The sequence below is a fragment of the Abramis brama genome (genome assembly GCF_963993115.1).
Source record: "Abramis brama genome assembly, chromosome: 6".
Taxonomy (NCBI): Eukaryota; Metazoa; Chordata; class Actinopteri; order Cypriniformes; family Leuciscidae; genus Abramis; species Abramis brama.
The window spans coordinates 44,213,251-44,452,542 of record NC_139968.1 but is presented as its reverse complement, the minus strand read 5'-3'; the positions used below and the strand labels follow the sequence as shown (position 1 = coordinate 44,452,542).

At 37.6% G+C, this 239,292-nt stretch overlaps 12 protein-coding genes and 3 long non-coding RNA genes across 28 annotated transcripts; 9 read left to right on the top strand and 6 right to left on the bottom strand.

Annotated features, from left to right (window-relative positions):
- The first annotated feature begins 18,372 nt into the window (after window positions 1-18,372).
- On the top strand, window positions 18,373-22,677 carry LOC311085305. The gene is made up of 3 exons (XR_014606782.1): window positions 18,373-18,420; window positions 19,246-19,431; window positions 22,530-22,677. It is a non-coding gene; the product is annotated as an uncharacterized lncRNA (long non-coding RNA).
- Window positions 22,678-25,691: 3,014 nt separating this feature from the next.
- On the top strand, window positions 25,692-29,738 carry LOC311085303 (uncharacterized protein). The gene is made up of 2 exons (XM_084117771.1): window positions 25,692-25,736; window positions 26,534-29,738. The coding sequence occupies exon 2, from the start codon at window positions 26,539-26,541 to the stop codon at window positions 27,481-27,483; it is 945 nt and encodes a 314-aa protein (XP_083973897.1). The 5' UTR covers window positions 25,692-25,736; window positions 26,534-26,538; the 3' UTR covers window positions 27,484-29,738.
- An 11,151-nt stretch (window positions 29,739-40,889) lies between these two features.
- On the bottom strand, window positions 40,890-42,431 carry LOC311085950 (SCAN domain-containing protein 3-like; the record flags this gene model as incomplete). Its single annotated transcript, XM_084118569.1, has 1 exon — window positions 40,890-42,431. The coding sequence occupies one exon, from the start codon at window positions 42,429-42,431 to the stop codon at window positions 40,890-40,892; it is 1,542 nt and encodes a 513-aa protein (XP_083974695.1).
- An 8,388-nt stretch (window positions 42,432-50,819) lies between these two features.
- LOC311085304 (uncharacterized protein) lies at window positions 50,820-59,753 on the top strand. 5 transcript variants are annotated; one of them, XM_084117774.1, is made up of 6 exons: window positions 50,820-51,360; window positions 51,771-51,818; window positions 53,045-53,248; window positions 53,984-54,100; window positions 57,900-58,589; window positions 58,721-59,753. In XM_084117774.1, the coding sequence occupies exons 5-6, from the start codon at window positions 57,905-57,907 to the stop codon at window positions 58,762-58,764; spliced, it is 729 nt and encodes a 242-aa protein (XP_083973900.1). In that variant the 5' UTR covers window positions 50,820-51,360; window positions 51,771-51,818; window positions 53,045-53,248; window positions 53,984-54,100; window positions 57,900-57,904; the 3' UTR covers window positions 58,765-59,753. The 5 variants fall into 5 exon arrangements, with proteins under 5 accessions (XP_083973900.1, XP_083973901.1, XP_083973899.1 ...); XM_084117775.1 differs by lacking the exon at window positions 51,771-51,818 and having other exon boundaries at window positions 53,068-53,248; XM_084117773.1 differs by lacking the exon at window positions 51,771-51,818.
- A 4,917-nt stretch (window positions 59,754-64,670) lies between these two features.
- LOC311084630 (uncharacterized protein) lies at window positions 64,671-75,607 on the top strand. Of its 3 annotated transcripts, XM_084116810.1 has the most exons (4): window positions 64,671-64,822; window positions 74,239-74,565; window positions 74,764-75,051; window positions 75,251-75,607. In XM_084116810.1, the coding sequence occupies exons 1-4, from the start codon at window positions 64,765-64,767 to the stop codon at window positions 75,265-75,267; spliced, it is 690 nt and encodes a 229-aa protein (XP_083972936.1). In that variant the 5' UTR covers window positions 64,671-64,764; the 3' UTR covers window positions 75,268-75,607. The 3 variants fall into 3 exon arrangements, with proteins under 3 accessions (XP_083972936.1, XP_083972934.1, XP_083972935.1); XM_084116808.1 differs by lacking the exons at window positions 74,239-74,565; window positions 74,764-75,051; window positions 75,251-75,607 and adding an exon at window positions 65,449-70,518 and having other exon boundaries at window positions 64,683-64,822; XM_084116809.1 differs by lacking the exons at window positions 74,239-74,565; window positions 74,764-75,051; window positions 75,251-75,607 and adding an exon at window positions 65,156-70,518 and having other exon boundaries at window positions 64,683-64,822.
- Window positions 75,608-83,556: 7,949 nt separating this feature from the next.
- Window positions 83,557-90,239, top strand: LOC311085426 (T-lymphocyte surface antigen Ly-9-like). The gene is made up of 6 exons (XM_084117928.1): window positions 83,557-83,656; window positions 87,943-88,266; window positions 88,474-88,773; window positions 88,913-89,218; window positions 89,477-89,932; window positions 90,025-90,239. The coding sequence occupies exons 1-6, from the start codon at window positions 83,608-83,610 to the stop codon at window positions 90,033-90,035; spliced, it is 1,446 nt and encodes a 481-aa protein (XP_083974054.1). The 5' UTR covers window positions 83,557-83,607; the 3' UTR covers window positions 90,036-90,239.
- A 12,239-nt stretch (window positions 90,240-102,478) lies between these two features.
- LOC311085491 (uncharacterized protein) lies at window positions 102,479-113,139 on the top strand. Its single transcript, XM_084118000.1, has 5 exons — window positions 102,479-102,761; window positions 107,938-107,985; window positions 108,389-108,629; window positions 109,998-110,639; window positions 111,835-113,139. The coding sequence occupies exons 3-5, from the start codon at window positions 108,581-108,583 to the stop codon at window positions 112,395-112,397; spliced, it is 1,254 nt and encodes a 417-aa protein (XP_083974126.1). The 5' UTR covers window positions 102,479-102,761; window positions 107,938-107,985; window positions 108,389-108,580; the 3' UTR covers window positions 112,398-113,139.
- A 5,500-nt stretch (window positions 113,140-118,639) lies between these two features.
- LOC311085492 lies at window positions 118,640-125,795 on the top strand. 2 transcript variants are annotated; one of them, XR_014606837.1, is made up of 4 exons: window positions 118,640-118,790; window positions 119,115-119,154; window positions 121,054-121,254; window positions 123,798-125,795. It is a non-coding gene; the product is annotated as an uncharacterized lncRNA (long non-coding RNA). The 2 variants fall into 2 exon arrangements; XR_014606838.1 differs by having other exon boundaries at window positions 118,646-118,790; window positions 121,034-121,254; window positions 123,798-125,467.
- Window positions 125,796-134,234: 8,439 nt separating this feature from the next.
- Window positions 134,235-137,245, bottom strand: aqp12 (aquaporin 12). Its single transcript, XM_084117362.1, has 3 exons — window positions 136,510-137,245; window positions 134,931-135,047; window positions 134,235-134,815 (listed from the first exon to the last, which is right to left on the bottom strand). The coding sequence occupies exons 1-3, from the start codon at window positions 137,105-137,107 to the stop codon at window positions 134,697-134,699; spliced, it is 834 nt and encodes a 277-aa protein (XP_083973488.1). The 5' UTR covers window positions 137,108-137,245; the 3' UTR covers window positions 134,235-134,696.
- Window positions 137,246-137,434: 189 nt separating this feature from the next.
- On the bottom strand, window positions 137,435-141,869 carry LOC311085255. The gene is made up of 3 exons (XR_014606763.1): window positions 141,770-141,869; window positions 140,013-140,101; window positions 137,435-137,653 (listed from the first exon to the last, which is right to left on the bottom strand). It is a non-coding gene; the product is annotated as an uncharacterized lncRNA (long non-coding RNA).
- A 987-nt stretch (window positions 141,870-142,856) lies between these two features.
- On the bottom strand, window positions 142,857-160,120 carry pak2b (p21 protein (Cdc42/Rac)-activated kinase 2b). 2 transcript variants are annotated; one of them, XM_084117908.1, is made up of 15 exons: window positions 159,898-160,120; window positions 158,034-158,310; window positions 156,754-156,860; window positions 153,787-153,934; window positions 153,665-153,696; window positions 151,996-152,118; window positions 151,035-151,173; window positions 150,885-150,948; window positions 150,765-150,813; window positions 150,569-150,681; window positions 149,226-149,343; window positions 148,996-149,095; window positions 145,800-145,996; window positions 144,632-144,769; window positions 142,857-143,821 (listed from the first exon to the last, which is right to left on the bottom strand). In XM_084117908.1, exons 2-15 carry the CDS (start codon window positions 158,218-158,220, stop codon window positions 143,735-143,737), a joined length of 1,602 nt encoding a protein of 533 aa, XP_083974034.1. In that variant the 5' UTR covers window positions 158,221-158,310; window positions 159,898-160,120; the 3' UTR covers window positions 142,857-143,734. The 2 variants fall into 2 exon arrangements, with proteins under 2 accessions (XP_083974034.1, XP_083974035.1); XM_084117909.1 differs by having other exon boundaries at window positions 158,034-158,196.
- Window positions 160,121-160,773: 653 nt separating this feature from the next.
- On the bottom strand, window positions 160,774-164,719 carry pigx (phosphatidylinositol glycan anchor biosynthesis, class X). 2 transcript variants are annotated; one of them, XM_084117479.1, is made up of 6 exons: window positions 164,578-164,719; window positions 164,402-164,477; window positions 164,184-164,316; window positions 163,557-163,752; window positions 163,395-163,483; window positions 160,774-161,084 (listed from the first exon to the last, which is right to left on the bottom strand). In XM_084117479.1, the coding sequence occupies exons 1-6, from the start codon at window positions 164,639-164,641 to the stop codon at window positions 160,947-160,949; spliced, it is 696 nt and encodes a 231-aa protein (XP_083973605.1). In that variant the 5' UTR covers window positions 164,642-164,719; the 3' UTR covers window positions 160,774-160,946. The 2 variants fall into 2 exon arrangements, with proteins under 2 accessions (XP_083973605.1, XP_083973606.1); XM_084117480.1 differs by having other exon boundaries at window positions 164,402-164,474; window positions 164,578-164,703.
- Window positions 164,720-164,737: 18 nt separating this feature from the next.
- Window positions 164,738-171,906, top strand: cep19 (centrosomal protein 19). Its single transcript, XM_084117478.1, has 3 exons — window positions 164,738-164,821; window positions 165,278-165,431; window positions 171,326-171,906. The coding sequence occupies exons 2-3, from the start codon at window positions 165,302-165,304 to the stop codon at window positions 171,682-171,684; spliced, it is 489 nt and encodes a 162-aa protein (XP_083973604.1). The 5' UTR covers window positions 164,738-164,821; window positions 165,278-165,301; the 3' UTR covers window positions 171,685-171,906.
- Window positions 171,907-173,645: 1,739 nt separating this feature from the next.
- Window positions 173,646-178,661, bottom strand: ing5a (inhibitor of growth family, member 5a). The gene is made up of 8 exons (XM_084116773.1): window positions 178,511-178,661; window positions 177,983-178,054; window positions 177,662-177,828; window positions 176,368-176,479; window positions 176,177-176,279; window positions 175,594-175,729; window positions 175,432-175,493; window positions 173,646-175,339 (listed from the first exon to the last, which is right to left on the bottom strand). The coding sequence occupies exons 1-8, from the start codon at window positions 178,545-178,547 to the stop codon at window positions 175,300-175,302; spliced, it is 729 nt and encodes a 242-aa protein (XP_083972899.1). The 5' UTR covers window positions 178,548-178,661; the 3' UTR covers window positions 173,646-175,299.
- A 1,037-nt stretch (window positions 178,662-179,698) lies between these two features.
- Window positions 179,699-232,613, top strand: impact (impact RWD domain protein). 5 transcript variants are annotated; one of them, XM_084116772.1, is made up of 12 exons: window positions 179,699-179,769; window positions 179,954-180,014; window positions 180,081-180,209; window positions 180,577-180,629; window positions 180,710-180,766; window positions 180,850-180,929; window positions 200,177-200,308; window positions 202,352-202,446; window positions 217,928-218,001; window positions 221,098-221,188; window positions 223,921-224,055; window positions 232,343-232,613. In XM_084116772.1, the coding sequence occupies exons 2-12, from the start codon at window positions 179,970-179,972 to the stop codon at window positions 232,400-232,402; spliced, it is 951 nt and encodes a 316-aa protein (XP_083972898.1). In that variant the 5' UTR covers window positions 179,699-179,769; window positions 179,954-179,969; the 3' UTR covers window positions 232,403-232,613. The 5 variants fall into 5 exon arrangements, with proteins under 5 accessions (XP_083972898.1, XP_083972895.1, XP_083972897.1 ...); XM_084116769.1 differs by having other exon boundaries at window positions 180,710-180,772; XM_084116771.1 differs by having other exon boundaries at window positions 179,716-179,822.
- The last annotated feature ends 6,679 nt before the right edge of the window (window positions 232,614-239,292 follow it).

The following is a 239,292-nucleotide window of genomic DNA, read 5'->3' as shown; positions in this document are numbered from 1 at the left end:
ATTATCTTATTTATTAAATCCAGGCAATTGGTTGATGAAACATTGATTAAAATTAAAATACAATTAATATAAAACGAAATTCACTTTAAAGAAAGGCTTTGTGCTTTCTTAGAGCGGTCATGTCCGTAACGGAGAACCAGTGTTAATTTCGTTGACGAAGACTATGACGAAAAATATTCGTCAACTAACCTTTTTCACGGACGAAAACTAAATAAAAAGTCAGATATGATGACGAAGAATGTGACGAAATATAACTGACACTTTAGTCAACGAATAAAAATGAGACGAAAATATATGGGAGGGACGAATGGAGAAGAGACCCAATCATTACTACTCTTTTTGTGGGACATGTTGGGAAGAAATCCAATCAGAGCGAATCTTTGAGGGTAGGTTGATCTATGCAGAAGCAGCAGAGCCATTTTAAAAACCCGTGGCAAATGCAAGCGCAACAGCTAAACAAACGCAGTAGCAGTTACACAGAAAAGAGAACAAAGATGAGTTTGCAGAAATTTGCACAGTTTCGAGGACGTTTTCACAACAGTTAAGTTGTTTACATTATATTTAGTTGTGGTTGCACAGTTTTAGTTACACAGCTTTGGGTGATTTCGGTTGACTTTGTTCGTTAGCAACACGCTAACATTAACGTTTTGCCGTGCACCTGGTCCGAGGGCAATGACAGAACAGAAATGTCAGAGCTAACGTTAGGTCTAGGACGAAAACGAAGAATTGACATTGGTCACATTTCACATATGACAACAAGGACAACAAGACCGCCTGTAAACCGTGTGGAGCAAAAATCGCTGGGAAAAACACCACCAACTTGAAGCGACATTTACAGACGACTCATCCAGAAATACATGCTAAGGTAAGCATACACGCTAAGGTTATTTTATCAGATAAACCACCGTGTTTCCGCTAGCTGCTAAACTTGGAATAAAATAGAAGCTAAAGAAAACCACTCCTGAACTGTATTGATTAGACGATTGTCTCACTGAATTAATATGAGTATAATATTCAATGTCCTCAAATTGATTCAAATGTGTACTAGTATAACGTTAGTAGATGTTGTGGTGTTGTATATGACTGGACTGTGTGTGTGTGTGTGTGCGAGAGAGACAGAGAGAGAGATCTGATGAGATCAGGGCAAGAAAGAAAATAAATCACAACTTGATTCCCCCTTTATTCACCCTCACAGATACAGAAGACGTATGATGACAAAGATGACCATGGGCCAAGTGGAAATAAAGCTAGTGCTGCTAGTGCAACCCAGCAGCAGGCCATCTCTACAGCTTTCCTATGTTCTTCAAAGTACAAAATTGAATCGAAGGAACAACAGACCAAGGAGCAGGCCATAGCTAGATCGATTGGACGCACAGGTTTACCACTCACAACAATTGAAGATGAGGACTTTGTGCTAATGATGGAGATAGTGGATAGGAGACTAACAGTTCCAAAGAAAACTAAAATGAGCAATTTGATTGAAGCACAGTATGAACATGAAAGACTAAAATTCAAAGAGAGACTGCATAATGCATTTAATTATATACTACTATTTTTCACAGTCATCTTTTTACTTTTAGAAGACCGGGGTAAAGCAACTACAATTTTCTTTCAACAAGGCGACATTATTAACAACACTCGTCTCATTCGTTTAAATGTAAATGCAAAAGAAAAGGCATGAGAGTCGGCTGTTTTTGTCAATTTACAGTTAAATATTTGACCACTTGCTTGAGCAATTTAATATAAGTAATGCATGGAATAATAGCCCTACGTTGTTTAAATTGTGTTTAAACGTGCATGCGTCCATTAATTAAAGAGTGTATATGTGTACAAAGAGAATCGCAATGCTGACAACTTTTTTTTAAATAAAAGTTGCAGCATAACTTCTGGATTTTAAATAAAAATAGTAAGTAACGTTAAGTGTTTGTGGTACAGCCGTGAATCAGTTATTCACTGCAAACGCATCATATGTGAAGCACTATAGCGCGTGCTGCTCCTGCACCGCACACACACTGCACACGGAGTATGTGTGAAACGGCCGTTATATCCACCTACAATTCTTAGAAACTTAGATGTGTCACGCACATTATAACTCTTTGTTTCGTACAACAGCAGCACTCATCTTGTTTGTTTGTAAGCGGATGCCGATGAAGACAGTCGTAAACCGGAAACTGATATGCCGACTTCTGACAATAGCGGAAGTTCGTCACGACGCTTGTGCACGTAGCCTATTCACTTGTCTTGAGTTGAGCTCATTGATATTAGCTCATTGATACTTCTTTTAATTAAAGAGAATTAACAGAAGAATATTTTGTGCAATGACATTACAACCAATGCATATTTTCTTTTACATACATTTTGTTTTTCTTTTCAAATCTCTTTGATTTTGCACACAATGCACAGAGTAATAGATGATGAAGAAGATGCTTGAATGATGATGCTTACAGAGTTGTGTGCTTTTTAGTTTAATTTGATATTTACCTGTATTTTCAATGCTGAGAGAGCAGGGTTTTTTTAATTTACCTGAACATTAAGGAGTGTTTCTTTGGTAGTGTGTGTAATGGCATTACAGCCAATACATCTTTTATTCTACATTTGAGAATTGCACTAATCTGTTCTGTTCAAATCTTGTTGATTTTGCACAGAGTAGCAAGGCATTCTAAAGCATTGTAGCCTAGCAGTTATTTAACTTCTCTTGAGGTATGTGAACAGTAACAGTAGTGAATTTTCTGATACCTTGTGCAATGGCATTACTTTTTATTATTTTTGAGAATTGCACTTTAATTTTCTTAATGTTTTTGCACAGACAGTAGAAGATAGTAAGTTCAGAGTTAGGTGGTTGTCTATTTCAATAATACTGTACTTCATCTTGAAAGAATGTCATATGCATTGCATATCATTCAGAGAGAATGCATATCTTTTTCAGGGAGCATGTATATTTTTCATGGAGAGCAGGCCTTATGTTTATTTTATGTGAGATTATCTTTTGTGAAGAAGTTATGGTCAGTGTTTTTGACATTAAGAATAAAATAAAATACATGTTTTGTATTACAGCCATTAAATCTGTGTATGTATTGCATATTCAAACCTTAATACCATTCCATAACAGACTGATGGAAACATTTAGTCAAGTCAACTAAGTCGACTGTAGATTTAGTCGACTAAAATCTGCTAATATTTGTTCTACTAAAAAAAAACTAGACTAAGACTAAAAGACTTAAGACTAGACTAAGACTAAAACTCTTATGATATTTAGTCGACTAAAACTAGACTTAGACTAAAAGATTTCAGATGACTAAAATGTGACTAAAACTAAATGGTGTGTTATTCAAAAGACTAAGACTAAGACTAAATCAGAATTTGCTGTCAAAATTAACACTGCGGAGAACTGACGTCCGTAACATTGTTTTTTCCTCATAAATGCGAACACGAAAAATAAAATAAAAAGAAGATTTTATGTTCTGTGGAGGCCGATCCTTCTTCATCCGGTGGGTATATTACTTTTGGTTTGCGCAGTGTAATTCATAGAATTACTAAAAAATATTTTGCCACCTAAAAGTTAAAGATTTTTTGTGTCACGTCATGTGTATTTCCCTCATTTTAAATATAAAGCGACTGTAGACTGATATTTTTCAAATGTCTGGACTCCTTTATTAAGGGAGTAGGCCTATGGATATATAAACAGACGTTTCAATATATTGGTATTAAATGCATTTTCTGATCATTTATATTTAAATTTTTGACTGCAAATGTCACGTCCATAACGCTGGAACTGCCCAATTTTAAGGAATTTATCCTAAACTATTTTTTTGGTGTAGGTCGTCTACGTATTTTATGTTAACTTCAAATAATACTAATAGTAGGCTACTGTAATTTAAAGATGTGGTAGCCCTACATCTTACACATCACACTTCACTGTTATTGTGGCAATTTCAGTAGATTTATTCACTTACATTGTTGTGGAAACACAATAAGAATGGAAAGTAAAATATGGTAGTATCGTGCTACAGCGCACATTCTATCAGCTGCAGTATCAGCTCAGTCCCAATACTGTAAAACTCGACGTACATTCACATCACATATTAATGCAGCGGAAGAGTTACACTCACAGGACACTGCACTTATTCGCAATCACAAAAGATCATTATTTGCTCGTGCTTTAAAGTCCGCGTGAACTGGAAGTTGCAAACGACTTTTCTCCAGTGTTGTGACGTATTTCCCAGTGAAACGGAATATTGAACAGAGGGCAGGGTTTTACTCTAGCGCTCCTCCTCTCCATCTCTGCTCATAGCAGACTAACGGTTTGAGGGGAGTGGTTAAGCGTTTCCCAACCTAAGCCGTCAAACCTACATCATCAGAGAAGGAACGCCATTCCAGACCGGAAGTAACTTTTCAGAATTTGATTAAAGATTACGACGGCAAACAATTTTTTTCTGTGTATTAACTTGCACGGATTAAATGTTCACCACTAGACTAGTAATATGGGCTAACAAAGTAAATAGGATCAATTTTGATTTCAGTTGGGCTTTAAAGCTTTGCCAGGTAAACATTTAATTGGCGTTCTGTTCTGACATTATGCACTTTTTCTGAGCACGTACTAAAGTGCGCGCGCATTGTCAAAACTGGATTTTTGTTGGGTCAGACCCATCTGATGGTGATGGGGGCCAAAACCGCAAGAGCTACATGGAAAAAATATGCACCAAACAAGCCACTTTGAAATGTAGCTGTTTTCATGTATACAACAGTTAGGTGACCCTCTCCCTAGATTAAAAAAGTTGGATGACCCTCCCCTCAACAAAGAATAAAAAGACATGACCCTCCCCTATTTTCCTCCGGTGGTTCATTCCATAAATACCGAACGATCCCTAAATTAATAGAAACCTTCATCTGACTGTGTTTAATAATGACAGAGTTGACAAAAACAGATGGAGTTGACAACGGTCCAACTGAAGATTACAATAACTGATTGACAAAATGTCTTGGTTACTAATGTAACCTCGGTTCCCTGAGAAGAGGGAATGACTATTATGTAGCTTACGTTATGGGAAAACTCCTTTTCTCTAGAATATGAAGCCAAATTTTTCAAAACGCAGTGTAGCTGCACAGCATACACAGATTGAGCGGCTAGCGAGGTCAGTAGAAGCCTCAAATTTAGTGATCTTAAAGAGCGCGATGGATTGTAGGGCGATTGAAGATCCGTTAAATACCCAGGAGCTAAAGCATTTAGGGCTTTATAGGTCAGTAGCAATACTTTGTAATTGATACGGAACTTAATAGGTAGCCAGTGTAGAGATGATAGAATTGGTGTTATATGATCATATTTCCTAGACCTAGTAAGAACTCTAGCAGCTGCATTTTGGACTAACTGTAGCTTGTTTATTAAGGATGCAGGACAACCAGCTAATAAAGCATTACAGTAATCTAGTCTCGAGGTCATGAATGCCTGAACTAACTTTTCTGCATCAGAAACAGATAGCATGTTACGTAGATTAGCAGTGTTTCTAAGGTGGAAAAAGGCTGTTCTTGTAACATGAAATATGATTTTCGAAAGACAAGTTGCGGTCTAGTATAACACCCAGGTCTTTTACCGTAGTGGATAAAGTAACAGGACATCCTTCTAAATTAAAGTTGTATTGTAAGAGGTTTTGTGGGCAGTTTTTTGGGCCAATAAGTAATACCTCCGTTTTATTTGAATTTAATAGCAGAAAATTACACGTCATCCAGTATTTTATATCTTTAACACACAATTTAGTGTTTTCATCTGGTCATGATGAAATATATAATTGAGTGTCATCAGCATAACAGTGGAAATTAATTCCATGTTTTCTTATAATATTACCAAGTGGCAGCATATATATTGAGAATAACAGAGGGCCTAACACAGATCCTTGCGGCACTCCAAAGTTTACTGACGTTATCTTCCCCATTTAAACAGACAAAATGGTAGCGGTCTGATAAGTATGATCTAAACCAGCTTAATGCCTGTCCATGAACACCAGTGTAGTTTTGTAGTCGATCTAGGAGTATTTTGTGATCTGTAGTGTCGAACGCAGCGCTAAGATCGAGTAAAACTAGTATTGAGATACAGTCTTGGTCAGAAGCTAGAAGTAAATTTTAATTTTAACGAGCGCAGTTTCTGTGCTATGATGCGGCCTGAATCCTGACTGAAATTTTTAATAGATATAATTTTCTTGCAAGAAAGAGCACAATTGAGCGGACACAACTTTTTCTAGTATTTTAGACATAAATGGAAGATTTGAAATGGGTCTGTAATTTGCTAGATTATTATGATCTAATTGTGGTTTCTTAATGAGAGGTTTTATAACTGCCAACTTGAATATTCTTGGAACATGACCTAAAGATAAAGACGAGTTAATAATATGGAGAAGAGGCTCTTCCACTACAGGTAACACTTCTTTCAGTAGTTTAGTGGGTATTGGATCTAATAAACATGTTGTTGGTTTAGATGCAATGATAAGTTTATTTAGCTCTTCCTGTCCTATAGTTGTAAAGCGGGGTAGTTGTTCCTGAGGGGCGATAATTGAGGCTGAATCATAAGACACCATTAAAGATTGTACATTTACAATTGTGGTTCTGATGTTTTCTATTTTCTCAGTGAAGAAATTCATAAAATGCTCAGCCCTGGCTGCTTTTAGGGCCTTTTTATAACGTGACATACTGCCTTTCCACGCGATTCTAAAGACCTCTAAATTAGTTTGTTTCCATTTACGCTCTAAATTACGAGTTTCTCTCTTGATAACATGCGTAGCACTGTTGTACCATGGTGCTTTAGTTTTCTCTCTAACCTTTTTTAATCTAATTGGTGCAACAATGTCTAATGTATTAGAGAAAATGGTGCTCATAGTGCTAGTCATTTCCTCTAGTTCATCTGTTTGTTTGGGTTCACTGAGCAGCTGAGATAGATCAGGTAAGCAATTTGAGAATCTATCTATAGTGGTTGGAAGGATTGTTCTGCCTGGTCGATAGCGTGGCGCAACATGACAAATTTCAGCAGTCCGTAGTATGCAAGTTACCATGTAATGATCAATGACATCATCACTTTGTGGTATAATATCTATATCGGTTGGATTGGTTCCATGTGATATAATTAAATCTAGTGTATGATTAAGACGATAAATAGTCGAAAGACTATTTCTTGGTATTTGCTTATCGAAATTGCTAGCCAATTTTCATAATACATTTCACACAATTCTACATTTATATCTTTATTATATTATTACTTATTATGTTTTTATATTATTATTAGTAATAATTATTAAAATCATTTAAAAAAATATTATTATTAGTAGTATTATTATTATACTTTATTATATTATTATTTATACCTTTATTATATTATTACATTTATACAATTATACCTAACTCTGCTGGCCATTGAGAGGACACTGGTCAAGTCACTGGAAAAGATGCCTAGTTGGTACGACAGGGTCACAGAGCATTTTCTTAAAAAGGAATGTAGGGCAGAATCTACGTATAAATAAATGGACAATTTTTATGATGTAGGTCGAAAATGAGTTTCCCCTCTTTGAAAGACCAGCAGCCGTCACTGATGCATGTAAGTATGTATTTGTTATATATGCGTCACATGACTAAAGTATTCTCTGTAGGATCACAGCCTTATAAGGCACAAGCTGATATGTAATTTTTTAATATACAAATAAATGTGAGAACTGTGCATTTGTACTAGAAGGCACTAATTTTGCGATCAATTGTAAAGTACAAACAAAAATGGATCATATTTGATCGCATAAAACGACTAATTTTACATTCTGGCATTAATGAGACACTTGTTGCACAGTGCTATAAGCTAGATCGATATTAGAGTATCATATTAATAAAAGCTGGATGACTTGTGTTGCTAAATGTCACAATACGTCCTCTTTTTGGAGCTTAGAAAATGCTTCCGGCCGGGATTTCTAGATCGCCCAAAATGTCCGGGATTCGGCTTTTGCTCTCTACAGTCGCCATCTTTGCATTGCTCTAGGTCCCGCCTTCTCGCACGCCATCATTGGTCATGTGATTAACGCAAACATTGGTCAAACTGCATCTCAATCTTTCCCCTCAGCACCACGAGAGCACCAGAGACAGAGCGGTGCTTGCTTGTCAACAGTGGCACATGGCACATGAAAAGCGTAAAAAAAAGCCCAAATGTAAATTCACAGATGATTTACAGTGAAAATTCCTGTTTTCGTCTCGGTCGGGATCCGTGTAAAGCAGAATGCATGACCTGAAAAGCTGTGGCATTTATGTGTCAGTGTCAAATAAAGGTGTAGCGATCTAGGAGACCACATAAGGAAAGTACACAGGAGAACATCAGGAGGACTGAAATTATTTTTTACTGAAATAGTTTTTTTTTAATGGCAACTGATTTTTATTTTAACCTGTGGCCATGAAAGAAACAGTATCATGTAAAAGGTGTTAAAAGCTAAAAAAAATTTTTATTTGGTTGTTGTTATTTTATTGTTGTGGGCCAAAAGTTGAATGGAAAGGATGTATTACTTTATGTATTAAAGTTCAATAACATAGTGGGGCTGCAGTGGTGAACAGTAACGAAGTAAATGTAATTCGTTACTGTACTTAAGTAGCTTTTTTGCGTATCTGTACTTTACTGAAGTATTTAAATTTGGGAAGACTTTTACTTTAACTCCACTACATTTCAAAGTCAAATATCTTACTTTTTACTCTACTACATTTTCAAAATCAGTCGTTCCTTTTTATTTATGAGTGGATAAAAACTTAACTGGTCAAATGAGCCACCAATCACAGTAGCCTACAACATGCGCGCTTTGTTTTGAACTTGCCTTGGTGGTGTCTACTAAGCGCGAACCAGAGCCGTTAAATATGAGAGTTGCGACCATAGACAGTATATAAGAGGTTGCGACACACACGGCTTGTTCGACTTGAACCGGCGCTGCACAGACCGATCAGTTTATGACATCAAAGTATAGAGCGAAATCACGAGAGCGATTGAAAAGCATACAGAGCCGTCTACTCTCTAATCGCTCTTTTAATTTAATGTCATTCACCGATTGGTCTGTGCAGTGTGCCGTTTCAAGTCGAACAAGCCTACTGTGATCTCGCCGCCGCGCGGTCACGTGATTCGTGTAGCTCTCAATAGTTCCAAACAATTTGTGTTGCCAATAATTTTAAGCGGGGCAGAGAGCAGCAGCTATTATTGCAGCAATTATCGGTAAATACTGACGCATAATGAACATTGCTTATTACGTTGACACTAAAATTACTTGCATATAATAGCATATAATTTTTTCTGAGTAGCAGAAACACTGCATTAATACGTTTTGGTGTTTAATTTTGTAGGGAAATTGGCTGCTCCCATAATGTAGTGTGTATATATATATTCAATGGCATTGTGCAGGTTTATGTGAATGTATCATAACATTAGGATGTTTATAATTATGACCATAGACGATCGTGAAAAATATGTACAGTAAATACTGTAAATGTATTATACCTTATGGGATCAGTCCCCTTATGTCATTTTATTAATAGATTGATGTGCCAAGAGTGACATTAGAGTCTTCATGTAGACTGAGTTAAGCAAGAGTCTTGTGACAAAAATTATAATAAGACATTATAGCCATAAAAAAATCATAGTACTTGGATACTTAAGTACATTTGAAGGCAAATACTTTTGTACTTTTACTCAAGTGAATGTTTAAAGGCAGCACTTCTACTTTTACTTGAGTAATATTTTACCTTGAGTATCTTTACTTTAACTCAAGTACATGGTACGTGTACTTCGTCCACCACTGTGGGGCTGTGAATGCATTTGTTAAGTATTGTCCCCTGTCCCATTTATGGATAATGTTAATTAAAGTCAACAAAATATAAAACACTGTTTTGGTGGTTTTTGGATATTTTAAACAAAAAATCTTACATATTGCGCCTTTAATGAGGCTGAAGAACATTAAAGTTATAAAGCAGTTCATCAGATTTATGGAAACAGAAAAGAAACAGCTTAATCGATAAATAATATTGCGGACGCTCTCTATGTGCAGGGTACAAATTAGGGCCTGAAATTCAAATGTCTTTGATTTTCTTGTTTTGATCAAATGGTCAGTGAAACAAGATTTGATAAACATTCATATTAATTGTCAACATCAGGAGAACAAACTGAATATGATCTTAAGGTCTTATATTTTACATATTTATTTTTCATCTATCTATTTATTATTTTAGCAATACACTTTAAAAACACAAAATTAAACAATATTGAGAATGGCAGATTTTTAGCATAAATCAATCAAAATCTCATTTATAGTTTCTGATAAACTTTTTTATTATTATTTTTCTTTTAACTTTAGTAATTGGGTTAATGTAATGCAGTCAACATTACACTGGATTGAGATTATTTTCATGTAGCCATTGTCTACATTGCACATTTTAAGGATTTATTAAAATGTAACTTTCTTACTTTAATTTCAGACGTGATGCTGGAGAATGAGGAGAGTGAAGAGGAGGAGAATCATCATCATGTCAAAACTGGAGCTAAAACTCGCTCACAGACTGAAAGTATTTCTTTACTGAAAAGAAGAGACAAGAAATGTTTCACTTGCCGTCAGTGCGGAAAGAGTTTCTCACACACACACACACACACACACACACACACACACACACACACACACACACAGAGTCTCAAGGTTCACATGATAATCCACACTAGAGAGAAACTGCACGAATGTGATCAATGTGGTAAAACATTTTTGAGGGCTTCAAACCTGAAGATCCACCTGACAGTTCATTCACAGGAGAAACCACATTCATGCTCTTTGTGTGGAAAGAGTTTTTCACGTCTGCAGAGTTTAAAAGGTTTAAAAAAAAAAAAAAAAAAAGGTTAGGTTTTTTTCTCTTGTTTTATTACAGTTATTATATTGAGCGCCTCCTGGAGGAATACAGACTTCATTAATAGTTTAATCAATTACTAAAACATTTTTTTTTTAATCATTTGTAAATGTTTACATTATAATTAAGCTCATTATTTTTATACTACAAAAATAATATTTGTAATTTCATAATGACTCTTAATTTTACAATGCATATAGCTCCAAAAGTTGGACACTCAGAAATGTTTTATTGTCTGATTCTACTTGTGTTAAGAAATTATCAATTCATAATTTTGTGTTACTCTGAAAGCCATTAACTATTATGATTGCTATTGGTCTTTCCATGTTTTAAATGTAATGATAAATAAAACCTTTAAATAAATCCTTGAACTGTCTAATAAATTATTTTTCAACCTACACGTGACTGAGATTGAATTATTGTTTACATGAACTGTAAGCGTTATTTTAGTGTATGTTATTTTGTATAAATAGTTGTTAGCAATATTTGGCGCGTTTATTTGGCATCACCGCGCTGACGTCATCACTAGTTTCCTTCCACGTTCGGCGCGTTTGTTGTGTCTTCTGAGGTGAGTTCTGCAGGTCAGATATTTCGCGTATTTACACACCCATAAAATGCACTTTACACAGTTTGTTTCAGCAACATTTACAGGGTTATTTCTGAACTGTTTTCATCGGATAAAGCGCTAAATGTGCGTCTTTTCTGGCGTCTGTAGACTGATTTAGTTCAGCACGAAACGAACATCTGAGGAAAATGTTGAAATCTTTCAAACATGAACGACGATCTTGTCATATGTCCAGGGTTCTCAAGTCTCACGCATTGGCCGTGAGACACACGCAATTCAACCAGTTCACACGCTCACACGCCACACCATGTATTTCTCACGCTGAAAAGGCCATGCCAACCAAGTTGTCCTGCAAGCTTTATATATAACGTTGTGTACGAGGCGCACGCACACAAAGTGTGCACGCACACGCACCATACGTTCGTTACTAGGTAACCAACAACATCGCGCGAACGCGCTGGGTTTGTGCTGGTGTAATGCATTGGTCAAAAAAAGTCAGCGTTAGTTTTTTTTTTTTCTGACAGACCAGCCCATGAAACACGTAGATCAGCGGCCCATTGGTTCTTTTCTTGATTGACACTGGGCTGGCCCAATCACAACTTTAAACGAGTGAGCGAGCGTGCAGCAGTGTCAGTGTGTATCTGTCAAAATAGTCAGCGAGATGGAGAAGAAACACAAGGAATGTGCAGAGAAATAGCGTGAAAAAATAGAAACAGGCCCTTAAAGCAGACGCTTTATGTGTCAAAATATATGTTTTCTGCCCTTCATCAGCTCCTGTGATGATGATGATAGTGAGGAGGATCAGGAGAGAGATGAGTGAGTGTAGAGTCCGCGGTAAGCAGAACTACTTTCAAAACACTTAGGCTATGTCATGAGTGTAGGAACCCATAACCCAGTTACAGATTATTTCCACATCTGCATAGTTGACGATTACCGCAATTCACTAGAAATCTAATGAGACGCGTTTGTAAACCATGTTTTCCGCCAAAATAAAAGCTTGATGCAGTTTGCGTCAAAATAAAAGATCATGTGCTTATCTCTTTCAAGTGTTGAAATAGGTACAAATCTAATTATGAAAGTTTCCTTTATTTTTTAGTGCATTTGTTTTTACAAAATATGGCTATTACTGTCATTGGATTAATATTATAACATTATTATGTAGTGTAATGTAAATAGACACTGTAACTAAAAGAGGCTTACATTTTTCTTTGTTTAATTGGCACACTGAATATGGTTTGGAGCTTTTAATTTTGAACTCTCAAAGTGCACCAGATTGATGAATTTAACATTAAAATGCACAAAATTTTCTTACTGCCCCCAACCCCCCCTAGAAGGACCAAGGTCCACCCACCGCAATTTTACCAAAAATCCTGTAAGAAACACGGGTATTGCTATGCCAATGCAGCTTATAGCTTGTTTTAGGATTCATCACTGGAGTATAGTTCAACTGTATTAATAAATGTCAAATTTTTACTTATTTTATCTGTTAACTCTCACTCGTTCCTATACTCACTCATTACATGGCATTAGTGGTTTTAAGGAATAGGAGATGGTATGCATATATTTAAGGGCGTGCAAAGATGGGTGGTGTTTATGATCATATAGTGGGCCAGTCTGGGCAAAAATGCCAGGGCTGATTTTTTTTGTCCCAGTCCAGCCCTGCTCTTGTGTACACACACACACACACACACACACACACACAAACACACACCTTAATACTCTAATATGTCATTTGTTCACAATGTCCCACCACACAATAAATCATTATACCATTTCGACTAGACACATTCAAAATGCAAAAAGATTTGTTTTTCCAGTTACTGTTTGGAGCAATTTGTTATATTTTTGTATATTTGTAATTTGAAATATAACATTAAATAGTATATTTGATGTGATGAATTGCTCTGTCATTTATCAGATTTACCAATTGTTATAATTTCAATTTGTGCTGGTTAATTATGAACAATGGGTAAAATGGGGGGGCGGGGGCGGGGACAGGCGGGGGCGGGGCTTCATTAGGGCTCCTCTATGTGAGGAAATTTCATGGGGATAGAAACATTTATTGCTATCTTGGTCTTTAAAGGTCCCGTATTATGCCCCTTTTCACAAGATGTAAAATAAGTCTCTGATGTCCCCAGAGTGTGTATGTGAAGTTTTAGCTCAAAATACCCAACAGATCATTTTTTTACAGCATGTTTAAATTGTCATTTTTTGGGGCACAGAAAAACGTGCTGTTTTAGTGTGTGCCCTTTAAATGCAAATAAGCTGCTGCTGGACGACCCAGGGGGCGGAGCTTCATGAGCTCGCGCTCAGCCTCTCAGGACAATTTCATCTCACGGAATGATGATAATATCAGAAACTCTCAGTAATGGTGTTCATTTCGAGTCGGACAATAATGCCTACAGAGTCAGAGTGCTGTATAGAGATGAAACAGGTATAGTTTAGTAGTTTAATTATGGTTATTATAACGTATTTGTCATCTGCTTGTATGTATCCATTATTTATTAATAGCCTACAAGTCTGCTGTTTCGGACCAGGTCCGAATGATGATCAAACACATACTGATGAGTTTAATAAAGTTTATTGTACATCACACAAAAGATGAAGCGTCAGTTTTACTTCAGAAAATCACCATAAGAGCTGAGTAAACAGTAAGTTATAAGAAGTGCACAAGTACATAAACGAATTTCGGTAGAGTTGAGGGAGCATTCCTGTGGGCGGAGGTTAGTCAAAAAACGGTTCTAGTGACGTCATTAAAGAAGGAAGTAGAGGGATGTAGTCCAAACGGGCCGTTCGATGTAGGCGACTTCTGTTAAATAAAATATCTCGCTTGGCATTGAACTTTGAGCTTTATAATTTTACAGATATTATTTATGCTCTAACAGCAACATTACACACTAACTAAAGTTTGAAACATGGGATCACGAAGAACGGGACCTTTAATGTGGCAATAAATTAATGAATGATATAATTAGTTATGTAATGACTGTCAATGACAGGAATCAGAAAAAACAAACTCTAAAAATGGGTGTTAAAATGTTGTAGTTTGTATGTTTGTGTCAGATGTGAAAAGTAATACTACAGTCTAAGGGTATATATCTGAACTACTGGCTACCACAGAGACCCAAAATTACCACAGAATAACTATAATTCCCAAAGTTTATAGTGCAAATACAAACAATAATGTCTGTCAACATATGAATGAGACGTGCTGCCACTTCCCATGTTTTTTAATGGAATTATTATTTTCCTAATGCTCACATCAGTTCACAAATAAATGATAGAATATTCCCATAAGCCTTCAATATACTTCATTTATGGTGTCAATTAATAAAAATGCATTAAAATTATGAATTTATTTTCATTTCAGGCCTGATGGAGGAAAATGAGGAGATTGGAGAGGAGAAACATCATGTCAAAACTGAAGAAGAAACTCCCTCACAGACTGAAAGTATTTCTTTGAAAATAAGAGACAAGAAATATTTCATCTGCCATCAGTGTCTGAGTAGTTTCACACGACAAGAAGCCCTTCAGGAACACATGATCATCCACACTGGTGAGAAACTGCACGAATGTGATCAATGTGGCAAAACATTTTTGTGTGCTTCATCCCTAAAGAGCCACCTGAGAGTTCATTCACATGAGAAACCACATTTATGTTCTGTGTGTGGAAAGAGTTTTAAATACAAACTAAGTCTTGAGATTCACACAAGGGTCCACACTGGAGAGAAACCGTTCATATGTGATCAGTGTGGGAAGGGTTTTAGACGATCATCAAACCTTCAGGAACACATGAACATCCACACTGGAGAGAAACCGTACGAATGTGATCAATGTGGCAGAAGATTTTCGAGGGCTACAGGCCTGAATACCCACATGTTCGTTCATTCACAGGAGAGACCACATTCCTGTTCTTTGTGTGGAAAAAGATTTTCACGTCTGCATGATTTAAAACTTCATCAGAAAATACACACTGGTGAAAAAGCTCATAAGTGCTTTGAGTGTGGGAAGAGTTTTATTAGAGCTGAAGATTTAAAACTGCACTGGAGGACTCACACTGGAGAGAAACCTTACAAGTGTTCACACTGCGACAAGAGATTCCGTCGGTCAGAACATGTGAAAACACACGAGAGGATCCACACTGGAGAGAAACCGTATCACTGCACTGCATGTGGGAAGAGCTTCACTCAGATATCTTCTCTACTCAGCCACAATAAATACAATCACAGAAAGTAGATCATCTTCAGATCCAGCACTTTCAGGTCTAATGCCGCATCCTCACCGAACGTGACACAATAATACCATCGAGCAATAACATCTCTTCAAAATCTGTCCTAACCAGCCACAACGAGCAACAGGACAAAAACATCATCTAAATTTGTCACAGTGAATAAAGTTAATCTTCAAGACCAGCAGTTTCTACTGTGAGATTCAGATCAAAGAACATCATCTAGACGTTTCATTCTTGTATATAATTTTGCTTCATGGTATAAATAAATATCATTATACTTTATTATGAGTTAAATGTCATGTCAATTTTTTATGATGCATTTTTATCGTAGTTTGTTTATACTTTTATAAAGGAAAATATACAGATTTTTTTACAGTTTCAAACTGTTCTTGTTATTTTTCTTTTTTTTTTTGTAGAGAGATCTGTCACATTTGTTTACACTTTGTATTTTACAAGCTAACTTTCATTGTTCATTTTCTGTCGACTTATTCTTCTTGCATCAATAATAAATAATTTCATAATTTTAGTTACATTTAAGCCATTAAAATATCGTGATTGCTTTGGGCTTTAAATTTCTCGATAAATCTTTTAAATGTCTAATATATTTCATGCCTGAGATTGAACGGACTGCTGTCTGTCTACGTCTGTAACCGTTTTTTATTTTTGTTTGATATGTTTTATTGATCTCTTGCTGTTTTACACAGTATTTGGCGAGTTTTTGATAATCTAACGTTGATTTCGACTCGCGGTGATGACGACCACCAGCGCGCGCTCCTTCAGTCAGTCAGTGGTGTCGAGTCTTCTGAGGTGAACAGTTTGCGCGCTTTCGCAGTTTAAAGGGGAACTAAACCCCTGGTCAGAGCCTGACTCCACCCACTGTCAATATTTGAAAAATGCTAGAAAAGTGGGCAGACCCCAGCGGAGATAGAGGGGACGAACCGTGAGCGGGGGGGCGTGCACCTGAGACCTGCTGTCAGACTCTCTAAAATGGAGAGTGACTCACAGGGTCGCAAGACGACGAAAAGTACATGCATCTGATGAGTTTTATCAGAGCCCGTCATTCTCTGGTTTTATCGAGTTGATGTCAATAGCGCGCGCTCTCTGTAGGCATATTCATATTTTGCCGCTATGTGAAAAAAATCCAGCAAAATGCGCAGACGCGTTTGTCGACCCCAGAGGATTAACTTTAGCCTAACCATAAATTGTGATTAAAATATATATGATCACTCACATCGTCAAGACGCCGCTGCGGTGGTGGAGTCCATGCAGGAGCAGTGTTTGGCACTGCGTCGCTTTTCAGCGCGAACTGTGTGGAGAAGCCCATGTCCACCTCTATTGCGTTGGAGAAGCAATCCCGCGTAAAATGCAGGTTTCACACTCACGGTCTTCCAGGCCAAGTGCATGCAAACACTGGCGCCTAATTTCCAAGTCTGCTGGAAAGCTATGCAGTCCAGCAGTGTTGTTGCAACCAGCAACACTACACCTACGTACCTTCCAGACCACTGTACAATACAGATAAATCTACGCTAGCTCATACCAAGGGTGTGGTGAGCTCGTACCAGGGGCGTGGTGAGCTGGAACCTGCTTACATCACCTGCCACCGCTTACGTCACTTGCCACCGCAACATCCAATAGGAAAATTCAACTGCAGTAGCCACCGTTCAACCTTAAGAGGGCAGCACTCAGACGTTTTTACACCATATATTGTAAAATTAAAACACTTTATACCCAAATGTCAAAAAAGTTACTTGAATCAATGAACAGCACTAATAAAGCCTCATTCTTACAGATCATTAACTAAAAAAAGTTGGTTTAGGGTTTAGTTACACTTTAAAGAATTACGCGGTCATTTCTGAACGGTTTCCATCGTGTTCGGCGCTATTCGTGTACACCAAAGAAAGAAGAAATCAGTTTCACATACAAAACGGTAAGATGTTAGCGAACTGCCTTGTTGCCATGAACGGGGTTATTAGGAAATATAACTAAATGTTTGATAAAGATGGGTGTCATTAGTGTATGACTTTATATAACTGCTTTTTTTCTGTATCATTTGAGAAATAATAGTATGGGAGAGCCGGGACATTTGAAACACTTTTCAGATAAATTAAAACAGGCAGCCAAAAACAATACTAGCGGGTACAAACTACAACGTTTTTTTTTTTTTTTTTTACGTGAATTTTCTGTGAAAATCATTCCAAAAACAATCGCAATTTCTTCCTGCATATCATCCGCCATGCTTATTCTGAAGTCACGTGCTTATTCTTCTGAACATCATTTGTAAATGTTTACATTATAATTAAGCTCATTATTTTTATACTACAAAAATAATATTTGTAATTTCATGACTCTTAATTTTACAATGCGTATAGCTCCAAAAGTTGGACACTCAGAAATGTTTTATTGTCTGTTGATTCTACTTGTGTTAAGAAATGATCAATTCATAATTTTAGGTAACTCTGAAGCCATTGACTATTATGATTGCTATTGGTCTTTCCATGTTTTAAATGTAATAAATAAAACCTTTAAATAAATCCTTGAACTGTCTAATAAATTATTTTCCAACCTACACATGACTGAGAATGAATTATTGTTTACATGAACTTTAAGCGTTATTTTAGTGCATGTTATACATGTTATTTTGTAAATAGTTTACAATATTTGGCGCGTTTATTTGGCATCGCCGCGCTGACGTCATCAGTAGTGTCCTTCCTCGTTCGGCGCGTTTGTTGTGTCTTCTGAGGTGAGTTCTGCAGTTCAGATATTTCGCGTATTTACACACCCATAAAATACACTTTACACAGTTTGTTTCAGCAACATTTACAGGGTTATTTCTGAACTGTTTCTGAAGCGGATAAAGCGCTAAATGTGCGTCTTTTCTGGCGTCTGTAGACTGATTTAGTTCAGCACGAAACGAACATCTGAGGAAAATGTTGAAATCATTCAAACATGAACGACGATCTTGTCATATGTTTCATTTTGAGAGTGATAGTGTAGTGTTATGGAACGTATAATCTCAAAGTTTTCATCTGTGAGGAAATTTCATGGGGATAGAAACATTTATTGCTATCTTGGTCTTTAATGTGGCAATAAATTAATGAATGACATAATTAGCTAATGACTGTTAATGACAGGAATCAGAAAAAACAAACTCTAAAAATGGGTGTTAAATTGTTGTAGTTTGTATGTTTGTGTCAGATGTGAAAAGTAATACTACAATCTTTTAAATAGAGATGATTTATAATATTTAAGGGTATATTCTGGCTATCTGTACTCAAACGTTTTCTTTTTACCACAGAGACCCAAAATTACCACAGAATAACTATAATTCCCAAAGTTTACAGTGCAAATACAAACAATAATGTCAACATATGAATGAAACACGCTGCCGCTTCCCATGTTTTTTAATGGAATTATTTTTATTTTTTATTTTTTTTATTATTATTCCTAATTCTCACATCAGTTCACAAATAAATGATAGAATATTCCCATAAGCCTTCAATATACCTCATTTATGGTATCAATTAATAAAAATGCATTAAAATTATGATTTTTATTTTCATTTTAGGCCTGATGGAGGAAAATGAGGAGATTGGAGAGGAGAAACAACATGTCAAAACTGAAGAAGAAACTCCCTCAAAGACTGAAAGTTTTTCTTTGAAAAGAAGAGCCAAGAAATATTTCATCTGCCATCAGTGTCTGAGTAGTTTCACACGACAAGAAGCCCTTCAGGAACACATGATCATCCACACTGGTGAGAAACTGCACGAATGTGATCAATGTGGCAAAACATTTTTGTGTGCTTCAGCCCTAAAGAGCCACCTGAGAGTTCATTCACATGAGAAACCACATTTATGTTCTGTGTGTGGAAAGAGTTTTAAAGACAAACTAAGTCTTGAGATTCACACAAGGGTCCACACTGGAGAGAAACCGTTCATATGTGATCAGTGTGGGAAGAGTTTTAGACGGTTATCAAACCTTCAGGAACACATGAACATCCACACTGGAGAGAAACCGTACGAATGTGATCAATGTGGCAGAAGATTTTCGAGGGCTTCAAACCTGAATACCCACATGTTCGTTCATTCACAGGAGAGACCACATTCCTGTTCTTTGTGTGGAAAAAGATTTTCACATCTGCACAGTTTAAGAGTTCATCAGAAAATACACACTGGTGAAAAAGCTCATAAGTGCTTTGAGTGTGGGAAGAGTTTTATTAGACCTGAAGATTTGAAACTGCACTGGAGGACTCACACTGGAGAGAAACCTTACAAGTGTTCACACTGCGACAAGAGATTCCGTCGGTCAGATCATGTGAAAACGCACGAGAGGATCCACACTGGAGAGAAACCGTATCACTGCACTGCATGTGGGAAGAGCTTCACTCAGATATCTAATCTACTCAGCCACAATAAATACAATCACAGAAAGTAGATCATCTTCAGATCCAGCACTTTAAGGTCTAATGCCGCATCCTCACCGAACGTGACACAATAATACCATCAAGCAATAACATCTCTTCAAAATCTGTCCTAACCAGCCACAACGAGCAACAGGATGAAAACATCATCTAAATTTGTCACAGTGAATAAAGTTAAAGGAGAACTCTGGTCAATTTTAACATTGAGCTAATTTTTTTGTAAATTTGGAGTGCTGTCAATACAGAGAACAATGACAAAAATTGGTGTTGCCTACACCGTGTTATCCTCTTTTTAAAATTTGCACTCTGTTGACTTCAATGGGGCAAGTTTTAAACCTGCTTTTAGCCTCTTAAAACAGGTAAGACACATAAAATTATCCTAACTGTCCTATCCTATCCTAAATTATCAAACTGTTGGTCAGGCGAAGGTGACTGGTTTTATTCAAAAGAAATTATTTTAGGAAAAATATTATTCTAATTATTGCACTTAAGACTGATAGCACATGCAGCTCAAATAACAAAAAAAAGTGTAATATACACTGGGAGAAACAAACAAGTGACGATCAAGTGCACCTAAGCGAGTAACGTCATTCCTTATGGTACGCAGCATGTATCCATGGCAACGCTCAGCTGTAGTGACAGTTATAACGGTCCTCCTCAGACGCAGCCTTGTGTTTTCTCTTTCGTCTGTCTAAAAGGTATTTTTAATTTTTAAATTAGTATACATTAGTTACCGTAACCACTGTCCATCTTTAAATTATATGAAAATGTTACCTTTTAAAACGTTTGCTTAAGTTGTCTGCCGTGTACCGCTGCTAACCGTTAACGTATGCTAACACTACGAAGCTAACGTTATATGATGAGATGACGACGTTATATTTCACATATATGGATATATTATATAGACTTATACTACAGGGCCGTTGAATGCTTGAATCTGATTGGTTGACAAACGTTCTAAGGTGTGCATTATTTTCAGGGAAACGCACGGCTAAAGTAGTTCCAGGCAGGTCTTGACCGCATTACAGTTCCATATCACTTCGCGTAGTCAACTGTAATAACGGAAAATAGGATACAATTCATAACAAGACAAAACATTTAGCCCCATGCGCCTGATCTGCAATTTTCAATGTCTAGCTTCACAATCAATGGAAACATGCAGTTAAATTTTAATAGATAAAGTATATAGTCCTATATAATCAATAGAAAATTAAACTGAATATAGGCTAAATAAATGGATAGTCCTGCAGCACGGATTATTATTGCAGATAATTTAACAAATAAATAATTTTTGATAGGCCTACTTGTTAAAAGGGCTTGGTGTTTCATTTATTTGGCTAGTCTACTGTCATCTGTCAATAATAGAAAAAAAATGAACGAATTAAAACGAATTGAATTAATAAAAAATAATAATGACGCACATGCTTTTCTGTCTCATTATTGCATCATCTCTCTCTAATAACTGCATTAATATCTGCATTAAGCTGGGGACACACTTTAAAGGTGAACTAAGTAACTTTTTTACCTTAACTGAACAGCTTCGGAGTCATTGGAATGGTTATATTACTTATTTCGGGTTGAATGGTGGTCGTTTCGCACCCCCCTGGTGCCCGTGAGCGGAAAATCCGCACTTGTAAGTTTGAGCCGGCGGGCCGCCGGCCGCCGCGTCAGGAAGTATCGCGTGATATCAGGTCTCGCGATGTAAACAATTGCCTTACGACCAAAAGAAATCTGCTAAAATGCTGTCATTATTGCGCTCCCTCACGCTGTTCGAACCCGAATGAAGAAGACGTTTTAAAGAATGTCCCATCTGCTTTGATGTCGTTGATCTACTAGCCTCTGGTGTCTGAGAATCGCCAACGAGTTTTTACAACAGTGTTGTCAAATATCTATTCCGAAGCTGTGGGGGGAGCTCTAGAGAGAAACCTGCGAGAATACAGCGAAGAAATCCCGAAACTACTGAGCCCTGCTTTAAGGCCGGTTATGAATGTAATTTGATACTTATGACTGATCATGCCCAAACGCGTGTGCAGCGCGTTCAGTCTGTGTCAGAGTCGGTGTTTAAAATCTGCTGCAGTCGATGAAAACAGTCAGAGAATGTGTCAGCTAGTCGTGTGTCCCCAGCATTAGTCTGCTATCAGTGGCTCAAACCTCTTTAATGACAAAAACTTTACAAACGTCTTGAAATACATAATCTGAACAATGTTTCGAGGTGTGGTAACTGTAGTATAAGCGGAATAATTGACTTCAGGCCGTTGAATTATTAGAAAAAGAATGCACACCCGAGGTATAACGGCCACTCCGCTTCGCGTCGTGACCGCATTACCACCTCGGGTGTGCATTATTTTTCTAATAATTCAACGGCCTGTCGTCAATTATTCCTTACATATACAATCATAATACTACTGAATGTGTTCATTTTGTTGTTTTAGGTAGATGCCAAGGGGAAGAATTGCTGGACTAACCCCACAGCTGACGGACAAACACACACACAGCTGCCAGCGCGTTTGAAGACACACACACACTGAAAGAGCACAACACCTTTGTTCAAATAAAATACATTTACTTTGTTCCTTACAACGTGTGTGTTTTCTTTGGTTAGCCAGAAGTAAAATAAAATATAATGATATTCAGGGGACTAAACGCGAAAGTCCCCTAAACGTTCCGAATGGCCGCTGGTGGTCCTGTGAATGTCCTCTTGAACGTACGGAGGACATCTTCGCAAACGTCCGCGGGACATCAAGCGGACTCCACATGGGGACGTTCGGCGGGACGTTCGCACAGGCCATTTAGGGGACGTTCTGGGGACCTTTTTTTGTTAGCTGGGTAGACTGATTTAGTTGAGCACGAAACGAACATCTAAGGAAAATGTTGAAATCATTCAAACATGAACGACGATCTTGTCATATGTTTCATTTTGAGAGTGATAATGTAGCGTTATTGAACGTATAATCACAAACTTTTGATCATCTGTGAGGAAATTTCATGGGGATAGAAACATGTATTGCTATCTTGGTCTTTAATGTGGCAATAAATTAATGAATGATATAATTAGTTATGTAATGACTGTTAATGACAGGAATCAGAAAAAACTAACTCTAAAAATGTGTGTTAAAATGTTGTAGTTTGTATGTTTGTGTCAGATGTGAAAAGTAATAGTCTAAGGGTATATAACAATAATGTCTGTCAACATATGAATGAAACGTGCTGCCGCTCTCCATGTTTTTTAAATGGAATTATTATTTTCCTAATGCTCACATCAGTTCACAAATAAATGATAGAATATTCCCATAAGCCTTCAATATACCTCGTTTTGTGGTATCAATTAATAAAAATGCATTAAAATTAAGATTTTTATTTTCATTTTAGGCCTGATGGAGGAAAATGAGGAGATTGGAGAGGAGAAACATCATGTCAAAACTGAAGAAGAAACTCCCTCACAGACTGAAAGTTTTTCTTTGAAAATAAGAGACAAGAAATATTTCATCTGCCATCAGTGTCTGAGTAGTTTCACACGACAAGAAGCCCTTCAGGAACACATGATCATCCACACTGGTGAGAAACTGCACGAATGTGATCAATGTGGCAAAACATTTTTGTGTGCTTCATCCCTAAAGAGCCACCTGAGAGTTCATTCACATGAGAAACCACATTTATGTTCTGTGTGTGGAAAGAGTTTTAAAGACAAACTAAGTCTTGAGATTCACACAAGGATCCACACTGGAGAGAAACCGTTCACATGTGATCAGTGTGGGAAGAGTTTTAATCAATCATCAAACCTTCAGGAACACATGAACATCCACACTGGAGAGAAATCGTTCATATGTGATCAATGTGGCAGAAGATTTTCGAGGGCTTCAAACCTGAATACCCACATGTTAGTTCATTCACAGGAGAGACCACATTCCTGTTCTTTGTGTGGAAAGAGTTTTTCACATCTGCACAATTTAAGACTTCATCAGAAAACACACACTGGTATAAAAGCTCATGAGTGCTTTGAGTGTGGGAAGAGTTTTATTACAACTGAACGTTTGAAACTGCACTGGAGGACTCACACTGGAGAGAAACCTTGTTCATACTGCGACAAGAGATTCCGTCGGTCAGATCATGTGAAAACACACGAGAGGATCCACACTGGAGAGAAACCGTATCACTGCACTGCATGTGGGAAGAGCTTCACTCAGATATCTTCTCTACTCAGCCACAATAAATACAATCACAGAAAGTAGATCATCTTCAGATCCAGCACTTTCAGGTCTAATGCCGCATCCTCACCGAACATGACACAATAATACCGTCAAGCAATAACATCTCTTCAAAATCTGTCCTAACCAGCCACAACGAGCGACAGGACAAAAACATTCTAAATTTGTCACAGTGAATAAAGTTCATTTTCAAGACCAGCAGTTTCTACTATGAGATTCAGATTTAAAAAAAACATCATCTAGACCAGTGGTTCCCAAACCTGTCCTGAAGGACCCCCAACACTGCACGTTTTCTTTGTCTCCCTAATCAAACACACCTGATTCAACTCATCAGCTCATTATCACATGGGTTAATGAGCTGATGAGTTGAATCAGGTGTGTTTGATTAGGGAGACAAAGAAAACGTGCAGTGTTGGGGGTCCTTCAGGACAGGTTTGGGAACCACTGATCTAGACGTTTCATTCTTGAATATAATTTTGCTTCATGATATATAGTTCGGTGAACAGTTCGCACGCTTTCGCAGTTTAAAGAATTACGCGGTCATTTCTGAACGGTTTCCATCATGTTCGGCGCTATTCGTGTACACCAAAGAAAGAAGAAATCAGTTTCACATACAAAACGGTAAGATGTTAGCGAACTGCCTTGTTGCCATGAATGGGGTTATTAGGAAATATAACTAAATGTTTGATGAAGATGGGTGTCATTAGTGTATGACTTTATATAACTGCTTTTTTTCTGTATCATTTGAGAAATAATAGTATGGGAGAGCCAGGACATTTGAAACACTTTTCAGATAAATTAAAACAGGCAGCCAAAAACAACACTAGCGGGTACAAACTACAACGTTTTTTTTTTTCATGCGAATTTTCTGTGAAAATCATTCCAAAAACAATCACAATTTCTTCCTGCATATCATCTGCAATGCTTTTTCTGAAGTCTCGTGCTTATTCTTCTGAACATCATTTGTAAATGTTTAGATTATAATTAAGCTCATTATTTTTTATACTACAAAAATATTATTTGTAATTTCATAATGACTTTCAATTTTACAATGCGTATAGCTCCAAAAGTTGGACACTCAGAAATGTTTTATTGTCTGTTGATTCTACGTGTTAAGAAATTATCAATTCATAATTTTGGGTAACTCTGAAAGCCATTAACTATTATGATTGCTATTGGTCTTTCCATGTTTTAAATGTAATGATAAATAAAACCTTTAAATAAATCCTTGAACTGTCTAATAAATTATTTTTCAACCTACACATGACTGAGATTGAATTATTGTTTACATGAACTTTAAGCGTTATTTTAGTGCATGTTATACATGTTATTTTGTAAATAGTTTACAATATTTGGCGCGTTTATTTGGCATCGCCGCGCTGACGTCATCACTAGTGTCCTTCCTCGTTCGGCGCGTTTGTTGTGTCTTCTGAGGTGAGTTCTGCAGTTCAGATATTTCGCGTATTTACACACCCATAAAATACACTTTACACAGTTTGTTTCAGCAACATTTACAGGGTTATTTCTGAACTGTTTTCATCGGATAAAGCGCTAAATGTGCGTCTTTTCTGGCGTCTGTAGACTGATTTAGTTCAGCACGAAACGAACATCTGAGGAAAATGTTGAAATCATTCAAACATGAACGACGATCTTGTCATATGTTTCATTTGCAGAATGATAATGTAGCGTTATTGAACGTATAATCTCAAACTTTTGATCAAAACAGAGTTTTGATCTGTGAGGAAATTTCATGGGGATAGAAACATTTATTGCTATCTTGGTCTTTAATGTGGCAATAAATTAATGAATGACATAATTAGTTATGTAATGACTGTTAATGACAGGAATCAGAAAAAACAAACTCTAAAAATCGGTGTTAAAATGTTGTAGTTTGTATGTTTGTGTCAGATGTGAAAAGTAACACTAATCTAAGGGTATATTTTGGCTATCTGAACTAAAACGTTTTCTTTTTACCACAGAGACCCAAAATTACAACAGAATAACTATAATTCCCAAAGTTTACAGTGCAAATACAAACAATAATGTCTGTCAACATATGAATGAAACGCACTGCCGCTTCCCATGTTTTTTAATGGAATTATTATTTTCCTAATGCTCACATCAGTTCACAAATAAATTATAGAATATTCCCATAAGCCTTCAATATACCTCATTTTGTGGTATCAATTAATAAAAATGCATTAAAATTATGATTTTTATTTTCATTTTAGGCCTGATGGAGGAAAATGAGGAGATTGGAGAGGAGAAACATCATGTCAAAACTGAAGAAGAAACTCCCTCACAGACTGAAAGTTTTTCTTTAAAAATAAGAGACAAGAAATATTTCATCTGCCATCAGTGTCTGAGTAGTTTCACACGACAAGAAGCCCTTCAGGAACACATGATCATCCACACTGGTGAGAAACTGTACGAATGTGATCAGTGTGGCAAAACATTTTTGTGTGCTTCATCCCTAAAGAGCCACCTGAGAGTTCATTCACATGAGAAACCACATTCATGTTCTGTGTGTGGAAAGAGTTTTAAAGACAAACTAAGTCTTGAGATTCACACAAGGGTCCACACTGGAGAGAAACCGTTCATATGTGATCAGTGTGGGAAGAGTTTTAATCAATCATCAAACCTTCAGGAACACATGAACATCCACACTGGAGAGAAACCGTTCATATGTGATCAGTGTGGGAAGAGTTTTAGACGATCATCAAACCTTCAGGAACACATGAACATCCACACTGGAGAGAAACCGTACAAATGTGATCAATGTGGCAGAAGATTTTCCAGGGCTTCAGGCCTGAATACCCACATGTTAGTTCATTCACAGGAGAGACCACATCCCTGTTCTTTGTGTGGAAAAAGATTTTCACGTCTGCAGGATTTAAAACTTCATCAGAAAATACACACTGGTGAAAAAGCTCATAAGTGCTTTGAGTGTGGGAAGAGTTTTATTAGAGCTGAAGATTTGAAACTGCACTGGAGGACTCACACTGGAGAGAAACCTTACAAGTGTTCACACTGCGACAAGAGATTCCGTCGGTCAGATCATGTGAAAACACACGAGAGGATCCACACTGGAGAGAAACCGTATCACTGCACTGCATGTGGGAAGAGCTTCACTCAGATATCTTCTCTACTCAGTCACAATAAATACAATCACAGCAAGTAGATCATCTTCAGATCCAGCACTTTCAGGTCTAATGCCGCATCCTCACCGAACGTGACACAATAATACCGTCAAGCAATAACATCTCTTCTAGGCCTGTCGCGATAATTAAATAACCGTCTGATCGCGATTATTTGATCTAACCGCGATTGTTTCAGACAACCGCGATTATTGCGCTCTTTTATAGGCCTACGGCACAAGGGGGAGTCATGGACCAAAATAAATAGACAAGCACTAATTATGTTTTCCAGCAATATATTCAAAGTCATCTGAAGCCATTCCATAGCTTAATGTGAGGGACAGATGATCAATGAACTGTTCAGGGCTCTAGAGTGCGACCAATTTTTGTAAGGGTGCGACTAAAATTTTTCCTAGGTCGCACCGGTGCATCTAACGTCCGGTTAGACAGACCGAGACAAGCAAATTATACTTTCGGTTTCATGTGCGCGTCTAAAAAAGTGTGTCAAAATTACCGGCTTGGAGATTAACTAAAAACAGTTTATGTCTTAAATGGACGTAGTTATGGAAATAGTTGGGAGAATATGGTGCATCAGTCGCCTATTAGATCTGCACTCGGTCTTAAAGGGGCCGCAGTCTAATACAATAATAAACATGCGGACGATTGCGCCATTACTGCCAATCAAACAACAAGAGAAAAATCACTCACAGCTCTTGAAAGAATAACTTCAGCTTTAATAAGCATTAATAGCCTATATTTATGATAAGTTGTACAGTGTTATTTTACATTTTATTACTTTATTAGATGCCTGAACGGTAATGTTAGTAGGCCTTCCTGAAATTAAAGCACTGTGTAGGCCTATATAATGTGTATCTTTGTTTAATGGTTTATCTTTTGTTTATCTATTGTTTATCTTTGTTTATTATATATATAAAACAAAAAGTACCATAAGAATACAGTTAAAGTACCGGATCGATAAGCAGTATTGGTAGGAATAGGAATACCGTTAATAATTATGCTTCAAATAAAAATAAAAAAAGTATTTACCTACACCTTCTTGTTTAAAATCATTTACATAATATATATGAATATGTATAGAGCGTGATAAAAAAGTGACCTTGAAATTGTGGCGTTAAAGGTGATGCGAGCCGAGGAAAAATTTGGGTGCACCCAAATTTTGTGCTGGTGCACCTAAATAAAAAAGTTAGGCACACCAGTGCAACCAAGGCAAAAAGTTAGTATGGAGCCCTGCTGTTGGACTGATATACACTAGGATTTGTGCCCTCGACATTTCTTCGCTTTGTGCCGTGAACTTTTAAATGCGCAATTGTGCAGCGCTGCGCACTGTGACTCCGTGTTGCATTAAGCACATCATTCTGCACCCGCGATGCGCATACGCGCTTTGTTCCGCTGTTTTGAAGCGTATCATATTATCATGGTTTGTGCACATTTGTTTTTATTAACATGTTTAGATTTTATTAAATTACTGTGCAGATGTTTTCAAAAATTACTTTTTGCTGCTGATTTATACACTCACTAAGTTTAATAAACAAATTGTCATAGCTATTGAATATATTTATTTAATATTTAAAGGTGTTAACTGTAATCTTACACTGCAAAATGATAACTTACAAAGGATTTAATTCATCACAATTATTTAATGAATGAAGCACAAAGCCCTAAAACAGACAATTAATCGGCATAATCGCCAAAGCCCTAACACAGACAATTAATCGTCAAAGCCCTAAAACTGACAATTAATCGGCATAACCGCAATTATTTTTTAGACAATTAATCGTCAGCCAAATTTCATAATCGTGACAGGCCTAATCTCTTCAAAATCTGTCCTAACCAGCCACAACGAGTAGTTTCTACTGTGAGATTCAGATCAAAGAACATCTAGACGTTTCATTCTTGAATATAATTTTGCTTCATGATATAAATAAATATAATTATACTTTATTATGAGTATGATGCATTTTTATCGTAGTTTGTTTATACTTTTATAAAGGAAAATCTACAGATTTTTTTACAGTTTCAAACTGTTCTTGTTATTTGTCTTTCTTTTTTTTGTAGAGAGATCTGTCACATTTGTTTACACTTTGTATTTTACAAGCTAACTTTCATTGTTCATTTTTGTCTACTTGTTCTTCTTGCATCAAGAATAAATCATTTCATAATTTTAGTTACATTTAAAGGGATACTCCACCGTTTTTTTCATATTAAACTATGTTATTCCCTTAACTAAGACGAGTTGATACATACCTCTCTCGTCTCAGTGCGTGCACTAAATCGCTTTGTCTTGCGGCGAAACTTTGTTAGCCCAGTTCATTCAATATGTGCCAAGCAGAGAAGCTAGCAAACACCTCCACGTTTTCCCTAATTAAATACAGTTACTCGCGTAGTGTAACTCGACCTAGGACGGTGACACAAAACAAAACATTGCGCTTTTCTAAGCGTGTAAAATGGATAACTATATTGTATGGCGGAATACCATAGCAAGTGCTTGGAAGCACTTCGACTTCGGCGCAGTAATATCTTCACTCGTGAAAAATCCTTTCACCGGCCCCCGCTCCCTCTAGTGAAGATATTACTCCGCCAAGTCGAAGTGCTCATAAGCACTTGCTATGGTATTCCGCCATACAATATAGTTATCCATTTTACACGCTTAGAAAAGCGCAATGTTTTGTTTTGTGTCACCGTCCTAGGTCGAGTTACACTACGCGAGTAACTGTATTTAATTAGGGAAAACGTGGAGGTGTTTGGTAGCTTCTCTGCTTGGCACATATTGAATGAACTGGGCTAACAAAGTTTCGCCGCAAGACAGAGCGATTTAGTGCACGCACTGAGACGAGAGAGGTATGTATCAACTCGTCTTAGTTAAGGGAATAACATAGTTTAATATGAAAAAACGGTGGAGTATCCCTTTAAGCCATTAAAATATTGTGATTGCTTTGGGCTTTAAATTTCTCGATAAAGCTTTTAAATGTCTGATATTTCATGACTGAGATTGAACGGACTGCTGTCTGTCTACGTCTGTAACCGTTTTTTATTTTTGTTAATATGTTTTATTGATGTCTTGCTGTTTTATACAGTATTTGGCGCGTTTTTGATAATCTAACGTTGATTTCGACTCGCGGTGATGACGACATCACCAGCGCGCGCTCCTTCAGTCAGTCAGTGGTGTCGAGTCTTCTGAGGGGAACAGTTCGCGCGCTTTCGCAGACAGTTTAAATAATTACGCGGTCATTTCTGAACGGTTTCCATCGTGTTCGGCGCTATTCGTGTACACTAAAGAAAGAAATCAGTTTCACATACAAAACGGTAAGATGTTAGCGAACTGCCTTGTTGCCATGAATGGGGTTATTAGGAAATATAACTAAATGTTTGATAAAGATGGGTGTCATTAGTGTATGACTTTATATAACTGCTTTTTTTCTGTATCATTTGAGAAATAATAGTATTGGAGAGCCGGGACATTTGAAACACTTTTCAGATAAATTAAAACAGGCAGCCAAAAACAACACTAGCGGGTACAAACTACAACGTTTTTTTTTTTCATGTGAATTTTCTGTGAAAATCATTCCAAAAACAATCGCAATTTCTTCCTGCATATCATAAGCCATGCTTATTCTGAAGTCTCGTGCTTATTCTTCTGAACATCATTTGTAAATGTTTACATTATAATTAAGCTCATTTTTTTTTATACTACAAAAATAATATTTGTAATTTCATAATGACTCTTAATTTGACAATGCGTATAGCTCCAAAAGTTGGACACTCAGAAATGTTTATTGTCTGTTGATTCTACTTGTGTTAAGAAATGATCAATTCATAATTTTGGGTAACTCTGAAAGCCATTAACTATTATGATTGCTATTGGTCTTTCCATGTTTTAAATGTAATGATAAATAAAACCTTTAAATAAATCCTTGAACTGTCTAATAAATTATTTTTCAACCTACACATGACTCAGATTGAATTATTGTTTACATGAACTTTAAGCGTTATTTTAGTGCATGTTATATATGTTATTTTGTAAATAGTTTACAATATTTGGCGCGTTTATTTGTCATCACCGCGCTGACGTCATCACTAGTGTCCTTCCACGTTCGGCGCGTTTGTTGTGTCTTCTGAGGTGAGTTCTGCAGTTCAGATAATTCGCGTATTTACACACCCATAAAATACATTTTACACAGTTTGTTTAAGCAACATTTACAGGGTTATTTCTGAACTGTTTTCATCGGATAAAGCGCTAAATGTGCGTCTTTTCTGGCGTCTGTAGACTGATTTAGTTCAGCACGAAACGAACATCTGAGGAAAATGTTGAAATCTTTCAAACATGAACGACGATCTTGTCATATGTTTCATTTGCAGAGTGATAATGTAGCGTTATTGAACGTATAATCTCAAACTTTTGATCAAAATAAATGTATGATCTATGAGGAAAGTTCATGGGGATAGAAACATTTATTGCTATCTTGGTCTTTATTGTGGCAATAAATTAATGAATGACATAATTAGCTAATGACTGTTAATGACAGGAATCAGAAAAAACAAACTCTAAAAATGGGTGTTAAATTGTTGTAGTTTGTATGTTTGTGTCAGATGTGAAAAGTAACACAATCTTTTAAATAGAGATGATTTATAATATTTAAGGGTATATTCTGGCTGTCTGAACTCAAAACATTTTCTTTTTACCACAGAGACCCAAAATTACCACAGAATAACTATAATTCCCCAAGTTTACAGTGCAAATACAAACAATAATGTCAACATATGAATGAAACGCGCTGCCGCTGCATGTTTTTTAATGGGATTTTTTTATTTTTTTTATTCCTAATTCTCACATCAGTTCACAAATAAATGATAGAATATTCCCATAAGCCTTCAATATACCTCATTTATGGTATCAATTAAAAAAATGCATTAAAATTATGATTTTTATTTTCATTTTAGGCCTGATGGAGGAAAATGAGGAGATTGGAGAGGAGAAACATCATGTCAAAACTGAAGAAGAAACTCCCTCACAGACTGAAAGTATTTCTTTGAAAATAAGAGACAAGAAATATTTCATCTGCCATCAGTGTCTGAGTAGTTTCACACGACAAGAAGCCCTTCAGGAACACATGATCATCCACACTGTTGAGAAACTGCACGAATGTGATCAATGTGGCAAAACATTTTTGTGTGCTTCATCCCTGAAGAGCCACCTGAGAGTTCATTCACATGAGAGACCACATTTATGTTCTTTGTGTGGAAAGAGTTTTAAATACAAACTAAGTCTTGAGATTCACACAAGGGTCCACACTGGAGAGAAACCGTTCACATGTGATCAGTGTGGGAAGAGTTTTAGACAATCATCAAACCTTCAGGAACACATGAACATCCACACTGGAGAGAAACCGTACGAATGTGATCAATGTGGGAGAAGATTTTCGAGGTCTACAGGCCTGAAGAGCCACATGTTAGTTCATTCACAGGAGAGACCACATCCCTGTTCTTTGTGTGGAAAAAGATTTTCGCGTCTGCCGGATTTAAGACTTCATCAGAAAATACACACTGGTGAAAAAGCTCATAAGTGCTTTGAGTGTGGGAAGAGTTTTATTACCGCTATACGTTTGAAACAACACTGGAGGACTCACACTGGAGAGAAACCTTACAAGTGTTCACACTGCGACAAGAGATTCCGTCGGTCAGAACATGTGAAAACACACGAGAGGATCCACACTGGAGAGAAACCGTATCACTGCACTGCATGTGGGAAGAGCTTCACTCAGATATCTTCTCTACTCAGCCACAATAAATACAATCACAGAAAGTAGATCATCTTCAAGACCAGGGGCCTGTACCATGAAGCCGGATTAGGTGGCTAGCCAGCTATGTTTCAGCTTAGTTTCCGCCAACCCTGGGTTTTAGGTACTATGAAAGTAGCTCGGCTTTAATCGGTGTTCGTTGCCATGGAATCTTACGCTGCACGGCTAACCTGCTCCGGGGCAGGTTATGTTCTGGATTCAAGATCTCAGACTGAAGTTTGACCAATCAGCTGAGAGCAAAGAAACATATAGGTGACGTAACTTATTCCAAGTGTCTGTTACAATGACTTCACCTTTTCTTCGAAATCCGGTGGACATCTCAGCACAAATTGTTTGACGAGCACTTCGTAGAGAAAGAGTTTTTAGCCAGACAAAATCCCCTTGCCTTTCCTGATAGTTACTTGTATGAAAGATACAGATTTTCCGCGGAAGGAATTTCTTATCTTTGCGAACTTCTTGAGCCGCACATAAAGAATTTAACACGTCGAATTCATGCACTTACTGTACCGCAAATATTGCGTTGCATTTTTTGTTGTTGTTTTTTTTGCAAGTGGTACATTCTTGCACGGTGGGTGACGCACAGAAGCTAGGGGAAAACATATGTTTGTCGAACCATTCGCAAGATGGTCCTCGCTCTGCAGGAGTACATGAAAAGTTTAACTAATAATGTTCCCTGGACATTTATCGACCATGTCCATAAAAGAGGGCTTTTATAAAATTGCCGGTAAGATATATTGATAGGGTGACATCACATGAACACTTTTTTTTTTTCTCAAAAAGCAAATTTCACAAATGTACTATACAATATAATACATGTTAAGAATTATTTTGAATCTTTTTTATTATTCTTCTGATAATCTTATGATATGATTCCCAAGTCATTGCAACATGTATGCAGTCTATTGCTCCAATCTCCACTGCTCTAGGGGAACATGAGGCAGATTATGTTAATAGGAAGTCCTATCACAGCCTTAATGTTCAGGTAGAGATGATGTGAATATGTGAGATGATTATTTTCTGTGAGATGAAGCTTTAAATTAATAGTAACTTTAACAGATATAACAATGATCTACTAAACATTTCATCTGCAGATGACTTGTGGTCATGAACATATGATCAAGTTTGGATGCCAAATGGCCTGGCTCCAGTGCTTGTCTTACAAATTTTCCATGAGTCTGTGTTGTGTCAGCGCTTTGAGGAAAGCAAGTTAAATTTGGTACAGTACAAAACACTGTTCATTTGAACTGAGATAGAAAAACCTACACAATAACCCCCTATCATGACCCTCAGATAGGGCCACAGCACCGCTTCAATGTGGCCCTCAGTAAAACCAGAGTGAAGATAGAGATGACCTCTGGCATCCTAAAGGCACATTTCAACTGTGTTCGGCGCTTCAGAGTCACCAGAGCGGGCATCACAGATAGTGGCTGTATGTGCCATTCTGCACAATATAGCCACCAGTAGAAAGGAGCGAGAAACACAAAACCAGCTTCTCCCCGATGAAACTGACCCGATCACACTTGACCACCCAGCTGGTGCAGAGATGCAATCACCATACAATATTACACTTAATAAAAGCACATTGAAACTGCAGATAGGTCTCAAACTGTTTTATTGGTTTTGTGGGATGGGAGGGAGAAAGAGAGCAAGAGAAAGTTGCATTAATAAATATTCATACTAAAGTGTTACTTGGTTAAATAAGTTATACTAATATATATATATATACACTATATAACTATATACATACTGAGATCAGTTTTATCCAGCTGTTTGATTTTGTTTGGAGCCTCCTCAGCTCACAGTCAGCTCCTTTAGTGTGCAGTCTAGTTCAAGTCTCCTTTAGTGTGCATTCTAGTTCAAGACTCCTTTAGTGTGCATTCTAGTTCAAGACTCCTTTAGTGTGCATTCTAGTTCAAGACTCCTTTAGTGTGCATTCTAGTTCAAGACTCCTTTAGTGTGCATTCTAGTTCAAGACTCCTTTAGTGTGCATTCTAGTTCAAGACTCATTTTGTACAGGGCCCTGACTGAGTCTGTTTCCACCTGAAACATAATTCCACCACAAACATGATCATTACAAGTTTTCTGGAGGCTCATCAAATCACAAAAAGTTCCTTGACTTCCTACAAACACAGGACTGACTGTAGTTTATGTCAAGGGTTTTAAATCCTTACACATTTCTTCTGAAGCCCATTGAGGTAGAGGCCTCAGTTTCTGGTCAGGTTGTGAAAAATCCTACAAAAGAGATGTGTAAGGGCCAGTCCCTTTTTTATGCCACACATTCAAATATTTGCCATAATAAAAAGCCCAGTGCATTCACATCAGCAACTGTCTGAGAACACACAGACAGAGTGTCTTCATCATTTGCTTCACCCTAATAGTGTGTGTGTGTGTGTGTGTGTGTGTGTGAATGTGTGCTAGCTTCAACAGGGACACTGTATTTCCCTGCAGAACATACTGTCAGCCATATTTAAAACTTAAAAAAAAAGTAGTAATGTATTGCACACGTACCCAGTGTTACTTGCTTAGAGGAGCCAGCACCAGGGTCAGATTGTACAGCACCTGTACTCACATCCATAATCGGCCGTCCCTTATTGCCTACTCAGAGCCAACTCCTCTGCCACAGTGTATTCTGGTTTTCTGAATTTAACTATTTATTTCTGTTTGCTGCAAACAAGTGTGATAAAATGTTCACAAAAGTAATAAAAGGTTGTGGTAAATACTCTTTGATTTAACTCCTTGAAATAACCTTTGAATTATATTTTTATATTTTGTCTTTATCTGCTGCCAAGAACATTTGGAGTTGGGGTTGCATCTAAAAATCTAAAAATCAATGAATATTAATCTTTCTTAGTACATACATGCACATTTTTTATATATTATAAAAATAAGCTATAGGCTATAGTACACATATAGGCATACATATATACATACATAATTTTACATAAATATAGAACGTATTTGTTTAACTTACACATTAACAATCAGCAATCTTTCTCCAACAGTCTTCTCTTGCTTTGGCAGCAGAGAACGTATTGTTTCGAGCTTGAAATACATATTTAAATTCATCGTAATTATGAATGATTATCTCTTGCTCCTCCGCAGAAAAATATATCGCTCTCGCTCTACCCGCGATTGGTTGTTCAGTGTCGACGTCACTCTTTTATGTGCACGCGCGCGTGGAGTAATCATAGCTTGAGGATCAAAGCCTGAGTTGACAAAGAAAGTTGATGAGCTGCATCATGGTACCAATAAAGCCTGATTGCATCGGTTTGGTTTTGTCAACTCAAAACTAATCCTGTAACCCCGAGTTTGTTCAGCTACCTTCATGGTACAGGCCCCAGGGGCCTGTTTCAATAAGGAAGTTCAACCAACTCTGAGTTAAAACTTGAACTCTGAGTTGACTTACCCTGAGATGGGAAACTCTGAGTTTTTGGTTTCAGAACAGCTGAAATGAGTTAGTTCAATCAACTCTGAGTTAAGCGCGTGCACCACAACTAGAAATAGCCATTATCAATGGAGCGCCGATATTATGAGTCACCAATCACCATGGCAACAGCGCCAGACAAAAAGAGGTCTGCATATTTCTTCACATTTTAATTACTGTTATACAGTGATGGGTGTAATTAATTACCAAGTAATCTAAATACTGTAATTTAATGAAAGGGATTACTCGTAATTCTTCTGTAATTTAAAGTTAAATCTGATGTAATTGTATTAGACTATAGAACAATTCTGTATAGGCTATTTAACATACATTTTTAAAAGTTATATTTTTAATGTAACCTTCTCCCTCTACACACTTTGGTCAATTCAAGAATAATTCATGCAATTGTATATTGTTTATTTGAAAGCATTAAAAGTGCTGTTTCTTGTCTCTCCTTGTATTGTTCAAGTGTTGACATGGGATTTAGTAATAAGTAGACCAATAATTTCTAAAGACAGTCATTATTACATTAATCTAATTACACTGTTGAAGATGTCAATTGTAGTTAGTAATACAAGTAACTTGCCCAACTGTTATAATATCAGAGGTGAAACTGGAAGAACAGTATGTTATTCAACCTAATGTTAATTTTCATGTAGGTGCAATCCTGCATGCATTAAAAGAACATGGCAGCAGCTGAAATTTAAATATAAACACATAATTCAGTCAAGTAAGGCTTGAGCATAGTATGGGTGTAGGCTACCTGACTTTACAAACGTGACATATTAAATAACTAAAGCATCCAGTGTCTAGCAGTGCAGCAGCGTTTTTGGCTGAGGGAATTCCTGGACGGACTTCAGAGTCACTCCCAAAGATCCAAGGGTCTTCATAAAATGTAAGAGGTTTACATATGTGTTATTTTTTATATAGGCTATTTTTGATATTTCCATTTATTTTACTTTGGGTTAGGATTTTTGTTGGTCCCAATAGATTCTGATGGTAATATCTGTCTTTTGGAGCCTCCTGTCCCAACAGAACCCCAGGCAGTTGTAAGTCGCCTACTTAAGTTACCTCTCTTTCTGAAACAGGCTTGACTTACTCTGCTTTCTCAGGTTTAACATACCTCCCATTCTGAAACAGAAAACTCAGAGTTTCCCCTCATTTCAGGGTTAACATACTCAGAGTTTTCACTTAACCTCCTTTCTGATACAGGCCCCAGCAGTTTCTACTGAGATTCAGATCAAAGAACATCATCTAGACGTTTTATTCTTGTATAAAATTTTGCTTCATGGTATAAATAAATATCATTATACTTTATTATGAGTTTGTCCATTTTTTATGATGCATTTTTATCGTAGTTTGTTTATACTTTTATAAAAGAAAATATACAGTTTTTTTACAGTTTCAAACTGTTCTTGTTATTTTTCTTTTCTTTTTTTTTTTTGTAGAGAGATCTGTCACACACGCTTTCGCAGTTTAAATAATTACGCGGTAATTTCTGAACGGTTTCCATCATGTTCGGCGCTATTCGTGTACACCAAAGAAAGAAGAAATCAGTTTCACATACAAAACGGTAAGATGTTAGCGAACTGCCTTGTTGCCATGAATGGGGTTATTAGGAAATATAACTAAATGTTTGATAAAGATGGGTGTCATTAGTGTATGACTTTATATAACTGCTTTTTTTCTGTATCATTTGAGAAATAATAGTATTGGAGAGCCGGGACATTTGAAACACTTTTCAGATAAATTAAAACAGGCAGCCAAAAACAACACTAGCGGGTACAAACTACAACGTTTTTTTTTTTTTCACGTGAATTTTCTGTGAAAATCATTCCAAAAACAATCGCAATTTCTTCCTGCATATCATCCGCCATGCTTATTCTGAAGTCTCGCGAGATTTCTTGTGCTTACAGTTGAGACACTGGTTGAAAATCTGTTAGTGTGTGGTGTGCTGTCTTTGTCACATCATGGCACACCACACACTATAAGAGCAAAACGCTTATATCTAGGATTTTTTGTCCTCATCTTTGTGGTCTATCACATTTTTAAAATCTCATGTAAAGATGTAAAAAATCTTTTGGTGTGTACCCAGCATAATGCTAGCCTGGGAAAACCCAGACAACTTACGGCAAATTTAGATTTGCTCTGCAAGTAAGTCTGGCAAAGAGCTCATTCAAGGCCATTTCCCCATGCCGAGAAATCGCGGCACCAATCAGAAACGTTGAGGCGGGCTTTACACATGACGATCGCTCTGATTGGTTTTAGGTCTAGCCCATAGACTGTAAAAAATATGGACAAAGCGTCTGTGACGTCACCCATAGACTTTCTGAAGAACGGGTTTGAAGCCGTTTATGGGGGGTATGGGCGGCGCCATCTTGGAAAATCTTGGGAAATCCTAACCCCGCCCACCTTCTGACGCAGCGCGCGTCACTCAGCTCGCTCTGCTACTCCGGTTATCTCTGTGTATATTTTAGGCAACGAAATATGTTATAAAACACCATACTAACTCTTTTCGTTTTCATTTAAAGAAATCTTAAACATTATAGCCACACAAATGTGGTTCAGGCAACGCGTATTGATTATATTCACTGCACATAACGTTTGCCTATTTATAAAAAAAACAAAATATAAAACACAAACCTGCCTCTTTTCGTTTTAAATATAATATAAAAATATTAAACATTTTAATATGGTCCAGGCAATATGTGCATTTGTACAGATGTTGCAGTAAACAACATTACAGATCATATTCGTTGTATTAAAATTTAAAATGACAAAACTCAACCCAGTCTCTTTTTGTTAAATTTCACTTTTATCAATATTAGCCATTATAAAAGTAAAAGGTAAAGTTACAAGAAGCTATACAAATAAAGCAAACAATTCAGTCAAACATACAAAGTCAGCGCTCTAGTCTAACCATACAAAGGTAAACTTAAATAGCTTATAAAGTTATGAAACTTCCCCTCAGCCAAAACGATTGGCCAGGGAACAAAATATAGATTCACGAAACCAAAAATCGCCCATTAGATATACACAAGACGAATTATATCTCATGTTTAACCACTACAGAGACGCCAGAGTCCGCGGCAAACGCCAGAACGGCTAGCCGAGGAAAGGCTGCTCCAGGCGGGGTACATGAACGCCGAGCGCCCGGTCATCGCTGGATCTCACATCTGGATACAATTTTCATAAATCTTTATAAATAAACCACAGATTTGAGCTTTACACAACTACATTCTCGCCTGAAAAACTCTTAAAACTACATTTCATGATACAGAAACAGTAGTATTATATGTCAACTGTATTAAAAAATGGCGCTTCTTATGTTGTCATTCTCCGTGGCGCTGCCTTGTCAGCTGTCAATCAAAGTTAACCACGCCCTTATTGTCATACATTTTATATCCAAATACGATCTAAACTAACGAGTTAGAAAAAAATTCACAGCCCTCATGGTTGTCAGGCACTCGGAACATATCGAAAAATACAATAAAAGTCCATGGGACCAACCTGTAAAAACATGAATTTATGCTGTGAAAACGGACATTTTAACATGGGGGCTATGGACATTTGCTCCCTTTTGGGACCTTCCTCTAGCGGATTTTCGATGTATTGCAGTTTTTCGCACTTCCGGGTAGGCTTCATTTTTCAGATCAGAATGTTGCCGCTTGGTCTAGCCCAGTGATCATCAACTGGCGGCCCGCGGGCCGAATCTGGCCCGCCGAACCGTTCAATCCGGCCCGCGACTGGATTCGAAAATTGTGAGGAGAAAAAAAAAAGAGGAGAATATATCATGTGGTCCACACTATTAAAGCAACTGAGACTCTTAACTATCAGTAATCCCCACCAATTATGACTCTATTTAGGCTTTATTCCGAAATGAGGACAAACTCGCTCCACTTTTTTTTTTTTTTTACATTTATTGTTTCACACAGTTCTTGTTATTTTCCACACATAACTTTTCCTTATGCCCCCTACTTAACGTTTGGTTTTTATTTCAAAGTCTCAACAAACTTCAAACCAGACTTCTCCGTACAAAAAAAGGAGAGAAAACCAACTGGCTGGCATAACTTAAAATAGCATGGTAAATAAATACTAACCTGGTATCCGAACAAAAACAGGATACAAATAATGTTTGCACATCAAATAAAACGTTAAGTGGGCTATAGCGATTTCAAATCACAAGGCTGAAATAGGTTACTCACACTGCTCAATGGCTAAAATTACATTTCCCCTCTGACACCAACTTTTTTACATCAGGCTTGGCCGCTGTCAGACTTATGCGCAAAGAGTCATCCAAGGACTGGTGTGACAGCCGGTTCCTCTCATGTGTTTTTATGTTGTTCATTTTGGAGAACGCAGCCTCACAGGTGTACGTCGAACCGAACATGGTGAGCACATACATAGCCAGCGTCTTCAATGTACCATACTCCTCGGGACAGGACAACCAAAATGCGCCCAGGTTTTCAGCACCACGGAGAGCAGCCTTCAGGTCCCCTGCGGCCTGGATTTCAGCCAGCTCGCTCTGAATGGCCGCTTCGTCCAAAGACATCATTTTCACTGCGTTTGTGGAGAATTCTCCACTTGGGTTGATGCTGAAAGGATCACGCACAAATCCAATGACATCCCTGGGAATTAAAAAGTCATCGAACCTGGAGGAGAAGTTGTCTTTTAATTGTGTGATGAATTTCTTCATCCTGTCTGTTACGTGGCTTTGTCCCACCTTCTTCAGTGTGCTGAAATGCAACAGCCTCCCCGACAACAAATCTGCGTTAAAAAGGTCAAGTTTGTTCCCAAACGCATCGAGTTTTTCCACCAGATCCACCACTGATTTCTCTTTTCCTTGCAGCTGGAGATTAAGTGCATTCAAATGCGAGAAAATGTCTGTCAAAAATGCAACGTTGGACATATATTCGCTGTCCTGCATGGTGCGGAGATGGTCAGCTCCCGCTTTTGCTTTGCTTTGTTTCAAAAACTCCACTACCTGGGCACTGAGTTCAACGAAGCGCTCCAGTGCTTTGCCCTTACTGAGCCAGCGCACGTCATTGTGGAGTAACAGGTCATCATGAGAAGCCTCGGATTCGAGCACAAATTTGCGGAACAGGCGATGCTGTGTGCTTGAGGTTCCTCTGATGTGGTTGATAATTTTCATTGTTTTCTCCATCACCTCTTTGAGCTCCCCACTTAGCTTTGCGCACAGCACACTTTGATGGATAATGCAGTGAAGCGCGTTAGTTTTAGGAGCGACAGTCTTTATTCTGCTCACCAGACCCTTGTTTTTGCCAATCATAGCAGGTGCTCCATCTGTCACTATCAGGTTGATTTTATCAAAGGACAATCCATGACTTTTAAAAAAATCCTCCAGTTTTCCGAAGATGATGTCAGCAGTGGTGTTGTCCTCCAGCGGAAGCAATGCCAGCAGCTCCTCTCGGAAATCTTTGCCATCAAAGAATCTGACAAAAACGCACAACTGTGAGATATCCGTATTGTCCGTGGACTTATCAATGGCCAACGAAATGTATTTGGCTTCCTTGATCCCTTCAATGACAACTTGCTGGACATGCTCTGCCAAGACGTGTACACGACGCGCGGCAGTTGAAGCAGAGAGAGGTATTTGTTTGACAGCTGCAATAATTCTGTCCATGGATTTGTCGGGGGCAAGTTCCTCCAGAACTGTGACCATGCACTCCTTGAAAACCTCACTTTCTGTGAAAGGTCGATTATGTTTGCAAAGCACCCAGGCAGCCTGCATTGATGCACACGTTGCTCTCTCTTGATCAGTTAAAGCTCGAGTAATAATGCCACTTGCACGGGAGTACGCAGATTTCAATGTGGCAATTTTTCTCTTTCGGGCCTCTGACTGCTCAGGATATGAATCCTTGAAATTTGTGTGTTTAGTGTTGTGGTGACGGCGCAGATTATATTCTTTTGCAACAGCAACAGTTTCGTTTCAAATGAGGCACACAGGTAACGCATTTCTGAAGGTTGGCATGATAAATGCGTACTTTTCAGTCCATTCGTCATTAAAGGATCTGTTTTCCGCGTCAACTTTTCGTTTCATGGCCTTTGAGAGTGCCATTTTAGCCTACCTGTGTTAAGAGGCCTTTTCCTTCCACTAACTGAAACTGTATTAGCGCTGAAGCCAGGGACGACAGCCCTATATCGATACTTTGTTTCATCTGTTTGTTTTTCAAGTGCTCTATAAATAAAGTTTACTTGAATTGAGACAAAGTATCTCTATCACTCCTGGTGGTTGACTGTGGTACAAGTGATAGGAGCCTGACTCATAAAGGCTAAAAATGCCTTCAGTTTTGTAATGAAATGAAAAAATATAAACAAATAAAAAACATTAAGTGATAATTTTATGCCAAAATTATATTTTTATTTCAATTTTTTGGGGGTCCGGCCCCCAAGGTGAGTGTCCAGTAAAATTCTGGCCCTCCGACAAATGTAGTTGGTGACCCCTGCAATAGGCGATAAGCCTATGCACGTTTTGTAATCTTTCTAACAGGCTATTTTGACGAAGACAGACAAATCCGTTTACAAGACTTGTGTTTCTTTTAATGCAAAAATCTTCAATCTTCAATAAATTTCATTTATCGTCTTCTGGTTGACCTTGTTTTCTTTATAATAACAGATTATGACCAGATTTAACTAGCAGGACAGCGCCTCCTGTCATTTAAACCACATTTGCCCTTAAATTAAAAAACTCTGATAATGCATACTTAAGGGTGTGTTGCAGTACTAATACACCTGCTGTATTATCATTACAATAGCACATGAAACAATAAATACAACTTGTCAGTCAAAAAAAGTACTGCCCAAAAGAATTCACTTACCGCACTCAAAAACAGCTTTGCGGCTTTAACTCCAAAACGGCATAACGTAAAGAAGAAATGTTTTCGTGGGTATGGTAGGCATTGCGTGCTGTACGTGCTAATGAAATTTGATGTACATGACGTGAGTGGTTTTCAAGGAAATCTCAGTGTTTCATCCGTCCCGTGTTTCAATCGACCCGTACCCTAATCACTGTTTCTTGAGGTAAGGGACAAAACATATTTTAGAAGTTTTTAATATTTAATATATTAATTATAAACTGATATATTTGTAGACAATGGTCTCAGCTAATGAGCCATGTAAGGGAACATTTTTCTGAAAATATATATATTTTTTCTTTCTAAAAATTTACATTTATTCACTTTTTAACTTAATCTGTGTCAACTCCGTCAGATAAAAAGCATGATATTTTAATTTGATCCATCCAACAACAGTATACAGTCTTCAATTATGTAATACTGGTGTTCAGTAAAGGAGTTGAGTAAAAAAATACTATAAATATTTGTTTTCCCTGTGTTAGGGTTATTAAGAACAATCCAGTTCCTAAATTTCTTAAATCTCTTCCCTCTGTTTTATTATTAAACAAATATAATGTTCTTAGGCAAATCAGACATAATTACAGTTCAGTTGATGTTTTAATATTCAAACACATTAAGTGAAAAAAAATGAATACAATATCTATTTCTAAATGAATAGAAACCTTCATCTGACTGTGTTTAATAATGACAGAGTTGACAGAAACAGATGGAGTTGTAAGGCCTGCTATATTGGTCCAATCTGCCGGTTCGCCAATACACGGGGAAGGTATCACGTGTTCTGTCCTCACTCATGCAAAGTATTGGTTGGTTAAATTTGTAATACATTGATCATACTGTATGTATTTACTCGTTAATTCATCTGACTCCATAAATGAAAGGTTTTAATAATATCTGTGCCTCACTAAAAGTGAGCGAATGTTTGACTATTCCTTTTAACCATTAAAAGAACAATGTCAAGATCAGTTAGAATAATCACATGTAACAATTTAATATTTCAGATATCAGAGATCAATTCCACAATCAATTCAAACATCTAGAACATGATTATACATTGGTTACACCAAAGAATCTTACCCAGCTTGTACCTGAGATAGAGAGAGAGAAGGGGAAAGAAAGAGAAAGAGAGAGAGAGAGAGAGAGAGAGAGAGACCCTATTCCATTCGTGTCCAGCAAAGAAGAGGCCCAGAGAGAGGGAGCACACCTTCCTTTATCCTCCTGACCAGGTGACATGGGGGATGCGGGAGACCACCCTCAAATGGCTTAACCAGTTTTCTCTAAACTTCTCTAAACCTTATTACCTTTTATTTTATCTATCTGGATATGAGATATCTGTACCACTCACTTTTGGCGCTTTTCCACTACACAGTACCAGCTCGGCTCGACTCGACTCGGCTCTGTTTGGTTTTCCACTGTGTAAAAGTTGTACCTGTACCTGCCTCCAGCGAGGTTCTAAGCGAGCTGAGGCAATACTAAAATGTGACGTGAAAACACGGCAGACTGCTGATTGGTCAGAGAGAATCGTCACTATTCACTGCGTCATCATTGCACGCGCCAGATGGAGTATCGTGAATAAAAAACAGCAAAAAAAACAGCATACACTCGATTTCCTCCATTGTTGTGTGGGTAGCGGGTGTGTCTCGCGCGTCTCGCGTAAAAGATTAAGTCACGGCAGTTTCCTGCGGCGTCGCTATGACGACCAGGTACTATTGTGGAGGTACTATCTGCAATGGAAAACGGAGCGAAAAGCGAGCCGAGCCGAGTCGAGTCGAATCGAGCTAAGTTGAGCTGGTACTGGTAATGGAAAAGCGCCATTTGAGACATTTCAAATGACACCAAAAAACATAACAGTCAGTGGTAAACATTCACATTAAACCATGTTCTTGTGTGAGTTCTTTTTTGTTTTCTGAGAGGAAGGGAGGTTGTATGGGGTAGGTCCATAGACCAGGCCTCAAACAGTATTTTCAGTCTTACAGCCAAGAGTCTCATTCTATGGGCTCAGCACAACCTGCGCTCGCTGAGGCCAGCGCACGTGCCAGGCATTCTGAACCAGGGTGCGGATATGTTATCCAGAGACAATGTTCCCCTAGGGGAATGGTCTCTCCACCCTCTCCACCGGTTCAACTAATATGGAGCATCTTCGGCGAGGCAGCGGTCGACCTCTTCACCTCCGAAGACAGCGCTCATTGCCGATTATTTTTCTCAAAGAACACGGACTCACTCGCCCACGAATGGCCGAATCGTCCACTGTATGCTTTTCCCCCGGTCGTGATGCTACCTCAGGTCATCAAACGGATCAGGGAAAGCAAATGTGCAGTGCTTCTTATAGCCCCTCTCTGGAAGACCCAGCTCTGGTTCTCCGAGTTGACACAACTGACACAAGAGATCTCCTCAGGCAGGCGAATGGGAAGATCTGGCATCCCCGTCCCGACTTATGGGCCCTTCACATGCTGAAATCCATCACTGACACGAGCGCCTTCAACCAGGCGCCTCTACGCTCAGAAATGGAGGGTGTTCTCTGTCTGGTGCGCTGATAGGAGCCTGAACCCCCACTCTTGCGAGATACCGAGTGTACTCGCCTTTTTACAAGAGCTTTTGGAAGCGGGTCGCACCCCCTCCACGCTCAAAGTATATGTGGCGGCCATAACAGCATCTCACGCTCCTGTGGCCGGACAATCACTAGGAAGAAACAACCTCATTGTCCGCTTCCTTAAAGGGGCAAGGAGGCTAAACCCTCCGCGACCTCCCTCTGTGCCTATCTGGGATCTCTCCACGGTCTTGGAAGCACTAAAGGGAGCCCCGTTTGAGCCACTTCAGTCTGCCGACCTGAAGCACCTCTCTCTCAAAACCACTCTTTTACTGGCGCTCGCCTCCATTAAAAGAGTGGGCGATTTACATGCACTGTCTTCGAGCGCGTCCTGTCTTGAGTTTGGACCTAACGACTGCAGAGCCGTCCTTAAGCCAAGGCATGGTTATATTCCTAAGGTGCTCTCCACGTCTTCAGAGCACAGGTTATTTCCCTAGCAGCTCTTTCCTCACCAGAGGACGAAAGAGGACGCAAATGTACTCTGTTCCGTCAGGGCTCTCAGAGTTTATCTAGAGCGTTCTGCCTCGTTCAGTCAGAACAGCTTTTTGTGTGCTTTGGCGGCTGCACCAAAGGTCTCGCCGTCTCAAAGCAGAGATTATTGAGCTGGATAGTTGACTCTATAGCGCTAGCCCCTTAGGCATCAGAGCTCATTCCACAAGAGGCATGGCCGCGTCTTGGGCCTGGTCAAGTGGAATACCCATCGAGGATATCTGTGCGGCGGCCGGCTGGACCTCGCCGTCCACATTTATCAGGTTTTATAACCTACAAGTCCCTGCTCTGCATTCTAGGGTACTTTCAGTATGAAATGTGTAAGCACAAACCCCCCATAAAACGTGGGCCCGATATTATCCGGTCCTGTTTATATATTATACATTTTATTTCATTTATTAAGGTTTGGCCCTCATTAGGCCCACTCCTCCTTTTTCCCTTTTGAAGCCCATCACTGACCGGCTTATTGGGTTCATACTTTATTCTTAAGGCTTCAGGTATCTTGCCTCAGGCTAATATTAGAGCGAAGTTAAGCACACACAGCGTTTTGAAGGGAGTTCCCATAGCGTAAGCTACTTACGCAATAGGAGAGACCTCTCGAAAGGGAACGTCTCGGTTACTAAAGTAACCTCGGTTCCCTGAGATGAGGGAACGAGTATTGTGTAACTTGCCGTGCTTGTGCTTTGGTCAGGGAATGGCTTCAATCAATTTAACCAAAGACTGACAGACGATGGGCTCAATTTATAGCCTCTGGCCACGCCCATCCTGGCGGGCTCTGACGTGTCAGGGCCCTGTCATAGGTTTATGCAGTTGCCGCAGCACAGCTGCACTGCGTTTTACAAAAATGCTTCAGTATTCTCGAGAAAAGGAGTTTTCCCATAGCGTAAGCTACTTTAGCAATACTCGTTCCCTCATCTCAGGGAACCGAGGTTACGTTAGTAACCAAGACGTTTTACGCCCGCGGATACGGTTCTGTGCACTCGTATTACATACACGCACCTGATTTGTATGTGCGCTATTATGTTACTTACAAATAATCTCATGCTGTGTGTTTTGTGTAAATACTTGCCTCCACACATTAAAGTCTGCGTGAACCGGAAGTTGCAAACGGCTTTTCTCCAGTGTTGTGACGTATTTCCCAGTGAAAAGGAATATTGAACAGAGGGCAGGGTTTTACTCTAGCGCTCCTCCTCTCCATCTCTCGCTCATTACAGACTAACGGTTTGAGGGGAGTGGTTAAGCGTTTCTCAAACCAAGCCGTCAAACCTACATCATCAGAGAAGTAACGCCATTCCAGACCGGAAGTAACTTTTCAGACTTTGATTAAAGATTATGACGGCAAACAATTTTTTTCTGTGTATTAATTGCACGGATTAATTGTTCACCACAAGACTAGTAATATGCGCTAACAAAGTAAATAGGGTCAATTTTGATTTCAGTTGGGCTTTAAAATGGCCCCCATATTTTATATGTTTTATGTGTTATTATATTTTCTATTTATTCTTTGTGCAGCACTTTGGTAATCTTGTTTTTTAAAATGTGCTATATATATATATATAAAGTTGATTGGATTGGATTTTTTGCTGCTGTATCCTTCTCACCTTTTTTACCCCTGACCAGCAGTTGTCATGCCTGATAATTAAGCTCATTATTTTTATACTACAAAAATAATATTTGTATTTTCATAATGACTCTTAATTTTACAATGCGTATAGCTCCAAAAGTTGGACACTCAGAAATGTTTTATTGTCTGTTGATTCTACTTGTGTTAAGAAATGATCAATTCATAATTTTGGGTAACTCTGAAAGCCATTAACTATTATGATTGCTATTGGTCTTTCCATGTTTTAAATGTAATGATAAATAAAACCTTTAAATAAATCTTTGCACTGTCTAATAATTTATTTTTAACCTACACGTGACTGAGATTGAATTATTGTTTACATGAACTGTAAGCGTTATTTTAGTGTATGTTATTTTGTATAAATAGTTGTTAGCAATATTTGGCGCGTTTATTTGGCATCACCGCGCTGACGTCATCAGTAGTGTCCTTCCTCGTTCGGCGCGTTTGTTGTGTCTTCTGAGGTGAGTTCTGCAGGTCAGATATTTCGCGTATTTACACACCCATAAAATACACTTTACACAGTTTGTTTCAGCAACATTTACAGGGTTATTTCTGAACTGTTTTTATCGGATAAAGCGCTAAATGTGCGTCTTTTCTGGCGTCTGTAGACTGATTTAGTTCAGCACGAAACGAAGATCTGAGGAAAATGTTGAAATCATTCAAACATGAACGATTTTGTCATATGTTTCATTTTGAGAGTGATATTGTAGTGTTATTGAATGTATAATCTCAAACTTTTGTAAGTTTTGATCTGTGAGGGAATTTCATGGGGATAGAAACATTAATTGCTATCTTGGTATAATTTAATAAATTAATGAATAGCATAATTAGTTATGTAATGTTAATGACAGGAATCTGAAAAAAAACTCTAAAATGGGTGTTATATTGTTGTAGTTTGTATGTTTGTGTCAGATGTGAAAAGTAATACTATAATCTTTTAAATATAGATGATTTATATTATTTAAGGGTATATTCTGACTCCATCTGAGTGGTCTTTTTACCACAGATCCCAAAATTACTACAGAATGAGTATAATGCTCACATCAGTTCACAATTAAATGCTGGAATATTCCCATAAGCATACAATATACCTCATTTGTATCAATTATTTTATAAAAATGCATTAAAATTAGGATTTCTATTTTCATTTCAGGCCCGATGGAGGAAAATGAGGAGAGTGAAGAGGAGAAACAACATCATGTCAAAACTGAAGAAGAAACTCCCTCACAGACTGAAAGTATTTCTTCACTGAAAAGAAGAGACAAGAAATATTTCATCTGCCATCAGTGTGGGAAGAGTTTCACACAACAAGGAAGCCTTAAGAATCACATGAACATCCACACTGGTGAGAAACTGCACGAATGTGATCAATGTGGCAAAACATTTTTGTGGGCTTCAGCCCTAAAGAGCCACCTGAGAGTTCATTCACAGGAGAAACCACATTCATGTTCTTTGTGTGGAAAGAGTTTAAAATACAAACAGAGTCTCGAGCTTCACATGAGGATTCACACTGGAGAGAAACCGTTCACATGTGATCAGTGTGGGAAGAGTTTTAGACAGTCATCAAACCTTCAGGAACACATGAACATCCACACTGGAGAAAAGCTGCATGAATGTGATCAATGTGGCAGAATATTTTCCAGGGCTTCAGGCCTGAAGAGCCACATGTTAGTTCATTCACAGGAGAGACCACATTCCTGTTCTTTGTGTGGAAAGAGTTTTTCACATCTGCACAATTTAAGACTTCATCAGAAAACACACACTGGTGAAAAAGCTCATGAGTGCTTTGAGTGTGGGAAGAGTTTTATTACAACTGAACGTTTGAAACTGCACTGGAGGACTCACACTGGAGAGAAACCTTACAAGTGTTCACACTGCGACAAGAGATTCCGTCGGTCAGGACATCTGAAAACACACGAGAGGATCCACACTGGAGAGAAACCGTATCACTGCACTGCATGTGGGAAGAGCTTCACTCAGTTATCTTCTCTACGCAGTCACAATAAATACAATCACAGAAAGTAGATCATCTTCAGATCCAGCACTTTCAGGTCTAATGCCGCATCCTCACCAAACGTGACACAATAACACCGTCAAGCAATAACATCTCTTCAAATCTGTCCGAACCAGCCACAACGAGCGACAGGACAAAGATACATCTAAATTTGTCAGTGAATAAAGTTCATTTTCAAGACCAGTGATTTTAACTGAGATTCAGATCAACTCAAAGGTGGAGTTCCTCCCCAAAGAACATCTAGACTTTTTATTCTTGAATATCATTTTGCTTCGTGGTATAAATAAATATCATTATACTTTATTATAAGATAAATATTATGTTACATTTTTTTTTTTGATGTTTATGTATCACTTGTAGTTTTTCGTACTTTTATGAAGGAAAAAAAAAAAAAAAATATATATATATATATATATATATATATATATATATATATATATATATATATATATATATATATATATATATATATATAATTTTTTTTTTTTTTTTTTTTTTTTTTTTGCAGGTCCAAACTGTTTTATTAAACTGTTTGTGTTTTTTTTTTTTTTTTGTATATCCATCTAATTTAATTACATTTTGTATTTGCTCCACCAGTTAACTTTTATTATCCATTTATCTATTGTGTACTTATTCTTGCATCAAGAATAGATAATTTAATCATTTTAGCTACATTTAAAAGTCATTAAAACATATTGTGATTGCGGCTTTATATTTATCGATAAAGCTTTTAAATGCCTATAACATCTTTCACCCCACATATGACTGAGATTGGATGAGATGGTTGTCTGTCTACATCAGTAACTGGTTTATCCTTGTTTTTGTTTAGATTTTTTATACATATATATTTTATAGTTTTTGGTTTGTGCCGTTGATCTCGTCTCGCGGCGATGACGTCATCATTCGCGCGCTCCCTGCACTCGAGTCTTCTGAGGTAAACAGTTCACGCTATCAAGTAATTGTTAAATACTCTTTACACAGTTTAAATAACATTTTACACGGTCATTTCTGAACGGCTTCTATCATGTTCATCGCTCTTCGTGTGTCTGCTAACTAAAACACTTGAAGATATGTGTGTTTCTCACATACAAAACGGTAAGATGCTAGCGAACGGTTTAGTTATGAATGTAGTTATTAGGAAATCGAACTATATTTAGATTCATATCGGCGAATTACAATGTTTGATAAAGATGGGTGTCAGTGGTGTCTTTATATTCCTGCAATTTTACGGTATCATTTGAGAAATAAGTTTAATATTAGAGCGCTTTTAGCAGATATTCTGACTCAATCTGTTTCTAGCAGCAAATACTTAATAAAGTGAGATGATCTGCTGATCCTGAATGGCTTGTTGAATGAGTATTGATAGTCTATGGCTCATCACTATTATCAGAGCAGCTGAAAAGCCTCTTTATTTCATGTCAATAGATCCTGTTTTCTCCTCATTCATTATGCTGATGTCTTCAGATCTGTAAATTCACACATTAAGCTCATTTTATTGTCAACAGATTTGAGCAAACGACACGATCAGATATGGTAACATCTACAATATATAGGTAAATTTAATTTATTAATCTGTGATTAACCATGTTCCATATAAAAACATGTTAAGTCAGACTCGGTGGGTTTGTTTCTTTCACATTTGTACATTTGTTTTTCTACGTTTTTTTCTTATTTATATTTGGTATCTGTATTCTGTTTGTTGTTGTACTTATTTTTTTCTATAATACTTTAACAATATGTTAATGAGAGGTAACATCCTAGGAATAAAGGATGAAATTCTTAAAAACAAAAAGGTAAACACTTTGCCCTGGTTTGCCTAGTCCAAGACTAAAATACATTTTTGAGCTGTTTTAACTGAAAGCAACTTGAACTGACATCTTAAAATATGTCAGTGCCATTGTTTTGTCTCAAGATGCACATCAGTAATGTTTTTTTTTTTTTTTTTTTTTTTATTTATTATGTTTTTAAAGGGCCTTTACAAAAACACACACTTGCAGTCTTTGCACTTGACCACTTGTCTACTTGCACAATGTAGGTATTTCCTCTATTTGGCCCAAGTGTTCAAGTAGGCGTGAAGACTGTGTGTAGCCTAGAACTTTTGATTACCCGATGGGACACACTTATAGTGATACAAAAATGCAAGTGTTTACAGATTTTCAATTCTTTGCATTTTAAAATAAACAAATGTCTGGTTAGTAGTCCCTATGTAACAGAAGACACATGTATATGTATAATAATGTATAATAATGCAATGGGGGAATATTTTTCAGTCCTGATAATGCCATATGTCCTGTTACCAATAAAATTGCAAGCATATTCATCTACAACGATTCTGTATTTTCAGAATCATGAATATTTTTTTTATTCTGGTGTCTCTATTGTCCTGTGCTTTAGGTTTGCAGCACCAAGTCCAAACCTTTTCATTTCCACTGCCAATGTAATACCAGATTTAGCATTTTCACACTCAGCAGTCATTTTTTTTTTTGCTAACCTTTTACCATGTGTCTTGGAGTATCGCAATAATATCATATCGTGAGTTCAGTATCGTGATATATCGAATCGTTACACCCCTAGCCCAAAAGCTTCTTAAATGCCCTAATTGAACAAAGGCCTATTCTTGTATTAATCTAAGCCCTGTCTGTGATACCGGACCTTTGAGATTAATTTACTTAAAAGTTACTTTACTAGATGGATAGGTGAACATAAAATTTTTAAATCTGTGAATTAGTATGAAAACAAACTCAGTAAGTGATTTATTGTTCTGCTCCTCTTCCTTCAGTAAAGCTCCTCCTCCTCCTTCAGTAAAGCTCCTCCCACTGCAATTCACCAGTAAATGCTGGAATATTCCCATCAGCTACAAGTGAAGACGAGCATCAAACCATCAGGAAGAGCTGAAATCTGCAAAGACAGAGTTTATTGAAAGACAGTGAGAACATGAGAGATCCAGAACACTGCAGAATGAAACACACTGAAGAACAAAGAGGTTGGTGTTTAGTCCTGATTCTTCATTAAAGGCACAGTATGTCAGTTTCGCCACTAGAAGTCGCTTATTCAAAACAAAGGCTTAGCTTGATGATGCCGTGAATGAGCGTGGAATCATTGGAGGTGTCGTCTTAACTTCCACAGCCGATGTAAAACAATCCGACGGGACTCAGGCAGAAATCATGTTAATGAGCTAATGTATTATAGTTTTATTAACATTACGGACCGAGAGCCGAGAGACACCTGCGCGACACACTGGGCCCTGCGTTCCATTTACAACAGCGGAGCTTTTATTATTAGATTAATTGTTCCTTTCGTTCATGCATGTGTTGGGTAACAGCGCTGTTTTACATGGTTAAAACAATCATATTAAACACATTTGAGTATGTTGAAACTTATGTAATGTCGTTAGTCTGTGCGTTCGCTCGGTAGCTGCTATGAGACATTTTCTTTTAAAGAAACTGCTTTTCAAGGACTACAACAAACGGCTGATAGGGACTACACGACATTCCTCCCTAAAATTTACATAAACTCCGCCCCCGGAACACGAATTATAGATTATCAAGACTAATATGCTAATCACTGACTAGAAGATAACTACACATAAGCTACATAAACTTACCTAACTAACCATTCAGAAATTTTGTCTACATGTTGTTACTTATTGAGTCTCTCCATCTTTGTCTGAATCTTCTTGGTTTGAACATAAAAGACTAAAAGTTTTTGAAATTTTCAGTGCGTGTCTGTGTGAGTGCAAGCTGTTGAAGCTCCACCCTCTGTGCCGGGAGCAGCAGCTCATTTGCATTTAAAGGGACAGACACAAAAACGGTGTGTTTTTGCTCACCCTCAAAAAGTAAGTTAAAACTTTAACATGCTATATAAAAATATCTGTGGGGTATTTTGAGCTAAAACTTCACACACACACTCTGGGGACATCAGAGACTTATTTTACATTTTGTGAAAAGGGCATTAGACCACCCCTTTAAAACATATTGTTTGAACAGCGCTATAGGAACTATAAGTGAGGTTAGTGTTCACTGATTGGCCAAACGCACGCGAAACACCAGCACCCGCCATTTAAAAAAAGGCTGTGTAAACACACAGATTATAGCCTTTATATTTACTCCAGAAACTAACTCTATGAACATGTAACACTGATTCTTGAGAGTCGGGACAAAACACGTTTTAAAAAAATACACACTATATCAATTAGAGTTATATGTTTCTGCAGAGAAAGGTCTTAGCTATTTAACCATGTAAAGGAACAGGTTCTAAATAAAAACACATTTTTAAAAAATAAACATGTTTCCCTTCAGAACTGGATTTGTGTCAACTCCGTCAGACACACTAAAAAGTATACAATTTTAATTCTTCAAATCCAACAAGAATCTAAAGTTCTGAAGTATATTGTAATAGTGTTTAGCTACTCTGATATGTAAAAAAATTACAATATATAAACTTAAGTTGTGATGTCACAGTCACACTATTCTGAAAACTCAGATTTCTAAATATTTGCATTTTCAAACTTTGATTTTAATTTCAATATTGTAAAAACAAATTCCTTAAATAAATAAAACATAAGAGGATGTAGATCAGATGGTCCTTTATTACAAAAACATAAACTGAAGGAAGAATTTTTTTTTTCCCAAAAAAATAACAAAAACATTCATACATCCAACGTTGTTGACGAAGATCTGACGGTGTTGACGAAAAACTGACGGTGTTGACGGAAAAACTGACGGTGATGACGGAAAAACTGACGGTGTTGACAAAAAATGTTTTAATGTTTTACCTAAGCGTAAGTGTTCACCTGTTTGTCATGATATGTTCTGACAATAAAGAGTAGTTTAAAACCACAATTAACGCTCTGTTTTCTACAACTTTCACTTAGGAGAAAAAATCTGCCTTTACTCTTGAAAGAAATAAAGATTTGACATTTATTGTGATATCGATAATTATCGATATCGACGGATATAAAAAATTTTTTACCGTGATAATTTTTTTTGCCCATATCGCCCAGCACTACACTGGCTTCTCATTTCTCTATCTCTGTCTCTACATATAAATATATATATTAAAGTGCTGGCAAAGTTACACGTTACACAATAATAAGCAGACCACTGCCTGCCCATTCTCTACAAGTCAGATGTATGGTTAAATAATGTAATGCATGCTATGTATGTGCATTTATGTGTAAATAAAACCCTGAAATAACAGTTTAACCCTTCACTATATTCACAAATAATATTATATTCGCACATTAAGAGGTTATTGGTGGATTTGTCAACTCCGTCAGCTTACAGGTCAACTCCATCAGACATAGAACCTGACGGAGTTGACGTCTGACGGAGTTGATGTAAGGGCATGTATTTTCCCGCCAAAACATGTATTGTAAACTGCAGCTAGGTAGTTTTTCCTCAGTTGCTAGCTGTCCCAATAACCCCACTAAAATGCTTAAATTCAATCCACTATGGTTTAAAAAAAAGTATCTTAACAGAAAGATGGTATTGACATGGTGCAGCTGTGACCATAGGAATATTGACATTGTTTGTCTAAAATATAAAAAAATGTAAAATGCACCAGAGCATGTGTGGTAGTGCTGCATTCACCACAGGCAGGGAGATGAAAAGGGGTCCTCAGGGATATAGCTGACCATGCTATTTCCTGATTTAAAGAGCTTTATGAAAAAATCTGACGGAGTTGACAGAAACTGAGGACACAACGTTAATAGGCAGATTTTTATGGAAAATATTGTTTGATGTTCACTTCATGCATTGTTTTTTATATTTATACCCCTTATTTTTTATTTGATATATATGTTTTCACAATTGTAGAGCTTTTTTAAAGTTTTTTGGGATGGTTAATATTGTGACCTCTTGCTGAGGACAAGTGCAATAACATGGACCTTCTAACCACAGACCATACATTTAAACAAATTTTCCCCAAAAAGATAAAAAGGTTTATTCTAAAAAATCAGATAGGTATATACAATTCCTTTAGATTTAACTATGTAAGTATGCCAATCATGATGAATTTCTTAATTTTTGCTATAAATTAGACTTTACTATGTGGGACATGTTTTGTCCCGACTCTCAAGATTCAGTGGTAAAACAGTGATAGATGAAGCTCTTAATCTTTACGCTGAGGAGAAAATCCAACGCAACTTTGAGGAGACCAAGAGAAACATGATTATGTATTTCTGCTCAGCAACACTGGACATCAAACACATGCCATACGCTAATAACTTTTCATTACGGTCTACTTTCTATGTATAACAGTTCTATCTAATGACGTATTAGACAGGACTGTTAGACTAATCGTAAACTAATGAACACGGAGAATCCGAGCACTGTGGCTATGGCATTCTCAGCGCCGTCAAAATAAAAGTCACAACAAGCGCGGCTTACGTCACTTCAGAGTTCCTACTGGCGCTGTGAATGCAGGAAAATGTCCCTAGGACAGCCATTAGTTCTCGGGGAAACCATCCTGGTGGCTAGTCCCGAGAACTACCCCGGTGCAAAGTTTCCTATTGGTGTTGTCTCTAAGGCATTGTACTCGCTGTAATTCAAGAAAACAAGGGATTCAAACAATAAGACTAACCGTTTTGAGCTATTTTTATTTATTTATTTAATTGGGGAACAGTACACATTAATAGTACATAATGATATGTAAAATGCGCCAGATTTACCAGTGAACCAGATTTACCAGAAAACCAGTGTTTCCATGGTTTTTGTGAAATCGAGGGTAATGTGGATATGACATGCGACGAAATGAGACGGGCCGTTACACGAGTTAAAATTGCTGATTTTTTCTGGATTTAAACGTTGTTGGAAACATTTGGGATTATGTAAGTACACAAGTCAACAAATAACACTGTTTTAGTGTTTTTGGGATAATTTAATTTAAAAATCATACATATTGTGCCTTTAATGAGGCTGAACAACATTATAGTTATAACGCAGTTCATGAGATTTTGTATTTGTAGTAGGAAATAAAAAAACTTAAGAAACAGTTTAATCGATAAACATTATTGGGGAATAAATATCATGTTTACATTTTACTTGTTTTTTTTACTCAAACTTTAAACACACCAACATTAAACAATATTGAGAATAGTTTCTGATAAACTTCCGATAAAGTTATCTCTCTTATAACTTTGGTAACGGGGTTGATGAATGCACTCAACATTACAATGGATTGAGATTATTTTGCCATCATACTCTAGAAAGAGATCAAATGATGTCACTTCCTGGGTGTCGCAATTTTAAGAAATGCTTTGTTTTAAAAAAAGGAAGGGAACTGTGTTGTAACGGTGTTGAGTGAAAAATGTTGGGTAGCTAATTAATTGTTCATTCAACATTGGCTCATAATTAGAACATTTGCATTAAAATAAATAAAGAGACAGTCAGAACTGTAGCACTATTATATTTGTTTTTTAATGTTAATAATTGTGGAGTTGATGAAATATTTAATTGATCTCACTACAGAAACATGGGGTTTGTGCCTATTAAGTTTTAAAAGTAATAACTGGAAGATGAATGCATGGAAAGAGATTTATTAAAATGCATCAATTATCATGATTTAATGTAGATATTGTCTACTTTCACCTTTTAAGGATTTATTAAAATGTAACTTTCTTCCTTTAATCTCAGACGTGATGCTGGAGAATGAGGAGAGTGAAGAGGAGGAGAAACATCAAGTCAAAACTAACAATAACATTCACTCGCAGAATGAAAGTATTTCTTTACAAAGAGACAAGAAATGTTACACGTGCCGTCAGTGTGGCAAGAGTTTCACATGGAAACCGAGTCTCGAGATTCACATGAGGATCCACACTGGAGAGAAACCGTTCACATGTGATCAGTGCGGAATGAGTTTTACACAACAAGGGACACTTAAGGAACACATGAGGATCCACACTGGAGAGAAACCGCATCAATGTGATCAGTGTGGCAAAACATTTTTGAGGGCTTCAGGCCTGAAGATCCACCTGACAGTTCATTCACAGGAGAAACCACATTCATGTTCTTTGTGTGGAAAGAGTTTTTCACTTCTGCACTGTTTAAAACTACATCAGAAAACACATACTGGTGAAAAAACATATGTGTGCTTTGAGTGTGGGAAGAGTTTTGTTAGAGCTGGACATTTGAAACTGCACCAGAGGATCCACACTGGAGAGAAACCTTACAAGTGTTCACACTGCGACAAGCGATTCAATCAGTCAGGAACCTTGAAATCACACGAGAGGATCCACACTGGAGAGAAACCGTATCGCTGCACTGCATGTGGGAAGAGTTTCAGCCAATCATCTGCTCTACACAGTCACACAAAAAACAATCACAGTAAGTAGATCATCTTCACCAAACGTGACACAGTAACACCTCTGAGCAAAAAGATCTCTTCAGAATCAGGGTGTTTACACAACTACAATGTACTAAAACTGAAACATTTTTCTGTGTTTTTGCACATACAGACAAAAATGTTGTCAAAATGATTTACGCGGATCCTCGGAAATGACTTAAACGCTGTATTCTGCTGCCAGGCCAGTAGTTTGCGATGTCACTTTGTAAAGAAACACTACGTATCTATAGACTGAACATGTAATGCGCATGACGCTACAGATTGTTTTTCACAGATTCATGGTTTTATAGTTTACATGGCGGTGATGATGATTTTAAAAACTTGCACTTAAAAAAAAAAAAAGTTTGTTTCATGCCCCCAAAACATTGTTATCATGTAAATGAACGGCTAAAACGCATTAAGTGTTTAGTTGAAATGGTGTAGACGGGTAAATGACCCCTTAATCTGCCCTAACCAGCCACAATGATCGACAGGTGAATAAAATTCATCTTCAAGACCAGCAGTCTCAAGACCAACTGTGAGATTCAGATCAACTCAAAGATTTATTTTTGTGTATTATTCTTTGTTTACACTTTTATGAATCTCTTCCGTTACCTCATAGGAAAATGAATGAATCCCTCCATTGTCTGGCTTATGCTACTCAAAGCAATGTCTGAAACTTTGTATTTTGAACACTTTAGTTGTTTGCCTTTTCATGATGACTCTATTCCTCATTTGTAAGTCGATTTAGATAAAGGCGTCTACTAAATGTAAATGAAAGTAGAAGGTTTTTACAGGTTCAAACTGTTCTTGCTCAAGAAGCTGAAGAAGAGGCTGATTTATTTTAACTTGTTGTTCATCGTTTGTAAACCAACTAGTTATTCTTCCTGTTAGTGTATTTAGAAAACACAGATGTAAGAAATACTGTCATGTTGGTTTGAAACTGGCCTTCTTCACCTTTATTCTCTTGAGATGCTATGCTATAGTGTTAGTCAATAGATATGTGTTGTTTGTATCCACTTTTACATTTGCTTCACCAAGTATTAAACTTTTGTTGTCAATTTACATCAATCTAAATCTAAAATCCATGTATTATCATTTATTTTGGGGCTTTTTTTAAATTTCTCTATGAAGCTTTTAAATGCCTAATAAAATATTTCACCCCACACATGACTGAGATCGCTGTCTGTCTACATCAGCAACTGTTTTACCCTTACCCTTATTAAACAGCGTTTATTTAATTCATCTGTGATAAACCATGTTCCATATAAAAACAAGTAGTTAAGTCAAACTCAATTGGTGGGTTATTTGTTTCTAGCAAATTTGTACATTTTTGCAAGAAACCAAAAAAAACCCAAATAGTTTGTTTTTTGATATGGTAGATGCAAGATGGCCGCCTCTGTGTGGCGCTCTCCAGTTATTGTGTTGTTATTGTTTATTTGTTCTGCGTTTAGTCATTCTTTTTTAATCAGTTTCACCAAAGACAAACTACTGGACATTAGGAAACACATACCAGACAACTTTTTACAGTTTTTAATTATTCAGACGTTTTGCTGGACATTCTTGTCGGAGGGGCAGCGGTGTTGTTCAAACGCGGGATCAGACGCAAGCGAGGCGGCTCGCTGGTTAAACCCTGCGAGCGCGGCCTCTGCACTGCACTCCCCAGTGTTCACCTTGCGAATCTCTGATCCCTTCCTAACAAAACAGACGAACTTCTTCTCCTCACCCGCACTAACGAGGATTTTTTAAACTCTGCTTCTCAGTGCTTCACTGAAACCTGGCTGAGTGAAGCCATACCGGACAACGCACTACATCTGCCAGCTTCTAGCTGTTCCTAGCGGATCGCATCGCAGAGCTAATGGGGAAAACGAGAGGTGGTGGATTGTTTCTACGTTAACAGAAGTTGGTGTTCAGATGTAACAACGCTAAAGGTGTGCTCTCCTGAATTAGAGGCCCATTTCATAAACTAAACCTTTCTACTCGCCACAGTAGTTTTCCTCTTTCATCCTCGTGAATGTGTACATCCCTCCAGACGCGTGTGTGAGCACGGCGCTACAACAGCTGGCTGAACAAATAGCTGAAACGGAACAAAGGTACCCACTTTCTTTTAATTATTCTTGGGGATTTTAACAAAGCAAATCTCTCCCGTGAACTGCCAAAATACAGACAGCGCGTTACATGTCCCACCAGAGACAGTAATATACTGGACCACTGTTACATTAATTCGTTTGTAAAGAAAGCATCCACGAGCCTTCTTCAGCATCTCCCTAAATACTCAGACCAAGGCAGAAACCTCTTTTCAAATGTAAACATGAGTTCACAGTGGGACCTTTGTACCAGTCGCACTGAGACATTTCAAATGATACCAAAAAATGTAAAATACTGTATAATAATTGTTCAGATTAAAGCATATAGATTTTTGGGTGAATTCATGTAGGGATGGGTCAAGGGAATGACGTGTAAATTGGGAGGTGATCGTGTCTCGAATGGGGATGGTAATATAGCAAGAGAGTTCAAATGTTAATGTCCTTTGTTTTCTCAGAGAGTAGCCCTCTCTTCCAGTTCTTCCAGTTTCTCAGTCTTACAGTCCCATGGCCCGAAATCACCACAGACCATGAGTGTTCACTCATGGTTTTTAACAAACAACGGTCTCGAAATTGCTGCCAATAAGCTGAATTGATCACCATTATTTACCTCACATGTATCTTATGTATCATGTATGCTTTATATAACCTGTGGAGTTCTTTCTGTGTTTAACATTTAACATTTATAAACAATCTTGATATAAAGTAGATTTGTGTAGGATGCACCTTATTTAAACTACGGAAGTTGGTTTCTTAAAGCGTTTAACTAAACTCTTAGAAGTTTGGACTCACGCGATCATGTGGACATTATGCTAATTACATGCAAGAACAGGAGAACAGGGCGTAGGACCAAGACAATATCTGATTAGCTGACACCCTCGGAAGGATGGGTCTGATGGATGCGCTTATAACCCAATGACAAGCAGTTTTGCTTTGCTTTTTGCCTTGCTTTTGCAGTGACTTTTGCTTTTGCTTTGATTTGTGCTGACTTTTCCATCGTCCAGCTTGCACGTTAAACTTCACCGAAGAAAACCCTCTCAGAGTCACTAGGACTATTTTAACGATGCTTTTACTAACTTTTCTGGGCCGGCAAGTTTTGATCCCATAGAAGCCTATGAAGGAGTGATTCAGCTCTCAGATTTCATCAAAAATATCTTAATTTGTGTTCCGAAGATGAACGAAAGCCTTACGGGGTTGGAACAACATGAGGGTGATTAGTGATTACTGACAGAATTTTCATTTTTATTTTTAACCTTTAATAATACCAGCTGATAGGGCTCTCTGTATATTTACAGCATTATGTAAGATGTATTTTTTCTTCAGAAAAACTAGCATGTAGGCTATCTACTGTAGCCTACCTAATATTTATCCAAATGAGTCAATATTGAATCAAGATTGAAATCAAATCTCAAGAATTGAATTGAAATCGTGAAAATTGTTAAGCAATAATACAAACAGTAGCCTACCAGTCATTGTACCATGTAAACATTGTAACATGTTGTGTAACTAAACTTAATACAATTCTGTTTAGTTACCAAATGTTTTGACTATCATAATTACACCTATTGTGATGCAAGTTGTTTTTATTTACACCCCCCCCCCCCAATCCAGCCATTTCTCTTGTGCAATTAAAATATCGTGATAATACCGTATACCGCGATAAAAGCTCAATCAATTAATCGCAGCATGAAATTTTGATACCAGCACATGCATAATCACTACAGTATAAATACATTGTTGATTTCTAAATTCAATAATTGGCTTTTATATGGCCACTGTACTGAAGCCAGAGCAAATTTAATAAAGTATTATCTGAAAATATATTTGCTTTCCATTAAGTTACTTTTATTTTTGCCTCTTACAACCTGTTTGCTGATCGCCTGAACTTTGCCTGTTCCTGGTTTTGAGTTTGAAAACATAAGAACAGCAAAAGCTTGTTGATTTTCATGATGTAAAAGAGGAGTTTAAACTGTGATAGAGGTCAGGGGGAGGATTCACACACAACCAGGTAAATATCACAGTTCAGTCGTCTTTCAGATCAATCTGAGTGTGCATCTATCAAATCTATCGTGGGCTTTTCAGTGAACTAATGAAGAAAATGTTTCTCAAAACACAGAAAACACAGATGTAAGAAATACTGTCATGTCGATTTGAAACTGGCCTTCTTCACCTTTATTCTCTTGAGATGCTATGCTATCATGTTAGAGGCCCATTTCATAAACTGTAAACCTTTCTACTCGCCACAGTAGTTTTCCTCTTTTATCCTCGTGAATGTGTACATCCCTCCAGACGCGTGTGTGAGCGCGGCGCTACAACAGCTGGCTGAACAAATAGCTGAAACGGAACAAAGGTACCCAGACTCTCTTTTAATTATTCTTGGGGATTTTAACAAAGCAAATCTCTCCAGTGAACTGCCACAATACAGACAGCACGTTACATGTCCCACCAGAGACAGTAATATACTGGACCACTGTTACATCACAATAAAGAAAGCATCCACGAGCCTTCTTCAGCATCTCCCTAAATACTCAGACCAAGGCAGGAACCTCTTTTCAAATGTAAACATGAGTTCACAGTGGGACCTTTGTACCAGTCGCACTGAGACATTTCAAATGATACCAAAAATGTAAAATACTGTATGATAATTGTTCAGATTAAAGCATATAGTTTTTGGGTGAATTCATGTAGGGATGGGTCAAGGGAATGATGTGTAAATTGGGAGGTGATCAACTCAAGTGTGATCGTTTCTCGAATGGGGATGGTAATATAGCAAGAGAGTTCAAATGTTAATGTCCTTTGTTTTCTCAGAGAGTAGCCCTCTCTTCTAGTTCTTCCAGTTTCTCAGTCTTACAGTCCCATGGCCCGAAATCACCATGTGTTCCCATGTGTTCACTCATGGTTTTTAACAAACAACGGTCTCAAAATTGCTGCCAATAAGCTGAATTGATCACCATTATTGACCTCACATGTATTTTATGTATCATGTATGCTTTATATAACCTGTGGAGTTCTTTCTGTGTGTTTAACATTTATTACAGCTAAATCCCTATTACCTCAACTATGGGAAATATGTTATTTGGTACCTACTTGATGGGTAAATGATTTCTAGAATCTTGATACAAAGTAGATTTGTGTAGGATGCGCCATATTTAAACTACGAAAGTTGGTTTCTTAAAGCGTTTAACTAAACTCTTAGAAGTTTGGGCTCACGCAATCATGTGGACATTATGCTAATTGCATGCAAGAAAAGGAGAACAGGGCGTAGGACCAAGACAATATCTGATTAGCTGACACCCTCGGTAGGACGGGTCCGATGGATGCGCTATAAACCCAATGACAAGCAGTTTTGCTTTGCTTTTTGCCTTGCTTTTGCAGTGACTTTTGCTTTTGCTTTGATTTGTGCTGAGTTTTCCATCGTCCAGCTTGCATGTTAAACTTCCCCGAAGAAAACCCTCTCAGAGTCGCTCCAGCAGCTCATCCAGACTCAGAGGAAACTCACAGTGCGTCCCAATTTGCATACTATCCGTCCTAAATAGTATTCGAAAATAGAACTAGTACGTCCCAAATCGTAGTATGTTGAAATGAGTATTCCGAAGCTACCCGGATGGTCTACTTTTTCCGGTTAGAATCTGAGGTGCAGATCCGTGAACACTCTAATGGATAATATTGTTTACAACCCATTGCGCGTTGAACAAGGATTCGATTAGAACTACAAACACAAGTAAAAAGTGTTGAAAAACTACAGACATGGAGGAGTCCGGCGGTTATGTAGAGAGGTTCAGATAAAGGGGTTTGAGTGATTAATTATCAGAGGTAATGAAAATATATTTGCTTTCCATTAAGTTACTTTTATTTTTGCCTCTTACAACCTGTTTGCTGATCGCCTGAACTTTGCCTGTTCCTGGTTTTGAGTTTGAAAACATAAGAACAGCAAAAGCTTGTTGATTTTCATGATGTAAAAGAGGAGTTTAAACTGTGATAGAGGTCAGGGGGAGGATTCACACACAACCAGATAAATATCACAGTTCAGTCATCTTTCAGATCAATCTGAGTGTGCATCTATCAAATCTATCGTGGGCTTTTCAGTGAACTAATGAAGAAAATGTTTCTCAGATTAGTTTTGCTCTGTTTCTGTTTTTGGCATCTGGATGGTGAGTTTTAAATGTGCTTTTATAGCTTCAGTTGTTTCTGTTCTGGTTACATTAGTCAGAGAGGATTACCATTCACTGTTATTCTCATATAGGAATAATTGAACTGTGATTTTACTGTGAGATCAAGTTTAAATTCAGGTGTTGTGCTGAATTCTGTGACGCAACGAATTATGTGACCATAGAAGATGCTGTATCTAGCTAATCCTAACCCTACCCTCAATACATTATGTGTATAGTCACGTAATTCGGTGGGTCACAGAATTCGGCACAACACCTGTCTAAACTCCTATGTGAGTAAAAGTCTCTCATTTCTTCTTTCCTTTTTTTATTTAGGTATTGGTCCATATAAAACTGTGTTTGTAGTGCTGCAGAATATTATTCACTTCACATTTAAATAATTGAAAGTGTTTTAGTGAAGCTTCATCAAACAAACATCAAGTGATTTTAAAAGCTTTAATCTGTGAAAAACTCTATTCTTCAAGAGTGTTTGGTCTTGAAGTGAAGAAAGGGAAAGAAGGAAACTCAGTCACACTAAACTCTGATCTTACTGAAATGAAGGATGATGATCTGATTCAGTGGATGTTTGGATCCACTGTAATAGCTGAAATCAATAAATTGTTCGACAGAATCACTGTATATGATGATGCTCTTGATGGGAGATTCAGAGACAGACTGAAGCTGGACATTCAAACTGGATCTCTGACCATCACAAACATCAGACCTGAAGATGATGGATTTTACGAAGTAAAGATCAACGGACACAGTAAAACTAGGGAACTCGCACTGCGTCGTTGAAAACGACACTTTGGGGACGCTCCCTTAGCGTGCGCCTCTGAAGTATGAATGAAACGAATCCAATCCTGATTGGTGTTGCGTCATGACGTAACATGTGACGGCATAACCGGATGCATAAAAGTGACGCTGGCACACACACACATTAGCTTTTGCTCTTCAGCAAGCGTTCTCTGTGAAACTGTCTGTCTTATTTGGTGTTGTTTGTCTGTTGAAATCCACTATATTATGCGAGTGGAAGATACACTAAGTGTGTGCACCCCTGCCCTATATTTCTCACGGGTGGGGACACGCATCAGTTGTGTGTACACTGTTTAGGAGCGTTTGGCTATTTTTTCTGATAAAGGCCAGGCTCGCGATCCCCGCGGTTCGGGTCCCGCGTCCGTTGAGGCGGCGCGGCGGCTTAGATCGTGGGGATCGCAGAAGGATCTCGCGGATGAGAACGAGACTGCCGAGGCACTTTCTCGTTCATCATCCGCAGATTCTATAACGCTCACTCACGACGCAGAAGCCCGCGATGTGGTTTCTTCTGCCCGTGACGAGTGCCCGATGCTCGAGCTATCTGCTTCTGAGGAAGTGGATGTGCTCAGCATCGGGATCGAGGAACATGAGTCACACTCGCCTGTGTTGTTTGTAACCCAAAAATAAGAATTGTCCCACTGCATTGCAATACAGAATCTATAGTAGATAATAACAATAAGATTTTGTGTGGGTGCGAGGCAGGGTGCTGGCTGCGTGTTCATTGAGAAATATCTTGACGCACACAGCCGTGCGTTTCGGGTGTTTCAGCCTCGCGCCCGTTGACTTTCTTCTCGAGAGATGAAAGCCAAATATATTGTGAACGACTCGAATCTCGCGTTTGCCGAGGCAGTTCGTAGATTGCGAGTCTGCAATAAAAGGGACACACGCGATCTGTGAAATAATACTGTTTGGGTGCGAGGCATTCACAATCAGCTCCTGAGGGTGCTGGCAGTGTTCATTGAGAAATATCTCGGGTGCGCGTGCTAAATTCCGTGCGCTGTTGGATGTTTCAACCTCGCACCTGATGACTTTCTTCCCGAGGGATGAAAGCCAAATATTATAACGGCTCGAATCTCGCGTTTGCCGAGGCAGCGTGTAGATTACGAGACCGTATAAATAAATATTAAAACAGTATTGTCTGGTGATTATGGCTGCATTTAATTCTATGAATTAAAATGATGGAATTGAAATGATGGAATATATTATCTGACTTTAAGAAGTTAGATATTTTAATTCAGCCTACCATCTAGACCGTGTTTCACTTATCCAGTGTTTTTGGCTGCATTTAATTCTGAGGAATTAAAATGATGAGCAGCGAACGTCGAAAATCATTTTAGATTTTTTCCCTGCCGGTCCTCCGCATCAGGGTATCGAAAACGAGACGAAGATGGCTGTCCCCCCCTAGGAGGGACGAGCGAGAATCGCTCCTCTGTGGAGCCCTCAAGAAATCGATGTTTGTATCCAGCGTCAACTGCGCTTCGGGACGCATCGGTTTTCAGCGAATGCACGCTGTAGTGCCCGCCCAAAAAGGCTTGCGGCCAGGCAGTGTTCCTGTCCGCATATCGGAAACTGTTTTCGATTATTCCCTGCCGGTCCTCTGCTTCAGGGTGTCGAGAACGAAACCGAAAGAGCAGGAAATCGATGTCTGTATCCTGCCGTAAAGTGCGCTTCAGGCCACATCGCTTTCCAGCGAACACACACCGTGGCGTTCGCCCCAAAAGCTTGCAACAGGGCACCGACTATGGTCACAAATCTTTCTCAACTTTTTCCTGTCGGTCTTCCGCTTCAGGAGGTCGAGAATAGTGCTTGAAAATCACCCGAGGTCAGTCTCGAGGGGCTGGTTCCCTTAGTAGATTTTGTAGAAGAATGGCAACGCCTTCCGAATATATCTATATGGGTCCTGAATATTATAAAATATGGTTACAGACTGCAGTGGTTCCAGAACAGGCTCGGGTTATATGGAACAAGAGGTACAAACCCTACTGGTCAAAGGGGCCATAGAAATTGTTCCCCTACCAGACAGGGAGTCCGGGTTTTTACAGCCGGTACTTTATAGTTCCAAAGAAGGATGGCGAGCTGAGGCCGATTTTAGATTTGAGGCAGTTGAATCGTTCTCTGAGGAGATTCAGGTTCAAGATGCTCACTATTCCCATCATCGTGAATCAAATCAGATCTGAGGATTGGTTTGTCACGATAGATCTAAAAGACGCCTATTTTCATGTCTCCATCCTTCCATGTCACAGGAGGTTCCTGAGGTTCGCTTTCGGGGGTGAAGCGTACCAATATCGGGTTCTTCCGTTCGGCCTAGCATTCTCTCCCCGCACGTTCACTAAGTGTATGGATGCAACTCTGGCTCCACTGAGGCTTCAGGGCATCCGTATTCTGAATTATATCGATGACTGGCTCATATTGGCCCAGTCTCGAGAAATGGCAGTTCGGCATCGAGATGTCGTCTGAGACTCAACACTAAGAAAAGTGTGTTAGAACCAGCTCAGAAAACTACTTTTCTGGACGTGGTATGGAATTCGGTTACGATGCAGGCACGTATGTCTCCCGCACGTATCGAATCCATCCTGACCATGGTGTCAGGGATAAAGCTAGGCCAGGCCATCACTGTAAAGCAATTTCAAAGACTGCTGGGCCTCATGGCAGTGGCATCCAACATAATTCCTTTGGGCCTTCTTCACATGAAGCCCCTTCAGTGGTGGCTCAAAGCCAAGGGGTTTTTCCCCCAAGGGGAATCCATTCCGTATAATAAAGGTTACGCGCAGATGCCTTCGTTCCCTATTAATATGGAAGAATCCTTGGTTCTTGTCCCAAGGGCCAGTATTAGGGGCGTCATGTCGCCGGAAAACCGTTTCGACAGACGCTTCCATCACTGGCTGGGGCGCGGTTATCGCCCGCTTTGCCAGGGGTCTGTGGCAGGACCATCATCATTCTTGGCATATAAATTGCCTAGAAATGTTGGCTGTGTTCAGGGCTCTGAGGAGCTTCCTCCCAGACATCAAAGGTTACCACGTCTTGATACGTTCGGACAATACATCAGTGGTAGCGTATCTGAACTGACAAGGGGGACTCAGATCGCGCCCTCTATCCAGATTGGCGCATCAAATTATTTTATGGTCCCAAGGGAAAATATTATCTATAAGAGCAATACATGTCCCGGGGGTTCAGAATCAGGGAGCAGACATCCTGTCGAGGCAGGGGCTGAGGCCCGGGGAATGGAGACTCCATCCAGAGGTGGTGAAGCTGATATGGCAGAGGTTTGGACCATTGGAAGTGGAGCTGTTTGCGTCTCGAGGGACGTCCCACTGTCCACTTTGGTTCTCCCTCACTCATCCAGCCCCACAGGGGTTGGATGCCATGGTACAGGCCTGGCCGAGGCTTCGCCTGTACGCTTTCCCCCGATCGCTCTGCTCCCGGGAGTCCTGGAGAGGGTCCGTCAGGAGGGCATCAGTCTTCTTCTGGTAGCCCCGTTTTGGCCGGCCCGAGTATGGTTTTCGGACTTAATTTCACTCCTGATAGCTCCGCCATGGCAGATTCCTCTGAGGAGGGATCTGTTGTCTCAGGCGGAGGGCAGTATATTCCATCCTCGCCCAGAGCTGTGGAAATTATGGGTCTGGCCTCTGAGGGGGCTCAGTACCTAGATGCTGTTCTATCATTTGGGGTGCACGGAACCATACTTATCTCTAGGGTTCCGTCTACTAGGAGATTATATGGCCTTAAGTGGAATGTTTTTCCACTTGGTATAGAGAACATGAGTTAGGCCCAGTTAACTGCCCAGTGGCTTCAGTTCTGGAGTTTCTTCAAGATCGTTCTCTGCGAATCTCTCCCCGTCCACATGTATGGTGCACATGGATGCCATTGCGGCGTTCCATGCACCACTGAATATTGGGCCTTTTGGGGAGGCACCAACTGGTCATACTATTTCTCCTTGGTACATAGAAGATGAGACTGACAGTCAGGTCCAGGGTTCCTTCCTGGTATCTGGCGGTGGTTCTCGAAGGCCTATCCCTGGCTCCCTTCGAATCCCTTCAGTCGGCTTTGCCTAGGACCTCACGTTCAAGATAGCCTTTCTCTTAGCTACTTCTTATAAGGAGACTGGGAGATCTCCAAGCCCTGGCATTAGTACCAGCTTGCTTGGGGTTTGCCCCCGGCGGAGTTAAGGCCATCTTGCATCCGAGACCCAGCTATGTGCCTTAAGTGCAATCTAACATGGCTAGGTCCATGGTCCTGCAAGCATTTCATCCTCCACCACATGTGTCGGCAGAAGAGAAGAGGTTCCTTGCTCTGCCAGTCAGAGTTCCAAGTATTACCTTGAGAGGTCCTCTTCTTGGAGGAGGTCGGACTTACTGCAGTGTGTTTTGGATCACCTAATAGGGGCTCCCGGCTAAACAAACCATAAGTAGGCCTACAAGGTGCGCAATTTGCCTTCACCTTTGGCCGTAAGGGCTCATTCTACTAGAGGCATGGTGTCCTCTAGAGCCCTCCTCTCGGGAGTGCCCCTCCAGGAGATCTGTGAGGCAGCCGGTTGGGCTACCCCGCACATTTTATCAGGTTTTATAGTCTGCACCTCCCTAGTACGCCTGGTGCACGTATGCTCTAGTCCTAGCTGAGTGTCTGAGATCAGTTTCACTCTAGGGCAGGCCTTTTTCGGTGTGTGGCCTAGTGGGCATTCGTTCCCCAAAGTGTCGTTTTCAACGACGCAGTGCGAGTTCCCTAACGAAAGGGAACGTCTCGGGTTACGACTGTAACCCTTGTTCCCTGAGGAGGGAACGAGACACTGCGTCGTCTTGCCACGCCCCTCGATGCCTAGGAGCGGCTTGCTTCATCGCGAGGCTAATGTGTGTGTGTGCCAGCGTCACTTTTATGCATCCGGTTATGCCGTCACATGTTATGTCATGACGCAACACCAATCAGGATTGGATTAGTTTCATTCATACTTCAGAAGCGCACGCTAAGGGAGCGTCCCCAAAGTGTCGTTTTCAACGACGCAGTGTCTCGTTCCCTCCTCAGGGAACAAGGGTTACAGTCGCAACCCGAGATGTTTCTGTCTCTCTGTCTTACGTGAGTTAAATATTTGTTTTACCCATTTTATTTTTTAATCACCAGATACAATATTTATTTACCCACACACCATTTTGCTCCTTTTGTGTCTGCTCTGTTGTTTTATATTATTCATTTCTATTTTACGATCTCTGACCATCACAAACATCACAATGCAACATGCTGGACGTTATAAACTACAGAAATCTATGTTATCATCCAAATTAATTAGAGTTGATGTCTATGGTGAGTAGAGATCATTTGTCCTGTTCTTCAAATATTCTTTTTTTCTTTTTCCTCAAGTTTTTATTTATTTTTATTAACAGAATAAGAAAAAAACCCATAATATATGAAAAAAACAACCCCAACCCCATGTAACAGACCATTAACCAAAAAAAAACATTAGTAATATTATATTTGCGTGTACATTCAGAACAATTCTTAAGCAGTAGTGTTCTCCACAAAGTTTAGAAAAGGTTGCCAAGTGGTATTGAATCTCGTATTTGAGCATCTGCGCTTTTCCAATTGTATGTTATACATTACATCTTTAATCCAGTGTCCATATGTTGGAGATGAAGAGTCTTTCCATTTGTACAAAATTAGCCTCCTGGCAAGAAGTGAACAGAAAGCAATAACATCAGACTGGGATCTGCTTAGATTATAATCTTGACTAACTGCTCCAAATATTGCTGTAAACTTGGCTAGAGCAATGAATTTACCAAACATTTTAGAAAAGGTCAAAAAATTTAACCCCAGAATTCTAGCAATTTCAGACATGACCAAAACATATGATTTAAAGTGGCAGGGCTTGTTTACATCGGTCACATGCAGGGTCTGCATCACTTTTAATCTTACTCTTAATCTGTCTTTAGACCAATGAAGATGATGTACAATTTTATACTGAACAATCGTGTGTCTGAGACTAATAGAAGACGAATGTATTCTCCGGGTTGCTTCCTGCCATACATCATCTGAAATTTGATCCCCCATTTCTTTTTCCCATTTTCATTTTAAAGATTCGAAGGCAGTCAGATTGTGTAGCTTGAGTCGTCCATAGACTTTGCTTTTGGTCTGCTTTGCTTATTACTCCACACCTGTGCTCAAGAATAGAATCAATGAGAGATCGAGGGGGACAACAGGAAACGGTTTGAATTCGATGACACAAAGCCTCTAAGCTGTAGATACCTATAAAAGTGTGTGTTATGAATAGCAAATTTCTGGACTAACTGTTCAGAGGTGGCAAATGTGTCATCCAAATCCAGATCATGCAATGACCTAATGCCATATATCAAATGCTGCATCTGTCATAGAGTAAATATGTGGTTCTGTACTACAGGTGAGGCAAGCGGAAGATTGTTAAGTGCAAAATTACGTCTGAACTGGTACCAAATTTTGATAGAATGTAGCACAACTGGGGAGAGTGCAAAGTTAGATAAAGCTTAGAACATAATACAGACAGAGGGTTATATTGAATAGATCTCTATCTCTGTCCAGTTGGCTTTCTCATCTTCCCCCAACAAGTATAGAATTGCCCTGATAGCAGGGCCTTTGTTATATTTTATCCATAACCCTAGGACGTTTTTTTATTCCAAATGAAACTTAGAATTTGAGTATTTGAAATTACAAAAAAAAAAAAAAAGATTTTGTGAGAAAATGGGCAAACATTGGAAAATATTTAAAAACTTGGGTAAAACAGTCATCTTCATGATGTTAATCCTTCCACCTAGGGAAAGATACAAGGAGTCCCATCTTTCAAAATCAAAAGAGCTTGTCTTAAAAGTTCTTTTAAAAGTTGATAAACTTCCAAATGGATTTATATTGAAAAATGTCTGCATCTTCGGTTACATTCCGGTTTCGTCCCCAACGACGATTTACTTCTTAATGTGCGCCATGGCTTTATCCGGGTCCAGGAATTCTCTTTCCGCGCCATAGTGAGTGATCCGTAATCGGAAACAGTAAGCCATATCTAACACCTCTTTGCTCTCGTAAAAGTTTCCTGATGTCCGTGAATGCGGCCTGTGCTTTAGCAACACTGGCAGTATAATCCGGGAATATTGCGATGGAACCGCCATTAAACTGCATGACTGCGTGCTTGACGCAGGATGTTGACACAATCCTGATAGTAGTGTAGCTTTTCTACAATCACCCATGGCTTTCCTCCTGGGGTCAGTGGTCTTAGACTGCGATGCGAACGGTCTACCAGAACTTCTTTATCCAGTTTCAGCACCTCGGATAGTAATTTAGAGACTGACTCAGTGGAAGCTGATCCCTGTCCCTCCGCGACATCCATGATTCGGATATGGCACCTCCGCATCCTCCCCCCTCCATGTCCTCGGATTTGTCTCGTAGGTCTTTCAGTTCGGTCTTTAAAGTACTCACCACGGCTTGTAGTTCGTTCACTTCATCCGTCCACGTTGCCATACTGCCTTCCATATCTTTAACGGTAGCCTTCATTTGTTCAATGTCAGTCCACATTAGCGTCGCATTGTTGGCTATTTCCGTTCTGACAGCTTGTCGAGAGAGTTCTTAAGTTCAGTCCTTCTTGGGGCTTCTTTGACCGATACAACCCTCTAATGTCAGAATGTTTATTTTTAAACCACAACCTTCTAAAATGATATATTTAACGATATCTTTAGCATTTCTCATCCAAACAACGTCAAACTTGGCACTGCACTTACTCATGCCCGTAGCAAGACACCTGTCGAGTTTGAAATCCATCGGACTAACGGTTTGAGAGATATGCGGTTAACAGACATACACACACACACACACACACACAGACAGACAGACAGACACACAGACAGACATCCATTCATAAAAAAACGGCCTCTGCTCTCCTTTCCACAGTCGCAGCGTTAGCATTAGCCGTTACGCATTTTGGCTAAAGATTTCATGCTTGCCTTCTAGTGGCTTTTCCTGCATCTGCCATGTTAAACAAGTACTGAATGAATGACAGACAGGGTCCCTGCTGTTGCGCAAGGCAAATAAGAGATAAATAATAATGACATCTAGTGGAAAAGATTAACTTCAATCAGATAATGTTCAGTGTTTGCGAAAATAAATACGGAAAAAAGATTGTTTCGTGGATTTTGAGAATCGATACTGAATTGACCACATTTTAAAAAACGATTAATCGAAAAATATTTATTTTGCCCAGCCCTAGTATTTATCAATGCAACATGGCGCTAAAACTTATAACTACTTTCCTCAAGCTCCATTTCCAAGATTGGCATGCCAAGTTGGTCTCTTCTCTCTTGCCATGACCGTGTCCATATTCTCCTCTTTCGCTTCACATAAAAACCACAATTGCCAAAGTGTGATTCATCTTGCTCGATTGTTTTACCATTAGCGCATGTTGATGATGTTTTATTATTCTATATTAACTTGCATCGTAGCCTACAAATCAATAGGTGGTCATCATCATACAGTCTACATTCATGTCGTACCCAAGTTTAGTAGATTTATGTCGTACAGCGTGATTTGTAATGATCTTATAGTATTGCCGAAATCGCAGTCTGTAGCAGGCATTAATCTTTGACAAACTCTGTGTTCTTCAGGTGTGAAGGAAGAAGATGAAAAAGACGAGCAAGTAACTGTGAAGGAGGGAGATTCCATCACTCTAAACTCTGGTCTTACTGAAATGACAAAAGATGATGTCCTTGAGTGGAAGTTTTATTCTGAAGAAATATATTCAATAGCTAAAATCAATAATTTGGCTGGCAGCATCACTGTATATGATGGTCCTGATGAGAGATTCAGAGGCAGACTGAATGTGGACAATCAAACTGGATCTCTGACCATCACAAACGTCAGAAATGAACACACTGGATATTATAAACTACAGACCAAAAGTGTGAGCAAGAGATTCATTCTCATTGTCCATGGTGAGTTAAATGTCAGTTTCACCTGTTTTATATTTGATATTTATTTCAGCACAGAGATACAATTATTAATCCAAACACGATTTTGCTTTTTTGTGTGTGTCCATTCTCATATATTAATTCAAATTCAAATTATGAACGCTCAAACTATCGTTTTCTGTTTTAAACGTTTCTGTTTGTTCTGTGTGTTTGGTGATACAGATGACATATCAGTGAAGGAGGGAGATTCAGCCACTCTAAACTCTGGTTATACTGAATTGGAGAGTGATGAATTGATTCTGTGGAGTTTTTATTTTGAAGATAGAATGGTAGGAGTGGCTCATTCCACCATTATATATAAAAGAGCTGCTGGTGGAAGATTTAGAGACAGAGCAAAGGTGGACGAAAAAACTGGATCTCTGACCATCACAAACACCACAACTGAACATGCTGGAAATTACTTACTACAGACCAGTCATGGGTTCAGGAGTTTCAATCTTACTGTCTACGGTGAGTTAAATATCAGTTTCACCTATTTTATTTATTGCAGCTTTAAAGTAGATCTAAAGAAGTATCTTATTTAGATGTCGTTTTATCCTTAAAATTATTACTGGTAAAGCCAGATTTATTTTTAACTCTCTATCTATCAGTTAATGAAGACAGTACGTTTATTTATTGAGCTCTTCTGTTTGATGTTTTTATTCCTCAGACTCTGTGAAGCTGTAATCCGATTGGTCCTCTCTGCTCTGGTGGGCGTGGCTACTGTCATTGCTCTGGTTTGTGAGATCAGATCCAGAAGAGCTGAACGAAATCAAGCACGTTAACCTCATAACTATTTCAATCTTTTATTAATCAGCTTTATTTTGTGGTGTTGGTTTATCACACTCAAACTTGATTCATAGGTTTTCATAATGAAAAATTCATAATGATTCACTTTGATTTCTAATGAAATTGTAATAAATAAAGTGTTGTAATGTGTTGTAAAGTAGTAAATAATGTGTTGTAAATTAGTAAATAATGTGTTGTATTAAATAATGTGTAGTAATTAAATAATAATTAAACTGCATTTTGTTTTGTTTTTGTTCATTGTCTTGCAAGAAAAATAAACTACTTAGGATTGTTCATTGCACCAAAAGTAAAGTACAATTTGAGAGGAACTTTAAATATATGTACAGTTCAAGTCACATAGACCACAAGACATAATAATAACTGAATTTACACAAAAGATCCAGTTCAAAAGTTTACATATGTAGTTGTATACTTTATTGTTCTCGAAAGGAAATTTGTTGTGGACTACATGTTGTTGCATAGACTTATAATAGTCCGATAAACAAATAGACAAATACTAATAACAATAATGATAACTTAAAAAAAGTATAAAAAGAGTAAACACTTACTCAGCATTCGCACAGATACAGGTACAAAGGAATTATTGTATTGGTTTAATTTGCACATTGGGACTCTTGAAGGTTAAGATGTTCTACTTGCTCAACAATTTTCAATGCTGTCACCACCAGGTGCACCAATTTACTGTACAGTTATGTTCCCAAACCATACTGTAATACCATACCTAACAATACTTTCTAAAACAGCTTTGTAAAAAAGATTTAGCGTAAAGTTCTGCCAGGAAGATTCAATGTTATGTCACTCATTACTTCTGGTCTATCAAATCACTATCTAATACAGGGTTCACCAATCTCGGTCCTGGAGGGCCGCTGTCCTGCAGAGTTTAGCTCCAACCAGCTCCAACACACCTGTTTGAAAGTTTCTAGTATGCCTAGTGAGACCTTGATTAGCTGGTTCAGGTGTGTTTAATTGGGGTTGGAGCTAAATTCTGCAGGACAGCGGCCCTCCAGGACCGAGATTGGTGAACCCTGATCTAATACCTAGAGCAGGGGTTCTCAATCCTAGTCCTCGAGGGCCACTTTCCTGCAGAGTTTAGCTCCAACCTTGATCAAACTCACCTGCCTGTAGCTCTCTCGTAATCCTGAAGAGCTTAATTAGCTGGTTCAGGTGTGTTTGATTAGGGTTGGAGCTAAACTCTGCAGGAAAGTGGCCCTCGAGGACTAGGATTGAGAACCCCTGACCTAGAGTATAAAAGATTGTTACTTACACATGTTTGAGTTCGCAGTTGATGATGCAAACATTCAGTTTGCAGAAACCGGTGTTCACTCGCCGGCGTCTCGATTGCAACCATAACAACACAAAATCATATTGTTGATTTTGATCTCACCAACTCTGGCGCACAGATTGGCCAGCGATCTCATGAGAGACGATCTCCTCATACTGGTTTTCAAGTACAAGTTCCAAGACTTTCAAGTTGGTTTTCAAGTTTTCGGTAGGCGGTTAGTTCCACCAGCCACTGTTAACATGTCTTCCTCTACTATGATCATACTTCATTCAAGGTAAGGATATTAACTTGGTTACTCCGCTGCTACATTCACCAGCGGCAGAGCAACAAATTGGAGACTGCGGTGACGTGGCAGTTTCCTTAAAGGGGTGGTTTACTGCTTTTTTTCTTTGCATGGTTGTGTTTATGGGGTGCAATATAACATGTCTTCGGGGTTTTTTTTTTTTGTTTAAGTCTTATTTTTCATAAATTTCACCTTTATTGTAAGCCGCTTTCTCCTCTGTCATTTGAACGACCGGTTGACTTCCTGATTCTATGAAAACACTCCCTCGGAAACAGGCAATGGGCTCAGATTGGTTAGTTGGGCCGATGTGTTGTAATTGGCTAAACTGCGTAGTGCATGTTGTCCGGAAACTTCACGCCCATTACCTTTACAGGCGAAAGTTGCATGTGCTCCGGTCAAATGTAAATATCAGACCCAGGAAGCAGCAATGAAGAGAGTCAAGCAACCTCCGCAAACACGGCTCTTACAAAACGTTTCTGAATGGTACATTTTTTATTATTATTATTCTATTCTAATCTACTATTATTATATATGTATTTCGATATGCTGTTACTTGAAAATGCTACTGCTGCTTGTTAGCTTTTGAGATACGGTTTTCTCCTGATTAAACATTTAATATAACTGAATAAATGACTGAGTAATACCGTTTTTTAAAGTTATTGTTTTAACTTCAGCAGCTGAAGTTTGCTGTTGCGATTAGGCTACATATATTTTTTTTTAACTTTATACACGTTTGTCTTATACACACATAGCATCGAACTAACTGGCTATAAACAAACAGCGTTGGCATTGGTTTACGTTCTTGATCAAATCGATCGTCATAAAATATACATGGAAAATACATTTACAAAATTAGTGCATAATTACAAATTCAGGTTCAAAATGTTTGTACGCGTTTGTACGTGTAAGTGGCTACTAGCCAGCGCTGGCATTTGTTTACGTCCTTGATAAAACTAAAACATTACGTCTGAAATTATACATGCAAATACATTTCAAATTATTAAGTCTTACTTACAGGTTGTGGCCCAACTGCTGTCTCTGGTTGTAAAGTTGGAACTGCTTCATGTTTTAGTAACAGTTTCTTGTTGAATCCGGCATTGAATTCGTGGAGATTCTGGAAGCTGTCTTCCGTAAAATGCGCAGCACAGAGAGCTATTACGATTGAAGTTTTCAGGAACATAATCAAACATAAATTTCAGCCATTGTTGACGAGCTACAGCGTCCGTATGAAGCCCGAACACAGAAGACCTGGCAGCTGGGTGAAAATAACACACTTTCGACAGCATGGCTACAGCTCTCCACTATAACTCCTCCTCTTCGACAAAGCCACAGAAATATGGCCATGCCCCCTTTTTTGCATGGGTTAGCTACGTATAAAACCCGGGAAGTACCTCGTTGTAGTCCCATTCGAGTCGTTTTTGTAGGCATTAAACTTCCTGATTTTTAAAAGTCGATATCTCTGCTTACGTTGAACTTTCAGCGCAGCAACTTTGCAGATAATGTTCATGCACCAACAGCAACATTACACACTATTTAAAATGAAAAAAGTGAAATCACAATCAACCACCCCTTTAAAAACTGCTGATCCCAGACTGAAACGCTTGAAAGAGAAGGGCCGGATAGCTTGCCTGAATGGTTGTAGCAAAGTGTAAGCAAAGATTCACGTAACTGATATTCCACAGTGGTAATTTATTATCAGCGTCGTCAATCCCACGCACACATGGGCAGTTTGCAAAATACTTCACTAACAACTGCGTTACTGAATAGAAATAAAACAGCATAAGAGCAACAGAAATATTAAACAGGCTTTACACATATACATGCGATATTCACAGCTCGCGCTCCTCATACCGACTGCCCAGTCACCAGTGTGTAAGAGTGTGTGTACCACCTTAAAGGAGCAGTACCTAATTCTACTTGTTACATGCCCTTCTTTTCCCGATCGCTGGGAAGATCTCGATTCATGTACCTAGCGGTGATTGCAGACTTTAACCAAAAACATGGGGGCACATTATTTTATGAATATCACAGATTGTTCTCTGCAAATCTGATATGACAAAAAAAAGATAGAAAATTCACAAAAATTGTTGAGCAGTGTTCTTCCAAGGGCAATGGTTCGCCAAAAAATGGGCAAGTTAATTTCCCAAGCCTGCCTCGGGCTTCCTTTCGTCCATGCGCCACGATTTTTATCCTCTAGCGGTAACTAGTTTCCTTTGGGGTTCGTGGTGGCAGGGGAAACGTATTATATTGTTTTGTGATAACGAAGCACGGTTGCCATTATTAACAAGGCAGATCTTCTTGCCAGATGATCATGCCATTCTTGAGATGTTTTGGCCGAGAGCAGCCAAGAAATTATTACATGAGTGGTGAAAACTGCACATTGAGAATGGCTTGCTGTATCGCAACAACTGGTCTTACCTGCTGAACTTAAAGTCAACCTGTAGTCAATCATTTTATCCCTTAAATCTCTTCTTAAAACCAAAATGACACATTTAAACGTTCTTTCCTATTCTTCATGTCTTAAAATAGCATGAATGTAACTCGACACCCTTGCCTCATTTAGTATGTGTGGTTCTATAAATATGCAAATGAGCCCCGCCTCCACTCACTCACTGCAGCTCAAAGATCCACTCGTTGACGATCACACGTTGACCTGATTTGACCTTGCACTTTTTCAACTGAAGCATTGCACTGGAATATTAATTGTGAAAGCCGCTGTAAAATGATTTTGAATTAGTTTGTTTGTGGCATCTGATTGGTGAGTTATGAATGTGTTTTTATGACTTCAGTATTTTCTGCATCAGATTCACTGTTTGTTTTTCTAAATGTTGGTTCTATGCTCAAACAGCAGCAGCATTATTTTCAGTTATGATTGTCAACTGAAGTAAAAGTGTTTTCTGTGTTTGATGTTTTGTGGAGCTCAAATTAACTTCAGTTCCTGCGGCAGGAAATCAGAGTTATATTCAAAATCAGCACAAAGATGCAATTATTAATCGGTTTTGTGGTTTATTAATTGATTTCAAATGTGAATTTCGAACTGTTTACATTAGTAATCCATCATACAGTTATTTAAGTCTATTATTTAATCTTGTTCTGTTTGTTCTTTGTGTGTTTGATTATTCGGATGCAGTGAATCATCAACGGGTCGACAGCATAACTATATTTCTGTCAGGACCACTATCGTCAAATACGATTGACAATTAGCATACAGTTTGGATGGCATGGATAAGTTAGCATGGATAAGAGCAGAGAGAGCAGCAATAACCCTGCTTAGGGTAAACCGAACAGAACCAACATGAATGTATGCAAATATATTTAATTCAAGATTTTAAAGTACAATATAATTCGAGAATTTATTCTGATTCAAGGGGAATCAGAATCCCAAATCCTGACTGGGCGAGAGGTGGAGCTGGGGAGGGAGGAGAGTAATTAGCTGCTGAGAAACACAATAGCTGCTGATAATACTGAAGCTTATATATGTATACGGTGATAGGCGTCGTATTCCTATAGGTAGATGTGGATCAGCTGAGAGTCAGCTGATGCGAGCTTGACTAACGTGACCTGCCAGAACTGACGCTATGCTTGATATGATGATGTTCTTGATGGGAGATTCAGAGACAGACTGAAGCTGGACAATCAAACTGGATCTCTGACCATCACAAACGCCAGAAATGAATATGCTGGAGATTATGAACTTCTGATGGTTTCAGCAGGATTCTCATCAAAAGAATTCAGAGTTTCTGTCTATGGTGAGTAAAGATCATTTGTATTGTCCTTCAAATATACTTATTTTATTTTCTATTTACATATTGAATTGATAAATCATTTTATAGTTTGACATGACAGACTGTATAAAAACTCAAATATAAGATAATAATAAATCAGTGTATTGTCCATCTGATCTCAGCATCAGTCTCTCTCTACCTCTGGAGGTGGAATATCAGGATAAAAACACCTACAGCTGTGTGCTGAACAATCCCATCAGCCACCAGACCACACATCTGGACATCAACACACTCTCTCACACATGTTCAGGTACGCCAGTGCTGATATTAGTTGATGTCTTCATGTTTTGTTTGTTGTGCTCTGTGTAGCATGCGGTTCATGTTTACATCGGCCGCGTGCTTTCATGTCATGTTTTGTCTTGTGCTGTGTAGCACGTAGCTTGTGTTTTACCCTGGCTGTGTGCTTTCATGTTGTCATTTCTGTGGGAACACGCGGCTTATCAGTTCACATGAGCTGTGTGTTCATGTCTCGGTTTGTGTGAGCACATGGCTTGTGATTTGTTTTACTGGCCATGTGCTTGTGTTTTTGTCATGTTTGGTGTGAGCACATGGCTCGTCATGTATGTTTCCTTGTGCCCTCCTGTTGATTGTCTAGCCCTGCCTATCTTGTTACCTGATTATTAGTTAATTTGCTCCACCTGCCTTCCCTCGTTACCCTCTTATGCTTGCTACCCTATTTATTCTCCTTTGGTGTGTCCCAATTTGCATACTATCCATCTTAAATAGTATTCAAAAACAGGATTAGTACATCCCAAATTGTAGTGTTGAAATGAGTGTTCCAAAGATACCCGGATGGTCTACTTTTTCCGGTCAGAATCTGAAGTGGAGATTGATGCGCACTATAATGGCTAATATTGCCCACAGCCCATCACGCGATGGACGAGGATTCGGTTAGAACTACAAACACGAGTGAAAAGTGTTAAACTACAGACATGGAGGACGCATGAGTCCGGCGGTTATGTAGAGAGGTTTAGATAAAGGGGTCTGAGTGATTAATTATCAGTATCTAACCTGACTAAAATGTATTTATTCAATGTTGTCCACATTATATTGCATCTGCAGCAGCATTGTGAGCTTTGGTAAAGATACGTTTAGCCATTAACTTTTAAATGCATCATTATATTCAAATTGCAAACACATGAGGAGACTCTCCGCATGAAAGACCCATGACTGGCAGATGAACGTGCAACTACATTACTCTCTGAAACGGTAAGAAATTAAATTAGATTGAATGGAGGTTTTTAACTGTGACAAGATGATTGACAGGGCACTTTACGGTGACAGGATGCACACGACAGATCTGTCTGTTAAGATGAGTAGTATGTCCCAAAGCTTGCCTACTCTTTTGCTACACACTCAAAAGTATGTACTTTTCAGTCACAAAAAGAGTACATACATTTAGGGCGTAGTATAAGTAGGTGAATTGGGACGCAGCACTTGTGTTTGCAGTCCTGTGCCCCTGAAAAAGGGGGTCTCAAATTTTGTCCAAAAAATAAGATAAAATATTTTATTGTCACCAGTGTTAATTCCGTTAATGAAAAAATGTACGTTGATGACCTTTTTCCCCCTGACCAAGACAAGGCGATGAGAGACGACACCCACGACATTAAACGATAACTGTGACTATATCAACACATGCAATATCGTTGACAAAAAAAGACGAGACTGAAATGTGTTTAAAAAAATAAAAACTTGACCAAAACCACTTATTTTTGTTGAATAAATGAGAAGACAACACATTACATACTGTTTTTACAAGCGTTCATGCTTACGGTTGCCAGATATCAATAATTTAAACCCCAGTCAGAGCTTTTCTGTTAAAAGGGCACGTTTTCTACCCGGTCTTTTCAATAGTATCTGGCAACCACACGCACGCGTGCTAAATGATCTGGATGAAGCGCGGATGATCTGAAAACACAGACAAGTAAGCTGGAGTTCCGCGATCTTCATTTGAGATTTTCATTGAAACGATTTTCTCACGATTAGGGTTTTGGTATCCAACCCTACATTTGAGTCCTCGCTACTTTCATCAACCCAAACCCTGACAGATATACATTGAAGCAACAGCTGATTCCAGAATCCACTCCCTTCACCAAAGTCTGCATTCAAAAGAAAAGCATCTGATTATGAACTCATTTCTCATCAAATTCTGCCAAGACCAAAACTGTCTGGTAACCAAATGTTATTTCTCTAAATGAACGATTACATTTACAGATTACTGTATATTTGCATTAATATTCACTCATGAATTTTGTTGTAACAACACAGGCAAACATTATACATGTGATTTACTGGCTTTTGAGTCATATGAACCATGTGATGTTTTTCTCTTTTAATTTATCTGTTCCCTCATCTGTGTTTCTGCTTTGATCTGTCGGTGGATAAACAGCTTCTGCTGGATGTTTGTCGTCTCTGTGTGTGTCAGTAGTTTGTGGCTGAAGCGTTTCTTCATTTCCTCTCCTGCTAATAAGAAGCTCACAATTTTCCTTTGCACACAAAACATCTTTACACTGAAATAAAGTGAATCCATCAACAGTCAAATAAGAGTCACAGGTCAGAGGTCAAATATGATTGACAGCTCACAGCACTAAATAACACACCAGTAGATACAGATATCTAATCCAATATTTCACTCTTCTGCTATTAGTTTTCATTCAGGGCCAGAATTCATTTGAAAATGTAAGATCAGCAAAAGCTTGTTGATTTTCGTGATGTTAAAGGAGACGGATGTGTGAGCGGAAACTAACTGAGGATGGGGGAGGATTTACACACTAACAGATAAATATCACAGTTCTGTCATGTTTCAAGTCAATCGGAGGGTTTTCAGACATTTTAAGAGTCACTATCGTGGACCTTTCAGTGAACCGATGAAAATGATTCTCAAATTATTTTTGCTCTGTTTGTGGCGTCTGGTTGGTGAGTTTTAAATGTGTTGTTATGGCTTCAGTTGTTTCTGTTCTGGTACCATGTGATATATTACTGATTAAATTAGAGAAGATTAACATTCACTGTTAGTGTCAGCAACGGTGGCTGTAGTGAAGCGCAAGACTCAGGAAATAACTCAAAGAACAGTTTTTAATCTAATAATACACAGGAGAATCATGAGGAAACATTGAGTTGTTTCCACGTTGAGGAAATAACTCAATGAACAGTCTTAAATCTAACATTAATCTAAAACTGCTAGAAATTGTAATTGCTTGCTTTAATAAAAATTCACTATGTGACAATAGATCGCTTATTAGATCAAATAAGTAGCAAAAGGCCAAATTTATTTTGCCATTCACATAAAAGAAACCCATTCTGCTCGAGCCTCTCTCGCCGTTCTGATTCTGCGCGCGGCTACGGATGAGAAACAACGGACCAGGAGGTTGTCGCTTTAATGAACGTTGGCTTGAAAACAATACATACAAATTAAGGTTGAAACGAGGACCGAATCTTCGAGTAGCCTCCTGCAAAGTCTACAAAAAGGACAATAAACTTTTCACCATGGGGGAGTCAGCGCTTTCGAGCCACGTAAAAGGTAAGCCTTGGGGAATTTTCATTACACTTTGAGTTTTAAGCTAGCTTGCAAATAATAGTACATTCTTGGGAGGGATGTAAAATGTATTTATTTTGCCAGTCAATGAAGAGAGTAAATGTCATTGAGTGTTGATAAACTGAACCTGGTGTCAAAAGAGAAAAAGAAGTTATTCAGTCGCTCATTAACAGATATAACTCCATGCATGAACACTAGGAAACACACATGAAGTTTGCAGTTGTTGTTCTGTCTTTGTGAGTTCCACCGTACAGGATAGCTTTCATGGTTAATATGTTCTGCGCTCGTACACAGAGAGTTTGTGCCTGTTTCTTCCTGCCGCTGTCTGTTACTGTAGTCCATGATTTGTTCCTTTCCAAATTAAAATCTAAACCTTTAACTCTTATAGATATTAGTAATAGATGTAAAAACCTAAGCGCAGTGAAGTATGATTTGATAATGACATTAAGTAAGTAGTAAGTAAGACTCGTGAAGGACACCTGCTGGACAGCCGCAGAATTACACCTAAACTTTACAGATAGGATGCTTGATGCAGCTCGGCTGTTATGAAAGAATATTTTATATTCTAATAAATTACGTTTAATATATTATTTAATAGAATATAACATAAAAAAAAAAAAAATATATATATATATATATATATATATATATATATATATATATATATATGAAGTCATATTAAATAAATAAAACTTCTCATATGTGGTTGGTACAGGCAAGGGTTAAAAAAGAAAGAGAATCCAGAGGCAACATTGTCCTGTTCAAAAACCTCCTATTCATCAGTTTCAACAGTCTGAACCCCAGATGCTGTTCTTTATCTTATTGACTGCATTGCATTTTTTAAGGACTACACAATAACACATATAGTGACCAGCTGATTGACAAATATCATTTTAGCATTTTACTGATAATTGGTAATCAAATTGATTTTTTTTTTTTTTTTTAAATAACACTTTCCTCCTTTTTTTGGTGTTATTATACAGGGAAGAAGCATCGAGATCTGATGAGAAGACTTGTTAATTCAGGTCCTGCATTTGGGGATTTTTTCAGCAGACAAGCAATGCATCAAGCAGCGACAGAAACTGCTCCTCTACCATCCCCAGGTTTATCTAATCCACACCAGTCAACCAGCAACTCCATAGCAGTCAGAGGAACAGAAACAGGTCTGAATTAATTAACTAATGATAGACAGGGTTCATACAGTGCTGGAAATTCGAGATGGTCCTCACTGCAGAACACGAAATCCAGGGGGAGGAGTTGGATCCAGATCCAACTCCTCCCACCTTACGTATACCTAAACCTACCCATCTCCACCCCTAAAACTACCAATCTCCACCCCTTAGATGTGGATCCAATCCCGCCCCCGGATCTTGTGGACTGCATTGAGGTGCCACTGGGAAATTCTTTAAAATTCTTGATTTTTAATGGGTTTTTTTTCAAGGTTTGAAAAGTGCTTGTGAATCACACCCTCTAATTAACCAATCACTGCAGCTGTGTGCTAATTGGTCTTGATTTATAAATGTCTGCATTGTTGCACAATAGACTGAGACTTTGGAGCTGCCTGATGCTTGTAACGTGTGTGTTCATGAGACATGTAAGTTTATTTTCCTTAATTGTTTGTGTTGTGTTTTCTTTTTCCTGTGTACTTTGAATAAGATTTATCTTTATTGAAGTGTTTATCATAGACTATGTAAAGTAGTGATGGTGAGATGAAGCCTCATGAAGGCTTTTCAGTCAAGTGGTTCATTTCTCGAGGCTTCGTTTGCTCACAATACCGCCTGGTGGTCAAAGAGTGTAAAGCTAGCATATACATTACAGATGACCTGATGTGATCTGGGATACACTGTATTCTGCGCCAGTAAAGGCTTAGAAATAACGGTGAAGAAAAAAAATCAATTTCCACATAGACAAATCTATTTATATGAATATAATGTGTATTTTCTGGTGGTATATAATGGTTGTATAACATAACTGTGTAATAAACGTATTTGACATAAAATGAATGGGGCATCAAATGTGTGTAAATCAATTGTCATAATAGGCAGGAGGGGCAATATTATTATTTAAAACTGAAAAGTGTCTGGGTTTAAACCATGGGTTTATATATCTGTCAAAATGTTGCAGTAAGATTCGAACCGCTTCCTGAACCAGTCAGGTCGAAGCAAGGCTTCGGACGTCATCAATAACGTCATTGGTCTAAAGTGATACAAGCCTCGATACGCGCTTCACTGAAAGCTCATGGGATTTCTCGACACACGATCAGGAGCTTCGGCACAGAACATAACATCAATAATGTAAAGAATACATAATGTTCTAATAGACACCCCTGCTAGGATCAAGCCAGATACTCTTCCTTAAATCCTATTCCTCCCTTATTCCTATAGCTCCTCCCTAATCCAAGACTTAAAGCAGAAATATGCTGGGCAACAAAAGTTGTGACCAGCCACTATTCCTACAAATCATGTGAGAATGCAGGAGACATTTTCCAAACCATGTTTCCTGACAGTAACATATCACAACAATTTACTCATCGGCAGAAATATTCATATCGGCCGATGCTGATGATGGTCATTTAAAGCTTTTATCGGCCGATACCGATATTGTGCCGATATCATCGTGCATCCCTACAATAAACAGTTCCCCATAGTTTCACAAAATCTTGTGGAAAAAAAGTGCAATAAAACATTTTTATTTATTTATTTTAATTTGAAATAAAATGTTGAAATTATATTTTTAAGTTATTATCAGTGTTCTCCTTTTAGAAATTTCAGAGTCCAATGGTTCTTGAGGTCAGAAAAGTAATAAAAATGTTAGATTCTCCCTGAAAAACTACATACAAATTTTGAGAAAAGCCGCCGCAAAATCAGTCATTTTAAACGTACAGTATGGCATTTTTCGCCACTAGGGGTCGCTAACCTATCTACAATAACAAAGGCGTAGATTGATGACGCAACATTTGCTAAGAATTATGGATCTTGTCGTCAACGTCAAGCCGACCGAACTAATAATGTTTATGGACATGTGCTTATATCCCGTGGATATAAAAGGAATGCTAGATCAACATTAGAATAACATACAGATCATATCCAGGGACAGCAACCAGGGACAACGCGGATATGACAGCATTGGCGGCGACAAAGCGGAAATAAAGAAACGGGACGTTTCTCGAATTAAATTACAAATTTCTCCTGGTTTGAAAGTTGTTGGAGACAGTCGGGATAATGTAAGAACACAACTAAAAAAAATATATAACATAGATATAGTGATTTTTGCTATTTTTAAAGCAAAAAAGTTACGTATTGTGCCTTTAAGCTGCAAAAATCAGAAAAAAATTCTGCGAAATCCTGGAGGGACTGATTAATATTTTTTTTTAGCATATTTTGGAGCCTTTGTGTGCCAACTTTTTTCTGTTTAAAAAAATAAAATAGTATAAATCTGAAGCTCAGATACTCAACAGCTTTAGTTTTAGTGTGAACTAGTTTTAGTAGTTTCTTTTTTTGTTATTGTTCCATATATAAATCTATTTCTCTTTTCATTCATCTTTTTTCTTTATTGATGCAAAATATTATTAACTTCACATTTAAATGAATAAATATTTAGTGAAGATTCATCAAACTAACATCAAGTGATTTTAAAGCTTTAATCTGTGAAAAACTCTGTTCTTCAGGAGTGTTTGGTGACAATAAAGTGGTGAGGATGTTAGTGTGGGAGGGAGATTCAGTCACTCTAAACTCTCGTCTAACTAAAATGAAGGATGATGACGTGATTCAGTGGAGGTTTCTGGCTAAAAACATTGTAATAGCTGAAATCAATGTAAAGGCCGACAGCATCACTGTATATGATGATGTTCTTGATGGGAGATTCAGAGACAGACTGAAGCTGGACAAACAAACTGGATCTCTGACCATCACAAACACCACAATTAAACATGCTGGAGTTTATGATCTACAGATCAACAGTGTGAGAAAGAGATTCAGTCTCAATGTCTACGGTGAGTTTAGTTTCAGTTTCACCTGTTTTATATTTTAATCAGCGCAAATATTCAATTATTAACTCAAAGTCAATTTTGCTTCTGTTGTTTGATGATAATATTAATTTCAAATTTAAATATCAAACCATTTACTTTTGTAAATTATTGTCTTAATCTGTGTTGAACCCCAATTATGTTTGTTCTTTACGTGTGTGTTTGATGATACAGCTGAAATATCAGTGACGGAGGGAGATTCAGTCTCTCTAAACCCTGATCTTACTGAAATGAAGGATGATGATGTGATTCAGTGGAAGTTTAGAAATAAAAACACTTTAATAGCTGAAATCAATGTAACGGCCGACAGCATTGCTGTATATGATGATGTTCTTGATGGGAGATTCAGAGACAGACTGAAGCTGGACAAACAAACTGGATCTCTGACCATCACAAACACCAGAGCTGAACATGCTGGATGTTATGAACTACAGACTCAATATATTATGGTTTATTTCTCTCTCACTGTCATTGGTGAGTTCAAAAACACTTACACCTGTTTTTTTATGTCCAAATTGAAATGAATTCATACACCATTTTGTTTCTTTTTGCTGTTTTATGATATTGTTATTATAATCTGTTTATCAGTTGTTCTGTGTGTTTGATGATTCAGTGTCAGTGACAGAGGGAGATTCAGTCACTCTAAACTCTGAAATGAAGGATAAGGATCTGATTCAGTGGAAGTTTGAAAACACTGTAATAGCTGTAATCAATAAACGGGCCGACAGATTCACTGTATATGATGATGTTCTGGACGGGAGATTCAGAGACAGACTGAAGCTGGACAAACAAACTGGATCTCTGACCATCACAAACACCAGAGCTGAGCATGCTGGACGTTATGAACTAGTGATCGACAGAGTTCCTGCCTTTAGTGACAAGAGGCCATCTTTTTATTATTTTGGTCTCACTGTCTATGGTGAGTTAAGTTTTAGTTTCACATGTTTTATTTTTTTACAGCTAGATCTAAAGAAGTATCTTATCGTGACTTAATTAGACTAATTCCTTTACTCTTCTTTTTTTTTTTTTTTACATTAATGGCAGGTTTATATTTAACTTTCTATTCAATTGTTTTAAATGCTCTACTTTTGATCATCTCAGTTCCTCTCGATGTTTCTTCCTCTGCTTGAATATCTTGATTCATCCTCATTTATTTTTATTCTCTCATGTTTTCCAGCTCGTCTGCCTGTTCCTGTCATCAGCAGTAACTCTTCAAACTGTTCTTCATCATCATGTTCATTGGTGTGTTCATCAGTGGTGAATGTGAGTCATGTGACTCTCTCCTGGTACAGAGGAATCAGTGTATTGTCCAGCATCAGTGCGTCTGATCTCAGCATCAGTCTCTCTCTACCTCTGGAGGTGGAATATCAGGATAAAAACACCTACAGCTGTGTGCTGAACAATCCCATCAGCAACCAGACCACACATCTGGACATCACTCAACTCTGTCACACATGTGCAGGTACGCCAGAGCTGATATTAGTTAGCAACTCTGTCCACTGTTGTGGTCCTACTGAAGCTGTGATCCGATTGGTCCTCTCTGCTCTGGTGGGCGTGGCTACTGTCATTCTTGTGGTTTATGAGATCAGATCCAGAAGAGCTGAACGAGATCAAGCACATATTCACACATCAGGTACATGATGTCATTTCTCACAAACAGATTTTTCGTGAATTAATATTTGTGAGATTTATTAATTTATCCCTTTATATGTTCATCTTTTTCAGGAAGTGCTTAAATCTAAAGCAGAATGCTGAACTTTAATGGTGCTTCAAGTGTTTTTGTCATAACAAATACTGATTATTTGCTTGCTCTTTCTCCTTCAGTATCAGAATTCTAGAAATTTAATTTAAAAGGCTTTATTGTTTATACTTTATTACTACAGCCATATATTTGTCATATGTATTTGCTTGCCTTTATCAATAAAGTTTTCTCACTCTGAGGTTCAAAGAGTCTCTCATGTTTTATTATATTTATTATGTTGAGAGACTCCTGGAGGAATAATAACTTTATGTATATTGAAACAATTTCAAATGGCAGTAATTTAAACAAATGGCAGTGTGCCACATTATAAAAACGTTAAAGTAACTTTGCTTTACTTTTTGCACACTTGTTTAGTCTATTAAAAATAGTCTCTAATGAGCTCCAATGTAGATATATTCTTTTAGTTAAAGTTCTTGTAGTTGAGTCAGTGATTCGCAATCTTTATGACTCCAAAGCCAAAATTAGGCTTCCCCATATTTCCAAGTTTTTCTAGAAATAATATAAAAATATCTTGATTTTTAAACTCAGCAGCCACAATGATTCAAATCTACAAACTGATTCTGATGCAAAGGATTAGCTTTTTACACATTGGAACTCTAACGTCTCTCTGGTGATAAAAACTGATACTAATGAATACTTATACATGTGGTTTGAAGTATACAGATAAACAAAAGTTACACACTAACTAGTAGTTACTAAGGCCCAAGTGTGACTTTATGTCCTAGTTTAACTGTGTGCTACTGCTGTTCACACTAACCCAGAACCAAGAAAGTATGTAGTAATAATAATAATAATGCCAAATCACTGATCTTATGATCTGCAGGCTCAATTAGAAACCTCCTGGTGTCGGTGCGTTCCTGTCTTATTTAACTCCTTCAGATCTGATGTCATAAACCACTGCAGTGACAGTAGCCACACCCATCAGAGCAGAGACGACCAATCGGATCACAGCATCAGTAGAACCAAGTATGTAGTAATAAGAATAATTGTACAACCGCATTGCCAGCATTTTAACATGTACGTTTATATTCAGTCAAAGTAATACCACAGAAAACTGTTGTTATGTGTCTTTATTTACAACCCTACTTTAACTATCAATTTATACTGGCATAATTTAGAATAAATAAATACATTACATTAAAGGTGCAGTTAGCGATTTCTGAGAAACGCTGTTGATATTTTAAATCATCAAACAAACACGCCCCTACCCAAAAGGATCACACCCCTTTCTTGATAGCTCCGCCCCCAATTTCACAAACATGCTATGCGACACAGGCACCTCCCCCCTTATGAGTGGACACGCCCCTTACAGCTGATTGGCTACGAGTGTGTTTTGGTGCTCGGCCCGATCCACTTTCAATAGCGACCAGACCTGCCAACCTTGAAATTATTTTTTGAGTAGCATCAGTGGGATGGGGGATAAATGTATATTATTACCATGCATTATCAACAGTTCATGTTAGTATTGTGTATTTACCATAGCAACTGTAGTTTCCAGAAATACCCATTTATTTTTTCTCTTTCTATATTTTAATGACTGTGGTGGCTCATACAAAATTATTAACTTTTAACAAAAACTAGTTTGGGACTGCCTTTACTGTTCCTCATACTTATTCATCAGTGTAAGTGATATTTTTTAGTGATATGGGGATACGCCCCCTGGATCTTGTGGACTGCATTGAGGTGCTACTGGGAAATTCTTGAAAATATTTGATTTTTAATGTGTTTTTTTTAAGGTTTAAAAAAATGCTTGTGAATCACGCCCTCTAATTAACCAATCACTGCAGCTGTGTGCTAATTGGTCTTGATTTATAAATGTCTGCATTGTTGCACAATACACTGAGACTTTGGAGCTGCCTGATGCTTGTAACTTGTGTTCATGAGAAATGTAAGTTTATTTTCCTTTGTTTGTGTTGTGTTTTCTTTTTCTTGTGTACTTTGAATAAGATTTATCTTTATTGAAGTGTTTATCATAGACTATGTAAAGTAGTGATGGTGAGATGAAGCCACGAGAAGGCTTTTCAGTCAAGTGGTTCATTTCTTGAGGCTTCATTTGCTCACAATACCACCAAAGAGTGTAAAGCTAGCATATACATTACAGATGACCTGATGTGATCTGTAAAACACTGTATTCTGCACCAGTAAAGGCTTAGAAATAACGGTGAAGAAAAAAAATCAATTTCCACAAATCTATTTATATGAATATAATGAGTATTTTCTGGTGGTATATAATGGTTGTATAACATAACTGTGTAATAAACGTATTTGACATAAAATGAATGGGGCATCAAATTTGTTTAAATCAATTCTTTGGTCATAATAGGCAGGAGGGGCAATATTATTATTTAAAACTGAAAAGTGTCTGGGTTTAAACCATGGGTTTATATATCTGTCAAAATGTTGCAGTAAGATTCGAACCGCTTCCTGAACCAGTCAGGTCGAAGCAAGGCTTCGGACGTCATCAATAACGTCATTGGTCAAAAGCGATACAAGCCTCGATACGCGCTTCACTGAAAGCTCATGGGATTTCTCGACACACGATCAGAAGCCTCGGCACAGAACATAACATCAATAATGTAAAGAATATATAATGTTCTAATAGACACCCCTGCTAGGATCAAGCCTGATACTCTTCCTTAAATCCTATTCCTCCCTTATTCCTATAGCTCCTCCCTAATCCAAGATTTAAAGCAGAAATATGCTGGGCAACAAGATTTGTGACCAGCCACTATTCCTACAAATCATGTGAGAATGCAGGAGACATTTTCAAAACCATGAAAGTAACATAGCACAACAATTTACTTGTGAGGAATAAAGTGGCATACCTCAGAAACAGAAACCTCTACTAAGTCTTTCAAGACTGCTCAGATGATTGTTCAAGATGACTTCTTCCCAGCAAAGCTGAACTTCTTCCTAATGGTGGCTTGAGAAATCACACCATTTTAAAAATTAAACCACACCGACAATCCCATAATGCCGTTTATGAGTGGGGATCTCACCAATTTGCTGAGGAGTCTAATAGAGATGTTTATCCCAGTGTCATGAAGAATGAAACTACCACTGTAAAGCTCCTGCAAGTTGAGTGTGCTGACCCAGTCAGCCACATGGATGTTCCCAAACTGAGAGTGGGATTTGTCACCGAGAGTCCATTGAGGAGCACATGAAGAAGAACTCGGATGCTGAGAGGATGAGGCTGGAGGTCAGGCAGAACTACAAGCTGTTCAAATATGTTCTTGTGAGAAGCTTGCCTGTTCTGGATCCAAGGGTGTCCCGCAAGAGCAAAGAGGTAAACACCCGAAAACTCTGCAGTTCCTTGTGGAAACATTGAAGAGAAATGCTGAGATGTGATTCTGAGGGAGTTTGATCACTTCTATGAGCTCAACCTGATGTCAGCGTCAGTCAACTTCAACCCAGAAAGTGGACTTTTAGATGAATTCTACCATGAAAGTTTTTCCAACAAAGCAGTGTGTCGCCATCTATGGGAGGCAGTAAAACTCGTCCTGATCCTTTCACATGGTCTAGCCGCTGTTGAGAGAGGGTTTTCTATCAACCGGTAGGATGATGGAGAACCTCAAAGAGCATTGATTGATTGACCAGCGGGTTATTCATGACCATGTGTTGGAGGGCAGAAAGTATCACCTGCATCTTGATGACCAAAGACGCCTAAAGCAAGATGAGCAGAAGGCACAGAAGAGGAAATGACTAATGGTGGAGATAACAGAGATAAAAGCCAAAAAGAAGAGAATGAAGGATGATGTGAGAGTCTTCAGTCTGCTGATCACAATGCAGAAAAAGCTGAGTCACAAGGAAAACTGACCTTCATTTAAAAGCCCAATTGCCTTCGAAGAGCTGCAAAATAAAAGGAAAAAAGTCTGGAGGCTTTGGAGAAACAGCTAACTGATAAATTGTAGTGCTGCCACTAATGACAAATTTTCTAACGACTAATCTTTCAAATAATTTTTCGATTAATCAACTAATCTAAACGTGTGTCCATTTTATTTTAAACTCAGCTGAAGGGCCAAAACATAATGTTTTTTTCTTCTTTTTTCTTCTTCAAATACATTATTAATTTCGTTTACATAACTTTTGGTTCATCTTTGTTTTTGGACATTTGTTTTCTATTTAAATTGCTGAAGGTCATTTGAAAATTGAAAATACGCGCTGCTAATGCGTGCAGTGTGAAACCGGCGTAATAATGAATCGCACTGAAGGCAGGCAGGCACGCAGCTATGCTGCTCGTGTTTACACTTGCGTGCATGGCGGGGTTTAACCCTTTAGGGTCAGCAAACGCGCCGGCGCGTTTTGCTGGATTTTCTTCACGTAGTAGCACAATAAACTTAAATTATGGGGTTTAAAACATAAACATTACTGCCAAAGTCTAAGAGTTCTCTTCATATATTGAAGAGAAGTCTAAGAGTTCTCTTCATATATTAAAGAGAAGTCTAAGAGTTCTCTTCATATAAAGAAGCAAACTCACTGCACTTGTTGTCTGAGAGCATTTCACTGGGAATCTGGCTTGGGGGGTTTGTCAGTCTCTCTACAGTAGCAAAAAGAGTGTGTGTGTTGTTTAAATTGCTGTTTATAATATTTGAGAAGAAAGTCTGTCTATCTTTGCCTAGTTCCATATTGAAAGCATGAAGGCTGTCTTTGTAGATGTTATAATGGACTACAAGTTTTGTCTTCCGCCACATGCGCTCTGCTTTTTTGCATTGTCTTTTCATATTTTGCACTGCTGTTGAGTTTCTCCAAGGTGCTTTTTGTCTGCCACTCTTCTTCCTGACTTTAACAGGAGCAATATCATCAATTGCACTTTTAACTTTTGAGTTAAAGGGGGGGTGAAACACTCAGTTTCAGTTAATCTTGAGTACCTATAGAGTAGTATTGCATCCTTCAAATCTCCAAAAAGTCTTTAGTTTTATTATATTTATAAAAGAAAGATAGGCTGTACCGAGTCTTTCCGGAAAAAAAGGCTGGAGGCGTGCCGTGTGGGCGAAGCTAAAGCTGTGCTGACGCGCCGATTGCTAACAACACTCAGACATTTGAAGCAGACAAGCAGTTTTACTCACCGCCTGCGGTTCCAACGCACGACCGACCGTGAACCTTTATCGTTGCGACTGCTCCATCCTTAAGCATTAGACGATCTGCAAATCCGGCATCGAACTGGGCTTTGTTTATAAAAAAATCATCGTCGAAATGCAGGGAACAAACAGAGTCAGCAGATTTGCTTGGTGTTAAGGATATAGCCTTCATAAATAGTACACTAGTGTTCTCATTTAAGCATCTCTTCATGACAGACACAGATCTAGCTTCAGTGGCAGGAGAGATCAATATATCAAAGAAAATACAGAAATGATCAGACAGTGCTACATCCTTAATAACAATCAGTGAAATGTTTAGATCCTTACTGATAAGTAAATCTAGAGTGTGCCCATAATTGTGTGTGGGTCCATGTACATGCTGAGTCAGATCAAAAGTTTTTAAAACAGTTTTGATTTCTTTTGCCATATTGTTTTCTGCACTATCTATGTGGATGTTAAAATCTCCAGCAATGGCAAAACAGTCGAACTCTGAGGTAATTGTTGATAACAGTTCTGTAAAGTCCTCAGCAAAGGCTGGAGAGTATTTTGGAGGCCTGTAAATAATGATAAGTAAAATGCGTGGAGCACCTTTTAACACAATACCCAGATATTCGAAAGAAGGGTAATTCCCAAATGATATTTGCTTACATTTATAGATATCTTTAAAAAGAGCAGCTAGACCCCCACCTCTCTTAACAGCTCTGCAGACACTCATAAAAGTAAAGTTAGGGGGGGCTGCTTCATTGAGGATTGTTGCACTGCAGCTGTCTTCTAGCCAGGTTTCCTTTAGAAGCATAAAATCCATGTTGTTTGTGGTTATTAAGTCGTTGACTAGAAGTGATTTATTTTTAAGTGAGCGGATGTTTAAAACTTAGTCTTACTTTTTGTCCCCACATCAATCTTAGTTTGACGTGTAATAGGCACCAGATTAGTTGGGTTTGCTGTACGGCTATTGAAGGCCTTAGACTTTCTATCTTGTAATAGAACAGCAATAGAGAAAGATACAGGCACACTGGGTTCCCGCTTGTTATGTAAACATTTGATAAAGTTACTGTTATCATAGCGGGGACCCAACACATATCACTGAGAGCTGGTATCAGTTGTTTTTGGTTCACCTCGAGCAGATGGAGGAGGGTGTGGGCCCTGGCGTTGTGGCAGAGGCCGAAGAGCTCTCACAGGAGGGGGAGGGCGAGCTGGGTCCGCAGGCTTTGGTGGTAGCGGTGCCTGTCGTTTTTTGGTTGGTATCTGGGGGCTTGCAGCAAAAGAGTGGGATAGTTTGGTTCCAGCATACACCAGTTCTTCCATTTTCTGTGAGAAGCACAGAAGTGGCGATGCTGGAGAGAGGGAAAAAGTGTCTGGTGAGAGGAGCTGTTGCTCTGGTGTTATTGGAGGCTGTGATATGCTGTCCTGGCTTCCCTGGCTGAAAGTCGTCCTTGGGTGCTGAATCTTCGAGCAGTTCTGATATGTCTGTCTGTGGTGAGCTCTGTGGGCAGGGTTTAGCTGAGATTGAGTCCGTAAGCAGAGGTTGTTGTGGCGGAGTGGTGTTATCATTGTCCTTGTGTGATATGATAACCGCATGTCCATTTTGCTGCTGAAGTGAAGTCCCGTGGTCATTCATACTGTGTCCAGGTGTGTGTGTGCCATTCAGATTGAGTGGATTGGCACACACTGCAGAAGGATAATTGAGGGAGAAGTAGATATTGTCCTTTAACACTCTTGAACCAAGTTGTTTGGGTGATGGCCATCCCGATGAAAAAGTTGTCTCTGACTCCAGAAAAGATTTAAATTGTCAATGAAGTTTACTCCTTTTATATTGCAAGTTTTTTGCAGCCATGTATTTAGCCCAAGCAACCGTGAAAACCTGTTTGTTCCTCTTGCTGGGAGTGGTCCACTGATGAATGTTTGAACTTTCAGTCTTTTAAGTGTTTCAAAAAGTTCATTGAAATCCTTCTTAAGGAGTTCTGACTGCTCTTTATGAATATCATTCTTCCCCACATGAATGATGAGTCGATTTGCAGTCTTATGTTTCATCAGAATGTTCTGAAGTTCCCTGTTTATATCAGAAGTTGTTTCTTGTGGAGGGCAGCACGTAGTTGTATCCCTGCTGCTAATGTTTCTGATAATGGAGTCCCCCACTATCAGAGTCCTGGGCTCGGCTGTGCTCTGAGCTGAGTGCCGCTGTCTGCTCGACCTTGAGCGCCAGTTAGCATCATTGTTAGCTACTGGCCCATTCAGTCTGTTTTCGATCACATTCATCACGTTTGGGGATTCCTCATTTACATTTATTAGTACTTCAAATCTGTTCTCAAGATGTATAGGTGGTGGTAGGAGACCAGTGTTTGCAATCCTTGTCAGAGCTGTATCTGGGGTAGAGGATGCTACTGCGGCAATATGTGATGCTCGTGACAATCTGATGTCTCGAGTGCCTTTGGGTCTCGCTCCCTGTTTGTGCCATTGATTAGTAAGTCGATCGGCTTGTTTCTCTACCTGTCGAGGAGCACTAGTTTCATGGGACTCACCGGTATGCTGAGGGTGTCCATGATGAAGCTCTGTTGTGTGCTCCGTCTGGTTTGGTGGTCCCATTAGTAACTTTGTTTCAAGAACTGCAATCCTTTGTAAAAGTCTGTGGCAGTTAGTGCAGCAAGTAGATTATTGAACCAGAAGAGGCATTTTCTCTTATCCTTGTAGGCAGTTGTGTTTTCCTTTCCCGGAATGTAAGCTGGTTGGGTAAAAGAATTCTGCGTTTTTGTAGTAATCCAAACTTTGTCATATGAGCACTGTGCTGATTTGCTGAAGTCAAAATGAGGTGATAAAAGGAAATAAAATATAAAAATATAGGAGATAATATGTAAAAGCGATAGAGCAAAGCGCGGAGCAGTAAGCAAGAGCGTCCGAACAGTAGCTGAGCAGGAAGTAAGACACCCCCCGCGGTAATTAAGGAAAAAAAATCTCTGAATGCTCCACGTGAAACTTCATTCTTTCGACCTTTTACTATCATGTCAATTGATTTTGATTAATATGCACGAGGGAGAGGGAGAAAGACAGCGCTCGTGTTGTTTGAAGATGGTGAGTGCGTGCGCGGCCAGTCTTAGAGCCCGAAACAGGAAAAGTGTAACATCTTAAATCAAAATTTTATTACCTATTTGGTCAGAAACTTCATCCAACGCCATTCATTTGATGAATGCTCAAGTCCGATTTTATATATCCTCGAATCCAAGCACGAGTCATCAGTCCGTGAGTCCAAGTCAAGTCATGAGTCCAGAGAATAGAGTCTCGAGTCGAACTGGAGTCCGAGTCCAGGTCTCGAGTACTCCATCACTGCCAGTTATTGTGTTATTTTTTGTTTGTTCTGCGTTTAGCCATTCTTTTCTTATCAGTTTCACCAAAGACAAACTACTGGACATTAGGAAACACATACCAGACAAGTTTTTTACAGTTTTTGATTATTCAGACATTTTGCTGGACATTCTCGTCGGAGGGGCAGCGGTGTTGTTCAAACGCGCGGTCAGACACAAGCGAGGCTGCTCGCTGGTTAGACTCTGCGAGCGCGGCCTCCGCACTGCACCCCCCAGTGTTCACCTTGCGAATCTCTGATCCCTTCCTAACGACGAACTTCTTCTCCTCACCCGCACTAACAAGGATTTTTTAAACTCTGCTTCTCTGTGCTTCACTGAAACCTGGCTGAGTGAAGCCATACCGGATAACGCACTACATCTGCCAGCTTCTAGCTGTTCCTAGCGGATCGCATCGCAGAGCTAACAGGGAAAACGAGAGGTGGTGGATTGTTTCTACGTTAACAGAAGTTGGTGTTCAGATGTAACAACGCTAAAGATGTGCTCTCTTAACTTAGAGGCCCATTTCATAAACTGTAAACCTTTCTACTCGCCGCGGTAGTTTTCCTCTTTCATCCTCATGAATGTGTACATCCCTCCAGACGCGTGTGTGAGCACGGCGCTACAACAGCTGGCTGAACAAATAGCTGAAACGGAACAAAGGTACCCAGACTCTCTTTTAATTATTCTTGGGGATTTTAACAAAGCAAATCTCTCCTGTGAACTGCCACAATACAGACAGCACGTTACATGTCCCACCAGAGACAGTATTATACTGGACCACTGTTACATCACAATAAAGAAAGCATCCACGAGCCTTCTTCAGCATCTCCCTAAATACTCAGACCAAGGCAGGAACCTCTTTTCAAATGTAAACATGAGTTCACAGTGGGACCTTTGTACCAGTTGCACTGAGACATTTCAAATGATACCAAAAATGTAAAATACTGTATAATAATTGTTCAGGTTAAAGCATATAGATTTTTGGGTGAATTCATGTAGGGATTGGTCAAGGGAATGATGTGTAAATTGGGAGGTGATCAACTCAAGTGTGATCGTGTCTCGAATGGGGATGGTAATATAGCAAGAGAGTTCAAATGTTAATGTCCTTTGTTTTCTCAGAGAGTAGCCCTCTCTTCCAGTTCTTCCAGTTTCTCAGTCTTACAGTCCCATGGCCCGAAATCACCACAGACCATGAGTGTTCACTCATGGTTTTTAACAAACAACGGTCTCGAAATTGCTGCCAATAAGCTGAATTGATCACCATTATTTACCTCACATGTATCTTATGTATGCTTTATATAACCTGTGGAGTTCTTTCTGTGTGTTTAACATTTAACATTTATAGAATCTTGATATAAAGTAGATTTGTGTAGGATGCACTTTATTTAAACTATGGAAGTTGGTTTCTTAAAGCGTTTAACTAAACTCTTAGAAGTTTGGACTCACGAGATCATGTGGACATTATGCTAATTACATGCAAGAACAGGAGAACAGGGCGTAGGACCAAGACAATATCTGATTAGCTGACACCCTCGGAAGGATGGGTCCGATGGATGCGCTTAAAACCCAATGACAAGCAGTTTTGCCTTGCTTTTGCAGTGACTTTTGCTTTGATTTGTGCTGACTTTTCCATCGTCCAGCTTGCATGTTAAACTTCCCCGAAGAAAACCCTCTCAGAGTCACTAGGACTATTTTAACGATGCTTTTACTAACTTTTCTGGGCCGGCAAGTTTTGATCCCATAGAAGCCTATGAAGGAGTGATCCAGCTCTCAGATTTAATCAAAAATATCTTAATTTGTGTTCCGAAGATGAACGAAAGCCTTACGGGGTTGGAACAACATGAGAGTGATTAGTGATTACTGACAGAAGTTTCATTTTTATTTTTAACCTTTAATAATACCAGCTGATAGGGCTCTCTGTATATTTACAGCATTATGTAAGATGTATTTTTTCTTCAGAAAAACTAGCATGTAGGCTATCTACTGTAGCCTACCTAATATTTATCCAAATGAGTCAATATTGAATCAAGATTGAAATCAAATCCCAAGAATTGAATTGAAATCGTGAAAATTGTGTTAAGCAATAATACAAACAGTAGCCTACCAGTCATTGTACCATGTAAACATTGTAACATGTTGTGTAACTAAACTTAATACAATTCTGTTTAGTTACCAAATGTTTTGACTATCACAATTACACCTATTGTGATGCAAGTTTTCTTTTACACCCCCCCCCCCCATCCATCCATTTCTCTTGTTCAATTAAAATATCGTGATAATACCGTATACCGCGATAAAAGCTCAATCAATTAATCGCAGCATGAAATTTTGATACCACATGCATAATCACTACAGTATAAATACATTGTTGATTTCTAAATTAAATAATTGGCTTTTATATGGCCACTGTACTGAAGCCAAAGCAAATTTAATAAAATATTATCTGAAAATATATTTGCTTTCCATTAAGTTACTTTTATTTTTGCCTCTTACAACCTGTTTGCTGATCGCCTGAACTTTGCCTGTTCCTGGTTTTGAGTTTGAAAATGTAAGATCAGCAAAAGCTTGTTGATTTTCATGATGTAAAAGAGGAGTTTAAACTGTGATAGAGGTCAGGGGGAGGATTCACACACAACCAGATAAATATCACAGTTCAGTCATCTTTCAGATCAATCTGAGTGTGCATCTATCAAATCTATCGTGGGCTTTTCAGTGAACTAATGAAGAAAATGTTTCTCAAATTAGTTTTGCTCTGTTTCTGTTCTTGGCATCTGGTTGGTGAGTTTTAAATGTGCTTTTATAGCTTCAGTTGTTTCTGTTCTGGTTACATTAGTCAGAGAGGATTACCATTCACTGTTATTCTCATATAGGAATAATTGAACTGTGATTTTACTGTGAGATCAAGTTTAAATTCAGGTGTTGTGCTGAATTCTGTGACGCAACGAATTATGTGACCATAGAAGATGCTGTATCTAGCTAATCCTAACCCCACCCTCAATACATTATGTGTATAGTCATGTAATTCGGTGGGTCACAGAATTCGGCACAACACCTGTCTAAACCCCTATGTGAGTAAAAGTCTCTCATTTCTTCTTTCCTTTTTTTATTTAGGTATTGGTCCATATAAAACTCAGTGTTTGTAGTGCTGCAGAATATTATTCACTTCACATTTAAATAATTGAAAGTGTTTTAGTGAAGCTTCATCAAACAATTCGGAAGTCGAATTGTCATCAAACAATTCAGACGGAAGACATTCCGTCCTTCGGATGAGACGTTAAACCGAGGTCCTGACTCTTTGTGGTCATTAAAAATCCCAGGATGTCCTTTGAAAAAGAGTAGGGGTGTAACCCCGGCATCCTGGCCAAATTTGCCCCTTGGCCTCTGTCCATCATGGCCTCCTAATCATCCTCATATACTGATTGGCTTCATCACTGACTCCTCTCCACCAGTAAGCTGGTGTGTGGTGGGCGTTCTGGCGCAATATGGCTGCCGTCGCATCATCCAAGTGGATGCTGCACATTGGTGGTGGTTGAGGAGACTCCCCCTTCTATGTAAAGTGCTTTGAGGTCTCAGAAAAAGCGCTATATAAATGTAACAAATTATTATTATTATTATTAAACAAACATCAAGTGATTTTAAAGCTTTAATCTGTGAAAAACTCTATTCTTCAGGTTCCTTTTCTTCTGAACTGAAGAGAGGGAAAGAAGGAAACTCAGTCACACTAAACTCTGGTCTTACTGAAATGGAGGATGATGATTCGATTCGGTGGATTTTTGGAATCACTGTAATAGCTGAAATCAATAAATTGTTCGACAGAATCACTGTATATGACAGTGGTTCTCAACCTCTCCTGCAGGGACCCCCTGACAGGCCATGTTTCTGTTTTAACCCTGAAATGGCACACCTGATTCAATTAATTAAAGGCTTAATGAGTAGTTGACTAATTGATTAATTGACGAATTCCTACTCTTCCTGCTCTAATAACTTCTCATTAATTGAATCAGGTGTGCCATTTCAGGGTTAAAACAGAAACATGGCCTGTCAGGGGTCCCTGCAGGAGAGGTTGAGAACCACTGGTATATGATGATGTTCTTGATGGGAGATTCAGAGGCAGACTGAAGCTGGACAAACAAACTGGATCTCTGACCATCACAAACATCAGACCTGAAGATGATGGAACAGAGAGTTCGCTCAGAGTTGGAGTAAATCACTCCGCAGAAGTAGCGGTGCTTCGCCTTCTGAGAATATACGGACACAGTAAAACTACTTTCCATCTCTCTGTCTTACGTGAGTTAAATATTTGTTTTACCCATTTCATTTTTTAATCACCAGATACAATATTTACCCACACACCATTTTGCTATATATATATATATATATATATACACTCACCTAAAGGATTATTAGGAACACCTGTTCAATTTCTCATTCATGCAATTATCTAATCAAGCAATCACATGGCAGTTGCTTCAATGCATTTAGGGGTGTGGTCCTGGTCAAGACAATCTCCTGAACTCCAAACTGAATGTCAGAATGGGAAAGAAAGGTGATTTAAGCAATTTTGAGCGTGGCATGGTTGTTGGTGCCAGACGGGCCGGTCTAAGTATTTCACAATCTGCTCAGTTACTGGGATTTTCACGCACAACCATTTCTAGGGTTTACAAAGAATGGTGTGAAAAGGGAAAAACATCCAGTATGCGGCAGTCCTGTGGGCGAAAATGCCTTGTTGATGCTAGAGGTCAGAGGAGAATGGGCCGACTGATTCAAGCTGATAGAAGAGCAACTTTGACTGAAATAACCACTCGTTACAACCGAGGTATGCAGCAAAGCTTTTGTGAAGCCACAACATGCACAACCTTGAGGCGGATGGGCTACAACAGCAGAAGACCCCACCGGGTACCACTCAACTCCACTACAAATAGGAAAAAGAGGCTACAATTTGCACAAGCTCACCAAAATTGGACAGTTGAAGACTGGAAAAATGTTGCCTGGTCTGATGAGTCTCGATTTCTGTTGAGACATTCAGATGGTAGAGTCAGAATTTGGCGTAAACAGAATGAGAACATGGATCCATCATGCCTTGTTACCACTGTGCAGGCTGGTGGTGGTGGTGTAATGGTGTGGGTGATGTTTTCTTGGCACACTTTAGGCCCCTTAGTGCCAATTGGGCATCGTTTAAATGCCACGGCCTACCTGAGCATTGTTTCTGACCATGTCCATCCCTTTATGACCACCATGTACCCATCCTCTGATGGCTACTTCCAGCAGGATAATGCACCATGTCACAAAGCTCGAATCATTTCAAATTGGTTTCTTGAACATGACAATGAGTTCACTCTACTAAAATGGCCCCCACAGTCACCAGATCTCAACCCAATAGAGCATCTTTGGGATGTGGTGGAACGGGAGCTTCGTGCCCTGGATGTGCATCCCACAAATCTCCATCAACTGCAAGATGCTATCCTATCAATATGGGCCAACATTTCTAAAGAATGCTTTCAGCACCTTGTTGAATCAATGCCACGTAGAATTAAGGCAGTTCTGAAGTGAAAGGGGGTCAAACACAGTATTAGTATGGTGTTCCTAATAATCCTTTAGGTGAGTGTATATGTTTAAAGTCCCTGTAAAGGCAATTCTAAAAAAAAATTCTAAACACATTATAAATGTTAGAAATGTATTGCTAAATCATATTACAAAGACTGTGAACTGTGAAGTACTGAATTGTGGAGTTAGACCGTTAAACAGTTTTTCACCATTGCTGTGTTCCGGATTTTTTGGGCGGGGCTAAAACGGGGGCTCGATGACGCACTGAAGCCCCTGAGCTCCTGGACACGCCCCTACTTGATGACGCACTGGAGCCCCTGATGCTGGCCCCTCCCCTAACAATATAGCACATTCACATCAGTTTGCCGATCGCGAGTTACTGTCAGTACTATTAGTTACTACATCCTACAGTTTGCTAGCTAGCTATGCCTTCGTCACGGAAATGCGTATTACCTGGATGCGATCACGTACAAAACAAATCGGTGTCCTTATTTAAATTTCCGAAAAACTATCATATCAACAAGAGGTGGATTAATTTTGTGAAGAGCCACCTTGATGGAGAGTCGAGGATCACCGCCAAAACCCGCCTCTGTAGTGATCATTTTACACGGGATAGTTTTATAAACTTTCGTCGGAGACAACTGGGATTCACTGATAATCCGCTGTTACTGGTGAATGGGGCCGAACTGACTATCTCCCGCCTCGGCGATCATCCTCCCGTCGCGCCGACAACTGGTGCCATCGTCGGCAGTGCGTGCCCACCAATGAGTGTAAGTTGCCTTGTGTGCTTATGTTATAATTATAGTAGGTAGTCCAGGCTCGAACATGTATGGCTTTGTAAAACAAATTAAGCTGCTAGGAGCATCCATTCCGGCTGTAGCGGTGACAGACAGTTGAGTGTGGCGACGGTAGCTTTCCCGCGAGTGGGCGTGGTTTCAGCGCAGCCAGCGGACACGCCCCCAGCGTTTGAGAGCAGAGACTACTGCTCATTTTTTCAAGATTTTGATAGCTTATTTTATGTACTTGCCGGCTTTTTTTATCATTCAAATTTGGCTGGGTAGCTAATAACACATTTTTCTGTGGTGTGACAAACTCAGAACACATACTTAATTTTGACTTTACAGGGACTTTAAAAGTACAAGTGTTTTTTTTGTTTGTTTGTTTTTTTTACATTTTTTACTAACTGTTCTTGCTCAGGAAGCTGAAGAAGAGGCTGATTGAGATGCTTTGCTATCTTGTTAGTCAAAAAAGAGTGAGATCTTTCTTATTTGTTTCCAGTTGTTTTTATATTTGCTGCACCAAATATTAAACTTTTATTGTCTGCTCCTTCTTGCATCAAGAATAAATAATTTGATAATTTTATTTTAGTTACATCTAAAAGTCATGCTGAGTAGAAATACATAATTATGTTTCTCTTGGTCCCTTCAAAGTTGCATTGGATTTTCTCCTCAGCGTAAAGGTTAAGAGACCCATCTATCACTGTTTTCCATGTTTGTAAAGTTAGTTTCTAGAGTAAATATATAGACTTTAATCTGTGTTTTTACACAGCCATTTTTTTTTCTAAATGGCGGGTGCTGCTGGTGTTTCGTGTGTGTTTGGCCAATCAGCCGAAAATAAGTAAAAAAGTAAATTAGTTCCTCCAAGAGGAGTTCCTAGAGCGAAAATCATTCATAGTTTCCGGGTGTGAACACGCCAAAATCGGGGTATTTCCACCAATAGTTCTATGAACTATGAAAAGGTTCCTTCGGTGCGAAAGCCTCTAATGTCACACCTAAAGTACGATGTGGGAAGCTGTAATCTGCTGATTGGTCAGTTTAAATGTCTCACATTTGGTTTCAGTCACATGGTCAAGGAAGGGATGAAATAAGATTGTAAAGCTTTGTTTACAACTGGTGTTAAGAAGCATTTTGGTCAATTGGATCACAAGTATACCAATGGCCCATTCACGTTTACTCCCGGTGTTTTAATCTGTCTCTTTTGTCTACTTTCAACCACTTCTGTCCAGATTTCTTCGAGGTAGGGTCTGTGGGCCAGTTAATATATGGGATTTCTCAGTTCTTTTATCTATTGGATGAAATAAGCTCACACAATTTGTATGTGAACACAACTGGAGAAAAACATACAGATCTGCTCTTAAAGCTGCAAGTCCACGTCAAACACAGAGTTCCCTTTCGTTCAGTCACAGTGAGTTACGTCAGTGAATGATGTGATGGGGGTATTACTTAGAAGCCTATCACCTTCGAGTTCTAGAAAAACGAGCAACTGGCAAGGGAAATGCCATGGGTCTGCGAAATTTGCGTAGCGCAACTCTGCCACTACGAGCCAGTCGGCTCTCCAGTGTGTTGGTTCAACGACATGTTCCAGTAAGATCACATTGCCTGCTGCTGATCTGTGCAGTGATCTGCCAACAGTGTGTGTTCTTCTCCTTGGGCGCTTCATTACTCTGCTGAGCTTTTTCCTCTCTCACAAAAGATCTTGCGCATGGCACGTTTTTTTAAAGATGTCTCGCCCATGCACTTCTGGGTGCGGTCGGTTCGTTTTGCCATCTGATGGGCACAATCGCTGCCTAGCGTGTTTGGGTTTAGATCACACTCAGGCAGCGTTTGTGGACTAGTCATGTTCTCATTGCGTGAACATGACCATTGCGGTGCTGCGGTCAAGACTCAATGACCTCCATAGAGGTAGAGTCCCCTCTATCAAACCCTAACCTATCGCCTCCATGAGAGTTTGACGTCAGAGTCAGACGATTCTTCCTCGGGCCACACCCCCCTCTTGTGCACCACAACCCGCGAGTGTTTAAGCAGAGATCACGGGATAATCTGACTCTCCCTGTGTCTCGTTTGGCACTCCAGATGATGAGATGATTTCCATCGCCACATCAAAAGGTTGGCTGGAGTCTTCCGGAGATGAAGACTCTGCTGTGCTGCCTCCTTCAGGTGCGCTAGCATTGCCCGAGTCTCATCCGGAATTGTCAGCCATGCTCATACCTTTCATTTCCAAGGTGTTTGATTTTCACTTTACCATGTTCATGTACAGAGACTCATGTGAATGTTGAAGTCCTCAGTGGCATCTGGGCCCTGAAAAAAAAAGTGAACATACTGATATCAAGAGAAAGGCCTGCACGATTTTGGAAATAAATGGTTAAATAAATCTATTTAATAAAAAGAATAAATTTTCTGGTTAAAATTGCTTTTTAAAATTCACAGAATACACACACACACACACAAATGTTTCCTACAATATATAATATAATGAACACCAGGTTTGTTGTGCCTTGTAGGCATAAGCTATGCGCAGTGCTGGATAAAATAATAATAACAATAACCTATAGCAGTATAAATCTTCCAAAAGATTTCAGTAACAACTAAGCTAGAGAAAAATATTTCATGTTACTTCAAATGTTTCCATTCGTTATGATGATATGAAATGAGATAATAGTAACAACATGAAGCCGTTTGGTGCGTTCTGCTTTTCAAACGCGATCGCGATCCAAAATATGATACATTCAAACGCGATCGCGCTCAAATATAAAACATTATGGTTACCATATACATATCTACGTTTGAGCAGATATCCACAAACACAGTAACAGTAAACATGGGTCTAAATATTATAATATTATAATACAATATCCTCTTTTTAGTCAAATTTAGCATGGGTGTCTAAACTTATGCATAGCACTGTATTCTGACTCAAACAATCTGTTTCTAGCTGCAAATACTTATAATAAAGTGAGATGATCTGCTGATCCTGAATGGCTTGATGAATGAGTATTGATAGTCTATGGCTCATCACTATTATCAGAGCAGCTGAAAAGCCTCTTTATTTCATGTCAATAGATCCTGTTTTCTCCTCATTCATTATGCTGATGTCTTCAGATCTGTAAATTGACACATTAAGCTCATTTTATTGTCAACAGATTTGAGCAAACGACACGATCAGCTATTGTGACATCTGCAAGATAAAGGTAAGTTTTGGCATAATGGCTTTTATTTCAATAATCTGGATTTAAACAAGTTTTATATAAAACATGATAAACAAAAACAAAATAAGTGAAACTCAATTGTAGCTTTATTTGTTTCTTGCAAATCTGTAAATGTATTTTTCTAAGTTTTATTCTTTCATCTTTATTCTTTGATATATTTAGTGTCTGTTAATTGTTGTACTCCTTAATATCTTATAAAATTCTTGGCCAATATGTTAATGAGAGGTAAGATAAATGAATAAAGTATGTGGTTGAAACTTTTCCATTAATTTACTTAAAAGTTACTTCTCTAGATAGACAGATAGATATGTGACCATAAATAAGTAAAATGTGTAAATTAGAATAAAAACAAACTCAGTAAGTGATTTCTTCTTGATTTTGTCAGATCTGCTCCTCCTCCTTCAGTGAAGCTCCTCCTCCTTCAATAAAGCTCCTCCTCCTTCAGTGAAGCTCCTCCCACTGCAATTCACCAATAAATGCTGGAATATTCCCATCAGCTACAAGTGAAGACGAGCATCAAACCATCAGGAAGAGCTGAAATCTGCAAAGACAGAGTTTATTGAAGGACAGTGAGAACATGAGAGATCCAGAACACTGCAGAATGAAACACACTGAAGAACAAAGAGGTTGGTGTTTATTCCTGATTCTTCATTAGTGAGGCTGAAGAACATTAAGGTTATAAAGTAGTTCATCAGATTTAGCTCTGTTATAGTAGGAAAAATCTAGTTGTGACTTAATAATAACCGGGTGCAAATTTTTTTTTTTTTATCTGAGCATTTTTTTCTGTTTATTTTACATCTGGTTCACAATTAGTACAACCAACCAAAATTATGGATATGTCTTAATACAGTTTTTGCGAATTCCAAAATATTGTTATTATCTTGCTAAAACACCAACATTTAAAAACAATTATTAAATAAATAGCCTTTGCCACACGTGGTGTAGTTTGTGTAAAAACAGGGAATGTTAAAATTATAGCATTATTGCGTATTTTTTTTATGTTAATATTTTCGGTAGTTGCATACTTTATCAAATATTTAATAGTTCTCAATACAAAAATGTGATTTACTCAGAGCCCCTAAAGGGACATGGTGATGGAAAAACTATATTTCATTGTTTTTGCGTTCTTTAGGGTTGCAAATGAACAAAGACGTTTGCTTTCCTGCTCCAACCCCCTCTTTCTTACCACAAGGGCCATTAGTGATCCGTAAAGAAGTGCTGATAGTGATAAAGGTCTGTCGGCCAAGATGTGTGTGTACATCTGAGGTTTGCTAAATGTCACACCTTCAGTACGATGTGGGAAAGCTGTAATCTGCTGATTGGTCAGTTTAAATGTCTCACATTTGGTTTCAATCACATGTTCAAAAGGATTAAAGAAGATTGTGAGGCTTTGTCTACAGCTGGTGTTAAGATGCGTTTTGGTCAGTTGATCACAAGTATACAAGGGACCAATCCCGTTTACACCTGGTGCTTCAAATCCATCTCTTTTATCCACTTTCGACCACTTTTGTTCTGCTTCTTTGAGGGGACGGTCTATGGGCAGGTAAATGTACGGGCTTTCAATATAAGGGGTGAAGTAAGCTCATGCAATTTGCATGTGAGCATAACCAGAGACGGACAGAAAAATATACGAAGAGTTTTGTTTCTGCTCTTAAAGCTGCAAGTCCACATCAAACACAGAGTTTTCCTTCTTCAAACCAAACTTGGGTCTTCAGCCAACAAAGTTTAAATGCCGTCTGGCTACAGCGCTTCCCATAATGTTTACGCATTTGTGTCTGTTTGAACACACTCGACCACATGAGCGTCTACACTACCAAAGCAATCCGGTTGAATGTGTTTTCGACTACCTCTGGAAGTGGTCAAAAGTGGACAAGCTCAAACTGTTTTAGATCCTGTTTACACCAGTGTTTAGCACGTCCACTTGTGATCGTTTTTTTCACTACATAATTTTTCTTTTATTGATTTACTGAGCACTTTTTTAACTTTAATTTCAGGCCCGATGGATGAGAATGAAGAAGTGAATGAAGTAGAGAAACATCAAAGAAGATCTCAGAAATCTTTCACTTGCACTCAGTGTGGAAAGAGTTTCACACGCAAACAGAGTCTCGATGTTCACATGAGGATCCACACTGGAGAGAAACCATTCACATGTGATCAGTGTGGGAAGAGTTTTACACAACATGGAACCCTTCAGAAACACATGATCATCCACACTGGAGAGAAACTGCACGAATGTGATCAATGTGCCAAAACATTTTTGTTTGCTTCAGCCCTGAAGAGTCACATGACAGTTCATTCACAGGAGAAACCACATTCATGTTCTTTGTGTGGAAAGAGTTTTTCACGTCTGCAGAATTTAAAAGTTCATCAGAAAATACACACTGGTGTAAGAAATCATATGTGCTTTGAGTGTGGGAAGACTTTTATTAGAGATGAAGCTTTGAAACAGCACCAGAAAATTCACACTGGAGAGAAACCTTACAAGTGTTCACACTGCGACAAGAGATTCAGTCAGTCGGGACATCTGAAACAACACGAGAGGATCCACACTGGAGAGAAACCGTATCACTGCACTGCATGTGGGAAGAGCTTCACTCATTCATTTTCTCTACACAGTCACACAAAATACAATCACAGTAAGTAGATCATCTTCAGTTCTGATGCCGCATCTCTTCCCTATTAGTCGGTCGTAACCAGCCACGAGTAACAGGACAAAGAAACACCATCTAAATTTGTCACATTGAATAAAGTTAATCTTTAAGACCAGCAGTTTCAACTCTGATTCCTAAAGAACAATATCCCTTATATATAAGTTTGCTATATAATATAATCTATATCAATTTGCTTTATTATGAGTTTAATTTTATGTTAATTTTTGTGTTGTTTTTTACACTTTAATGAAGGAAAGTACAAGTTTTCTACAGTTTTTTACAAACTGAAGCTGAAGAAGAGGCTGAATTATTTTTAACTTGTTCTTCGTTGTTGTTTTCAAATTAAATAGTTATTCTTCCACTTGCAGTGTATTTCAAAAAACGCAGATGCGAGATATACTGTCATCTAGCTTTGCAACTGGCCTTCACTTTTATTCTCTTGAGATGCTTTGATATCTTGTTAGACAATAAAGAGGGAGATCTGTCTCATTAGTTTTTTTACTTTTACATACTTTGTGTATTTGCTGCAGCAAGTATTAATTTTATTGTACATTTTATTGTCTGCTCCTTCCATCAAGAATAAAACATTTCATAATTTTAGTTACATCTAAAAGTCAAAATATTATGATTGCTTTCAGGGCATGTTTTAAATTTCTCACTAAAGCTTTTAAATGCGTATTATATTTTGAATATGGATGAGCCGGATGTCTGTCTACATCAGTAGCTGTTTTACCCTTGTTTTTGATTGGTGTGCTGTTTTATAGATATTTTGCTATGTAATACAGTAGCTGCATCCTCTGAAGGCTGATTGCTCCACTGCGGCGCGACAAAGGCTGTCCCAATTGACCCTTCGCAGCGAGTTTGACTGACAAGCGATCTGAACTATCATAATCAGCCGAATCTGCCATTTTTGACAAAAAATATTTTTTCCTCCCATCATAATGTCCCATTGTTATGGGCTCTATAGATTTGTGACTCTAATGACTAAAAACATAAATAATGTCTATTACATAAATGTACCCCTTTCATGGAAAATTATGACATAATGGATCAAAATCATCATAAGCTTGTATAACAGTTGTTTGAACACAACTTAATACATTCTTCTATTACATATTTTTTTTCACAACATAATTTTTATTTTATTGATGTACTGAGCACTTTTTAACTTTAATTTCAGGCCCAATGGATGAGAATAAAGAAGTGAATGAAGTGGAGAAACATCAAAGAAGATCTCAGAAATCTTTCACTTGCACTCAGTGTGGAAAGAGTTTCACATACAAACGGAGTCTTGAGATGCACATGAGGATCCACACTGGAGAGAAACCGTTCACATGTGATCAATGTGGCAAAACATTTTTGAGGGCTTCAGGCCTGAAGAGCCACATGACAGTTCATTCACAGGAGAAACCACATTCATGTTCTGTGTGTGGAAAGAGTTTTTCACGTCCGCAAGATTTAAGACTTCATCAGAAAATACACACTGGTGTAAGAAATCATATGTGCTTTGAGTGTGAGAAGACTTTTATCACAGCTGGAGATTTGAAAAAGCACCAGAGAATTCACACTGGAGAGAAACCTTACAAGTGTTCACACTGCGACAAGAGATTCAATCATTCAGGACATCTGAAAACACACGAGAGGATCCACACTGGAGAGAAACCGTATCACTGCTTTGCATGTGGGAAGAGCTTCACTCATTCATCTAATCTACACAGACATACAAAAACTCACATTAATTAGCTTATCTTCAGTTCCAGCACTTTCAAGTGCGATGCCACCTCTCTTTCCTTTTAGTTTGTCTAAACCAGCCTCAACCACGGCTGTAGCCAGTTATGAAGTCACCGAGGTCCAGACTTCAGTATTTCCGAGGTGTATATAATAAAGGTTGTGAAATAATTCCCTAATGTAGTATTAACTCTACTTTAGTGCTGCAAGGATATTGCACAGCTCCAAGATCTTCTCGTCTGAACTCTGCGGTCTGTCGCCGCTCATCAACATCAGAATATTGAGATGACCAATCAAATTAAAGTAGACAGGCTTTATGTTCACAGAAGCTGCTGAGCGCATATTCTAGCGCTTCAGTTAACGGTCATGAAGTGTGAGATCAAATATAGCTAAACTAAACATTTCATATTTGACAGCTATTTTAGGATAGAAATGTTAAACATCAGACAAAAATAATCAGGAAAACTGATGTATATAAATATGAGTTGAGCCTATGTTTACTTTCTTCACTGACAAAAGAATACTACTTTACTTTATTCTATTCTATGTTTATGACCCCGAACACCTCATATCTGGGACACCTGCGATTCTAGAACTCTACAGCCCTGGCCACAACCATCGACAAGTATAAAAGAAACATTGTCAAAATTTGTCACATTAAATACTCCAGTTGTTACTCCTAACCAGCAGAGATACTGAGATTGGGGATATTTTGGGGATATTTAATTTTATTCTATCAATCAATAAATTCCACTAGAAACAAACTTTGTTGTATTATTTTATTTTAATACTGTGAAGCTGCTTTGATACAATCTGTATTGTGAAAAGCGCTATACAAATATACTTGAGATTAGCTGCAGCACTTTTATTTCTACTATTACTGAGATAAGAGCAGCTTTCACAAGAAAGGTGAAATGTAAACATGGACAAAAGACCACCTTACCATGGCTAAATGACACTCTCTGGCAACAAATGAAAGAAAGAGACTTTGCTTTAAAGAGGGCTCTAAAATCAGGGCATAGTAGCGACCGGCTCACCTTTACAACTCTCCGAAATAAGGTTTTAAGGAATTTAAGAAAGTCTAAGACAGAGTTTTTTATTAGAATTATTAATGAAGCTCAAGGAAATGGGAAACTTATTTGGAGAAATCTTAATAAATCTTCTTCGAGTCCGTTGCAATTTCAGATGTCGTTCTGCCAATATCTGGCGCAGGTCACAGCTGATGGGGTCGGTTCAGCCAGGTCCTGGGGGCTGCACTGGGGGGCGTTTTCACACTCCAGTAGATGAGACATTGTCTGAACTGCTCCACAGCTACATGTGTCATCTGTCTGGTGGTTCCATGTTTTCATAAGTGCTTTGCACCTCCCCTGTTCCACTCGTAGTCTGTTGAGGGTCTTCCAGGTTAGCCATGGGAGGTCGTGCCCGCTGGCAAGACATTCAGTCGGGGTGATTCCTCTCTCCATCCAATCCTGGGCTCGTGTAGTTAGCTGGTTCCAGTCATCTTTCCAAATGTTGGTCCTCGCTATTTTTTTGGTTGTCTGGAGAAGTGGGACTGTCAGCAGGAAACTGGCTCTCGATTTCAAACGGGGTGGGGGTGCAATGTGTCCGTGCAGGGGGTGCCTGGTGTCAAACTCCTGTGTTCTCCGCTCGTCTTGGGCAATGATGGATCGTCTGATGTAAGGGGGGGCAATGCCAGCTAGAGCATAGAGGCACGGGACTGGCGTTGTCTTTATACATCCCGTGATAATGCGGCAGGTGTCGTTGAGGGCTATGTCAATCAGTTTGGTATGGTGGGAGCGGCTCCAGCTTGAGCACGCGTATTCGGCTGTGGAGAAGCACAGGGCTAGGGCAGTTGCACGGATGGTTGATGGATCGGCACCCCATTTTGAGTTTACCAGTTTGCGCAGAATGTTGTTGCGAGTGTTGATCTTGGCTTTGGTATTCTGGAGGTGAGTTTTGAAAGAGAGTGTCCTGTCGAGTGTGACTCCCAGGTACACAGGGTGAGGGTGGTTGGAGAGTTTGTGGCCATCCCATGGGATGCTCAGTTCTTTTTTCGCATCTCGATTTTTGAGATGGAAGCTGCATAGTTGAGTTTTTGATGGGTTCGGTTTCAGGTGGTTGTTTTTGTAGTAGGTTGACATCTCTTGAAGGGCATTTTCCAGGACTGCCTCAATCTTCTGGAAGTTCTCCTGTTGGGTGGTGATGCAGAGATCATCCGCATAAATAAAGCGGCGGCATTGTGAGTGAAGTGGTTGGTCATTAGTGTAGATGTTGAAGAGGAGTGGGGCCAGTACACTGCCTTGTGGTAGGCCGTTCTTTTGGGCTTTCCATTTGCTCTTCTTGTCATTTAATTGGACAAAGAAGCGCCTGTTGTTGAGGAGGCTTTTGATGATTTGGCACAGGTCGAGGTCACCAGTCATGTCAAAAAGTTTCCTAATCATGGTGCGGTGCTGGACTGTATCGTAGGCAGCAGTAAGATCTATGAAAGCTGCTCCAGTGATGAGTTTACACTCAAAACCATCCTCAATATGTTGGGTGAGGTTCAATAGCTGCCCAGCACAGGAGCGACCAGGACGGAAACCAGCTTGATCTTTAGTAAGCTTGGAGTCTATAACTGGCATAAGGCGTTGGAGTAATAGCCTCTCATAGAGCTTGTAGGTGATGCAGAGGAGTGAAATTGGTCTGTAGCTCTTTGGGGATGATGGGTCCTTTCCAGGTTTGACAATTGCGACTATCTTGGCCTTTCTCCATGCCGGAGGGATTATTTTCTCTGCCATGCATGAGTTCAACATTTCTAGGAGCCAGGTCTTTGCTTTAGGTCCCAGGTGCTGTATCATTTCCGTCAGTACGTCGTCGGTTCCTGCTGCTTTCCCAGGTTTCAGCATGTTCATTGCAGCTTCCAGTTCTTGTGGATCGAATGGCTTGGTAAGTGCTCTGGCTGGTTGTGGGTGGTCCGGTACCGCTGTCCGGCGGTATTCTCCTGTGGGTCTGCGCCGGTTTTGGCTGCGACCGTTTGCCACCAGCTGTGCTGCAACTGCGTTTGCTGTGACTGTTGAGAGCGTGGGTGGTGTGGTATGGTCTTCGCCGAGGCGGCGGATTGTGGCCCATGCCTTCCTGCTGTTGTTGGTCATGTTGGTATTTTCTAACAGCTCCTTCCAGGCTAGCCTTCGATCTTCCCCAACTTTGTTTAGCAGGGTCTCTCCGAGTTCTGTGACGGTGGGGGAGAAGGGGTCCTCATGATATGCCTCGTGGTAGGCTTTCAATAGCTCATTAGATGTTTCTGACAGTCCGGAGATGTACTCGGTCTGGCATCCTCTTGGTATATGTCGCCTGGCTGACCTTTTCAACAAGTCTATGAACATGTTGTAGTTGTTGGGGTGTGATGGAATGCTGGAGATGGAGTTTTCAATCTCCTGTTGGAACGGCAGCCAGTCTGCCCTCCGCAGATTAAACCTTCTGCGGAAGGGGACGGTAGTTGCTTGGAGGACAGATTTGATGGTTATGGTGATTGGCCGGTGTTGCGTGTGGGGGATAGGATCCAAGACAGCTTTCACAACTCTCGATGTTAGTTCACTGCTCACGCAAACAAGATCTGGGTTATATCCTCGTTTCCATCTGGCGCTGTGGAAAGATTTTGACAGTTTAGCGTCATGGATCAGGGTCAGGTGTTTCGACTCAAGCCAGGTTTCGACTTCATCTCCATCTTGATTGTTCACTTCATAACCCCACAGTGTGCTATGAGCATTGAAGTCCCCAATGTTAATGTGGTATTTCCTTTTGCATCTATCTGGCAGTTCAGGGTGGAGGAACGGGCTATGGGGGGGTTTATACACTGATGTGACAGAGACATTCGGGAGGGCAACTGTGATGGTTTCCATTTGCCCTTTGGTGATGTGGGTGCAGACCTCTTCGATCGCAAGGTTTGGTCTGCTGAATACAGCTGACCCATACTGTCTGTGTCGGATCTCAGCCACCAGCTTCATTCCAGGGATGGCTGGTCGGTGTTGTGCAGGGCCGATATGGGTTTCCTGCATGCACACTATGTCGAAGCATCTGACCGTTGTTGCTAGTATGTCTGCCTTGCGTCTGGAGAAACCTTCAATATTAATTGAGGCGATTGACAGTGCAGGCCCCGAGGGGGGCGAGTATCTGTTGCGCTTCGGCATCGTTCATCTGTTAGATTGCTCGGGTTGGTATACAGATATTGGCCTACTGGCAGTAGTAATATCGGATAGAAACTATCAGATTGTACCAGTCAGCGTTTCCCAGGCTGCACCACGGGGAGGTTTCTGTATTAGCAGCCTTAATACTTAATCTTAATAAATTAACTGGTCGGAATAAAGAACAAAGGATAACTTTACCTGAACTCAAAGTGAATGGAATCCTGACCCAAGATAATGATATGATAGCAAGTACATTTAATGATTTCTTTATAAATTCAGTCAGGGAGCTGGCTCAAGGTATCCCAACTGAAACTATACCATCTATTCATATTGATAAAGCTAAACCTATTTTTAAAATAAAGGAAATATCTGAATCAGAGGTTATAAAAATTAAAAAGGCTTTTGACACTGTGAATCACCGGACACTATTATCAAAATTATCTTTTTTTAATTTCTCAGATGAGGCCATGAAATGGATGGAGTCATATTTAACTAACAGGAAACAGAGTGTACTGTACATATTGGTAATTCTTACTCTTCATATCTTGATTGTAATATTGGTGTACCCCAGGGGTCAGTATTGGGCCCTATCTTGTTTAGCCTGTACATTAATGACTTGCCTTCAGTCTGTCAATCTGTTAATGTACAAATGTATGCAGATGATACAGATCTTTATTTGCATACCAAGAACAGACAACAGGCTGCAACTAAATTAACCGAAGCACTGGTGCATGTTTCCGAATGGCTAAAAATGTCAGATCTGCATCTTAACATTAACAAAACAGTTCTTTTTATGTTCTTTTCTAAGAGGTCCACAAGTGCACAGCAGGCTGATGTTTTTATTGAAGGAGAAAAACTCATGGTTGTGTCTGAGTTTAAATACCTTGGTATTATTTTAGATTCTAATTTAACTTTTAAAAAGCATGTTAAAAAGGTGGCTAATACCATTAGATATAATCTGGCTAACTTCAGACACACAAGGCCTTATTTAACAACAGAGGCAGCCAAACTTTTTACGTATGCCATGATTTTTTCTCACATATCATATTGTTTTACAAGCTGGTCCCAAGCAAATGTGACAACTCTTAAACCAATAGAAACCCTTTATAAGCAAACCTTAAAAATATTAGATAAAAAAAACTATCAGCTATCACCACTGCAATATTACTAAATATAATTTATTCAATTTTGACAGTTTTTTACATTATCTAGATGCCTGCCTCATTTTTAAAATTTTACATGGGCTTGCACCTCCACCACTGGGTGAATTTATACAACAGAAGAACAGCAGTGGCAGGGCAACTAGGGCAGTTACCAGGGGAGACTGTGTTGTACCGTATAGACGTAGTAAGTTTGGCCAAACAGTCTTCTCAGTACGGGCCTCAAATTATTGGAACTGCCTCCCTACGTCTTCAAGCTCAGTTTGAGTCTGCGCAGTACGCTCGACCATCAGGAAGAAGTGCTTCTAATTGACTTCACTTTTCTCCATTGAATCCAATGGGGTCGCTGTGTCCATTTCTTTTACTTTCTATGACTGCAACACACACCGCATACGCACTGCACACGGAGTATGTGTGAAACGGGCGTTAGAATGATTTCTGAAGGATCATGTGACACTGAAGGCTGGAGAAATGATGCTAAAATTCAGCCTTGGTCACAGGAACAAATTATACTTTACTATATATTCACATAGATTTTAAAATAAAAAAAAAAATTGAATAACATTTCACAATTGTACTGTTTTTTTAATGCAGCCATTGTGAGCAGAAGAGTCTTTTAAAAAACATGCCTGATAAAAGCTGAATAAGGTCACTGGGAATGGCATCAAATACTACATCAAACTCTTTAGTAGTTACAGGGATCTTATAATGATTAAGGAATTCACAGTAAAGAGATGTTCATTATTCTTAAATAACTGTCTGACTAAAATTATACTGTTATTTTACCAGTTTCTGTAAAATAAAGATTTATTTTTAAACGATATATATTTTTTGTTCCAAATCACAGAGTTGTGTGGAGAAAAGTTATGTTTAAAAATTTGTTTTTGAAAATCTATCATTTATTTCGTCTCGCGGTGATGACGTCACCACTCTCACCGTCGCGCGTCTCCTGAGTCTTTTGAGGTAAACAGTTCACACGTTAAATCACGTAACTACTATACAGTTTACACGGTTTACTCAACATATTATGGGGTCCATTCAGAAAGGCTTTAATCATGTGTCTGTTTCGTTTCCCATACAAAACGGTAAGATGTTAGCGAACTACTTTGTTGTTATTAAGTTATTAGGGAATCGGATTTATGTGGACAAATTACAAGGGTTGATAATGTCATCAGCGGCTGTCTTTATATTTACATTTATATTACTGTTGTTATATTTTACTGTATCATTATTGTACTCTATATTCTTGTTGTTGAATGAGTATTGATAGTCTATGGCTCATCACTATTATCAGAGCAGCTGAAAAGCCTCTTTATTTCATGTCAATAGATCCTGTTTTCTCCTCATTCATTATGCTGATGTCTTCAGATCTGTAAATTCACACATTAAGCTCATTTTATTGTCAACAGATTTGAGCAAACGACACGATCAGATATCTGCAATATATAGGTAAGTTTCATAACAGCATTTATTAGAGGTCGACCTATAGTGGAGTTTTAAATAGTTTCCAAAATGGATACTGAATGAAAACAAACATGACACATAAAATAGTGCTAAACTTTATTACAAAAATTGTCAAACAGAAACAGTATATTACTGAACCATGAAAATGTACTGTACTTTTTACATACTAAAATATAAATATATTAATTATACCTTGATCCTTCATGTTACATAGTCCATTCATCAATGTTAATTGATAAATGTTTAAAATGTAATGTAGTAGTAAATGTTGACATTAACAAATGATTAAATCCAAACAGTCATGTTTACAGATTGCCATCTTTATATGTCTACCAAAGGCCTTAGCAATATGTATACTCCCACACTTTATTTGTTTCTATTTTCGAACACTTGATGATAGGACAATAATACACTACACTGGTACAGAACTCACAATACTTATTTTAAGCCAAAATAAAGAGTTTTTTAAATCACTCTTTATTAAAATATTATTGTTATTTTATATTATTATCAGGATACACACATATTCCCCCATTGCATTATTATACATTATATTCAACATTATACAAGTTTTAGAGGAATGGACTTTAAATGGATGGACAGAAATCCTTAAGGTTTCATAAATTTTTTTAAATTTTACTTTTGGAAGTTGAAATGACATGAGGGGGAGTACATGACAGGATTTACATTTTTAGTATAGAAATATACCTTATACAGTAAGCCTTGAATAAATCTAATTCTTATACGAATCATCTCGTTTACATCAACGCTACATAATGTCACATTTTTATATTGTGATATCTCAATATAATGATAATCCCCCTACTTGATGATTATCTAATCAATATTAACAATCATAACAAACACTGCTGTTCTCCACTTATAGAGCGTAAATCTGATTTACCGGTACATTTTGGTGGGTTTGTGGCTGGTTATTGTATGATGATTGAAATTGCGAAATGAACTTAAAGAGGTGGTTGATTATGATTTGACTTTTCTAACTTTAGTTAGTGTGTAATGTTGCTGTTTGAGCATAAACAACATCTGTAAAGTTACAACGCTCAAAGTTCAAAGCAAAGGGAGATATTTTCTTTTAAAGAAATCGCTTTTTAAGGACTACAACAAAGGGCTGGTAGAGACTACAATGAGCTACGTCACGGGTTAGTGACATCACCAACCCTAAAATTTGCATAAGTAGGGTCTCTGAAGTGACGTAAGCCGCGCTTGTTGTTGTGACTTTTATTTTGACGGCGTTGAGAACGACTGAACTCACAGCGCTCACATTCTTAGACCTGTCGTAGACTAATGAAGTCGCACTTTCCTGTCTAATACGTCATTAGATAGAACTGTTATACAAAGAAAGTGAATCGTATATGAAAAAGTATTAGCATGTGTTTGATGTCCAGTGTTGCTCAGCAGAAATACATTATGTTTCTCTTGGTCCCCTTAGAGTCGCATTGGATTTTCTCCTCAGCGTAAAGATTAAGAGCTTCATCTATCACTGTTTTACATGTTCATAGAGTTAGTTTCTAGAGTAAATATATAGGCTATAATCTGTTTTAAAATGGCGGATGCTGTTGTTTCGCGTGCATTCGGCCAATCAGCGAGCATTAACGTCACTGATAGTGCCTATAGCGCTGGTTTAGACCGACTCTGAAGTAGGAGTAAATTAGTTCCTCCAAAAGGAGTTCCTAGAGCTAAAATCGTTCCTAGTTCCTGCGGTGCGAACACACCAAAGTCTGGGAACTTCCGCAAAATGTTTTAGGAACTATGAAAAGATTCCTCTGGTGCATAAGCCCCTAATCTTGCCTTTTTTTGCAGACGAACATAAACTCAGTAATAGTCTTCTTATTGATTTTGTCAGATCTGCTCCTCCTCCTACAGTGAAGCTCCTCCTCCTTCAGTGAAGCTCCTCCCACTGCAATTCACCAATAAATGCTGGAATATTCCCATCAGCTACAAGTGAAGGCAAGCATCAAACCATCAGGAAGAGCTGAAATCTGCAAAGACAGAGTTTATTGAAGGACAGTGAGAACATGAGAGATCCAGAACACTGCAGAATGAAACACACTGAAGAACAAAGAGGTTGGTGTTTATTCCTGATTCTTCATTAGTGAGGCTGAAGAACATTAAAGGACAAATCCAGTGAAAAATGAACCTAGGGGTAATTAACACATGGTTACCGAGTCGATCGTTCCCTGCGATGCGTTTTCATGAAAATCGAATGTATAGAGTTTTATCTTTAAAAACAGATTAGCTCATAACACTAGTATATGGGGCACAGAGTAAGTAAAAGTAAATCGCTAGTTAATACCACTAACAAGGCTCAAAATAGCCTCACACTAACACGGTAGCATAATGAGGGTCCTTACATGCCAACCGAAGCATTGAGAACTTTGTAAGTGTACAGACAGTTTAATAAGAAGATACTTTATAAAGACAGTACATTACGCGTTTACAGACAGGCGTCATCTTGGAAAACAGTCTCGACTAGTCGAGTCACGAACGCCGAATTTTTGTTGTAATTGTATAACCTTTAAAAAAATAAATAAATAAATATATATATATACATACATACAATATATACAATACAAGGATAGATGTAAACAAAATCTTAAAAGGTCAATATAAGCCTTCTCTTTAAATAATTTTATTATGCTTTATTAGTGACACATTTGGGTAGAGAATATATTCCAAATCTGAAAAATACAGCATGAGAACAATTAACTGCACAATTACTAGAAATGTTTACCTTGGATATTATACAATTTGCAAGCACAATTTGTGGAAAAAACAACAACAACTGTGAACCAATTATATATATATTAGGGCTGTCAATCGATTAAAAATTTTAGTCGCGATTAATCGCATGATTGCATGAGTTAACTCGCGATTAATCGCATTTAATCACACTTTTTTTATTTGTTCTAAATGTACCTTAAATTAATACTTTTCAAGTTTGTAATACTCTAATCAACGTGGGCATGGATAAATATAGATGCTTTATGCAAATGTATGTTTATTATTGAAACCATAGTCAACATAGAGCATGAAGACGAGACATGTTTCAAAGGTCATAGATGTTTTTCAAAGAACTTGTTCATGTCTATTAGACGCATGTAGAAAGAACAAAGAAATACCAGGTTCCCATTACTTCTCTTTCTTTGCACTGAGCGATTTACTAACACAAACATGCTTAGATTTTTGCATGACAGGGCAGCTCTTCTGAAAATGCTAAATGTACATTTATTATTTATTATTACATTATAGTTTGTCTCTCTCTGCGCCCATTTTGATGAAGCTAAATTCTTAATAAAACTGTTTTCATTGGTATATTTTATGGTTTCTGTTGTCAAACAACGGAATGAATATGAAATGGTGACTGAAACGCGACCCATTAAGACATAACCAGCTCTCCCTTCCAAGATGTTAATCTGCACAAAAATCCTGATAATCGAGCCGTTGTCTGATGAAATCAAATACACATAATTTCGGCTATACTTGCATGTAAAATTAGAGAAGCAACATAATATCTGTGTTTAACTGAATTAAAACGCTGCTACTCCGTTCGAGACGCAGAGAGAGAGAGAGGTGCGCGCGCGCTGGGAGAGCAGTACCGGCGGTGCGGGTAGATTCTCAGAAACTAAATAAGGTTTGGGCGCTTTTTTGAAGGTACAAAAATCGCTAAAGGGGTCTGCAATGTCGCTAAGTTGGCAACACTGTGCATCTCCATTTCTCCAACTAGGGGTTGGGCCACGGGTCAAACAGAAAATATGCGCTGCGTTAATCGCTCGTTAAAAAAATTAGTGCCATTAATATGATTTTGCGTTAACGCGTTATTAACGCGCTAACTTTGACAGCCCTAATATTTATATATATATATATTGTCCTTGCATTCTTTCTTGTGGCTCAGTCACACACCTGAATGAAAGGCTCATTACGTATGCAGCCTCATTATGCGGGGGCCCATTGTCTCCTCAGGTGTGAATCACTAAATATGCATGATGGTGTTGGATCGTTGACGCCCCTTGCGCATACTGCCTTTCCAAGCAAAAAGTGTCTTAAAAAATTTAAATCAATATATTGTTTTATGTGAATGATTAGGAAGGATGATTTTCACATCATTTTGAAGCAAAAACTCTAGGCGACTCTAGTTTTGTGGCCTTATTTCAGACATTTTCATTTTTAGTTTTTTCAATAACCATGCATAAACATTATTTATATGTTTATAAGCAACTGAAAAAAGCACAAATGTAAGAGCATGTCAGAACATCTCAGGGACCCCAAAAACACCTCAGACCCCAGAGGGTTAAAGCTGCAAGTCCACGTCAAACACTTCTTCAAACCAAACTTGGGTCTTCAGCCAACAAAGTTTAAATGCCGTCTGGCTACAGCGCTTCCCATAATGTTTACGCATTTGTGTCTGTTTGAACACACTCGACCACATGAGCGTCTACACTACCAAAGCAATCCGGTTGAATGTGTTTTCGACTACCTCTGGAAGTGGTCAAAAGTGGACAAGCTCAAACTGTTTTAGACCCTGTTCACACCAGTGTTTAGCACGTCCACTTTTGATCTAGTTTTTTCTTTTATTGATTTACTGAGCACTTACTTAACTTTAATTTCAGGCCCGATGGATGAGAATGAAGAAGTGAATGAAGTGGAGAAACATCAAAGAAGATCTCAGAAATCTTTCACTTGCACTCAGTGTGGAAAGAGTTTCACATGCAAACAAAATCTCAATGTTCACATGAGGATCCACACTGGAGAGAAACCGTTCACATGTGATCAGTGTGGGAAGAGTTTTATACATAAAGGAAACTTTCAGCAACACATGAACATCCACACTGGAGAGAAACTGCATGAATGTGATCAATGTGGTAAAACATTTTTGAGGGCTTCAAACCTGAAGATCCACATGACAGTTCATTCACAGGAGAAACCACATTCATGTTCTTTGTGTGGAAAGAGTTTTTCACTTCTGCAGTATTTAAAAGAACATCAGAAAATACACACTGGTGTAAGAAATCTGGTGTGCTTTGAGTGTGGGAAGACTTTTATCACAGCTGTAGTTTTAAAACAGCACCAGAGGATCCACACTGGAGAGAAACCTTACAAGTGTTCACACTGCGACAAGAGATTCAGTCAGTTAGGATCCCTGAAAACACACGAGAGGATCCACACTGGAGAGAAACCTTACAAGTGTTCACACTGCGACAAAAGATTCAGTGACTCAGGAACCCTGAAAACACACAAGAGGATCCACACTGGAGAGAAACCGTATCACTGCACTGCATGTGGGAAGAGCTTCAGTCATTCATCTACTCTACACAGACATACAAAAACTCACATTAAGTAGCTTATCTTCAGTTCCAGCACTTTCAAGTTTTTCAAGTTAGTTTGTCTTAACCAGCCTCAACCACGGCTGTAGCCAGTTATGAAGTCACCGAGGTCCAGACTTCAGTATATTTCCAAGGTGTATATAACAAAGGTTGTGAAATAATTGACCCCGAACCCCCTGAACTACCTCATATCTGGGACACCGGCGATTCTAGAACTCTACAGCCCTGGCCACAGCCATCGACAGTATAAAAGAAACATTGTCAACATTTGTCACATTAAATAGTTTATATTTAACTGTGAGATTCACATCAACTCAAAGATAAAGTTCCTTCCCAAAGAGCAATATCGCATATATCATTTTGCTTAATATAATCTATATGTTTAAAAGTACAAGTGTTTTTTTTTAAACTTTTTTTTACTGACTGTTCTTGCTCAGGAAGCTGAAGAGGCTGATTGAGATGCTTTATTATCTTGTTAGTCAATAAAGAGAGAGATCTGTCTTATTTGTTTCCAGTTTTACTTTCTTTCTTTTTGTATTTGCTGTACCAAGTATTACACTTTTATTGTCCATTTTTATTGTCTGCTCCTCCTTCTTGCATCAAGAAAAAATAATTAGTTAATTCTAATGTTTTCCTGTTATTAGTTTGATTGCTTCTATTGCTCTCCTCATTTGTAAGTCGTTTTAGATAAAAGTGTCTGCTATATGATCAGATGTAAATGTATTGTATTTAACAGATTTTATAAGGAAGCAGATTGATGGAGGTAAAATGTGTGCAATGGTACTTTTGGATCTCCAAAAAGCTTTCGACAGTGAATCATTCAGTACTGTAAGATAAATTAAGTGTCATGTGTTTTTCAAGTATGCTGATAGCCTGGTTGAACTTTTATTAAACTGGGAGAATTCAAAGTGTAGAAATTGATGGGTTTCTCTCTGAATAAACAATTATTAATAATGGAGTTCCCCAGGGAAGTGTCTTAGGCCCCCTTTTATTCCTCCTATACATAAATATGCAAGCAGTTTGTGACTGTAATTTGTTCTCTGCTTTACTGGTTTCAGACAAGGATGTCAGTAAAATACAAGTGATTCCTTTATACAAGGAGTTTTATAAAGTAAGAGACTGTCTCTCTTAAAATAAACTCTTATTGCATTTAGGTAAAAAACGGAATCCATGTTATGTGAGTCTAAAAGTACCTATACGTACTTATACGTAACTGTAGCTATTACAGATTATTGGGTAAGATCCCAGTAATTCCATGGAAATAAAAAGGCTTCCTTTTATAGTACAGTTGCACTTTACTTACTGAGAATGTTCAACGTGATCTCATGAGAATACGTGTGTATTTTTATGTAAAGTGTAATTCTACCATACGTACATTTACTTACGTTTTATACACACAGAAACGTATAATACTGACGTATTTACAGCACTAAAATGTAAAATGTTTATGTATTACGATTAGCCTACATGCAGTTAAACAAGAATACACTTTAAAACCTTAAAAATACCTTATTTAATCGTTTAACCATTTTAATATTTAGTTTATTTACAGTGAGACACAAAATGCGTTTTCTCCAATAGAACAATAATACACCAAAACCCAACATAAATTCATAAAAGACATCAATTTTATTATACTTGATATAATCCAAATCTTTAGAATCCATACGTTTGCAAGAAAGAGATCCAAATTCAGCCCTTTATCCAGTGAGTGATCTTCATCTCCATTTCACAGGCTATCACAGCAGCGCAGTCCGTAACTGTCAAATCCCGCGCTCGTGATGAATTCAAATTCAAAAATTGCACCCTCAAGAAGCATTACGACCATAGACTGTAAAAAATATGGACAAAGCGTCTGTGACGTCACCCATAGACTTTCTGAAGAACGGTTTTGAAGCCGTTTATGGGGGGTATGGGCAGCGCCATCTTGGGAAATCCTAACCCCGCCCACCTTCTGACGCAGCGCGCGTCACTCAGCTCGCTCTGCTACTCCGGTTATCTCTGTGTATATTTTAGGCAACGAAATATGTTATAAAACACCATACTAACTCTTTTCGTTTTCATTTAAAGAAATCTTAAACATTATAGCCACACAAATGTGGTTCAGGCAACGCGTATTGATTATATTCACTGCACATAACGTTTGCCTATTTATAAAAAAACAAAATATAAAACACAAACCTGCCTCTTTTCGTTTTAAATATAATATAAAAATATTAAACATTTTAATATGGTCCAGGCAATATGTGCGTTTGTACTAAATAACAGATGTTGCAGTAAACAACATTACAGATCATATTCGTTGTATTAAAATTTAAAATGACAAAACTCAACCCAGTCTCTTTTTGTTAAATTTCCCTTTTATCAATATTAGCCATTATAAAAGTATAAGTAAAAGGTACAAGAAGCTATACAAATAAAGCAAACAATTCAGTCAAACATACAAAGTCAGCGCTCTAGTCTAACCATACAACGGTAAACTTAAATAGCTTATAAAGTTATGAAACTTACCCTCAGCCAAAACGATTGCCCAGGGAACAAATTATAGATTCACGAGACCAAAAATCGCCCATTAGATATAGACAAGACGAATTATATCTCATGTTTAACCACTACAGAGACGCCAGAGTCAGCGGCAAACGTCAGAACGTCTAGCCGAGGAAAGGCTGTTCCAGGCGGGGTACATGAACGCCGAGCGCCCGGTCATCGCTGGATCTCACAACTGGATAAAATTTTCATAAATCTTTAAATAAACCACAGATTTGAGCTTTAAACAACTACATTCTCGCCTGAAAAACTCTTAAAACTACATTTCATGATACAAAAACAGTAGTATTATATTTCAACTGTGTTAAAAAATGGCGCTTCTTATGCTGCGTTCACACCAAACGCGAATATGCGTCTGGCGCGAGTGATTTCAATGTTAAGTCAATGGTAACTTGCGGCGCGAATGAGGCGTTTAGCGCGGCGCGGTAGACGTGACGCGCGAATGACGCGAATTGAGCGTCTGGTGCGTTACGTGCGTTAAGCGCGAATTGTGCTTTTTGTGCATCACGCGTTTGACGCGAATTCGCGTCTGCCGCCCGAGTTGAAATATCTGAACTTCTGCATCAATTCGCACCGCGTTAACCAATCAGGAGCCTGCTTGCTGCTGTCACGTGGTGAACTGACAGTTTATAATGTTATTTTATGTTTGGCCTCAATAAATTATTTTGTAATATGACTAAAATGCACAACAAAGCAAATCTTTCACATAAAAACTCGATTTCAATATATGAGAGATACTCATTTTGTATTGAATGCTATTTATTCCATATTCTAGATTATATGAAACTTTATTAATCTAATGTAAAGACAACACAATTTAGTGTATAAAAACTTTTTTTTTAAATCACAGGACAGGTTTCACTTTTGGAGGCTGGCTCCATTTATTATCAAAACAAAAATAAATGACAGATTAGGTGCGGGCGAGGGTGAACCTTGCGCCGGGCTGTACAGCGCGGGCTCGTCATGCAGCGACCACTCGAGGCCGAGGCCTATACGGCCTACGCTGTCCTCGTCCTCGGATTAACATTACCGAGTAAATTGTCATGTTTTCCTTGGTAACGTTGCAGGACATACGCGGTAAAAAATTGTGACTATATGGAAAAGGGAATGATCAGGTTAAATGGTACAATTCCGGTAATACCATGGAAATAAACAAGGCTTCCTTTTACAGTACAGTTGCACTTTACTTACTGAGTAAATTGTAAAAACATCTGCAAGAACATACCCAGTATTTAAGATGTGCCATGACATTAGGGAAAACTGTTCCTGCGGGGTAGTTACCAGGTAAGTGTAAGGTAAATTATTTGATAAGCCCTCTATAAATGGGTGTAGCAATGAACAACAACTATGTAAGACAAGGTAATTTATTGGAAACTACCGTCTTAATTTCAAGATAGTAATAAATAAACATGGACTGTTACCAACATAACCCTAGGATAACTACAAACCTAACTTGAATTGATGGGTAATACTGGAGGTGTTTCTAAAAATTGGCTGCTTACATTCTGAGAAAGTATACAATTAAATCTGAGTTATTACCAACCTAAACAGGTAACAAGTACACAGTACTTTGTTGAGTTGATATTTAACAGTGTTGTTTTTTTTTCCCTGGTAGTTTCTCTGTAATTGCAAACTAATCACCTTAAGTAATTACACACTAAAATACTATAATTTACCATATGCTTACCAGGTTAATACTTAGTAATTAGTTTGTAGTTTCTCTGCATTTACATTCTTGTTACCTGTGGTAATTACCAATAACCAACTATAACTTACCATATATTTACCAGGTAAATACCTAGTAATTAGGGGACTGTAAAAGGAAGGGTTACCGAAACCTCCTGGTGTCGGTGTGTTCCTGTCTTATTTAACTCCTTCAGATCTGATGTCATAAACCACTGCAGTGACAGTAGCCACACCCACCAGAGCAGAGACGACCAATCGGATCACAGCATCAGTAGAACCAAGTATGTAGCAATAATAATAATTGTAGAACCGCATTGTCATCATTTTAACATGTACGTTTATATTCAGTCAAAGTAATACCACAGAAAACTGTTGTTATGTGTCTTTATTTACAACCCTACTTTAACTACCAATTTTTACTGGCATAATTTAGAATAAATAAATACGGTAACACTTTACAATAAGGTTCCTTTATTAAACATTAGTTAATGTATTAACTAACATGAACTAACAGTGAGCAATACATTTATTACTGTTTTTGTTAATCTTTGTTAATGTTAGTTAATACAAATAAAGCTGTTCATTGTTTGTTCATGTTAGTTCACAGTGCATTAACTAATGTTAACAAAATTTTAATGAAGTATTAGTAAATGTTGAAATTAACATTAACAAAGTTGAACAAATGCTGTATAAGTGCAGTTCATTATTAGTTAATGTTAACTAATGTAGTTAACTAATGAACCTTATTGTAAAGTGTTACCATAAATACATTACATTAAAGGTGCAGTTAGCGATTTCTGAGAAACGCTGTTGATATTTTAAATCATCAAACAAACACGCCCCTACCCAAAAGGATCACACCCCTTTCTTGATAGCTCCACCCCCAATTTCACAAACATGCTATGCGACACAGGCACCTCCCCCCTCATGAGTGGACACGCCCCTTACAGCTGATTGGCTACGAGTGTGTTTTGGTGCTCGGCCCGATCCACTTTCAATAGTGACCAGACCTGCCAACCTTGAAATTATTTTTTGAGTAGCATCAGTGGGATGGGGGATAAATGTATATTATTACCATGTATTATCAACAGTTCATGTTAGTATTGTGTATTTACCATAGTAACTGTAGTTTCCAAAAATACCCATTTATTTTTTCTCTTTCTATGTTTTAATGACTGTGGTGGCTCATACAAAATGATTAACTTTTAACAAAAACTAGTTTGGGACTGCCTTTACTGTTCCTCATACTTATTCACCAGTGTAAGTGATATTTTTTAGTGATATGGGGAGTACATGCATTATATTGCATTGCATATAATGTGTGCTGGTCAACTAGTCTAAAATTAAGAAATTACTAGAAAACAGTAAAAACAACAACATGCGTGTACATTTAAGATTACTTACTACTTAATTTATTATTTCAATATCCAAATATGATACTAAAACCCACAGAAAAACGGTTGACGATGAATAATGATGAGAATCCAATAATAGCAAAACGAATCACTTATTCTAAAAATAATATAAAGCGTAAGTTAGACGAATCCGACATATAATGAGGGCTGTGTTAATAGTAAAACGTCCGTCATTTAATGAATTTTAAAAACCCGGATGGATAATACAAAATGCTTTCTGACATTTTGACAGAAAAATAACACAAGCAAGAACAAAATTTAAACATAGCCCATCAATTTTCATTTTACAATTATCTTCTCTCTCTGTGTGCGCGCGTCCGTGTTTGTGAGAAAACTCGCGATGCACTGATACAGCGGTACTTTTTAATCCATAAGTAACTAACGCTTAGTCTTCATACAAAAAATATGTAACATAATTAGGTACTTTAGTTATTATTAACACAATAACGTAACACATGCAGGCTACGTTTCTCAACACTGATAATGAATGAATAAACGCCTTTTTCTCCAGACTCGCGTTTATCAGTTGCCTGTCGCGATAGTCAATAAATCAATTAATCGCACGATAAAAAAAAAAGAGCTCGATAATTTTTCCGGCCGCGATAATACCATTTGCATGCTTGTTTGTTTTCCTCGTCTCTCTCTCTCTCTCTACCAAATAGACTGGATGACCACTCTCGGTTCCTTAGCGTATAGGAGTGAACCCTCTTGTCAGTTGCATGGTCTTTGTGTGGGGAGGCGGCGCCGCGGCGCTTGTCAGTCACATGGTCTTTGTATGGGAAAGCGCCGGCGGGACTGCTTGCGGCGACTGCCGGGAGAGAGAAAAGACGTTAGTTGTGAGTTGGAGGAAAAAAAAAGAAAAAGATGGAATTGGTTTCAAAGTCAAACGCGACAGCGAGCCCGATCTCATGAAAATGCGTATCTATACCACGAATGTTATTTCTCGTGCCATTTATACACCAAAAATAGTTTTTGCGTGCATGATACACACTTTATGGCGTGTAATACACACTCACTCCTCACCCCTAATCCTAACCAAGTATTTTCAGTGAGTAGGCTCGCATATACACGCAATAAAGCGCGTCTCCGTCTTCCCGACAGTAAATTACACAATCACTCGAGCGTTTGTTTAGTTGACAAAGTAACAGGAGGACAGTGCAAAATGCTGTGGTATCCTGTTGAGGCTTTTTTTTTAATTTGTTTACCGGCAGTTTTGCCTGTTATGGAATGTATCACTATTTATGTATGAGCCTAATGTTTAATATTTTTTGAAGTGCAATTTTGTTTACATCCATTTTATTTATTGTTTTTGGTATTTATTCAAGTGAATTTTTTTGTTAACAGACACTGAGAGTCCATTGCTTTTATTGTTTTTGGTTGTTTTGTTCATTTTTTGTGGATATTTAAAATGTTTTTCCGTTTTCAATGTTTAATATTCTTAAGAAATAAAAGTTTATAGATCTTTGAAAAGGTGTACCTGCATTATTATGCCATTATCATTATATTAGAAGAAAATGGTCTCGAACGACAATATTATCGTTTATCGCAATAATTTCTTGGACAATTTATCGTCCAGCAAAATTTGTTATCGTGACAGGCCTAATCAGTAATCCACAAATCACAGCACTTTCATAATCACTAAGCCATAGCGATTTCAAATTTATTTAGATTTATTGTTCAGCATTATTTGAGCATTTTATAATTTGCATGGCTGAATGATGCCTTCCATGGTCGAGCGCACATCTTTTCAAAGTATATTCCATTTGATAGCGTTTGTCCTTAGCGTACGCATAAAAAACAAAGTATACTTTGGGCTTTAAGATAAAACTACCAATAGATAATTCATTCACAAGCATAACTTAAGAAAAAAAAATATATATATATAATGTTTAGTTCAAAATTACTTGAGTTAGACAATAATCTGTAAAACTGTACAAAAACTTTTTTTTTTGCAATTATTTTAGGAATCTAAACTATATAAATCGAGTTTGCAAAACAGTGGTAAAGGCTACTGCAGGCATGAAAACAGGTCAGGGGTAAAAAAGGTGAGAAGGATGCGGCATATATATAACCCCCCCCCCCCCCCCCCCCCCCCCCCAAAAAAAATAAAATAAATAAATAAATAAATAAACAAATAAATAAATGTAATGAGTGAGTAGGAACGCGTGAGAGTTAACACGCACAGCTGAAATAAGTACAAAATTCTCATTTATGGACCTCTGCCACTGTAGGGGGGTTCGGGGGCATGCTCCCCCGTACGAAAATTTGGTGCTTTTTAATGTTAAATTCATCAATCTGGTGCAAATTAAACAAAGAAAAATTCAAAACTCTTTTAGTTACAGTGTCTGTCTACATTCCTACTACAATAATAGTTATAATATTAATCCCATGATAGTAATAGCCATATATTGTAAAACAAATGCACTGAAAAATAAAGGAAACTTTCATAATTAGTTTTGTACTAATTTCTATACTTGAAAGAGTATATTTCTATACTTCACATTAAAGATTTGATTGGGCTAGCCCAGTGTCAATCAAGAAAAGAACAAATGGGCCGCTGATCTACGTGTTTCATCGGGTGTCAGAGAAAAAAAACAATTTACTACTACTATTTATCACGCATTAAAAATGCCCCAATCCAGTCGTCTGTATGATAATCTGAAACAAGGACTGGTGGGCCGTTGTCCTGCTTCACTTCACAGATGCTGAGTGAAAGGAGAATTATAGAATGAAAGGATACTCATTTATATGACACTTTATTCATCAGGAGAACAGCTCGTTCAGCGCGTCATACGTCGTCCTTTCAGTTTCGGTTTTCAATCGATCGAGTTTTTTCACGTTTTCTCGATAAACCACCCCTTTCAATCCGATCGAAATTATTTGTAATAGAGCTGACACTTTGAGTTTTTAACGGATTATGTTAAAGCCCTACTTGTTATTAATGTTTTTATGAAATATCTCTAGTGAATGCATCATATCACCGTATTATTTATCGCCATGCGAGCCACAAATTAAAGCTTGGCGAGCCACATGAGGCTCGCGAGCCGCGCAATGAATAACACTGCACTGTTCCTGCTTGCTCAGCGCTCACGGCGCCCGCTCGCGATATTATCTCGCCCACTTCTATGTCAAAATAATGACATTGGCAACATCGCTGTCTGTATCTGACAGGACAGTTAACATTGTAAGCTAACTTACCACAGGCTTTCTTTCCGACGTGCGGTACTTTGTTCGGCAGTGTGTCCAGTTGTCAGACTCGCGGTGTAAAAGACTTTGAAAACATTTCTGCCCTAACGTTACTCTGACTCGTATTGGCTGTCATGTTTCGGTATTAGGAATGATGATTGTTTTTTAAAGCTGCGAAGTTTATGGTAACTTTATAGGGGATAAATGCTGGCCTCGACCTCGACACCCCCCCCTCCCATCCATAAATATTTTCTCATTGGATCTGCACAAATCGCGTAGGTGACCCTTTTAGGTTTTAAAACGGCGAATTTCGCGAAAGGTGAGGAGTTTTCATGCCTGGGCTACTGTTGTTTGAAGTGTAGACAGGCTTTTTTCGGCAAATGTCATGTTAAAATGTTATATATTGTTTATTTATCAGCACTTAATTGTGTTTTGCAAATGCATTTTCAAATTGATGAGATTTCTATATTCTCTAAACAGGCCGGAATGAATAAGATCAGCAGTTTTGGAAGACTAAATTTTTTTTATTTTTTTTTAGCTATTATTACAATGTGGCATAGTTGCAGTGTTTTGTGAAAGTGCCATTTATACACAACCTTGTACTTTTATTTGCAATTATCTTTTTCCCTTAGTCTTTACCTTAGTCTCCCTCTCTTTTTCATTAGCAAACAGGTCCTAAAGTATAGTGCCACCTAGGGAAAAAATCATAATCACGATAATTTTGTCAGAATTGAAATCACGATTATGTAACACGATTATTTCACGTTTTTGGGAACATGTTGCATTTATTAAAAAGACACCTTTCAACAATGCTAAAAAAAAAAAAAAAATCTAAATTTTAACATATATTGCACTTTTTGAACTATTAAAATAAATAATATGACAGATAATACTTCAATAAGTATTTTAATAATTCCCGCAGGTCTACCACTTACAATGCAAACATTGATTCACTTTTGCAAGTAGATTGTATGAGTAGTAGTTTTTATTCGATTGTACTATTTTGGTGATTGTTAGGAGCCAAATTCATTGTTGTTGCGAAATTCAATTAATTGCACAGCCCTAGTGCCACCTGCTCATTAAATATGTTTGCTATCTATTAAATAATATATAACTTAAGCAGGCTTGACTGTTCTTTGGCTCATAAGTGTTAGAAGAAAATTCACATCCGACAACAGTAGAACAAACTCAACATTTTTACTCAGTGTAACAGGATAAATTACAGTAGATTCTGATGTGATGAACAGTGGTTTTTCTAACTTTAGGGGTTTGTTGCAACCAGATTTATATGTTTTGTGACGGTAAAGTATGGTTTACAAAGAGTCCATATCAGTGCTGTTTTTTATGTCTGTCAGTCTTCAGAAGTTTTTCCTTTGGGCACCCGGAAACGTGCCTTCTTGGAGTAAAGTAGATTCCTGCTGAACAGAAGTGGGATGTTTCCCAAATACAGGAAGAGTGCAAGACTCATGCCTGGAAAATACATGGTGTAAGTATTTAAACAGTAAAATTCATCACATTGACTAAGAAGTTTAAATGCGTTATTTGAATACTTGGTATTTTATGAATATTTCTGAAATTTACTTACCAATAAGAGGCCCGAGCCAGTAAACGACAGAATACGCTAAGAAAGAGTGTCCAGGACAGGTGAATGTTAGCGCATAAGCGAGGGACGGATTCACATATCCAGACGTGTAGTTGTTTCCTAGTGTGAGAGAGAAGTTTGTGAGGATGAAGCCATTAAAAATAACAAGAACACCAAATCATTGCCGTTGTACCTCGAGATGTTCTCCAGAGTAACACAAAACTATTTTAAAATATGCAATTTATTTTGTGCTAGCCTCCCCCTAAATAAATGCATTTGAAATCTACAATCCTTATTAAATATCTTCATACTTTTGTAAACTATGCAGTTAAATTGAAGTTACTATTTTATATATGCACTCTAAATCTGTATTTAATATATGCATTTGAAAGCTACAATCCTTATTTAATATTTGCATTTTAATTGCTGTCATTATTTGATTTATGCATTTGAAATCTACAATTTTTAATGTAATATATGCATTTGTAATCTTCAATATTTAAATTTAAAATGCAATCCTTATTTGCATATGCATTTAAAATCTAAATTTATATATTTTAATATATGCATTTAAAATCAAATTTTTTTATTTAATATAATCTTTTGAAATCTACAATCCTTATTCAATATATTCATTTTAAATACAAAATCCTTATTTAAGAAATGTATTTTAAGTTTACAATGTATTTAAATCTACAATATTTAAGTAACATATGCATTTTAAATACATAATCCTTATTTAATATATTTTAAATCTACAATCTTTATTTAATATGTGCATTTGAAATCTCAATTTTTAGAAATCTACAAAAAAAATTTTTTTACATCTACAATCCTTATTCAATATGTATTTTAAATGTACAATCCTTGTGTAAAATATGCATTTTAATTGCACAGTCATTATTTTATATATGCATTTTAAATCCACAATTTTTAAATTAATGTGCATTCAAAAATTCTACAATCTTTAATATATGCATTTTAAATCTACAAATATGTGACCCTGGACCACAAAATCAGTCATGTGTCGCACGGGTATATCTGTGGCAATAGCCAACACTACATTGTTATGGGTCAAAATTATCGATTTTTCTTTTATGCCAAAAATAATTAGGATATTAAGTAAATATCAAGTTCCATGAAGATATTTTGTAAATTTTCTACCTTAAATATATATAAAAAATATTTTTGTGAGTGAATGCAGCACAGTCGCCAACAGAAATGCACAACTTTAAAGGAGATTTTCTCAATATTTAGATTTTTTCGCACCCTCAGATTGCAGACTTTCAAATAGTTGTATCTCGGCAAACCACACATCAATGGAAAGCTTATTTATTCAGCTTTTAGATGATGTATAAATCTCAATAAATAAAAAAAACCCCATATGACTGGTTTTCTGGTCCAGGGTCACATATGCATTTGTATTTAAAAGACAATTTGTATTCAAATTACAAAATAATTTTTTATATATGCATTTTAAATCGACATTTTCTATTTAATACACGCATTTCAATGTACAATATTTGATATATGCATTTTAAATGTAATCATTCAGACCACAGCTGTCCGACAGCAAACCCACCTGCGTATGCGATGAACGTCAGCAGCAGAGCGAATATGGGAATCCCCAGCAGCTGCGAGCGGCTCTTCAGGACGAGGTAAACCAGGTGAAATGTCACGGCGCCGAGGGCTTCGGCTAGCGCTCCCTGTAGCGCCGAGACCCGCAGCGACGTACTGCACTCGGACATCATCAGATTCTTGATCATGTGCATGTCAGTCAGCTCCATTTCCCAGTACTTTCCGGCGACTACGAGTGCGAAGTGCGCGCCGAGTAACTGCGCCGCGACGCTGAGGACGCCTGCCACTGCGCCGATGTCTTTCTGGAGGATTCCCATTAACGTCACCGATGGATTTCCGCTTACGCCTTGCATGATGATGCCGTGGATAGTGATGGATAGGAAAAGCATAGTGATGGCCACGTCAGGCCCAAGCGCCCCGGCCCACTGACCGACCTCCGCAATGGTGTCCACTTCAAGTCGACATGCGGCGAGCGCGAATGCGGCGATAAACTCGGTCAGGAAAGTCCATCGCAGCCTCGATCGTGCAAGCATCACCCTTCCCACCGCACTCACACCTACTATAGTTAAGAAGTAGCCCAGCGAGGCATTAAGCCCTGACATGATGTTTCAAACGGTGTAGTGCACAGCTAGCTGTGCTGAACAGAGAGAAAGACACGAGCTCACTAACGCTGTATTTGCTCACAGCATGTGATAACGTGGCACACGGAGATGCCGTGTTCTTATCAAAAGGGGTTTTTTGACACAAACCTTAGGTTGGAAAAACACACTGACCTGTTCAAGGCCACCTCTGAAAAGTCGGCGTTCGCTTTGGCTCCCTCTAGTGGAAGAGCGTGGATCTCATTGTTTAAATTGATTCTCAAATATTTTTGCACAAACTAGCTTTTGGGACTGTAGTAGATGTGCACATATATCTATGAAGTATAACTGTAGCTGAAATGAAAACTCAGCCTTACCTGATTTAGTTGGAAAATCAGCAGCTCGTGTAACATGAGGAGACACTGCTTACTTGGACTTCAGGCCTCGTTGGCGCAGTAGGCAGCGCGTCAGTCTCATAATCTGAAGGTCGTGAGTTCGAGCCTCACACGGGGCAAGATTTTTTGCTTTGCAGAATCCATGAGATTCGCTTATGTTGTTTGATGTTCCAGTCTGTGGAAAATTACCAGAGCAAAATTCTGACATTTCTACTTAAGCATTTGGCATTGTTTTATGGTTTACTGATAAACACTGCCACCTAGTGGCTCTCTTAACTAAAACCATTAAAAAAAACACATTTCTGTTACTTGAAATAAAAATAAAATGGTAACACTTTACAATAAGGTTCATTAGTTTACATATATTAACTAACATTAATTAACAATGAGCAATACATTTGTTACAGTATTTATTAATATTTATTAATAAAAATACAGCTGTTCATAGTTTGTTTCATGTTAGTTCACAGTGCATTAACTACTGTTAACAAATACAACCTTTGATTTTAATAATGCATTAGTTAATGTTGAAATTAATATTAACTAAGATTAATAAATGCCGTAGAAGTATTGTTTATTCTTAGTTCATGTAAACTAAAGTAGTTAACTAATGTTTTCTAATGAACCTTATAAAATTATAATATAAAACTTATTTTATTTCAGCTAACTGCCAAGACAACATATCTCAAAAATACAAATTATTTCTCGAAAATAAAGAAACGTGAAATTAATTAAAACTCATTTCAATTCAAAATATTAATTAAAACTAAAGTATATTTATAGTATTTGATAATACTAAAATAGCTCAAATTGAACTAAAAAAAAAGAAGCTATACAGACATATCGAAAAACTAAAATGACAAAAACACAACAAAATTACCTAACTCAAAATAAATTAAAACGAAAACAGAAAGCAGAAAATATTAAAATAAAACAAGATTAATAAATGATGTAAAAAATATTTCTCATTATTAGTTTACTGCATTAACTAATGTTAACAAATAAAACCTTGTAAAGCGTTACTGAGTTTTCATCTTTAGCCAGTAAAATCACACATGACCTGTTCAATTCTACCTCATATTATTGTAAATGAGAATTTCAAAGCTAAAATATCAACGAAACAGTCGCAGAGACAAAAACACTGGCCAGTACGGGGATCGAACCCGCGACCTTGGCGTTATTAGCACCACGCTCTAACCAACTGAGCTAACCGGCCTGGGAGAACAAACACAAAAATCAGTGCTCAAAAATAACACAGTAGTGTTGTTTTAAACTACTGATGTCCAAGTAGGAGTGGGCGATCTGACGATTTTATATGGTGATCGATCTTGAAAGACGCCAACGATCTACTTTTCAAGCGAATCGTAGAGATCACGATCTGATATGTCATCATAATAGCAGGACTTTTATTTTGACGGCGCGTCTGACTTTTATTTTGACGTTGCTGAGCACACAGCGCTCCTATTCTCCGTCTTCATTAGTTTATGGTCTCTGTTTAACAGTTTTGTCTAATACATTACTGGATAGAACTGTTAAACAAAGAAAGTAAACTATACGAAAAAAGTATTTCTTTTATATTATTAGTAACAGAAAGGCAAACGCTATAATACTTTCTAATTTACCGTTCAATGCATATTTTATTAAGATTTTTTTCAAACAATTTCTTTATTTGTGAAATATACTATAATACAATTACAGAATCAAAAAGTTACAATCTAAAATCAATAACTTCTAAAAAAAAAGTCATAGTTTAAAGATTTATTTAGTTTGTTTTCAGATTTTTTAAATTTTAATTAATATATATAAAACTATATATATAAAAGTGCAATATAAGTCCATTCGTGAAATTTCCACACTACTAAATATTGTTAGTGGTATTATAACAAAGTGAAAGCAATTGGGAACAACAGCATCTCAGCCACAAAATGGTAGCAGAAGTGCCAGATTTGCATAATTGGGAAGAACGCGTTTCAGATCGTAGATCGTGATTGTTTCTTATAAGATTGTGATATGAAATTATGGGAAGATCGCCCACCCCTATGTCCAAGTACTTTTTTTTGTCTCCCAAGTACTTTTAAAGTTACTTCTTTAAAGTCAGTGGGGAAAATTGCTAGAAAAACAAGTCAAGTAAAACAGTAGCAAGTATCTTTTTCTTTTCTTAAGTAAAATTATCTTACTAGTGAGATTTTATCTTTAATTTAAAAATGAAAAAATTTGTTATTTTTCAGTGATCGTAGGTTTATATACAAAGAGGAGTCTAAAAACGAGAGTTCTCCTGTGAATACACATGGAGAAAAAGTGTAATCTCCCCGTCGGGGAATCGAACCCCGGTCTCCCGCGTGACAGGCGGGGATACTTACCACTATACTAACGAGGAGTGATGTTACTGAGCTCACAGAGCCCATTTGTTTCAACACTAGGGTTACTGTCTTCAATGTCTGATTTTGACTTGTTTTGATTTTGTTGTGATACAAAAAAATAGGCAGAGCAAGTTTTGCAGTGTTGTAGTGACACTGTTTTAACTCAAATCTTACCCCTCAAGGTTGTATTACGGCACTTCTCATGTTGGGGGCTCCTGATCTGAATCTCTTACATTGAAGCACTCGTTATTTCTAAGCAGGGTCTGAAATAGAAATTAGCACAATATCGAACTAAATAGGCAATTTGATCAAATTTTTGTTGTTAGAACAGTAAATGTAATGGGATCTCAATAGAAAGTCTCATACAGTGACGTGATTTATGGTCAGAACATTGACCACTGTTTATAAGTCTCAACACCACACACTTGAACACAAATAAAAAAAAAACACATTTGTTTTTAAGTGTGTAAAAGATCTTCAAAAAGATTTACTGCATTGGCCGGGAATCGAACCCGGGCCTCCCGCGTGGCAGGCGAGAATTCTACCACTGAACCACCAATGCTCGCATGATGGTCTCTTTTGCTCCGGACATTTTGTGTTGTAACAGTATCAGTACTGCATTACTGAAAACATGTTCACTGTATATCCATTTATCCATTACTATAAATCTCAGTAGTCCACGGTTACGCAAGAGGACTAACCCAAAAAATACTCAACTCCAATAGATACCTCAATGTCATGAATACTCAACTACATGAATGCAACTTATAAAGAACAGCATAATGTCCCTGAACTTAAACACTGGAGTCCCAGACCTAACGTTATAGACTTGTTAAAAACTGTAAAGAACAAGTCACGCTATCTTTACAGAGAAACGTTTTTGGACTGAGTTTGGTATTAAACAACCACTAGGTGGCGCAACAACCTAAAGATTAAATAGCCTATGTCAGGGATGGGCAACTTCGGTCCTGGAGGGCCACTGTCCTACAGAGTTTAGCTTCAACCCTGATCAAACACACCTGAACAAGCTAATCAAGGTCCTCAGGATTACTAGAAAATTACAGGCAGGTGATTTTTTTCAGGGTTGGAGCTAAACTCTGGCCCTCCAGGACCGAAGTTGCCCATCCCTGGCCTATGTTATACTTTTAATGCTTATTGCACCAATAATTCTATTGGATTAAGGTAATTTTTTACTTTGATTTTGCAACACTGATTAATTTTTCACTCAATATTAATGGTTTTCACAAACTGACCAAGGTTTTGAGTTCTTAACTGAGATCAAAGGTTGCAATTTGATCTATTGAGCAAAATAAGCTTTACTTAAACATGTATCAATGCTAATATCCAAGAAAGCCTGCTGTAATAACAATATATATAGTAAAAGAAAACACGTAATTTACGTTAAATTAAGGTTGAACGATGTTTGTGTGCTGGAAACTGCACTTCGGCTGATCTGACAGGATAATACTGACATCCAAGTTAAAACTCATCAATTTACAAAAAAAAAAAAAAAAAAAAATAGGTTTGTTATTTCACTAGTTGTGGGACTTGGGATAACTTGAGATTGAGCTAGCTATTATTCGACATCTTGATCAAGAACAAGTAACATAGTCGATGCAATCCGATCTATCGAGCACGAGCAGTCAAGAAACTTATCTTAATAAAATAAAGAACGTTTACATTAAGAGTTACTAAAGATAACTAACTTAAATCGTTAAAACTCAACCTTAAAAAAAGGTCACGACAAATAGGCCTAAGCCTTTTTGCGTAAGTTAGCCTACCCATCACAGCTTGAGCCTAAATTGAATTTCGTTTTTATGAAATGAAGATGAAAATCTTACGGATGAAAGCCTTTGTATAACAGAAAACCCTTTAACTAATAAAACGTTGCCACTTAGTCTTCGAACAAATGTAAAAATGTACGTACTCACCAACAAGAAGCGCCCGTAATATTCATGTAGTTCATTTCCACCCAAAAGCTGTTTTTAACGCCAAATTACTTAAATAACTTTAATGTTTCCTTCAGGAGTGAATTCCAGATAAGAATGGACAACTTTAAACAGAATTAATCGATGACTTCGATCTTCGCTGGTCTTGATGATGCTCGTGCATGACTGCTTGCGCGACCGTTGAGGTTTGTATTTTTGCGGCGGGAAAGAAAATAGTGCCCCCAAAATACTGTACACAATTGTGCAGATTTGCTTATAATACTGCTTGTCTGTGTGTGTTTTATATATATATATATATATATATATATATATATATATATATATATATATATAATATATATAGTGTAAAACTTAATAAAGGAACTGAATATTAACATTTAAATTGGCTAATTTCAACTATGTAGTAGCCTACCTTTTCATGATCCTATCATGTTTTAATAAATTGGGGTAAAAATAGATTTAAATATGTATAAACTTGGAAATCATTTTACTTTTCTTTAATTAATCAAACACACAAGTGAATTTAAAATAATTTTGCTTTGGTTTGAGCAGATGTGTTTAACTAACATAGGTCCTTAATGATATCAACCTCCAGAAATTCGAATCATTTTTGATGGAAAAACCAAGTACTTATTTGATGAATTTCCTTTTGATTTGTGATAGTTTTTGTCCCACTCTTAAACAGTCCACACCCTGTTAGATGAAATTACATATGTCAAGATATTAAATTCAAATAAAAGTTAAAAGGGTAAAAGACAAATAATAAAAATATTAAAAGTTAAAAATAGCTTCAAGTTGACATTCAATTTAACTCTGAAAATCACTCACTAAGCAAATTATTGTGTAAATATGATCAAGCTTAAGCACTTAAACTTAATTATAGCTTGATTAACATATCTGAAAGGCTACTAAACCCTTTTAAAGAAAAAAAACCTTACATTTCAACACATGCAACATATTCATTTAGTTGTACAAGTCAAAGAGCTCAAATGTTGCTGTATGACCCCATTAACTCATGAGAAGGTTTATACAGACTACAAAAGAGCCCTAGAGAGAGTTTATTCTAATCTCAAGTTTCAAGTCCTCTTTTAATGAAGAACAAGAGATCAAGTACACAATGTTGCAATGACTGTATTGTTCACAGAATTTGCAGGAATCCGGCTTTTACTTGCAAAACAAGTGACTGAAAAGCATAAAAATAGTTATCAATTCTTACATCATGACTTATCGACAACTGCATTTACTTCATAATAAACTGTTAGTTACTAAAACAAACAAGAAAGTGTTCATGTACACAAACATACACATCTAATCTACGTGTCCTGCTTTCGGCTAACTACATCAACTGAAATGCTACGCTTCTTCGAAGTACGTCATATACACATTTCATCACATGAAAGTTTCGTCTCAGGTTAGAGGAAGTTCAATGGCAAAAATCTGCCTCTTTAGACAAAGTATAAAGGTGTTTGCTGGAAAAACAACAAAGGCACAAGTGACTACAAAAATCATTCACTGCTCGCAGTTGGTGTGTATTAGTAAGGTGCTCTTCCCTTCGGGTCAAGAACAGGAGTAGGCTTACACAGTTTTCAGTCATGATTCTGGCTACAGAAAGACTAACAAAAGGTCTCCAGCTGGATCAGAAATCACCATAATTGATTTATGTCATCAATTATGGAGCATATGAGGTCTACAGAAGCCAAAGATTGGAAGAGTTCACACATAAAACAGATAAAGTCCAACAAGAATCTAATGAGAGCAGGAGGACATCTAATACCCCCCAATATCACAGCGGTTTAAAAACAGGCAAAGACCCAAATGAAATGCTTGGAGTTTTGTTTTGGCAACATGGATATGTTGTTGAGACACTGGTAAAAACACCTGGCACAGATTTCGAGAGTGTTCAGCAGTTCGCGGTGCTTTCGGGCACAGCTCGTTCGTAGCGGGAGGCTAGCGGTTGTTCTTCATGGCGTCCTTGGCAGCCAAAATGAGAGGAGTGAGACTCGAGAGAGGTTTGGCCAACTTCAGGAAGGGATGCTGAGGAGACAGAAGGTTAGATCAATTAACAAGTTTACACAAGTCATGCTATTCCTTAATCGCTAGTAGGGTTGGGTATCATTTGAATTGGGTAACAATTCTGATTCTGCTTATCAGTTTCGATTCCAATAAGGTAAAAACAAAAAAACAACAACTTAGATATTCACATTGCAAAACATTTAATTGTAGCTGACAAAAATCAACAGGCTAAAGAACACTTACACAAGGAATTTTGCCTATGGTTTAAAAATACAATAGAAAAACAACTAGCCGAACTAATATAAATTTCCAGCATTAAATTCAAGTAAACACTCAGTAATTAAAAAACAACAAGTAAAAAAAAAAGAGCAATCGCAAAAAAAAAAAAGTTACAACTGCACTTTATAAGTAAAATATACATTACAAATATATAGTTACAGAAGTTATTCAGTCAAACACGAGTGAATTTTCTCTCTGTCTTTTGCTGTTTGACTGGTTATTATAGAGACGGCAGCAGGAATATTAGGCTGCTGCCACTTTAAGAGTTGCCCATGGTTACACACGCCTGCAGAACTGAAAACAACACCCGAATCGTCTCGCGCTTGAATGGTTTAAAATCACATTTTCTGTGAGCACGCTTTGGACGTGTGTGAACACAGAAAACGTCTCGCCCTTGAATTGTTTAAAGTGCTTTTGAAATGCTCACAAAGGAATCGATAAGAGGAATAGAAATTTAAATTTTATAACAAGTATCCGATTCCTGACCTCAATTCTGGAATCGATTTTGGATTCCCAAACCTAATCGCTAGTACTAGTTGCTGGCTGGTTTACCTGCAAAAGCTCTTTGCTTCCACCCCTCTTCTCCACGTCCATTTCCAGACAGCGACTTAGGAAGTCTCTGAAGATGGGCGATAACTTTTCAGGACTCTGCAACTCTGGAGTCCCATTGGTGGCAATCAGATAGAGCGCCTGAGGAAGAAAGAGTTTGAGACTTTAGTAGGGCTGCCCCCTAATAGTCGACTAACCGTTAGTCGTTAAGTCGCAGAAAACAAACTGAAAAAGTGTCAAAATCACGCAGGCTGTAACGGACAGATCGTTAACGGTAGGAAATCCAAAAATTCATTTATCGAACTCAAATACGGCTTATCACTTGAAATATGCAAGTAGCAGCAACTTTACAAGTCCGCTCGCTCAAATGTTAATCTAGATAAATGTGCGCTATTATTAGGTGCATATCTAAGTATTTGTGTGGAGAGTGCGTTTACTGCATGACACACAGGCGCCGGCGCCATCACTTGAGTTTAACTTAAATACTCAATTTTTGGTCATACAGATAAGAGTAATGCAAAGTGTGAAGGGTTTACTTTTATTTTTGTAAACTCACAAAACGTTGTTTTTGTAAAATAATGGTGCTTTGTCGATTCGGTCTTGAACTTGAGCACATCACATAAATGAACTGAAACTCAGCGTATACTTAACTCACAGGCATGAGAAATAAATCTATAGAAAGCTTGAAATTTTTGCATTTGAATAAACATAAATATTCTACGCTTATGTAATCCGTATGAAACGTGCATCTAGGCGCGTCCACCACTGTGGAGATGACGAGGCAGGATCGTCGACTTAAATCTCTGCAGCCGAAAACATTACTAATAAATTATTAAAATGTTTAGACAGAATGAGACTGTTTTTTTCACAACTCATTCATAATCATTAAATTTGCCGGTGTGCTGTGGCAAGCTTTATGTTTGAATTTGTGCGCTGATTAGGCTATACATATTTTATATAGGCAACACAAGGTGCATTATTTTGAATTATGGCTTATTAATATGAATGAGCGATTAGTCGACTAGTGGCTTAAATGAACGACTAATAGTCGACAAGAAAGATCTTTGGTCGATGGCAGGCCTAGATTCTAGTTGCATTGTCAATGGACTCAAATCGGCAATTCAAATCGAACCTCAAACAAGTTGTTGGGGAATCAGTGACGCCAACATACCCTCAGTGGGTTCTCGTTGAGGTACGGCGGTTCTCCCTCCACCATCTCGATGGCCATGATGCCCAGGGACCAGATGTCGACTTTGGGTCCGTAGGCTTTGCGCGTCACGACCTCCGGTGCCATCCAATATGGCGTGCCTACCATAGTGCTCCTCTTACTCTGTTCAGGAGTGATCTGGGCACAAAACCCAAAGTCCGCTGCGAAGGAGACAACAGAAAGTTTAGAGACATTTCTAGACCTGGTTTGGGTAATTTCATTGTCTTGAGGATTTCAATTTCATGAGCAAAATCCATTAATTCCTATAGGAACCCTTGCAATCGGGAGTGTCATGTGAGGGCGAAAAAATTCCCCACACGGATTTTGTTCATGTTCAAGTTGGATCGCTAATCAACAGAAAGCTGCTTGGTTTTAAAGTGACTTTGCTTAATACATCCCTTCGCTTTTGACAATGGACCTTTTTTGCATGCTAAATGTCACTAATGCTAAATGTCACTAGAAAACAAATTTACTGATAATCAAATAAAGAGATATTTTCCAAAACACTTTTTTTTTTTTTTTTACTTTAGAAATGACTTATGTTGGGCAGCTTTACCTGTGTGCAAAATATGTCACAGATAGGACACACATGCATTATATTGCATTGCATTGCATATAATGTGTGCTGGTCAACTTGTCTAAAATTAAGAAACCCCTAGAAAACAGTAAAAAACAAAACAAAAAACAGGAACATTGTGTACAATTAAGATAGGCTACTTAATTTATTATTCCAATATCCAAATATGATACAGGGAAAAGGGCTTCTATTTGTGACGTGCTGTCTTTGCGTTTGAACATTGCACATTTTAAACAGGACACGCATTAACTGCATAAATGTTAGCCAATACAAACATATTTATAGAAAACAGTTGACAATGAATAGACAGGAGTCCAATAATAGCATAACGAATCACTTATTCTAAAAATAATATCAAGTATAAGTTAGACGAATCCGACATATAACGAGGGCTGTGTTGTAAAACGTCCGTCATTTAACGAATTTTAAAAACACGGATGAATAATACAAAATGCTTTCTGACATTTTGACAGAAAAAAAACAAAACAAGCAAGAACAAAATTTAAACTATAGCCCGTCAATTTTCATTTTACAATTATCTTCTCTCTCTGTGTGCGCGCGTCCGTGTGTGTGTGTGTGTGTGTGTGTGTGTGTGTGTGTGAGAGAGAGCTCGTGCAGCACTGATACAATGGTAGCCTACGTTTTAATCTAAGTAACGGTCGCGGGGCTGAAGCCAACTTGATGTGTTGAATGCTCAGAGCACGTTATAAAACGTATTCTTAAAATACACATTTCTGTTTTAATAAATGCTCATAGTAAATCATAGCATATTGCCTAAAACATAGGTATAAAAATAATCAGTGATACATTTGCGACCCCATTAAAAATTAGGGTCGCAATGGCATTTCAAAAGGTCGCATATGCTATCATTTTGGTCGCAGTGTAGTTCCCTGCAGTAGATGCCATATTTGATGCCAATGACAACAAGGATGGGATGGACTGAAGAACAGCTAGTTTAGTAGGTCATACGGTTGCATACTTTGGTGTCGTTGATCAAGATGGTGCAACACCAAAAATACATAATTCCAAAACAATTCCAATGGACTTTGGGGGGGATAAAACGTTATGGAAACTAGATGCGACCGAAAAACTTAAAGGATTAGTTCACTTCAGAATTAAAATTTCCTGTCTTTCTTTCTTCAGTCGAAAAGAAATGAAGGTTTTTGAGGAAAACATTTTTCTCCATATTGTGACTTCAATGGGGTCCAACGGGTTGAAGGTCCGAATTGAAGTTTCAGTGCAGCTTCGAAGTCTCGACACGATCCCAGCAGAGTCTTATCTATCGAAACAATCACTCATTTTCTAAAAAAACAAACATTTATATACTTTTTAACCACAAATGCTTGTCTTGCATTTGCTCTGTGATGCACCACACATTACGTAATCACGTTGAAAGGTCACGCGTGACATAGGAGGAAGAACCGACCTAGTGTTTACAAAGCGAACGTGCAAAGACTAAGTCAAACGTTATTTACAAAAAATAAATAAAAGGTATAGCAACGATTTCGGACAATTTTAAAGTTGGAGGAGAAAATGAGATGGAGATTTTCGCCCTACATTTATGAACCGGAACACACGTGAACTTTCAACGTGATTACGTAATGCGTGTCACATCACAGCCAGTGCAAGACGAGCATTTTTGGTTTAAAAGTATATAAATGTTTATTTTTACATAAAAATATAAAAAAATAAAAAAATTGGTGGTTTGTCTAGATAAGACTCTTATTCCTCGGCTGGATCGTGTCGAGACTTTGAAGCTGCACTGAAACTCACATTTGGACCTTCAACCCGTTGGACCCCATTGAAGACAATATATGGAGAAAAATCCTGGAACGTTTTCCTCAAAAACCTTCATTTCTTTTCCACTGAAGAAAGAAAGACATGAACATCTTGGATGACGTGGGGGAGAGTAAATTATCAGGAAATTTTAATCCTGAAGTGAACTAATCCTTTAAGAAATAGTTATCGGCCCCATTTATGAAACATGAGCAAATTGCTCGTAAAACCTGAATTACGTCAATTAAATGGAACAATTGACAAAAATGTTGTTTCATAACCAACTTAGACAGAAGTTTGTTTTGCTTGTTTCATGATTGAGGCCCATTCACAGCCTTGTTTTCATTTGCATCGAATTAAATGCCATCTATCATCAAGCCAATTACAGGTTTGATTAGTTTAGGGGCTAGTTTGATTCACACTGCATGTCTTGGGTGAAAATGCTGAGACGATGAACATGACGCTAAACATTATCAGCGTGCATCAAAATACTAACATCTCTTCAAATGCATTTTAGGTGCTGTTGGGTACTTTTTTCACTTGAATATCTGTCATTAATCTGTTTGTACATCTATAGTTAACAGCCTTCTTTGCCGTTTCTTTAGTCACCTAGTTTTGGCTCACAAGAGCTCTACTGTTCAGAGCGAGCTGCTAAACCAAGCCAAACCAAACATGACGCTTTATGCGTCTAAGAGAGCCATGTGTGAAGGCACCTTTCAGTGAGAGTGTGCCTAACCACAATCAACATCTTAGTTCTGTGTTCTGAACTTCATGCTCAATGCAAAGTCGTAAAAACTGAGAACATACTGAGCTTGACAGAACCGTCCATTCCCAGAAGCACGTTGTCACTCTTGATGTCTCGATGAATGACCTGATTAGCGTGCAGAAACTCCAGTGCTTGCAAACACTGTGAGATAACAGACAAGAGGAAGATTAGTTAAGCGCCTCGGTTACTTCCTGAACACAGTTCAGTTGTGCTTTAATCATCAGGGTTTCCCCCTAAACCGTAAGTATTAAATCTAGCGACTTCAACGCACCTCTCGGCACACGGCGGCGATCTGAGCCTCGTCCATGCATGTTTCTGTGACCACATCTGTGAGCGAGCCGCCAGCCAAGTACTCCATCACTACAAACAGCTCCTCGCCTACCAGAAAACTGGAGCACACACACAATGAACACTCTTAAAACTTCACGGCATCATTAGCGGTTCACATCCAAAGTTACGAATTTAATTTGTGCTAAATCGCATAAAACATTGGTGAATAAAGCACTGTTCCCATCCCATGTGTGAACTGGTGCGAAACTGGTGCGAAATATTAAACATTGAAGTTTCTGTGGCTCTTTTTTAAGCACGTTATAAAGTACACAATAACAATGCTTTCCTACATAAATTACGCAATAACGTTTTATTCTTACATAGTAAAATTACGCAAAAACGCAACAAGAAAGAGTTATCCAATCAAAGATGTGTTGAGGTAAAAGACACATGAGTGTTTGTTTAAAATAGGGGTGTGACGATCTCTTGTTCCACGAGATCTCGCAATATTAAAAGGTGATGATATTTCTCGTTGATGCCAGCATTAGCGAGTTGAGTTTGTGGCAAAACATTTTACAGTGCTTGTATTATATTGTTCTGTCTTTTACTGCAAATGACAAACAACTATATGCGCTGCAGGTTTCAGAGTGAAGCGTGTCTACATGTTACGTGTTTCTTCCAGCATCCCATTCACAGTAAATCTCTGCATTTGCTGTTTGTTTGGGTTTCAAATAACATGCATTTGGGAACTCATATAAAGTTCAGACTGTGTATGAGTTTCCAGATGCATGTTATTTAAAACCCAAACAAAAATCAAAACACGCTTTTGTGTTTCATAGTTATCATTTTCATGGTTGGAGCGTCTCAAACGCAAACTTATACAACGTTGATCTGGGAATGCAATGTGCGCCATTTCACTGGATTTGTAAGATAAATCAATTATAAACCTACGCCAACACAGGAAAATATGTTTCTAAATATGCAAATTGTTGTTCACCGCGATTTCAAAATAAAAGTTTCGATTCTTGCTCTAAGTTTTAATGTCCACACGTTCAAGAAATTACAGTGGCTGTAGCATTTCTATCGTAAAGTGGCAGCCAAATATTAAAGATTAAGTTAACATTTGATTTAAATGTTGTTTGGCCAATATTAAACATGGATTAGATCTGCTGTAAAGCGTAACAATCATGGCCGCCGGCGCCCTCTGCAGGCATTTGTCATAATACGTAAAGTACATAATTTAATTATGTATAATCAGGAAACATTAGCTATTGTTCAAAAGGAGTTTGCAATTGATGAGGTCTGGAGGCCAAGGTCAAGTTGATGTTGTTGAAGAACGTTTACCTGTCTAAGAAGTTGACAATGTTTGGGTTTTTCAGCTCCTTCATCACAAGGATTTCATTGATGATTAGCTCTTTCTTGGGCTGCTTCTGCAGGTTGATCTGTTTGATGGCCACCTGAGAGACAAGACACGCATTGCAATGATGAGAATGTGGAAAAACTAAGAAAAACTAATCCATTTCTCTCTCTTTTGCATTACCTCCTGTCCAGTGGCGACGTCGATGGCGGTGAACACGGTTCCAGAAGCTCTGCGGACAGAAACAATGATTAATCTCCATTCAATGAACATGAACATGTTGTGCAAAATCATCGGACCTACCCTTGTCCGATCTTCTCGTATCGTGTATATTTCTTTTTTGGATCTCCAATACTGACGATGGTTCCTGTCGGAGAACAAGCAGAGGACACGTGATTTGAGTCTCGCTAAAAAAGTGAAACTGCGCAAAGAACTACGTTTAAAGTGACGTACTGAGCTTGTCCATGATCTCCTCGTCGGTCATCTTGCCCTTTTTGGGTCTCTGTCGGTCGGTGGCCTTCGACGCGACCTCACTTTCTGGAGACGTCACGGGGGGAGGGAGGGGGTCGATGACCGATGGTCGAGTGTATACCTGAAATCATAAATATTAATCAAAACTAGAATAGTATTTTAGTGGCGCACTAATTTATATTATTAGAGGCTTTTGCACCGGAGGAACCTTCTCATAGTTCCTACAACTATTGGCGGAAGTTCCTGGATTTTGGCGTTTTCGCACCACAGGAACTAGGAACAATTTTAGCTCCTTTTGGAGGAACTAATTTACTCCTTCTCTAGAGTCGGTCTAAACCAGCGCTATAGGAACTACAGTGACGTTAGTGTTCGCTGATTGGCCGAACGCACGTGAAACACCAGCACCCGCCATTTTTAAAAAAGCTGTGTAAACACACAGATTATAGCCTTTATATTTACTCCAGAAACTAACTCTATGAACAAAACAGTGGTAGATGAAGCTCTTAATCTTTACGCTGAGGAGAAAATCTAACGCAACTTTGAGGAGACCAAGCGAAACATGATTATGTATTTCTGCTCAGCAACACTGGACATCAAACACACATCATACGCTAATAACTTTTCATTACGGTCTACTTTCTATGTATAACAGTTCTAATAACGTATTAGACAGGACTATGAGACAGATCGTAAACTATTGAACACGGAGAATGTGAGCACTGTGAGCTCAGTCGTTCTCAGCGCCGTCAAAATAAAAGTCACAACTAAAGTCTTAAGTCACTTCAGAGTTCCTACTGGCGCTGCGAATGCAATCAGAAAAGTTCTCGGGGAACCACCCTGGTGGCTAGTTCCTGTAACCAAGTTCCTGTAACTATCCGGTACGAAAGCCCCTATAGACTATACTTGTATATTTAGGAGAACTATTCCTCTAATGGCTTCTTACGCTCTTAGTGTGTTCTGGTCGAGGTGCGACAACAGGTGGTGGCGCCTCCTCATCGTCATCTTCTTCATCATCATCATCCACAGTTTTGATTGGGGACGAAGGCTCTGGTGTTTTTTTGACAGGCTTAGGTTTTAGGGAAGGAAAGCAGTGTAATTATATTCGGAAAGGATCAGGTTTAGTCAAAAAAGCTGTAAAAACATTTTTGTTGCTTGAAATAAAATAAACATTACATTAAAATTATATAATTTTATAATTATTTATTTTATAAACCTAGTTATTTATTTATTTATTTTTAAATTAAGTTGATAAGTTAAATTAAAAGTTTAAGTTTAAGGGTTATTATTGTTAACTAAAACAAAATCGTAAAGTAAATAAAATAAATGTTACCTGAATTAAAATAAAGTATGTTATATTATTTAGGTTAACTCGATATACTAAAATAATAATAACTATAGACAATTATAGTTTAAGTATAAATAAAATTAAGTATAAAAATGACCAAAAAAGCTAAATTACTATACGTTACTTGAAATAAAATAAATATTAAATAAGTGTATATTAGGGTTATCCATAGTTAAATTAAATAAAAAATAAAAATAAACCATAAAACACATTGTTGCTTTAAATAAAATAAATGTTAACCAAAAAAATAAAAATAATAATAATTAAACTTACTTTATTTCAAGCTAGTTGTCAATATTTTTCATTATTTAGCTTAACGATGTACTAAAATAACTAAGACTGAAGTAATAAATTAACTATAGACAATTTAAAAACAAAAACACAGCAAAATTACTACACGTTACTTGAAATAAAATAAACATTAGCGTAAAATGAATAAGAAAAATTAACTGAATTTTTTTGTTGCTTTAAATAAAATAAACATTATCTGAAAAAAAAAAAAAAAACTTAATTTATATCAGCTAGTTGCCAACATTTTTCATTACTTCGTTTAACTTGATGTCCTAAAATAACGAAAACTGAAATAAAAATTAATGAAAACTGTATATAAATTTATAAAAAACAAAAACTTTTGTGACAACAAAATAACAAACTTTAAATCAAAATGAAAATGAAAACGGAAAATATAAAAATAAAAACCAATTCAAAATATTAATAAAAACTATAAGAAGATACTAAAATAACACTGGTTTATATTTCAGCCAAAGCAACATTTCACCTTATCATTTAGTTTAACTTGATGTGCTAAAAGAAAAAACTGAAAAAAAAAGAAAAAATTAAATAATAAAAATTACAAAAAGACACTTTTTTGTTACTAAACCTTTAAAATGTAAATGAAAACAGAGAATCCAAAACTAAAAACTAATTGTGACCCTGGATCACAAAACCAGTCTCGAGTCGCACACGTATATTTTAAAACATGTATTTCTGTGAGTGAATGCAGCACAATCGCCAACATAAATGCACAACTTTAAAGGAGATTTTCTCAATGTTTAGATTTTTTTGCACCCTCAGATTCCAGATCTTCAATAGTTGTATCTCAGCCAAATATTGTCCTATCCTAATAAACCATGCATCAATGGAAAGCTTATTTATTCAGCTTTTAGATGATGTATACATCTAAATTTAAAAAAAAATTACCCTTGTGACTGGTTTTGTGGTCCATGGTCAACAATAACAGCATCTCAATGAGTGTAAAATAACATACCGATTGTTCACCAGAGGGAAATCCATCCTTCTCTACACATAAACAAGAGGAGAAAAGCAGGTCAGTACGACATGCCGTGACACTGGAGCTCATATCAGCACAAACACCTGCGCTCCGCAGACCTGAGGAGAAGCTGAGGTACTTCTGCCGGCCGTTGCCCGTGGAGTCGTAGAACTTCAGGACGTCCAGAACGGCTTGCGGGTTCTTCTTCTGCTCGGACTTGGTGATGTTGGAGGTCTGCAGTAATCTGGCCCACTGCTCCGGCATTCCCTGTGGGACACGGAGAAACCACACTCAAGTCACCTCCATTTATACAGCGCTTCGTCAAAGCAGAGACCAGGAGACGTTGGGATATCTTTCAACAGAAGTTACTCTTTACTGAGAACTCGCTGTGCGTTGCTGTAGTCATCAAGTCAAGTCTAACTCAAACAGAATACCTTGTAGTTTATATACTGTACATTCCAAGGGGGAGGGATTTACATGAAGGGGGCATGTAAATGAAGTAGCCTACATGAGTCAGCTCGTTTACAGAGATTTCCTGATCTCATCAGCATAACAGTGTCATTCAAATGATCCAATCAGTATCATGCCTGACAGTATCACCCATACCTTCACAAAAACGTTATCATCTCCGCGAATCTGCGAAAACACTGACGCACATGCGTATTACGTCTTTAGTCTATAGGAATGTGTGTTATACACTACCGTTCAAAAGTTTGGAGTCAGTAAGATTTTTTAACGTTTTTAAAAGAATTCTCTTCTGCTCAAGGCTGCATTTATTTGATTAAAAATAAATAAAAAAACAGTAATATTGTGAAATATTATGACAATTTAAAATGACTGTTTTCTATTTTAATATATAGTAAAGTGTAATTTATTCCTGTGATCAAAGCATCATTACTCCAGTCTTCAGTGTCGCATGATCCTTCAGAAATCATTCTAATATGATGATTTGATGCTCAAGAAACATTCATTATTATTATCAATGTTGGAAACAGTTGTGTACAAATTTTTCTAAATTCTTTGATGAATAGAAAGTTCAAAAGAACAGCATTTATTTAAAATAGAATATTTTCTAACATTATAAATGTCTTTACTGTAACTTTTGATCAGTTTAACTCATCCTTGATGAATAAAAGCAGGGTTCACCAATCTCGGTCCTGGAGGGCCGCTGTCCTGCAGAGTTTAGCTCCAACCCCAATTAAACACCTGAACCAGCTAATCAAGGTCTCACTAGGCATACTAGAAACGTTCAAACAGGTGTGTTGGAGCTGGTATGAGCTAAACTCTGCAGGACAGCGGCCCTCCAGGACCGAGATTGGTGAACCCTGAATAAAAGTATTTATTTATTTTATTTATTTCCCCCCCAAAATAAAATTAGAATTCTTACTGACCCCAAACTTTTGAACGGTAGTGTTTAATGTTACAAAAGCTTCTATTTCAAATAAATGCTGTTCTTTTGAACTTTCTATTCATCAAAGAATCCTGAAATAAAAATGTAAATACCTGTTTTCAACACTGATAATAATCATAAATGTTTCTTGAGCATCAAATCATCATATTACAATGATTTCTGGAGGATCATGTGACACTGAAGACTGGAGTAATGATGCTTTGATCACAGGAATAAATTACACTTTACTATATATTCACATAGAAAACAGCTGTTTTAAATTGTCATAATATTTCACAATATCACTGTTTTTGTTTGTATTTTTAATCAAATAAATGCAGCCTTGGTGAGCAGAAGAGACGGTAGTGTATGTGCGCTGGTGTGTAGTCTTTCTTTACAAATTGACCTCTTCAAATTACTTAAAAATTCAACGTACACCTCCGGAAGCAGGAAATATTATCAGCCTTTAGTTTTTCAGCCACTTCAAATGGTGCGCCTGCTTTAGGTTATACATCGTTTCTCCTGTACAATAAAATCTTATGATTACGATATCTGGCCAAAAAGTGCAATGCACCCTTTGTGTCAGTTTGCAATTGTTGTACACTTTTAGGTGAATGTGAGTAAATGCTGGGCGAAAACGTCCCTTAGATTTGTGTCAAAGTGCGGAGGAGGAAACAAACGGGGGCTCGTCCGGGATCTCTCGGGACAATTAACATTGGCACGAACTTTGTGGGATCATATCTTTGGATGAGAATGTCAGAGACTTGCGGGTGAGCTCATTTGACTCGCCAAGCAAGCAGCCAATAAGCAGTGATGTAACAACGACATAGCCACGCCCTAGCAACCAGTTACAGCACCCTAGCAACCACCCCATAGACTTCCATTGAAAAAAAGGTGAGGGATATCTCTGGACCAGAACCTCTTTTGACTCAGACTGGCAAGTAGTCTTTAAATATCCAAATACACACCCAGTCTATTAGTTTCAGCCTGGAAACTGTCTAGCCACGCCCTAGCAACCATTTACAGCACCCTAGCAACCGTACAGCAACATGAATAAGCCATATTTCAGCACCGGAGACACGGGGATTGGCAGTTTGTTTCTGAATAGGACTATAAAAATGTTGATACAATGTAAATTATTTTCTCTGGCTCTTGTTTTAAATCATTTTGTACAAGCAGGACGTGGCGGTTGGTCGGTGTGGTATTTGCCCCGCCCCTCCTCCACTGTGATTGGACGGCTGGGTAAAAAGTGACAGTGATGCGGCGCTCTCATTGAAAACAATTGAAAAAATACAGCCGTAAACTTTGTACAACATTACAATAACAACTATATCAAATCTTTAGGTTTAGAATTAGATAGAAATTAAACAAAACACTGACACAATGATGAACAAGAAGCAATTACATATCGTTTTACTGAATAATTAAGTAAACCTAGTTTCTTAATTTATCTTTGTAAAGAAACCTCATTGTTTAACTGGCTACTCTCTGCCGTCTCAGACGACGACATCACTTCCTGTCGGCCACCGTAACTTCTGTTGGGTGCAATTCGCAACCTCACCACTAGATGCTGCTAAACATCACACAGTGCACCTTTAAAGCAGGAATAATGTATAATCAATAAGAAAGTAATTAAATATTAATTAATATAACTCATTATTTAAGCTATATTTGCTGATATAATACGTATACTAACCGTAAACTCGCCAGTAACCGCGTCGAATCCCACGTGGATGGTGTGCTCGAAATCTGAGGGCGGCGAGATCTCCGGCCGCTCTTTATCTCGGTCTTTCCTTCGGCCACCTGTAAAGCCACACACACACACACACGCACACACACACACACACACACACACACACACACAGCGTCCCATGAGCATCAGAACTCAGAGACTCACTTTGACCCAGAAAACATGACACGTCTCTGAGATGTGACGCTGAGGAAAGCGAGTTGTGAAGCGAGGTGATGCATCTACAGAGACCACGATACGTACAGTAAGATATAAAAGTCAAAGCCAAAGCGTGTCTGTGGGTTTGATGAGCCCTGAGAATGTGACGATGGGGGTAAAAAGCACTTAGAAATGTCTTAATGCAAATGTGTATAATGGTTTATTTAAGAGGAGACACTAAAAAATAAACACACTTAAACTTATTTTCAACATCCACATTTTAGGTTAAAATAGTGAGTAATTTAGTTGAGGTTTAGGTGCACTGTCACATTTTTCAATCATATTTTTGTGACAATTGCATTTTTAAAAGTACAAATGAACTAGGAAGCCTCTGAAAATTAAAATCAGTTCCTAAAAACTGCATGTATAATATCACAACAAACAATAATGGATAATTAATAACTTATGGATATTTCCGACCTGTTAGATCAAATATTTAAAATATAATGTTGACATTAATTTGGAGATTAAATGTGAAATTATTGCAATTTAAAAATGTATGAAAAACTTTAACGTTAGATGCGATTAACAGCAGTTAATTACACCGTGCATCATATCATATCATATCATATGCGGTATGACTTGGAAGTGTTTGCGTTTATGCTTTGATACCATAGACTGTAAAAAAATATGTCCGTAGTGTGTGTGACGTCACCCGTAGTGTTTCTGAAGAGCATTTGTGAAGCCTAAAGTGGGCGGAGCCAGCCGTCGCCATCTTGGCAGCGCGTCACTCCCGGATAAACGAAAACGGGCAAAGAGGCGGATTAGCTGAGGAGACGTGACGCTAACAGCAGACAAACGGCTAGTAGTGACATCAGCAGCAATCCACCTGTCACTCAAGTGGCCACGCCCTTAATTATGCAGAACTTTAAGGCTTAATATAATTTAAACGGATGAGTTATAAAAAAAACTTCACTGCCCTCACAGGTGCCAGGAAGGGCATTTTCTGCTGTAAAGTTTGGCATTTTAAACCAAATTGTAAGTAACCAAATTGGCCGGTGAGTGAAAAAGTCAATTTTGATACGCACCCTTCTCGGCTCCGGAGAAGATGGAGATGATCTTGTTGCGCTTGCGCTCCTCCGGCACCGAGGGAAGAGGCTTTGAGCTGTGATTGGCTGCGAGCGTGTGGTCCTTCCCGCCGCCGCTGAAGATCGTGCTGCTCATCCTCACGGGCGGAGCGGGCGGCTTGTCCTCCAGATCCCCATTATCACACATGGTCCAGGACGAGAGGAGAGGAAGAGAAGAGGAAAGAAAGGAAGAGTGGGAACGTTTGCAGGTGGAGATAAAGAAAAGGAGGAGTTAGAGCTGGAAGAGCAGAGGGAAGCACAACGGAGAGATGAGCGACGCACACGCAACACACACTCGACAGCAGCACACAAACACATTCTGCACAGCTGCCCGTTTATACTTGCACGAAAATAATACATGAAGGAATTAGACATTAAAAATATAGATTTTGCTTAAAAAAAATGTTCTGATTAATTTTAGGACCGAAAAACAAGACCATATAAGTAGGTCAAAAAATCCATAAAAAACAAGGAACTCCCGTACACTATCAGTACTTGAAAATGAGCATCAAAATTTTTATTAAATTACAATAAAAAAACAATATTTTGATACTCATTTGCAAGTACTGATAGTGTGCGGGAGTTCCTTGTTTTTTGTAGATGCTTGTTTATCATGAAAATAATGTCACAATAAAATAATAATAATATAATTGTCATAAAATTAACAATATTTAAATAATATTAAATAGTAATAAATTCATATTAATGGAAAAACGGAAAATAAATTATATATTGCATAAACAATTTTCTGATTATTTTATTATTTTATAAATATTTAAATATGAAAATAATGTCACAATAAATTAGTAACTGTGGTAAAAATGAACAATAATTATTTATTACTGTTAAAAATGTATAAATGAACATAAATGGAGAAAAATAAAACAAATTAATTAATATTTTGCATACAAATATTCAGACAATTTTTAGGATGGGAACCATTTTATGCTTGATATTTATTTTTAAAAAAGTGAGGAAAAATTAACAATTGTTGTTCTTAAAATTAACTAATTAATTAGTACTAGTAAATAATAATAATAATAATTTTAAAACCAACTTTTTTTTTTTTTAAGTTTAATTTATGCAAAATATAATTTCTTGTTTCTTTCACCAGTTTGCTTAATTATAATAAAAATAATAAATAAATATTAAAGGGAAAAAAATGTTTTGGTAAACAATTTTCAGATGAATTTTGGATCATTTTATGCATATCATTTATCATTAAAAAAAATGTTGTTCTTAAACTTAACAATGATTAATTATAATGAAAATAATGTCAGAGTAAATTAATTCTTATTCTTAATAAACTGTCTAAAATGAATAATTATTTCATTAAATAATAATAATAATAATGACAATAATCTTCCAAATTAAACTATTCTTTTTTTTCCCATTTTTATTTAAATCTTTGAGTAAAATCTAATGACATGAAGCCTGGCCAGAACTCATCAAACCTTCTATATAACTCAGTCTTCAACTCATTACACGCTTTATTCATTAGCACTGTTTAATTATCATATTTAAAGACATATTCTTTGTCTTTATTATTGTTTGCCATGAACAGCCAGGACTGAACCCAGTAAAGCTGAAGCACACACACAGGCAGAGAGAAACCTGATACAGAAGCAGCAACTGCATTAAACACACAGACATATGCAGAATATAATAACAGAGTCTTCTCAACCCCTAAGTGAGCGTCCTACTTAGACAGCACTGCAGGACAACACTTACACACTCATATCGAGGCTCAAACGAGCTGTCTAGATAGGCAGCACACTAGGCTTTGAGACGCGGCCACAGAATCTCGGGTTTTGTCGCGACTCACCTGTGAAACTGAAGTCAAACTTCACTTTAAACCGCTCGAACGGGTTCAACAGGAGCGGATTTGTCCGCGTAGAGGCCCGAGGTGACGCGAAAGCCCCGTCTGGCGCTTTCTAGGCTGTTTTCTGCTGTCCACGGGTTTATTTTCTATAGCTTTTTTGTGTTGGTTTGGGGAAGGGGAGGCGCCCAGCAGCGTCTCTTTCTGCCCTCGCCTGCAGCAAACAGCCAGAGACCGTTTCCGGTGCGAGTGCATTGTGGGGGAATGACCGACAAAATAAGAGTCTGGTGAATTAAAATCAATTACTTTTTAATATTACGCAATTAATATATTGCTATTAACAATTATTATGTGTATTACAATAATTGATTTATCCGATCAAATACATTAATACGTTAATTTAAAGGTTTATACATTTTTATATTTCAAAGAATCAAAGTCCCCCTGTATCCAATAATTGACGATGAGATCCACTGGTTGACGATCACACGTTGATCTGATTGGTTACAAGGTAGTTTGTGACGTCAGAAACACCAGCGATTTCAAAGCGTGTTTTTGAGACTGTCTTTGGTTCACTGCAGTTTTAAGGAGAAAATACTCAGCAATGGTGTCGACTTATGAATTTACACATGGTTTGTCTTAAAGCAGATTAAAAACACCACATAGACACATAAACAACATTAAAAGCTGGATTTTCACCACAGAAAAAAAAAAAATAAATAAAATAAAATAAAATAAAATAATATATATATATATATATATATAAAATACTAACATACCAATATACTAATATATATTATACATATATATATATACTAATAGTTATAGATTTATTCACAAAGTATTGATGTAATAACAGACAACAGACAACATTTTGTAATAAACAAAGTAATAATCAGTTTTATTATTCACAAATGCAGTAACAAAACATTATTAATCCACTATGATGACATGAACATTCCCCCAAGATATCGGACAGTGCATCAACAGGAAACACAGAGAACGTCATCAGCGGGTCACATGACGCCGTGAGTCTCGTCTGCAGGGGTTAAAGGTTAAAAGGTGCCATGTCTCCAGATGGAGCGGAGCAGGAACACACAGCTGAGAGACGCAGTCAGGACCGTCCCGACACACACACTCAGGATCATGGAGGAATCTCCCACTGGGATCTCCAGACTCACCGGTCCATTGTCCTGATGGAGAGACACCTCAATATAATACATGTGGAACATCAATATTACTATAAATATCACACTACAGTAAAATATTATTATTTTATATTATTATTTATTATCATTATAAATATTACATTAAAAATATCGTAATATTATATGACATTAAATATAATGTATTATTTACTATTATTGTCATTACATTGTTTTACAATATTATAAATATTACACTATATTAAAATATGATTTGATATTATTATTTTTACATTATAAATTTAATATTATAAATATTACTTATATTAAAATATTACTATTTGCTATTACTATAGTTACATTATGTTATAAATATTTAATATTATTATTCTTATGTTCTATATATATATAATATTGCTATAAATATCTCATTATATGTAATAACATGTGATAATTATATTACATTATATTAGCAGTATTATATTATATTAAAATTGTATTTATTATTGACTTACTATTATAATTAGATGATATAATATTATAATTATTATAATATTACAATTATATATTTACTATTAATATTATAATGACATAATATTATAAACATGATATCATAATAAAATATGACTTACATGCTATTATTAGAATAATTACATTACATATTTTATAATATTTACTATTGTAAATATAAATATAATACATTATCTGCAAATATGATTTAATAATATTGTTATTATTGCATTAAATATTACTATAAATATTCCGATATTAAAATATGATTATATTATGAATATAACCTTATAAATATCACATTAAATATTTACTATTATTTTTCTTATAATTATATATTACATAATGTTAACATTTTATTTATTATTTACTACTTTTATTAAAATTACAGTAAAGTATTACATGATATTAAAATATTATTTAATATTATAATTATTATTACTAACTTATTTATTAGTATAAATAATCCATCCTATCTAAAATAAATGACTTCTCCATCTCCATCGACAATTCATCTGTGTTCCCCTCCCCTCAGGTTAAGAGTCTGGGTGTCATCCTAGATAGCACTCTGTCATTCCAGTCCCACATCAATAACATCACTCGGTCAGCATATTTCCATTTACGTAACATCTCTCGCTTACGTCCATCTCTTTCCCTAGAAACCTCCCGCCTAGACTATTGCAACTCTCTCCTCTATGGTCTACCTGACAAATCCATCCATAAACTACAATTAGTCCAAAACTCTGCTGCCCGTATCATTACCAGAACCCCCTCCATCAGTCACATAACACCGGTCCTGCAGCAACTTCATTGGCTCCCCTTCAAATACCGCATAATTTATAAGATCCTCCTCCTTACATTTAAAGCTATCAACAATTCTGCCCCTAAGTATCTCACTGAGCTCCTCCATATCAAGATACCCACCCGTTCTCTGAGGTCCTCTTCCTCCATTCAGCTCATCCTCCCACATGCTCGTCTGGTTACCATGGGGTTTAGAGCTTTCAGTCACTCAGCCCCACACCTCTGGAACTCTCTGCCCCACTACATTCAACACTCCACGTCCATAACCATTTTCAAAACTCACTTAAAAACTCATCTTTTCAGACAGGCTTACTCTTTTTAATTTTTAATTTGTTTTGACTGTAATGACCTCCCCTTTCTCTTGTTCCTTTATTATTAATAGTATTATGTATGTTATTTTATTGCCTGTTTTCTCTGATTGCTTGTTTAATGGATTGAGTGTTTTATTGTTGATTTTGTAAGGTGACCTTGAGTGTTGAGAAAGGCGCCTATAAATAAAATGCATTATTATTATTACATGATAATGATATATATATATATATATATATATATATATATATATATCACAATTAAATACTATTTACTATTATTGTTATTATTACATTATAATAAAACATGATTTACTATTAGTATTATTATCATTATTATTATTATATTTAATGTTTATTAATTATTATTATAATTACAAATATTACATGGTATTCGGATATTACTTATTAATATGATATTATACTACATTCTATACTATTACAATAAATTCTAGACTCCCCAATATTTAGATTGTGATTTAAAAATATATTTGTCGAGACATATTTATTGTTTTATACAAATAAACAATCAAGAATATAGTTAACCTAACTGTTGGGCTACTCTTAACTCAATGCACTGGGTTAAAATAACCCACAAGTTGAGAAGGTGCTATATCACTCCATAGTTGGGTTACTCGCTGGGTTATTTTTAAGCCAACATTATTGAGTACATATTACATGGTATTCAGATATTACTTATTAATATGATATTCTATAGTATGTTATTTGACTGTTGTACCTCCAGACGCAGGATCTCCAGCCAGGAGCAGATGCTGTGGTTTCTGACGGTACATGGAGCTTCAGTCGCGTCATGATGAGGTAAAACACCTGTAATGGGAGAACACATGAGGTCGAGTTCACTATCTCACCGTGTTGATCTGCATTTCTCTAGCTGACTTACACTGATCTGATCTGAGGAACAGCCTGGGCGGCTCGATCTCTACGGTCACCCACTTCTGGCTGGAGTTTGAGGGTCTGTGATATCGGCCGTGAACGGGAACCGTCGCCTCGTGTTTTCCAGAGAGAAAAACCAGTGCGGTGAAACCAGAAGACAAATATTCAGGAGCTTCCAGATCAACCTTCGAGTCCAGAAGAACCTACAAAACATGTTCAGCTTCATCTCACTTGAAGTGCATAGCCAATAACACATTCACATGCACAATTTCAACATTATTATTATTTTATTTGTTTATTGAGAACATTTACTGATGTTTTCTTGAGAATATTATTCTTGAGAACATGTTTTATTCTTTGTATAAACAAAGAAGGAAACAGTCACCATGTAAAAAAAGGAAAACAAAACAAAAATAGGGACAAGACGTAACATAACTAATCAGAAAAGATTACGAATCAAAGAATTTTTTTTAAAGACGTACATATTTCAGATGATTTTAAAGCCTTCTTGTTAAACGAGTTAGAGATAGTCCCAGAGTAATGTTGTACTTCAGCAAGCAAAGACATAAAACAGTGGCTTCTGACCTGAAAATGTACATTTATGCATAATTTTAACACTATCGAAAGCGCTCACCTCCAAACCCGTGTCGTGTTTTAGGGTTTCCAGCTGATATTCATCCATGTAAACTCCACTTGGCAGCTTCTGGACCAGTAAAGCTTTTACATCATGATCTACTTCCCCCCATTCAACACTGTATAGGAGATCCCTGTAAAACAAAACAACATTGACAATGACAAAATCATGAACATGAACGAATAAATAAATAAAAAATCTCAAAAGTAAAAGGAGACCTGTGAAATCCTGCTTTGGTAATCTTCATAGACATCGACAGTGACTCGAGGAATTCAGATGGAAAACAATAATCTGCTGAATGGGAAATGCAGAAATTTAGGTTTATGTCAGTGTTATATTGGTGTTTTTTTCCTTATTGATCCTTATTTACCAACATGTTTTGCATTAAAAATACCTTCTTGCGAGTTTCCATTGTGGATAAAATACAACACAGTTAATAATAAATAAAAATTACACATGTTCGATCAGCGTTCATGCTTTAATCCCGATTAGTAGCTCCATTTGCTTCCGGGTTTAATAACATCCGTCCGACAGGTGGCGCTAATGAGCGTCTCGTGAGAGAGATTCCCTCGTCAGAAGAAAAGGATACAGGGGCGACGAGGAAGCATGGAAACCTCAATCAAATAACCACAACAAGAGTATGGTTTTGCCTTATTTACAAGCTCATGTATTGCGTATTAAATGTGAGCCTGTGCCTTTAAGAAAAAAAACCGTCTCGATAGAATCAGCGTGAATTAAGCGATAAATATTCCGATAGTCTTTGTGCAACACATCTCACTGTTACTATGGTTACTAATACTAATATTAGATAGATAGATAGATAGATAGATAGATAGATAGATAGATAGATCTCTTTAATATAGCTGCAACAATTTATATAATTTATTGATTTAATAGTAAATAAAATATTAATCATTTTAAAACATCTTTCAAATAAATATTAACATAATATTTACTATTGTGTGCATATACAGTTTGAAGATATTTTTTTAACTATGTGCAGTGATATTTTATTATTATATAATAACTATTTATGGAGAACTATAACTATTGGTTGACTCTTTGTGGACAATATTTCTCTTTTGATTCTGCAGCTGGACATGCAAGCGTGAGTGAAAATGTCCATAGTAGCAAAGCAATGTGGAGTGAAATTTGTTCCACCTTCAATCATCCTTGTATATGAGAACAAGAACACCAGCAAGATGCGAAAAAGAATCATACCTGTGAGGAACTTCTCTCAGTATTCAGGTAAGTCTGTTTGAAATATGACAAAAACTTGTTCTTGACAAGTTTTGTGAGATTCACCCAAATACATCTCTCTCAGAACAATAACGAAAGTGGTCCTCATCTATAACCCTGAGGGACGCCCCAAAGAAATGAAGTTCGATATGTGACCTTGACATTTTATTCAGTGGTTTTGTGAGATTCGCCCACCTACATTTCTCTAAAAACAAGAAGAAAGAAGACAGATCTAGGCAAACCAATTTATCTGTGTCAGAGAGACTATCAAAGCAGGTTTTGAGATTGTAATGAACAAACCATTATACTTGCATGCATATGAAATACTGACTTTATACTGCACTTTTATGATGGATAGATGCGCTTTTATGATGGATAGATGCGCTTTTATGATGGATAGATGCGCTTTTATGATGGATAGATGCACTTTTATGATGGATAGATGCGCTTTTATGATGGATAGATGCACGGATAGATGCACTTTTATGATGGATAGATGCACTTTTATGATGGATAGATGCGCTTTTATGATGGATAGATGCACTTTTATGATGGATAGATGCGCTTTTATGATGGACAGATGCGCTTTTATGATGGATAGATGCACTTTTATGATGGACAGATGCACTTTTATGATGGATAGATGCGCTTTTATGATGGATAGATGCACGGATAGATGCACTTTTATGATGGATAGATGCGCTTTTATGATGGATAGATGCGCTTTTATGATGGATAGATGCACTTTTATGATGGATAGATGCGCTTTTATGATGGATAGATGCACGGATAGATGCACTTTTATGATGGATAGATGCACTTTTATGATGGATAGATGCGCTTTTATGATGGACAGATGCGCTTTTATGATGGATAGATGCACTTTTATGATGGACAGATGCGCTTTTATGATGGATAGATGCGCTTTTATGATGGATAGATGCACGGATAGATGCGCTTTTATGATGGATAGATGCACTTTTATGATGGATAGATGCGCTTTTATGATGGACAGATGCGCTTTTATGATGGACAGATGCACTTTTATGATGGATAGATGCGCTTTTATGATGGACAGATGCACTTTTATGATGGATAGATGCGCTTTTATGATGGATAGATGCGCTTTTATGATGGACAGATGCGCTTTTATGATGGATAGATGCACTTTTATGATGGACAGATGCGCTTTTATGATGGATAGATGCACTTTTATGATGGATAGATGCACTTTTATGATGGATAGATGCGCTTTTATGATGGATAGATGCGCTTTTATGATGGATAGATGCACTTTTATGATGGATAGATGCGCTTTTATGATGGATAGATGCACGGATAGATGCACTTTTATGATGGATAGATGCACTTTTATGATGGATAGATGCGCTTTTATGATGGATAGATGCACGGATAGATGCACTTTTATGATGGATAGATGCACTTTTATGATGGATAGATGCGCTTTTATGATGGATAGATGCGCTTTTATGATGGATAGATGCACTTTTATGATGGATAGATGCGCTTTTATGATGGACAGATGCGCTTTTATGATGGACAGATGCACTTTTATGATGGATAGATGCGCTTTTATGATGGACAGATGCACTTTTATGATGGATAGATGCGCTTTTATGATGGACAGATGCGCTTTTATGATGGATAGATGCACTTTTATGATGGACAGATGCGCTTTTATGATGGATAGATGCGCTTTTATGATGGATAGATGCACGGATAGATGCGCTTTTATGATGGACAGATGCACTTTTATGATGGATAGATGCGCTTTTATGATGGATAGATGCGCTTTTATGATGGACAGATGCGCTTTTATGATGGATAGATGCGCTTTTATGATGGATAGATGCACAGATAGATGCGCTTTTATGATGGATAGATGCACTTTTATGATGGACAGATGCACTTTTATGATGGACAGATGCGCTTTTATGATGGATAGATGCGCTTTTATGATGGACAGATGCGCTTTTATGATGGATAGATGCGCTTTTATGATGGACAGATGCGCTTTTATGATGGACAGATGCGCTTTTATGATGGACAGATGCGCTTTTATGATGGATAGATGCGCTTTTATGATGGACAGATGCGCTTTTATGATGGATAGATGCGCTTTTATGATGGATAGATGCACTTTTATGATGGACAGATGCGCTTTTATGATGGACAGATGCGCTTTTATGATGGATAGATGCGCTTTTATGATGGATAGATGCGCTTTTATGATGGATAGATGCACGGATAGATGCACTTTTATGATGGATAGATGCACTTTTATGATGGATAGATGCGCTTTTATGATGGATAGATGCGCTTTTATGATGGATAGATGCACTTTTATGATGGATAGATGCGCTTTTATGATGGACAGATGCGCTTTTATGATGGACAGATGCACTTTTATGATGGATAGATGCGCTTTTATGATGGACAGATGCACTTTTATGATGGATAGATGCGCTTTTATGATGGACAGATGCGCTTTTATGATGGATAGATGCACTTTTATGATGGACAGATGCGCTTTTATGATGGATAGATGCGCTTTTATGATGGATAGATGCACGGATAGATGCGCTTTTATGATGGACAGATGCACTTTTATGATGGATAGATGCGCTTTTATGATGGATAGATGCGCTTTTATGATGGACAGATGCGCTTTTATGATGGATAGATGCGCTTTTATGATGGATAGATGCACAGATAGATGCGCTTTTATGATGGATAGATGCACTTTTATGATGGACAGATGCACTTTTATGATGGACAGATGCGCTTTTATGATGGATAGATGCGCTTTTATGATGGACAGATGCGCTTTTATGATGGATAGATGCGCTTTTATGATGGACAGATGCGCTTTTATGATGGACAGATGCGCTTTTATGATGGACAGATGCGCTTTTATGATGGATAGATGCGCTTTTATGATGGACAGATGCGCTTTTATGATGGATAGATGCGCTTTTATGATGGATAGATGCACTTTTATGATGGACAGATGCGCTTTTATGATGGACAGATGCGCTTTTATGATGGATAGATGCGCTTTTATGATGGATAGATGCGCTTTTATGATGGATAGATGCGCTTTTATGATGGACAGATGCGCTTTTATGATGGATAGATGCACGGATAGATGCGCTTTTATGATGGATAGATGCGCTTTTATGATGGACAGATGCACTTTTATGATGGACAGATGCGCTTTTATGATGGATAGATGAGCTTTTATGATGGATAGATGCGCTTTTATGATGGACAGATGCGCTTTTATGATGGACAGATGCGCTTTTATGATGGACAGATGCGCTTTTATGATGGACAGATGCGCTTTTATGATGGACAGATGCGCTTTTATGATGGACAGATGCGCTTTTATGATGGATAGATGCACGGATAGATGCGCTTTTATGATGGATAGATGCGCTTTTATGATGGACAGATGCACTTTTATGATGGACAGATGCGCTTTTATGATGGATAGATGCACTTTTATGATGGACAGATGCGCTTTTATGATGGATAGATGCGCTTTTATGATGGATAGATGCACTTTTATGATGGATAGATGCGCTTTTATGATGGATAGATGCGCTTTTATGATGGACAGATGCGCTTTTATGATGGATAGATGCACGGATAGATGCGCTTTTATGATGGATAGATGCGCTTTTATGATGGACAGATGCACTTTTATGATGGACAGATGCGCTTTTATGATGGATAGATGCACTTTTATGATGGACAGATGCACTTTTATGATGGATAGATGCGCTTTTATGATGGACAGATGCGCTTTTATGATGGATAGATGCACTTTTATGATGGATAGATGCACTTTTATGATGGACAGATGCGCTTTTATGATGGACAGATGCGCTTTTATGATGGATAGATGCACTTTTATGATGGACAGATGCACTTTTATGATGGATAGATGCGCTTTTATGATGGACAGATGCGCTTTTATGATGGATAGATGCACTTTTATGATGGACAGATGCGCTTTTATGATGGATAGATGCGCTTTTATGATGGATAGATGCGCTTTTATGATGGACAGATGCGCTTTTATGATGGATAGATGCACTTTTATGATGGACAGATGCGCTTTTATGATGGATAGATGCGCTTTTATGATGGACAGATGCGCTTTTATGATGGATAGATGCGCTTTTATGATGGACAGATGCGCTTTTATGATGGATAGATGCACTTTTATGATGGACAGATGCGCTTTTATGATGGATAGATGCGCTTTTATGATGGATAGATGCACGGATAGATGCGCTTTTATGATGGACAGATGCACTTTTATGATGGATAGATGCGCTTTTATGATGGATAGATGCGCTTTTATGATGGACAGATGCGCTTTTATGATGGATAGATGCGCTTTTATGATGGATAGATGCACAGATAGATGCGCTTTTATGATGGACAGATGCACTTTTATGATGGACAGATGCGCTTTTATGATGGACAGATGCACTTTTATGATGGACAGATGCGCTTTTATGATGGATAGATGCGCTTTTATGATGGACAGATGCGCTTTTATGATGGATAGATGCGCTTTTATGATGGACAGATGCGCTTTTATGATGGATAGATGCGCTTTTATGATGGACAGATGCGCTTTTATGATGGACAGATGCGCTTTTATGATGGACAGATGCGCTTTTATGATGGATAGATGCGCTTTTATGATGGATAGATGCACTTTTATGATGGACAGATGCGCTTTTATGATGGACAGATGCGCTTTTATGATGGATAGATGCGCTTTTATGATGGATAGATGCGCTTTTATGATGGATAGATGCGCTTTTATGATGGACAGATGCGCTTTTATGATGGATAGATGCACGGATAGATGCGCTTTTATGATGGATAGATGCGCTTTTATGATGGACAGATGCACTTTTATGATGGACAGATGCGCTTTTATGATGGATAGATGAGCTTTTATGATGGATAGATGCGCTTTTATGATGGACAGATGCACTTTTATGATGGACAGATGCGCTTTTATGATGGACAGATGCGCTTTTATGATGGACAGATGCGCTTTTATGATGGACAGATGCGCTTTTATGATGGACAGATGCGCTTTTATGATGGATAGATGCACGGATAGATGCGCTTTTATGATGGATAGATGCGCTTTTATGATGGACAGATGCACTTTTATGATGGACAGATGCGCTTTTATGATGGATAGATGCACTTTTATGATGGACAGATGCGCTTTTATGATGGATAGATGCGCTTTTATGATGGATAGATGCACTTTTATGATGGATAGATGCGCTTTTATGATGGATAGATGCGCTTTTATGATGGACAGATGCGCTTTTATGATGGATAGATGCACGGATAGATGCGCTTTTATGATGGATAGATGCGCTTTTATGATGGACAGATGCACTTTTATGATGGACAGATGCGCTTTTATGATGGATAGATGAGCTTTTATGATGGATAGATGCGCTTTTATGATGGACAGATGCACTTTTATGATGGACAGATGCGCTTTTATGATGGATAGATGCGCTTTTATGATGGATAGATGCGCTTTTATGATGGACAGATGCGCTTTTATGATGGATAGATGCACGGATAGATGCGCTTTTATGATGGATAGGTACACTTTTATGGACTTAAAAACAGAAACAGCCATTCACTTCCATTATAAAGCTTGGAAGAGCCAAGACATTTTTTAATATAACTCTGATTGTATTCGTCTGAAAGAAGTACAGTATACACCTAGGATGACTTGAGGGTGGGTAAATCATGGGCTAATTTTAATTTTTGGGTGAACTATCCCTTTAATGTACTTTCATAAAGTGTTGCTTCCATCTTTCCAGACTGCAGTCGAGCAGCAGAAAGGATGAAGCATCATGTCCGTCACAGCGTCTATCTGGAGTCCGTGTCTCTGGTCCAGCTTGAGAGACTTCACCTCATCCTCCGGGATCATCTGCGGGGCCTCAGCCTGGACCAGAGTCTCGCTGCCCAACGGGGGCCCGACCTCAACGACGAGGACCTGAACAAACTGAGCGATGAAGAGCTCAACCGCAGGAAGGCCCAGATGGACGAGCTGTTCGAGCGCAACCGCAGACGCAAAGAGGATCCGGACTTCGTGTACGATCTGGAAGTGGAGTTTCCAGAGATCAGCGTGCGAGAGACGTGTAGCTGGGACGGGGAGCAGTCCGATGACGAGTTTTAGAAGATCGCGGACACTTTAGAAGAAGTGATTCAGACATGGTGCATTATGGGGGTTTTATGTTGTTGAAGTCTGGTGATGAACATGCTGTTTGTTTGGTCTAAGCATTGGTCCCATGGTGCATATCGTTTTAAGGCCATTGTTATAGTTTTACCCTTTTGGTTCTTTGAAGTCACAAAATTGTAAATATTTAATTCAATAAACAAAAAATGGAGGACATGAAAAGTCTAAACCTCAAAGTTTTTTTACAACTATGAATTTAAAAAAAGAAAAAGATCTGTTATCAGCCTACAAAAACATGGATTACCTCTACTAAATAAATCCTAAAATAGTATAGTAATGATCAGTGTTGAGGGTAACTCATTACAAGTAACTTGAGTTATGTAATCAATTACTTTCTCAAGTAACTAGAAAAGTAACGCATTACTTTTAAAATTTACAACAAAATATCTGAGTTACTTTTTCAAACAAGTAATGCAAGTTACTTTGTTTTCCCATTTATTGACTGACAGCTCTCTTGTCCAGAGGTGTGTGCATGTGTGTGTGTGTGTGTGTGTGTGTATAAATGTGATGGTTATTGCAGTTCTAGACTAAATGTGAGTGTGCATTTACTCATATCACTTGCACACAAAAAAGATTAAATATTCCTCAAAATTAATAAAATCAGTGAAATGCAGGATCAGAATGCTATGCAAACCTCCAATAACTAAATATGTTAAATAAAACATTCATTTTTATGCATTTAATCTCACTTTATTGACCAATGTACTTGCTTCTGACCTTCGATGATTCAGTTAAACCATGAGCAAAATGACTATAGATTTCTTTGTTTTTATTGGTAAAATAAGTGTTAAACATTCTTCTCCTGCATCCTATTCTTGTGTTATCTAGAATAACAGCAGCTGAAAGGTTTGTTTGAGTGGCGCCCTCTACTGTACTCTCTCTCTACTGTACTCTATCTCTACTGTACTCTCTCTCTACTGTACTCTCTCTACTATACCTCTACCGTACTCTACCTCTACTGTACTCTACCTCTACTGTACTATCTCTACTGTACACTACCGTACTCTACCTCTACCGTACTCTACCTCTACTGTACTCTACCTCTACTCTACCGTACTCTACCTCTACTGTACACTACCTCCACTGTACACTACCGTACTCTACCTATACTGTACACTACCGTACTCTACCTCTACTGTACTCTATCTCTACTGTACTCTACCTCTACTGTACACTACTGTACTCTACCTCTACTGTACACTACCGTACTCTTCCTCTACTGTACTCTACTGTACTCTATCTCTACTGTACTCTCTCTACTATACCTCCACTGTACTCTACCTCCTCTGTACACTACTGTACTCTATCTCTACTGTACTCTACTCTATCTCTACTGTACACTACTGTATGATCTCTACTGTACTCTATCTCTACTGTACACTACCGTACTCTACCCCTACTGTACTCTATCTCTACTGTACTCTCTATTATACCTCTACTGTACTCTACCTCCACTGTACACTACTGTACTCTACTGTACACTGCTCTATCTCTACCTTTACTGTACACCACTGTACTATATCTCTACTGTACACTACCGTACTCTCTCTACTGTACTATATCTCTACTGTACACAACTGTACTCTACTGTACTCTATCTCTACTGTACACACGTGAATCTGCATTCCCTTCAGCCTGAGGCTTATTATTTCACTTTTGGTGTGAAAGGGTCTTTACATTTGTCCAAAAATATAACTTTTTTGTTATAAAAAACCAAGCCCACCCCAGGTGAAAAAAAAAGAAGTAACGCAACGTATTACTTTTCTAAAAAGTAATTAAGTAACGCAATTAGTTACTTTTTAAGGGAGTAACGCAATATTGTAATGCATTACTTTCCCCAACACTGATAATGATACCAAAACATCACAACACTTGACATACATTTTAAACGACAAGACGACTTTTAATGGTAAATATTTATTTGTTTTTACGAAAAGCTGTACGGAACATATATCCAGGGAAAGTTAAACATGAAAAAATAAAACGCTACTTGATTGTCACACTTTCAACCCTGTGGATTCTTTACCCACTACTGATGACACGATATAAAGACGTACAGGTACGTGTGTTCAATAAGGTAGTCTCACGTCAATATGATAGAAGTAATATTTCATGTTTTATATTTGGATCACATATAGAATCGTAAAATAACACAAGAGCAGCGTTAACACCGCTTAATCTCACTTTGGTAGATCCTCTTGACATTTTGTTTGCGCATTAAAAACGGCTTTGAATCGGAAAGCGACAAGCCACAAGTGCCGAGTCCCGTCGATTAAAAAGTGCATCAAAGCTGCTGGAGAAAAGACGGCAGATACTGCCAAAATCACACGTTTAAAACATTCAACAACGAGACGTCGCACGTGTACTGTCGCTTTGAAATGCAGTAGTTAATCGCTTTAAGTTCGGCAAAAGATTCTCGGAAATAAAGCGAAGAATGAAGCGGAACTTGATTGTCCAACTCGAGCGGAAAAGCCTCAAATGACGGCAGTTATACCTTGAGATTTTGGGTTATTATCTGCAACTGCACGATTAGGAACGATTAAATACGAAATCTTGTCTCCGCTACAGAATAATAAATAAAAAAAAGTTAATTGCAAGTTTATATCACACAATTGCGAGAAAAAAAAGTAAAAAATGTGGGATAAAAATGTCGCAATTACCTTTTTTTTATTTTTATTATGCAGCGGAGACAAGCTTTCAATTTTAATCGTTCCTAATCGCGCAAAGGTTTATATCTCGCAATTGCAAGAAAAAGTCATAATTGCGAGAAAAAAAGTCATAATTGCGAGAAAAAAAGTCAAAATTGCGAGAAAAAAAGTCAGAATCGCGAGTTTATATCTCACAATTCTGTCTTTATTTCTTGCAAATTGCGAGTTTATACACCGCAATTCTGACTTTATTTCTTGCAATTGCAAGTTTATATCTCACAATTCAGACTTTTTCTTGTAATTGCGAGTTTATACATCCCAATTCTGACATTATATCTCGCAATTATCTTTTAAATGGTTTTATTCCATGGCGGAAACAAGCTTCTATAATTAAACACTTTACTTGCACTTCAAAGTTCTCTCTAACAACAGAGAGAGTTTCAAAGCAAATCGGTAGTTTCAGGAAAAGTAGTCGTACTGGACTTTAAGTGCAAGAGCGGGAAATACAATCGTGCGTTGGCTGCCGAATCCAGCGTCTTAAAAGTGAAATCGTGCCGAACGACTTGTTGCCGCGCTAAAAACATTTCATGAGCAAAGCACAAGAGTTTGGATGCTTGAAGCTTCATAAAAATAATCAGTAAGTAAAGAGAGGAAAATATATAGATAGCCTATATCATATATAATATATCCGAAATTGCCTAAAAAGACAATTTGACAACACAGAATGAAACTCAAACAAATGGAAACATTTCAAGTACTTTGAAAAATAAAAACTTTGTTTTTTCTCGTGACCCTCATATATTTCATCATGGCCATATAAAGGAGTATATATTATCCTATTTTACCACTTAGACAAAATACATATATATGCATATGTATATTCATATAGAAATGTAATCTCAACATCTCATTTTTTCTTTCGATCCTGGGTGCATCGTGGACAGAACCTGGAAGAAAGAAAAGAAAAGCTGTTTGGTGATCATCAAAAACAAAGATATGGACGGTTCCTCATTGAGCAACTCCGAACAGACCGACGTACCATTTCCCTTTGGGTTTTGTTGTCAGATCAACACAGGCGAAGTGAAACCACTCGATGGGACACTGTGAAGAAAAGCATTTTTGTTTGTTTGTTAAAGAAATACATGAGGAAAGGCACAAAAAACAACAGTTTAAAGTGAATGGACGTGACATCCGCTCGTACATCCATGTTGTCGCATCCGATCATTTCTCCGTACGACACTTGGTGACACAGGCAGTACGTGGGTTCGTTGGGATCCACAGGCATGTCTAAGACGTCTGATGGGTGAACTGGTAAGACGGATTCAGAGAACTCAGGGCTGCGGAAAACAAAGTGGAAATAGTCAAACATTACGTGGAAAATTGGAATATTGCATTAAAATCTGCGAATAAAGCAGCGTTTCCATCCCATGTGGTCGAGGGAACAAAATCATTCTGATGACAGACTTTGACTCAACCAACATTTGAGATGCTGCGATGTGATTGGTCCGCTGGTTACTCCAGTTATCCAATCACAGCCTCTGCTGAGGCAAAGACATGTGAGGTTTATGTTGTGAGTCTTGGGATTTATTCAGTGTTTCCAATTGAGCGCATGCGTTTTTTTAAGCGCATTTTTAGAATTTATGTGCATCTTGGATTTTAATCCAGCGTTGTTTTATGAGGTATCCCAAAATTTGCATAAAAATGGATGGAAACAAAGCTGATGCTGCTTCCTACTCGTATGATTGCCATTTTTGGGCGAAGCATTTCCTAAAGTTGACTCTTACCCGTTTTTCATTTTCTTTTTCCGTGGCGAGTCGTCGTCTGAAGATTTCCGTCCTCTTCCTTTCGGTCGTCGTTTTTCCTTCAGGCTTCCTCTGCCACTCACCTCTACAGAGGACAACACTTCATATATATTTGATCATGTACAGTATGACACGCGATGTATTTGTCCAAAACGAGCCACGTTGTGTCTTACTCTTGGGCGTTCTGTTGTCTGGACTTTCGTAGCCGCTGACGTCCAACTTCTCCTTCAGCTCGTTCTCGAAGCGAGCGAGGTCAGCATCCAGCCTTCGGATGTGTTTGTCCACCTAGTGAGAACAAGCTCGGGGTTATTTTTAATAATAATACCAAAAAAATTCATGTTAAAAAAATGATACTTAAAAAAGAAACAAAACAATATGTTAACTATTCAAAACAACAGCGCAGTGATTGACTGGACAGGGTTATTATCGTTAACTAAAACTATTAAAACATTTCTGTTCATTTAAATAAAGCTGAAAAAAGTCAAATGTAAATATTAGTTGAAAAACTTATAGTAAATGATAATTTGAAATGATGCCTTGGCAATAAACTGAAATAAGTTGAACTGCTTGGATCTAAAACTGAAATAAAAATAAATTAAACCTAAATAGCAATATAAAAAAATAAATGCAATGACAAAAGCACATAAGGAAATTACTCAAAATTATCCAAATAAAATTCTAAATATGATTAAAGTATAATAAAACAACCTTATTACACACACCCTCTGGTGCTTTTCTGAAACTAGATTTCATTTTTTTAAGATATCAAACTCAAATTTGGAACACGACTTGTTCAGATTTATGGCTTTGATTTTCTCACAGTTTTAGAGAAAAATGTGTTTTGGAAAATATGTATTTCACATAAGAATTGAAAACTGTTTTTAGTGCATTTTTCATAACAATAAATGTAAAATTGTATAACTTATTTCAAGTTCACTTTTTTTTACACTAAAGCCAAGTGTCGTCTTTAAAAAGAGACCAAACTTCAGTCTGTTGCTCCAAAGCATTCAAGATTTATGAGTTTGAGTCTATGCTCAAAAAGTGAATAAATGGATTATAACTATTGCATAAATATAATTTAGCAACATAAAATCCCCTAAAAATACAAAATATGAAATAAAAAAACATTATCAAACTAAATTATAGTACATTCATTTAATTGAAATAAAAAACAAAACAAAATCAGGCCATTTTTGACCGTCATGGGAAGATAAACGCAATTTTTTTTAAATAAACATGTTTGAGGTTCCCACACTGTAAAATTAATTTCAACTTTTAAATCATATTGCGTTTGCAAATTGCGAAATCTCCTCAATAATTAAATTAAAATACAGAAAATTATATTTACTATAAAAACAAACTTCCATCTTTTCTGACAAACTGAGAATAGAAATATCCATGTAAATCACACATTTGAAATTCCCATATTTCCAGGTTTCCACCCGGTCTGGGATCGCCGGCACTGACCATCTCGTACGTCTGCATGGCGAGCTGCACTTTGTCGTCGCTGTATTCTTTACATTTGCTGAATCCGTTCTGAATCTTTTGCAGGTGCTCCACTCTCTGATCGGGGGCCAGGTTTCGGACGTTAGTGATGTATTCTTCTGCGAGCTTATCGATTTCGCATTTCTTTTCTGCAAAAGAAGGGGGGGGACCAAAAACACATCCATCAATTTCATCCATTTTCATGACACTTCTCCGGGACTGGGTCACGATACTGAACGCCCTATAATACCCAAAGGTGCTCCCTAGGTAGACGGCACAGTATGATTTAAGATGTCATCTCACCCTCCGCTCTGTTGTCCAGTTCCCGCATAAGTGTGAAGTTTCTCTGGAGCTCACAGGGCAGGTTTTCAATGCCTAGAGTCATAAAAATATCTCAAGTTAAAAAAAAAGTACTGTTTACATACAAGAGGAACGTTCTAGACCACCATCTTCTATTTATCTAGACAGATACCTGAGCACAAATACATATACACACATAAAATCTCACATAACATGACTTTGTTGACTTAGCATGTTGTTAGCATGCTGGCTAACTACTTTCTGTAATGCATTTACAACTTGTTTTGGTTTCACAATAGATGTATATAAAACCACTTAAACAACAAAATAAACGAATCACGTAGATTTACGCAGTGTTGTACAGTAGAAAATAAGCTAATCAACCTGTTGGCTGACTAGCTGAAGCTCGCTAATGCTAATCTGACATTAGCCATCAAAACATCCTCAAACTGGACCTCTTAAAACACCTTAATCCCGCGTAAAAAAAACCGTTAAATCCGCTGTATTTGTTCGGAAGTGAATTATACTCACTATCGAGATAATGTTCGAGATAAATTGCTGTCGCCATGGTGACGATCTTCACTCGTTTCCAGTATGTTTTTCTCCTCCGCCAGCCCGCGTGAGGTGGAACAACATTGGCATGTCATGAATAATTAATGAGGCAGTTCTCTGCTACTGGCTGACGGGCTACGTTTTTGAATGCCGTGGTTTGATTGGTTGGCGATGGGGCTTGGCTCATTAGTGCTCTTTCAACGTCACTCCATCTAGATCTTTTTTCCCTTTTTACTCCATCTAATTCTAGAAACAGACTGGCAGATAAAATAACAATATAACAGATAACAATAAAAACATTATTATAATTAATTGTAATAACATTCAATAAAAAACATACAATAAATATACAATTAATAATCAAATATAGTATTTTTTTTTCTTTTTTACATTTTAATGATTTAGAATCAATATAATACTATCCAATATATAATAACGGAATGGTGATAAAACATTTATATTAGTAATATAAGAGCTTTTAAAGAAATATTATTAATATTATATTTATTCCAAATAATATGGACTTTTTATTCTATCATATTAATAAACGAACACAAATATATATCAAACGTATATAATATTACTAATCAAATAAATTATTTATTTTTTAGAACTTCAATAATTTAATGTAGCAGTGAAATATTATATTTAATATATAAAGTTAATCTATATTGACATTAATAATAAAAAAATGTAAAATAAAAATAATAAAAATAAAAAATGTTAATATTTATAAATAATTAGAATACATAACTAAAATAAATATTATTAATATAATACTTATTCCATATAATATGGATCTTTCTATTAATATTCTATCATATTAATAATCAAATACAATATCAAAAGTATATATAATATTTTATTAAATTATTTATTTTTTAGAATATGTCAATAATGTAATGTAGTAGTAAAATATTATATTTAATATATCCATTTAACTTACATTAATATCAGTAATTAAAACATTTAAAACAAAAGTAATTAAAATAAAAAAACAATAACTTGAATACTAATATTTCATATTTCACATTTCAATATTGAATACAACGTAATATTTATTCATTATAATATGAACCTTTTATTCTGTATGTCTCACATCCAAATACGTAAACACATATGAACAATAACACATTATGCAAACATACAATAATTATCAGATGCCCACGTGACCCCATGCTCTAACCCGGAAGCACTGTGCGTGTGTTGTTTTGAGACTTTTCCCTCTTCAAGACCACGTGCGTTTTATCTGTCACTTTGAATATATAAATGTACTTCTCACTGTCTCACGGTACATTATATTCATATACATATTAATAAGGCGTATACATATTAACAAGTCCGACTTTAACAGTGAAATCTGTGCGCAACAGGAACTTTTCCTCAGCAGTCATGTGTTGATTTATTTATTTATTTTTTTAGTCATGTGTTGAACTCGATGGACTCATCAGAAGAGAGTAGTGATGCTGACCTGCAGTCTCAGGTATATATGCCTCTGTTACTCTGTCTTATGATGATGAGCTGAGCTGAGCTGATGTTTATCACACAGATAGAGGAGATTGAGGCGCTTTCCTCCATCTATGGGGAAGAATGGTGTGTGATTGATGAAGCTTCGAGAGTTTTCTGCATCAGAATATCAGATGACACCCAGAAGCCCACATGGACGGTCTGTTTACAGGTATACGAAACATAGATCGAACTTATGAATATGCAAAACGCGCTCATGAATATTAAATAGGGCTGTGCAGCGATCAGTCGCATTCAAAATAAAAGTGTGTTTACATAATAAATGTGTGTGTACTGTGTATAATTATTTTGTATATATAAACACACACACATGCATGTATATATTTAAGAAAATGTGTTATTTATATATAAAATAAATATACAATATATACATGCAAATATGTGTGTGTGTATTTATATACACAAAATAATTATACACAGTACACACACATATATCATGTAAACACAAACTTTTATTTTGGATGCGATTAATCGTTGCCCAGCACTAATATTAAATGCATGTTCATTTTTGTTTGAAGATCATACTTCCTCCAGATTATCCGAGCTCAGCGCCTCCAATATATCAGATCAAGTATGTATATTGCTTTCAGTGCAGATAATAAAGAAATGTGAAGTAAATGTGCAGTGATTGGTGTGTGTTTCTCCTGACAGCGCGGCCTGGCTCCGGGGACCCGACAGAAGGACCCTGTCCAACAGTTTAGAGGAGCTGTATGTGTGAGTGTGTGTCATTTCACTCGCAGATCAGTGTATCTATGTGGATATGAAATATGAAATGTGATTGTCTTGTTTAGGGAGAATACTGGGGAGAATATTCTGTTCCTCTGGGTGGAGAAAATAAGGGAATTCCTCGCAGAAAAATCACAAAGTGCTGGTAAGATTGGAGAATCTGTCTAGATATTAACTATATATGTGTGTGTGTGTATATATATATATATATATATACTACCTTGAGCATCAAATCATCATATTAGAGTGATTTCTGAAGGATCATGTGACACTGAAGACTGGAGTAATGATGCTGAACATTCAGCTTTTAAAATTGTGATAATATTTCACAATTTTTACTGTTTGTTTTGTATTTTTAATAAAATAAATGCAGCCTTGGTGAGCAGAAGAGACTCTTTCAAAAACATTATATATATATATATATATATATTACCATTCAAAAGTTTGGGTTGGTAAGATTGTTTCTCTTTTGCTTACCATTTATTTGATCAAAAATACAGTAAAAATTGTGAAATATTATTTCAATGTAAATCAGCTGTTCTCTATGTGAATATACAGTAAAGTGTAATTTATTCCTGTGATCAAAGCATCATTACTCCAGTCTTCAGTGTCACATGATCCTTCAAAAATCACTCTAATATGATGATTCGCTGCTCAAGAAACATTTATGATTATTATCAGTGTTGAAAACGGTCGTGCTGCTTCATGTGATCGTTTTCAGGATTCTTTGATACATAGAGAGTTAAAAATCACAACATTTATTTGAAATCGAAACCCTTTGTAAAATTATAAATGTCTTTACTGTCACTTTTGATCAAGTAATGCATCCCTGATGAATAAAAGTATTAATGACTTACGCCCTAAGTTTTGCACAAAAAATGTATTTATTACATTTGATTTACTGTGTTTCATAAACTATATTGGTCACACTTTAGATTAGGGTCCAATTCTCACTATTAACTACGACTTTTGCCTCAATTAACTCCTAATTATTGCTTATTAATAGTTAGTAAGGTAGTGGTTAAGTTTAGGATGTAGAATATGATCATGCAGAATAAGACATTAATATGTGCTTTATAAGTACTAATAAACAGCCAATATCATAGTAATATGCATGATAATAAGCAACTATAGTTAATAGTGAGAACTGGACCCTGAACTAAAGTGCTACCATTATATTTAAACATAAACTTTTTGTTAAACAAATAACGTCAATTTGTTGTTTATTGTATTTTTAATAATGATCATTCAGCATCCAGAAGTGTGGGATTGATGTTTGACACATAAACCCTTTTTTACCTAGCTATCAGGTTTATATACATAATTTATGTACACAATTGTCATAATTGTGAGTTGAAGGAGCCTGATGGATTGTTTCATGTCTGTGATCATATGTGGTTTTACACTAGGGGGCAGTAAATGGACACACCAATTGTCTCATCTGAAATGCTTTATGAGGATGTTCAAAATCAGTCTTTATTATGCAAAATTGATGCATATCTAAAGTCTGTACAAATAAGTCTATGTCTTGGGTTAGAAATTAGACAGTTAAGTCAGGAATATACCTGGAGTATTAAACTTACCTGTTGCACATACATCCCAAGCAATTTATCATATACCACAAAAGAAGATATCTTGAAAGATGTTTTTGATTTCGTCCACACAATGAAAGTCAATGGGGTCCAAAGTAACGTTCTACAAAATATCTTCTTTTGTGTTCAGCAGAAGAACGTCATAAAAGTTTGGAACGACATGACAAACTATTCGTCAATTTTCCTCTACGCTCTTAATTTTTAACATGGTATGTGAATGCATTTGGCAGGGAACGTGATTGGTTCTTAAACCAAGTGTTGATTTAGTCTTTTTCCGAACAGTACAAGCCGTTCTCCCATTAAAGTCACAGACTGAGAGTGTTTCAGCTTTTGGATTTCGTCTCGGTACCCGCCGCTTTCTCTCGACTAATTGCCCGTTGTGTTGAAGCCCCACTTGGGTTTTGTTGTGTTTGTCCTGGGCTTTTTGTTTTGAGCTGATGCCTCACTGGGAAAAAAACACAATAATTTGTGTATAAAGCGAACTCTGGAATGGGGGGAATTAGAGTCAGGAAGGGTTTCATGCTGTCCTTTATTCCCTCCGGCTTTTAAGGAACACAGCGTTCCACCGGCAGACGGAAATTACACATGACCATTTTTGTTCCCAGAAAAAAAGCCTCGTCGACGTCGAGGAATCAAGCAAACATTCAGGTCTGTTGTTTCATCCGCCCTTTGAGAAGAATAGCAGGCACACTGCGTTCTCTGCGGAAATATACAGAAAGAGGCACGATTGAAACAGGTGCACAAGGCCTGCCGGTAATCAGGTACACGGCCTGTCATTAACCTAGACGTAATAGACCCTTCAGCTTGAGGAAAGATGCCTCTTTTGATTGTTCAAAGCTGGAAGAAGCATCTCAATGCTCAAAAACTCGGCATACACTGCAAAAAATGCTTTTCTTACTTAGTATTTTTGTCTTGTTTCCAGTCCAAATATCTAAAACTTCTTAAATCAGGATGCATTTACTAGATGAGTAAAATGACATAAGATATTATGTCCTGTTTTCCAGGGGAATTAATCTAAATTAAGTGAGTTGATGCTTAAAACAAGCGAAATTATCTGCCAATGGGGTCAGAAAAATAACGTTAATTCAAACAGAAACAACATTATTTTTCTGACCCCATTGGCAGATAATTTTGCTTGTTTTAAGCAAAAACTCACTTAATTTTTATTTATTTCCCCAGAAAACAAGACTTAATATCTTATGTCATTTTACTCATCTAGTAAATGCATCTTGATTTAAGAGTTTTTAGATATTTGGACTGGAAACAAGACAAAAATACTAAGTAAGAAAAGCATTTTCTGCAGTGTAATCGCGCTGTAAATGCTGGCGGAGTCGAGAGGATTGTGGTGTGTAGTTGCTGTGCGTGGGAAAAAAGACAGGATTAAAAAAAATATTCACACATTTATTCATTTAGCTGGCGCTTTTATCGAGAGTGGCTTCCAAATTGGAACATCCCAAGCCATTTATCATATATATATATATACAGTACCAGTCAAAAGTTTGGAAACATTACTATTTTTAATGTTTTTGAAAGAAGTCTCTTATGCTCATCAAGCCTGCAGTTAAAAGAAACAAAAAAAAAAAAAAAAGTAATATTATGAAATATTATTACAATTTAAAATAATGGTTATCTTTTTTAATATACTTTAAAATGTAATTTATTTTTGTGATGCAAAGCTGAATTTTCATCAGCAAGTACTCCAGTCTTTGGTGTCTTATGATCCTTCAGAAAAATTTCTAATATGATGATTTATGATCAATGTTGGAAACAGTTGTGCTGTTTAATATTTTTTTTATAACCTGAGATACTTTTTTCAGGATTATTTGATGAATAAAAAGTTAAAAAGAACTGTATTTATTTAGAATAGAAATCTTTTGTAACAATATACACTACCGTTCAAAAGTTTGGGAACAATAACTATTTTTTTTAAAAGAAATTAGTACTTTAATTCAACAAGGATGCGTTAAATTGATAAAAGGTGATGGTAACGATTTATATTGTTAGAAATGTTTTTATTTTGAATAAATGCTGTTTTTATGAATAAATGCTGTTAACGTTTTACTCATCAATGAATCCTGAAAAAAGTATTCCATAAAAATATATTAAACAGCACAACTGTTTCCATCATTGATCATAAATCATCATATTAGAATGATTTCTGAAGGATCATAAGACACCAAAGACTGGAGTACTTGCTGATGAAAATTCAGCTTTGCATCACAAAAATAAATTACATTTTAAAGTATATTAAAAAAGAGAACCATTATTTTAAATTGTAATAATATTTCATAATATTACTGTTTTTTTTGTTTGTTTGTTTTTTTAACTGCAGGCTTGATGAGCATAAGAGACTTCTTTCAAAAACATTAAAAATAGTAATGTTTCCAAACTTTTGACTGGTACTGTATATATATATCACAAAGGAAGATATATATATATTTTTTTATTTCATCCATACAATGAAAGTCAATGGGGTCCAAAGTCGTTCGTTCTTCTTTTGTGTTCCGCAGAAGAACGTTATACTGGTTTTGGAGCGACGTTGATTTATTTTGCTGATGCTTTTATCAAAAGCAGCTTCAAAATAGGAACATCCCAAGCAATTTATCTTGAAAAATGTGTTTATTTCGTCAATACAATGAAAGTCAATGGGGTCCAAAAATTGCTCTGTTCCCAGCGTTCTACAAGATATCTTCGAACGTCATACAGGTTTGTTAAACCAATGTTAAACTGATGTGGTTGTGGGTAACACCTGTTTACTGACGTCACGATGGAAAAACCCTGGATATACCGAGTGACGCTTGACAGGACCTCCACACCTAATAATAATAATAATAATAATATCCACGAGTCCGATCTCTATCCTCTCTGGACTACTAGTTCCTGCGCTTTCCGGCATATTGAAATCTTGCGAATCGTCGCATGCTGGTGAAATGTTGGGATGCTTTTCACATGAGTAGCTCATTCTCAGAGTCATTTCTCCTGGTTATCCGCCTCTAATCTCTCTTGCCTTTGAACATAATGTTTGCAAAATTATTGCACGCCGGATATTGGATCCATGCCTTTGATCTAGCGTCTGGATAAAGTCGAATTGTCTGGATAAAATGAGCTGTCGCAGGCAGAGGTAGATGTGTTTTTAAGAGCGCTCCTTCTCTCTCGCCGTCACAGATCTAATCGTAATCGATGAAAAGACTCGCGCTGCCTTGACAGAACCTGTTAATCTTTTCCTCTAAAAGGCCCCGTGAGGTCAGTGCCAAGTCCAGCATTGACCCTGATGGGTTTTGACACTCGACTCTTTTCAGAAGGTGGGGAAAATCTTATTTTGAAACCTTCCTAAAAGGAAGGAATTTGCCGTTTTTGGCACTTAAAGTGTCCCTATTACCTGATATCACACGGCGTCCTCTCGTCTCCATGATAGCCCTCGGCTCTGTAAAGACTCTGGTTGTGCTGGTTTATTTCTGGCTCAATCAAAAATTGTGTAGGCGGTGTCGGCCTGTCAATCATTTTTGCATGTTGAGGATTGGCTGTCGTGTTCTGGAAAGAGGATAGTCCAAAAAGTCGGCAAGTGGAGAATTTTTCCTGTGTTTCTCAGTGCAAACCAAGGTTAGAAATGAACACCCACCAAATGCGTGTAAAAATCAACTGTGGTGTGTAACGCTGTCAAATCACGAGCCAATTTGGCGTGTTATTATGTTTACTCACTTCATGGGGAAGTTCGTGTTAGACAAATCTGTGCAGATTTAGTGCAAATACTTGTAAATCATCATGATATATTACAGCGTATTGCACAGAATCTGCTCATATCTGGCTTACTTGAACACACACGTCACTACACAACAAATAACAGCGCTTGTTCATTTGCACTGAAGCAATAGCGAAGATTAAAAAGCATTTGGTGAACAGAAAAGACATTGATATTTATCCACATCCTACATTTTTCTGATGTTCTTTGTCCTGTATTGATCTGTCCACCTAAAACACATTTTTTTATGAAAAGCATGAGGATGAAAGAGGAAGAGAAGATGCTAGATGACAGGATTTTGTTTGAATAAGAAGTTAATGTTGGCTATGAAATCTAAATATATATATGTGTATATATATATATATATATATATATATATATATATATATATAGGAAAAAAAGGCATAAACCAGATTATGTCACAGCTTATTTGACATATAAGAATATGACATAACAATATATATATACATATATATATATATATATATATATATATATACATAATAATTATTATTATTATTATTTTTAGTCCTGAATGGCCTGTAACTTAAAAATGTAGGAGCCAAATTGGCCGGTGAGTGAAAAAGTTAATTTATAACTGACCTATCGGTAAGCCCCTCCCCTCGAACGCAGATGAGCCAATGGCAGTCGAGTATCATCTTTAGGTTTCGGCGCCATAGAGAAACGCTCTCATCGTTTTGATGTTGTTTATGCTGCAAAACTTGGTAAAACGACGTGTAACACTGATTCCAGGTGTCCTGAGAGCATGAGCAATGGAATTTATTTTATTCCATTTCCCAAACCCAGAGAAGACAGAGCAAAATGTCTGCTTTGGATTAAGCTGTGTATTAATCCAATGATGTGAGACAGTAATCTGGTTCCCTAAGGATTCGACCCCAATCCCAATGAAGACGAAAACGTTCAGTTTCTGGTCTCTCATTAAGTTACAATTAAAGTTAGTGAGTCCATGCTAACGTACAAACCTAAATAGCTAACTGTTCTCACGTCATGTACAGTGTAGGTAAAAAAAAAAAAACACATTAACGAAGGTCTTCACTTCAGTGCCTCTTCATATTAAACTGGTTAAATGTACATTTATTTAATCTTACCCTCATCCAAATTAACTTTGTTACCCACTATATTTATTTTAAAATATTTTATATATCCCTCCATGGCAAATGTAAGTCCCACATGAATGCTCCTCGACGAGAGGTGGTCCTTCTGTGTCCAAAATTGATCAAAAACATCTTGGGACGAGGTTTTCACACCGACAGCTGTCATTGTAAGACAGTTAGCAACTAACTCTGTTTGTTTGTCCGAGTTAGCAACAGTAACTAAGGGGGGGCGGGGCTTACCCATAATCCCATAATCAGCCCATAATTGCAAAGTTTAAGTCTTTGATTTGTAGTTCTGTCTCCCAGTAACATGCTTCGATAGAAATTACCCATCGATTATATCTACAAATAACGTCAATTGGTTATCAATTTTAATTAGTACTTGTTCCATACAGTGTGTAATTTACACCGCCAGACCATAGTCCACTTCCAAACGCGGCCGTATAAATCCTTTAAAAGCTATTGTGTTTGAAGGACAGCTCTCCCACGCCTTTTGCTGAATGTGATAATTGCGATTTGAATTATGTATGTATGTCAACGGTTTTAATATGCAAATGCATTTCCATGAATGGCGCGCTTGAGAGGGAAATGGATCTCCAACTGAATGCAGGGGGAAAAAAAATGGAAATGGGCGCGTGACTAGCCGTCCTGTTCATTAGCCAAGTCCCATTAATTATTTTAAGTCTCGCACGAGTCTTTCGTAAGGTGCCACACTCCATAAACTCAGATGTGGCTCGAGAAGGACACTCAATTACGGGCGTGTGGGTTGGGGAACGTATCCGACCGCGCTTCATTGCAAGCTTTTAATAGAAACTAAATTACAGACTGAAGTTCGATTGATCAGTCTTTCTAAGCTGTACTGTCAACTGTTCAAGGTGACAGAATTAAAGGACGGTAATCAGGACATAATCACAGTGATAGCGGGCTTAAATAGACCTTCTGATTTGACCTTCACCCATCTGTAGCCGTTCTGTACGTCGAGTCTTGACACCATATCAGGACACCTTCACCTGCTGGCAGAATCAATCTGGAGGTGCGGTGCAGACGGTAATCCACTGCATGAGCGGCCATGAGAAACCATCAGCACTGAAATCTGTGTCCTCAGGCAGAATGATGGAGGTTTGCTGGACTAAACACACTTTTTTCCTTGCAATTTGATTGTTTTGGTTTAAAGTCCCCCTTTAGTCAATAATTTTATCCTTTTATCCATGCAAAATTTGCATATAAATGTGTCTTTGCAGTGTGTGGACACAACCACCATACAATTAAAAAAATCCATAATGTCATAATGCTCATATTCCGCCCACCCCCGCTGACGGATTGTCCCGTATTGCATATTCCCGCCAAGGCATCACTTTACGTGTCTTGTGTCGACACGCCTCATGGAAAAGCAGTTGCTCATTATCATTTAAAGAGACATGCACCTCATTATCATTTAAAGAGACATGCACCGCATTAGATGGCGCCGCGGATGGCTGCCTCGGTGTGGAGCTCTCCAGTCATTGTGTTGTTTTTGTTCGTTTGTTCTGCGTTTAGTCATTCTTTTCCTATCAGTTTCACCAAAGACGAACTTCTGGACATTAGGAAACACACACCAGACAAGTTTTTTACAGATTTTGATAACTCAGACGTTTTACTGGACATTCTCGTTGGAGGGGCAGCGGTGTTGTTCAAACGCGCGGTCAGACGCAAACGCGGGAAGCGCGCGGGCGCGCTGGTTAAACTCCGCGAGCGCGGCCTCCGCACTGCACTACCCAGTATTCATCTTGCGAATCTCCGATCTCTTCCTAACAAAATGGACGAACTTCTTCTCCTCACCCGCACTATCAAGGATTTTTTAAACTCCGCTGCTCTGTGCTTCACTGAAACCTGGCTGAGTGAAGCCATACCGGACAACGCACTACATCTGCCGGGCTTCCAGCTGTTCCGAGCGGATCGCATCGCGGAACTAACGGGGAAAACGAGAGGTGGTGGATTGTGTTTCTTCATTAACGAAAGTTGGTGTTCAGATGTAACAACACTGAAGAAGATGTGCTCTCCTAATTTAGAGGCGCATTTCATAAACTGTAAACCTTTCTACTCGCCGCGGGAGTTTTCCTCATTCATTCTCGCGAATGTTTACATTCCTCCAGACGCGTGTGTGAGCGCAGCGCTACAACAGCTGGCTGAACATATAGCTGAAATGGAACAAAGGTACCCAGACTCTCTTTTAATCATTCTTGGGGATTTTAACAAAGCAAATCTCTCCCGTGAACTGCCAAAATACAGACAGCATGTTACATGTCCTACCAGAGACAGTAATATATTGGACCACTGTTACACCACGATAAAGAATGCGTATCACTCCGTCCCACGGGCAGCTTTGGGGCTCTCTGATCACTGTTTGGTTCATCTTATACCGACCTACAGGCAGAAACTGAAATCAGCTAAACCTGTAATAAGGACTGTAAAAAGATGGACCAATGAAGCAGAGCAGGATCTACAGGCCTGCTTCGATTGCACTGATTGGACTGTTTTTGAAGCTGCAGCCACCGATCTGGATGAGCTCACAGATACTGTAACATCATATATCAGTTTCTGTGAGGATACATGCATTCCTACCAGGACATTCTTATCATTCACTAATGATAAACCATGGTTTACTGGGAAACTCAAACAGCTTCGTCATGCCAAAGAAGATGCTTACAGAAGTGGGGATAAAATCTTGTATAACCAGGCCAGAAACAGACTGACAAAGGAGATCAGAGTTGCTAAAAAAAGCTACTCTGAAAAGCTGAAAAACCAGTTTTCAGCCAACGACCCCGCATCAGTCTGGAGAGGCCTGAGGAACATCACCAACTACAAATCACCATCCCCCCCATCTGTGGAGAATCAACAACTGGCTGACACTCTCAATGCATTCTATTGCAGGTTTGAGAAGCCCAGACTCACACCTCACACCCGCTCTGATGTGCACTTCACACATCCACCATCACCTCCTGCAACCCCTCTCCTCCCCCCTTCTGCCATCCAACCTGAGCTTAAGGTCTGCGTGGAGGACGTGAGCAGAGTCTTCAAAAAACAGAAGACTAGGAAAGCTTCAGGCCCAGACGGCATCTCATCTGCTTGTCTAAAAGCCTGTGCTGACCAACTGGCCCCAGTCTTCACGCAGATCTTCAACAGATCATTGGAGCAGTGTGAAGTTCCCTGCTGCTTCAAACGCTCCACTATCATCCCGGTTCCCAAAAAAAACTAAAATCACTGGACTTAATGACTACAGACCTGTCGCTCTCACGTCTGTGGTCATGAAGTCGTTTGAAAGACTGGTGTTGGCCTATCTGAAGGACATCACTGGACCCCTGCTGGATCCCTTTCAGTTTGCTTACAGAGCAAACAGGTCTGTGGATGATGCAGTCAACATGGGACTGCACTATATCCTGCAACATCTTGACAGACCTGGGACTTATGCACGGATCTTATTCGTGGACTTCAGTTCGGCCTTCAATACCATCATCCCTGATCTTCTCACAGCCAAACTGACTCAGCTCTCCATGCCATCCTCAATCTGTCAGTGGATCTCCAGCTTCCTGACGGACCGGCAGCAGCTAGTGAGACTGGGGAAACTCACATCCAGGACCCTCACCATCAGCACTGGCGCCCCCCAAGGGTGCGTTCTCTCCCCACTGCTCTTCTCCCTTTACACTAATGACTGCACTTCTAAAGACCCCTCTGTCAAGCTCCTGAAATTTGCAGACGACACCACTGTCATCGGTCTCATCCAAAATGGTGACGAGTCTGCTTACAGACTGGGGGTTGAACAGCTGGCTGTCTGGTGCAGTTATAACAACCTTGAGCTGAACACACTCAAAACAGTGGAGATGATTGTGGACTTAAGGAGAAACACCCCAGCACTCCCCCCTCTCACCATCATGAACAGCACTGTGGAAGCAGTGGAGTCATTCAGGTTCCTGGGCTCTACCATCTCTCAGGACCTGAAGTGGGCAAATCACATTGACTCCATTGTGAAAAAGGCCCAGCAGAGACTGTACTTCCTTCGCCAGCTGAAGAAGTTCAATCTGCCACAGGAGCTGCTGATCCAGTTCTACTCAGCCACCATTGAGTCTGTTTTAAGCACTTCCATCACTGTCTGGTTTGGTTCAGCTTCCAAATTGGACATCAGGAGACTACAACGGACAGTCCGGACTGCAGAGAGGATTATTGGTGCCCCCCTGCCAACCCTCCAGGACCTGTACTCTTCCAGAGTGAGGAAGAGAGCAGGTAAAATCATCACAGACTCCACTCACCCTGGACACCACCTGTTTGAACTGTTACCGTCAGGACGGCGACACAGATCACTGGCCACAAGAACATCCAGGCACAGGAACAGTTTCTTTCCACAGGCCATTTCCCTTCTGAACACTTAACATGCCCCCAAGGCATATGCCTGTAAGTGCAATACTCCCACTGTCTAGTGCAATATTCTCTAACTCAGGTGATATTTATATCTATATTATTCATACTACTCAAAATACTGTAAATATGTTTATAATCTGTAACATGCGCTAGACTCCCACTGTCTGGTGCAATATTCTCTAACTCAGGTGATATTTATATTTATATTATTCATACTACTCAAAATACTGTAAATATGTTCATAATCTGTAAATGTTTATTCGGACTAAACCCAACTGTGACCCTACTTTTTTACTTTTATACAATTTTTATTTATTTTTTATATATTTTTATTCTTAGAATTTGTATTACTATGTTTCTTGTTGTATTTGTATTTGTATATGTGCACTGGAAGCTTCAGTACCAAGAAAAATTCCTTGTGGGTGCAAGCACACTTGGCAATAAAGCTCTTTCTGATTCTGATTCTGATTTCTGATTCTGATTATCATTTAAAGAGACATGCACCGCATTATCATTTAAAGAGACATGCACCGCATTATCATTTAAAGAGACATGCACCGCATTATCATTTAAAGAGACATGTGCCGCATTATCATTTAAAGAGACATGCGCCGCATTATCATTTAAAGAGACATGCACCGAAACGGGTCGCTGTGAACAGAGCTGTTTTTGAGGAGGTAAAAAGGGTGTTGTTTTACACAACCATTGAAGAATTTTAACCAAAGTATATTACAAACTTTACATGAACACCCTAAAGAATCATACCAACTTGTGGAAAATGCTCATCCGATGATCCCTTTAAAACTCATCTTCGATCAACGAAATGATGCGTTAGGGGCTTCGATCAACCAAATGATGCGTTAGGGGCTGCGTTTACAGATTTATTAAACTCCTTTGGGGTCAAGCAAAACGTTACCGGACCAACTAATAGCTAAAAACAATAGCTAAAAAGGAGATGGGGGTCCAAAATCCAAAGTGCATTATGGGTGTTGACGTTTTTTTGGCAAAAGGGAACGACACATCTCTTTTTCAAAAGATTTTCTAGTCATGTAACACCAATTTCATACATTGTTTGCAGGTTTTTTTGCATATATTTCAGAAATTGTTTGCATAGACAGACAGTTTTTATTAAGAGCCCATTGTGAATGACCCCTTTAAATTTGAAGAGAAACGTTAAATAAAGGGATGTAATGTTGCTAAATAATGAGATTCTCTCTGTTTATCACACTTATCATTATTTGCTATGCTCCTTTTGATTCTTTATTAGGCTGCCGCAGGGCACAATTTCATGACACTAAGCTTTGTTGTAAGATTCATTGTAAAGGTCAAACTAATTGATCAAAGACTTCACATATTGGCTTAGTTGTTCTCAGGCAGCAAAATCGTTGCCTGATTCGTAGTATGAACAAGTCTTAAAATCCCCCTGTGGTGAAAATCCAGCTTTTAATGTTGTTTATGTGTCTATGTGGTGTTTTTAATCTGCTTTAAGACAAACCATGTGTAAATTCATAAGTCGACGCCATTGCTGAGTATTTTCTCCTTAAAACTGCAGTGAACCAAAGACGGTCTCAAAAACACGCTTTGAAATCGCTGGTGTTTCTGACGTCACAAACAACCTTGTAACCAATCAGATCAACGTGTGATCGTCAACCAGTGGATCTCTGAGCTGAGTGAGTGAGTGGAGGCGGGGCTCATTTGCATATTCATAGAACTACGCATACTAAATGAGGCAAGGGTGTCAAGTTACATTCAAGCTATTTTAAGGCATGAAGAATTTTTTTTTCAAGGAAATAAAATATCCTGTTTTAAAGGATAAAATTATTGACTACAGGGGGACTTTTAAGTGAGGTTAGCTGGTCTTCCACAGTAACCAGCTGACAAGTGCCCAAAAACCCTCTAAAACCATAGAAAACTACGGTTTAAACTGGTCTTTGGAAGGGATTTTATGCAGGAAATCAAGTCCCATGAACTCAAGTTCTGCTGAAACCAGTGTGTGCGGATTTAAAAGGTTTGGCAAAGAACCTGCATTCAGTTTGTTGAGTTAATTGAAAGCAATTGATGCCAGTGACCCTTGTGTTGTTTTACTACATCGGTTGTTAACTCTCAATCTCGAGATCACGACTTCGACAGGTTGCTCGTGCCCTACAGAGAATCAGTCTTTTGAATGATTCATTAGTGTTTTGAAGACACGGACGCCCCTGATTACCTGTTTTGAACATCTGTTTCGTTCCAACTTGATTTCCTTTGTTTTCAAATGAAGGTTTTGGATTCGACGACTCTGCGTGTGTTTCCGAAACCCCCATTGTTTCACGGTGATGTGCTCAGTATGCGTGCAGTCGTTTCTTTTTTGTACTGCGAATATTACATTAGCGATGCTAATTTGTTCCCCCCACACATTTTAGTAAACAAACAGGCCTAAATACACACGGCTCCCGTGCTTGTCGGTGACGTCACTTCGGAAGAAGTAACTTAATCTAATATCAAACTTCAGAGGGAATGTAATTAGCGTCTTCCCTCATCAACGAAATGATTACAGGCCTAATACTTGACGGTGTCATGAAAAGTGCCGCCTCCCTTCATACTCTGCAAACATCAGCTCTGTTTCTACAGTAATTATGTAGATGAGATGCTAGTTACAGCAGGTTGTGCGGTGAAGGCCCCTCAGAGAGATCAAAAGTTGTTTTTTTGTATATATTTCCATTGGGCATGAATATTCACGTCTGACACTGAGATGTGGGGGCGTTGGGGAGAAATGGAAAGCAGTCGAAGGTCGTTAAAGCTTTGGAACCAGTTTAATTTTTAGACAAGCTATAATTAAATCCCAAATTGATTTGGCTCAGTTTTGCTAAACGAAAACGGGGAAGAAAAGCCAAGCGCGCCTCACTGGTTTCAGAGGTATTTTCTGATGAGCTCCCTTACTTGTTGTTTAAATATGGTTAATTCAGTGGTCAACAGGGCATAGGCGGTAATATGCGCTTAAAGGTACAATATGTAAGAATTTTGTAATAAAATATCCAAAAATAACTTGCACAGTGTGATATATTTCCTGCAGTTGTGTACTTACAATATCCCAAAAGTTCCCAAAGATTTTGAATTTCAGAGAAATTCCAATTTTAAATAATGGCTCGTCCCTTGTCAGTGTCGCCTGTCAATGACGTAATATCCGCGTTATCCCTAGTTTCCGCTCAATCTGCCATAGTAACCATGGCGACAGACGTGGACAACTACGTTACGTCTAGCGGCGCGCTCACGCTGTTGTTGTTTCGTTCAAGCAGACTTTGGGACAAAAGGAGAACTAAAACGAGGATCAATATCAGCGTGGCGTTTTCGAGATGCCGAGAGCTAGCGTCCGCGACTAACTTCGACTCGAAAGAGACGCCGCTCTTGCATGTACTTTATTAGACAGGTGAGCAAATGTACATAAAACTAATCAATGTTATATAGCTCAACATGATGAAATGTTAGATTATGATCAGTATGTTATTCTAACGTTGATCTCGCTCACTGCTAGTCTCATACAGACAAACTAACACACAGAATAACATTATAACTTTAACACACTCAAATGCAGTTTAGTGTGATACTGTAGACCGAGTGAAACAGCGCTGCGTTACCTCACAAGTTTCATTCGTCTAATAAACTGGCCTGTGTGAGTAGTAATACAGCACTTGCGTGTAGTTCGGTAGAATGAAATGTCCTTATTCGTTTATATCCGCGGGATTTTCGCCTCTTCTTCCGCGTTTAAAATCATTTGAATGTGTAAATTGGCAAGACAAAACACGTCCAAATTATAAACTTTCACTCTGTGATGGTTAAATTTTACAGTTAATCCGCGAATCACATGCGTGCCGAACTGTGGGGCTTCGTCACGAATCAACTGCGATCTGTTGCACTTTATTCCTAACATTTCCATGTTTTTCAAGATTTCCACAGTCATGGACAAATTTGTGATTTGTGATTTCCAGACATGTAAAAGTCATTGAAATCCTTAAAATCATGTGAATGTCAAGGTGCTTGGGAACCCCCTTTTAGAGTTCATTCAGATCTCAGGATTTCTTTGACATTTGCATGTTGGCATTTAATCGCAACCACTTGAACTTTCAGAAACTGGTCTGCCTCACACTTTTGGGGATATTGCCATGATATTTTAAAGACTTGATGTAAAACGTCAACTTTATGATCAAGCAGAAACCTCTGCCAACCGTCACAGAATGCGATTAATATTCATTATCCGAGACACATCTGGCGCTGAACAAACTTCCCGAGGACAGAGAATGTGAACAACAGATGTGAAGAAAAAAAACTTCTGCAAATTATGCATTTTTTATATTCATAAAGCTTTAGACCTGATCAATGAACTTATATAGTGTTTAAGCTTTCAAATGGTGTCTCGTAAATGTCAACTAGGCGTTTAAACCATTTCGTGCTTCTGAAGAGAGTGAGATTTATAATGCCTTCCTCCCACTTGTTCCAATGCCCCTGATGCCAAGACCTGATACCTGATGGCATACAAATGAAAATACAAAGGGATTTTGAAACATCTTTATCCAGTATAAGCCTATGTAATAGAAATGAATTCCTTGGACGAAATGTTTGGGAAAGCAGTTTTTGTCACTGAATCTTAATGCTGTACTTCAGAACAGCTGGAACGGCTGATTGCGACTTCATTTAGTTCTCATTTAGTTTCTCGTTTCAAGTTGCCAAAATGACACATGGAAAATGGCTGCCAGTGATTTGAGTCTTAGTGTACTTTAGATTAGAAATAAAAGTGGCTAATTTCAGAACGGTTTCTCATCTTTCATCATTTGTGTCAAAATTTTTAGAAAAAGGTAGTTTTCTATCCATTGATTACTGAGGCACACTGAAAGAACACCACAGACACAGTACAATCAACATGGGAAAATCTCACGGTAAAACAAGCAGCTGTGAAAAATATGATACACCGGTGTTTTTCCAGATGAGAAATGTATCTATGTATCATCTTTTTACACTTTTAATTCCTTTTATAACTGTTTTAATTTCCCTTGCTTTTATTTTGTGATTATTTTAATTCCTTTCTATGTAAAGCACTTTAAATTACCATAGTGTATGAAATGTGCTAAATAAACTTGCCTTGCCTATCAATTACACAATTTCTTTAGAAGGAAGGAAGATTTTCAAAACTTACCAGTCTGGTTTTACTCCATTTGACTGTGATAGCCCGTGTGAATGTTTTTAATGACTTGCCATTGACCGAAGATCCAATTTTATTTGATTTAACTCCTGCTTTTGACACAATAGATCACATTGTTCTGATCTTGCAGTGGGAGCAGTATGTGGGGGTCCTGGGAAAGGCCCAGAAGTGGGATACTTCAGGATTTAGCATTAAGCTTTGTATTAGTAGAAAACCTGTAGTATTTTCGAATTACTGTGCTTTCCACCCTCATATCCCCCTGAGACGAGAGATTTATGTATTTTTTTTGTCTGGAAAAAATCCTCCGATGACGCAAAAATCGTCATTTTGCGTCATCGGAGGATTTTTTGGCCAGAGGCTGAAGACTACAGCCAGTAGGAGGAGCTGTCCCGCATGTGTTCAACCCGCCCATAGAGGGATCTCACTCACAGAATGTACACAGTGTCTGTCAGCCGTCTTTCTTTGGAAGCTAAGCTAGCAGGCTCTTGTTCTGTGGAGAAAGCTGAGTAGTAGGGGTTACCATCCTCTTTTTTCCGGACATGTCCGGCCGTCGAGATCGTCCAAAATGTCCGGGATTCAGCTTTTGCTTTCTGCAGTTGCCATTCATTGTTTACATGCACACCTTTTGTTTCAGTCTAACTGAATTCATTCCGATTGGTGAATCTGAACATAGTGTTTACATGAACGTTAAACAAGTGATCGGTTGATGTGCGTTTTACCATTGCTAAGAAAATTCCCGCTCCTCCATGAGAGATACGAGACCGGTGCGTCTCACAGGTGTCGCTCATCAGTAATCACGCTACCGGCCCGCGCCCCTCAGCCTCGTCCTGCTCGCCACAGTAAACATGATGAATGGCGACTGTAGAACGCAAAAGCCGAATCCCGGACATTTTGGGCGATCTCGAAATCCCGGGCAAACTCGTCACAGAGACTCACTAGTAGCCTAGTCTTGTTGTTTAACTGTGCGCTCTTACCGGTAGGCGTGGCCTCGTAGAGCAGCGAAGCAAGTGCATTCTGGGAGTTGTTGTCTTTCATCCACATAAGCCAAAAATACATTTTCTGGCTTTTCTCAGTCTAGAAAGCTCCAAATTCAAAAATAATTTCACATTTCTTCTACATAAATGACTCATTTTAAATACACGTTCATCTTTCCAGAGGTGAAGTATCCCTTTAAGTTTTATCTGACTGATATTGGTGAATATTAGTGCCTGTTCCTCTAGATCAGCACCTCTTACTTGTGGTGTGCCTCAAGGCTCAATCCTTGGCCCTATTTTGTTCTCGCTTTATATGCTCCCACTGGACTCTATTTTAAAGGAGAACAACATTGTGTTTCACTGTTTTGTGGACGATATAGAGCTTTATTTGCTGCTGACGCATAAAAAATGGCTTGGATCCTGGATGGCTTCAAATTTCTAAATGAAAGTAAGACAGAGATTATTGTTTTTTACCTTAGTGAAGCCAGGGGTATATCGGATATAGATTTTGGGCCCTTGTCATGTGTGCATGTGTGTGTTTTTGTAGTGTTGTGTGCTGAGTATTTGTTTTTGTGTGTACCTGCCTAGGGATTGCGGACGTAAATTAGCAATGTTGCTATAATCTGGCTTGTTTACATTGTGTATTTTGTGCAAATGTTCATTAACATGCTTTGTCCCTATCAAATAAAAACAAACTGAACTGAACTGCATATTGACAGCTCCCTTAAGTTGGATAAAAAGGTTAATTCCATGGTAGAATCACGTTTTTTCCACTTATGTCATTTATCCAAGATGAAATCGTGTTTGACGCTTAAAAGTCTTGAAATTGCTATCCATGCTTTGATCTCCTTGATTATTGCAATGCACGCTCTACAAGGGAGTTAGTCAATCATACATTTATTTCTCCATTGCAAAAAGTTGAAAATGCTAGACTCTTGATGGGTATTTTAAAATGAGAACATATCACGCCCACCTTGGTTTCATTGCACTGGCTATTTACCTAAATTTTAGGTGATATGTTCACTTTTTCATAAACGCATGAAACTTGGTACACTTGTACAGTTTGGGGCCCTGAACATTTTCAGAAATGGAGCCATTGCTAAAATGCCTCGTGGCGGCCATAACCAAATTTTGCATCATATCTCCTGAAACAAACATGATATCATGGAAAAGGTGAGGTCTACCCCTGTGTTTTGATGGTCAGTGATTACAATGATACCATGTACAACATCATAAACCGTTCAGGTGAATAGTTAATGTTGAATTCAATGACATTGTGAAAAGGATTACAATGAAATCGCAGTATCTGAGAAGATGCAGAATGAAATTAAGCATATTTCATGTACTCTTAATTTACTATCACAAGCGCTTGAGCGTGCACCAAATTTCATGCTTTTATAAAAAAGTGAACATCGTTTTCACAGATCACCGGGACTATCTGGTACGTTACAGAGTTGATTTTAAACTCCTTTTATTAGTATACAAATCCACTCGCAAAATCCTATCTTTTGCATCTCCTGACTAAATATCAGTCTGGAAGAACGTTGAGACCAGCGACCCTAAACCCACTAAACATTCCCAGGTCTAAACAGAATCAAAGAGGGGGTCGTGCTTTTGCTGTAGCTGCGCCTAAACTCGTTATATCATTATTGCATAATAATTTAAATCACAGCTTAAAACTTACTTGTTTTTTTATAGCTTTTAACCATCGACTGACTGTTTTATGTGTCTTATTGTGGTGTGATGCATGTTATTTTACAAATGATGTAAAGCACATTGGTCAACATGTGTTGTTTTAACTGTGCTATACAAATAAAGTGACATTGACACTGACAATAAAAGAACCATTTTTCTTAATGTGAAGAACATTTTAACAATCTAAAGAACCAGTTCCACGGCTGTTTTTCATGAAACCACATATATACCAATAAAGAACCTTTATTTTTTTTAGAGTCTTGATTGTTGCATTCAACATTTTAAACATTAATGTATTTATATTCAGCTTAAACAGATATTCTGCTCGTGTTTCATGAAAGAGGCTCATTGGGATGTTTCCATGCAAATGCAATTTTTATGTTATTAGCTATTTTGCTCTTGATGGAAGTGCTTGAACGTGCCCTTTGACCCTTTAAGTGCATGCCGTATCAAAAGAGACGTTGAGAATTATTTCCATTTAAGTATGTTTGCTGATTAATAAATGAATCTTGTGGAGGGATGTCACTGACCTTTCATTATTTACACTCATCTCAAAACATCTTATTTTAATCATTAAACATGGTTTTCTTAGACTCAAATGTCTTGCATGCTTCAGCGCGTGTCCTTGTGTAATTGATTGAAATGTGCAATGGTTTGTTAAATTGTTAGGTTTCGCCGCTCTTCATCCGTCTACGCTTGTCTCTGTTTTTAGAAAGACCAGAAACGGGGAAGACGATGACGACGGAGGAAGAAGGGCACGACTACGAGGAGGACGATCTTCCAGACTACAGTGTTTTGAAACTGACCAACCCGTCAGCTCAGCACTTCTCCGACGCTTCCGATGGTGCATCCCAGTTTTCCACTGTTCATTCACTATTCCAATGCAATTCATAACGAGAATCTGACATTAAACACTGGTTCTCATTCATAATAATTGTCTGCTTAATTTACAACATGTGCATATGCTCTTGAATATGTTCTTAACCTTGTTCTGATTTTAATGAATCTGAGTATTGTAAATGAGAGACTGTTTGCCCAAGGTTAGTCATTTGCATAAATCCTTTACAGCCTTTCATCAGTCTCAGCAAACATATGAATCTCTCTAAAGACATTCATCAAAATCCTTGATCAATGCCAAGCGTGCCATTCTCAAAACCTGTTCAAGCACAGTTGCAGACCTCTTGTACATACACACAGTTGCATTGTCATACAGAGAAGCCTCACAGTTCGAGCTGTAATGCACTGTCAATGATGAAATATATGTAAGATGAAATATCTCTGTATGAAATTCAATGTTCTCACACTTATAAGGCCACTCACAGTGATTCTTGTGTACGTGTGCTAGAGCTGCACGATTCTGGATAAATTGAGAATCACGATTCTGCCACGATTCTAAACAAATTAACATGTGCTTTTATTAGAGGTTCTGACAAAATCTCACTTGCTGCTGTCTATTTAAATAGTTTAATTAATCTGAATTATAAAAAAAAAAAAAACTTGGTTTGAATGGATGATTCAATGACTCTCTCATAAATACGTCACTTGATTCATTACTGAATGAATCAGCGCTTTTGAACGAATATCTTGAATGATTCAATGACTCGCTCATAAATACGTCACTTGTTTCATTACTGAATGAATCAGCGCTTTTGAACGAATATCTTGAATGATTCAATGACTCGCTCATAAATACTTCACTTGATTCATTACTGAACGAATCAGCGCTTTTGAACGAATATCTTGAATGATTCAATGACTCACTCATAAATACTTCACTTGATTCATTACTGAACGAATCAGCGCTTTTGAACGAATATCTTGAATGATTCAATGACTCACTCATAAATACGTCACTTGATTCATTACTGAACGAATCAGCGCTTTTGAACGAATATCTTGAATGATTCAATGACTCGCTCATAAATACTTCACTTGATTCATTACTGAACGAATCAGCGCTTTTGAACGAATATCTTGAATGATTCAATGACTCGCTCATAAATACTTCACTTGATTCATTACTGAACGAATCAGCGCTTTTGAACGAATATCTTGAATGATTCAATGACTCGCTCATAAATACGTCACTTGATTCATTACTGAACGAATCAGCGCTTTTGAACGAATATCTTGAATGATTCAATGACTCGCTCATAAATACGTCACTTGTTTCATTACTGAACGAATCAGCGCTTTTGAACGAATATCTTGAATGATTCAATGACTCGCTCATAAATACGTCACTTGTTTCATTACTGAACGAATCAGCGCTTTTGAACGAATATCTTGAATGATTCAATGACTCGCTCATAAATACTTCACTTGATTCATTACTGAACGAATCAGCGCTTTTGAACGAATATCTTGAATGATTCAATGACTCGCTCATAAATACTTCACTTGATTCATTACTGAACGAATCACCGCTTTTGAACGAATATCTTGAATGATTCAATGACTCACTCATAAATACGTCACTTGATTCATTACTGAACGAATCAGCGCTTTTGAACGAATATCTTGAATGATTCAATGACTCACTCATAAATACGTCACTTGTTTCATTACTGAACGAATCAGCGCTTTTGAACGAATATCTTGAATGATTCAATGACTCACTCATAAATACGTCACTTGCTTCATTACTGAACGAATCAGCGCTTTTGAACGAATATCTTGAATGTTTCAATGAATCTTAGTACGTTATTGGGGAATTTTGTTAGTGAAAAGTTGGAAATTCTGCACGCTTTGACGCTTTTGACTTTCAAAGACCCTTCAAAGCACCACTTGTCTTATGTAAAGCAATCCCAGTTAATTAGTAATTAGCGGCTGACCAGTCATTCAAAGGACTGATTTTATTTGGTTTTGTTGTTTGTTTTTGTTGAAGATGAAGAGCTGCCGCTGATTAAACACGGAGAGACAATCACGGATAGACGGAGCACGTTCCAGCCTCATTTGGCCCCAGTGGTGACCCCTAAACAGGTGCGACTCATTACCCACTTTATCACACGACACGTTCCAAATAAACTTTTTTTCTTGCCAAAGATATCAGGCCCGTAGAGTCTGTGTTTGACAACAGCCGTCTCAATATCAGTGCGGCCTCTAGAGTCCTCAGCGCTCGCTCTCAGCTCTTCTGCAATTCATGATGGACTGATGGATGAATGGACTGATGGATGGACTGATGGATAGATGGATGGAGTGATGGATGGACTGAGGGAGTGATGGATGGATGGATGGATGAGGGGGGATGAACTGATGGATGGATGGATAGAGTGATGGATGGACTGATGGATAGATGGATGGAGTGATGGATGGACTGATGGATAGATGGATGGAGTGATGGAGGGATAGAGTGATGGATAGACTGATGGATAGATGGATGGAGTGATGAAGGGATAGATGGATGGAGGGATAGATGATAGATAATAGAGGGATAGATGATGGAGAGATGGATGATGGAGGGATAGATGATGGAGAGATGGATGGTAGATGATGGAGGGATAGATGATGGAGGGATAGATGATGGAGGGATGGATGACGGAGAGATAGATGATGGAGGGATGGATGGAGGGATAGGTGATAGAGGGATAGATGATGGATGGATAGATGACGGAGGGATAGATGACGGAGGGATGGATGATAGAGGGATACATGATAGAGGGATAGATGATGGATGGATAGATGACGGAGGGATAGATGATGGAGGGATAGATGACGGAGGGATATATGACGGAGGGATAGATGACGGAGGGATAGATGACGGAGGGATAGATGATGGAGGGATGGATGGAGGGATAGATGACGGAGGGATAGATGGAGGGATAAATGACGGATGGATAGATGACGGAGGGATAGATGACGGAGGGATAGATGATAGAGGGATAGATGACGGAGGGATGGATGGAGGGATAGATGATAGAGGGATAGATGACGGATGGATAGATGACGGAGGGATAGATGACGGAGGGATGGATGGAGGGATAGATGATAGAGGGATAGATGACGGATGGATAGATGACGGAGGGATAGATGATAGAGGGATAGATGATAGAGGGATAGATGACAGATGGATAGATGACGGAGGGATAGATGACGGAGGGATGGATGATGGAGGGATGGATGGAGGGATAGATGACGGAGGGATAGATGATAGAGGGATAGATGACGGATGGATAGATGACGGAGGGATAGATGACGGAGGGATAGATGATGGAGGGATAGATGATAGAGGGATAGATGACGGAGGGATAGATGATGGAGGGATAGATGATAGAGGGATAGATGACGGATGGATAGATGACAGAGGGATAGATGACGGAGGGATGATGGAGGGATAGATGATAGAGGGATAGATGACAGAGGGATAGATGACGGATGGATAGATGACGGAGGGATAGATGGAGGGATAGATGACGGAGGGATAGATGACGGAGGGATAGATGATAGAGGGATAGATGATAGAGGGATAGATGACGGATGGATAGATGACGGAGGGATAGATGACGGATGGATAGATGACGGAGGGATAGATGATAGAGGGATAGATGACGGAGGGATGGATGGAGGGATAGATGACGGATGGATAGATGACGGAGGGATAGATGACGGAGGGATAGATGATAGAGGGATAGATGACGGATGGATAGATGACGGAGGGATAGATGATAGAGGGATAGATGACGGAGGGATGGATGGAGGGATAGATGACGGATGGATAGATGACGGAGGGATAGATGACGGAGGGATGGATGGAGGGATAGATGATAGAGGGATAGATGACGGATGGATAGATGACGGAGGGATAGATGACGGAGGGATAGATGATGGAGGGATGGATGGAGGGATAGATGACGGAGGGATGGATGGAGGGATAGATGACGGATGGATAGATGACGGAGGGATAGATGACGGAGGGATGGATGGAGGGATAGATGATAGAGGGATAGATGACGGATGGATAGATGACGGAGGGATAGATGATGGAGGGATAGATGATGGAGGGATGGATGGAGGGATAGATGATGGAGGGATGGATGGAGGGATAGATGATAGAGGGATAGATGACGGATGGATAGATGACGGAGGGATAGATGACGGAGGGATGGATAGAGGGATGGATGATAGAGGGATAGATGACGGATGGATAGATAACGGAGGGATAGATGACGGAGGGATAGATGACGGAGGGATGGATGATGGAGGGATGGATGATAGAGGGATGACTCACTCACACCTGCTCCTGACTCCACGGCTCTTGTCTCATTATTACAGGCTGCATAAACCCCTGCAAACTGTATTGTGTTCTACATCAACACTCGTGTGAGATCTTGACAGTTGTTCTTCAGAAACTGGCTGCACAGGTGTTGGCATTGTGTGTGTGAGCTTGTGTGTGTGTGTGTGTGTGTGTGTGTGAGCGTGGGGACGTTACAGGGCGCTTGTTATTGAGTAGATGAATGACACCCTGCCCTCAAGCAAGACGTTGACATTTCCGACACTTGTTCCACTTTCCTTCATGTGATTGACAGCCTGAAGCCAAGCGCTGACTGTTTACATCTTCATCCGTCCCGCAGATTAATATGAGAAGAGGAGTAGAAGTGCACTGGTGAAACACACAGTGGGTTTATGAACTCATACAGCTGCTGATTTGAAGATGCTGTAATGCAGTATTCAAGCTTTTATTCATGATCGTAGCACAAATGATGCATTGATAACTTTCTATCTGAGATATGAGATTTTTTACAGCGAAAACTGTTTTCGAACAGGTTTCCCTCAATGCTGTTTACATTTCTTTTGTACTCACGAAACTCACTCCATTCTTGCATTTAGATCACTTAACAACTTTGCTTAAATAATAATAATTATTAATACTTTTTATCAGTAATAAAATATTTAAATGAATATTTATTGTCTTGTGTTTTAGGTAGGGCTGCACAATTAATCGAATTTGAAATCGCGATTACAATTACAGATGTACTTTCTACAGTTTATCTTAAGGTTTTTTTTCTTAATTTATTTTCATTTTAGTTTTAGTATAGCATTATAATACCATGCATATTTTTTGCTTTGATTTGGTTTCTTTAAATAAAAAAAATGTGACATTTGAGGCTTAATGCTGTAGAAAAGCAATACAAGTTTCTCAGGAAGAGTGTTTTCATCTTGTTTATTTTGATATAACAATATGGCATGCAGTCGCTTTAAACAATATTATAAAGCTGTTCAAAACATCATTCAATGTAAATTGTGAAAATCGTAATTACAATTTCAAGGGAATAATCGACAATTATGATTTTTGTCATAATCGTGCAGCCCTAGTTTTAGGTAATTAATAAAACATAAATAAAATAATCAGCATTTTACTTTTTTACATTTTTCAAGGAAATCAACCAACGATTGCATAAAGCTGGGATAAGAAAAGTGTTTTAACATAAAAATTGCCTTTCCCGCAATTGACGTAATTTTCCGTTTCCACTGTCATACTGTAGGTGGCGCTATTACGCATCTTCAGAAAGAGCACAGAATTGCAGGAGGAAAAGAAGCTGAAACAAGCGATAAAAGCATTGAATTTATGCACATTGTAGTCTTTGGAAAAACACAATTTTCTCAGCTTTTTGTTTAAAATGTTGCTTTTTTTAATGAAACCTGCATTCAAGTGTTGATAAAAAAAAAGAATGCATGAAGCTAGAATAAAACTTTTTTTTTTTTAAAGCAGAGTTCTTTCTTTTGATAAATTGCACGTTCAGATATTCATACAAACTGAATATTCTGGTGGCCGTTACATTACAGAAACGCTGGTGTGGAGAGAGTTAAGACAGAGATGATTTTGCTGAATGGAGTGGCATGAGGCGTAATCGTGTCTCAGTATCATGTTAATCTGTCACAGTGTGTTTTGTTCACATTGTAAGTGTGCTGAGCGCAGATCTTATTCTCTTCTTTAATGCTGTTTTTTTATGCATAGGTGTGTTAAAAGCATTTGCGGTGAGATGAGTTTAAATATAATACTAAATGCAAATGAGGAGCTTCATATAAAAACTGCTTTGAAATCCCCCAGACAAGCGAGGAATTAAATTACAGTTCTCTCTATGAAATGAGTCGGTAGATGATGTTTCACACAGACAGAGCGCTTGATTAACGCCATCTGCTCTAGATGTGTCTTTATATATATATATACAGTGCAATGCATAAGTTAATACACCCATGCTAAAGTTGACTAAAAAGAGGAATAAAAAATCATATTTTGGAAATTGAACTTAATGCCTTAATTTAAAAAATTAGGAAAAATCCAACCTTTAAGGACACCAATTTTCTTTGTGAATGAATAATGTATCGTAAATAAATAAATGTTCTTCCTTAAAATACATGGTGCATAAGTGAGTACACCCCTATGTTAAATTCCCATAGAGGCAGGCAGATTTTTATTTTTAAGTATTTTTTTTAAATTAATTTTTAGGATAGTATGCATCCTGATAAAGTTCCCTTGGCCTTTGGAATTAAAATAGCCCCACATCATCACATAGCCTTCACCATACCTAGAGATTGGCATGGTTTTATTTCCGTTAGCCTAAAAGCTAGTTTGATTTGCATTGAGAGATGATCTTATGGAAAGTACCCCATGCCAATCTCTAGGTATGGTGAAGACTATGTGATGATGTGGGGCTATTTTAATTCCAAAGGCCAAGGGAACTTTATCAGGATGCATAGTATCCTAAAAAAAAATAAAAAAAAATACTTAAAAATAAAAATCTGCCTGCCTCTATGGGAATTTAACATAGGGGTGTACTCACTTATGCACCATGTATTTTTAAGGAAGAACATTTATTTATTTACGATACATTATTCATTCACAAAGAAAATTGGTGTCCTAAAAGGTTGGATTTTTCCTAATTTTTTAAATTAAGGCATTAAGTTCAATTTCCAAAATATGATTTTTTATTCCTCTTTTTAGTCAACTTTAGCATGGGTGTATTAACTTATGCATTGCACTGTATATATATATATATATATATATAGATATATATATAGATAGATATAGATATAGATGTCTTACCAGACATCGGCATAATATATATATATTACTCTTTATAATTCGTTTGGATAGAAGACCCATTAGTGTTTGCTATTATCTTTCCTTTTCTTCTTCTTTTTTTTAGTTCCTCATTGAGTTTTTCTGATTGGGGTTGAGATGTGATGTTATTCTGGGAGCTTTAACCCATTTAATCCCACCGGACACAATCGTGACCGCGAAGAAAGTGTTCATTTATGAAGATATCAAAATGATATCGACTGCTGTTTTAGTGCATTTCCAGCAAATATGGAGAGAATAAAAGGGTCTCAGTTACATTTGTGTTGTTTCACATGGTTAGTGTAAAATGTCACATGACCAGAGCAGTTTAATTCTTGTTTGCACACAAAATGTTAGTAAAGTAAGATAATGTGTACCAAAAATCATTGTAATGTCTTTAAGGTGTCTAGTATTAATATATAAATTCACAATTATTCAGTTTTGTTGAGTGTGGTCATGGAATGAGTAAAGATGTTGATGGCAGCAATAGTGACCGGTGGGAAATGTTTTGGTCTATAAGTGTTGTATAAAGGTTATGATGTTTAATAGTATCCCTAAAATGACATGAAAGAGTTTAAAATGTGTTAAATAACTGGGCTGATATAGGCTATATAAGAATTTTGGTAACACTTTACAATAAGGTTCATTAGTTAACATTAGTTAATGTACTAACTAACAATGATCAATACATTTGTTACTATATTAGTTAATCTTTGTTAATTGATAACTTTCTATCTGAGATATGAGATTTTTTACAGCGAAAACTGTTTTCGAACAGGTTTCCCTCAATGCTGTTTACATTTCTTTTGTACTCACGAAACTCACTCCATTCTTGCATTTAGATCACTTAACAACTTTGCTTAAATAATAATAATAATTTATACTTTTTATCAGTAATAAAATATTTAAATGAATATTTATTGTCTTGTGTTTTAGGTAGGGCTGCACAATTAATCGAATTTGAAATCGCGATTACAATTACAGATGTACTTTCTACAGTTTATCTTAAGGTTTTTTTTCTTAATTTATTTTCATTTTAGTTTTAGTATAGCATTATAATACCATGCATATTTTTTACTTTGATTTGGTTTCTTCAACAAAAAAAAATTTGACATTTGAGGCTTAAAGTTTCTCAGGAAGAGTGTTTTCATCTTGTTTATTTTGATATAACAATATGGCATGCAGTCGCTCTAAACAATATTATAAAGCTATTCAAAACATCATTCAATGTAAATTGTGAAAATCGTAATTACAATTTCAAGGGAATAATCGACAATTATGATTTTTGTCATAATCGTGCAGCCCTAGTTTTAGGTAATTAATAAAACATAAATAAAATAATCAGCATTTTACTTTTTTACACTTTTCAAGGAAATCAACCAATGATTGCATAAAGCTGGGATAAGAAAAGTGTTTTAACCCTAAAACAGGCAACGTGACTCACGAGTCACATAGTTTTTATTGTCTTTTTTGGGGCCTAAGAACGATTTTTTCATCAAATCCTTTTATCATTTATCACAGCCTGGTCTGTCTTGAGTATGCTGGTCACATGATTTGCTTCAAGTTTTTTGTGATAAATTAGTCAGCCTGACCTAAATCCAACATGGCTGCCAGTGGTGCAGGACATTCAGATTTTGAGGAAAGTAAATATATATTAAACTTACTTTTCTTCTGGAAAAATAATAATAATACTGCTAACATTAATTGTGAACATTGTCTTAAAGTGCTGAAGAAGAAAATGAATTAATATGTTGTTCATGTTGTTATTTAGCACGTTTTGAAATATATGTGACTCCTGGGTCACGTTGCCTGTTTAGGGTATAAAAAAGGGATTAACTCTAATTTTGACTATCTGTGTATTTTGAGTTTTTAATTCACTATATTACAATTAAATCCTAATCTAATCATGACAAACTATATATCGTTGGAAAGGTCTAAGACTCCTAAATAGATATTCTAGCTCTGTTTTTTGTTACGAATTATGTAGGAACAGTAATAGATGGATTTATGACAAGAGTGCACCTCAAAAAATCTACATCATAACAGGAGTTCTGGCGTTTGTCACAAAAAGTCGATGCACACACTTTTAATAATTGAAACTTTTGTTTTCATGCTAAAAGTTCATAATAAAACATATAATCTAGTATTTGTCAATAAAAAATGATAAAATAATATTATCCTCTAAAAAGCATAACATATATATATTATCCTCTAAAATATAATATCTTTTTACCACCTTTTTTATTAAATCACATATTTTAGTAGTTATCATAAATTAGGTATTATTTGAAAGCTTACAAACTCAGAATTCATCCTGTGAAAACCGCTTTGAAATTGGACATTGCATTACCATAGAAACGGTAGTCTAAATTCTTTTATCTGGCTCCACCCCTTTTGGGCGTAATCATGTTTCATAATTTATGATCAAAACCTTTTCTAATCTTGACAAAATATTGTTAGAAAGGTCTGAGTCTCAAGGTTTGATATTTTGTGACAGAAGTGTTATTTGGACAGAAATGTATTAATTTGTTACAGCAGAATGCATACAATTAAATTCAATGGAATGTATGTCACCCGGTGGCTATTTCTGGTATTACGCCTAAACAAAATCTCATGGGAACTTCAAGTTTTGTGATATCAACTTCAAATTTGGAACAAAACATGGTTAGATATATGGCTTTGATTTGATATTAATTTTAGAGTAAAAAATATTTTGTAAAATAGATATTATATATAAAAGAATATTAAGTACAGTATATTTGATTTACTGTAAATTTAAACTTCCATAACTTTTTCATACTTTCATTTTTTTAAGTGCTTTCACTTCAGCAATAATGTGCAGAGTGTTTTCTTTAAAACAAGACCAAACTTAGGTCTACACCCAAAAGCATTCTTGAATTACAACCATTTAAGTTTGAATAGTGCATTTTAATGTCCATTCTCAAAAAGGGGGTGACAGTTAAGGGGTTAAAGTACCATTTTTATGGTAACGCAGGGTCCGATTTCAAAACAGTTTTCACAGGCTGAATCTTGAATTCGTAAGCTTTCGAATGATATATAATTTGTCAACATTAGATCAGGAGAAGTATAGGATATAATTGTTTTAAACATGCAATGGCAGTTACAGTTACAGTCCTTTTTTTATACCCTAAACAGGCAACGTGACCTGGGAGTCACAACTCATAAAATCCAAAATATATCAAATATTTCAAAAATTCTTTTGGATATGTTTTACTTAAGTCCAGATGATATAAGAAATTACATGAAACTATTTTTTGCTTATCATTTTCTACTCTTGCCTGTTTAAGGGTTAACAAAAAAATTGCCTTTCCCGCAATTGACGTAATTTTCCGTTTCCACTGTCATACTGTAGGTGGCGCTATTACGCATCTTCAGAAAGAGCACAGAATCACAGGAGGAAAAGAAGCTGAAACAAGCGATAAAAGCATTGAATTTATGCACATTGTAGTCTTTGGAAAAACACAATTTTCTCAGCTTTTTGTTTAAAATGTTGCTTTTTTTAATGAAACCTGCATTCAAGTGTTGATAAAAAAAAAGAATGCATGAAGCTAGAATAAAACTTTTTTTTTTTTAAAGCAGAGTTCTTTCTTTTGATAAATTGCACGTTCAGATATTCATACAAACTGAATATTCTGGTGGCCGTTACATTACAGAAACGCTGGTGTGGAGAGAGTTAAGACAGAGATGATTTTGCTGAATGGAGTGGCATGAGGCGTAATCGTGTCTCAGTATCATGTTAATCTGTCACAGTGTGTTTTGTTCACATTGTAAGTGTGCTGAGCGCAGATCTTATTCTCTTCTTTAATGCTGTTTTTTTATGCATAGGTGTGTTAAAAGCATTTGCGGTGAGATGAGTTTAAATATAATACTAAATGCAAATGAGGAGCTTCATATAAAAACTGCTTTGAAATCCCCCAGACAAGCGAGGAATTAAATTACAGTTCTCTCTATGAAACTAGATGTACCGCATGGCGGTACAAAATATGACCGCCGCTCAGGCCTGCACTGGCTTTCCACAAAAATAAATGACGTGGAGTAATTTGGCTGTATTGCGTGTTTATGTATATACCTAAAAAAAGTAGTAGTATGTGCATGTCTGTCTGTGTGTGTGTGTATGTGTGTGTGTTCGTGTGTGTGTGTGTCTGTGCGTGTATGTATGCGTGCGTACATGTGTGTGCGCGTGTGTGTTTGTGTGTCTGTGCATGTGGATTTGTATGTGTGTGTATGGGTGTGTGTCTGTGCGTGTGGATGTCAGTGTGTGTGCATGCTTGTGTTTGTTTGTATTCCTGCATGTGTGTGTGTGACAGTATCATCCTAAACCAGCAACCCTTCGCTCAACACCACCATCTACAGGCCGATGAGTGTACAGTCACTAAATGTGCACATAAATGAATTTATTTTATACCCCCCCATGGATGAAATTCTACGAAACTTAGCATACCCCCAGAGGATGTCAAGTTAATCATACACATGAAATATGGTGCAGTTCTGAACATCTCAACTGAAGATAGGGGCGATTAAAGCAGAATAATATTGCATTTTCATTTTTTATGGGAGGGGCGCAAATCACAAATGACTGATTATGGGCTAGGTTGATGTGGGCCCTTAAGAGCAACATACCATAAAAATTTCTTCATCCTCGGTGCCACGGTTCAGGTAGTTATTTAGGAAAAACTGCATTTTTTGGGTTTGGGGGGGCCCAGCGCGGGGGGGGGAGTGGCCCCCGGGGACCAAACGAAATTTTTCCGTAAAAGTCTAGTGGGGCTACATGCCCACCAAATTTCATGTTCCCCCGTGTTTCGGTGTCCCTGGTATCGTTGACGGAAAATTCAGTAGATTGACGAAAAAAAAAAAAAAAAAAAACTTTGACAATCCCTATATGACCGCTTTCGCTAGCTATGCTAGGCTAGCGGCGGTCATAATGAGTCGGTAGATGATGTTTCACACAGACAGAGCGCTTGATTAACGTCATCTGCTCTAGATGTGTCTTTATATATATATATATCTAGATATAGATGTCTTACCAGACATCTGCATAATATATATATATTACTCTTTATAATTCGTTTGGATAGAAGACCCATTAGTGTTTGCTATTATCTTTCCTTTTCTTCTTCTTTTTTTTAGTTCCTCATTGAGTTTTTCTGATTGGGGTTGAGATGTGATGTTATTCTGGGAGCTTTAACCCATTTAATCCCACCGGACACAATCGTGACCGCGAAGAAAGTGTTCATTTATGAAGATATCAAAATGATATCGACTGCTGTTTTAGTGCATTTCCAGCAAATATGGAGAGAATAAAAGGGTCTCAGTTACATTTGTGTTGTTTCACATGGTTAGTGTAAAATGTCACATGACCAGAGCAGTTTAATTCTTGTTTGCACACAAAATGTTAGTAAAGTAAGATAATGTGTACCAAAAATCATTGTAATGTCTTTAAGGTGTCTAGTATTAATATATAAATTCACAATTATTCAGTTTTGTTGAGTGTGGTCATGGAATGAGTAAAGATGTTGATGGCAGCAATAGTGACCGGTGGGAAATGTTTTGGTCTATAAGTGTTGTATAAAGGTTATGATGTTTAATAGTATCCCTAAAATGACATGAAAGAGTTTAAAATGTGTTAAATAACTGGGCTGATATAGGCTATATAAGAATTTTGGTAACACTTTACAATAAGGTTCATTAGTTAACATTAGTTAATGTACTAACTAACAATGATCAATACATTTGTTACTATATTAGTTAATCTTTGTTAATATTAGTTAACAGCTGTTCATGTTAGTTCACAGTGCATTAACTAATGTTAACAAATACAACCTTTGATTTTAATAATATATTAGTAAAAGATGCTGAAGAATTAATAAACGCTGAGAAAGAGCAGTTCATTATTAGTTCATGTTAACTAATGTAGTTAACTAATGAAACCTTATTGTAAAGTGTTACCAGAGTTTTCAGTATACACATTATCCCAATTGTGACCGAACATAAAACACAATTTTTCACTCACTTTTCCATGAAAATGTAACAAAATAATTATTGATTTTAAGGGGCAACTCATTTTTGGGGGGGATTAAACCGGTTAAAGGTGATTTTATCCATGTTTGATCCACTTCTGATGAGCAGAATCTCTCATTTCGCATGAGAGAACATGTAAAAGTATAGTATATGGTATTTTTCTCTGAATGAGTCTATGGATTCTTGTTGGACAATCATCAGTGTTATGGTGCAGTGCCATACAGACGCCCTGAAGCGAACCGAGCAACCTTATCACACTGAAATTAGCCAGACAAGCTTGATATAAAATCAATGTATAAGTTGAGTTGAGCCGAACAGCTGAGAGGGTTTGTCTGAGTGCTTTAGTTCCACACAAACAAGGCCACGAGAAAGCATTCGCAAGGCATTTCTCTCATTCACTTTGTAGTTCTGTTGGGATTTCAGAGGCCTTTTTGATCTTTGCTTGCTTGATATTGTGTTAATAGCAGGAACTTCAAAGTTTGGCTGTGCTCTAATTTTCATAAAAGGTTATTGTTGACTGAAGTTTTGTAAATGAGTTTGTCTATGAACCGAAGACGCCGGGGAACAACACACACCTGTTTGTTCAGGGAAATCTTCACAAGCTACAGATCTCAAAACATTTAATTAGATTTCCGTTCCACACTAAGACGTTTCCACAATAGACGAGCGCGACCTCAGAGGAACTATCAATGGGGTTTTTACGTTTTAAAGGATGTGTTTTCTGCGATTTGGTTTAGTTCAACGCTGATAAAAAGGCAACATTTGCACATTGCATTCAAAAGATATCTCATTATCCTCCGCCTGACACAGGTGTTCACAGAGAGAGTATTAGCCAGAGAGAAAACAGATGAATCGTGCTGATAGGGGCTTCAATCTTTGGGGAAGTGCGCCGTCTTAAATATTCATTAGCACTTGGCTTGGTGTGTTCTTGTCATGATGCTGTCGTCCTTGTGTGCTGTGGCTTCAGACTGGCTGTACGGAAAAGCACTCTGGATCATTTTTGACTCTCTTTCTTGGTTAATAATGGAGGGACACTCAGCACAAATAAGGCTGAAACCCATTTTGATGGACAGAAAGGCCTTCCCAAGGTTCTCACATCAATATCTGAATTCCTTGGTGTTGTGGACAAAACCGATTTACACTCAATATCTGGTCACTCTCGCCCTGCTGGTTCTTTTAGCAAAGCTTGAGACATGGCTTTTACTGGTGAGACTTTTTGTTTTTGTAATCAGGCTCTTAAAATTATATAAATTTAATATAAATTAAATTTAAATAGATTTATCAGCCAATATTTATCAGTTATCGGCTTTCAAATATAAAGAAATATCAGTTATCGGCTTTCAAATATAAAGAATTATCGGTTATCGGCTTTCAGATATAAAGAATTATCGGTTATCAGCTTTCAAATATAAAGAAATATCAGTTATCGTCCTTCACATATAAAGAATTATCGGTTATCGGCTATCAAATATAAAGAAATATCAGTTATCAGCCTTCACATATAAAGCATTATCGGTTATCGGCTTTCAAATATAAAGCATTATCAGTTATCGGCCTTCAAAAATAAAGAATTATCGGTAATCAGCTTTCAGATATAAAGAATTATCGGTTATCGGCTTTCAAATATGAAGAATTATCTGTTATCGGCTTTCAAATATAAAGAATTATCGGTTATCAGCTTTCAAATATGAAGAATTATCTGTTATCGGCTTTCAAATATAAAGAAATATCAGTTATCGGCCTTCACATATAAAGCATTATCGGTTATCGGCTTTCAAATATAAAGAAATATCAGTTATCGGCTTTCAAATATAAAGAAATATCAGTTATCGGCCTTCACATATAAAGCATTATCGGTTATCGGCTTTCAAATATAAAGAAATATCAGTTATCGGCCTTCACATATAAAGCATTATCGGTTATCGGCTTTCAAATATAAAGAAATATCAGTTATCGGCCTTCAAATATAAAGAATTATCGTAATCGGCTTTCAGATATAAAGAATTATCGTTTATCGGCTTTCAAATATGAAGAATTATCTGTTATCGGCTTTCAAATATAAAGCATTATCGGTTATCGGCTTTCAAATATGAAGAATTATCTGTTATCGGCTTTCAAATATAAAGAAATATCAGTTATCGGCCTTCACATATAAAGCATTATCGGTTATCGGCTTTCAAATATAAAGAAATATCAGTTATCGGCCTTCACATATAAAGCATTATCGGTTATCGGCTTTCAAATATAAAGAAATATCGGTTATCGGCTTTCAAATATAAAGAATTATCATAATCGGCTTTCAGATATAAAGAATTATCGTTTATCGGCTTTCAAATATGAAGAATTATCTGTTATCGGCTTTCAAATATAAAGCATTATCGGTTATCGGCTTTCAAATATAAAGAAATATCTGTTATCGGCTTTCAAATATAAAGCATTATCGGTTATCGGCTTTCAAATATAAAGAAATATCAGTTATCGGCCTTCACATATAAAGCATTATCGGTTATCGGCTTTCAAATATAAAGAAATATCAGTTATCGGCCTTCACATATAAAGCATTATCGGTTATCGGCTTTCAAATATAAAGAAATATCAGTTATCGGCTTTCAAATATAAAGAATTATCGTAATCGGCTTTCAGATATAAAGAATTATCGTTTATCGGCTTTCAAATATGAAGAATTATCGGTTATCGGCTTTCAAATATAAAGAAATATCAGTTATCGGCCTTCACATATAAAGAATTATCGGTTATCAGCTTTCAAATATAAAGAAATATCAGTTATCGGCCTTCACATATAAAGAATTATCGGTTATCGGCTTTCAAATATAAAGAATTATCGGTTATCGGCTTTCAGATATAAAGAATTATCGGTTATCGGCTTTCAAATATAAAGAAATATCAGTTATCGGCTTTCAAATATAAAGAAATATCAGTTATCGGCCTTCACATATAAAGAATTATCGGTTGTCGGCTTTCAAATATAAAGAATTATCGGTTATCGGCCTTCAAATATAAAGAATTATCAGTTATTGGACAAAATTTTCATATCAAAGCCAGATATTGCCTGTAAGTCCGTGTAAAGTCCACTGTGCTTGTCGTGCGAGTTGAATTCGTGTGCTTTTTGTCGTGTGTTGCATCAGGGATGTGTTGCTTCTTTCATAAGCTCCCAGATTTATACGCAAAGTTGTTGTACACGCACCTGACATACTGTACAATGAATTTATTCCTCTTTACTTGTTCAGCTCATCGCTTAGTATAGTGTTAGATTTAAGAGGCATTTTGTAGAAGATTTGTTCTATTCAGACGTGACAATGTCCCAGTTTCACACTGCCCTAGTAAAAAAAAAACCTATACCAAAATACATTTATTTTAGGGATGCACCGATATGAACATTTTCGTCGTTACCGATAATTCTTGATATTTGAAAGCCGATAACCGATATATTGGCCGATAAATCTAAATCCAAAGTTTTATATAATTTTGAGAGCCTGATTATAAAAACAAAAGACTATGAAAAGCCATGTCCCAAACACACATTAACAATGATTTTCTCATTATAATTGTATGTAGCCGATATGACAGACTTGTGTTGCACATGTTGCACTAAACTGTATTTTTCTTTCATATTTCAACCATTATGGTGAACAGTGCGATTCTGAAGTGTCTCAGCTGAAGGAAATAATCCATTATTGATTGGCTTTAATATATCGGGCACATTTTTATGTTAATGTTTTCATTACTTTGAAAGGTAATCTGATTACATGGCATTGCCCCCAACACTGGCAAACATTCACATAAACAGTTTTGTATTTTCCTGCTTTCAGTTATATCCATACGTGAATAAATGTATTGGTTATCTGGCTTATTGAAATGCTCTTGTATTTAATATAACTCCAGGTTGTGAGTTTGTTTTACTCTGCTATATTTAATTGAATGTAGTCGTACCGTATGCTCAGACCTGTTGCGGCAGGAATTGGTCAACGTCGCAGTAATAAGTGGCGTTTCAAGTCCACTCGTGTTTTTTTGAAATAGTGTTTTATGAGCGTCAATATGTTGTGCACACACTCATCTAACACATACATTCTCGTCACAATGTCATCTCCTGTTTATGGAACAATCCTGCAGTCCTTTAAAGATGAGCAGAGACTGGAAAATAAGCCTGTGCCGGTGTGTGTGTGTGTGTGTGTGTATCGGTGGTCGGTGTTGCATTACTGTGAAATGTTCTGTTGCTTGCAGCCTCTTTCCTCTTTCAGTCGATGTGTGAATATTTTTATATTCTGACTCCAGTTATGTTGGAAGTGTCTGCTGTGGAGTGCACATATGTTTTTTGGACATGTTTTCATATTTATTTTCCTACAGGTTCAGAGGGTTCTGAATAATTTATATGAAAACAAGAAGATTGCAAGCGCCACTCACAATATCTATGCATACAGGTATTTCTGTTTTTAATTCATTAAAAAAAATCCTTTGCCGTTGCTAAGCAAATATTTTTTTCTTTTAGACAAATTAGTTCAACCCTAACTTTACATACTCCGTTTAGTCATTTGTGCAGTTTGTTTTATGTACATAACCTCTGCCTTAAATATGCATGTTTCATATTTTTATCTATGAAATTTTATAGCTACTTTTTAAGATATTTAAAGAAATCATTGTAATATTTGCATTCTAATAGACGTGGCCAGGCACATTTTTGTATGTTGTAAATTTTTACGTTTACAGTTTAAAAAATCCAATGTCGTAAGTAAGATAAATGTAATTCAAGATAAATTAATGAAATATTTTAATACATTGCAAAGCAATTTTGCTTATCAGGTACATTTATCTTGTCTTAAAGTCCCCCTGTGGTGAAAATCCAGCTTTTAATGTTGTTTATATGTGTCTGTGGTGTTTTTAATCTGCTTTAAGACAAACCATGTGTAAATTCATAAGTCGACAGCATTGCTGAGTATTTTCTCCTTAAAACTGCAGTGAACCAAAGACAGTCTCAAAAACACGCTTTGAAATCGCTGGTGTTTCTGACGTCACAAACTACCTTGTAACCAATCAGATCAACGTGTGATCGTCAACCAGTGGATCTCTGAGCTGAGTGAGTGAGTGGAGGTGGGGCTCATTTGCATATTCATAGAAACGCGCATACTAAATGAGGCAAGGGTGTCGAGTTACATTCAAGCTATTTTAAGGCATTTTTTCAAGGAAAAAAGTTTAAATATGTCATTTTGGTGATCAAAGGTGAGTTTTAAGGGATAAAATGATTGACTACAGGGAGACTTTAAGTAAGTTGAGATATTTTTGCCTCAAAAACCTCCGTAGAACAAGATCAAGATTTACAGCAGTTTCTTTTAGAACATCTTTTTTCTTAGTTTGTTATTAAATTGCAGGCAGTATTTCAATTTTTTATGCATTTCGAGTGTGTTTGTGAGTGACGTGTGTGTGTGTTGTTACGCAAGCGTAGCCCCGGGCGGTTCCTCAGGACATGAGCAGTGACGTACAGTATTGGAGGAGTGTGTGTCTGAGATTAAACCGCAGGTGATATTGACATTCAGCATGTTCCCGTATGAGGACACAAGGGTTTTCCGTTCTCAACCCTGTTTGGGAAGGTGAAGCCTGGAGCCGCCCAAAACCTCAAAGTAAAGCTGATGTTTTAATTACAAGTTACAAGATCATTGGTGATTAAATATTGACTGCTGTCTGTCATTAACCTCAGAAAGATTGGATTGTTGTTTATTAACAGCTTGAGACTTTAAGGCAGGTATTCTTTAGCTAAATTTGCTAAAACAGGAGACTCACAAAAAATGGTAAAATCAATGTTCAAATGCAGATTGTAAAACACATTTGTAAGTAATATTTTTTTTTGTAGTTTTTTTTTTTTTGCTGGTTTTTGTTGCTAGTGTTAAGTTTTTTTATGCAAATGAGCCCCGCCTCCACTCACTCACTCAGCTCAGAGATCCACTGGTTGACGATCACACGTTGATCTGATTGGTTACAAGGTAGTTTGTGACGTCAGAAACACCAGCGATTTCAAAGCGTGTTTTTGAGACTGTCTTTGGTTCACTGCAGTTTTAAGGAGAAAACACTCAGCAATGGTGTCGACTTATGAATTTACACATGGTTTGTCTTAAAGCATATTAAAAACACCACATAGACACATAAACATCATTAAAAACTGGATTTTATCTTGAATTTAGAGTCTATCGCTCTATCGGCCCCTTGAAAAATAAAGTTTAGTACCACCTGAGACTGCATTGTTTGTGCCATGGACTTGAATGATAACACCAATACTTAAAAGAGCTTATATACTTTTTTCTCATGAAAGGTGTTGTTACTTTGTTACAACATACTTTCATTAATCTGGTGCTCTTCAGTCATTTTTGACAGAAAAAAATTACATTTTGTTTTTTTAGAATTTTCTACTTCATCGGAATGGTACGAAAGTTGGTAAAGGTTTTGGCACTTGCTGTGTGAACAAAAACTGGTTAAATGGTCCTGAAAAAATTAGTCACACTTGTGCTCCTCGAGGTCAGAAATGAGCGCATTGGAAATGAATGGAGACGAATTTCATCTAGTGGAAGTGTTTGGTACTGCGGCCAAACAACATCTCACTGAAAGATCATTTTTTGAGATCTCAAACTTGTTTGGGTTTATGGCTTTGATTTTCTTGCAGTTTTAGAGTAAAACGTGTTTTTGAAAATATATATTTCATATAAAAATTGAAAATAGCATTTTTCATAACAATAAATGTACAATTCTGTAACTTTTTTAAAACATTTTTCACGTCAGCAATAATCTGCCAAGTGTCGTCTTTGAAAAGAGATCAAACTGCTCTAAAACATTCAAGATTTACGCCAGTTTAAGTTGGAAATATATTTTCAGGTCAATGCTCAAAAAGTGAATAAATGGATTATAAATATAACGTAAACATAATTTAGTACCATAGAATCCCCTAAAAATACAAAATATTAAATAAAAAACATTATCAAACTAAAATATAGTACATTCATTTCATTGAGAAAAAAAAAAATCTGTCATTTTTGACGACACACGAAGAGCACCAGAGGGTTAATAGGAGACTTGATTTCCACTGTGACTCGACACCGATTGGCCACTTTATTCACATGAGATTCTCCATTCCCATATGATGAGCCGTGTGTGGTGAAAGGTCTCTCTGGGCAGCGATGTGTCTGTTGGCTGTTAGCGAACTGACTGTCAACACTGGGTGTCATTCACTCCACACAACTATTCCCCAAATGATGGACCTTGTGGTCTCAAAACCCTCAATGTCGAGCCAGAAAACCTCAGCGGGGCGTCCTAATTTCCCACACTCCTCCCTGTGCCTGATACTATTCCTCATCCAAATCCTCTTCCTATTTCACTCTGAAATACACTCACAACCACAAAACCGCAGACGCCTCGCAAACACAATTATAATGCGAGTGAAAGTCACTGAGGGCTGTTTTGAGGAAAGTGGCCACTGAGGGTTCGCATGAAGGTTTTCCGACATTTATTTCACAATCCCCTCATGTTTTCATCAGGATCTACTTGGAGGATAAAAGCTCTTTCCTGCAGGACTGCGAGGATGATGGAGAAACCGCAGCGGGGGGGCGATTGCTGCATCTTTTGCAGGTACATGTGTGTTTGCGTCAGGTGACAGATTGGCTAGTGGATGTTAATCAAGATATTATGAGTTCTGTTGGGTTTTCTTTGTTCAGTTCTTTAATTATTTGAAAAGTTTCACCCAAAAATGTACATGTCTTTCATTTAAACGATGTTCAAGCCGTCTTTTCCATACAGCTAAAGCATAAGAACCATTATACAACCAAAGAACATGAAATGTCCAGTTCAAATATATATTTTACAATATATAAAATGCTCACCAAGGCTGCATTTATTTAATGAAAAATACAGTAAAAACGGTAATATTGTGAAATATTTTTAGTATTTAAAAGAGTGGTTTTCTATTTAAATATATTGTGAAATGAAATTTATTCCTGTGATGCAAAGCTGAATTTTCACGGGAATGAATCATCATATTAGAGTGATTTCTGGAGGATCATGTGACACTGAAGACTGGAGTAATGATGCTTTGATCACAGGGATAAATTACACTTTAAAATATATTAAAATAGAAAACAGTTATTTTAAATTGTCATAATATTTAACAATACTGTTTTATTTTTATTTATTTTGATCAAATAAATGCAGCCTTGGAGACTTTTTAAAAAAAACATTAAAAATCTTAGCGATCTACAACTTTTGACTGGTAGTGTATATAAAATGCTCACCAAGGCTGCATTTATTTGAGGAAAAATGCAGTAAAAACAGTAATATAGTGAAATATTTTTTACAATTTAAAAGAGTTGTTTTCTATTTGAATATATTGTGAAATGTAATTTATTCCTGTGATATAATAAATTAAATTTTTCAAGATATTCCAATAGAAAACAGTTATCTCAAAATGTAATATTATTTCACCGTTTTTACTGTATTTTTCATTTTTCTCTCAAAACTATTTAAAAAATCATAATTATTCTACACTTTTGCCCAGTAGTAAGTGTATATCCCCTAAACTCTGTGCCTGCAGGACTCAGTAAAGGCAGCATTGCCTGGAAGCAGTGGTTTAAAGCACGTGATCTTGAAGCGTTCTTCAAGCTGCGCACGTATTCAAAGTCAATGGATCATTTTAGCAGGCTTGTTGATATGCTGTGGGATTATCCATGCACTCCTCCTGTCTTGATCCCAATTCCATTCTTGCGATGTCAGATATTTGCACACGGATATGTCATTCCTCCATAATCTTTCCTCTTATCTCCCCTTCTCTGATTAAAGGCATCAAAACCCTCCAGTGTGAAATACGACATGACACTGTAATCTCGAGACAGCATTTCCGTCAATAACCTCAGCGAAAACGGAGCATCTGCGGTGGCGTTTTTCAAATTATCTTCAGTGAAGTGAGGTTTAGTTTGTCACAGGTGGTTTTGATTGGAACATCATGTATTATGAGTTTCAGTTGACGGACACGTCATCTCTAATTTTGCACAGGTACTCCAGCGACTTCACTTTTCGCATCCGAGTGAAACGATTTCATTTATTGTTTTATGCTTTTTACAGTCAAACCAAAAATGATTCTGACAGCAGATTTAAATTTTGATGTTTTTTTACTAGCGTGTGCAGGACACTATAGTTCATTTATGTAAGTGAGGAGAGCAAAATAAAGTAAACTGTGACATATTACACCCAAATATTCTTCATACAGTGACTACCAGTGACATTTATAAACCAAAAATGATTCAGACACTTTGAGCTGATCATGTTCTGCTGAAGTGTGTTTTCTTTAATTGCTAATGCTCTTTTTACACACAGACTGAACAAAATGAAGCATTGCTTGGTGATTGGTTGAGCTAAACTGGTATTATCTAATTGTGTAGTTAAATTTAACAGCTGACAGATATTCAACATAATTCATGTGTGAGACAGTCTAACAGAAGGACGGACAAAACCAGTCAAATATCAACTGAGTTCTGCTCATATTTTATTAAACTATAGCGAATAAACTGTGATAATGTGAGAAATGTTGAAGGTGTCTGAATAAATTTTCAGGCCTCGTCAAAATTTCGAAAGGATTCGATGGGAAAAATGCTATAAAAATATAAAACATGGCCTGTTCGAGAGCTTTTTCTCGGTGCATGAATGAAAACATTCCAATGAAAACGAACAGCCGTTCACATGCGATCATTCAGCCTTTTGGAGTTCATCCCACTATTTCCTGTTTTCCGAATGTGACGGCATGTTTGAAAGAGAAAAGACTATTAATAGAGGTGGCATGTGCAGATGGCAGTGATTTTCCCCTTCTCTCCGGCGTTCACCCAGCCTCATCCCTGCGGCGCTGGGAAAAAAACAACGAGCGAGGACTGGAAACGCACTTGAGAGCTGTCATTCTTTTCAAAGGCCATATTTTGTCTTTTCTGCGCCTTTAAGCGACTCCTTTCCCAAACAGGGACTGACAGGCTACGTGCCGTCTTGGGGAAAATGTGGCATGAAGGAAACATTTGTGAATCTTTTCATGCACAACTTCTGTTTCAATCGGACTGAATTCATTCCGATTGATGAATCTGATTAGTGTTTACGTGAATGCTAAACATGTGACATTATGTTTATATGTCACGAGCTTGAAATCGGAATCGATATTTTTACATTTTTACGAATATTTCAAGGCTTTTCAGTCCTATTGAGCCGTAAATCCGATTACTAACGGATTATTTGGTTGCATGTAAACGTGGTCAGTGATGCTTCATTAAATGTAGTTTTTTTTACTGTGGCAAACACCGCTCACATTTGCTGATCATTCTGTCTCACAGATCCTGGATGTGCGTAACGTGCTGGTGGTGGTCTCTCGATGGTACGGTGGGATTCTGCTGGGACCCGACCGCTTCAAACACATCAACAACTGTGCCAGGAACATCCTTATCCAGGAGGGTTACACAGACACTTCAGTAAGACTAATGTACAAACATGTACAATGCAGATATTCAGCAAATACAGAAACTCAGGTTCAGGATTACAGGTCCTTAACTCAGTCTGTTTGCAGTCGCATCGCTATCTATAGGGCACAGCTGATTGGTACTGTAGTCTCCACATGTGCGTTCATAATGGTGCAGAGCAGAGCGAGCGTTTTTCCATAGGAATGAACGTGGACACGTGCGCATTTTAGTTTCGCTTTCAAATTAGCGCCAGTTTGGGGGCGGATTGCTTGAATTGTGAGTTCATTAGCCTATTATTCTTAATGAAAAACACAACAACAAAACAGTACAATGACAAATTCGCTTAAAGGGGTGGTATAATGCCCTTTTCACAAGATGTAAAATAAGTCTCTGATGTCCCCAGAGTGTGTGTGTGAAGTTTTAGCTCAAAATACCCCACAGATATTTTTATATAGCACGTTAAAATTGTCACTTTTTGAGGGTGAGCAAAAATGCACCGTTTTGTGTCTGTTCCTTTAAATGCAAATGAGCTGCTGCTCCCGGCACAGGGGGTGGAGCTTCAACAGCTTGCACTCACACAGACATGCACTGAAAATGTATGTTCAAACCGGATTCAGACAATGATGAAAGAAGAAGTCAAACTCAAGAAGAAGTGACAACATGTAGACAACATTTCTGAATGGTTAGTTGATGAATGTATGTAGCTGATGTGTAGTTATCTTCTAGTCATTGATTAGCATATTCTGTCTTGATAATCTATAAATCGTGTTCCGGGGGCGGGGTTTATGTAAATTTTAGGGTTGGTGATGTCACTAACCCGGGAGGAATGTGGTGTAGTCTCTACCAGCCGTTTGTTGTAGTCCTTAAAAAGCGATTTCTTTAAAAGCAAATATCTCCCTTTGCTCTGAACTCTGAGCGTTGTAACTTTGCAGATGTTGTTTATGCTCAAACAGCAACATTACACACTAACTAAAGTTAGAAAAGTGAAATCATAATCAACCACCCCTTTAAATAGGCGCTTTTCCACCAAATATTCCGCCATCATCTTGTCAGTCAGCTCCTCACTCTCGTGATTAATGAAGTCTGACTCCTGCTGCTGATCTGTGCTGCGACTCTAGTTCAACTCACGGTTTATTAAGCAGACACTGTAAGGCCCGTGAAATTGGTCCAATATGCCGGTCCGCCAATACACAGGGAAGGTTATCACGTGTTCTGTCCTTACTCGTGCAAAGTATTGGTTGGTTAAATTTACAATACATTTAGTTATGTATTCTCTCGTTAATTCATCTGACTCCATAAATGAAAGGTTTTAATAATATCTGTGCCTCACTAAAAGTGAGTGAATGTTTGACTATTCCGTTTAACTCTTCAATGAAAATAATATCAAAGTCAGTTAGAATAATCAAATGTAACAATTTATTATGTCAGGTAAATGTATCATGCCAATTTCATAATCATTTCAAAGATAATCGATACAAAACATCAAATTCTCTGGAATAAAGAAAAGAGATGCATACCCAACATTAAGAAATACGTGAGGCTGAGAGCTCTCACTCTCAACCTCACGGACCGATCTGAGGTACAGAAAAGGCCCTGATCTCCCTGCTGCACTTCCTTAAATAGACAAACCTTTTCACCTGGAACCATGTGCTAACAATAGAAATTTGCATTCAGAGGTACACTGTAGCACCTCTTGGGGGCGTGTGACCATTTGCTTGAGAGACCAACCCCTCCTTGTATGCTAGTTATCCATAAACCTTCAAAAACCTTATTACCTTGTGTTTTACTTATTCTGGAAATAGGAAATTTGTACCAGTCGCACTGTGACATTTTAAATGATACCAAACATGAAAATACTCTGTGATAATCATTTACATTAAACTATACATTTTCTTAGGAGAAACCAGGTGATCATCTGAGCATGAGAGAGAGGGGGTGAGGGGAGAGGGAAGGAGATGTAGATTAGGATGACTCGGAGGTGAGACTTTCGTCTCGATGATGCACGAGGGCCAGTTCAAATGATAATCTCCAGAGAGGTCCTTTTGTCCTCTCAGGGCCTGGCCACCCCCAAAACAGACTGTCTGGAATTTCCTAATTTATCAATTCTTACAACACGTTCAGTTTTTAATTGTAGTGTCTGTTCTCTAACTGAACTAAATTCTTTTATTTTTAAAAAAGAATCTAATCGACGGTGGGGTGAGTTGCCGCGGTGGGCAAGTGATGATACCGGTGTTGGTTCTGTACACCGACTATCGTAGCAAGCCTAATCAGTAGCCAATGAGTTTGCATGTTCAACCTTCATACACCTGGTCAGCATTTGCGTTAGCAGTGCAGTGCGCTTTCAGAAAACCCTCCACCTTCCCCAGCTCCACCTGTATAGATCTGTAATTCATGTCTGATATATTGTACAGCATGTCGTGTGTGTATTGGCAGTGGAAAATCCCGTATTTGGTCCCGCAAGATATCAAATATATCAACATTGCATTACACATTACCATGCCAAACACCCTGAGAGAAAACCAAACATCATCATGAAAATCATTCTGTTCTAGCATGCTTTTTACTGGAAACAGCTCTGCCACCTTTCCCTCTTGCAAAGGTTTCTGTTGACGCGTTTGTAGTTTTGTCTCAGGGCCGTTTTTGAGTACTAAATGTTCAACATTCAATTTTTTGTTTGCTTCTGTGAGTTTATATGAAGAGAAGCTCTCCTCTTGAGTGTCCAACAATCACAGTGATAAGGTCACACAAAAAGCAGTTCTGAGGAGATTTGCCGGCACGCGCCTGACTTCTTCTGAGGATTCATTTGTTTGTTGTTTTCTTTCATTTCTGTGCAAATGAGGACTCGCGCACAGCTGTGGGGCTGCTATGGTTACCCGCATAATAGGGGCGCTTCGGTTTATATGCAGACATACAATTACACGCATGTGTGATATGATTGTTTAAGATTTTGCTAGAATTCATTTCAGAAACCTCGACTCAATTAAAGCAGCATCACATGGCTGAGGAAAACACAAGCGCAGGAAACCAAAGCTGGCACGTTTCATGAGCGCGAGATCCTATTTTGTGGCATGTCTTTGAAATTGGTATCACATCGTTACGGTGATTGGCGTTAGAAGCAGCTAAAAACACACCTTTCTTCTTCCACTTCTATTTTAAGCCGTGGACTTCTGTAGTTCCTTTGATTGTGGACTGGATGAGTTTGTTTCCGAACTCGACAGCCTCAGAAGTTGTTTAGTTGAACCATCAAACCAACACCGCTTTGTCTAGTTTCCAGTCCAAATATCTAAACATTCTTAAATCAAGAAGCATTTACTAGATGAGTAAAATTAAATAAGAAATTCTATCTTTATTTCCGATTAAAAAAGTTTTTGCTTAAAACAAGCTAAATTATCTGCCAATGGGGTAAGAAAATAATCTTAATTCAAATGGAAAACAAGAACAAATAATCTTAATTCAAGTGGAAAACAAGAAAAATTATCTTAAAATAATCTTAATTCAAATGGAAAACAAGAACAAATAATCTTAATTCTAATGGAAAACAAGAAAAATAATCTTAATTCAAATGGAAAACAAGAAAAATTATCTTAAAATAATCTTAATTCAAATGGAAAACAAGAAAAATAATTTTAATTCTAATGGAAAACAAGAAAAATAATCTTAATTCAAGTGGAAAACAAGAAAAATTATCTTAAAATAATATTAATTCAAATGGAAAACAAGAAAAATTATTTTAATTCAAATGGAAAACAAGAAAAATAATCTTAATTCAAATGGAAAACAAGAAAAATAATCTTAATTCAAGTGGAAAACAAGAAAAATTATCTTAAAATAATCTTATTTCAAATGGAAAACAAGAACAAATAATCTTAATTCTAATGGAAAACAAGAAAAATAATCTTAATTCAAATGGAAAACAAGAAAAATTATCTTAAAATAATCTTAATTCAAATGGAAAACAAGAAAAATAATTTTAATTCTAATGGAAAACAAGAAAAATAATCTTAATTCAAGTGGAAAACAAGAAAAATTATCTTAAAATAATATTAATTCAAATGGAAAACAAGAAAAATTATTTTAATTCAAATGGAAAACAAGAAAAATAATCTTAATTCAAATGGAAAACAAGAAAAAAATCTTAATTCAAGTGGAAAACAAGAAAAATTATCTTAAAATAATCTTATTTCAAATGGAAAACAAGAACAAATAATCTTAATTCAAATGGAAAACAAGAAAAATTATTTTAATTCAAATGGAAAACAAGAACAAATAATCTTAATTCAAATGGAAAACAAGAAAAATAATCTTAATTCAAATGGAAAACAAGAAAAATAATCTTAATTCAAATGGAAAACAAGAAAAATTATCTTAATTCAAGTGGAAAACAAGAAAAATTATCTTAAAATAATCTTATTTCAAGGGGAAAACAAGAAAAATAATCTTAATTCAAATGGAAAACAAGAAAAATTATCTTAATTCAAGTGGAAAACAAGAAAAATTATCTTAATTCAAATGGAAAACAAGAAAAATTATTTTAATTCAAATGGAAAACAAGAAAAATAATCTTAATTCAAATGGAAAACAAGAAAAATAATCTTAATTCAAATGGAAAACAAGAAAAATTATCTTAATTCAAGTGGAAAACAAGAAAAAATATTTTAATTCAAATTGAAAACGAAAAATTATCTTAATTCAAATGGAAAACAAGAACAAATAATCTTAAAATAATCTTAATTCAAATGGAAAACAAGAACAAATAATCTTAATTCAAATGGAAAACAAGAAAAATTATCTTAATTCAAATGGAAAACAAGAACAAATAATCTTAATTCAAGGGGAAAACAAGAAAAATTATTTTAATTCAAATGGAAAACAAGAACAAATAATCTTAAAATAATCTTAATTCAAATGGAAAACAAGAACAAATAATCTTAATTCAAATGGAAAACAAGAAAAATAATCTTAATTTAATTAAGAAAAAAAGAAAACAACAAAAAAGAAAAGAAAAAATAATCTTAATTTAATTGGAAAACTAGATTATTTTCTTACCCCATTGGCAGATAATTTAGCTTGTTTTAAGCAAAAACTCACTTAATTTAGATTTTTTTTATTTATTGGAAAACAAGATAGAATTTCTTATGTCATTTTACTCATCTAGTAAATGCTTCTTCATTTAAAGGAGACATATCATGCTTTTAAATTGTTCATTTTTACATATAAATCATACATTTGTAGTCTATATAAAGCGGAACTGCAATGCTTGGGTCTGAATTCCTCATTATTATAGCTCCACAGGCCCCTTTTCTACCCCTTTTCTGATGTGCGTCTGAGAGCAACTCGTTTTGGTGCGGTCTCTTTAAATACAATTGAGACACTTCATACCTTTTACCACCGTGTCGATTTATTTTGATTAATATGTGCGAGGGAGAGAGAGCAAGACAGCGTCTAGTTTGGAGACGGTGAAGTCTTGTTTACACTTTTGCCTGGCTCTGAAGAGAGAGAGTGCGCGCGCGACCGGGGTCTCTCTCTCTACTCGTTCTTTCAGTTAAACATGCGCCCTGTCACGCGCGGCAGTTCATCTACATTAGACGGTGTAATGAAGCGTGTGGGTTACTACATCCAACAACCGAACATTTTAACTTACCCTCTCGTAACTTCTGCATCCTTGAGCTTGGACTACAAAATTGCAGCGAGAAATAAAAATGGCGGATTGCTGGAAGTGTTGGGCCGGAAGTCAATGTCCTTATTTGGCAGTTCCGCTGCAAATACTGTGACGTAATAGTTCAAAAAACGTCATAGAGAACAGAAAAATCGGAACAGGTTGAAAAATATGACCAAAACAGAATATAAAGATATCAACGAAGCACCTGAAGAGAATAATTTCATATTTTCTGTACTTCTAAACACTCCAAATATACAACAAAATGCATTTAAGGGCTAAAAAAGTGCATTTGGCATGATATGTCCCCTTTAAGAATGTTTCGATATTAGGACTGGAAACTAGACACAAAATACTAAGTAAGAAAAGCATTTTTTGCCGTGCACCACCAGAGAGCCTCGATACGACCAGCATGCCTATTAAAGACTAGTGTATCTTTTGTAATAAAAAACCTTAATCACTGTAATTTGAGCTTTTGGCTAATTTGTTTTGTTCTTCCACTCTAGAACTATAACAGTAAGTGAATGTAAAGTCAAACCACTGCTTTAAAATGCATTAGCCAAGAGAGGAATTGTCCATGCAACACTAACCGTAGAGAATGCATTAATGCATCTTCCCTGTAATGTCAGTTAATTTGTAAAAGCTCAAAAACTCGTTCTCACTGCCGTAATTGCGTGCATATTGTACAAACCAAAATGTATTCAGACATCTTCAACATTTCACACATTATCACAGTTTATTCACTATAATTTAGAAAATGGTACTAGAATATGAGCAGAACTCAGTTGATATTTGACTGGTTTTGTCCGTCCTTCTGTTAGACTGTCTCACACATGAATTATGTTGAATATCTGTCAGCTGTTAAATGTAACTACACAATTAGATAATACCAGTTTAGCTCAACCAGTGACCAAGTTACCCTTCATTTTGTTCAGTCTGCGGTTGAGAAGAAAAAAACACTTCAGCAGAGCATGATCAGCTCAAAGTGTCGGGATCATTTTTGGTCCCAATTTTTTATAAATGTTACTGGTAATCACTGTATTGTGTATAATATGTCACATTATTTTGCTGTCCTCACTTACATAAATGAACTATAGTGTCCTGCACACATTAGAAAAAAAAAAAATCAAAAATGATATCTGGTGTCTGAATCATTTTTGGTTTGACTGTAGTTCTTGATTGCGTCGTGCACATTTTGTCCTCAAGAAAGAATGCAAGAATCATTTTTTTGTGATTTTCTTTTTTGTGTGTGTAGTTTCAGCCTGAGTAATACACATGATCATAGACATTGATTCCCTGACGCTGTGCATGCCTCGGGCGCGGATACGTCACGCTGTTCTGTCAGTGTGAGGATGAATGTTGTGTTATCAACACAGTTTGAGCCGCCTGATCATTATGTTCTGTCCACTGCGGCTCTACAGTCATTAACATACAATGCATAATAACACCATTGCTGAGCAGAATAGCCGGAGACGTCACGCCTGGGTTCATAAAAATAGACTCATTCATTTGGACACTATTGGGTCCCTAGAGACACCATTTAAATAAGAAAACAGTTCGGAGCAAGTTAACAAGCCTTATACTCGCACATGTTGAGGATGAATTGGTAAAAATGCCAATGCCATGATTTGTGGCACAGTTGCTTTATATTACATCAGCAATGCAAAATTTCATCCTCGAATGAATGAATTGAAAACTTATGTAAGAAACCAGTTTTTCACTGGATCTGATTAAGGAAATTGTACATTTTGACCCTTTTTGAAGGCGTTTTTTCGTTCTCCTTAATCGTGTTAAAACACACTCTCACGTTTTCATGTCCGACCCTTCAGTTTAATCAAGCTAATTCTTCTTAAAACAAATGTGTGATTATTTAATTACTTTTGATTGTATGATTTAGATATTATTTAATCAAATAGATGTTCATCAAGACTCGCTTCAGAAACAATGACAACTAATCTCAGATGCTTGATATCTACATTGACACTTTTTTATGTGATGCCCACATTGACGAGATTTATAAACAGTACGGTAACACTTTACAATAAGGTTCATTAGTTAACATTAGTTAATGTATTAACTGAGCATTTGTTACTATATTAGTTCATCTTTGCTAATGTTAGTTAATAAAAATCCAGCTGTTCATGTTAGTTCACAGTGCATTAACTAATGTTAACAAATACAACCTTTGATTTTAATAACGTATTAGTAAATGTTGAAATTAATATTAACTAAGATTAATAAATGCTGTAGAAGTATTGATCATTCTTAGTTCATGTTAACTAATGAGCCTTATTGTAAAGTGTTACCAACATTATAATGAAATATCATGTTAAGTACTAATAAATAAAAGATATGCTGATTTCTTGCCCACAAAAATAAACTATAGCAAAAATATTGTTTGGCATTATAGCTAGTTTTTGTTGCTTAATTGTTAATACTGAACATTCATGGGTGACGTGAGCATTTTTTTTTTAACACTATAGCATCTTAGTGAAATTTAAGGTTAAAAACAAATGTATGTTTTTGACATTATTATTAAAAAAAAATATATATATATATAATGTTATAGATTTCTCAGTTTCATTTCAGATTTCCTTTATACACAAGTTTTATTACTTCTCTTTTATGATTTATTTTTATCAGGAGGAATCATCCAAAGCTGGAGGGAAGAACAAAAGGTCGAAGGGCAAAAAGGCAAAGTGAAAAAACCCCAAACACCCCCGACCTGGACCAGATGAAGACTGGAACCGGTTTCAGACTCATACAATACATGATAAACTGAGGATTAAACATCCTGGATGTCCTGAACTGGTTTGTGTTTGCAATCGAGTGTAATGCTCTGTTGCTATGAATTATGTCACACTAAGTGCTCTGTGCTTTTGTCTTATGAATAAAGATTTTTATGAAACACAAATTGATTTGCAAATGAGAGTTGCCTGAAGTCACAAGGACAGACGAGTGTGAAACAGGTAATAAATTCATCAGCGACCTTTGAACCTTTCTCCAGTTTAATGATGCTCTAATAATGTAATTTGATAAAGCCTGACAAAAGCAATCTAAGCGTAATCCCGGAATATCCGTTTTAGATTGACTAAGGTTTTTTTAACGCCAAATGTCAACGCAAAACACCCTGAAAGTGGTTTGATTGTCAAACGTCCGATATGACAGTGTATTTAATCCCTTGACGCTCTCTAATTTAGCGTTTTCACTCATGCTTAACCTTTTGAATACTGAACTCCGTTATTTTACCAATCAAGCTTTGCAGGCCAAGAGTCCACCGCCACCTGGTGAGTTCGCTACGCTACGACTAGCATGCTAATTGTCCTTAATGAGCTCATGTGAGAATAACTTGATGGCTTTGGCGCTCAATGTCCTAATAAACAGATGCTAGGTCACGGGAGAACCGAATGAAGGCTGAGTTGGAATCGGAGGCACTTGCAGAGAGGTTTGGTGGCGTGTCTCGGAAAGAAACTTGTTGGTTTGCGTTCAAGCATCCCTGAATGATTTCAAGTCTTAAACCTCCATTTTGTAACAGACGCGCGTGTTTATTTGAGCACTTCTGTCAGCAAAACACCACAGATGCCTGTTAAATATTGACATAAATATCAGGAAATATTGGTAACCTAAATAATATAAGAAAGTTACATATTATTTAAAAAACATGTTTTATATTTCCCGACAAAGATGCGTCATATAGAGGGATGTTTTATTTAACATATTTAGTAATTGGAGGTTTGCATAGTAGGGGAGAGTGGGGTAAGTGAGACATTTTTTACATTTGTTCCCCTCTAAGTGAGCTAAAATGATATATCAGTCAAATTTACACATTTCCTATTAATTCAGGATGTTTCCTAGCAATGGAAATTATTAGAATGTATTCAGGACGAAGGGCAGTGAAAATATGATTGTTTTTTAAAAAGTGGTCTTGTGTCTCACTTTACCCCAGCTTAGGGGTAAACTGAGACAGACCAGAGAAATCAAGGGGGTAAAGTGAACCAGCTGGGGGTAAACTGATCCACTTACTTTTTCCACTCTGAAACTTCCATAACAACACATGTTGTAACAGTTAGAATCCTGACAGCTAGCTTGACAACCACACATTCCAGAACTAGTAACAGAATCATGGGGATTGGTCAATTAAGCACATTTTTTTGATGACCCACCGGTGCGCATCCAAGTGAAGGTGCAACGCCCTTGGCGTGCTAAGGGTGAATGGCACAATGGAGGAAATTCCTCCTAAAAAAAAGAACTATGTCCAAAATATTGTGATATATTTGGAAGCTCAATGCAGTCAGACCTCCCCTGCATGGCCAGCCCAAGGAGGGTGGCCCATCCTGGGCCAGATTCGGATTTGTCCGCCACTGCTGGAGCTCCGTCTGGAGCAAAGTCGGTCCTCAAACGGACCTTTCGGTCTTTGTGGAGGTGGGACAATGCTCCGCTTGGACAAGGAACACAGACCAGGGAACCGTGGTGGTCAGACCGGGTGGGGAAACCGCCTGACCCAGCCCAGAGAAAGTGCATTTTGTGGGGGCGAGACTTCCAGTAAATAGGGTCTGGTTTGGACACCCAGTCCCTCGGTGCCAGGTGCATACCGGTGAACATGCACCATCCTGGGTGAGCTAGGGGTGAAAGACACACTGGAGGATATTCCTCCTCATAAAAATGTCCAAAAATATCTTGTATTTGAAGAAGAGCTTCATGCTCGCAGACCTCCCGGGCCACACCTGCTGGCGCTCCTGCTGAAGCAACGACGGTCCAAACACGGACGCTTGGGTTAGTTGGGGCACCCCTGGCACGCCTTAAGAGCCAAACTTCGCCCTGCGCCTCCCCCGCTTTGAAAGCACCCTTCCCGGTTACGGCCTCGATCCAGATGCCTCCCGCCCCTGCCCCCGGCGGATGGTTCCTCACCCACCCTATGAGTGGCCGTGTCGTCTCGAGCCCAGGCCCGGGTGGAGCGAGACCCGTGTGTAGGGAGCCTGCGCATCGCGGTTCACCGTCCGGGGCTTCTCGGTTGATCCCGAGGTAAAACGTATGCTTGTCGAACGGTCGGTCTGGATAAACGGCGAAGCGACTCCAGGGGCTTGAGACACCCCTGGAGAAAAAGCGGTGGAGGAAGGTCCTCCGAACGAAAACAAAAACGGACAGTGTCCGTGAGGTTGCAGATAAACGATATTCCCATGCTGACTTTACTTCCTAGAAGGCTCCCAGGGAGAGTGCGGAGCTCCTGTCAGAGACGACCTCGGTCCTAAAACGAACCTTGGGGGTTTTGTCGAGGAGGGGACAAACGCTCCATTCGGACAAGGTGAGACGGAGAAGGTGCTCCACCTCTTTGCCGATTTTACTTCCTCCTTCTTTTTGATGGCTTTTCTACAATGTTTATGATATTAAAAATAAAACATATGTCATGTAATATTACGTTAAAATATGTTTAAGACTAAACTTAACTTGTGCCTCATGTCTCACTTTACCCCACCGCCACATTTTAGAAAAAAACGATCTCTCTTAGCAATTCAGGCTTATCTTCAGCTACTGTAGCATCATCACATGGTTTTATATGTTGGTAGTTCATCAACATGTATGATATAAGTTTTTCTACCTGAATCAATTTGCTTTGGCACAACAGTTGATTAAGTTGACACCAAGAAAATTTACTTTTACATGCAAAAAAAATATTTTTGTGAAAAAAAGCATGCTTACTAGAGCACCATGAGGTCCTCTCCTTCATGGGCAAGGGGAAATTAGAGGGGCTTGAAAACATAATGGTCAAATGACCAAAATTGTGTTCCGTTGCCTAGATACAGGGGGTGTCTCACATTACCCGATGTCTCACATTACCCCATTCTCCCCTATTCTGATTCTGCATTTCACTGATTTTATTCATTTTTATGAAATATTGTTTTTTTTTTTTGTGTGGAAGTGAGATGAGTAAATGCACGCTCACATTTAGTCTAGAACTGCAATAAACATCATGTTTACACACACACACACACTCACACACAACGCCTCTTCACTTTGAGAGCCTTCAGTCAAAACAAAAAGTAAACAAAGTAACTTGCGTTACTTATTTGAAAAAGTAACTCAGATATTTTGTTGAAAATTTTAAAAGTAATGCGTTACTTTACTAGTTACTTGAAAAAGTAATCTGAGTACGTAACTCAAGTTACTTGTAATGAGTTGCACACAACACTGAAGATGCGTCATATAGAGGGATGTGGGACACGAAAGTCATCCTCTTTTCTAATATCTTCATGTTTTCTCCTGATGTTCACTTGTTGTAAAAGGTCTGAAGAGAGAATTGTATCTTCCGCAGTGTCAAGACATTTAGGCTATGATCCCAAAACTAAAATCCCAAGCGTGTGTGAAATGCACTATACAAATAAACTTGAAGTGCCTTACCATAATAACAAGCACAAACTGTGTTAAATAGAATTTGATGTGCAGCAAAAAGGTATCAGGCCTATTATATTCGCATTTATACTGTGGTAAAGTAGAGAAAAAACGCTGCAGGACAAATTAAAAGGAAACGTTTATAATCCCCTGCGAAAATGGGTGAGACGTGAGAGAAGATATGGGGAAAAGAAACAAGATATTCCATGTCCATTGGAATAACTACTGGAATATTGTTTAATTCGCTGATGATCGGGTGACCAGATCGCAAAACACAATACAAAGCTTAAATTTATTGGCTCATTTATGTACCTCTGTTCGGCACGACTGTGATGTAATATTTAATTGCTAACCTATTATTTATTTTGTAAAGAAAGCTTTCTGCTTCACTCGTTTCTTTATATTTACATAAAACTGTAAAAAAATAAAAATAATAAAAATAAAAAGATTGTGATTTTAACAGTAAAATACTGTAAAAATGCTAAGGTGAAAAACAGAAAGTTTCCGTACCATATACGGTGAATAACTGTCATAGATCTAACCGTACATTTAATGTAATTTTACAGCAAAATACCGTTAAATTTAAGTTTTTGGAAGTGAAAAAGAACAAATCATTGTATAATTTACAGTGAAAAAACATAAATTGACCACAATTCCCTGCGTGACACTTCACATTTGATGTATTCATAGTTTTTCTAATCAGTTATGTACATTAGGGTTTTATGTTACATTTGCTCTTAAATTAATGTTTATTGCATTTTTTAAATGTCATGTGTGTTACCATGATGGTGTTTATAGTGTTTGTGTGAACTCAGCTTCTATAAATAAGGTTTAACTCTCTCAGATTGTGGGAAATCTGCTTGTGATGAGCTGTGATTCATCATGTGACTCTCATCACTGCTGTGATTGGTCGTTGTCAGTGTATTTCAACGGTACAAAACAGATATTAGATCTTCAATAGATCGGGAAAATTAACTTATCGGAAATGAAATGCGTAAATTTAAGTGAAGTCTGTAAAACCTAAAATGTTGCTACCGCATTTTTTACAGTATATTTCTGATCAATCACAGCTTATTACCGTAAACTTAACAGATTTTTTTTTTTTACAGTGTACATTCATATGTCACTTTAATCAATATTCATTTATTCAAATCCCTTGTTTTTGAGCCGGATAAATACCGCTCTGATTGAATTATGAATTGCTTTAATGTAGTTTGTTTGTAGCTTGTCATGTATCTGACCAGTTTTGAAGGAGTAGCTGCCCATCGATTAACTCCTACTTTTTAACCTTGACTTTAACGTAATTTTTTTTTTTTACAGTGAGCATTCACGAAAAAAAAAAAAAAAAGTGTTTTGGCGGATCACCGCCAGTGATGCGGTTGCACAGCCCCATATACTCAGAATGGTTTGCGACCGGTGAATCTTCTGTGGGAATGAGTCATTTAGAAAAGGTACTCAAGTTATTTTTGAAGTCTTGCCTCTTTCTCCAAGGCACACACACATTTCATCCTCTTAAATACCTTTGGGTCTTCGACATCCCGGCCTCATTCCTCCCCACAGCACTAGTCGTACTCCTCTCATTTTCACACTCATGCATGTGTCTATTCCCTTTTCTCTGGACTATTCTTTCATCCCTCTCTCTCTCTCTCCCTGTGTTCCTTCCAATGAATATTAATGCACTTCTGACTGTCAGCCCCTACCCTTTCAGACTCAGTTGCTTGCGTCGACTCGAGGGGCATTGCTAAAGGCTTTGGTGGGCTTTTGCTGTGACATGTTTTCTATGTATAAGGGATAAATCTGCCTTGAATGCAAAACTGTTTGGCACCAATTCTTTGCCCTGATTGACGAGTGCCTTTTATTCGGTCCAGAATGAATATGAAAACTGTTTCCACAAAGGACAAGTTTCTGGCAAGGAATCGAGCTTCTCTCTAAATAACCCTAAGAAAACACTATGATGTGCTTTGATGCTTCTTAAATTGACTAAACTAGCCTGCTGTGTGTTCAGGCGTCTCATCTGTATTCTACTAACATCAATTCTGTTACACATTTAAACATCCTAAGGGCCAGATTTACTAAACAGGGCAAATTAGCGTGCGAGCGCTATAATCCCATAAAAGCGAGTTTGTGAGTGGAAAGTTCAGCGCTTGATCTACTGACGACATGCAAATTAAAGAACACAGACACAGTCAGATCATTTCCATAATCACCAGTGCAATCTACCAGTAAGGGTCTGGTTTAAAGGGATAGTTCAGCCAAAAATGAACATTACCCCATGATTTACTCTCCCTGAAGTCATCCTAGGTGTATATGACTTTCTTCTTTCAGACGAACACAATCAGAGTTATATTAAAAACATGTCCTGGCTCTTCCATGCTTTATAATGGCAGTGAATGGCCACTTTTATGGACTTCAAAAGACTTCAAAGCCATTATAAAGCCAAGCCAGGACATTTTTTAATATAACTCTGATTGTGTTCGTCTGAAAGAAGAAAGTCATATACACCTAGGATGACTTCAGGGTGAGTAAATCATGGGCTAATTTAAATTTTTGGGTGAACTATGCTTTTTTTGGGCAGTAAATAATGGCGTAAATGAGCGCAAACCTTAGTAAATCACCTTGCATGATTCATTTAAATACTCTCCTCACATAAATACTGCGTCTGAAAGGGAAACTCCTACAAATGCATAAGATCAGCCGCAAAAACAACCGTCCACGCCTATTCAGCGCTCGTTTTTCACTGCGTGTCTTTTCTAAGTCCGGACAGTAGTTTTTTAACGCCAGAAGAGGGTTTGTGCTGGAAGCTGTTAGTGAATCTGACTGCTAGTGAGGACTCTGGCTAGAAATAACTCCATGCTGTGCATTGGCACAGATCTGTAACATGCTAATTGCCAGTTTGATGGAGAAATACTTTATGGAGACATGCAAGGATTAGGTCGACTTCTGCGGATTCAATATTTGGTACAAATAACTTGAAAACGCAATGCTTTGTTTCGGCAAATGTGACTGGACAAAGCTTCCAATCAATGCTCCAAATCACCAATGTCTTTCATTTTCTCCACTGTAAGAATAGTTCGCCCAAAGGGAAACTACAGTCAAACCTTTATTCAGACACCTTTAACATTTCTCTCATTATCAGTTTATTCGCTATCGGTTAGAAAATGGTAATAAAATATGAGAAAACTCACTGGTTTTGTCCGTCCTTCTGT

Bases quoted from the DNA above. Each gene is read 5' to 3' on its own strand.
- LOC311085303 (XM_084117771.1), top strand. From the start codon at position 26,539: ATGGAGGAAAATGAGGAGATTGGAGAGGAGAAACATCATGTCAAAACT.
- LOC311085304 (XM_084117775.1), top strand. From the start codon at position 57,905: ATGCTGGAGAATGAGGAGAGTGAAGAGGAGGAGAAACATCAAGTCAAA. The intron at 58,590-58,720 runs GTAAGTAGATCA...TTGCACATACAG, and splicing joins TCACACAAAAAACAATCACA to ACAAAAATGTTGTCAAAATG.
- LOC311084630 (XM_084116808.1), top strand. From the start codon at position 68,170: ATGCAGGCACGTATGTCTCCCGCACGTATCGAATCCATCCTGACCATG.
- LOC311085426 (XM_084117928.1), top strand. From the start codon at position 83,608: ATGAAAATGATTCTCAAATTATTTTTGCTCTGTTTGTGGCGTCTGGTT. The intron at 88,267-88,473 runs GTGAGTTTAGTT...TTGATGATACAG, and splicing joins ATTCAGTCTCAATGTCTACG to CTGAAATATCAGTGACGGAG. The intron at 88,774-88,912 runs GTGAGTTCAAAA...TTGATGATTCAG, and splicing joins TTTCTCTCTCACTGTCATTG to TGTCAGTGACAGAGGGAGAT.
- LOC311085491 (XM_084118000.1), top strand. From the start codon at position 108,581: ATGAGAGATCCAGAACACTGCAGAATGAAACACACTGAAGAACAAAGA. The intron at 108,630-109,997 runs GTTGGTGTTTAT...CTTTAATTTCAG, and splicing joins ACACACTGAAGAACAAAGAG to GCCCGATGGATGAGAATGAA. The intron at 110,640-111,834 runs GTAAGTAGATCA...CTTTAATTTCAG, and splicing joins TCACACAAAATACAATCACA to GCCCAATGGATGAGAATAAA.
- aqp12 (XM_084117362.1), bottom strand. From the start codon at position 137,107: ATGTCAGGGCTTAATGCCTCGCTGGGCTACTTCTTAACTATAGTAGGT. The intron at 135,048-136,509 runs GTGGGTTTGCTG...CTCTCACACTAG, and splicing joins GACGTTCATCGCATACGCAG to GAAACAACTACACGTCTGGA. The intron at 134,816-134,930 runs GTAAGTAAATTT...TGTATTTTCCAG, and splicing joins CTGGCTCGGGCCTCTTATTG to GCATGAGTCTTGCACTCTTC.
- pak2b (XM_084117908.1), bottom strand. From the start codon at position 158,220: ATGTGTGATAATGGGGATCTGGAGGACAAGCCGCCCGCTCCGCCCGTG. The intron at 153,697-153,786 runs GTCTGCGGAGCG...GTTTATGTGTAG, and splicing joins GTACCTCAGCTTCTCCTCAG to AGAAGGATGGATTTCCCTCT. The intron at 144,770-145,799 runs GTATGTTGGCGT...TTTCTTCCTCAG, and splicing joins TCAACGAGAACCCACTGAGG to GCGCTCTATCTGATTGCCAC.
- pigx (XM_084117479.1), bottom strand. From the start codon at position 164,641: ATGTGTAATTTTTATTTATTATTAACTGTGTTGTATTTTATCCACAAT. The intron at 164,478-164,577 runs GTATTTTTAATG...TTTCCCATTCAG, and splicing joins CAATGGAAACTCGCAAGAAG to CAGATTATTGTTTTCCATCT. The intron at 163,753-164,183 runs GTGAGCGCTTTC...CATGTTTTGTAG, and splicing joins AACACGACACGGGTTTGGAG to GTTCTTCTGGACTCGAAGGT.
- cep19 (XM_084117478.1), top strand. From the start codon at position 165,302: ATGTCCATAGTAGCAAAGCAATGTGGAGTGAAATTTGTTCCACCTTCA. The intron at 165,432-171,325 runs GTAAGTCTGTTT...CCATCTTTCCAG, and splicing joins GAACTTCTCTCAGTATTCAG to ACTGCAGTCGAGCAGCAGAA.
- ing5a (XM_084116773.1), bottom strand. From the start codon at position 178,547: ATGGCGACAGCAATTTATCTCGAACATTATCTCGATA. The intron at 178,055-178,510 runs GTGAGTATAATT...TTATGACTCTAG, and splicing joins TCTCGAACATTATCTCGATA to GCATTGAAAACCTGCCCTGT. The intron at 175,340-175,431 runs GTACGTCGGTCT...TCTTTCTTCCAG, and splicing joins ACAAAACCCAAAGGGAAATG to GTTCTGTCCACGATGCACCC.
- impact (XM_084116769.1), top strand. From the start codon at position 179,970: ATGGACTCATCAGAAGAGAGTAGTGATGCTGACCTGCAGTCTCAG. The intron at 180,630-180,709 runs GTATGTATATTG...TTCTCCTGACAG, and splicing joins CCTCCAATATATCAGATCAA to CGCGGCCTGGCTCCGGGGAC. The intron at 218,002-221,097 runs GTATTTCTGTTT...TGTTTTCATCAG, and splicing joins CACAATATCTATGCATACAG to GATCTACTTGGAGGATAAAA.